The 288,358-nt window shown below is 43.6% G+C and overlaps 5 protein-coding genes and 1 pseudogene across 25 annotated transcripts; 4 read left to right on the plus strand and 2 right to left on the minus strand.

Annotated features, from left to right (window-relative positions):
• The first annotated feature begins 13,901 nt into the window (after positions 1-13,901).
• On the plus strand, positions 13,902-82,971 carry LOC139582648 (frizzled-3-like). Of its 7 annotated transcripts, XM_071412835.1 has the most exons (10): positions 13,903-14,007; positions 15,642-15,965; positions 16,295-16,821; positions 42,187-42,383; positions 43,996-44,458; positions 45,140-45,439; positions 45,777-46,028; positions 80,456-80,604; positions 81,344-81,592; positions 81,691-82,971. In XM_071412835.1, exons 3-10 carry the CDS (start codon positions 16,522-16,524, stop codon positions 81,929-81,931), a joined length of 2,151 nt encoding a protein of 716 aa, XP_071268936.1. In that variant the 5' UTR covers positions 13,903-14,007; positions 15,642-15,965; positions 16,295-16,521; the 3' UTR covers positions 81,932-82,971. The 7 variants fall into 7 exon arrangements, with proteins under 7 accessions (XP_071268933.1, XP_071268936.1, XP_071268932.1 ...); XM_071412832.1 differs by lacking the exon at positions 15,642-15,965 and having other exon boundaries at positions 13,902-14,007; positions 16,214-16,821; XM_071412831.1 differs by lacking the exon at positions 15,642-15,965.
• Positions 82,972-83,107: 136 nt separating this feature from the next.
• Positions 83,108-198,579, minus strand: LOC139582647 (serine/threonine-protein kinase MRCK alpha-like). 10 transcript variants are annotated; one of them, XM_071412821.1, is made up of 43 exons: positions 197,859-198,578; positions 197,375-197,576; positions 160,484-160,575; positions 156,755-156,838; positions 155,404-155,499; positions 153,454-153,602; positions 142,948-143,041; positions 138,558-138,758; positions 138,121-138,138; positions 135,741-135,879; positions 135,415-135,524; positions 135,182-135,261; positions 133,706-133,872; positions 133,494-133,622; positions 132,109-132,242; positions 129,823-130,065; positions 129,562-129,672; positions 128,731-128,975; positions 127,512-127,617; positions 124,929-125,053; positions 120,977-121,082; positions 119,274-119,425; positions 118,948-119,039; positions 118,657-118,733; positions 109,055-109,093; positions 106,766-106,876; positions 106,570-106,653; positions 106,237-106,342; positions 105,813-105,949; positions 105,344-105,483; positions 105,136-105,217; positions 104,737-104,956; positions 104,448-104,510; positions 102,782-103,035; positions 102,226-102,565; positions 99,878-99,975; positions 99,694-99,778; positions 99,413-99,536; positions 94,138-94,255; positions 93,105-93,225; positions 92,655-92,815; positions 90,373-90,447; positions 83,108-86,474 (listed from the first exon to the last, which is right to left on the minus strand). In XM_071412821.1, the coding sequence occupies exons 2-43, from the start codon at positions 197,550-197,552 to the stop codon at positions 86,340-86,342; spliced, it is 5,421 nt and encodes a 1,806-aa protein (XP_071268922.1). In that variant the 5' UTR covers positions 197,553-197,576; positions 197,859-198,578; the 3' UTR covers positions 83,108-86,339. The 10 variants fall into 10 exon arrangements, with proteins under 10 accessions (XP_071268922.1, XP_071268925.1, XP_071268924.1 ...); XM_071412824.1 differs by having other exon boundaries at positions 128,731-128,972; positions 197,375-198,579; XM_071412823.1 differs by having other exon boundaries at positions 119,274-119,422; positions 197,375-198,579.
• A 3,566-nt stretch (positions 198,580-202,145) lies between these two features.
• Positions 202,146-207,771, plus strand: LOC139582649 (left-right determination factor 2-like). 2 transcript variants are annotated; one of them, XM_071412840.1, is made up of 6 exons: positions 202,146-202,274; positions 203,492-203,622; positions 205,951-206,181; positions 206,429-206,675; positions 206,798-207,037; positions 207,170-207,771. In XM_071412840.1, the coding sequence occupies exons 3-6, from the start codon at positions 205,989-205,991 to the stop codon at positions 207,492-207,494; spliced, it is 1,005 nt and encodes a 334-aa protein (XP_071268941.1). In that variant the 5' UTR covers positions 202,146-202,274; positions 203,492-203,622; positions 205,951-205,988; the 3' UTR covers positions 207,495-207,771. The 2 variants fall into 2 exon arrangements, with proteins under 2 accessions (XP_071268941.1, XP_071268940.1); XM_071412839.1 differs by lacking the exons at positions 202,146-202,274; positions 203,492-203,622 and having other exon boundaries at positions 205,855-206,181; positions 207,170-207,612.
• A 3,543-nt stretch (positions 207,772-211,314) lies between these two features.
• On the minus strand, positions 211,315-224,527 carry LOC139582650 (heterogeneous nuclear ribonucleoprotein U-like). The gene is made up of 14 exons (XM_071412841.1): positions 223,874-224,527; positions 222,790-222,904; positions 219,383-219,462; positions 218,999-219,138; positions 218,440-218,539; positions 218,054-218,166; positions 217,473-217,736; positions 217,130-217,249; positions 215,558-215,686; positions 215,126-215,294; positions 214,411-214,689; positions 213,750-214,132; positions 213,240-213,503; positions 211,315-211,962 (listed from the first exon to the last, which is right to left on the minus strand). The coding sequence occupies exons 1-14, from the start codon at positions 224,328-224,330 to the stop codon at positions 211,912-211,914; spliced, it is 2,664 nt and encodes an 887-aa protein (XP_071268942.1). The 5' UTR covers positions 224,331-224,527; the 3' UTR covers positions 211,315-211,911.
• Positions 224,528-242,275: 17,748 nt separating this feature from the next.
• Positions 242,276-272,498, plus strand: LOC139582651 (consortin-like). Of its 5 annotated transcripts, XM_071412844.1 has the most exons (17): positions 242,276-242,616; positions 243,730-243,951; positions 244,260-244,353; positions 246,118-249,297; positions 249,417-249,495; positions 249,897-250,066; positions 252,731-254,938; positions 261,445-261,924; positions 262,231-262,328; positions 263,843-263,873; positions 265,375-265,461; positions 265,706-265,820; positions 267,198-267,219; positions 267,312-267,405; positions 267,875-268,137; positions 268,832-268,976; positions 269,291-272,498. In XM_071412844.1, exons 8-17 carry the CDS (start codon positions 261,837-261,839, stop codon positions 269,491-269,493), a joined length of 1,146 nt encoding a protein of 381 aa, XP_071268945.1. In that variant the 5' UTR covers positions 242,276-242,616; positions 243,730-243,951; positions 244,260-244,353; positions 246,118-249,297; positions 249,417-249,495; positions 249,897-250,066; positions 252,731-254,938; positions 261,445-261,836; the 3' UTR covers positions 269,494-272,498. The 5 variants fall into 5 exon arrangements, with proteins under 5 accessions (XP_071268945.1, XP_071268943.1, XP_071268944.1 ...); XM_071412842.1 differs by lacking the exon at positions 246,118-249,297; XM_071412843.1 differs by lacking the exon at positions 246,118-249,297 and having other exon boundaries at positions 261,448-261,924.
• A 2,598-nt stretch (positions 272,499-275,096) lies between these two features.
• LOC139582270 (saccharopine dehydrogenase-like oxidoreductase) lies at positions 275,097-283,586 on the plus strand (annotated as a pseudogene).
• The last annotated feature ends 4,772 nt before the right edge of the window (positions 283,587-288,358 follow it).

Consider the following 288,358-nt stretch of genomic DNA (forward strand, 5'->3'; position numbering starts at 1 on the left):
TCCCATTCTCTACCCCTATAGAGTACCACAGTATGAGTCATAACACCCATAAAACCTAGCGGTTAAATAAGGAAATGGTTCCAATTGTTTTTCCACCATTCATTTTAGAAACACTTAAAATAAGGGCTGTCTTTCATGTAGGCTTACCCTGGTATGAGGTTTTGATAACAGTGTAAATCTCTCTAGGACAAGGTGACTTTTATCAATATATTCGCCTCTATTTAATCCCCCAAAATTAAATGCTAATTAGTTGCTATCATAAAGAACTACAAATGCCATGATGATCTGGACCAGACTGCCAATGAGGCCAGACTGCCAATGAGGCAAAGGTAAGAATCTCTGGATTAACTATCTGTTAGCTAAATTTAGTAATAAATAAATTGGCTACTGTCTTTTGAATGTTTTAAATTGACCGGTGGTGTACAAATACTTTAAAGTACTACTTAAGTCGTTTTTGGGGTATCTACTTTACTATTTATATTTGACAACTTTTAATTTTACTTCACTACATTCCTAAAGAAAATAATGTACTTTTTACTCCATACATTTTCCCTGACGCCCAAAAGTACTCCTTACATTTTGAATGCTTAGCAGGATAGGAAATTTGTCCAATTCACACACTTATCAAGAAAACATACCTGGTCCTCCCTACTGCCTCTGATCTGGCGAACTCACTAAACACGAATAGTTCGTTTGGAAATTATGTCTAAGTTTGGAGAGTGCCCCTGGCTGTCCGTTAAAAAAAATATATAGAATTGTGCCGTCTGGTTTGCTTAATATAAGGAATTTGAAATGATTTATACTTTTACTTTGATACTTAAGTATATTTAAAACCAAATACTTTCAGACTTTTCCTTACGTATTTTACTGGGTGACTCACTTTTTAATTTTCTATTAAGGTTTCTTTACTTTTACTCAAGTATGACAATTGGGTACTTTTTCCACCACTGAAATTGACACAATACCTCTGAGCAAAGGTGTCAGCTAGAGATGACGTGCAGGAGTTTGTAGGGATTTGTAGTCTTGTATGATGTCTATTTTGATGCTAATTAGCATTTCTAATCTGAGAGTAAATAGAGCTGAATATATTGATTAAAGTCACCTTGTCCAAGAACGGTTTTCACGGTTATCAAAACCCCACACCAGGGTGAGCCTACACGAAAGGCCGCTCTTATTTTAAGTGTTTCTAAAATCGCCTATGGGAAAAATGAATGGTGGGAAAACGATTGGAACCATTTCCTTGTTTGACCTCTAGGTTCTATGGATGTTATGACACCTACGCTGTGGGACTCTATACCTGAAGTGTACACTCGTTCCCTCCCCCATTGGTTTGGTGTATTGAGTACAGGGAGTTCTCATACCTGTCCATTCCATGAAGGGGTGTGAACAAGTACACACTTTGCGAAGTAGGGTTGGGAATTGGACTGCGGTGAAAAATAAATCCCTGAAAATCTATAATTTCAGCATACAAAGTGCCATTCTGAAGAATAAAGCCTTGTCTCTATTTTTTTTAAACTTTCATCCAGAATACAAAGATATTTGTGTCACCTGATTTTGTTTGGAATGACTCTGATTTAAATCTGGAGTCTTGATTCGATGTTAGATGAAATATATAAATGTCAGACTGTTGTTAAACCTGTGTAACATCTGTTTTCTTTTGAGCTGTTCTTTGTGTAGACCATTGTTTCATGCTAACGAACGTTGACCAAAGGGGCATTATAGGAGTATTCTCTAAACTCATTCAGCTTGTATACAATGGTGTATGTATGTATATTTGACTTGGTTCAGTGGTCAATTGAATTAATATCATTATTAACTGGAGAACAATATTGGAAAGTTATGTACAAAACGGCAGGATTGTGAGTTGCGTCTGTAATGAAAATACATGGTGTTCTATGAATTGCAGAAAACCGTTGTTTGGTGATCTGACTTAACATATAGGTCAGACAATCGCATGTTAGGATTAATGACTTGTAGAAATCCTGTGGTGTGCTGCGGTCTCGATCCTGTCTGTCCAGGCGAACGTGGAATTTAAGCTGTTTTAGGATGGACTACCTTTTTGGGTTACCGTACCACCGACTGCTCTGTCCGGACTACCACTAAAGTACCCCCTCATGTGCATTTACCAGTAAGCCTATGGTGTAATGGGTCTTCACAAGTACCCCCTATGGATAGTCCTAGTACCCCCATGGCTCCTAGTACCCCTGGTTGGGAACCACTAGACTAATAGGCCATTATGTTGAGCAGCATCCAAACAATTAGCCTGCTCCTGCCAATTCCATTTCTGCGTTTACATAGGAAGCCCAATTCTGATCTTTTGTCCAATTATTGTCAAAGGATCTGAACTGATTGGTCAAAGATCCAATTATTGTCAAAGGATCTGAGCTGATTGGTTGATTATTGAAAAAAAGATCAGAATAAGGCTGCCTGTCTGAACGCAGCCAATGAGTGACAGGGAGTTGGCATGACGTGACAAACAGACTGACTACTAAATACTAGCTAAGCTTCTGCAAATGTATCATGTTCACATTTTTCCTTATCAGAGAAAGACAACCCTAGGACCATTTTTAAAATGGGCTTTTTCACTAAACTAAAGTAGCTTGTGCCTTTTACTTGTCGCTAAGTCAGCAATATAGACACCAACCTCAGATAATTATGAATTAAATGTATTTAATTAGACAGTAAATAGGATTTACAGTGCTAATGTGAAATGAGACAAAGGGCTATAGATTTTGAAATCCAGGCAAAATCAAAATATCTAGCTATATATTACCGTATCAATTTTGATACTTCATACACACTCTGCATCTGTGTACTCATCGTGTACTCATCGTGTACTCATCGTGTACTCATCGTGTACTCATCTGTGTACTCATCGTGTACTCATCGTGTACTCATCTGTGTACTCATCTGTGTACTCATCGTGTACTCATCGTGTACTCATCTGTGTACTCATCGTAACATAAAATACTAGTCACAAACATTTGCTGAACGACCATAAAATGTCCACCGTGGATTTTAACATTCATGTTAATTGTTTATTTTCTATATTTTCTGGTAATCCATAATACATTGACAATTGAGACTTACTTTTTGTGTGAAGGACACTTTGTATGTGCAATGAATGAATACTGTACATGGACAAGACACTCAGCTAAATGTACAGTATGATATTGATACATATACTGAGGTTGTTTCAAAGGTTTAATTCCAAAACCAATTCTGTCACCTCTCAGTATTGATCTCCAAAATGCCCTTTCAGCCCAATATATGCTATTATGATTCTTGTGTGTTGATTGCAAGCTGTATTGAATATTATTGAGATATTTGAATATAAAGAAAAAAGTGAACTGACAACTGTTTCATAGTTTGGAACGCTGGTTCAATGTTTCTATATGGCTTTTGCTTTATATTGAATGGGTGTGTGAACTGAAAATAAAACTGGTACATTTCCTGCACCTGGGTTTGTTCTAATGAATATTGTATTTACGTTTTCCAGACGTAGCCATATGTTTATATATTATGTATTTCTGTCATAATGAAACTTAGTGGAATTGAAGGTAAACATGATTTGATGTAAATCCCATGTCAAGAGTACACTATCAGTCCATCGTCCCAGTACTGTGTTGGTTGAACAGTTTCTTTTCTGATTCTCCCTCCTCCCCATTGCCTGTGTGGTGTACTGCAGTGCTGTTTGGCGGCTGAGTACTGCAGTACTTAAGTGCTCCACAGGGTGGCGATATGAGGATCCACCACAGGAAGCTGGTAGTTGTGGTGTTGCTAAAACCCCCAAAACATGTACGTGAATGATATGTGATACAGTAGATGCACAATAAGAAAGAAAGCTTTGAGTAAGAATGTAATGTCACATGTTGCCTTGGACAGAGACTTCACCACAGAGACAAAGGATTCTTATTTGATGGAGAGCTCTATCATTCTGGTATAGTTCCACCAAGAATGTGCATTGAAGGAGTTGGTCTTACTAGGCGTGGTCCTGTGTCCTCTGTGATTAAAGGAAGGAGGGAACAAAGGAATGAAGGAAGGAGCTAAAGAAGGCAGAAGGAAGGGTGGAAGGAAAGATGCATTTTAAACATGCAGGTCATAGTGTTTCGTACTGGTGTGATCCTGTGTGTCCTCGTTGATGCCCTCAGTCCTTCCTGTCTGAGCCTGGGCACAGCTGACCTCACTGGAATCAGGACGTATCCCGTATTGGTTAGACCGAGACAAGATACTCCAGGCTCTGTGTGGCCCGCTGTCGGCGGAAAAGATTCTGCTGCTCTGTTCCAGAACTTGGACTCGAGTCCAAGGACACTATATTTTTGGTGGACTGGATGATGTACTGGACTCTATGGTGGACTGGATGATGTACTGTATGGTGTACTGTACTGTATGGTGTACTGTAAGGTGGACTGTATGTACTGTATGGTGTACTGTAAAATGTGCTGTGCTGTATGGTGTACTGCAAGGTGGACTGTATGTACTGTATGGTGTACTGTAAAATGTGCTGTGCTGTATGGTGTACTGCAAGCTGTATAGTGTACTACAAGCTGTATGGTGTACTGCAAGCTGTACTGTATGGTGTACTGGACTGTACTGTATGGTGTACAGCATGGTGTACTGTATGGTGGACTGTATGGTGTACAGGACTGTATGGTGTAATGTACGGTGTACTGGACTATGTGGTGTGCTGAACTGCATGGTGGACTGTATGATGTACTGGACTGTACGGTGGACTGTGTGGTGTACTGTACGGTGGACTGAACTGTATGGTGTACTGTACGGTGTGCTGTATGGTGTACTGTACTGTATGGTGTGCTGTACTGTACTGTATGGCTTACTGTACAGTGTGGTGTACTGGACTGTATGGTGTACTGGACTGTATGGCGTACTGGACTGTATGGTGTACTGTGCTGTATGGTTTTACTGTATGGTGTACTGTGTGGCGTACTGTATGGTGTACTGTGTGGCGTACTGTATGGTGTACTGTGTGGCGTACTGTATGGTGTACTGTATGTCTACATGTTATAGTGTCTGTATTGTCCGTGTCTAAGTTGTCAAATGAGAGAATTAGTCAACTACTTTTATTGTATTATTTACAAATATATTTAGGTGTTTTATCTTTTAGTTTGGTATTTCTGTAGACGGAAACACTTAGAATTTTCCTCTACCCCTCCCCTGAAGCAGCATCAGTGTTTTGCTACTCACTGACACACACACACACACACACACACAGTCCCCTGGGTAGTGTATTAACACACATTTCCATATGAAGTCTGTTCCATATGCATGATGCCTCTTGGTGTGTGGGTTGGTTCGTCTATCCTTGTGGGGGACCTAAAATAACCAAAATTCCCCACAAGGATAGTAAAACAAGGAAAATTCTCTCTTGTGGGGTCATTTCCTATGCCACCATGAGGACAAAAGCTATTTTAAGCTTAGGGGTTAGGGTTACGGTTAGAATCAGGGTTAGGAGTTAGGTTTAGGGTTATGGGTTAGGGAAAATAGGATTTTCAATGGAAATTCATTTTAGGTCCCCACGAGGATAGAAGAACAAAACTGTGTCACATTCTATTAAGAGGTGCTTACTAGGGACTTGGTCTTGTGTAGTTTATAAATGGCTGCAGACAGCTCTTCTTTGTGTTGATTGGCTTGGCCTTGTGTAGTTTATAGTTTGATGCAGACAGCTCTTCTTTGTGTTGATTGGCTTGGCCTTGTGTAGTTTATATTTTGATGCAGACAGCTCTTCTTTGTGTTGATTGGCTTGGCCTTGTGTAGTTTATAGTTTGATGCAGACAGCTCTTCTTTGTGTTGATTGGCTTGGCCTTGTGTAGTTTATAGTTTGATGCAGACAGCTCTTCTTTGTGTTGATTGGCTTGGTCTTGTGTAGTTTATAAATGGCTGCAGACAGCTCTTTTTTGTGTTGATTGGCTTGGCCTTGTGTAGTTTATAGTTTGATGCAGACAGCTCTTTGTGTTGATTGGCTTGGCCTTGTGTAGTTTATAGTTTGATGCAGACAGCTCTTCTTTGTGTTGATTGGCTTGGCCTTGTGTAGTTTATAGTTTGATGCAGACAGCTCTTCTTTGTGTTGATTGGCTTGGTCTTGTGTAGTTTATAAATGGCTGCAGACAGCTCTTCTTTGTGTTGATTGGCTTGGCCTTGTGTAGTTTAGTTTGATGCAGACAGCTCTTCTTTGTGTTGATTGGCTTGGCCTTGTGTAGTTTATAGTTTGATGCAGACAATTTTCTTCTTTGTGTTGATTGGCTTGGCCTTGTGTAGTTTATAGTTTGATGCAGACAATTTTCTTCTTTGTGTTGATTGGCTTGGCCTCATGTAGTTTATAATTGGATTTCGACAGCTCTTTATTCTTTGTATTGTCCGGCTTGGCCTGGTTGTTGGTGATCACCCCGATGTTCTTTACTTAGATCATGTCACAGGAACACCAGGTCAAGTTACATGGGAATTCTTAGCCTAATTAATCCGATGTGCTGATTGTTCAATTCAATACAACTGTATTTATCCCAGGCCACTGGGGCAGTGCATTATAGGTTGTGCTTTCATTTGGGAATGAATGCAATGGTATGGTAAATACTTTGTATGTTAAGACTGATGTAAATTTCACTATACACACACAAACTACCAGAGGAAGTGTTCTTACGTCATGCTCTATGGGGTCCAGATTCTCCAGATAGTTCAATCTCAGTGTCACCGGGGTGTCTGTACCCCTCCAAGGGGGCAGCCCCTTCAGCTGGGACCCCCTCGTGGTGCTGCCATCGCCCATCTCTCACTGGACAGGGGGTGCGGAACGCACCTCTCTGAGGATACTTTCTTATTGGTCTAAGGTCACAGTGTTTATGGACGTCACCTCTGGGATGATGAACTACTGCTTTGAGGGAGTCTGAACACACACACATTGTCACAGGAACTGTGTCTGTTCCTTACAGGTCATTTTAAACACTGTCCAGGCCCCCAGTCACTCACCTTAGGTTTGCCGATGTGGAGCTCCAGTACTGTCTCTCTGTAGTGTCTCTTCCAGACTCCCTGTTCAAACGGTGTCGTGGCAAAGTTGATGCACCAGTCCAGTCTGAGACACTTGGGCATCCACAGCTGGTCCAATTCAACTATACCCTCCCAGTGCCAACTCATCTGCCAACACAGGTATACAGATACCACTAACATGGGGTATGGCATAATACAGTATTTTAAAGTGTGGTTTCGTATGTATTCGTCATAAATCTCCTGTGATGATCTGAAGGATCAGGTTACAGTGGGTCCGCTCGACAGCGTGCTCTCTCTCTTGTGAGAGGGAGAGCGGAAGTCGGCTGTTTTATGGCGGTTGGAAAATATGCTGCCTCTGTGCTCTGTAGTGTTTGAGATTGGAATGTAAACTGTGGAACACAGAGAGACACTTGGACATCAAAAGTTTGAATAATTAAACAAATGTATATTTTTGAGAATGTGGTAATGGTCCGTGGACACTTAAGGGACAGTCATGTGGAGTGTGTTTCATTTGGTGATCTCATGAAGTACAGGAAACACACATTACTGTGTCTCTGGTTGTGTACACTTCTCAATTCTGGGGTTTGCATCTAAATGTTATGAAACGTGTATATATTTACATATGAAACTATTTGTGAAAAGATGAAATGTGATGTTAGCCTTCTAAATGAGAGTATGGATTTTCATATAAAGTTTACCTAGTTAGTGGCCACGCCCCCGTGAGTACGGACATTTACATTGTCGTCATAGAGCCACCCCTTCTTCCACAGAGTATAAAACCACTTCCAACAAATTTACATCAGTTCAGAAAACATGAAGCGGTAGCTGCAGTTGAAGTCGGAAGTTTACATACATTTAGGTTGGAGTCATTAAAACTCGTTTTTCAACCACTTCACATTTCTTGTTAACAAACTACAGTTTTGGCAAGTCGGTTAGGACATCTACTTTGTGCATGACACAAGTCATTTTTCCAACAATTGTTTACAGACAGATTATTTCTCTCATAATTCACTGTATCACAATTCCAGTGGGTCAGAAGTTTACATACACTAAGTTGACTGTGCCTCTAAACAGCTTGGAAAATTCCAGAAAATTATGTAATGGCTTTAGAAGCTTCTGATAGGCTAATTGACATAATTTGAGTCAATTGGAGGTGTACCTGTGGATGTATTTCAAAGGCCTACCTTCAAACTCAGTGCCTCTTTGCTTGACATCATGGGAAAATCAAAAGAAATCAGCCAAGACCTCAGAAAAAGTCTGGTTCATCCTTGGGAGCAATTTCCAAACGCCTGAAGGTACCAGGTTCATCTGTACAAACAATAGTACGCAAGTATAAACACCATGGGACCACGCAGCCATCATACCACTGAGGAAGGAGACGTGTTCTGTCTCCTAGAGATGAACGTACTTTGGTGCGAAAAGTGCAATCAATCCCAGAACAACAGCAAAGGACCTTGTGAAGATGCTGGAGGAAACGGGTACAAAAGTATCTATTTCCGCAGTAAAACTAGTCCTATATCGACATAAGCTGAAAGGCTGCTCAGCAAGGAAGAAGCCACTGCTCCAAAACTGCCATAAAAAAGCCAGACTACGGTTTGGAACTGCACATGGGGACAAAGATTGTACTTTTTGGAGAAATGTCTTCTGGTCTGATGAAACAAAAATAGAACTGTTTGGACATAATGACCATAGTTATGTTTGGAGGAAAAGGGGGATGCTTGCAAGCCGAAGAACACCATCCCAACTGTGAAGCACGGGGGTGGCAGCATCATGTTGTGGGGGTGCTTTGCTGCAGGAGGGACTGGTACACTTCACAAAATAGATGGCATCATGAGGGAGGAAAATGATGTGGATATATTGAAGCAACATCTCAAGACATCAGTCAGGAAGTTAAAGCTTGGTTGAAAATGGGTCTTCCAAATGGACAATGACCCCAAGCATACTTCCAAAGTTGTGGCAAAATGGCTTAAGGACAACAAAGTCAAGGTATTGGAGTGGCCATCACAAAGCCCTGACCTCAATCCTATAGAAAATGTGTGCGAGCAAGGAGGCCTACAAACCTGACAGTTACACCAGCCCTGTCAGGAGGAACGGGCCACAATTCACCCAACTTATTGGGGGAAGCTTGTGGAAGGCTACACAAAACATTTGACCCAAGTTAAACAATTTAAAGGCAATGCTACCAAATACTAATTGAGTGTACGTTAACTTCTGACCCACTGGGAATGTGATGAAAGAAATAAAAGCTGAAATAAATCATTCTCTCTACTATTATTCTGACATTTCACATTCTTAAAATAAAGAAGGAATTTTTACTTAGGATTAAATGTCAGGAATTGTGAAAAACTGAGTTGAAATGTATTTGGCTAAGGTGTATGTAAACTTCCGACTTCAACTGTAAGTACAGTTTTCCTCCACTTTCTTTTTCCGGTCGTCATTTATGACATCTAATTTATGAGCTGCTGTCAATATCCCTTTTATGCTGATTCCAAGCATACATAGCATTGATATGATGCTCTGCCTTCGAATGGCGCTTAAACCCAGAATCTTAAAACAGCGCCTTTTTCCAGTTACAAAAACCTGACTGTGATGTGAAGGCAGATTCAGGTGTATTGGGCAGAGAAAAATGCCTACAGGCGAAACAATAAGTTGAATCTTGACTTACAGAATATTCAAGCCACGAATTGTCCTTATACCAGGAGCTGTTGAAAACCCTTTTCGTAGTATCATGCTGAATTCTGGGAAATGTTTTCAAACACGACTGTACAGGACCCTCTTCTCTGGATATTGAAATGTCTTAAATACACGCTAAATAATGTGTCTCTATGTCTCTATCTCTATGGAAATTTATAATTAATGGATCCACAAGATTAGATACTAACAGCTGCTAACTAAAATGGGTAGTTTAAAGTATAGTCCAGGCCTACCATTGGGCCCTTTTGGAACAGCATATCTGGTGCTTGATGCAGTTGAGAGGGGCTCGATGACATCTCCTGGCAGCTCTGGCTCACGGTCTCGCTCAGAGAATTAGGTCTCTGTGTCATCCCTTGATACATCTATTACATTAAAATAACGCAAGAAGCATTACTGTATAATCACAATAAAAATGGCACAGCTATCAAAACAAGAACACACATGAATCAACAACCAACATTTTAAAGTGAGGTTTAATCTGACAAAATCATCTATTACAAGCTGAAGCTAAACTTAAATTCTGAACTGGGCATGTGACTGACTGTCTGGTAGATGCTCTGACCTGGTGGTGGTAGACTGGGTCCTTGTGAAGTCTGACCACACTGACTCTGACTAGCCTCAGGTATTGAGCTGCTCTGGGGTCCGGTGGTGATGCACGGGCTGGGGTCTGTTTGCACCTGATCTGCCTGTTTGGGCTTCTTTAAAAATAAGTCTGATATCTCTCCCTTTCTTTTCATGTTTAATTGACCCTATGCAAAAATAAGACAGTCTATGGTTACATATAAGCATCCAATTACCCACATTTTAGTCCAATCTCAGTCTTAATTACAAATCCCCATTATCATAACTGCACAATCAACTACCAGCCTAAGTTACTAGTTAGATAATGGCTAGCCCTACTCTGCAGCAAGTAACTTAGCAAGCTATACTTTCTTCCACCTTTACGATATCAAACAGGCTATCTGCAAATTGTGGTAATCTTTTGAGTAACGTTAACAGATTGATAATAACAATTATTCGTTTTGAGTTCAAGTACGAAAATCTGAGTTAATGGATTTCAAATTGCTGAATGTTAACTTGCTGAACACATTTGTATACTGTAACTTACGACACTGAACTGTATATGCGTGTATAACTAGCACAGATGTGAACACAATGTTAGGCTAAATTGGGAACTGATCTCTCTTACCTTATTAACTGTCTGTTTAATGGAGCCAAACGTTAACTTACATAGCGACTCAACTTTCGTAAAAGTTGTTCAGGAAACCTAAACCTGATGCTAAACCTTAAAACTTACTTCAAATATGATGCTTTCGCCAATTGAGAAAAGAGCTTGTGGATCTGTGGAAATATTATCTGTTCTTCTTCTGTATGTTATTCTTATTCTTCTGTGTCTCGCAACCAACGTTAATATTCTCTCTTCCTCGATTTGAAGAATGTCGCCGAACGTCAAAATACATGATTCTTTCAATAAGAGGTGAAATGACATGTCAATCAGCCTCAAATTACATTTTGGGCTGGCACCCGGGGTGGCCAATCAGATATCAGTCCAGTGCCGGAGCCAGAGGGGTGTCCGGGGTGGCACTGGACTGATATCTGATTGGCCACCCCGGACACCCCTCTGGCTCCGCCCCTGTCCTAGGGTCAGGGGCGCCGTATGGGGGGAAAAGTTAGGACGATTCTAAGGGCCTGTGACTGACAGGGGCCCTAAAGAAATATTACAACATTAGGTAAATTTTTTTCAATATTAAATTATTAACCTATCATCATTAATAGAATGTTATTTACAACGTACTAATAAAACTAACAGTTTCTTTTTCTTTTCTTGTTTTTGGCAAAAAGTTAACATCCAAAGAACCTTTGTAATAAACATTGAATCAATGCAGGCAAACTTTTAGCAAGCTATTCATACTAAATCAGTTGTCCCTGCCCCTGCCTGGTGCCAGGCCAAACCGATGCAGCTTCAGGCTCAGCAGCCCTGTCTCCCCATCCCCATATCCCTGAACCAGCCCTACTCCCAACTGAAGAAGGAGGTGAGCAGCATTGTGTTGAATGACATGTCAGTGGCATAATTGCAGCTACTGCAATGCATTGAGGACAGGAATGTGATTCTCCAGTCAGGAAAAATTGCACTTGACGAGGAGGCAGCCAATACCAGAGCCTTAAAGGAAAAGATGCAGGCTCTTAGAGATGGATGGGAGTCTCTCCTGTCTGAGGCAACAGTGATTGCTACGCAAATGGATGTTGCACCTCAATTTATCAAGGAACACAGAGGAAAATGAGGAGATTCCATGATGAGACCTCTCAAGAGGCGACAGCTTAGGACAGTGCAGCAACGGGGTTTCGGAACAGTGTTTTTTACTGCTATGGACAACATCATAAGTGACTTGGACACTAGGTTCCACATCACTGCAAAAATTGTAGAATAATTTTCTGCTGTTCTGAAAGTTGGGCAGATTAGTGAGGATGAAGTCCCTTCTGTGTGCCAACCACTGATCATGAACTATTCCAGAGGTCTTACACCTGAGTTTCAACATGAAGTAAGACACCTGAACACTGTATATGCTGCACTTTCCTCCCTAACGTGTCCCCGCTTGGTCTCCTGAATGCAATTTGTAAGATGCAGCTGCAAAGCATTTTTGGAGAAGTGTGCATTGCTTTACGTATATTTTTCACACTGCCTGTGACTGTTGCTGGTGGCGAGAGAGCTTTCAGTAAACTAAAACTGATAAAAAAACTATTTGACATCCACTATGTCCCAGGACAGGCTTTGCAGTCTTGCCATGCTGTCCATTGAAAGTCAGTTAGCTAGAAAGCTGGACTTCAAGACTTGAACAGTGACTTTCTAGCAAAAAGGCTGGGCACTTGGTGATTAAGGCTGAGCAAGGGCCAGTGATAACTGTTAAATGGCATGGCTATGGATATTGGATCACTACACACATGATGCCCACAGGCTGGGAACAAGACTGAGAACAGACTAAGAACAAGATATATCTCAAAGTAATGGCTGGATTGCCATAAAATTTGTTGTGCACAATCAAGACCCCCAAGTGGAAGAAACCTATTGATTTGGTGACCTCTTGACCTTTCCTCTAGCGCCACCATCAGGCCTTTTCATTTCCATTTCCATTTTGTTTTCCATTTCCACTTTTCCAGCTGCTTATGTTCTAGTTGGTATGTATACTTAGTTCTGGAATTCTGCTGCTGATTTTATTATTTTGTTTGTTACATCATTCTATAGATGATAATGTTAATTTATTTTAATTGAAAAGGTTCATGTATATTTAAGTTAAAATAAATATAAGTTATTCATTAATGTTAAGAGAATTTTCCATTCAAGAATTTGACCATTAAAATTACATTTAGACTGTAAAAGACGGCCTTTAGCACATTTCTCATAGAGGGTATCAGTCTTGCATCAAATAGTGACTTTCACTGTATGCAGAATGTTGCATGCATGTCTGCACAGTGTTATGTTTTCACAGCTCACCGTCAGTAAATATCGTACAGTAAATATTGGACTACAAGAGAGTTGCAAGCCTGCAAAGGTAGAGTTATTTAAAGCTTTGAATGGGTCGATTGGGTTCTGGAGGTGTGTGGTTACAGCAATTGCGCAGGGTTGGTGTGGCCTGTGGTGGTGGGGCCCAATGTGATATCTTTTCATGGGGGCCAAAATCCATGGCGGCGCCCCTGCCTAGGGTTCACCTCCCCCTTTCTATCCAACCCTGTCACCGTCGCCGCTTTGCGTCGTCAAGAGCAATGACTTGAGCGGCACAAACACCGCTTGACACACAAGGGTGACGCTGTTGCCACCGATCGAAATACAATCCATTCACACACAAGGAGCCGCATGCATGTGCTTCGTGTTGCAATATGAAGTAATATCTTATATTATTTACACGTGTGTGTGCCCCACTAAAGGCCTCTTCCTGGAATAAAATAAAAACGTTAAAAAGAGAGAAATATGTTATCCACATAGTTGTTATTTTATTCCAGGTATAGGCCTTCAGTGGGTCACACAAATGTGTAAAACTAATTCAAAAAGTAATTTTGTAATTTCAAAACTGAAATTGTATTTTGTTTTCAGTAGGGTAAATATTAGAACATATTCATAGGGCTACACACAACTACTGCAAGATAGAAAAGGCATTGGTTTCATTTGGCGCGTTCGCGTTTAATGCGCGCTCTCGCTCTTCGATAACATTATCGCATTCATAAACCGATAGGAGAGGAGGAGAGTGGGCTATTCACTCATTGTTACGGGCTCCGGGAGCGGCGAAAACCCCTACACGTAGAAAAAAAACAGCCGACAGAAAGGTAAATCTTATTTGATTATATTTTCTGTCACTCGCCTAAATATTGTATGTTTATTGCAAACACATGTAGCCTATTGCCAATACCGCTGGCGGGATGGTAGTAACAATTTACCATCGGGATACGCCTGTAGTGATTCAGTTTATGTAGACTAGCCTTCATACATTAAACATCAGTTGAGATGAAGAAGCTCAACCGTCATCTTTTGTTCTGCTTCATGACATTTTATTTGTCGGAATGGATAACACTGGTTTGGTCATTACCCGTGGTCGGTGGAGTGGCCAGCTGGCTGTGACAAAAACAAACTACTACACTTTTATGTCATCACTGTTGTGTCTACCGGTAGTTTTGTAACATTGTTCTAAGCATGTTATGCACGAAAAGCCAGCCGAAGGCGTGAGTAAATGCTATTAGCACGGTCATTTGACTACACTACCGGTATATACATTTTTTTCATATCACATATTGTCTCAACATTTTGGTCATCTTACGTGTCATATTTGAAAGTGCATGATCAGTTGGCTGTTCTTTCGTAATAATGGGATGGTAGAGGTAGTAAAGAATGCTGTGGAAAAGAGCTTTTGGGAATAATTATCTTCCTACAGGGTGTGTGCATATTTACAGGGACAAGATATAAGGCACTTTTCTGTGCTATAACTGTGTTATTATAAGTGCTTGTTTTGGGATGAAATAAGTGCTGCTGTCTTTTTCTATGTCGGTCCATTAGACAATGTTCACTGAAGTTCACAAATTAAATGATGATAGAGACCTCTGATCATTCACTGTTAACGGTTCATACACATTTTCCATTACTTTTAACCAAATTTTCATGACTGTCATTATAGCCTACACGAAAACGTAAGCATTATTAACACTGGAAGGCTGCTGTGTCTAATCCCATGTAGCTTTGTCTTTTGATCCAGCCCTGAAACACCCACGTCTGCTTATCAAGGTCCTCCGCAAGCATGTGAGGTCCTGTTGAGCTGTTGATGTTTGGGCTGCACACACATGAGCTATCCTGGAGGATGGTTGACACCCTTGATATAAAATATTTCAACATTAGAACCAAATACTTTTTTCTTTATAAAATAATTCCCTCATTCAATGAATCAGGGATCAAATGGATAAAGTAGGCTACTTCAAAGCAAGTTATCTAACTAGACATGTTTATATATAAGGTTAAAATATTCATGTTTCAGGGGAGATCTATGCATAGCATTTGTCAATTAGTTTATTCTTAGAATATTTTGTACGTTTTCGTAATTACATGGCTACTGTTTAATAGAGGTGAATCATAGCTTTCCAATGGTGCAGATTTATTTAGTGCCAGTGGAAAGGCGACAACCACATTAATGCTTAGTTAGCTATGGTTAACTAGCGTTATAACTGCTACAAGTTATGTTTTGAATTGGCTATCTAGTTGTCTGTCATTATTTTATACCTGCTGCTGAAATGTCGCGCTCTCTCTCCTCGGGCAACGGCCCACTCACACTGGCGCGCACGCACACAATCACTAAAGGGTCATTTCGATAATGGCTGATATGTAGATTTTTAAATGATTGATAATATTAAAATTGTATGCCTTCATGAATTTCATTAACAAAAATATTTTAAACACATTTCCATGATCTTTTCAGGACCTTACAAACCCCTCATTTGAAAGTTTGGAACAGCGGATCATGCGCATTCAGGTTGGCAAACAGATTCACAGATTAGCGGCAAATAACCTTGAACAAAGCATAATCAGGAAATGAATGCCCACTCTCCATTGCTATTTAATGCAGATCCCGCCTTCATTCTGCTTTGATCAATCTTTTTTGCCTCAGTCTGTAAATCTGGGCCGGCGATAGTCTACTTTGTTTTATAGAGGAGCTGGTAACTGTGAAGTGCTGTGAAAAACAGTGAAGTGCTGGTATGGCGCTCCGGACAGCTCCAGCCCAAGTAAAGCACTGACTATTATGGTAGCCTACTGTTAATACACTAATACAATAATTAGGAATACACTAATGAATGTATTCCATATCCACATACCATATTCTAATTGTCATTAAAGGACAATAATGGATAATTTTTTGTAAAGAGCCTCTTAAAATATTGTGCAAAGATGTATAACAAATTTTATTCAGATCGAGTGCAGCTATTGACATTTGGAATCAGGTATTATTCAGGCTACAATGTACTTCATTGTTTCTGTCTATTTTTGCCTCAGATCCCTTGACATCTACACCTATTGCAGGGATCCACTCTCTGACCTAAATCATTGTTTATAACCTGTGTATGTGGTGAGAAGGGGACTCCTGTGGTCAGACAACCCAAAGCCAGGCCTCATGCTCAGGTGATGAAGATCCTATGATTCAAGAGGGTGATGGAGACAGTCAGCCTCAGCCATGGCAGCCATCTTTTTACACACACAGACTGGTACACTCTGAGACCAGGAACAGGACCAGTCTCTCCCCTGATCGCCACTTACCTGTATCCCAACCCTTTGCTCTCCGTCACCGACCTACTGCTTTGTGAATGAGGCTGATGATTCAGCCTGTCCCTGTCCGCAGCCTGGGTTCTTCCCTAACCCTAACCCTGTCCGTGCAGCAGCCTGCGGGGACCATGGAGCTGCTGTGGGTGCTGTGTGTGTCCATGCTGATGGCTCCAGCGGTGGTGGTGGAGGCCATCCCCATGGAGTCTGCAGCTGGGAGCCACAGCATGTTCACCTGTGAACCTATCACCCTGCGTCTATGTCAGGGGCTGAACTATAACTCCACCTTCATGCCCAACCACCTCAACCACTACGACCAGCAGACCGCCGCGCTCTCCATGGAGGTAAACACTGACTCTCTCTCTCTCTTCTCTTTCTTCTCTCTCTCTCTCTCTCTCTCTCTCTCTCTCTCTCTCTCTCTCTCTCTCTCTTCTCTCTCTCTCTTTCTTTCTCTCTCTTCTCTCTCTCTCTCTCATTTCAGGCATTTAGTTGGGATAGTAAGATTATTGCTGCTGGGTTTAGTCAAGTGCTTGAGGAGTACTGTGTGTCTGGCTGAAGAGACTGTAACTGTACTGTCCTTATCTGTGCCAGACTCAGTGGTCTGTCTGTCTGCCCCATGGACATGGTAACAGTAGCAGACAGTGCTGCCATGGGTAACTGGTAATCATTGTTGATAATGTCAAAGCAGTAGCCTACGTTCAGTCGACTCCTCTAACCCAGGGGACTGAGATCGTATTACCAAAACATTATGGGATAAATTAACTTTTAACCTTTCCTTTGAGACCATTTTTAAAACCCTCAACTATTAAGTGAGGCTGTGAAGTGAATTGTGTGCTGGTCTAGTAGTTTGCTGCAGCTTTAAATGGTTCCTCTCAGAATCCTGCTGTTTCTGTTGTGGCAGACAGGCCAACAGCAACCTGCTGTTTCTGTTGTGGCAGACAGGCCAACAGCAACCTACTGTTTCTGTTGTGGCAGACAGGCCAACAGCAACCTACTGTTTCTGTTGTGGCAGACAGGCCAACAGCAACCTACTGTTTCTGTTGTGGCAGACAGGCCAACAGCAACCTACTGTTTCTGTTGTGGCAGACAGGCCAACAGCAACCTGCTGTTTCTGTTGTGGCAGACAGGCCAACAGCAACCTGTTGTTTCTGTTGTGGCAGACAGGCCAACAGCAACCTGCTGTTTCTGTTGTGGCAGACAGGCCAACAGCAACCTACTGTTTCTGTTGTGGCAGACAGGCCAACAGCAACCTACTGTTTCTGTTGTGACAGACAGGCCAACAGCAACTAGAGAAGATTTCAAGTCATATCTGCTTTAAAGACTATGAACCCCATTTTATGTAACTGGCTTGATTGTTGATTGTTGGCATATGAACTCAATCAGAGAGCAGATGCATTGCCTTTTAGGTTCATCTGATCCTAGTGGTATGCATATTTAATCTATCCAGTACTTTGCAGGTTTGCTTCCTTGCCTTGCTATCCCCCCATCCATCATCCATCCATCTGATCCATACATCCATCCATCCATCCATCCATCCATTCTCCCATCTGATCCAACCATCCATCCATCTGATCCATCCATCCATCTGATCCATCCATCCATCCATCTATCTGATCTATCCATCCATCCATTCCCCATCTGATCCATCCATCATCCATCCATCCATCCATACATTCCCCATCTGATCCATCCATACATCCCCCCCATCCATCAATCTATCCATCTGATCCATCTATCCACCCATACATCCATCGATCTGATCCATCCATCCAACTGATACATCCATCTGTCCACTTGATCCATCCACCCAATTCCCCATGCCCCCCAACCCAAGAATGAGAGAGTAAGAGAGAGAGAGAGGGGGAGGGATGGGGGAGAGACAGAGAGAGAGAGAGGGGAGGGAGGGAGGGGGAGAGACAGAGAGAGAGAGAGGGAGGGTGAAAGAGAGAGAGAGAGAGTGAGAAAGAGAGAGAGAGAGGGATGTAGAGCTTATATAACTAACCTCTGCTCTAAATGTGCCTTAGCCTCGGGAGATCGAGGCATCACACTACATCACATCTTCTCAGAATTAACCCAGCTTATGTCTTTTAAATATCCCACCACATTCCCATGATGTCATTCCATGTAGCATTCCCAAAATATTCCTGAGATCCCAACCTCGGTTAGAGGGGTTAATTCGGTTGTGATTCATAACCTAGCATAAATTTATGACTAGCATAAATTTATGCTAAAAACGGCCCTAGTTCCCTATGAACCAACCAACTTTTCTAACTACTATATTACAAGCCAGGTGAGTGAATCTTCACTGTTGTCTTTCAGCCCATGGTTTTCACACTTGTTTTGTTTGAATGTACACTAGAGGCTTTCGATTAGACACAACTGTTCAGTTTGATTAGACATGTTTTCACACAAGCATGTCTCTGTTAGCACATTCAAAAGCTAGTTTGATGTTTGGAAAACACATGAATCCCAGTAGATGATGAACACACCATGTTGTCTACTAGCTTCGGCATGGCCGACTGGTTGATGGGAGAACACCAGAGCCTTTAGGAAGAGAAAAGCCAAATGAGGATTGACGGCTGATTTGAAAGGGAATTAGATCCACTCAATAGCCATGATAATGATGATTCATTCTTAATTTATTTAATGGCTTATAGCATGGAGAAATTGTGACTTGGATGAGAACAAATGGCTTCCTTTCATCCCTGTCTGGAGAGAAACCCATCTGAAGTGGTATTTCTTTAAAAACCTTCATGGCTGGGACATTAGTACCATCACTGACTAGCACTTGTCTCTGGAGGAGAACACTCAGTGTCTACAGCCCCCAACCCTCATAAACCATCCTCAAATATAGTGTCTTTCATTTTGCCTTTTGGTTTTTGGCTCTTCGGTAGCTGACCATTTTGGACCAAAAAGTATCTCTCAAAATAAACTGTCTGGTCTGGTCTGGTCTGGTCTGGTCTGTCTGGTCTGGTCTGTCTGGTCTGTCTGGTCTGGTCTGTCTGGTCTGGTCTGTCTGGTCTGGTCTGTCTGGTCTATCTTATCTGTCTGGTCTGGTCTGGTCTGGTCTGGTCTGGTCTGTCTGTCTGTCGGTCGTAGATCTGACTGGCATGGGTAGAACAGAGAAAGGAGATAGATTACATAGGGATGTAAACATGCATTCTAAAAAATGTTGGGTGAAAAACAACCTAATTTGGGTTATTCGGTAACCCAGCGCTGGGTAAATATTGGCCAGAACACATGCGTCAATAACCCAACATGTTGGGTTGTTTGGATTACCCAAACATAGGTTCATTTAACCATCCGTTGTGTTTTTATTCATGCGGGGCTGAAGCAGCAGCTGGGTCTTTTTAGAGGTTATTTCCTGGAGGCATGTTCTATTAGGGCCGTGGCTTTCAGATCACTTTTTATGGGCAACATGTCAGAGTTCATAATGTTAAGTTTCTCCACTGCAAATTTACATTTTCCTTGATTATTTTTGCACGTTACATATTTTAATATAAAATTATTATCATTATTTACATATTGTAACAAAGTGGTAACTATCCCAACATTGGGATATACATAGGCTCTTGAGGAAAGGGGGAGACCTAGTCAGTTGTTCAACTGAATGCATTCAGCTGAGATGTGTCTTCCGCATTTAACCCAACCCCTCTGAATCAGAGAGGTGCGGGGGGCTGCCTTAATCGACATCCACGTCGCCCGGGGAACAGTGGGTGAACTGCCTTGCTCAGGGGCAGAAAGACAGATTTTTACCTTGTCAGCTCGGGGATTCGATCCAGCAACCTTTTGGTTACTGGCCCACCTCTCTAACCACTAGGCCCCAACTCATACACTTGTGTAAGCCTCATTAAAGCTGGGAAACCCAGCAGTTAGGACATCCAAACCACCCAGCAGTAGGGACATCCAAACCTCCCAGCAGTAGGGACATCCAAACCACCCAGCAGTAGGGACATTCAAACCACCCAGCAGTAGGGACATCCAAACCACCCAGCAGTAGGGACATCCAAACCACCCAGCAGTAGGGACATCCAAACCACCCAGCAGTAGGGACATCCAAACCACCCAGCAGTAGGGACATCCAAACCACCCAGCAGTAGGGACATTCAAACCACCCAGCAGTAGGGACATCCAAACCTCCCAGCAGTAGGGACATCCAAACCACCCAGCAGTAGGGACATTCAAACCACCCAGCAGTAGGGACATCCAAACCACCCAGCAGTAGGGACATCCAAACCACCCAGCAGTAGGGACATTCAAACCACCCAGCAGTAGGGACATCCAAACCACCCAGCAGTAGGGACATTCAAACCACCCAGCAGTAGGGACATCCAAACCACCCAGCAGTAGGGACATCCAAACCACCCAGCAGTAGGGACATTCAAACCACCCAGCAGTAGGGACATCCAAACCACCCAGCAGTAGGGACATTCAAACCACCCAGCAGTAGGGGCATTCAAACCACCCAGCAGTAGGGACATTCAAACCACCCAGCAGTAGGGACATCCAAACCACCCAGCAGTTTTAGAGTGTGCCAGAAATCTGGTAATGGTGGTATAAGCATCTAGTATGGGGGCCATAGGGGTGGAGGGTGGCTGATTCTAGTTTTCTGTTTGGCTTGTATTGGCGAGACTGAATACTATAATACTTTCTGTATTTATGAAACGGTCATGTAGCAATAATGAACAAAAAATATTGAAAAAAATATTGAATATAATTATGATTTTTTTTCATTCCCATTTAATACCCTTATGCTCTTATTTGACATACATTTGTATCCTCTACAGATAAGGTTTACGGTCACATATAAAAGAGATACTCCACCCATTTGCTGTGAATCCATGTAAAAGGCTGACTATGGTCTCTGATGACTGTCAGACAGACATGCACAGTGTGCAGATAACGGAATATTTGTTCCATGTCATGGTTTGATAAACTCAGCTCAATCTGATTGACTCTATCTATCTATCTATCTATCTATCTATCTATCTATCTATCTATCTATCTATCTATCTATCTATCTATCTATCTATCTATCTATCTATCTATCTATATATATCTATCTATCTCACTCTCTCTTTATCTATCTATCTATCTCACTCTCTCTCAATTAAATTAAATTAAATTCAATTCAAGGGGCTTTATTGGCATGGGAAACATGTGTTAACATTGCCAAAGCAAGTGAGGTAGATAATATACAAAAGTGAAATAAACAATACAAATTAACAGTAAACATTACACATACAGAAGTTTCAAAACAAAAAAGACATTACAAATGTCATATTATATATATACAGTGTTGTAACAATGTACAAATGGTTAAAGCACACAAGTTAAAATAAATAAGCATAAATATGGGTTGTATTTACAATGGTGTTTGTTCTTCACTGGTTGCCCTTTTCTTGTGGCAACAGGTCACAAATCTTGCTGCTGTGATGGCACACTGTGGAATTTCACCCAGTAGATATGGGAGTTTATCAAAATTGGATTTGTTTTCGAATTCTTTGTGGATCTGTGTAATCTGAGGGAAATATGTCTCTCTAATATGGTCATACATCTCTCTCTCTCTCTCTCTCTCTCTCTCTCTCTCTCTCTCTCTCTCTCTCTCTCTCTCTCTCTCTCTCTCTCTCTCTCTCTCTCTCTCTCTCTCTTCATCTATCTATCTATCTATCTCACTCTGGCTAAACAACAACTTGTGTGTGTTTTTTCTCTCTCTCTCTCTCTCTCTCTCTCTCTCTCTCTCTCTCTCTCTCTCTCTCTCTCTCTCTCTCTCTCTCTCTCTCTCTCTCTCTCTCTTTCTTCATCTATCTATCTATCTCACTCTGGCTAAACAACAACTTGTGTGTGTTTTTTAACAGTTATGTAAATGACAGGGCTGGCTATCTGAAGGAGGAGGTGGCCTGTCTCTCTCTCTCTCCTCTTCCGTATTCTCAGTCTTTTGTCTTTCACTCCCTCCCCTTCCCCCTTTCGAGATACACTGCATGGTTGCCTAGGAAACAGGTCCCAATTGTGTTTTTAACAAAGGAGCAGGCTTTCTGTGGCTTTCAGGAGGTGGTCCCCGCTCGCCGCCCTCTGACCTCTGCTGAACACACCATGGCCCATCCTTAAACTAGTCCCTCCATCCGTTGGTGCATCAGCCGTTGCCATGGCAGTTAGGGTAGTAAATGTAGAGAATTGAGCAGAGACGGGGAAAGGAAGGAAGGAGCAGAGAAGGAGGAAGAGGGAGAGGGAGAGAGAGAGAGGAGGAATAGGGAGGGAGAAGAAGAGGGAGGGAGAGAGAGAGGAGGAAGAGGGAGGGAGAGGGAGAGAGAGAGAGAGAGAGAGAGAGGAGGAAGAGGGAGGGAAAGAGAGGAGAAGGGGAGAGAGGAGGAAGAGGGAGCAAGAGAGAGAGGAGAGGAGGAAGAGGGAGAGAGAGAGGGGGAGAGAAGAGGAAGTCTCTGTCCTGTCTGTCCTGTCTCTGTCTGTCCTGTCTGTCTGTCTATCCTGTCTGTCTCTATCTGTCCTGTCTCTGTATGTTCTGTCTGTCTGTTCTGTCTGTCTATCTCTGTCCTGTCTTTGTCTGTCCTGTCTGTCTGTCCTGTCTCGGTCTGTCCTGTCTGTCTGTCTATCCTGTCTGTCTCTATCTGTCCTGTCTGTCTGTCTGTCTGTCTGTCTGTCTGTCTGTCTGTCTCTCTATGTCCTGTCTGTCTGTCCTGTCTGTCCTGTCTCTGTCATATCTGTCTGTCCTGTATCTGTCTGTCCTGTCTGTCTGTCCTGTCTCTGTCTGTCCTGTCTCTGTCCTGTCTGTCATGTCTGTGTGTGTCCTGTCTGTCTGTCTGTCTGTGTATGTCCTGTCTCTGTCCTGTCTCTGTCATGTCTGTCCTGTCTGTCCTGTCTGTCCTGTATCTGTATGTCCTGTCTGTCTGTCATGTCTGTCTGTCTTGTCTGTCTGTCTATCCTGTCTGTCCTCATCTGTCCTGTCTCTGTATGTTCTGTCTGTCTGTTCTGTCTGTCTGTCTATCTCTGTCCTGTCTGTCCTGTCTGTCTGTCCTGTCTCGGTCTGTCCTGTCTGTCTGTCTATCCTGTCTGTCTCTATTTGTCCTGTCTGTCTGTCTGCCCTGTCTCTGTCCTGTCTCTGTCATGTCTGTCTGTCCTGTCTGTTTGTCCTGTCTCTGTATGTCCTGTCTCTGTCCTGTCTGTCATGTCTGTCTGTCCTGTCTGTGTATGTCCTGCCTGTCTCTGTCCTGTCTGTCTGTCCTGTATCTGTCTGTCCTGTCTGTTTGTCCTGTCTGTCCTGTCTCTGTATGTCCTGTCTGTCATGTCTGTCTGTCCTGTCTGTCTGTCTGTCCTGTCTGTCTGTCTGTCTGTCTGTCTGTCTGTCTGTCTGTCTGTCTGTCTGTCTGTCTGTCTGTCTGTCTGTCTGTCTGTCTGTCTGTCTGTCTGTCTGTCTGTCTGTGTGTGTCCTGTCTGTCTGTCTGTGTCCTGTCTCTGTCTGTGTCCTGTCTCTGTCTGTGTGTGTCCTGTCTGTCCTGTATCTGTATGTCCTGTCTGTTCTGTATCTGTATGTCCTGTCTGTTTGTCATGTCTGTTTGTCCTGTCTGTCTCTGTCTGTCCTGTCTATTTCTGTCCTGTCTGTCCTGTCTGTCTGTCTTGGCTGTATGTATGTATGTCTCTATCTGTCCTGTCTCTGTATGACCTGTCTGTCTGGTCTGTCTGTCTGTCCTGTCCTGCCTCTGTCCTGTCTCTGATGTCTGTCTGTCCTGTCTCTGTCTGTCTCTTTCTGTCCTGTCTGTCTGTCTGTCTGTCCTGTCTGTCCTGTCTGTCTGTCTGTATCAGTTCATGATTGATCTGACAGGTTGATGGATCAGTTCATGATTGATTTGACAGGTTGATGGATATGTTGTTGACAGGTTGATGGATATGTTGTTGACAGGTGTGTACGTGAACCAGTCTACTGAAAGATGCAGAAACAACAGAATAAACCAGACTAGTACAGATACGTAGAAAGTGATCAAGCCTACACAAAATAATGTCCTTTCCCTGGTGATGAGGACGCATGGCATTTGATATTCCAATTGAATGCAGTAACATATTTTTTTCCAGGCGAGTGCGACTTGCTGTGAAGCACACAAAACAACGGCATTTCTACACTCAAAAACTGTATGTGAGGGTTGAATTCATTCATTATTTTGTCCAGATGATGTCAGTCATCTCAGATGTCTGTCTGTGCCTCACGTTCCAACAGTCACTAAACCATAATAAAATGACACATCAACGTCACCACCTTTATGTTATGGTGGATAGAAAATCTGAAAGCAGAAATATTGCATTTGATATGTACAAGGCATTTACAAAAGCTGTCTGGATGTAAATGTGATGTGGTTGCTTTGTGTGGGAATCGGCAAGCCTAACAGCCATCCTAATCCCTTTAAATACAGCCATGCGTCTGGGAGGCAGCCCAGACTGAACAGAAATGAGATCCTGTCTACTGGAGCCTCATTTATACATCATGATGAATGATTGGTGTAATACAGTATGTAGGCTAAGCTATGGTGATGATGAATGACTGGTGGATGTGCCTCCTATCTTAGTCATAGGAAGTGTGCGTGCGTGCGTGCGTGCGTGCGTGCGTGCGTGCGTGCGTGCGTGCGTGCGTGTCTGTTAATATAGGTTATGTTAATAAAGGTTATAGGTTAAGTTAATAAAATGTATGTTAATATATGTTATGTTAACATAGGTTATGTTATTATAGGTTAAGTTAATATAGGTGAAGTTAATAAAGGTTATAGGTTAAGTTAATATAGGTAAAGTTAATATAGGTGAAGTTTATAAAGGTTATGTTAATATAGGTTAAGTTAATAAAGGTTATAGGTTAAATTAATAAAGGTGAAGTTTATAAAGGTTATAGGTTAAGTTAATATAGGTGAAGTTTATAAAGGTTATGTTAATATAGGTTAAGTTAATAAAGGTTATAGGTTAAGTTAATAAAGGTTCTAGGTTAAGTTAATATATGTGAAGCTAATATAGGTGATGTTAATATAGGTGCAGTTAATAAAGGTTATAGGTGAAGTTAATAAAGATTATAGGTGAAGTTAATAATGGTGAAGTTAATAAAGGTGAAGTTAATAAAGGTGAAGTTAATAAAGGTGAAGTTAATAAAGGTGAAGTTAATAATGGTGAAGTTAATAATGGTGAAGTTAATAAATGTTATAGGTTAAATTAATAAAGATTATGTTAATATAGGTTAAGTTAATAAATGTTATAGTTTAAATGAATAAAGGTTATAGGTTAAGTTAATAAAGGTAAAGTTAATAGAAGTGAAGTTTATAAAGGTTATGTTAATATAGGTTAAGTTAATAAAGGTTATAGGTTAAATTAATAAAGGTTAATAAAGGGATCGATAGTTTCAGAGTGGAACCATTTCCAGCCGTGTAGCCCATGCTCCACGTGGTATGGTTAGAAATACAATCACTATTCGCAATCACAGCTCATGCTGTGGGTTTGCTTAGTCTGAAGAGGATTTCCTCAGGAAGGCGTTTTATTCGTAACAATAGAAAAGGCGGGTCTATGACACCAGATCATGTCTGTGCTCACGGGGGCGGGCCAATGACTTAGTTAAACTTTAAAGGGAATACAATTCTTTCACATTAAAGGTTTAACATCATATTACATCATTTCACGAATAGTTTAATCTTTACTCATTTTATACAAGAAGTAGATGCAAACCCCATAATTGAGAAATTAATATATTCAGAGATACAGTGGGGCAAAAAAGTATTTAGTCAGCCACCAATTGTGCAAGTTCTCCCACTTAAAAAGATGAGAGAGGCCTGTAATTTTCATCATAGGTACACTTCAACTATGACAGACAAAATGAGAAAAGAAAATCCAGAAAATCACATTGTAGGATTTTTAATGCAATTATTTGCAAATTATGGTGGAAAATAAGTATTTGGTCACCTACAAACAAGCAAGATTTCTGGCTCTCACAGACCTGTAACTTCTTCTTTAAGAGGCTCCTCTGTCCTCCACTCGTTACCTGTATTAATGGCACCTGTTTGAACTTGTTATCAGTATAAAAGACACCTGTCCACAACCTCAAACAGTCACACTCCAAACTCCACTATGGCCAAGACCAAAGAGCTGTCAAAGGACACCAGAAACAAAATTGTAGACCTGCACCAGGCTGGGAAGACTGAATCTGCAATAGGTAAGCAGCTTGGTTTGAAGAAATCAACTGTGGGAGCAATTATTAGGAAATGGAAGACATACAAGACCACTGATAATCTCCCTCGATTTGGGGCTCCACGCAAGATCTCACCCCGTGGGGTCAAAATGATCACAAGAACGGTGAGCGAAAATCCCAGAACCACACGGGGGGACCTAGTGAATGACCTGCAGAGAGCTGGGACCAAAGTAACAAAGCCTACCATCAGTAACACACTACGCCGCCAGGGACTCAAATCCTGCAGTGCCAGACGTGTCCCCCTGCTTAAGCCAGTACATGTCCAGGCCCGTCTGAAGTTTTCTAGAGAGCATTTGGATGATCCAGAAGAAGATTGGGAGAATGTCATATGGTCAGATGAAACCAAAATATAACTTTTTGGTAAAAACTCAACTCGTCGTGTTTGGAGGACAAAGAATGCTGAGTTGCATCCAAAGAACACCATACCTACTGTGAAGCATGGAGGTGGAAACATCATGCTTTGGGGCTGTTTTTCTGCAAAGGGACCAGGACGACTGATCCGTGTAAAGGAAAGAATGAATGTATCGTGAGATTTTGAGTGAAAACCTCCTTCCATCAGCAAGGGCATTGAAGATGAAACGTGGCTGGGTCTTTCAGCATGACAATGATCCCAAACACACCGCCCGGGCAACGAAGGAGTGGCTTCGTAAGAAGCATTTCAAGATCCTGGAGTGGTCTAGCCAGTCTCCAGATCTCAACCCCATAGAACATCTTTGGAGGGAGTTGAAAGTCCGTGTTGCAACAGCGCCAAAACATCACTGCTCTAGAGGAGATCTGCATGGAGGAATGGGCCAAAATACCAGCAACAGTGTGTGAAAACCTTGTGAAGACTTACAGAAAACATTTGACCTCTGTCATTGCCAACAAAGGGTATATAACAAAGTATTGAGATAAACTTTTGTTATTGACCAAATACTTATTTTCCACCATAATTTGCAAATAAATTCATTAAAAATCCTACAATGTGATTTTCTGGATTTTTTTTTCTCGTTTTGTCTATCATAGTTGAATCAAATCAAATCAAGTTTATTTTATATAGCCCTTCGTACATCAGCTAATATCTCGAAGTGCTGTACAGAAACCCAGCCTAAAACCCCAAACAGCAAGCAATGCAGGTGTAGAAGCACGGCGGCTAGGAAAAACTCCCTAGAAAGGCCAAAACCTAGGACGAAACCTAGAGAGGAACCAGGCTATGAGGGGTGGCCAGTCCTCTTCTGGCTGTGCCGGGTGGAGATTATAACAGCACATGGCCAAGATGTTCAAATGTTCATAAATGACCAGCATGGTCAAATAATAATCAGGAGTAAATGTCAGTTGGCTTTTCATAGCCGATCATTAAGAGTATCTCTACCGCTCCTGCGGTCTCTAGAGAGTTGAAAACAGCAGGTCTGGGACAGGTAGCACGTCCGGTGGACAGGTCAGGGTTCCATAGCCGCAGGCAGAACAGTTGAAACTGGAACAGCAGCAAGGCCAGGTGGACTGGGGACAGCAAGGAGTCATCATGCCCGGTAGTCCTGACGCATGGTCCTAGGGCTCAGGTCCTCTGAGAGAGAGAAAGAAAGAGAGAAGGAGAGAATTAGAGAGAGCATACTTAAATTCACACAGGACACCGGATAAGACAGGAGGGGCCCCCCGACACAAACTATTGCAGCATAAATACTGGAGGCTGAGACAGGAGGGGTCAGGAGACACTGTGGCCCCATCCGATGATACCCCCGGACAGGGCCAAACAGGAAGGATATAACCCCACCCACTTTGCCAAAGCACACCCCCCACACCACTAGAGGGATATCTTCAACCACCAACTTACCATCCTGAGACAAGGCCGAGTATAGCCCACAAAGATCTCCACCACAGCACAAACCAAGGGGGGGCGCCAACCCAGACAGGAAGATCACGTCAGTAACTCAACCCACTCAAGTGACGCACCCCTCCTAGGGACGGCATGAAAGAGCACCAGTAAGCCAGTGACTCAGCCCCTGTAATAGGGTTAGAGGCAGAGAATCCCAGTGGAGAGAGGGGAACCGGCCAGGCAGAGACAGCAAGGGCGGTTCGTTGCTCCAGAGCCTTTCCGTTCACCTTCACACTCCTGGGCCAGACTACACTCAATCATATGACCTACTGAAGAGATAAGTCTTCAGTAAAGACTTAAAGGTTGAGACCGAGTCTGCGTCTCTCACATGGGTAGGCAGACTATTCCATAAAAATGGAGATCTATAGGAGAAAGCCCTGCCTCCAGCTGTTTGCTTAGAAATTCTAGGGACAATTAGGAGGCCTGCGTCTTGTGACCGTAGTGTAGGTGTAGGTATGTACGGCAGGACCAAATCAGAAAGATAGGTAGGAGCAAGCCCATGTAACGCTTTATAGGTTAACAGTAAAACTTTGAAATCAGCCCTTGCCTTAACAGGAAGCCAGTGTAGGGAAGCTAGCACTGGAGTACTATGATCACATTTCTTGGTTCTAGTCAGGATTCTAGCAGCCGTATTTAGCACTAACTGAAGTTTATTTAGTGCTTTATCCGGGTAGCCGGAAAGTAGAGCATTGCAGTAGTCTGACCTAGAAGTAACAAAAGCATGGATAAATTGTTCTGCATCATTTTTGGACAGAAAATTTCTGATTTTTGCAATGTTACGTAGATGGAAAAAAGCTGTCCTTGAAACAGTCTTGATATGTTCGTCAAAAGAGAGATCAGAGATCAGGGAGTAATGCCGAGGTCCTTCACAGTTTTATTTGAGACGACTTTACAACCATCAAGATTAATTGTCAGATTTAACAGAATATCTCTTTGTTTCTTGGGACCTAGAACAAGCATCTCTGTTTTGTCCGAGTTTAAAAGTAGAAAGTTTTCAGCCATCCACTTCCTTATGTCTGAAACACAGGCTTCTAGCGAGGGCAATTTTGGGGCTTCACCATGTTTCATTGAAATGTACAGCTGTGTGTCATCCGCATAGCAGTGAAAGTTAACATTATGTTTTCGAATGACATCCCCAAGAGGTAAAATATATAGTGAAAACAATAGTGGTCCTAAAACGGAACCTTGAGGAACACCGAAATGTACAGTTGATTTGTCAGAGGACAAACCATTCACAGAGACAAACTGATATCTTTCTGACAGATAAGATCTAAACCAGGCCAGAACTTGTCCGTGTAGACCAATTTGGGTTTCCAGTCTCTCCAAAAGAATGTGGTGATCGATGGTATCAAAGGCAGCACTAAGGTCTAGTAGCACGAGGACAGATGCAGAGCCTCGGTCTGACGCCATTAAAAGGTCATTTACCACCTTCACAAGTGCAGTCTCAGTGCTATGATGGGGTCTAAAACCAGACTGAAGCATTTCGTATACATTGTTTGTCTTCAGTGAGTTGCTGCGCAACAGCATTTTCTAAAATTTTTGAGAGGAATGGAAGATTCGATATAGGCCGATAGTTTTTTATATTTTCTGGGTCAAGGTTTGGCTTTTTCAAGAGAGGCTTTATTACTGCCACTTTTAGTGAGTTTGGTACACATCCGGTGGATAGAGAGCCGTTTATTATGTTCAACATAGGAGGGCCAAGCACATGAAGCAGCTCTTTCAGTAGTTTAGTTGGAATAGGAAGTGTACCTTGAAGTGTACCTATGATGAAAATTACAGGCCTCTCTCATCTTTTTAAGTGGGAGAACTTGCACAATTGGTGTCTGACTAAATACTTTTTTGCCCCACTGTATAGTTACTGTATGTATGTTTCCTGTCCTCTCTGAGGTCACCAAATGAAACACACTCATCATACCCTCCCTTAAAAAGTTTGCCATGTGAAATCCTTTGTTCTCTCTGTGTCTCTTTCTGCATGACCAGGGAGAGAGAATCTCCTCCAGGAATTTACGACCCGAGATAACAAAACCTGGTGTAGGAGAGAGAGAGAGGGGGGATGCCACAATCTATACCCAGAAAGGGCCATGTCATGACACAATCATGACCCACAGTCTCTTATACACCCCTTGTCCTTATACATTTAAGATATCCACTGAAAACAAAGCCTGTTCTGTTCTATCCTGTTCTGTTCTGACCTGTTCTGGCCTGTTTTTGCCTGTTTTGTTCTGTTCTATCCTGTTCTGATCTGGCCTGTTCTGTTCTATCCTATTCTAATCTTGCCTATTCTGTTCTGTTCTGGCCTGTTCTATCTGGTTCTGTTCTGTTCTATCCTGTTCTGTTCTATCCTGTTCTATCCTATTCTGATCCAACCTGTTCTGTTATATCCTGTTCTGGCCTGTTCTGTTCTGGTATGTTCTGTTCTGGTATGTTCTGGCCTTTTCTGTTCTATCCTGTTCCCTTCTGGCCTGTTCTGTTCTGTTCTGCCCTGTTCTATCCTATTCTGATCCTACCTGTTCTGTTCTATCCTATCCTGTTCTGGCATGTTCTGTTCTGGTATGTTCTGGCCTCTTCTGTTCTATCCTGTTCTGTTCTGGCCTGTTCTATTCTGGCCTGTTCTATCCTATTCTGATCCTACCTGTTCTGTTCTATCCTATCCTGTTCTGTTCTGGCATGTTCTGTTCTGGTATGTTCTGGCCTGTTCTGTTCTGGTATGTTCTGGCCTGTTCTGTTCTGTTCTGTTCTGGCCTGTTCTGTTCTGGCCTGTTCTATCCTATTCTGATCCTACCTGTTCTGTTCTATCTTATCCTGTTCTGTTCTGGCATGTTCTGTTCTGGCATGTTCTGGCCTGTTCTGTTCTGGCCTGTTCTGTTCTGTTCAATCATGTTCTGTTCTGTTCCAATACCCACCACTAGTATTCCCTCTGGCTCTTTTAATGAAATTCCATTTAGCTCACCTGTCTTGTCCCCCTTGTCCCCCAGCCAGAAAGGGCTGGTGGGGGCCCTTTCTTCACTCCCCCTGGGGATTTGCATAGTAAAGCCATACCCCACAGCTGCTGCCTAGCTACCGTTCTCTCCCAGAATGCATGTTGGCAGAGAGGGAAGTGTGTGTGTGTGTGTGTGTGTGTGTGTGTGTGTGTGTGTGTGTGTGTGTGTGTGTGTGTGTGTGTGTGTGTGTGTGTGTGTGTGTGTGTGTGTGTGTGTGTGTGTGTGTGTGTGTGTGTGTGTGTGTGTGTGTGTGTGTAACAGCTTGGTCATCCTCCAAACACAAAGGACTCTCCAGAGCCTCTCCCTGTGCCTGGAGTCTGATGAAGGGGGGGGCGGGGGTTACCAAGCTTGTCCTACTCCTCCCTCTGTCTTATTGTGCCAGGCGTAGGGAGAAAGGGGGGAGGAGTATCATGAGGATGGGGGTAGGTTTTTTTTTTTTTTTGTTATCTCCAAACTATGTCCGACAAGATGTTCCTGTCTGTTTGAGCTCTTCTTTTGGCTGCACATGAATATCACTCTGCTTTAGGAGACTGTTCTGCTGTCTGTGTGTGTCTCTTTAAGGCTGAGGGGTTGTGTGTTTAACATGTTCTGTGGTGGATGCACAGTGTGTTTGACATACAGTGTGTGTGAGTTTCTCTGTGTGTATGATTGTACACTGAGTGTACAAACATTAAGAACACCTGCTCTTTCCATGACAGACTGACCAGGTGAATTTAGGTGAAAGGTATGATCCCCTATTTATGTCACTTGTATACATCTCATATGTATATACTGTACTCTATATCATCTACTGCATCTTGCCATCTTTATGTAATACATGTACCACTAGCCACTTTAAACTATGCCACTTTATGTTTACATACCCTACAGTACTCATCTCATATGTATATACCGTACTCTATACCATCTACTGCATCTTGCCTATGCCGTTCTGCACCACCACTCATTCATATATCTTTATGTACATATTCTTTATCCCTTTACACTTGTGTGTGTATAAGGTAGTAGTTGTGGAATTGTTAGGTTAGATTACTTGTTGGTTATTACTGCATTGTCGGAACTAGAAGCACAAGCATTTCGCTACACTCGCATTAACATCTGCTAACCATGTGTATGTGACTAATAAAATTTGATTTGATTTGATTTGTTAAATCCACATCAATCAGTGTAGATCAGGGGAGGAGACAGGTTAAAGAAGGATTTTTAAGCCTTGAGACAGTTGAGTCATGGATTGTGTTTGTGTGTCACTCAGAGGGTGAAGACAAAAGATGCAAGTGCCTTTGAATGGGGTATGGTAGTAGGTGCAAGGCGCACCGGTCTGTGTCAAGAACTGCAACGTTGCTAGGTTTTTCACGCTCAACAGTTTCCCGTTACATGCTCGCTTACACATTCGGACTTATACACACACACACACCTGATCTCGCTCTCTTCTCTCACTCTCTCTTTCTCTCTTCTCTTCTCTCACCCCCTCTCTATTGTCGAGAACTGTTTTATAATTTAATATGTTTCTTGTTTGTCTATCTTTTTATGTATTTGTCTACAAGTTTACATGTTTACAACAAGCAAGGGGAAGATATCAGAATAGGGGCATTGGGGAATAATAACATATTGTACGGAATACATTTGTACTGTAGTGAAGCTGTCTCTAGAGTAATGCAAGGTCTCTTTCATGATCATGTGAAACGTCAATTGCTATGGAAACGCTGGGATGTGTTTTTCAATGATGTTAAAGGTAATTATGATGCAACTATGATGGTGATACGAAATGGATTACAATTATCATCATGAATATTAAGGCTATACATGTTACACACAGACACTCAACCATGCAAATTGGCGAAGTTATTATTTCTTTGGACATCACACATTATAGTCTTACTCTTATACAGGCATCGTACACACTCTCACTAAATCACATCCAATATCATACACATCAACCTACTCAGATTTACTACACACAATGTCTTGTCTCAATTTTTTAACATCTGTGGCATTGGCTCACAGGCAAGGAAATAAACAAATATTGCTAGAACCTTTTACTTGAATTCTAAATATCAGACATTTGAAATCTCTAATTTTGACCGTCATAATACCTCTGATGGCAGTAACTTTACAAGCACTAATTATAGTCAATTTAGACTGAGAATAGGATGTAGTTATGGTAAGGGGTGAAATAAGTATAGCCAGTTGTAATTGTAACGGTTTAGCAGATTATAAAAAAGATCAGGTTTTACATGGCTAAAAGAAAAGGAATACAACATATACTGTTTACAGGAAACTCACTCTACATCCTTAGATGAAGTTACGTGGAAAAAGGAATGGGGTGGTGAAATAATTTTCTGTCATGGACAAAGGAACTCAAAAGGTGTGATGATATTAATTAACAAAACATTTTATCTGAATGTGCAAATAGTCAGGAATGAATCGCAAGGAAGATGGATCTTTTTGAATATGAAAGTGGATGAAAAAGAGATTTGGCTCATTAATCTATATGGTTCAAATCAGGATGATCCATACTTCTTTGAAAAAAATGTATGCCAATTTATTGAACTTACAAGCAACAAATGATCAAATCATTATGGTAGGAGACTATAACACAGTGTTAAGTACCTCAATGGACCGTAAAGGTAATCACTCTACAAACTATCATCACCGTGCCCTTAAGGAAATCACAAATATTATGGACACATTAGAAATAGTGGATTTTTGGAGACTAAAAAACCCCGACCTAGTGAGATATACATGGAGGAGACTTAATCAAGCTAGTCGTCTTGACTACTTTCTTGTCTCTTTCTCTCTTGCATCAAAGGTTAAAAAAGTTTTAATAGGAGACAGAATGCGATCGGATCATCATCTAATTGGCATTCACATAACTCTTATAGATTTTCCACGTGGATGGGGATATTGGACATTTTTCTCAAAGTTTACTGGAGGACCACTTATTTTTAACTAAGACAAAATAATTTATAACAGAATTTTTCCAGTATAATATAGGTTCAGCAAATCCCCTTATTGTTTGGGATACCTTTAAATGTGTCACGCCCTGGCCTTAGTATTCTTTGTTTTCTTTATTATTTTAGTTAGGTCAGGGTGTGACATGGGGTATGTTTGTGTTTTGGGTGTTTATATGGTAAAGGGGGTGTTGGGTTTAGTGTATGGGTTTGTGTTGAGTGTATGTGTCTAGTTATGTCTATGGTTGAGTGTAGGTGTTTAGAAAAGTCTATGGTTGCCTGATTTGGTTCTCAATCAGAGACAGCTGGTTATTGTTGTCTCTGATTGGGAGCCATATTTAAGGTAGCCATAGGCTTTAGGTATTTTGTGGGTAATTGTCTATGTTGAACGTTTGTAGCCTGTGTGTGTGCACTACGTTATTTAGCTTCACGATCGTTTGTTGTTTTGTATAGTTTGTGTAAGTGTTTCGTTTTCATCTTCGTCGTTATAAATAAAGAAGATGGCTTATTTTCCAAATGCTGCGTTTTGGTCCGTCTCTCCTCCACACGATCGTGACAGAATTACCCACCAAAGGACCAAGCAGCGTGTGAAACGGCAACAGGACCCACCTACACAGGATTTCTGGAGATGGGAGGACGAATTGGATGGAAAGGGACCTTGGGCTCAACCTGGAGAATATCGCCGTCCCAAAGCTGAGCTGGAGGCAGCGAAAGCAGAGAGGCGGCGATATGAGGAGGCAGCACGGAGGCAAGGCTGGAAGCCCGTGAGTACTACCCAAAAATTTATTGGGGGGGGGGGCTAGGAGGTAGTGGGCCGAGGGCAGGTAGGAGACCTGCGCCCACTTCCCAGGCTAACCGTGGAGAGCGGGAGTACGGGCAGACACCGTGTTACGCAGTAGAGCGCACGGTGTCTCCTGTACGTGTGCATAGCCCAGTGCGGGTTATTCCACCTCCCCGCAATGGTAGGGCTAGATTGAGCATTGAGCCAAGTGCCATGAAGCCGGCTCTACCTATCTGGCCACCAGTACATCTCCTCGGGCCGGCTTACATGGCACCAGCCTTACGCATGGTGTCCCCGGTTCGCCTACATAGCCCGGTGCGGGTTATTCCACCTCCCCGCACTGGTCGGGCGACGGGGAGCATTCAACCAGGTAAGGTTGGGCAGGCTCGGTGCTCAAGGGAGCCAGTACGCCTGCACGGTCCGGTATTTCCGGCGCCACCTTCCCGCCCCAGTCCTGTTCCACCAGTGCCAACACCACGCACCAGGCTTCCAGTGTGTCTCCAGAGCCCTGTTCCTCCTCCACGCACTCGTCCAATGGTGCGTGTCTCCAGCCCATTACCACCAGTGCCTACACCACGCACCAAGCCTCCTGTGTGTCCCCAGAGTCCTGTGCGTCCTGTTGCTGCTCCCCGCACTAGCCCTGAGATGCGTGTCCCCAGCCCGGTACCACCAGTTCCGGCACCACGCACTAGGCCTAATGTGCGTTTCCAGGGTCCAGTATGCCCTGTTCCTGCTCCCTGCACTAGCCCTGAGATGCGTGTCCCCAGCCCGGTACCACCAGTTCCGGCACCACGCACCAGGCCTACAGTGCGCCTCAGCCGGCCAGAGCCATCCGTCTCTCCAGCGCCATCTGAGCCATCCGTCTCTCCAGCGCCATCTGAGCCATCCGTCTCTCCAGCGCCATCTGAGCCATCCGTCTCCCCAGCGCCATCTGAGCCATCCGTCTCCCCAGCGCCATCTGAGCCATCCGTCTCCCCAGCGCCATCTGAGCCATCCGTCTGCCCAGTGCCATTAGAGCCGCCCGTCTGTCCCGAGCCGTCAGAGCCGATTGTCAGTCAGGAGCCGCTAGAGCCGATCGTCAGACAGGATCTGCCAAAGCCGCCAACCAGACAGGATCTGCCAGAGCCGCCAACCAGACAGGATCTGCCAGAGCCGCCAACCAGACAGGATCTGCCAGAGCCGCCAACCAGACAGGATCTGCCAGAGCCGCCAACCAGACAGGATCTGCCAGAGCCGCCAACCAGACAGGATCTGCCAGAGCCGCCAACCAGACAGGATCTGCCAGAGCCGCCAACCAGACAGGATCTGCCAGGGCCGCCAACCAGACAGGATCTGCCAGGGCCGCCAACCAGACAGGATCTGCCAGATCCGTCAGCCAGCCATGAGCAGCCAGATCCGTCAGCCAGCCATGAGCAGCCAGATCCGTCAGCCAGCCATGAGCAGCCAGATCCGTCAGCCAGCCATGAGCAGCCAGATCCGTCAGCCAGCCATGAGCAGCCAGATCCGTCAGCCAGCCATGAGCAGCCAGATCCGTCAGCCAGCCATGAGCAGCCAGATCCGTCAGCCAGCCATGAGCAGCCAGATCCGTCAGCCAGCCATGAGCAGCCAGATCCGTCAGCCAGACATGAGCAGCCAGATCCGTCAGCTAGCCAGGATCCGCCAGATCCGTCAGCTAGCCAGGATCCGCCAGATCCGTCAGCTAGCCAGGATCCGCCAGAGCCGTCCAGCCAGGATCCGCCAGAGCCGTCCAGCCAGGATCCGCCATTTAGTCCGGTGCTGCCCCTTATCCTGGTACTGCCCCTTATCCTGGTACTGCCCCTTATCCTGGTGCTGCCCCTTATCCTGGTGCTGTCCCTTATCCTGGTGCTGCCCCTTATCCTGGTGCTGTCCCTTATCCTGGTGCTGCACCTTAGTCCGGTACTGCCCCTTAGTCCGGTGCTGCCCCTTATTCCAGTGGGTTTAGGAAAGCGGGTAGTGACTATGGTGGGGTGGGGACCACGACCAGTGCCGGAGCCGCCGCCGTGGACGGACGCCCACCCAGACCCTCCCCTAGACTATGTGCTGGTGCGCCCGGAGTTCGCACCTTAAGGGGGGGGTTATGTCACGCCCTGGCCTTAGTATTCTTTGTTTTCTTTATTATTTTAGTTAGGTCAGGGTGTGACATGGGGTATGTTTGTGTTTTGGGTGTTTATATGGTAAAGGGGGTGTTGGGTTTAGTGTATGGGTTTGTGTTGAGTGTATGTGTCTAGTTATGTCTATGGTTGAGTGTAGGTGTTTAGAAAAGTCTATGGTTGCCTGATTTGGTTCTCAGAGACAGCTGGTTATTGTTGTCTCTGATTGGGAGCCATATTTAAGGTAGCCATAGGCTTTAGGTATTTTGTGGGTAATTGTCTATGTTGAACGTTTGTAGCCTGTGTGTGTGCACTACGTTATTTAGCTTCACGATCGTTTGTTGTTTTGTATAGTTTGTGTAAGTGTTTCGTTTTCATCTTCGTCGTTATAAATAAAGAAGATGGCTTATTTTCCAAATGCTGCGTTTTGGTCCGTCTCTCCTCCACACGATCGTGACAAAATGTACCTTCAGAGGTCATTCAATTCAATATTCATCAATAATAATAAAAAGCAGTTTCTGGGTAAAGAGACAAGACTAACAAGGGAAATCCATTAACTAATAGTACAGGTAGATAGCAATAAAAACGATACTACAGAGATACGAAATAAGTTAGAGGAAAAACAAAAAGAACTTGAGGAACTTATTCAAGAACGATCTAATGTAATCTATTATAAAAAATAAAGCAAACTGGATGGAATATGGAGAAAAATGCACAAAATTCTTCCTGAATCTCCAATACAGGAACGCTAACAAAAATAATTTGCAGAAACTCGTTACTGAAGACAGTCATCTATGATTCTCCGAATGATATTTTAAAAGAGGAAGCTAATTATTTTAGGCAGATGTTCTCTTTTCCGTCCCATCCTCTCCCACTGAATGAAGATTATGGTAAGGAATTCTTTCCAAATAATAGAAAAATTGAAAATTAACAAATGTGAAGAAAGATCAGTGCGAAAGCCAAATTACAGAGGAATAACTTTTTGAGGCTATTAAATCCTTTCAATCTGAAAAAACCCCAGGGCTTGATGGCATACCGGTAGAGGTATATCAAGCCTTTTTTGATATACTAAAAGCTCCATTGTTAGATTGTTTTAACTACTCCTATAGAAATGGTAGTCTGTCAGGTACTCCGCAGGAAGGTCTGATTTCTCTATTATTAAAACAAGACCCAGATGGCAAATATAAAGACCCAGTCTATCTAAAAAACTGGAGGCCCCTTACACTTCAGTGTTGTGATGCAAAAATGCTAGCGAAATGCATAGCACTCAAAATTAAAAGGGTTTTACCAGGTATTGTTCATCCTGATCAGACAGGTTTTTTACATGGGTGATACATTGGAGATAATAAACTACTAGAAATAATACAACATCATGAATCATCTAAGAAGCCAGGCCTAGTATTTATAGCGGATTTTGAAAAGGCATTTGATGAAGTAAGACTGGATTTTATTTATAAATGCCTGGATTTTTTCAATTTCGGTGATTCTCTTATAAAATGGGTAAAAATAATGTTTTGCAACCCCAGTTGTAAAGTAGTAAATAACGGCTACTTCTCAGAGAGTTTTGAATTGTCAAGAGGAGTTAAACAAGGGTGTCCTGTGTCACCATATCTATTCGTTATGGCCATCGAAATGCTAGCTATTAAAATCAGATCCAATAACAACATTAGAGGATTAGAAATCAAAGGCTTAAAAGCAAAGTTGTCCATGTATGCCGGTGACTCAAGTTTTATATTAAGTCCGAAAGCTAGATCCCTGCAATGTCTCATTGACGATCTAGATAACTTTTCTGTACTCTCTGGACTAAAACCTAATTATGATAAGTGTACAATATTACATATTGGATCTTTAAAAAATACAGCTTTTATATTACCCTGCAGTTTACCTATAAAATGGGCTGATGGTGAAGTAGACATACTTGGTATTCATATCACAAAATATATAAATAAGCTCTCCACAATGAATTTCAATAGAAAACTTGTAAAAATAGACAAGGCGCTGAAACCATGGAGAGGTAAATACCTGTCTATTTATGGAAAAATTTCCCTGATTTAACTCCTTACTCAGTTTACTCACTCACTTATGACGCTGCCTACTCCTGTTGATTCGTTTTTCATCATATGAGCAAAAAATATTTCGCTTTATCTGGGATGCTAAACCAGACAAAATAAAGCGTGCCTATCTATATAATGAATATGAATTGGGTTGGTTGAGATTATTAAATATAAAAGCACTTAACCTCTCTCTAAAATCTTCACTTATTCAAAGTTTTATTTGAACCCTAAATGATTTTCAAGTAGATTACTAAGAAAAGCTCATCCATTGTTTAAAAATGTACTTTTTGCATTTGTGCAGATTGCCATGTCTCATTTTCGATTAATTGAAAATTATATTTTTTTCAAAGTATCTCTCTTTTTCAAACAAGCATTGCAGAGCTAGCTACAATTTCAATTTCATCCCCCTGAAAAGATCGAACAAATATTACAACAAATATTATGGCTGAACTCATGTGCTGGTTGATAAAATACCTGTATTTATAGGAAAGATGTTTGAAAAGGGTATTTTGTTCTTAAATGATATTGTAAATTGGAATGGTAGAGTTATGTCCTTCATGGAGTTATCAGAATTGTACAGGAAGGTCTGCTCAATCCAAGAGTACAACAAATTGATTACAGCATTAGCCCAAAAATGGAGGAGGCAGGTGGCAGCGGGAGGAGGTAGGGAACTGGTCTGTCTGCCCAATGTAAAGGATCAAAACTTGAAGAGGAATAAAAATATTATAAATAGGAAAGTATACCAGTTTCATTTGAGGACCAGGATGTTGACTACTGTGCCATACAGATTGCAAAATAGTTGGGAAGAGATTTTTGATGTACCGATTCCATGGTACAGGGTGTATGAGTTGATATATAAAACAACGCAAGATTCAAGACTTCGTGCTTTTCAGCTAAAATTATTATATAGAATTCTTGCCACCAACAAAATGTTGAATATTTGGGGCATAAAAATCATTGAAGCTCTGCAGATTTTGTTGTGAGGATACAGAATCAATAGACAATTTATTTTGGTATTGCCCTTAGGTAGCTTATTTCTCGTCTCAGGTTCAGGAATGGCTGAAAATGCATAGCATTGATCTAAAATTGACCCTAGAAATAGTACTGTTAGGAGATCTGGAGAGACCGGGTCAGTCAATTACTAATATACTAATACACTTAGTAAAAGTATTTATCTTCAACTTGCAATCTGTGGATTCTATTCGATTAGATAGATTGAAATTGTACGTTAATTATCACAGCATAGTTGAAAGATATGTTGCGTATAAATCCGAAGAGGATGGCCAGCAGAGATAGATGGGATGGGATGGGCTGAGAGAAACTTAGGATGTGGAATTGGAGACAAGTGGGAGTGGAGTTGCTGTGCGGGAGATAGAAAGATGGTCAAAGATAAAAGTCAAACATAAAGTCAAAATAAAACATAATAAAAAGTATATTTGAATGACACTGAGGAGCAGTGTTTTTACAGCTAATGCCGGTTTGGCTGATGCCATGCAGGTGTTTGTACACATGCATATACACACACTCTCATACATGTAATAGTGCCAGACATGTATACAAACATATACAGTTGACATTGCTGTTATGATTTTAGTTGTCCTTGATGTCCATTGTGTTTTATTTGAAGAATTTAAGAATGTCAAATATTGTACAATCCAGTAGACTTGGGCGTTATCCAGATTTTCATACCGTCTTACCGTTCTTCTGCCATCCCGGGATTTATGGTTTACCGGTATAGCACACAAGGGAACGCTTAAAACACAAAAAAGCCCATTGGGCCTCTATTAACAGAATGCTAACAAAAATACCACAAATAATAGCAAAATCAGCTAAATGCTAATTGAGCAAAAATGAACATAAGCTAATTGCAAAGACTGGCAAATCCAGCTCATAAAGTTAAACAAGCATAGCTAGTAGCTACCATATGTCATTTTCGGTGAGTGTGGACATTTACAAGCGAAAGTGAATGAGAGAAATTGTGCAAATGAACAAAGTGCTTTTCTGAAGGAAGAGCACATGGAGCTAGAGGGGAGAAGAACTCATTACACCTCTTTGTTAGTCAAACACTTGTCAAACACGATATAAGATATCTGATGGCAAACATTTAGTAGTGAATTACATACAAGTGTAACGTCATCACCTCATGTGCACAGCAGAGATTCACTGATAGATATAGAACATGGTGGATTCACCAGCTCCCGCTTTCTCCCATTGTGTTATTTACAAACAAACTGGCTCAACTCTTCTGGGGAACTACGGTACGCTTCATAATGTAAAATAATGTGGCAGGTGAAATGAAAAATAAATCTCCTAACATACTGCACAAGTTGACTGCAAGTATTAACTTAACAAGTCGCTACAAATATTACAATCTATTGAAACATTTCAAATAAATAGTTTTGATGTTACTGAAGGTATTGAAAAACCATCCCATGGCTTTCTCCAAATAACCCAGTATATGGTATATACGGTGTACTGCCCAAGTATTTGTTTGAGTTTGTTTGAGACTTACCCAGAAAGACTCACAGCTGTAATCGCTGCCAAAGGTGATTCTAACATGTATTGACTCAGGGGGTTGAAGGCTTATCTAATCAAGATATATTATCTTAAAAAATGCATTATTATTTTATTTTACAAATGTTAGAATCTTCCACTTTGACATTTACAGAGTATTTGTGTAAATCAATTTTAATCCCTCACACAAAACACTGCATTAATAGACACTTCCTGACAGCTGTGTTTTCCCCTCCGCAGCCCTTCCACCCCATGGTGAACCTGCAGTGTTCCTCAGAGCTGAGGATGTTCCTGTGTGCCCTCTATGCTCCGGTGTGTACTGAGTACGGACGCATGACACTGCCCTGCCGACGGCCGTGCCAGAGAGCCAAGGGGGACTGCTACAAACTCATGGACATGTTTGGAGTCACCTGGCCACAAGAGATGGACTGTAACAGGTTAGTAGTCTAAAAGACCATACAATGATTGAAAGACCTGTGTGTTGTTCTTGTTAATGCAGACAGAAAAGAGCTCCAACTTCTTAATCATAGCCTCAATTTTGTCCCGCACATTGAATATAGTTGCAGAGAGTCCCTGTAATCCTAGATTCATATCATTCAGGCGAGAAAAAACATCACCCAGATAGGCCACTCCTGTGAGAAACTCGTCAAGTGAAAATGATGGTCAGTAAAGAAAACTTGAAGCTCGTCTCTCAATTTAAAAAAAAGTGTCAACACTTTGCCCCTTGATAACCAGCGCACTTCAGTATGTTGCAAAAGCGTTACATGGTCTCTGCCCATATCATTGCATAATGCAGAACATACACCAGAGTTCAGGGGCCTTGCTTTAACAAAGTGAACCATTTTCACTGTAGTGTCCAAAACTTATTTCAAGCTGTCAGGCATTTCCTTGGCAGCAAGAGCCTCTCGGTGGATGCTGCAGTGTACCCAAGTGGCGTCGGGAGCAACTGCTCTATGTCTCCCTGTCATGGCTTTTGCGCCATCAGTACAGATACCAACACATCTTCACCACCAAAGTCCATTTGATGTCATAAATCTGTCCAGTACTTTAAAAATATCCTCTCCTGTTGTCCTGGTTTCCAGAAGAGGATGTCTTCCTTAATTGACCCCCCATAAACGTAACGGACATATACCAGGAGCTGTGCCCGTCCCACCACGTCTGTTGACTCATCCAGCTGTAACGCATAGAATTCAGTGGCTTAAATGCGAAGCAGTAATTGTTTCAAAACATCTCCTGCCATGTCACTGATGCGTTGTGAAACAGTGTTGTTTGATGAAGGATTGTCTGTATAGTTTTTTGGCCTTTTCCCCCAGCATTGTCCCAGCCATATCCACGGCAGCAGGAATAATTAAGTCCTATACAATAGTATGGGGCTTGCCTGTCCCAGCCACTCGGTAGCTCACCCTATAAGACGCTTCTAGCCCCTTCTTATTAATGGTATCTGTTGCTTTTATACGTCTTACTACTCGAAAGTCATCTTTATTCTCGCTCCAAAAACTCCCGTGGCTTATTTTTCAAATTGTCATGTCTCGTTTCTAAATGTCTGAGCAAGAGTGAAGGTTTCCCACGAGAGAGTAACGGTTAATGTGATTGGATGTTAATTATTTGACTAGGCTACCTGTATTTGACATTGTGTTGTTATTTCGCTGAACACGAGATGGTTTAATTTAATTTTTGGCAGTGAAACGAGGCTACTTAGGTGAGGAAAAACCCTCATCCAATTGTATAGCCCCGTTGGAAAATATAAATGTACTGTTTGAAAATGTGAAGCGTACACTTTTACACAGTGTAACTTTACACACCCGAGACAAATACACATTTTTTTTTCATAATTTTACCACACATTTCTCAGAAAATACTTGCTAATTTCTGTACCATAACATCATGACATGGCAAAATGTAAATTACACAATAGTAACACATAATTTCCTTGAAAATACAAGGTCGAATCTGAGGAAACTGTCCCGTAAAATAAAGGTTTAGCTTTGTGTCTTTCTGCAAGGTAAATATAATGTGTCTAACATAAGCTGTTTCCTCTCCGTTCACCAGGTTCCCAGACTGTGACGAGCCATACCCTCGTCCTGTAGACCTGCTCTCCAGCGCAGACTCCACTGAGTCGCCCATCGCCTTCCAGCACGACTATGGCTTCTGGTGTCCCCGTGAGCTCAAGATCGACCCCGACCTGGGCTACTCTTTCCTGGGTGTGACGGGCTGCTCGCCCCCTTGCCCCAACATGTATTTCCAGCGGGACGAGCTGGTGTTTGCCCGCTACTTCATCGGCGTGGTGTCCGTTGTCTGTCTCTCGGCAACCCTCTTCACCTTCCTCACCTTCCTCATCGACGTGTCCAGGTTCCGCTACCCGGAGCGGCCAATCATCTTCTACGCCATGTGCTACATGATGGTGTCGCTGGTGTTCTTGCTGGGCTTCCTGCTGGAGGACCGGGTGGCATGCAACACGGCGAGCCCCGACCTTTCCCGGGCGCCCACCGTCACCCAGGGCTCACACAACAAGGTGACCATCCGTTGGCTTAGTGATTGATTCATTGATAACTGATTGATTGATTAATTTATTTATTGAATGATTTTCTATTTTCTCTTTGACATTCAGGGCTATTGTAACAAAAAAACTAAAATGATATTTTTTATGTTCTTGGATTTTCTTTCTTCAGTCTTCTCTAAACCTCGTTCTCTTCTCCTTCTCTCCTCTACCCTCTTCATCCCTTCTCCCCTCCCCTCCCACTCTCCCTCTCTCCCCCTCCTCTACCTCTTCCCCCTCCTCCCCATCTCCCTCTCTCTCCCTCCTCCACTCTACTCCCCTCCCCCTCCCGCTCCCCCGCCTCCACTCCCACTCCCCATCCCCCTCTTCCCCCTCTCTCCTCTCCCCTCCTCCACTCCCCAACCCTCTTCTCTCCCTCTCTCCCCTCCTCCACTACTCTCACCCTCCTCTCCCCTCCTCCCGTCCCTCCTCTCCCTCTCTCCCCTCCTCCACTCCCCTCCCTCCCCTCCCCCTCCCCTCCCCCTCTCTCCCCTCCTCCACTCCCCTCCCCACCTCCTCTCCCTCTCAACCTCCCTTTCTCCCCTCCCCTCCTCCACTCCCCTCCCCCACTCCCCTCTCTCTCCCCTCCCCCTCCTCTCTCCACTCCACTCCTTCTCTCTCCCCTCCTCCCCCTCTCTCCTCCTCCTCTCCATCCAGGCGTGCACGTTGTTCTTTATGATGCTCTACTTCTTCACTATGGCAGGCAGTGTGTGGTGGGTCATCCTCACCCTCACCTGGTTCCTGGCTGCCGTGCCTAAGTGGGGCAGCGAGGCCATAGAGAAGAAGGCCCTGATCTTCCATGCCTGTGCCTGGGGCCTACCCGGTTGTCTCACCGTCACTTTAATAGCTATGAACAAGATAGAAGGGGATAGTGTCAGCGGGGTGTGTTTCGTGGGGCTGTATGACCACACAGCGCTGAGATGGTTTCTGCTGGCTCCGCTGGGTCTGGATGTTTTGGTGAGTGGGCTGGAATGAGTCACAGAGGAAGTAAGTGTGAGTCACAATTGGCAGACTATTCCCTATATGTAGGCATTAGGGTGGCATTTGGGACACAACCTAGGTGATTCATGTGTGCACAAAGTTTACGTTTGCACAAAGTAAAGTAAATGTGTTGACACCTGTTTGTGCCTGCTCCTTTGATTATACCACAGACATACACATCTCACCATTCATTAAAAAGTGGATCTGAATGGAACTGCTTGTTACTCAACCAATATACCGTATTTACTTCCTGGTCTTTCTTATGACATCATCTTTTGTCTATTCCTTCAATATCAACTCTGTCTGATTCTAGGTGGGCGTGGCATTACTGTTAGCGGGAATCCTTGCTTTGAACCGCGTGCGTATGGAGATCCCTCTGGAGAAGGAGAACCAGGACAAGCTGGTGAAGTTTATGATCCGTATCGGGGTGTTCTCTGTGCTCTACCTGGTCCCTCTGCTGACGGTCATAACCTGCTACCTTTATGAGAACAGCTATAGGACTGCCTGGGAGACTACCTGGGTACAGGAGCACTGCAGAGAGTACCACATCCCCTGTCCATACCAGGTGAGATTTATACCACTACACCACATCCCCTGTCCATACCAGGTGAGATCTATACCACTACACCACATCCCCTGTCTATACCAGGTGAGATCTATACCACTACACCACATCCCCTGTCCATACCAGGTGAGATCCATACCACTACACCACATCCCCTGTCCATACCAGGTGAGATCTATACCACTACACCACATGCCCTGTCTATACCAGGTGAGATCTATACCACTACACCACATCCCCTGTCCATACCAGGTGAGATCTATACCACTACACCACATGCCCTGTCTATACCAGGTGAGATCTATACCACTACACCACATCCCCTGTCCATACCAGGTGAGATCTACACCACATGCCCTGTCTATACCAGGTGAGATCCATACCACTACACCACATCCCCTGTCCATACCAGGTGAGATCTATACCACTACACCACATGCCCTGTCTATACCAGGTGAGATCCATACCACTACACCACATCCCCTGTCCATACCAGGTGAGATCCATACCACTACACCACATCCCCTGTCTATACCAGGTGAGATCTATACCACTACACCACATCCCCTGTCTATACCAGGTGAGATCCATACCACTACACCACATCCCCTGTCCATACCAGGTGAGATCCATACCACTACACCACATCCCCTGTCTATACCAGGTGAGATCTATACCACTACACCACATCCCCTGTCTATACCAGGTGAGATCTATACCACTACACCACATCCCCTGTCCATACCAGGTGAGATCCATACCACTACACCACATCCCCTGTCCATACCAGGTAAGATCTATACCACTACACCACATCCCCTGTCCATACCAGGTGAGATCTACACCACTACACCACATGCCCTGTCTATACCAGGTGAGATCCATACCACTACACCACATCCCCTGTCTATACCAGGTGAGATCTATACCACTACACCACATCCCCTGTCTATACCAGGTGAGATCTATACCACTACACCACATCCCCTGTCCATACCAGGTGAGATCCATACCACTACACCACATCCCCTGTCCATACCAGGTGAGATCTATACCACTACACCACATCCCCTGTCCATACCAGGTGAGATCTACACCACATGCCCTGTCTATACCAGGTGAGATCTATACCACTACACCACATGCCCTGTCTATACCAGGTGAGATCTATACCACTACACCACATGCCCTGTCTATACCAGGTGAGATCTATACCACTACACCACATGCCCTGTCCATACCAGGTGAGATTTATATCACTACACCACATGCCCTGTCCATACCAGGTGAGATTTATATCACTACACCACATGCCCTGTCCATACCAGGTGAGATTTATATCACTACACCACATGCCCTGTCTATACCAGGTGAGATCTATACCACTACACCACATGCCCTGTCCATACCAGGTGAGATCTATACCACTACACCACATGCCCTGTCTATACCAGGTGAGATTTATACCACTACACCACATGCACTGTCTATACCAGGTGAGATCTATACCACTACACCACATGCCCTGTCTATACCAGGTGAGATCTATACCACTACACCACATGCCCTGTCTATACCAGGTGAGATCTATACCACTACACCACATGCCCTGTCTATACCAGGTGAGATCTATACCACTACACCACATGCCCTGTCTATACCAGGTGAGATCTACACCACATGCCCTGTCCATACTGGAACCACAACACCACATCCCCTGAGTGTTTCTGAATGTGCATTCTACCTACCGTGCTCTGAGCACACAAATTGGAGCACGCATCAGTCAGAGTATGAGTCCAAATCAAAGTATGTGAAACGTAGCACGGAGGGCACTTCTCGGATGTGTACTCCGCTTGTACACATTTTGAAGCATGCATCGATGAAAGCTTCAACGGAAAGTATGCACAGAAATATGACGCAACCATGTAAAAACAACACAATATCTATTGAAATCCATTATTTGGGCTGAAGCAAGAGAAAATAAACTCAGACATCAGAATGAATTGTTGCCCATTCACATATATGTTGCCTGACTACAATACTGTATCAATTTTGGCATGTTTACCTGCCTACAATACCCACTGTAGTAGATTGCAACCCCATAGTAAGTCAATAGGACTAACTGGCTAGCCAAGAATAATTAGTAGCTAACTAGTCACAAAGAATTAACAGCTACTGTAATCATCTACCTTGCAAAACATTTATTTTCTGTCGTTTTTGCCAGTTAAACCATCTGGCTAGCTAGATTATTACGATTCACATATAGCTAGCTGATCATTCTGAAGTTAAATGTATGTTTATGTAGTCTTGTGTCATCTGTATTGCCATTAGACTGGCTGGCTCGTAGCAGATTGAGTCTTACAGACAGTAACGCGTTACAGGGCATAGTTGTGCTGAGGTGACTGTGAGGCTTGCACTTCTCCCGAATCCCGCCCTTTTATTTTTTTAAATAAAATCCAGGGATATGTTCTTGGAGGATGTTTATTTGTAGCGTAGCTAGTACCAGGCTATATTGGCATGTTTTCCCGGGGTTGACAGAGTACTTGCAGGCTGTGTAGTAGCCCATGTAGCCATGGATCATGACGAGTGATAGCTAGCTTAGCTAGCCAGCTAACATGAGCAGCTTGCTAAATAACCATGATGAGGGATAACCTATAGCTACTGCACTAGCACGTTAACCATACCTTATGCTAGTAGACATGTAGGGTCATTATCTATGCTGTTTTAGCTATGCTAACGTTATGATAAAGTATGTTGCAAGCTAATGCATATAATGTAAACACGAGTCATCTCTTGCGAAAGTTAGCTAGCTAGCTACTTTTGTTAACAACATTTTTATGTGCTAAAAACTACAAAAACTAAAATGCTAAAAACTACAAAACACAGATTAACAATCACAAATGCTTTAGTGATAATAATGCAATATGAAACAAAATCTACAAATTTGACATATAGCATTGATTGCAGGAGGGCAGTGGTGGAAAAAGTACCCAATTTTCATACTTGAGTAAAAGTAAAGATACCTTAAAAGAAAATGACTCAAGTAAAAGTCACCTAGTAAAATACTACTTGAGTAAAAGTCACCTAGTAAAATACTACTTGAGTAAAAGTCTAAAAGTATTTGGTGTTCAATGTACTTAAGAATCAAAAGTAAAACTATAAAAAAAAAAAAAAAGTCTTATATTAAGCAAACCAGATGGCACGATATTCTTGTTTTTTAAACAAGAATAATTTATGGATAGCCAGGGGCACAGTTCAACACTCAGACATAATTTACAAACGAAGCATTTGTGTTTAGTGAGTCTGCCAGATCAGAGGCAATAGGGATGACCAGGGATGTTATCTTGATAAGTGCGTGAATTAGACAATTTTCCTGTCCTGCTAAGCATTCAAAATAAAGTACTTTTGGGTGTCAGGGAAATTTGAAGGAGTAAAAAGTACATTATTTTTTTTAGGAATGTAGTGGAGTAAAAGTTGTCAAAAATATAAATAGTAAAGTAAATGACAGATACCCCAAAAAACTACTTAAGTAGTACTTGAAAGTATTTTTACTTAAGTAGTTTACACCACTGCAGAAAGGTGTTCCTAATGTTTTGTACACTCCCCATACTTTAACCACTATGAAACATTACACCTACTCTGACCACTATACCATATACCTGTCCGTACCAGGCTATACCTGTCAGAGCTGCTAGGAGTACTGGGTGGAGGAGTCAAGCACAGAGAGCAGGGATTCAAGAACGTGGATTTATTTTCCAGTAGACAGGGAAAACGATCATGCCCTAAACACACGGGCGCATGAAAAATACGAGTCCAAAAACACAGGACTAAACTGTCCAGAACAAATAATAAATCCACTAAACAATCCAACACCAAATAACAGATAAACAAGCCCGCACAACAGCCAGCGGGCTGACTGCCCTTAAATAGCCTACCCACAAAACTAAACTCAAAACAGGTGCACCCAATCAGCCCAAACTAACAGAAACAAAAAAGGAAAAGAATCGATGGCAGCTAGTAGGCCGGTGACGACGACCGCCGAGCGCCGCCCGAACAGGAAGAGGCACCATCTTCGGTGGGATTCGTGACAATACCAGATTATATGCCTACTGTCACCATTTATAGAAACTACAATCAATTGCACTCAAATATTATTTTAACCCCTACATCAGTAATTCTTAACCTAGGAGAGGGACCTCAAAGAGTTTTCATGGGGTCCCGTGAAAAAACTGGAAATATCTATTTTGAATTTTGGGGCAAAATGTAATACAGGAAAGAAAAACAACAGAGAATACAGTATATATTGGTCTCAAACAATAGTTGTATTCCCAACACACCTAGCTCCAGTGCTCCAAGTCAAACAGACACAGGAGAGCTCTCAGATTGGTTGTTTCTAATAGATGAAGCACTTCAGAGAAGCTCCTCTCTGCCTGGAGCTGTGGAACACACCCCCACTCATCTGGATAATAAGTTAATAATTCAAACACTTCCTCCTTGCTACTGTAGGTTTTTAGTGTGTGTACATTTGTAACAGTGTGTGTTGTTCTCACATGAGTGCACCTACACTGCTCTTAATTTTCTGTCCTCCTTTAAGAGTTTTTTTGATAGCAGTGTTGGTAGTTGTAGTTCAGATAACAGGGTTTGTGTTAGTAGTTGTAGTTCAGATAACAGGGTTTGTGTTAGTAGTTGTAGTTCAGATAGCAGGGTTTGTGTTAGTAGTTGTGGTTCAGATAACAGGGTTTATGTTAGTAGTTGTGGTTCAGATAACAGGGATTGTGTTAGTAGTTGTAGTTCAGATAACAGGGTTTGTGTTAGTAGTTGTAGTTCAGATAACATTAGTTTGTGTTAGTAGTAGATGTTGTGGTGGTTCAGATAACAGGGTTTGTGTTAGTAGTTATAGTGGTGGTTCAGATAGCAGGGTTTGTGTTAATAGTTGTGGTTCAGATAACAGGGTTTGTGTTAGTAGTTGTAGTTCAGATAACAGGGTTTGTGTTAGTAGTTGTAGTTCAGATAGCAGGGTTTGTGTTAGTAGTTGTGGTTCAGATAACAGGGTTTATGTTAGTAGTTGTGGTTCAGATAACAGGGATTGTGTTAGTAGTTGTAGTTCAGATAACAGGGTTTGTGTTAGTAGTTGTAGTTCAGATAACATTAGTTTGTGTTAGTAGTAGATGTTGTGGTGGTTCAGATAACAGGGTTTGTGTTAGTAGTTATAGTGGTGGTTCAGATAGCAGGGTTTGTGTTAATAGTTGTGGTTCAGATAACAGGGTTTGTGTTAGTAGTTGTGGTTCAGATAGCAGGGTTTGTGTTAGTAGTTGTGGTTCAGATAGCAGGGTTTGTGTTAGTAGTTGTGGTTCAGATAACAGTGTTTGTGTTAGTAGTTGTGGTTCAGATAACAGGGTTTGTGTTAGTAGTTGTAATTCAGATAACAGGGTTGTGTTAGTAGTTGTAGTTCAGATAACAGGGTTTGTGTTAGTAGTTGTGGTTCAGATAACAGGGTTTGTGTTAGTAGTTGTAATTCAGATAACAGGGTTGTGTTAGTAGTTGTGGTTCAGATAACAGGGTTTGTGTTAGTAGTTGTGGTTCAGATAGCAGGGTTTGTGTTAGTAGTTGTGGTTCAGATAACAGGGTTGTGTTAGTAGTTGTGGTTCAGATAACAGGGTTTGTGTTAGTAGTTGTGGTTCCGATAACAGGGTTGTGTTAATAGTTGTGGTTCAGATAACAGGGTTGTGTTAATAGTTGTAGTTCAGATAATAGGGTTTGTGTTAGTAGTTGTGGTTCAGATAGCAGGGTTTGTGTTAGTAGTTGTAGTTCAGATAACAGGGTTTATGTTAGTAGTTGTAGTTCAGATAACAGGGTTTGTGTTAGTAGTTGTAGTTCAGATAGCAGGCTTTGTGTTAGTAGTTATTGTTGTAGTTCAGATAGCAGGGTTTGTGTTAGTAGTTATTGTTGTAGTTCAGATAACAGGGTTTGTGTTAGTAGTTATTGTTGTAGTTCAGATAGCAGGGTTTGTGTTAGTAGTTATTGTTGTAGTTCAGATAACAGGGTTTGTGTTAGTAGTTGTGGTTCAGATAACAGGGTTTATGTTAGTAGTTGTGGTTCAGATAACAGGGTTTATGTTAGTAGTTGTGGTTCAGATAACAGGGTTTATGTTAGTAGTTGTAGTTCAGATAACAGGGTTTGTGTTAGTAGTTGTAGTTCAGATAACAGGGTTTGTGTTAGTAGTTGTGGTTCAGATAACAGGGTTTATGTTAGTAGTTGTGGTTCAGATAACAGGGTTTGTGTTAGTAGTTGTAGTTCAGATAACAGGGTTTGTGTTAGTAGTTGTGGTTCAGATAACAGGGTTTGTGTTAGTAGTTGTGGTTCAGATAACAGGGTTTATGTTAGTAGTTGTGGTTCAGATAACAGGGTTTATGTTAGTAGTTGTGGTTCAGATAACAGGGTTTGTGTTAGTAGTTGTAGTTCAGATAACAGGGTTTATGTTAGTAGTTGTGGTTCAGATAACAGGGTTTGTGTTAGTAGTTGTGGTTCAGATAACAGGGTTTATGTTAGTAGTTGTGGTTCAGATAACAGGGTTTATGTTAGTAGTTGTGGTTCAGATAACAGGGTTTGTGTTAATAGTTGTGGTTCAGATAACAGGGTTTATGTTAGTAGTTGTGGTTCAGATAACAGGGTTTGTGTTAGTAGTTGTGGTTCAGATAACAGGGTTTGTGTTAGTAGTTGTAGTTGTAGTTCAGATAACAGGGTTTGTGTTAGTAGTTGTAGTTCAGATAACAGGGTTTGTGTTAGTAGTTGTAGTTCGGATAACAGGGTTTATGTTAGTAGTTGTGGTTCAGATAACAGGGTTTATGTTAGTAGTTGTGGTTCAGATAACAGGGTTTATGTTAGTAGTTGTGGTTCAGATAACAGGGTTTGTGTTAGTAGTTGTGGTTCAGATAACAGGGTTTGTGTTAGTAGTTGTAGTTCAGATAACAGGGTTTGTGTTAGTAGTTGTAGTTGTGGTTCAGATAACAGGGTTTGTGTTAGTAGTTGTAGTTGTGGTTCAGATAACAGGGTTTGTGTTAGTAGTTGTAGTTCAGATAGCAGGGTTTATGTTAGTAGTTGTGGTTCAGATAACAGGGTTTATGTTAGTAGTTGTGGTTCAGATAACAGGGTTTATGTTAGTAGTTGTGGTTCAGATAACAGGGTTTGTGTTAGTAGTTGTGGTTCAGATAACAGGGTTTGTGTTAGTAGTTGTAGTTCAGATAACATTAGTTTGTGTTAGTAGTAGATGTTGTTGTGGTTCAGATAACAGGGTTTGTGTTAGTAGTTGTGGTTCAGATAACAGGGTTTGTGTTAGTAGTTGTAGTTCAGATAACATTAGTTTGTGTTAGTAGTAGATGTTGTGGTGGTTCAGATAGCAGGGTTTGTGTTAGTAGTTATAGTGGTGGTTCAGATAACAGGGTTTGTGTTAGTAGTTGTAGTTCAGATAACAAGGTTTGTGTTAGTAGTTGTGGTTCAGATAACAGGGTTTGTGTTATTGTTGTAGTTCAGATAACAGGGTTTGTGTTAGTAGTTGTGGTTCAGATAACAGGGTTTGTGTTATTGTTGTAGTTCAGATAACAGGGTTTGTGTTAGTAGTTGTGGTTCAGATAACAGGGTTTGTGTTAGTAGTTGTAGTTCAGATAACAGGGTTTGTGTTAGTAGTTGTGGTTCAGATAACAGGGTTTGTGTTAGTAGTTGTAGTTCAGATAACAGGGTTTATGTTAGTAGTTGTAGTTGTAGTTCAGATAACAGGGTTGTGTTAGTAGTTGTAGTTGTAGTTCAGATAGCAGGGTTTGTGTTAGTAGTTGTAGTTCAGATAACAGGGTTTGTGTTAGTAGTTGTAGTTGTAGTTCAGATAACAGGGTTTGTGTTAGTAGTTGTAGTTCAGATAACAGGGTTTGTGTTAGTAGTTGTAGTTCAGATAACAGGGTTTATGTTAGTAGTTGTTGTTCAGATAACAGGGTTTGTGTTAGTAGTTGTAGTTCAGATAACAGGGTTTGTGTTAGTAGTTGTGGTTCAGATAGCAGGGTTTGTGTTAGTAGTTGTAGTTCAGATAGCAGGGTTTGTGTTAGTAGTTGTAGTTCAGATAACAGGGTTTGTGTTAGTAGTTGTAGTTCAGATAACAGGGTTTGTGTTAGTAGTTGTAGTTCAGATAACAGGGTTTGTGTTAGTAGTTGTAGTTCAGATAACAGGGTTTGTGTTAGTAGTTGTGGTTCAGATAGCAGGGTTTGTGTTAGTAGTTGTGGTTCAGATAACAGGGTTTGTGTTAGTAGTTGTAGTTCAGATAACAGGGTTTGTGTTAGTAGTTGTAGTTCAGATAACAGGGTTTGTGTTAGTAGTTGTAGTTCAGATAACAAGGTTTGTGTTAGTAGTTGTAGTGGTGGTTCAGATAACAGGGTTTGTGTTAGTAGTTGTAGTTCAGATAACAGGGTTTGTGTTAGTAGTTGGGGTTCAGATAACAGGGTTTGTGTTAGTAGTTGTAGTTCAGATAACAGGGTTTGTGTTAGTAGTTATTGTTGTAGTTCAGATAGCAGGGTTTGTGTTAGTAGTTATTGTTGTAGTTCAGATAACAGGGTTGTGTTAGTAGTTGTTGTTGTAGTTCAGATAACAGGGTTTGTGTTAGTAGTTGTGGTTCAGATAACAGGGTTTGTGTTAGTAGTTGTAGTTCAGATAACAGGGTTTGTGTTAGTAGTTGTAGTTCAGATAACAGGGTTTGTGTTAGTAGTTGTAGTTCAGATAACAGGGTTTGTGTTAATAGTTGGGGTTCAGATAACAGGGTTGTGTTAGTAGTTGTAGTTCAGATAACAGGGTTTGTGTTAGTAGTTGTAGTTCAGATAACAGGGTTTGTGTTAATAGTTGGGGTTCAGATAACAGGGTTGTGTTAGTAGTTGTAGGTCAGATAACAAGGTTTGTGTTAGTAGTTGTAGTGGTGGTTCAGATACCAGGGTTTGTGTTAGTAGTTGTAATTCAGATAACAGGGTTTGTGTTAGTAGTTGTAGTTCAGATAACAGGGTTTGTGTTAGTAGTTGTGGTTCAGATAACAGGGTTGTGTTAGTAGTTGTGGTTCAGATAACAGGGTTTGTGTTAGTAGTTGTGGTTCAGATAACAGGGTTTGTGTTAGTAGTTGTGGTTCAGATAACAGGGTTTGTGTTAGTAGTTGTAGTTCAGATAACAGGGGTTGTGTTAGTAGTTGTAGTTCAGATAGCAGGGTTTGTGTTAGTAGTTGTAGTTCAGATAACAGGGTTTATGTTAGTAGTTGTAGTTCAGATAACAGGGTTTGTGTTAGTAGTTGTGGTTCAGATAACAGGGTTTGTGTTAGTAGTTGTGGTTCAGATAGCAGGGTTTGTGTTAGTAGTTGTGGTTCAGATAACAGGGTTTGTGTTAGTAGTTGTAGTTCAGATAACAGGGTTTGTGTTAGTAGTTGTAGTTCAGATAACAGGGTTTGTGTTAGTAGTTGTAGTTCAGATAGCAGGGTTTGTGTTAGTAGTTGTAGTTCAGATAGCAGGGTTTGTGTTAGTAGTTGTGGTTCAGATAACAGGGTTTGTGTTAGTAGTTGTAGTTGGGGTTCAGATAGCAGGGTTTGTGTTAGTAGTTGTAGTTCAGATAACAGGGTTTGTGTTAGTAGTTGTAGTTCAGATAGCAGGGTTTGTGTTAGTAGTTGTGGTTCAGATAACAGGGTTTGTGTTAGTAGTTGTAGTTCAGATAACAGGGTTTGTGTTAGTAGTTGTAGTTCAGATAGCAGGGTTTGTGTTAGTAGTTGTGGTTCAGATAACAGGGTTTGTGTTAGTAGTTGTAGTTCAGATAACAGGGTTTGTGTTAGTAGTTGTAGTTGTGGTTCAGATAACAGGGTTTGTGTTAGTAGTTGTAGTTCAGATAGCAGGGTTTATGTTAGTAGTTGTAGTTCAGATAGCAGGGTTTATGTTAGTAGTTATGGTTCAGATAACAGGGTTTATGTTAGTAGTTGTGGTTCAGATAACAGGGTTTATGTTAGTAGTTGTGGTTCAGATAACAGGGTTTGTGTTAGTAGTTGTGGTTCAGATAACAGGGTTTGTGTTAGTAGTTGTAGTTCAGATAACATTAGTTTGTGTTAGTAGTAGATGTTGTTGTGGTTCAGATAACAGGGTTTGTGTTAGTAGTTGTGGTTCAGATAACAGGGTTTGTGTTAGTAGTTGTAGTTCAGATAGCATTAGTTTGTGTTAGTAGTAGATGTTGTGGTGGTTCAGATAGCAGGGTTTGTGTTAGTAGTTATAGTGGTGGTTCAGATAACAGGGTTTGTGTTAGTAGTTGTAGTTCAGATAACAAGGTTTGTGTTAGTAGTTGTGGTTCAGATAACAGGGTTTGTGTTAGTAGTTGTAATTCAGATAACAGGGTTTGTGTTAGTAGTTGTGGTTCAGATAACAGGGTTTGTGTTATTGTTGTAGTTCAGATAACAGGGTTTGTGTTATTGTTGTAGTTCAGATAACAGGGTTTGTGTTAGTAGTTGTGGTTCAGATAACAGGGTTTGTGTTAGTAGTTGTAGTTCAGATAACAGGGTTTGTGTTAGTAGTTGTGGTTCAGATAACAGGGTTTGTGTTAGTAGTTGTAGTTCAGATAACAGGGTTTATGTTAGTAGTTGTAGTTGTAGTTCAGATAACAGGGTTGTGTTAGTAGTTGTAGTTGTAGTTCAGATAGCAGGGTTTGTGTTAGTAGTTGTAGTTCAGATAACAGGGTTTGTGTTAGTAGTTGTAGTTCAGATAACAGGGTTTGTGTTAGTAGTTGTAGTTCAGATAACAGGGTTTGTGTTAGTAGTTGTAGTTCAGATAACAGGGTTTATGTTAGTAGTTGTGGTTCAGATAGCAGGGTTTGTGTTAGTAGTTGTGGTTCAGATAGCAGGGTTTGTGTTAGTAGTTGTAGTTCAGATAACAGGGTTTATGTTAGTAGTTGTAGTTCAGATAACAGGGTTTGTGTTAGTAGTTGTAGTTCAGATAACAGGGTTTGTGTTAGTAGTTGTGGTTCAGATAGCAGGGTTTGTGTTAGTAGTTGTAGTTCAGATAGCAGGGTTTGTGTTAGTAGTTGTAGTTCAGATAACAGGGTTTGTGTTAGTAGTTGTAGTTCAGATAACAGGGTTTGTGTTAGTAGTTGTAGTTCAGATAACAGGGTTTGTGTTAGTAGTTGTAGTTCAGATAACAGGGTTTGTGTTAGTAGTTGTGGTTCAGATAGCAGGGTTTGTGTTAGTAGTTGTGGTTCAGATAACAGGGTTTGTGTTAGTAGTTGTAGTTCAGATAACAGGGTTTGTGTTAGTAGTTGTAGTTCAGATAACAGGGTTTGTGTTAGTAGTTGTAGTTCAGATAACAAGGTTTGTGTTAGTAGTTGTAGTGGTGGTTCAGATAACAGGGTTTGTGTTAGTAGTTGTAGTTCAGATAACAAGGTTTGTGTTAGTAGTTGGGGTTCAGATAACAGGGTTGTGTTAGTAGTTGTAGTTCAGATAACAGGGTTTGTGTTAGTAGTTATTGTTGTAGTTCAGATAGCAGGGTTTGTGTTAGTAGTTATTGTTGTAGTTCAGATAACAGGGTTGTGTTAGTAGTTGTAGTTCAGATAACAGGGTTTGTGTTAGTAGTTGTAGTTCAGATAACAGGGTTTGTGTTAGTAGTTGTGGTTCAGATAACAGGGTTTGTGTTAGTAGTTGTAGTTCAGATAACAGGGTTTGTGTTAGTAGTTGTAGTTCAGATAACAGGGTTTGTGTTAGTAGTTGTAGTTCAGATAGCAGGGTTTGTGTTAGTAGTTGTAGTTCAGATAGCAGGGTTTGTGTTAGTAGTTGTGGTTCAGATAACAGGGTTTGTGTTAGTAGTTGTAATTCAGATAACAGGGTTTGTGTTAGTAGTTGTAGTTCAGATAACAGGGTTTGTGTTAGTAGTTGTAGTTCAGATAACAGGGTTTGTGTTAGTAGTTGTGGTTCAGATAACAGGGTTGTGTTAGTAGTTGTGGTTCAGATAACAGGGTTTGTGTTAGTAGTTGTGGTTCAGATAACAGGGTTTGTGTTAGTAGTTGTGGTTCAGATAACAGGGTTTGTGTTAGTAGTTGTAGTTCAGATAACAGGGGTTGTGTTAGTAGTTGTAGTTCAGATAGCAGGGTTTGTGTTAGTAGTTGTAGTTCAGATAACAGGGTTTATGTTAGTAGTTGTAGTTCAGATAACAGGGTTTGTGTTAGTAGTTGTGGTTCAGATAACAGGGTTTGTGTTAGTAGTTGTGGTTCAGATAGCAGGGTTTGTGTTAGTAGTTGTGGTTCAGATAACAGGGTTTGTGTTAGTAGTTGTAGTTCAGATAACAGGGTTTGTGTTAGTAGTTGTAGTTCAGATAACAGGGTTTGTGTTAGTAGTTGTAGTTCAGATAGCAGGGTTTGTGTTAGTAGTTGTAGTTCAGATAGCAGGGTTTGTGTTAGTAGTTGTGGTTCAGATAACAGGGTTTGTGTTAGTAGTTGTAGTTGGGGTTCAGATAGCAGGGTTTGTGTTAGTAGTTGTAGTTCAGATAACAGGGTTTGTGTTAGTAGTTGTAGTTCAGATAGCAGGGTTTGTGTTAGTAGTTGTGGTTCAGATAACAGGGTTTGTGTTAGTAGTTGTAGTTCAGATAACAGGGTTTGTGTTAGTAGTTGTAGTTCAGATAGCAGGGTTTGTGTTAGTAGTTGTGGTTCAGATAACAGGGTTTGTGTTAGTAGTTGTAGTTCAGATAACAGGGTTTGTGTTAGTAGTTGTAGTTGTGGTTCAGATAACAGGGTTTGTGTTAGTAGTTGTAGTTCAGATAGCAGGGTTTATGTTAGTAGTTGTAGTTCAGATAGCAGGGTTTATGTTAGTAGTTATGGTTCAGATAACAGGGTTTATGTTAGTAGTTGTGGTTCAGATAACAGGGTTTATGTTAGTAGTTGTGGTTCAGATAACAGGGTTTGTGTTAGTAGTTGTGGTTCAGATAACAGGGTTTGTGTTAGTAGTTGTAGTTCAGATAACATTAGTTTGTGTTAGTAGTAGATGTTGTTGTGGTTCAGATAACAGGGTTTGTGTTAGTAGTTGTGGTTCAGATAACAGGGTTTGTGTTAGTAGTTGTAGTTCAGATAGCATTAGTTTGTGTTAGTAGTAGATGTTGTGGTGGTTCAGATAGCAGGGTTTGTGTTAGTAGTTATAGTGGTGGTTCAGATAACAGGGTTTGTGTTAGTAGTTGTAGTTCAGATAACAAGGTTTGTGTTAGTAGTTGTGGTTCAGATAACAGGGTTTGTGTTAGTAGTTGTAATTCAGATAACAGGGTTTGTGTTAGTAGTTGTGGTTCAGATAACAGGGTTTGTGTTATTGTTGTAGTTCAGATAACAGGGTTTGTGTTATTGTTGTAGTTCAGATAACAGGGTTTGTGTTAGTAGTTGTGGTTCAGATAACAGGGTTTGTGTTAGTAGTTGTAGTTCAGATAACAGGGTTTGTGTTAGTAGTTGTGGTTCAGATAACAGGGTTTGTGTTAGTAGTTGTAGTTCAGATAACAGGGTTTATGTTAGTAGTTGTAGTTGTAGTTCAGATAACAGGGTTGTGTTAGTAGTTGTAGTTGTAGTTCAGATAGCAGGGTTTGTGTTAGTAGTTGTAGTTCAGATAACAGGGTTTGTGTTAGTAGTTGTAGTTCAGATAACAGGGTTTGTGTTAGTAGTTGTAGTTCAGATAACAGGGTTTGTGTTAGTAGTTGTAGTTCAGATAACAGGGTTTATGTTAGTAGTTGTGGTTCAGATAGCAGGGTTTGTGTTAGTAGTTGTGGTTCAGATAGCAGGGTTTGTGTTAGTAGTTGTAGTTCAGATAACAGGGTTTATGTTAGTAGTTGTAGTTCAGATAACAGGGTTTGTGTTAGTAGTTGTAGTTCAGATAACAGGGTTTGTGTTAGTAGTTGTGGTTCAGATAGCAGGGTTTGTGTTAGTAGTTGTAGTTCAGATAGCAGGGTTTGTGTTAGTAGTTGTAGTTCAGATAACAGGGTTTGTGTTAGTAGTTGTAGTTCAGATAACAGGGTTTGTGTTAGTAGTTGTAGTTCAGATAACAGGGTTTGTGTTAGTAGTTGTAGTTCAGATAACAGGGTTTGTGTTAGTAGTTGTGGTTCAGATAGCAGGGTTTGTGTTAGTAGTTGTGGTTCAGATAACAGGGTTTGTGTTAGTAGTTGTAGTTCAGATAACAGGGTTTGTGTTAGTAGTTGTAGTTCAGATAACAGGGTTTGTGTTAGTAGTTGTAGTTCAGATAACAAGGTTTGTGTTAGTAGTTGTAGTGGTGGTTCAGATAACAGGGTTTGTGTTAGTAGTTGTAGTTCAGATAACAGGGTTTGTGTTAGTAGTTGGGGTTCAGATAACAGGGTTGTGTTAGTAGTTGTAGTTCAGATAACAGGGTTTGTGTTAGTAGTTATTGTTGTAGTTCAGATAGCAGGGTTTGTGTTAGTAGTTATTGTTGTAGTTCAGATAACAGGGTTGTGTTAGTAGTTGTAGTTCAGATAACAGGGTTTGTGTTAGTAGTTGTAGTTCAGATAACAGGGTTTGTGTTAGTAGTTGTGGTTCAGATAACAGGGTTTGTGTTAGTAGTTGTAGTTCAGATAACAGGGTTTGTGTTAGTAGTTGTAGTTCAGATAACAGGGTTTGTGTTAGTAGTTGTAGTTCAGATAGCAGGGTTTGTGTTAGTAGTTGTAGTTCAGATAGCAGGGTTTGTGTTAGTAGTTGTGGTTCAGATAACAGGGTTTGTGTTAGTAGTTGTAGTTGGGGTTCAGATAGCAGGGTTTGTGTTAGTAGTTGTAGTTCAGATAACAGGGTTTGTGTTAGTAGTTGTAGTTCAGATAGCAGGGTTTGTGTTAGTAGTTGTGGTTCAGATAACAGGGTTTGTGTTAGTAGTTGTAGTTCAGATAACAGGGTTTGTGTTAGTAGTTGTAGTTCAGATAGCAGGGTTTGTGTTAGTAGTTGTGGTTCAGATAACAGGGTTTGTGTTAGTAGTTGTAGTTCAGATAACAGGGTTTGTGTTAGTAGTTGTAGTTGTGGTTCAGATAACAGGGTTTGTGTTAGTAGTTGTAGTTGTGGTTCAGATAACAGGGTTTGTGTTAGTAGTTGTAGTTCAGATAGCAGGGTTTATGTTAGTAGTTGTGGTTCAGATAACAGGGTTTATGTTAGTAGTTGTGGTTCAGATAACAGGGTTTATGTTAGTAGTTGTGGTTCAGATAGCAGGGTTTGTGTTAGTAGTTGTGGTTCAGATAACAGGGTTTGTGTTAGTAGTTGTAGTTCAGATAACATTAGTTTGTGTTAGTAGTAGATGTTGTTGTGGTTCAGATAACAGGGTTTGTGTTAGTAGTTGTAGTTCAGATAACAGGGTTTGTGTTAGTAGTTGGGGTTCAGATAACAGGGTTTGTGTTAGTAGTTGTAGGTTCAGATAACAGGGTTTGTGTTAGTAGTTGTAGTTCAGATAACAGGGTTTGTGTTAGTAGTTGTAGTTCAGATAACAGGGTTTGTGTTAGTAGTTGTGGTTCAGATAGCAGGGTTTGTGTTAGTAGTTGTGGTTCAGATAACAGGGTTTGTGTTAGTAGTTGTAGTTCAGATAACAGGGTTTGTGTTAGTAGTTGTAGTTCAGATGTAGTTGGGGTTCAGATAGCAGGGTTTGTGTTAGTAGTTGTAGTTCAGATAACAGGGTTTGTGTTAGTAGTTGTAGTTCAGATAGCAGGGTTTGTGTTAGTAGTTGTGGTTCAGATAACAGGGTTTGTGTTAGTAGTTGTAGTTCAGATAACAGGGTTTGTGTTAGTAGTTGTAGTTCAGATAGCAGGGTTTGTGTTAGTAGTTGTGGTTCAGATAACAGGGTTTGTGTTAGTAGTTGTAGTTCAGATAACAGGGTTTGTGTTAGTAGTTGTAGTTGTGGTTCAGATAACAGGGTTTGTGTTAGTAGTTGTGGTTCAGATAACAGGGTTTGTGTTAGTAGTTGTAGTTCAGATAGCAGGGTTTATGTTAGTAGTTATGGTTCAGATAACAGGGTTTATGTTAGTAGTTGTGGTTCAGATAACAGGGTTTATGTTAGTAGTTGTGGTTCAGATAACAGGGTTTGTGTTAGTAGTTGTGGTTCAGATAACAGGGTTTGTGTTAGTAGTTGTAGTTCAGATAACATTAGTTTGTGTTAGTAGTAGATGTTGTTGTGGTTCAGATAACAGGGTTTGTGTTAGTAGTTGTGGTTCAGATAACAGGGTTTGTGTTAGTAGTTGTAGTTCAGATAGCATTAGTTTGTGTTAGTAGTAGATGTTGTGGTGGTTCAGATAGCAGGGTTTGTGTTAGTAGTTATAGTGGTGGTTCAGATAACAGGGTTTGTGTTAGTAGTTGTAGTTCAGATAACAAGGTTTGTGTTAGTAGTTGTGGTTCAGATAACAGGGTTTGTGTTAGTAGTTGTAATTCAGATAACAGGGTTTGTGTTAGTAGTTGTGGTTCAGATAACAGGGTTTGTGTTATTGTTGTAGTTCAGATAACAGGGTTTGTGTTAGTAGTTGTAGTTCAGATAACAGGGTTTGTGTTAGTAGTTGTAGTTCAGATAACAGGGTTTGTGTTAGTAGTTGTGGTTCAGATAACAGGGTTTGTGTTAGTAGTTGTAGTTCAGATAACAGGGTTTGTGTTAGTAGTTGTAGTTGTAGTTCAGATAACAGGGTTGTGTTAGTAGTTGTAGTTGTAGTTCAGATAGCAGGGTTTGTGTTAGTAGTTGTAGTTCAGATAACAGGGTTTGTGTTAGTAGTTGTAGTTGTAGTTCAGATAGCAGGGTTTGTGTTAGTAGTTGTAGTTCAGATAACAGGGTTTGTGTTAGTAGTTGTAGTTCAGATAACAGGGTTTGTGTTAGTAGTTGTAGTTCAGATAACAGGGTTTGTGTTAGTAGTTGTAGTTCAGATAACAGGGTTTATGTTAGTAGTTGTGGTTCAGATAGCAGGGTTTGTGTTAGTAGTTGTGGTTCAGATAGCAGGGTTTGTGTTAGTAGTTGTAGTTCAGATAACAGGGTTTATGTTAGTAGTTGTAGTTCAGATAACAGGGTTTGTGTTAGTAGTTGTAGTTCAGATAACAGGGTTTGTGTTAGTAGTTGTGGTTCAGATAGCAGGGTTTGTGTTAGTAGTTGTAGTTCAGATAGCAGGGTTTGTGTTAGTAGTTGTAGTTCAGATAACAGGGTTTGTGTTAGTAGTTGTAGTTCAGATAACAGGGTTTGTGTTAGTAGTTGTAGTTCAGATAACAGGGTTTGTGTTAGTAGTTGTAGTTCAGATAACAGGGTTTGTGTTAGTAGTTGTGGTTCAGATAGCAGGGTTTGTGTTAGTAGTTGTGGTTCAGATAACAGGGTTTGTGTTAGTAGTTGTAGTTCAGATAACAGGGTTTGTGTTAGTAGTTGTAGTTCAGATAACAGGGTTTGTGTTAGTAGTTGTAGTTCAGATAACAAGGTTTGTGTTAGTAGTTGTAGTGGTGGTTCAGATAACAGGGTTTGTGTTAGTAGTTGTAGTTCAGATAACAGGGTTTGTGTTAGTAGTTGGGGTTCAGATAACAGGGTTGTGTTAGTAGTTGTAGTTCAGATAACAGGGTTTGTGTTAGTAGTTATTGTTGTAGTTCAGATAGCAGGGTTTGTGTTAGTAGTTATTGTTGTAGTTCAGATAACAGGGTTGTGTTAGTAGTTGTAGTTCAGATAACAGGGTTTGTGTTAGTAGTTGTAGTTCAGATAACAGGGTTTGTGTTAGTAGTTGTGGTTCAGATAACAGGGTTTGTGTTAGTAGTTGTAGTTCAGATAACAGGGTTTGTGTTAGTAGTTGTAGTTCAGATAACAGGGTTTGTGTTAGTAGTTGTAGTTCAGATAGCAGGGTTTGTGTTAGTAGTTGTAGTTCAGATAGCAGGGTTTGTGTTAGTAGTTGTGGTTCAGATAACAGGGTTTGTGTTAGTAGTTGTAGTTGGGGTTCAGATAGCAGGGTTTGTGTTAGTAGTTGTAGTTCAGATAACAGGGTTTGTGTTAGTAGTTGTAGTTCAGATAGCAGGGTTTGTGTTAGTAGTTGTGGTTCAGATAACAGGGTTTGTGTTAGTAGTTGTAGTTCAGATAACAGGGTTTGTGTTAGTAGTTGTAGTTCAGATAGCAGGGTTTGTGTTAGTAGTTGTGGTTCAGATAACAGGGTTTGTGTTAGTAGTTGTAGTTCAGATAACAGGGTTTGTGTTAGTAGTTGTAGTTGTGGTTCAGATAACAGGGTTTGTGTTAGTAGTTGTAGTTGTGGTTCAGATAACAGGGTTTGTGTTAGTAGTTGTAGTTCAGATAACAGGGTTTATGTTAGTAGTTGTGGTTCAGATAACAGGGTTTATGTTAGTAGTTGTGGTTCAGATAACAGGGTTTATGTTAGTAGTTGTGGTTCAGATAACAGGGTTTGTGTTAGTAGTTGTGGTTCAGATAACAGGGTTTGTGTTAGTAGTTGTAGTTCAGATAACATTAGTTTGTGTTAGTAGTAGATGTTGTTGTGGTTCAGATAACAGGGTTTGTGTTAGTAGTTGTAGTTCAGATAACAGGGTTTGTGTTAGTAGTTGGGGTTCAGATAACAGGGTTGTGTTAGTAGTTGTAGTTCAGATAACAGGGTTTGTGTTAGTAGTTGTAGTTCAGATAACAGGGTTTGTGTTAGTAGTTGTAGTTCAGATAACAGGGTTTGTGTTAGTAGTTGTGGTTCAGATAGCAGGCTTTGTGTTAGTAGTTGTGGTTCAGATAACAGGGTTTGTGTTAGTAGTTGTAGTTCAGATAACAGGGTTTGTGTTAGTAGTTGTAGTTCAGATAACAGGGTTTGTGTTAGTAGTTGTAGTTCAGATAACAAGGTTTGTGTTAGTAGTTGTAGTGGTGGTTCAGATAACAAGGTTTGTGTTAGTAGTTGTAGTGGTGGTTCAGATAACAGGGTTTGTGTTAGTAGTTGTAGTTCAGATAACAGGGTTTGTGTTAGTAGTTGGGGTTCAGATAACAGGGTTGTGTTAGTAGTTGTAGTTCAGATAACAGGGTTTGTGTTAGTAGTTATTGTTGTAGTTCAGATAGCAGGGTTTGTGTTAGTAGTTATTGTTGTAGTTCAGATAACAGGGTTGTGTTAGTAGTTGTAGTTCAGATAACAGGGTTTGTGTTAGTAGTTGTAGTTCAGATAACAGGGTTTGTGTTAGTAGTTGTGGTTCAGATAACAGGGTTTGTGTTAGTAGTTGTAGTTCAGATAACAGGGTTTGTGTTAGTAGTTGTAGTTCAGATAACAGGGTTTGTGTTAGTAGTTGTAGTTCAGATAGCAGGGTTTGTGTTAGTAGTTGTAGTTCAGATAGCAGGGTTTGTGTTAGTAGTTGTGGTTCAGATAACAGGGTTTGTGTTAGTAGTTGTAGTTGGGGTTCAGATAGCAGGGTTTGTGTTAGTAGTTGTAGTTCAGATAACAGGGTTTGTGTTAGTAGTTGTAGTTCAGATAGCAGGGTTTGTGTTAGTAGTTGTGGTTCAGATAACAGGGTTTGTGTTAGTAGTTGTAGTTCAGATAACAGGGTTTGTGTTAGTAGTTGTAGTTCAGATAGCAGGGTTTGTGTTAGTAGTTGTGGTTCAGATAACAGGGTTTGTGTTAGTAGTTGTAGTTCAGATAACAGGGTTTGTGTTAGTAGTTGTAGTTGTGGTTCAGATAACAGGGTTTGTGTTAGTAGTTGTAGTTGTGGTTCAGATAACAGGGTTTGTGTTAGTAGTTGTAGTTCAGATAGCAGGGTTTATGTTAGTAGTTGTGGTTCAGATAACAGGGTTTATGTTAGTAGTTGTGGTTCAGATAACAGGGTTTATGTTAGTAGTTGTGGTTCAGATAACAGGGTTTGTGTTAGTAGTTGTGGTTCAGATAACAGGGTTTGTGTTAGTAGTTGTAGTTCAGATAACATTAGTTTGTGTTAGTAGTAGATGTTGTTGTGGTTCAGATAACAGGGTTTGTGTTAGTAGTTGTGGTTCAGATAACAGGGTTTGTGTTAGTAGTTGTAGTTCAGATAACATTAGTTTGTGTTAGTAGTAGATGTTGTGGTGGTTCAGATAGCAGGGTTTGTGTTAGTAGTTATAGTGGTGGTTCAGATAACAGGGTTTGTGTTAGTAGTTGTAGTTCAGATAACAAGGTTTGTGTTAGTAGTTGTGGTTCAGATAACAGGGTTTGTGTTAGTAGTTGTAATTCAGATAACAGGGTTTGTGTTAGTAGTTGTGGTTCAGATAACAGGGTTTGTGTTATTGTTGTAGTTCAGATAACAGGGTTTGTGTTAGTAGTTGTGGTTCAGATAACAGGGTTTGTGTTATTGTTGTAGTTCAGATAACAGGGTTTGTGTTAGTAGTTGTGGTTCAGATAACAGGGTTTGTGTTAGTAGTTGTAGTTCAGATAACAGGGTTTGTGTTAGTAGTTGTGGTTCAGATAACAGGGTTTGTGTTAGTAGTTGTAGTTCAGATAACAGGGTTTATGTTAGTAGTTGTAGTTGTAGTTCAGATAACAGGGTTGTGTTAGTAGTTGTAGTTGTAGTTCAGATAGCAGGGTTTGTGTTAGTAGTTGTAGTTCAGATAACAGGGTTTGTGTTAGTAGTTGTAGTTGTAGTTCAGATAACAGGGTTTGTGTTAGTAGTTGTAGTTCAGATAACAGGGTTTGTGTTAGTAGTTGTAGTTCAGATAACAGGGTTTATGTTAGTAGTTGTGGTTCAGATAGCAGGGTTTGTGTTAGTAGTTGTGGTTCAGATAGCAGGGTTTGTGTTAGTAGTTGTAGTTCAGATAACAGGGTTTATGTTAGTAGTTGTAGTTCAGATAACAGGGTTTGTGTTAGTAGTTGTAGTTCAGATAACAGGGTTTGTGTTAGTAGTTGTGGTTCAGATAGCAGGGTTTGTGTTAGTAGTTGTAGTTCAGATAGCAGGGTTTGTGTTAGTAGTTGTAGTTCAGATAACAGGGTTTGTGTTAGTAGTTGTAGTTCAGATAACAGGGTTTGTGTTAGTAGTTGTAGTTCAGATAACAGGGTTTGTGTTAGTAGTTGTAGTTCAGATAACAGGGTTTGTGTTAGTAGTTGTGGTTCAGATAGCAGGGTTTGTGTTAGTAGTTGTGGTTCAGATAACAGGGTTTGTGTTAGTAGTTGTAGTTCAGATAACAGGGTTTGTGTTAGTAGTTGTAGTTCAGATAACAGGGTTTGTGTTAGTAGTTGTAGTTCAGATAACAAGGTTTGTGTTAGTAGTTGTAGTGGTGGTTCAGATAACAGGGTTTGTGTTAGTAGTTGTAGTTCAGATAACAGGGTTGTGTTAGTAGTTGTAGTTCAGATAACAGGGTTTGTGTTAGTAGTTATTGTTGTAGTTCAGATAGCAGGGTTTGTGTTAGTAGTTATTGTTGTAGTTCAGATAACAGGGTTGTGTTAGTAGTTGTAGTTCAGATAACAGGGTTTGTGTTAGTAGTTGTAGTTCAGATAACAGGGTTTGTGTTAGTAGTTGTAGTTCAGATAACAAGGTTTGTGTTAGTAGTTGTAGTGGTGGTTCAGATAACAGGGTTTGTGTTAGTAGTTGTAGTTCAGATAACAGGGTTTGTGTTAGTAGTTGGGGTTCAGATAACAGGGTTGTGTTAGTAGTTGTAGTTCAGATAACAGGGTTTGTGTTAGTAGTTATTGTTGTAGTTCAGATAGCAGGGTTTGTGTTAGTAGTTATTGTTGTAGTTCAGATAACAGGGTTTGTGTTAGTAGTTGTAGTTCAGATAACAGGGTTTGTGTTAGTAGTTGTAGTTCAGATAACAGGGTTTGTGTTAATAGTTGGGGTTCAGATAACAGGGTTTGTGTTAGTAGTTGTAGTTCAGATAACAGGGTTTGTGTTAGTAGTTATAGTTGTAGGTCAGATAACAAGGTTTGTGTTAGTAGTTGTAGTGGTGGTTCAGATACCAGGGTTTGTGTTAGTAGTTGTAGTTCAGATAACAGGGTTTGTGTTAGTAGTTGTAGTTCAGATAACAGGGTTTGTGTTAGTAGTTGTGGTTCAGATAACAGGGTTTGTGTTAGTAGTTGTGGTTCAGATAACAGGGTTTGTGTTAGTAGTTGTGGTTCAGATAACAGGGTTTGTGTTAGTAGTTGTGGTTCAGATAACAGGGTTTGTGTTAGTAGTTAGTTGTAGTTCAGATAACAGGGTTTGTGTTAGTAGTTGTGGTTCAGATAACAGGGTTTGTGTTAGTAGTTGTAGTTCAGATAACAGGGTTTGTGTTAGTAGTTGTAGTTCAGATAACAGGGTTTGTGTTAGTAGTTGTAGTTCAGATAGCAGGGTTTGTGTTAGTAGTTGTAGTTCAGATAGCAGGGTTTGTGTTAGTAGTTGTGGTTCAGATAACAGGGTTTGTGTTAGTAGTTGTAGTTGGGGTTCAGATAGCAGGGTTTGTGTTAGTAGTTGTAGTTCAGATAACAGGGTTTGTGTTAGTAGTTGTAGTTCAGATAGCAGGGTTTGTGTTAGTAGTTGTGGTTCAGATAACAGGGTTTGTGTTAGTAGTTGTAGTTCAGATAACAGGGTTTGTGTTAGTAGTTGTAGTTCAGATAGCAGGGTTTGTGTTAGTAGTTGTGGTTCAGATAACAGGGTTTGTGTTAGTAGTTGTAGTTCAGATAACAGGGTTTGTGTTAGTAGTTGTAGTTGTGGTTCAGATAGCAGGGTTTGTGTTAGTAGTTGTAGTTGTGGTTCAGATAACAGGGTTTGTGTTAGTAGTTGTAGTTCAGATAGCAGGGTTTGTGTTAGTAGTTGTGGTTCAGATAACAGGGTTTGTGTTAGTAGTTGTAGTTCAGATAACAGGGTTTGTGTTAGTAGTTGTAGTTCAGATAGCAGGGTTTGTGTTAGTAGTTGTGGTTCAGATAACAGGGTTTGTGTTAGTAGTTGTGGTTCAGATAACATTAGTTTGTGTTAGTAGTAGATGTTGTGGTGGTTCAGATAGCAGGGTTTGTGTTAGTAGTTGTGGTTCAGATAACAGGGTTTGTGTTAGTAGTTGTGGTTCAGATAACATTAGTTTGTGTTAGTAGTAGATGTTGTGGTGGTTCAGATAGCAGGGTTTGTGTTAGTAGTTATAGTGGTGGTTCAGATAACAGGGTTTGTGTTAGTAGTTGTAGTTCAGATAACAAGGTTTGTGTTAGTAGTTGTGGTTCAGATAACAGGGTTTGTGTTAGTAGTTGTAATTCAGATAACAGGGTTTGTGTTAGTAGTTGTGGTTCAGATAACAGGGTTTGTGTTATTGTTGTAGTTCAGATAACAGGGTTTGTGTTAGTAGTTGTGGTTCAGATAACAGGGTTTGTGTTATTGTTGTAGTTCAGATAACAGGGTTTGTGTTAGTAGTTGTGGTTCAGATAACAGGGTTTGTGTTAGTAGTTGTAGTTCAGATAACAGGGTTTGTGTTAGTAGTTGTGGTTCAGATAACAGGGTTTGTGTTAGTAGTTGTAGTTCAGATAACAGGGTTTATGTTAGTAGTTGTAGTTGTAGTTCAGATAACAGGGTTGTGTTAGTAGTTGTAGTTGTAGTTCAGATAGCAGGGTTTGTGTTAGTAGTTGTAGTTCAGATAACAGGGTTTGTGTTAGTAGTTGTAGTTGTAGTTCAGATAACAGGGTTTGTGTTAGTAGTTGTAGTTCAGATAACAGGGTTTGTGTTAGTAGTTGTAGTTCAGATAACAGGGTTTATGTTAGTAGTTGTGGTTCAGATAGCAGGGTTTGTGTTAGTAGTTGTGGTTCAGATAGCAGGGTTTGTGTTAGTAGTTGTAGTTCAGATAACAGGGTTTATGTTAGTAGTTGTAGTTCAGATAACAGGGTTTGTGTTAGTAGTTGTAGTTCAGATAACAGGGTTTGTGTTAGTAGTTGTGGTTCAGATAGCAGGGTTTGTGTTAGTAGTTGTAGTTCAGATAGCAGGGTTTGTGTTAGTAGTTGTAGTTCAGATAACAGGGTTTGTGTTAGTAGTTGTAGTTCAGATAACAGGGTTTGTGTTAGTAGTTGTAGTTCAGATAACAGGGTTTGTGTTAGTAGTTGTAGTTCAGATAACAGGGTTTGTGTTAGTAGTTGTGGTTCAGATAGCAGGGTTTGTGTTAGTAGTTGTGGTTCAGATAACAGGGTTTGTGTTAGTAGTTGTAGTTCAGATAACAGGGTTTGTGTTAGTAGTTGTAGTTCAGATAACAGGGTTTGTGTTAGTAGTTGTAGTTCAGATAACAAGGTTTGTGTTAGTAGTTGTAGTGGTGGTTCAGATAACAGGGTTTGTGTTAGTAGTTGTAGTTCAGATAACAGGGTTGTGTTAGTAGTTGTAGTTCAGATAACAGGGTTTGTGTTAGTAGTTATTGTTGTAGTTCAGATAGCAGGGTTTGTGTTAGTAGTTATTGTTGTAGTTCAGATAACAGGGTTGTGTTAGTAGTTGTAGTTCAGATAACAGGGTTTGTGTTAGTAGTTGTAGTTCAGATAACAGGGTTTGTGTTAGTAGTTGTAGTTCAGATAACAAGGTTTGTGTTAGTAGTTGTAGTGGTGGTTCAGATAACAGGGTTTGTGTTAGTAGTTGTAGTTCAGATAACAGGGTTTGTGTTAGTAGTTGGGGTTCAGATAACAGGGTTGTGTTAGTAGTTGTAGTTCAGATAACAGGGTTTGTGTTAGTAGTTATTGTTGTAGTTCAGATAGCAGGGTTTGTGTTAGTAGTTATTGTTGTAGTTCAGATAACAGGGTTGTGTTAGTAGTTGTAGTTCAGATAACAGGGTTTGTGTTAGTAGTTGTAGTTCAGATAACAGGGTTTGTGTTAATAGTTGGGGTTCAGATAACAGGGTTGTGTTAGTAGTTGTAGTTCAGATAACAGGGTTTGTGTTAGTAGTTATAGTTGTAGGTCAGATAACAAGGTTTGTGTTAGTAGTTGTAGTGGTGGTTCAGATACCAGGGTTTGTGTTAGTAGTTGTAATTCAGATAACAGGGTTTGTGTTAGTAGTTGTAATTCAGATAACAGGGTTTGTGTTAGTAGTTGTAGTTCAGATAACAGGGTTTGTGTTAGTAGTTGTGGTTCAGATAACAGGGTTGTGTTAGTAGTTGTAGTTCAGATAACAGGGTTTGTGTTAGTAGTTGTAGTTCAGATAGCAGGGTTTGTGTTAGTAGTTGTAGTTCAGATAACAGGGTTTATGTTAGTAGTTGTAGTTCAGATAACAGGGTTTGTGTTAGTAGTTGTGGTTCAGATAACAGGGTTTGTGTTAGTAGTTGTGGTTCAGATAGCAGGGTTTGTGTTAGTAGTTGTGGTTCAGATAACAGGGTTTGTGTTAGTAGTTGTAGTTCAGATAACAGGGTTTGTGTTAGTAGTTGTAGTTCAGATAACAGGGTTTGTGTTAGTAGTTGTAGTTGGGGTTCAGATAGCAGGGTTTGTGTTAGTAGTTGTAGTTCAGATAACAGGGTTTGTGTTAGTAGTTGTAGTTCAGATAGCAGGGTTTGTGTTAGTAGTTGTGGTTCAGATAACAGGGTTTGTGTTAGTAGTTGTAGTTCAGATAACAGGGTTTGTGTTAGTAGTTGTAGTTCAGATAGCAGGGTTTGTGTTAGTAGTTGTGGTTCAGATAACAGGGTTTGTGTTAGTAGTTGTAGTTCAGATAACAGGGTTTGTGTTAGGAGTTGTAGTTCAGATAGCAGGGTTTGTGTTAGTAGTTGTGGTTCAGATAACAGGGTTTGTGTTAGTAGTTGTGGTTCAGATAGCAGGGTTTGTGTTAGTAGTTGTAGTTCAGATAGCAGGGTTTGTGTTAGTAGTTGTGGTTCAGATAACAGGGTTTGTGTTTGTAGTTCAGATAACAGGGTTTGTGTTAGTAGTTGTAGTTCAGATAACAGGGTTTGTGTTAGTAGTTGTGGTTCAGATAGCAGGGTTTGTGTTAGTAGTTGTGGTTCAGATAGCAGGGTTTGTGTTAGTAGTTGTAGTTCAGATAGCAGGGTTTGTGTTAGTAGGTGTGTTTCAGATAACAGGGTTTGTGTTAGTAGTTGTGGTTCAGATAACAGGGTTTGTGTTAGTAGTTGTGGTTCAGATAACAGGGTTTGTGTTAGTAGTTGTGGTTCAGATAACAGGGTTTGTGTTAGTAGTTGTGGTTCAGATAACAGGGTTTGTGTTAGTAGTTATTGTTGTAGTTCAGATAACAGGGTTTGTGTTAGTAGTTGTGGTTCAGATAACAGGGTTTGTGTTAGTAGTTGTAGTTCAGATAACAGGGTTTGTGTTAGTAGTTGTAGTTCAGATAACAGGGTTTGTGTTAGTAGTTGTAGTTCAGATAACAGGGTTTGTGTTAATAGTTGGGGTTCAGATAACAGGGTTGTGTTAGTAGTTGTAGTTCAGATAACAGGGTTTGTGTTAGTAGTTATAGTTGTAGGTCAGATAACAAGGTTTGTGTTAGTAGTTGTAGTGGTGGTTCAGATACCAGGGTTTGTGTTAGTAGTTGTAATTCAGATAACTGGGTTTGTGTTAGTAGTTGTAGTTCAGATAACAGGGTTTGTGTTAGTAGTTGTGGTTCAGATAACAGGGTTGTGTTAGTAGTTGTGGTTCAGATAACAGGGTTTGTGTTAGTAGTTGTGGTTCAGATAACAGGGTTTGTGTTAGTAGTTGTGGTTCAGATAACAGGGTTTGTGTTAGTAGTTGTAGTTCAGATAACAGGGTTTGTGTTAGTAGTTGTAGTTCAGATAGCAGGGTTTGTGTTAGTAGTTGTAGTTCAGATAACAGGGTTTATGTTAGTAGTTGTAGTTCAGATAACAGGGTTTGTGTTAGTAGTTGTGGTTCAGATAACAGGGTTTGTGTTAGTAGTTGTGGTTCAGATAGCAGGGTTTGTGTTAGTAGTTGTGGTTCAGATAACAGGGTTTTTGTTAGTAGTTGTAGTTCAGATAACAGGGTTTGTGTTAGTAGTTGTAGTTCAGATAACAGGGTTTGTGTTAGTAGTTGTGGTTCAGATAGCAGGGTTTGTGTTAGTAGTTGTGGTTCAGATAACAGGGTTTGTGTTAGTAGTTGTAGTTCAGATAACAGGGTTTGTGTTAGTAGTTGTAGTTCAGATAACAGGGTTTGTGTTAGTAGTTGTAGTTCAGATAGCAGGGTTTGTGTTAGTAGTTGTAGTTCAGATAGCAGGGTTTGTGTTAGTAGTCGTGGTTCAGATAACAGGGTTTGTGTTAGTAGTTGTAGTTGGGGTTCAGATAGCAGGGTTTGTGTTAGTAGTTGTAGTTCAGATAACAGGGTTTGTGTTAGTAGTTGTAGTTCAGATAGCAGGGTTTGTGTTAGTAGTTGTGGTTCAGATAACAGGGTTTGTGTTAGTAGTTGTAGTTCAGATAACAGGGTTTGTGTTAGTAGTTGTAGTTCAGATAGCAGGGTTTGTGTTAGTAGTTGTGGTTCAGATAACAGGGTTTGTGTTAGTAGTTGTAGTTCAGATAACAGGGTTTGTGTTAGTAGTTGTAGTTCAGATAGCAGGGTTTGTGTTAGTAGTTGTGGTTCAGATAACAGGGTTTGTGTTAGTAGTTGTGGTTCAGATAGCATGGTTTGTGTTAGTAGTTGTAGTTCAGATAGCAGGGTTTGTGTTAGTAGTTGTGGTTCAGATAACAGGGTTTGTGTTTGTAGTTCAGATAACAGGGTTTGTGTTAGTAGTTGTAGTTCAGATAACAGGGTTTGTGTTAGTAGTTGTGGTTCAGATAACAGGGTTGTGTTAGTAGTTGTGGTTCAGATAACAGGGTTTGTGTTAGTAGTTGTAGTTCAGATAGCAGGGTTTGTGTTAGTAGTTGTGTTTCAGATAACAGGGTTTGTGTTAGTAGTTGTGGTTCAGATAACAGGGTTTGTGTTAGTAGTTGTGGTTCAGATAACAGGGTTTGTGTTAGTAGTTGTGGTTCAGATAACAGGGTTTGTGTTAGTAGTTGTGGTTCAGATAGCAGGGTTTGTTATAGTCTGCTGCTCACCTCAGTCACGGGGGGACTCTGTCTTTCAGTGCTGTCAATTTGTCCAAACAGCTCCAATACCACATTGATTGTGTGTAATCTCTTGCCTTTTAATTAGTGGTAAACTGGAGATTTGGTACTGAGACCATCCAATGACTTTGGTTTGGTTGGCACAGAGATCTGCCCACAAACTGACCTAGTGGAACAGCTGTGTGGTGTTTGTGTCAAGTTTCAAGTTTTAATGTCACATGCAGAAATACAGTGAAATGCGTTTCTTGCCAGATCTAACCTCAACAATGCAGTAATAAATAACAATGAAATACTAAACATAACAAGGTAGAACAAAAACCCACAAGATATACAAATAATAAATAGCATATTTACAATGTGTAGGGATACTGGAGTGATAGAGGTAGATACACTATATATAAAAAAGTATGTGGATTTGGCTATTTTAGCCACACCCATTGCTGACAGGTATATAAAATCGAGCACACCGCCATGAAATCTCCATAGACAAACATTGGCAGTACAAAGGCCTTACTGACGAGCTCAGTGACTTTCAACGTGGCACCATTAAAGGATGCCACCTTTCCAACAAGTCAGTTCGTCAAATTTGTGCCCTGCTAGAGCTGCCCCGTCAACTGTTATTGTGAAGTGGAAACGTATAGGAGCAACAATGGCACAGCAGCGAAGTGATAGGCCACACAAGCTCACAGAATGGGACCGCCGAGTGCTGAAGCGCGTAGTGAAGGGGAATCTTAACGCTACAGCATACAATGACATTCTAGATGATTATGTGCTCCCAATTTTGTGGCAAAAGTTTGGAGAAGGCCTTTTCCTGTTTCAGCATGACAATACCCCCGTGCACAAAGTGAGGTCCATACAGAAATGGTTGGTTGAGCTCGGTGTGGAAGAACTTGACTGGCCTGCACAGAGCCCTGACCTCAACCCCATCGAACACCTTTGTGATGAATTGGAACGCCGACTGCGAGCAAGGCCTAATCATCCAACATCAGTGCCCGGCCTCACTAATGCTCTTGTGGCTGAATGGATGTAAGTCCCCTCAGAAATCTTCCAACATCTAATGGAAAGCCTTCCCAGAAGAGTGGAGGCTGTATAGCACCAAAAGGGGGACCAACTCCATATTAATGCCCATGATTTTGGAATGAGATGTTCGACAAGCAGTTGTCTACATACTTTTGGTCATGTATGTATAAGGGTAAGGTAACTAGGCATCAGGATATATATGATAAACAGAGCAGAAGCAGCGTATATGATGATTGTATGTGAGTGGGTGTGTGTAGAGTCAGTAGAAGTGTATGTGCGAGCAAATGATGGAGTGAGTGTCAGTGTGTGTGTTGGAGTGTCAGTGTGTGTGTTGGAGTGTCAGTGTGTGTGTTGGAGTGTCAGTGTGTGTGTTGGAGTGTCAGTGTGTGTGTTGGAGTGTCAGTGTGTGTGTTGGAGTGTCAGTGTGTGTGTTGGAGTGTCAGTGTGTGTGTTGGAGTGTCAGTGTGTGTGTTGGAGTGTCAGTGTGTGTGTTGGAGTGTCAGTGTGTGTGTTGGAGTGTCAGTGTGTGTGTTGGAGTGTCAGTGTGTGTGTTGGAGTGTCAGTGTGTGTAGTGTGTATGGCCCTGTGAGTGTGCATAGAGTCCAATATAAGAATAAAATACAAGGGTCAACTCAGATAGTCCGTATAGCCATTTTGTTAGCCATCTAGCCGTCTTATTGCTTGGAGATAGAAGCTGTTCAGAAGCCTGTTGGTGTCAGACTTGATGCACCGGTACCGCTTGCCGTGCAGAAGCAGAGAAAACAGTCAATGGCTTGGGTGGCTGGAGCCTTTAATGATTTTCCAGGCCTCTCTTTCACATCGTACTGGGCTGTCCGCACCACCCTCTGTAGCGCCGTACGATCGAGGCCGGTACCATTGCCATACCATACAGTGATGCAGCCAGTCAAGATGCTCTCAATGGTACAGCTGCATAACCTTTTGGAGTATTTGAGGGCCCATGCCAAAACTTTTTAACCTTCTAACCCTCTTCACGACTGTGCGCGTGTTTTAAGTCCTTAGTGGACACCGAGAAACATGATGCTCTCTATACACTCCACTGCAGCCTCATCGATGTGGGTGGGGGGGGCGTGCCCAAAATGCTCCTTATATAGTGCATTGCTTTTGACCGGGGCACATGGGGTACTCTAGTGTACTATATAGGAAATAGGGTGCCATTTGGGATGTACCTCCACCCTCCAGACTTTACTAATGCTGAGAGCAGAGACCAAAAAAAGAGCTCCACCTCCGGGCTAGTCTGTGCATGAGTCTTGTTATTATTATGACTACAATTAATCAGAGGGAAACTTTTAGCCGTACAAAAATACGAGAAATAAATTTGACAAAAAAAATGTTATAGAAAACCCTACAAAAACAGCTCTGATTTCTATATTTTTTCTTGTTCGATTCTAGTGGATACATGTAAGTTCTAATTCTGTTGTTGGAGTTGGCGAGGGGGTCACAGGTCGAGGGGCCCCCGTGTTGAGGGTCAGTGTGGCGGAAGTGTTGTTGCCTACCCTCACCATCTGGGGTCGGCTCGTCAGGAAGTACAGGATCCAGTTGCAGAGGGTCCAGTCCTAGGGTCCTAAGCTTGGTGACTAGCTTGGTGGTGACAATGGTGTTGATCGCTGTGCTGTAGTCAATTAACAGAATTCTCACATTGACATTCCTCTTATCTAGGTGAGTGAGGGCAGTGTGGAGTGCAATTGACATTGCGTCGTCTATAGATCTGTTGTGGCGGTATGCAAATTGGAGTGGGTCTATGGTGTCTGGGATGAAGGAGTTGATGTGTGCCATAACCAGCCTCTCAAAACACTTCATGATTACAGATGTGAGTTCTACAGGGCGGTAGTCATTGTGGCAGGAAGCCTTAGAGTTCTTGTGAACAGGAATGATGGTGGTCATGTTAAAACATGTGTGGAGTACAGACTGGGAAAGGAGAGGTTGAAAATGACCGTGAATTTACCTGCCAGCTGTTCTGCGTATGCTCTGAGAACGTGCCCTGGAATACCGTTGGGCCCCGTGTGCGCGCGCCTCCAACAGAGATGGCTTATGGCGGCATTTGAGGCCTTTTTGATGAGTTACAGCAGGGGGGATACAGAGGGGGAAGATAGGGCAAACACTATAGAGCAGTGAGTTAATCTCTCTCTCCCAGAGGTTCTGTTGCTGAGAGAAAAATGGGGCAGAGAGAGGGGCTATGCTATATGCAGCTACAGTGCATTCAGAAAGTATTCAGACCCCTTTTGGTCATGCAGTGTATAGTGTTTTTTTTATTCTCGTAAAATCAGTATTTGTACAAGTTTCACCAACCAGCGTCATTTACATTTACATTTGAGTCATGTATGTATACTGAACAAAAATATAAACGCAACATGCATACATGTAGGACTGCTGACCGCCCTTCAGAGCTGTTTGATGTGTGGAGGGAGGATTCTGCTTCCTCAGAGCACTTAAAGAGCTATGGTTCAGCAGGGACTTCTCTATATCAGTATGTAAACAGAGCCAGAGAGAAAGAGAGGTCCTGCATAGCTCAGTTGGTAGAGCATGGCACTTGCAATGTCAGGATTGTTGGTTTGATTCCTGCTGGGGCCACCTACAGTGGCTTGTGAAAGTATTCACCCCCTTTGGAATTTTTCCTATTTTGTTGCCTTACAACGTGGAATTAAAATAGATTTTTGAGGGGGTTTGTATCATTTGATTTACACAACATGCCTACCACTTATTTTATTGTGAAACAAGAAATAACACACAAAAAAAACCAGAAAATTTGAGCGTGCATAACTGTTCACTCCCCAAAAGTCAATATTTTGTAGAGCCACCTTTTACAGAAATTACAGCTGCAAGTCCCTTGGGGTATGTCTCTATAAGCTTGGCACATCTAGCCACTGGGATTTTCGCCCATTCTTCAAGGCAAAACTGCTTCAGCTCCTTCAAGTTGGATGGGTTCCGCTGGTGTACAGCAATCTTTAAGTCATACCACATATTCTCAATTGGATTGAGGTCTGGGCTTTGACTAGGCCATTCCAAGACATTTACATGTTTCCCCTTAAACCACTCATTGTTGCTTTAGCAGTATGCTTAGGGTCATTGTCCTGCTGGAAGGTGAACCTTCATCCCAGTCTCAAATCTCTAGAAGACTGAAACAGGTTTCCCTCAAGAATTTCCCTGTATTTAGCGCCATCCATCATTCTTTCAATTCTGACCAGTTTCCCAGTCCCTGCCGATGAAAAACATCCCCAGAAAAACATTTTCTGGCTTTTCTGTGGCGTGTACGGCTTATAGTGGTCCAATGGACAGATACTCCAATCTCCGCTGTGGAGCTTTGTAGCTCCTTCAGGGTTATCTTTGGTCTCTGTTTCCTCTCTGATTAATTCCCTCCTTGCCTGCTCCGTGGGTTTTGGTGGGTGGCCCTCTCTTGGCAGGTTTGTTGTGGTGCCCTATTCTTTCAATTTTTTAATAATGGATTTAATGGTGCTCCGGATGTTCAAAGTTTGGAATATTTTTTTATAACCCAACCCTGATCTGTACTTCTCCACAACTTTGTTCCTGACATGTTTGGAGAGCTCCTTGGTCTTCATGGTGCCGCTTGCTTGGTGGTGCCCCTTGTTTAGTGGTGTTGTAGACTCTGGGGCCTTTCAGAACAGGTGTATATATACTGAGATCATGTGACACTTAGATTGCACACAGGTGGACTTTATTTAACTAATTATGTGACTTCTGAAGGTAATTGGTTGCACCAGATCTTATTTATGGGCTTCATAGCAAAGGGGATGAATACATATGCATGCACACGTTTACGTTTTAAATGTAATAATTTTTTTCATTTCACTTCACCAATTTGGACTATTTTGTGTATGTCCATTACATGAAATCCAAAGAAAAATCTATTTAAATTACAGGTTGAAATGCAACAAAATAGAAAAAACGCCAAGGGGGTGAATACTTTTGCAAGGCACTGTATAGGAAGATAAAGGCACGACTGACTGTAAGATGCTTTTGGATAAAAGCGTCTGCTGAATGGCGAAGAGAAAGGACTCAGATATGACTAAACAGGGCTACAGTAGGGTTATTCCCACAGAAATATAATTACTAGAACTGTACAACGTGTTGGCCTACATTGGCTTGAATAAAAAGGTTCAGTCCTGCTGCATCCAGCCTGGGTCATTTTACTTCCTCCAGAGAGCCTTTCTGATTAGAACAATTGGCCAACAATGATGTGCCCATCTAGAGGAGTTTACAAGATAAAACATCTTAACTGAAGGGAGGGATGTATGGCTGCAGTGATTCAGTCTCTCTCCTCTTATCTCAGTCTATTGTAATGAGTCTCTCTGAACCCCAGGTTGCTCTGCCTGCTCCACTCATAATGCCGCCATCAGGACTGTGGTGTGTGTGTGTTTCTGACCGGGAGAGGGGGAGACAGTGTGTGTGCTCTTACTAAGACTGTGTTCTGCTGAACTGTCAATTTTTCTGCAGTAGATCACTGTGTGTGGCCTGACTATCTACATGGGAGCATGGAAGAGGGAGATTGAGAGAGGGGGATGGAAGGAGGGAAAGAAAAAATGACAGAGGGGAGGTAGAGAGAAAGGGAACGAGTGAGGGGATGAAGGCAGGAGGAGAGAAAATGAGAGAGGGTGGAGGGAGGGAAAAGGAGAGGGGGAAAGAGAGGGGGAAAGAGAGAAGGGGGAGGAGAGAGGGAAAAAGAGAGGGGGAGGAGAGACATGACATTGTGCTGGCTGTTGATTTGTTTAAGCCTTAAGCTGCTCAGTCTGTTAGAAGCACGCACACACACACAGAGCCTCGCAGACACAACCATACCATACCGTAGGGTCATACTCACTGAGATCTACATTCCCACCCACGGACATACAGTACCAGTCATAAGTTTGGACACACCTACTCATTCAAGGGTTTTATTTATTTTTCTACATTGTAGAATAATAGTGAAGACATCAAAACTATGAAATATCACATATGGAATCATGTAGTAAACCAAAAAAGTGTTAAACAAGTCAAAATATATAAAGTACTGCATCGGATAACCTGGCCTCCACAATCACCCAACAACAACCCAATTGAGATGGTTTGGGATGAGTTGGACCGCAAAGTGAAGGAAAAGCAGACAAGTGCTCAGCATATGTGGGAACTCCTTCAAGACTGTTGGAAAAGCATTCCAGGTGAAGCTGGTTGAGAGAATGGCAAGAGTGGGCAAAGCTGTCATCAAGGCAAAGGGTGGCTACTTTGAAGAATCTTAAATCTAAAATATATTTTGATTTGTTTAACACTTGTTTGGTTACTACATGATTCCATATGTGTTATTTCATCGTTTTGATGTCTCCACCATTATTCTATAATGTAGAAAATAGTTACAATAAAGAAAAACCCTTGAATGAGTAGGTGTCCACAGGTTTGACTGGTACTGTACATGTACAATCACTCATACACACGCTGCTTCAATCCAGCACTGATTGCTAGTAGAGTACTCCCTTATGGCAGACACTCACACCTCTCCTCTGTGTGTCCTAGATTGAGCAGACCAACAGACCAAACCTGTCTCTGTTCCTCATTAAGTACTTGATGATGTTGGTAGTCGGGATCCCTTCAGTGTTCTGGGTGGGCAGCAAGAAGACCTGCTTCGAATGGGCCAGCTTCTTCCACGGACAGAGACGCAAAGAGTAAGTCTCTAAAACACGTTTCCTAACATAAGAAGATTTGCACTATATAACTGTCATGAACATCAATGTTTTTCTAATGACTTGCATGATTACTGGTGGTACTCATTTGGCAAAGATGATTTCAATCAAATAAAGAGATGCTGTATATGGAATGAAGCCACTACACCTTTTCTTTAGTTTAAGACAAGTCAAAGGGCTCTATTCAATTCTGCGATAGAAATGTAAAGGGCCTGAATGTATTATAACTGCTGGCTTTATGTAAAGTGGAGATTTAAAATTCAAATGAACAACTGTGGGTGATGTGTAGTGGTGTGGGTGATGTGTAGTGGTGTGGGTGATGTATAGTGGTATGGGTGATGTGTAGTGGTGTGGTTGATGTTAGTGGTATGGGTGATGTGTAGTAGTGTGGGTGATGTGGTGTGGTTGATGTTAGTGGTGTGGAGTGGTATGAGTGATGTATAGTGGTATGGGTGATGTGGTGTGGGTGATATGTAGGGGTATGAGTGATGTGTAGTGGTATGAGTGATCTGTAGTGGTGTGGCTGCTGTATAGTAGTGGTAGTGATAGGCCCCTTCTCTGCGCTCAACCCCCTCTCCCACCCCGTTCCACACACTCTTCCTTCCTCATCTACCGCTCTGCCTTCCCTTTCTCTCTCCCCTCCCTCCTCTGCATGGCCTCCCCTCCCCTCCTCCCTTCCACTCCCTTCCACCTCTGTCTCGTCCCTCTCTCCCTTCTCCAGTAGTGTGGTGAACGAGAGTAGACAGGTGCTCCAGGAGCCAGATTTTGCCCAGCTGCTCCTGCACGATCCCTACACCCCCATCGTGAGGAAGTCCAGAGGGACGTCCACACAGGGCACCTCCACCCACGCGTCTTCCACCTACCTGGCCATGCTGGACGAGCCCCCCAGCGGGAGCACCAGTCGGGCAAGCAGTGTCCGCAGCAAGATGAGCAGCTTCCATGGAAGTCTTTATAGATCCAGAGACGGCAGGTAGGGATGGACGGGGATACGGGGAGTAAAAACAACATGGGGCATCACTATGTTATGTATAGTCCCAGATACCTGACCAACCGTCTCTCTCCTGTCAGGTACACGGCATGTAGTTTCCGCGGAGTCGAGGATCGCCTCCCCTACGACAGCATGCTCCACCTCAACGACCAATCAGGGTCCAGACACTGCAGCACCAACCGTCTGGACAGCATATCAAAGCACGGCTCCACCCAGCGCCTGGAGAGCAAATCGCAGCACAGCAGCATCACCCAGGCCATTCAGAGCGCTCCCGGCAACGTAATCCACAGAGTCCTAGAGGAGAATGGAGCCACTGCCTGAACTACCCCCTAAACACGACCCTGTAGCTAAAACCCATCCTTTAAGATACACAAGTGTCTAGACCTAGAGGTGGATGTTGATTTGGGACTGGGCATACTAGATCTTTGTGTGACAGTTTGAGAGTAAGGAGACTGTGGAGACTATGGTTGTTTGATAATCATACCTCAACATGTCCCCTCACTCAGCCTCACTAAACAGTACTGATAAATGAAGATAGCAGATGACAGTGTAACATGGACCTGTAGGTGTGAGAGCTGAACCAATAACACGGACATGGAAGAAGAAACAATATTCTTGAATACAGAGTAATCTCTCCAATGCTGTTTGTTCTCTGTTCTGGAGTCAGCACTATGTGAAAGACACTGTTCTGGAGTCAGCGCTATGTGAAAGACGGAGCGCAGGGATCACTTTCACAGGGAAGATATTATCTATCGGCACGTTCCACTACTCGGGGGGGGGGGGTGAAAAGGGATGAATCTAAGGATTTTAGAATCTAGATCGCTCCTTTATCGGTCTCACAAGCAAATGCTGCCAAAGCACTCCTCTTCAAAAGCCAATACTTTATTCTTATAGACCACATTGTTTACCTGTACGAGAACTATTGTAGACTGGTCTCAAAAACCCCGGTTCTCTATTGTTTTCATTGCACTTCTGATGGAGGCAGTTAGAGGTACTGTATGTGAGGAGTAGGGCCAGGAGTCTTCCCGGACTGTGACCTACTCAGGGTCCTGTCCCATTGTCAATCAATTGATGAATGAGCAGTTGTGAAGTGAAAGGCTGTATTGTATAACAGGATAAAAGCGGACTTACAAACTCCAGCCTTATATGTAGAATACGATAGTGTTCTTTTCCCTCAGAATTAGAATCGGTTGTATTGTTCCTCCCCTTCTATGAATTGTATACCTACTTGTGTAAGATACATGTAAGCCAGAACTTCTTCTAGTAATGGCAATGTGAATAGATGTACATTTGTTTTGTTTTTTTTAATTGGGGAGGGAGGGTCATTTGTGACATTTTTAATAAACTCTTCTCATAATACATCTGGGAAATCTGTAAGTGGATCTGTGCCCTAGCCTGGAAGCCAAACTGAATTTCAAAAGTGAAACAATAGCAATTCAGAATGGATCCAGGTTATATGTCCCCTCCCAAGGAAAGAAATGAAATCCGGACACGAAACTCAGTGAAGCCGTATTTGTAACAGCCCTCCGTTTTATTGAAATACATCGGAGTCAGGTTAATATAATGAGCTCTCTCTTAATGAGCCAGTTTCCATACATTATTTGTTTGACCTTACACCTTAAATATTTCTGTGCAAAAAGAATCTACATCACCTGTAGTGGGTATCCTCAGTAAAACTCCAAAACTGTTCAAATAAAATGAACAAGTCAAAATTAAAAACTAATCCAAAACAAAAAAATTATTACATCTATAACATGCAAAACTGTACAAATTATTACAAAGCTATCCTATAAAAAAAGAAAGTGTAATATGATATGAAAGAGGTAAATAATATAGAAGGAACTTAAGACCTCACTGATATGCAAAGGCTTTTTCTTTAAAAAAAATATGGTGGCACCTCAGCCTCAAACTACTACCCTCCATCTGGCCTTTCACCCCTCCTCATCCTCGATTCAAAACACTTCGGATTTCTTCCTCCTTTTTTCTGTTGTACTCTTTTCTTCCAGCTGAATTGTTCGACCCTTACACCTAGTCACAGATAACTAGACTGCGACTAAATTCAGCTCTTATTTCCCAAGTGTAGACTGTTCTGTCACACTCATTTTCATTGTTAGGATGAAAATAATCATTGGTCGTGACATTCCTGAGTTTTTTTTAAAGAAGTGGGATGTACAATTTAAAGCCTGGTCTAAAATACTCAGACTAAGCTATGTCCTCTTTCTCAGCAAATACATTCTACAGACAAGGTCCAGCAGATATGAATAGGGAGACTCGGTAGCTTAAAAGGAAATGTTAAGAGAGGTGAATAAGTTAAGTTGAGACGGTTGAGTAAAACCAGCTTAGCGAGACTGACTCTTCCAGAGAAATTCTTATTTTTCAACCTCATTATAAAATGGTTTTCAAAAACACGTGGCACGAGCAGGCTAGAGATGCATGGCTGTATTTTACAAGGGAACAGAATAGAATTGTGGTTTAGGGTTAAGATTTAAGACTCCAATGGCAGGAATTTGTGTGTCATCTTTTTATACACTTAATAGGATAGCTGAAGATAACCTGCCATGTGTACTACTTGGTACATCTCAACCCACCCAAACAGAAGGTCCATTTCAGCAGTAAGTAACAATGGTAAATCATTAAATGGTCTGTAACATAGAAACAATTCCTCATTAGACATGAAAATATTTATTTTCCAGAATAAGAGAGAAGAGGCAGTTGATCTAAGCACATGACCAATGCTCAGAAACAATAGCAAGTCAACTATTGTTTCAGTTCGACATAAATAGGATCCACACCATTGTGGTGTGCATTAGGGTCGGGGTCAATTACATTTCAATTCAGGTAAGTAAACAGAAATTCCGTCCCCGAGAAGCATTGAGGAGAATTAGAATGGGACTTCAGTTGACCGAATTAAAATGTAATGGACCCCAGTTTTGGTCTACATGAAAGTGATTGCATTAGCAGACAGCAATACACAGATTACCAGTTGATAGTAAGAACATAATGACAATTTGTAACAGAAATGACGCGTTGGCCTTGTCACCCTAGAATTCTTTTACATTTTTAAACCTCCATTTCAGCCCAGCGGTGTCTGTTTAGTCAAATCAACATCTCTTTACAATTGTAGTGTCTCCTTTTCCCCCTAATCTATCGGAACATTCTGAAAAATAAGCAAGGCTCTCTGAAAAATAATGAAGACTCAAGATTCAAGTCATTCTTTTTTGGTTATAACAAGCTTTCCAAAATCTCTGTTAGAAGTCAAAGGAACATATTTGAGGTTCACAGGTTGGTACCACAGGGAATATACATCCTCCTGAACTGATCTAACTGTGGATCATAGTGGAAAGAGTGGAGGGGGAAACACCTGTGTGTCTAAGTGTGAATGCATCTGTGACTACTAACTAGTCACAGACTACTAGCTTAAAATAAATGCACATATTCACTCAACAGCACGGGTCCATGTGACCCATAGGACTTTCCTCAAAGCCAAATCAAAATAACACTCGACGGTTTGTCTCATACATGAAATAAAATACATTTGTAAAAAAAAAAATCTAAAAGCAATCATAAAAAGAACTGTGGTTTAAAATGGCTTTCGTGTGAATATAACCCCAAATCATTCTCAAAAAATAAAAAGGAATCCCGGATCTTCTCCCATCACGTATTTCTCTATAGTATTTCCCTTATATATTATTCTCTACTTTTAACTTATGTACATTGTGATGGGAATCAGCTTTTTGTAATTGGTCGGTGGTTGGTCTATTACGGTACTAGGTCTACACTACAGAGAATGGTCCCAGTTCAGTGGATGAGGTCACTGGCCATGTCATAAGGAGCTGTGATGTCATCATAGAATGTTCGGTCTGCTTCTAAACGCTGCTGTCCCTAAGAATTCTAGAACGTGAAGCACGCAAGGTCAGGGGTCAACCTAGAGTTAAAATACCCCTCATCATAGTTGTATTTTTTGCACTGCTTTACTGTAGCTTTTCACTGATGGTACAAACAAATGAAGTCACTGCACATATTTCACTTTCATGAGAAAAATAAAAATAAACATCATTGCTTTTTGTTGTTGTTGTGAGCCTTGTATTGTCAATGGAATGCCCCCCCCTCTTCTGATATTAACTACCGTTCTGGAAGAAAGCAAACGAAAGAAAGAGAAAACATCCTCTGTGAAACACCCTGTTCTGATTAATAAATAAAAGGTGGTCCCCCAAACCCAAAGGCTGCTATGTACACATATCAAATGATCTGTTATTGTTCCATCCTCTTCTTCTTGTCTCTACTTGAGGTTTGTGTCTCTTTACAGGAGTTGCCAATTACATGGGGAGATACTCAACACGGGGCTAGTAGTGCTGTAATCAAAAGTACTTTCAATTAAACTTAGCGCTTCGCTTATTCTAGCTATCAGCTACAAAGCAGATGGAAGGATGTGTCAATTTTCATTCCTATATTGTATGCCCCCCTCAAAAAAACACACACACAGGCGTCCACACAAACATTTGCAAGCACGCACACACTCTTCCGCGCATTAACTAACATATCTTCTCCTAGTATTTCCTTCTTGGTCAAACACTTCCTTTCCCTGTGTTTGTTTCTAGATCTCAGTTCCAGTCAAAGGTGAAGTAAGTGGGAGGGGCCTATGGCAGCAGGTGCAGTTCCGTGGGCAGGGGAGGGGGGGGGGGCAGGGCTCGGTGAGGGTCAGGGATTGGAGCGGTGTGCTGTCTGTCACTCATGTGTCCCAGCCGGTCATGCGGTCTGTGCTCTCCAGAGAGAGGGACTTGGTCTTGTGGGGTGAGGCCGGGCTGGGGGGACTGCTGAACGTAGAACTGTTGGACGCCGTTGAGTGACGGGGTGAGTCAGAGTCCTGGAGAGAGAAAGGGAATAGGAGAAGAGGGACAGGGAGAAAGACAGTAAGGGAGGAAGGGAGAGAGAGAGAGAGAGAGAGAGAGAGGCACTTAGATGTCATACTCTTCTCACAGCTAACCACAGAACTGGCTAGGGTCACGTTCAGTAGGCATGCAATGCTGTGAAACACAGGATGGGATACTACCTGAACTTGTCTGAGAAAAAGAAGGCCAATAGTTTTCTCCCATTCATGCATACTGAACACAACTGATCTCTGCAATGAGTTCCAGTAGATCGAGGCTGGTCAACAAGTCCTCAGGGTCCGTGTGTGTGTGTGTTTGTGTGTGTGTGTGTGTGTCTGCTGATGTGGACATGGTGACATCACTTCATATCCCATCAATCACATGAAGCGCTGGAAACCTTCCACATCAACAGACAATGAGCAGCTCGATTGGCTCGACTGGTTGGAGCAAAGCGCCTACATGAGGTCCGGTCTGCTGTCTACTACTACAGCAGTCAGTGGCGGTGGACCCATTATGTTCCAGCCCAGCTCAAAACGCACCTGGTTCAAATAATCAACACATACAGTGCTTTCAGAAAGTATTCAGACCCCTTGACTTTAACTACATTTTGTTACGTTACAGCCTTATTCTAAAATGTATTACATAGGTTTTTCCCCTCATCAATCTACACACAGTACCCCCAAATGACAAAGCAAAAACAATTTTAGAATTTCTTGCTGATTTATTAAGGATAAAAATAAACTGAAATATTACATTTACATAAGTATTCAGACCCTTCACTCAGTACTTTGTTGAAGCACCTTTGGCAGCAATAAAAAAATAATTTATTATCAAACGTTTATTTAACTAGGCAAGTCAGTTAAGAACAAATTCTTATTTTACAATGACGGTCTACCCTGGCCAAACCCTCCCCTAACCCGGATGACACTGGGCCAATTGTGCGCCGCCCTATGAGACTCCTGATTACAGTCGGTTGGCATACAGCCCGGGATCAAACCAGGGTCTGTAGTGACGCCTCTAGCACTCAGATGCAGTGCCTTAGAACGCTGCGCCACTCGGGAGCCTTACAGCATCGAGTTCTCTTGGGAAGCTACAAGCTTGGCACATCTGTATTTGGGGAGTTTCTCCCATTCTTCTCTGCAGATCCTCTCAAGCTCTGTCAGGTTGGATGGGGAGCGTTGCTGCTCAGCTATTTTCAGGTCTCTCCAGAGATGTTCGATCGGGTTCAAGTCCGGCTCTGGCTAGGCCACTCAAGGACATTGAGACTTGTCCCGAAGCTACTCCTGTGTTGCCTTGGCTGTGTGCTTAGGGTCGTTGTCCTGTTGAAAGATGAACCTTCGCCCCAGTCTGAGGTCCTGAGCGGTCTGGAGAAGGTTTTCGTCAAGGATCTCACTGTACTTTGTTCCGTTCATCTTTGCCTCGATCCTGACTAGTCTCCCAGTCCCTGAAGAACATCCCCACAGCATGATGCTGCCACCACCATGCTTCACTGTAGGTATGGTGATAGGTTTCGTCCAGATATGACGCTCGGCATTCAAGCCAAAAACTTTAATCTTGGTTTCACCAGACCAGAGAATATTGTTTCTCATGGTCTGAGAGTCTTTAGGTTCCTTGGCAAACTCCAAGCAGGCTGTCACGTGCCTTTTACTGAGGAGTGGTTTCCGTCTGGCCACTCTACCATAAAGGCCTGATTGGTGGAGTGCTGCAGAGATGGTTGTCCTTCTGGAAGGCTCTGTCAGAGTGACCATCAGGTTCTTGGTCACCTCCCTGACCAAGGCCCTTCTCCCCCGATTGCTCAGTTTGGCCGGGCGGCCAGCTCTAGGAAGAGTATTGGTGGTTCCAAACTTCTTCCATTTAAGAATGATGGAGGCCACTTTGTTCTTGGGCACCTTCAATGCTGCATACATTTTTTGGTACCCTTCCCCAGATCTGTGCCTCGACATGATCCTGTCTCGGAGCTCTACGGACAATTCCTTCGACCTCATGGCTTTGCTCTGACATGCACTGTCAACTGTGGGACATAATATAGACAGGTGTGTGCCTTTCCAAATCACGTCCAATCAATTGAATTTACCACAGGTGGACTCCAATCAAGTTGTAGAAACATCTCAAGGATGATCAATGGAAACAGGATGCACCTGAGCTCAATTTCGAGTCTCATAGCAAAGGTTCTGAATACTTATGTAAATAAGGTATTTGTTTTTTAATTTTAATAATTTGCAAACATTTCTAAAAACCTGTTGGCTTTAATGTAACAAAGTCAAGGGATCTGAATACTTTCCGAAGGCACTGTACATTGGTCTTGAAGCTATACCACAATTAGTTTATCACGATTGTGTGTGTGTGTGTTAGTGCTGGGTTGGGGTGGAACAAAAGCCTGCATACATTGTTGATAATCATCCAAAATGATATGCCATGCCTACTATAGTACAGTGTAATGTAGTGGACAGCATTGAGACACTAGTTAGGGAAACTAGGTTTGAGAGCGTCTCCCTCCTTCACCGAAGGGAGGTAGTAGGGTTTCAATAGTCCAGTAACTTTCCAAAATGGCCAGGTTTTCCAGAAATGTCCTGCTCATTTCATCCTGATTCCGGGAATCTTCCAACTAGGATTTCTGGAAAACCTGGCAATTTTAGGATAGTTAAGGGAATTTCTCAACACTTTAAGGGAGGTAGAGTGAGGGAGTTGTTTCTCACTAAGAAAACAGTTGTTTCACAAACAATGTTTCACTTCTATGGCTATTTCTACAGTAGGCTTCGGCTGTGGGCGCTACAACTGTACACCACAGCACTACTGTAGCTGGCACAGAGGTACAGGTACTATAATTGCCTATGAGAGAGGAGAGCCACAGTATCCATAGGATATTCCTGATCATCTTTCAATTAATCAATCAGTCAGAACAGACACTGATGGTTATTATCAGAAACATGGGTTGGGTTTCCACAGGGTTAGGGTAAGGGGTAGGCCACAGGGTTAGGGTAAGGGGTAGGCCACAGGGTTAGGGTAAGGGGTAGGCCACAGGGTTAGGGTAAGGGGTAGGCCACAGGGTTAGGGTAAGGGGTAGGCCACAGGGTTAGGGTTAGGCCACAGGGTTAGGGTTAGGGGTAGGCCACAGGGTTAGGGGTAGGCCACATAGTTAGGGGCAGGCCACAGGGTTTGGGTAAGGGGTAGGCCACAGGGTTAGGCCACGGGGTTAGGGGAAGGCCACATAGTTAGGGGCAGGCCACAGGGTTTGGGTAAGGCCACAGGGTTTGGGTTAGGCCACAGGGTTTGGGTTAGGCCACAGGGTTTGGGTTAGGCCACAGGGTTTGGGTTTGGGTTAGGCCACAGGGTTTGGGTTTGGGTTAGGCCACAGGGTTTGGGGAAGGCCACAGGGTTAGGGGTAGGCCACAGGGTTAGGGGTAGGCCACGGGGTTAGGGGTAGGCCACGGGGTTTGGGGACGGCCACAGAGTTAGGGGACGGCCACAGAGTTAGGGGACGGCCACAGGGTTTGGGTAAGGGGTAGGCCACAGGGTTAGGCCACAGGGTTTGGGTAAGGCCACAGGGTTAAGTCCCAGGGGGAGAATATGGAAACAGACAGACAAAACATGCAGGGTAGAGGATGGTGACACACTATTCTGAAAACCAAATCAGGAACCTAAGAGCGGAGCCACACTAGAGCAGGCCAGGGGAGAGGGGGACGAGCAACAACCCTCTAGCCAGAGACAAGGGGTGGCAGGGCATCTGTGACATAGCCATCAGATGCTGATAGGGCTGAAATGGTGCAGTGGACAGGAGGGGGACTGATGGTGGCTTTGGGGCAAAGCTTCATGACTGTGTGTGTGTGTGTGTGTGTGTGTGTGTGTGTGTGTGTCTGGGTTGGTTGTATGTGTGTGGGTGGGTGCTGACATTACCTTCATCTTACTAAGCAGGGTCCTTAAAGCCCTTTTCAGATCAGGGGTCTTCTCCGATGGCGAGACCGCCTGCCACTGGAGAGGTAAGAGTTACAGACTCAGCGGCCCAGCCCAGAGAACAACATGCTGGGGCTGGGGGAGCGTAGAGGAGAGGGCTGGGGGGGGAGTGAGATGGGGGCAGGCACAAATCACGATGGAGCCAGCCAGGTATGAGGAACAGTGGGGGGGGGGGGTACGGTAGACAGTCAGCCAGGTCTGAGGGAGGGGGGGTACGGTAGACAGTCAGCCAGGTCTGAGGGAGGGGGGGTACGGTAGACAGTCAGCCAGGTCTGAGGAACAGTGGGGGTGGTACAGTAGACAGTCAGCCAGGTCTGAGGGAGGGGGGGGGGGTACAGTAGACAGTCAGCCAGGTCTGAGGGAGGGGGGGTACGGTAGACAGTCAGCCAGGTCTGAGGGAGGGGGGGTACGGTAGACAGTCAGCCAGGTCTGAGGAACAGTGGGGGTGGTACGGTAGACAGTCAGCCAGGTCTGAGGGAGGGGGGGTACGGTAGACAGTCAGCCAGGTCTGAGGAACAGTGGGGGTGGTACGGTAGACAGTCAGCCAGGTCTGAGGGTGGGTGGTACGGTAGACAGTCAGCCAGGTCTGAGGGAGGGGGGGGGGGGGGGGGTACGGTAGACAGTCAGCCAGGTCTGAGGGTGGGGGGGTACGGTAGACAGTCAGCCAGGTCTGAGGGAGGGGGGGTACGGTAGACAGTCAGCCAGGTCTGAGGGAGGGCTGGAAACGGTAGACAGTCAGCCAGGTCTGAGGGAGGGGGGGTACGGGAGATAGTCAGCCAGGTCTGAGGAACAGTGGGGGTGGTACGGTAGACAGTCAGCCAGGTCTGAGGGTGGGTGGTACGGTAGACAGTCAGCCAGGTCTGAGGGAGGGGGTTGGTACGCTAGACAGTCAGCCAGGTCTGAGGGTGGGGGGGTACGGTAGACAGTCAGCCAGGTCTGAGGGAGGGTGGTACGGTAGACAGTCAGCCAGGTCTGAGGGTGGGGGGGTACGGTAGACAGTCAGCCAGGTCTGAGGGTGGGGGGGTACGGTAGACAGTCAGAGGGTGGGGGGGTACGGTAGACAGTCAGCCAGGTCTGAGGGAGGGCTGGAAACGGTAGACAGTCAGCCAGGTCTGAGGGAGGGCTGGAAACGGTAGACAGTCAGCCAGGTCTGAGGGTGGGTGGTATGGTAGACAGTCAGCCAGGTCTGAGGGTGGGTGGTACGGTAGATAGTCAGCCAGGTCTGAGGGAGGGGGGGTACGGTAGACAGTCAGCCAGGTCTGAGGGAGGGTGGTACGGTAGACAGTCAGCCAGGTCTGAGGGAGGGTGGTACGGTAGACAGTCAGCCAGGTCTGAGGGAGGGGGTTGGTACGGTAGACAGTCAGCCAGGTCTGAGGGAGGGGGTTGGTACGGTAGACAGTCAGCCAGGTCTGAGGGAGGGGGTTGGTATGGTAGACAGCCAGGCCAGAAGAGGGAGCCAAAGGCAGGAAGGCTAGCTAAGGCTAGAATCACTGTTGGAGGATGGCTAGACGCTTCAGGTAAAAATTGCTCTTAATCACAGATCTAGGACCAGATTATTATACCCCAAATCTAACCTGAACCATTAGGGGGATGAAGAACTATCTGACCCTGAATCAGTAGTTAAGGGTGAATTGTAGATACATCTGGCTGGGTGGGTGGTTGAGGCTGCGGGTGGGAGAGGGGAGGCCATGTGCAGATAACCATAGGGGGTGGCTGGGGTCAGGGTTGGGTAGGGGGCCGATTGAGTTCCCTGTGAGGGGTTAGCATGCTGGTGATTGAGGAAGGGATGGGGCGAAGGGCGAGAGGCACGAGAACACGGAGGCTGGGTGGTGGTGGCAGAGTTATGGGGAACACTTTGATATGTACATGTGTACATGCTTCCACGTCATTGGACACCAGCTAGAGTATTTTTACTCTCTGTGTATTGATATGGCACGATTTCTCACCTGAGTGATCCTTGTCATATTTAGAGCAACTGTGCTCAAATGATTCATTAAACGTGGTTTCAGACCCATCCATTTAACTATCACAACCAAAATACAACTCAGAACAGTACGAGATATGACTGATCAGAACAACTTAAAATCCTAATGGTATATCATGAGACACTCAAGCCGATTCAACACAATTCTACCCAATTGTTAGTAGTTGAGTTTTATTAGCCTCAATCAAGTGCACTTCACCCAGGCACCCTAGGGAGAGAGTACGCTAGGCTGGTCACGTACCTCTCTGTCGAATTGGGAGAGGGGTGCGTCGCTGCAGCCGTCCATACCCCCTCCGGAGGACAAGGAGCTCTCGGAGGGAGAGGTCATGGTCTGGCGCTTAGAGCTGTAGCTACCCCCAGACAGCTCTCTCCTCAACGCACTGCCGTTCTGAGATGACGAACCTGGAGGGAAGAAAAATAAAAAGGGATGGGGAAGAAAGAGAGGAATGGGGAGAGAGAAGGACAGAGAAGGGGAGAGGGGGAGGTAGGAATGGAAGATAATCATTTGTATCAGTCAATACAATACAAATGCATTTAAATCTACTTTCCATGTTGCATTAGTAACAAGCACTTCCATTCACTACCCAGGCCTATATTTATAACAATGCTTTTTTAATCCCCTTTTTATTATACAATATTTCTTTATTTATCAAGCCTACTAGCCTAGTGTGTTTGGTAGTGTGGTACTTACGGATGCCCAGTCCACTGCTGGCGCTCATGGACCGTCCCGGCTCGGCTCTGTTCTTAGTGATGGAGGGGATGGACACGGAGCCACTGAAGCCTGCAGCACGACTCTCCTGAACACGCACGTTCTGCGTTAAGACAGGAGAGGACAGAGACCGACAGGGACAGATGAGGACAGAGACCGACGGGGACGGATGAGGACAGAGACCGACGGGGACGGACGAGGACAGAGACCGACGGGGACAGAGACCGACGGGGACAGAGACCGACGGGGACGGATGAGGACAGATACCGACGGGGACGGATGAGGACAGAGAGACGGGAACGGATGAGGACAGAGAGACGGGAACGGATGAGGACAGTGACGGATGAGGACAGAGGCAGACGAGGACAGAGGCAGACGAGGACAGAGACAGATGAGGACGGATGAGGACAGAGGCAGATGAGGACAGAGACAGACGGGGACGGATGAGGACAGAGACGGATGAGGACAGAGGCAGATGAGGACAGAGACAGACGAGGACAGAGACAGACGAGCACAGAGAAAGATGAGCACAGAGAGGCAGAGACAGACGAGGACAGAGAGGCAGAGACAGATGAGGACAGAGAGGCAGAGACAGATGAGGACAGAGAGGCAGAGACAGATGAGGACAGAGAGGCAGAGACAGATGAGCACAGAGACAGACGAGGACAGAGACAGACGAGGACAGAGAGACAGAGACAGACGAGGACAGAGAGGCAGAGACAGACGAGGATATATAGATATATAGATTATGGAGATGAATACATACATTCACATAATGATACCAATATGAACACATATGCATACATACAACAATTTATATAGACATGATGACCACACATATGCACATGCGTAAACACATTAACATTAAATCACAAACGACAACAAACACAAACATACAAACACAGATAAAGCAGGAACAAATACAGAGCAGAAATCTATGGACACACTGAAGAGGTCTGTCTTACCACGGGCAGGTCTTTACAAAGCAGACTGATATGGACTGTAGTGGTCTTACCATGGGCAGGTCTTTGAGGATCTGGATGCCGTCCCCAGGTCCCATGTGGGCCACGTGGTTGAAGTTGATGGGGTTGGAGATCAGCTTGTTCCTCATCTCTGGGTCTCTCAGCATCTCCCTACACAAGGGACACACACACAGATCAGCTCCCTGAATGCCCCTGTGGAGAGTGAAGGAGAAGCGTCTATAGTGTACTACGTAGGGTGTAGTAGTGTACATCCTCTGCTGCTGTCTCTCATTCTGAGTCTCTGAATAAGAAGCATCTATAGTGTGTACTATGTAGTGTGTACTATGCAGTGTCTACTATGTAGTGTGCAGTGTGTACTATGTAGTGTTTACTATAGTGCATTCAGAAAATATTCAGACCCCCTTGACTTTTTCCACATTCTGTTACGTTACAGTCTTATTCTAAAACGGATGAAATAGTTTTCCCCTCCTCTCATCAATCTACACACAACACCCCATAATGACAAAACAAAAACAGGTTTTTAGACACACCAAAAAAATAATGAAATATCACATTTGCATAAGTATTCAGACCCTTTACTCAGAACTTCGTTGAAGCACCCTTGGCAGCGATTACAGCCTTGAGTCTTCTTGGGTATGACTCACACCTGTATTTGGGGAGTTTCTCACATTCCTCTCTGCAAATACTTTCAAGCTCTGTCATGTTGGATGGGGAGCGTTGCTGCACAGCTATTTTCAGATCTCTCCAGAGATATTCGATCGGGTTCAGGCTCTGGCTGGGCCACTCAAGGACATTCAGAGACTTGTCACAAAGCCATTCCTGCATTGTCTTGGCTGTGTGCTTAGGGTTGTTGTCCTGTTGGAAGGTGAACCTTCACCCCAGTCTGAGGTCCCCAGCTCTGGAGCAGGTTTTCATCAAGGATCTTACTGTACTTTGCTCCGTTCATCTTTCCCTCGATCCTGACTAGTCTCCCAGTCCCTGCCGCTGAAAAACACCCCCACAGCATGATGCTGCCACCACCATGCTTCACCATAGGCATGGTGCCAGGTTTCTTCCAGATGTGACGCTTTGCATTCAGGCCAAAGAGTTCAATCTTGGTTTCATCAGACCAGAGAATCTTTGTTTCTCATGGTCTGAGAGTCTTTAAATCAAATGATATTTGTCACATACACATGGTTAGCAGATGTTAATGCGAGTGTGGCGAAATGCTTGTGCTTCTAGTTCCGACAATGCAGTAATATCCAACGAGTAATCTAACCTAACAATTTCACAACAATTACCTTATACACACAAGTGTAAAGGAATGGATAAGAATATGTACATAAAAAATATATGAATGAGTGATGGTATAGAACGGCATAGGCAAGATGCAGTAGATGGTATAGAGTACAGGATATACAGTGGGGAGAACAAGTATTTGATACACTGCCGATTTTGCAGGTTTTCCTACTTACAAAGCATGTAGAGGTCTGTAATTTTTATCATAGGTACACTTCAACTATGAGAGACGGAATCTAAAACAAAAATCCAGAAAATCACATTGTATGATTTTTAAGTAATTAATTTGCATTTTATTGCATGACATAAGTATTTGATACATCAGAAAAGCAGAACTTAATATTTGGTACAGAAACCTTTGTTTGCAATTACAGAGATCATACGTTTCCTGTAGTTCTTGACTAGGTTTGCACACACTGCAGCAGGGATTTTGGCCCACTCCTCCCTACAGATCTTCTCCAGATCCTTCAGGTTTCGGGGCTGTCGCTGGGCAATACGGACGTTCAGCTCCCTCCAAAGATTTTCTATTGGGTTCAGGTCTGGAGACTGGCTAGGCCACTCCAGGACCTTGAGATGCTTCTTACGGAGCCACTCCTTAGTTGCCATGGCTGTGTGCTTCGTGTCGTTGTCATGCTGGAAGACCCAGCCACGACCCATCTTCAATGCTCTTACTGAGGGAAGGAGGTTGTTGGCCAAGATCTCGCGATACATGGCCCCATCCATCCTCCCCTCAATACGGTGCAGTCGTCCTGTCCCCTTTGCAGAAAAGCATCCCCAAAGAATGATGTTTCCACCTCCATGCTTCACAGTTGGGATGGTGTTCTTGGGGTTGTACTCATACTTCTTCTTCCTCCAAACACGGTGAGTGGAGTTAGACCAAAAAGCTCTATTTTTGTCTCATCAGACCACATGATCTTCTCCCATTCCTCCTCTGGATCATCCAGATGGTCATTGGCAAACTTCAGACAGGCCTGGACATGCACTGGCTTAAGCAGGGGGACCTTGCGTGCGCTGCAGGATTTTAATCCATGACGGCGTAGTGTGTTACTAATGGTTTTCTTTGAGACTGTGGTCCCAGCTCTCTTCAGGTCATTGACCAGGTCCTGCCGTGTAGTTCTGGGCTGATTCCTCACCTTCCTCATGATCATTGATGCCCCACGAGGTGAAATCTTGCATGGAGCCCCAGACCGAGGGTGATTGACCGTCATCTTGAACTTCTTCCATTTTCTAATAATTGCGCCAACAGTTGTTTCCTTCTCACCAAGCTGCTTGCCTATTGTCCTGTAGCCCATCCCAGCCTTGTGCAGGTCTACAATTTTATCCATGATGTCCTTACACAGCTCTCTGGTCTTGGCCATTGTGGAGAGGTTGGAATCTGTTTGATTGAGTGTGTGGACAGGTGTCTTTTATACAGGTAACGAGTTCAAACAGGTGCAGTTAATACAGGTAATGAGTGGAGAACAGGAGGGCTTCTTAAAGAAAAACTAACAGGTCTGTGAGAGCCGGAATTCTTACTGGTTGGTAGGTGATCAAATACTTATGTCATGCAATAAAATGCAAATTAATTATTTAAAAATCATACAATGTGATTTTCTGGATTTTTGTTTTAGATTCCGTCTCTCACAGTTGAAGTGTACCTATGATAAAAATTACAGACCTCTACATGCTTTGTAAGTAGGAAAACCTGCAAAATCGGCAGTGTATCAAATACTTGTTCTCCCCACTGTACATATGAGATGAGTAATGTAGGGTATGTAAACATTATATGAAGTGGCATTGTTTAAAGTGGCTAGTGATACATTTATTACATCAATATTTCCATTATTAAAGTGGCTGGAGTTGAGTCAGTATGTTGGCAGCAGCCACTCGATGTTAGTGATGGCTGTTTAACAGTCTGATGGCCTTGAGATAGAAGCTGTTTTTCAGTCTCTCGGTCCCTGCTTTGATGCACCTGTACTGACCTCGCCTTCTGGATGATAGCGGGGTGAACAGGCAGTGGCTCGGGTGGTTGTTGTCCTTGATGATCTTTTTGGCCTTCCATTGACATCGGGTGGTGTAGGTGTCCTGGAGGGCAGGTAGTTTGTCCCCGGTGATGCGTTGTGCAGACCTCACTACCCTCTGGAGAGCCTTACGGTTATGAGCGGAGCAGTTGCCGTACCAGGCAGTGATACAGCCCAACAGGATGCTCTCGATTGTGCATCTGTAAAAGTTTGTGAGTGTTTTTGGTGACAAGCCACATTTCTTCAGCCTCCTGAGGTTGAAGAGGTGCTGCTGCGTGATGTGTACGCCGAGGAACTTAAAACTTTCTACCGTCTCCACTACTGTCCCGTCGATGTGGATAGGGGGGTGCTCCCTCTGCTGTTTCCTGAAGTCCACGATCATCTCCTATGTTTTGTTGACGTTGAGTGTGAGGTTATTTTCCTGACACCACACTCCGAGGGCCCTCACCTCCTCCCTGTAGGCCGTCTCGTTGTTGTTGGTAATCAAGCCTACCACTGTAGTGTCGTCTGCAAACTTGATGATTGAGTTGGAGGCGTGCATGGCCACGCAGTCGTGGGTGAACAGGGAGTACAGGAGAGGGCTGAGAACGCACCCTTGTGTGGCCCCAGTGTTGAGGATCAGCGGGGTGGAGATGTTATTCCCTACCCTCACCACCTGGGGGCGGCCCGTCAGGAAGTCCAGGACCTAGTTGCCAGGGCAGGGTCGAGACCCAGGGTCTTGAGCTTGATGACGAGTTTGGAGGGTACTATGGTGTTAAATGCTGAGCTGTAGTTGATGAGCAGCATTCTCACATAGGTATTCCTGTTGTCCAGAAGGGTTAGGGCAGTGTGCAGTGTGATTGCGATTGCGTCGTCTGTGGACCTATTGGGGCGGAAAGCAAATTGGAGTGGGTCTAGGGTGTCAGGTAGGGTGGAGGTGATATGGTCCTTGACTAGTCTCTCAAAGCACTATGGGGCGGTAGTCATTTAGCTCAGTTACCTTAGCTTTCTTGGGAACAGGAGCAATGGTGGCCCTCGTGAAGCATGTGGGGACAGCAGACTGGGATAAGGATTGATTGATTATGTCCGTAAACACACCAGCCAGCTGGTCTGCGCATGCTCTGAGGACGCGGCTGGGGTTGCCGTCTGGGCCTGCAGCCTTACGAGGGTTGACATGTTTAAATGTTTTGCTCACGTCGGCTGCAGTGAAGGAGAGCCCGCAAGTTTTGGTAGCGGGCCATGTCAGTGGCACTGTGTTGTCCTCAAAGCGAGCAAAGAAGTTGTTTAGTCTGTCTTGGAGCAAGACATCCTGGTCCGCGACGGGGCTGGTTTTCCTTTTATAGTCCGTGATTGACTGTAGACCCTGCCACATACCTCTCGTGTCTGAGCCGTTGAATTGCGACTCTACTTTGTCTCTATACTGACGCTTAGCTTGTTTGATTGCCTTGCAGAGGGAATAGCTACACTGTTTGTAGTCGGTCATGTTTCCGGTCACCTTGCCCTGATTAAAAGCAGTGGTTCACGCTTTCAGTTTTGCGCGAATGCTGCCATCAATCCACGGTTTCTGGTTTGGGAATGTTTTAATAGATGCTGTGGGTACGACGTCGCCGATGCACTTGCTAATAAACCCGCTCACCGAATCAGTGTATTCGTCAATGTTGTTGTTCGCCGCAATGCGGAACATATCCCAGTCCTTGTGATCGAAGCAATCTTGAAGCGTGGAATCCGATTGGTGGGACCAGCGTTGAACAGACCTGAGCGTGGGAGCTTCCTGTTTTAGTTTCTGTCTATAGGCTGGAAGCAACAAAATGGAGTCGTGGTCAGCTTTTCCGAAACGAGGGCGGGGGAGGGCCTTATATGCGTAGCGGAAGTTTTGCCAGCCCTGGTTGCGCAATCGATATGCTGATAGAATTTAGGGAGCCTTGTTTTCAGATTAGCCTTGCTAAAATCCCCAGCTACAATAAATGCAGCCTCAGGATATGTGGTTTCCAGTTTAAATAGAGTCAAATGAAGTTCGTTCAGGGCCATACATATGTAGTATGTAGTGTACCTCCTCTGCTGCATCCTCTCCTCCTCAGGGACTCTGAAGGAGAAGTGTCTCTTGTTGTTCATGCTGCGAACCATCTGCTTCCTGCTGTTGTCTGACGTCTCAGGAACCACCAACTCGTCACCCTCTGGAATATTAACAACATGGACCCGGTCAAAAACAACAGCAAAAAAATCACGACAATCCTATTGTAGAATGAGAATTACACCCTAATAACAATCATTGAGATGTGTACCTCTCCTAACTGACCTGCAGTCTAGATGCCTATCCTGTGTGTCACTGACCTGCAGTCTTGTTTCTGAAGTAGATGAGCCTCACAGTCTCAAGACCCAGGAGGTTCAGGGATCCATCAGGGTTCAGAGGTCGCACCTTCAGGAAGATACAACGGGGTCAAAGGTTAAACCTACCATGCACACACACCAATTCGACTAACGGTCCTCCGCTACATCTGCAGTCCTATACTCTCACCTTCTTCAATGGTATGGTCTGAATCCACTCCATGGTGTTGACATCAAAAACATCCACAGCATTCTCACTGTACACTGACAGGTAGGGGGCGTTGTAACCTGGTGAGGAGAAAGAAGGCCAACGTCAGCTTCAGGCTTAAAGCTACACTACCGTTCAAAAGTTTGGGGTCACTTAGAAATGTCCTCGTTTTCCATGAAAACATACATGAAATGAGTTGCAAAATGAATAGGAAATATAGTAAAGACGTTGACAAGGTCATAATGATTTTTAATTGAAATAATAATTGTGTCCTTCAAACTTTGCTTTCCTCAAAGAATTCTCAATTTGCAGCAATTACAGCCTTGCAGACCTTTGCCATTCTAGTTGTCAATATGTTGAGGTAATCTGAAGAGATTTCCCCCCATGCTTCATGAAACACCTCCGACAAGTTGGATTGGCTTGATGGGCACTTCTTACATACCATACAGTCAAGATGCTCCCACAACAGCTCAATAGGGTTGAGATCTGGTGACTGAGCTGGCCACTCCATTACAGACAGAATACCAGCTGACTGCTTCTTCCTTAAATAGTTATTGCATAGTTTGGAGCTGTGCTTTGGGTCATTGTCCTGTTGTAGGAGGAAATTGGTTTCAATTAAACACCGCCCACAGGGTATGGCATGGCATTGCAAAATGGAGTGATAGCCTTCCTTCTTCAAGATCCCTTTTACCCTGTACAAATCTCCCACTTTACCAACACCAGACCATCACATTGCCTCCACCATGCTTGACAGAGGGAGTCAAGCACCCCTCCAGCATCTTCTCATTTGTTCTGCGTCTCACCAATGTTCTTCTTTGTGATCCGAATGCCTCAAACTGAAATTCATCTGTCCATAACACTTTTTCCAATCTTCCTCTGTCCAGTGTCTGTGTTCTTTTGCCCATTTTAATCTTTTATTTTTATTGGCCAGTCTGAGATATGGCTTTTTCTTTGCATCTCTGCCTAGAAGGCCAGCATCCCTGAGTCGCCTCTTCACTGTTGAAGTTGAGACTGGTGTTTTGCGGGTACTATCTAATGAAGCTGCCAGTTGAGGACTTGTGAGGCGTCTGTTTCTCAAACTAGACAGTAAGGTACTTGTCCTCTTGCTCAGTTGTGCACCGGGGCCTCCCACTCCTCTTTCTATTCTGGTTAGAGACAGTTTGCGCTGTTCTATGACGGGAGTAGTACACAGCATTGTACGAGATCTTCAGTTTCTTGGCAATTTCTCGCATGGAATAGCCTTCATTTCTCAGAACAAGAATAGACTGACGAGTTTCAGAAGAAAGGTCTTTGTTTCTGGCCATTCTGAGCCTGTAATCGAATCCACAAATGCTGATGCTCTAGATACTCAACTAGTCTAAAGAAGGACAGTTTTATTGCTTCTTTAAATCAGCACAACAGTTTTCAGCTGCGCTAACATAATTGCAAAAGGGTTTTCTAATGATCAATTAGCCTTTTAAAATGATAAACTTGGATTAGCTAACACAATGTACCATTGGAACACAGGAGTGATGGTTGCTGATAATGGGCCTCTGTAAGCCTATGTAGATATTCCATAAAAAATCAGCTGTATTGTTAACAATGTCTACACTGTATTTCTGATCAATTTGATGTTGTTTTAAAGACAAAAAAAAATTGCTTTTCTTTCAAAAACAAGTGACCCAAACTTTTGAACGGTAGTGTGCATTCTGGGATTGGTTTTTCAGCAAAACGGCAGACCCCAGGGTGCTTTGGGATGGAGCAAGGGAAATGTAACCCCTCACAAATTCACTGACAGACACCCTAGAAGCAAGGACTGACAGTCCATCACATCCACGCCATAGTTTTCAACATATTCAGAGGCAATATGCATTGTTTGATTTTGTTCCTGTTGTTTGTAAACAGTGGAGAAATAAAACCTTATATAAAACACTTGGTTTATGAAAAGGTTAAAGGGCAACTCCACCACTTTTCAACCTCATTTTGATTATCTCCAGCACAACATAGTTACAAAGTTCTACCCGATTACATCATCAAAAGTTGAAACATTTGAAAAAGTGATTTTCAAACACTATGAAATGTGCGGTGACGGGGTGAGCAAGACAATACCTTCCCTTGAGCTAGAAACTCACTGCAGGTTTTGAATATCAACGTTTTTTCAATCTTTTAATCCTACCCTGTGATGTCAGAGAAGCATTTTTTTATGACCTTTCTTCTTCTCTTTTTAACCACAGATCAGAAAAACGCTCTGTTTCACACATGAAGACACTGGTATGGTGCTAGATAGTGAATATGAGGTTGAAAAGTGGCAGAATTGGGCTTTAACACAGTTGTGCTGGTTCAGAACTTACAGGCGGAGTTGGGCACGGCGGGCCACATCAGCTCCTGCTGGCGCGAGCGGCGGCCCTGCGAGTCCACGTAGACCCCTATGGCTGAGAAGCAGAGCAGCAGTTCCTTGGAGGAGATCTCCACGGCACACAGCGCGTCCAAGGCCTGCTGGGATATGAAGGCCAGGGTGTGGTCCTCGGGGTGCAACAGGCTGACCGGGGCACAGTCCCCGTGGATGCTGTAGCGTGTGAAGCCAGCCTGGTAGCCCACACACAGCCGCTCGCTCAGGAGACCCATCCACTGGACAGGACCTGGGGTTTGGAGCTCCTGCAGCCGGCGGTGACGTGCCTTGCTCTTGTTCACCTGGGAGACATAGAACCATCATGTTGTGATTTTGGGAGTTAATTCTTTAATATTTTAGGCTTAATCGACCCTTCATAATCCCATAAATAGAGCCTATATATTTGTTTAAAATATATTTTATGAGCAAAGTTATATTACAAAATTTGTAACACACGAAAGAGTAAAACGGCTTGTAAAAGTCCCACCAACCCCATCCTTCCTGCACACACCACCCACCTCGTAACAGATGACCTGTCTCTTCATGGCCACACACAGACAGGTGAAGGAGTTGTTTCGGACGGAGCCGGACACCAGCGCCGTGCAGCCCTTGGTCTCGGCCAGCTTGTAGGAGTCCATCTCCCGTCCGTCCAGCGCGGCCATGGGGAAGAGACGGACGTGGCGGTTACGGCCGGAGATGACCGCTAGGAGCTGCTCCTGGGGGACCAGGTCAATGTGGTGGACCTTCTTATTGTCCCCAACACGGATTATCTCTGTTAGGTCAGGAGGTGAGAGGAGGGGAGAGAGGAGGGAAGGAGAAGAGGAAGGGAAAGAGGACGGGGGAAAAGGAGGGTGGAGAGAAGGGGAAAAGAGGAGGGTGGAGAGGGGAGGGAGACAGTCAGGAGGGAGAGAGAAGGGGAAAAGAGGAGGGAGAGAAGGGGAAAAAAGGAGGGAGGAGAGGGAGACAGTCAGGAGGGGGAGAGAAGGGGAAAAGAGGGGGAGAGGAGAGGGAGAGAGGGGGAAGAGAGGAGGAGGGAGAGGAGAGGGAGAGAGTCAGGAGGTGGGAGAGAAGGGGAAGAGAGGGGAGGCAGAGAGAGTTGTCAAAAACTTCTCCACTGTGATAGCTAACATGTGGTGAGAATTCAACTGCATAATGGGTGAAGTGCATCACCATCTCCATGTGGGTACTAAAGTCTCACCATCTCCAGGTGGGTCCTAAAGTCTCACCATCTCCAGGTGGGTCCTAAAGTCTCACCATCTCCAGGTGGGTCCTAAAGTCTCACCATCTCCAGGTGGGTACTAAAGTCTCACCATCTCCAGGTGGGTCCTAAAGTCTCACCATCTCCCTGGGTGGGTCCTAAAGTCTCACCATCTCCCTGGGTGGGTCCTAAAGTCTCACCATCTCCAGGTGGGTACTAAAGTCTCACCATCTCCCTGGGTGGGTCCTAAAGTCTCACCATCTCCATGTGGGTCCTAAAGTCTCACCATCTCCAGGTGGATACTAAAGTCTCACCATCTCCAGGTGGATACTAAAGTCTCACCATCTCCAGGTGGATACTAAAGTCTCACCATCTCCAGGTGGATACTAAAGTCTCACCATCTCCAGGTGGATACTAAAGTCTCACCATCTCCAGGTGGGTCCTAAAGTCTCACCATCTCCAGGTGGGTCCTAAAGTCTCACCATCTCCAGGTGGGTCCTAAAGTCTCACCATCTCCAGGTGGGTCCTAAAGTCTCACCATCTCCAGGTGGGTCCTAAAGTCTCACCATCTCCAGGTGGGTCCTAAAGTCTCACCATCTCCAGGTGGGTCCTAAAGTCTCACCATCTCCAGGTGGGTCCTAAAGTCTCACCATCTCCAGGTGGGTCCTAAAGTCTCACCATCTCCAGGTGGGTCCTAAAGTCTCACCATCTCCAGGTGGGTCCTAAAGTCTCACCATCTCCAGGTGGGTCCTAAAGTCTCACCATCTCCAGGTGGGTCCTAAAGTCTCACCATCTCCAGGTGGATACTAAAGTCTCACCATCTCCAGGTGGGTCCTAAAGTCTCACCATCTCCAGGTGGGTCCTAAAGTCTCACCATCTCCAGGTGGGTACTAAAGTCTCACCATCTCCAGGTGGGTACTAAAGTCTCACCATCTCCAGGTGGGTACTAAAGTCTCACCATCTCCAGGCGGGTACTAAAGTCTTACCATCTTTGGTGACATGGATGACATAAAGGCCTTCCTCGTTGCCCAAGGCAACACGCTCGTGATCTGAAGAGAAAACAACAAGAGGACATTTGATTCAGAGTCTACTGCACGGCCAAAGGTGCATCTATACTGCAGTCATTAGAACCATGGTAATGACAGAGGGAGACTGCAGCTCAACATGTAACAGCTCTACACTACAAACTAAAGTCAGATAGAGTTTTGTTCATGTCCCTGTATTGACTTCAGTACTACATAGCCAAAATAAAGAGGCTGTGTGTTCTCCACCAACCTATAATAGCGGCGGACTGCGTGGTCTTGATGAGCGGTAGCGTGCTGTCGTAGGCCTCTTTGGGCACGTAGACGAAGCGCTCCTTCAGCTTGTTCTTCTTGAGGATGCGCTGCAGCTCGTTGAGAAGCCCCACCCACTTGTTCCTCTCGTGGTCGCTGTCGGCCAGGATCAGGATGGAAGGCTTGTGACTGGAGGAGGGGGAGAGCTGGGATGCCGTCACCTGGAGGGGTAAGAGGCCAGAGGTACTAAGAGAGGAGACAGCTTTCAGGCCTCCCACAACAAAAGCAGAAGTATTGTTAAAATCTGAGAAATCTGAAGACTGTGGAACAAGGTGGGGGAGTAATCCCTGAGTAAACATATGAATGTATAAATGCATGTACTCATGAATAAAAGGCTAACCCTGAATATACATGGGATGTCCTTGCGACTGGCATGAATGACGTCCGACGCCAGAACAGAGCTGACTGAAAACTCCTCATCCCTGGAAAACAAAAAAAGAGAGAGAGTGAACTAAAGAACTAAACACAGAGGTAATTCTAATAAGCAGCCATCTCTCTCCCATCAATGGGAGTTGTAGTTCAGACAGCGCTCAGGTTGTAGTCCTTACCTCATGTCTATGACCTGACTGACGACCACACTGGGCGTTGTGGTCTTGGCCTCTCCCAGCTCGTACAGGAAGAGCTTGAAATCACACACCACGGCCACCGCCCGCTGCCAACCCCTCTTCACCCCTGTGGGCTTGGGCACCTGGGAACACACACAGGGAGAGACAAACACTTTAGTCTCTCACATAGACCCAACCCTTTTTTTGGAGAGCTATTGGTTGTGCAGGGTTTTTTCCCATCCCAGTACTACAGACAGAGACATATTTTATTACACACACACACTGTTAACAGGCAAACCTCACAAACACACACAGGTCAGCCCCTGATAGAGACGCTATACATACAAGGTAAGATAGACGTTTTTAAATGTCCACTTTAATTCACAAGTAGGGAGTTAATCCAGCAGGAAATTTCAACCAAAAGTTGTTGAAAGAGTGCATAAACAAAAACAATATTCTGTGTCTTACGTACTCTGACGTGTCCTTCGTAGGCGGTGCCAATACCCCTCTGAGGGTCGATGCCCAGCGGCCCCCTGGTCTGGTCGTGTGGCACGGGGCACACCGCTGGAGCCTTGTCAGCACACGTCACGTGGCACGAGAAGTTACACACTACAGGACCAGACAGGAGAGAATGAGGGGTTTTATCCATGTATAGCCACATCAAGCATTAAAAGAGAATGTACTGCCACCTCGGTCTTGTCCCACTTCCCTCTTCCTGCTTCCATCCTAGCATCCTGCCTTCTCCTCCTTCCATTTCATTTAGTTTTCCTTCACTCCCTTTTCTCAAATCCCAGTCTTCCTCCCTTTATCCCCCTCTCTCCTCATTCTCCTATCTGTCTTCCTCCTTCTCTTCTCCTCCTCCCCACGTTTATCACTCCCCTTATCCCCTGTTCTACCTTCACAGGTGCAGCCCTGGCGAATGAGTCCCACCATCAGAGAGGTGCACTGGTTACACTTGGTGGGAGCACTGAAGGACTTCACAACAAACTGGTGGGCTTTGGGCTGCAGGTGACAAACAGAGGAGAACAGACGGCCGGTCAAAACACATAGGACAAATACAGAAAGATTGTGTGCACACACACACACACACATTAAAGTGACATTTTATTTAAGTACAGAAACGGTAAGCCTTTTAATCTTAGCTTGGTCTTCGTCAGGTCCATGGGATTGACATTACAAAGTATTGACTGTGGTTAAAACAGTAGAACAAGAAGGATGTCAGGTCTTACCTTGGGTGATGAGCGGCCGATACTACCATAGCCTCCTGGTCGCATGGTGGGGGTCTGGACTGTGCGTGGGGGGTGGTCTATCAACTGGGGTGTGGGAGAAGAGAGATAGATTTGAGTACAGCAAAATATATACCTTGTATTTAATACATGGCCAGGAAACCAGCGTAGTGGTCAAAGTTCAGAGGTTAGCATTCACCTCAATAGGCTCTACGTCGCTGGCCATGGAGGGCGACCGTGAGCGAGACTTTTTGGAGTCCTCGTCCCTGGATGGGGTGTTGGAGGGAGTGAAGTTATCCACAGAGTCCACCTGGAGAAAAGAGAGGTAGAAAGAAAGAATAAAAGGAGTTACAGGACATGGAAGACATGGAAGACATGGGCTGCATTTCAAACCCAGACACGCCCTCCTCCACTTACCCTCGCCTTGTGCTCTTGGGGGAAAGCCCCGCGGCCATATTTATCATCGGTCCAAATGATTAGCCAAGCAAGGGAAGTTTGCAACGTAAGCCACTCAGCCCTCGTTTTTTATGGAGTTTGCGAGTGTACAATTATGTTCACTTCGGGGCCCCATAATTCAATTTGCGAAGATTGTACATCCGCTAAGAAAAGTCCGCCAAAACATAAAACCTCAACGTCAATATGGAACAACATACAAGTGTAAGTAAAAACGAATGTAAATAAGTTAGAAATGGTGCTACTAATGCACATGATGGCACAAACACGTCTCGTAAAAGTAAGGATGTTTTTGTTTGGTTATCTTTTGGAAATTGTAGAAATACATTTTTTTCCTTCAGAAGTTCTAGCTAGGCAGGCTAACGTTAGTTAGCTAATTAATTTTCTAGCTATCATACAGTTGGCGTATATTAATAATAATATAGTTAATATAAGTAGACATGCAATCATAATTGACTGTAGCGCATATAAAGCACCTACAAGCTACCGGTGGCTGAAAACACAATTGTCGCGGGACAAACGAGTGACGAATTTCCGGGCAAGGGTGGTCCATTTAAAATGAATTCCTTCCTCCCTGTAAACTCGTCAGACGTCATGATACGTAATCAGAAGTGTCCACTTAATTTGAGGTCTGAGGGGAGAGGGTGTGTCTGTTAAGTGTTTGGAATGCAGCCATGGTGTTCGGGAGTTGGTAGAAAGTAAGGAAACCAAGAGGGACCAAAAAGCACCATTCATGCTTAGAGGGAAAAGCAAGAAATCCATTGAACCAGGTAGATGCACAGTATTAAAAAGGCAAATGGGGATTGTGGTCATAGTAGATATAGGACTGACCATCCCATTGGTCATTAGGAAGCCTGGAGGTTGGACCACAAACCCATGAACCATGCGCAGGACACGAGCGCTACACATAACCCATAAACCATGCACAGGACACGATCGCTACACATAACCCATTGACCATGCACAGGACACGAGCGCTAAACATAACCCATAAACCATGCACAGGACACGATCGCTACACATAACCCATAAACCATGCACAGGACACGATCGCTACACATAACCCATTGACCATGCACAGGACGCGAGCGCTACACATAACCCATGACCCATGCACAGGACACGAGCGCTACACATAACCCATGACCCATGCACAGGACACGAGCGCTACACATAACCCATTGACCATGCACAGGACACAAGCGCAACACATAACCCATTGACCATGCACAGGACACGAGCGCTACACATAACCCATTGACCATGCACAGGACACGAGCGCTACACATAACCCATTGACCATGCACAGGACACGAACGCTACACATAACCCATTGACCATGCACAGGACACGAGCGCTAAACATAACCCATTGACCATGCACAGGACACGAGCGCTAAACATAACCCATTGACCATGCACAGGACACGAGCGCTACACATAACCCATTGACCATGCACAGGACACGAGCGCTACACATAACCCATTGACCATGCACAGGACACGAGCGCTACACATAACCCATTGACCATGCACAGGACACGAGCGCTACACATAACCCATTGACCATGCACAGGACACGAGCGCTACACATAACCCATTGACCATGCACAGGACACGAGCGCTACACATAACCCATTGACCATGCACAGGACACGAGCGCTACACATAACCCATTGACCATGCACAGGACACGAGCGCTACACATAACCCATTGACCATGCTGACCGTACCACGAGAGAGAACAGCAGCACCATACACCATGCTTTTGGTTTGGGTAAATCTTGGAGGACAACATATTGGCTAGGCTACTGTAGCTAATTGGAGGACTACAGTGCAGGCCAGTGCAGTAACAGGCTCCTTACAAGGAAGCATTTGATATAACTTATTTGAAAGTCCAAGGTTGCTTTTCCCCCATGCACACAATCAACACAACACAGACAATGTGTTCCCATTCATGCAAAAGACCGGATTGAGATTCAGAGGATGATTGGGCACAGACAAAATAACAAGCACAGAGCTGCTGCTTAGCTTACACGTCTGCCTTTGCTAGTTGGCCCAACTGATGGAGAGCGCTTCAGTGGGGGGGGGGGAGAGAGACAGAGAGGGATGGAGAAATGGAGAGATGTAAACATTAAATAGGCTACCATTCCTTTTTTGTGTCTTATCTATTTGTTGAAGATGTCCACATTGCACTGAAGGACTGGGTTGGGAAATCTCTGGCAAAGTCCCAAAATGCCATCCTCTTGCCTACACAGTGCACGATTTTTCACCAGAGCCCCAGTGCACTGTGGGGAATAGGGTGCTGTTTTGGGACGTAGACTCTAGGTCTAATCTGGGAACTCGTGATGGTACTACCGTGTGGAAGGGAAGCTCGCTACAGGGTATTAAACAGAGGTATGTTCTGTAGTGTCTGGACTCAAAGTCAAGTAGCCATGTATGACTTTAAAGAATGTCCGTATAGTATAGTGAATGTCTACATGGAACTCTATTCTACATCAAGTAACTGACCCAAGCAGTAGAATCAGATAAAAAATAAATAAATAAAAAAGACACCTTATGGAACAGCGAGGACTGTGAAGAGTCACACACACAGGTACAAACACACTATACACATGTACACCTGGAATGTGTAGTAGAGTAGTGGCCGACGTGCACACATTTAATGAATTGTGAAATCTGTTGTAAAATGTATTTTAATGAGAATTTTTTTTGTATTAGAAAGTATATTACTGCCATCATTTCTGCTGGACCCCAGGAAGAGTAGCTGCTGTCTTAGCAGGAACTAATGGGGATCCTTAATAAATACAATACAAAATGGAAGGAATCCTCTCAGTCTATTATTATTATTAAAATATGTTCATATACAGTGCCTTCAGAAAGTATTCACACCCCATTACTTTTAACACATTTAGTTGTGTTATAGCGTGAATTCAAAATGTACACACAATTAGGGCTGTGGCGGTTATGCAAAAGACAGCCGGTGTCACGGTAACTGACAGTTAATTATCATAAACACGTTTAGTATCTCCAGGCCTCCAAGCAAGCGGAATACAAGCCGCTGAGGACGCCTTTGGAACATCTACATGTAAAAAAAAGTATAATAAATCAATTGAACAAACACCATCACTATAAATCCATTATTTATTTTAGTCAGGTCTAAAGAAACATTATGATATGAAGAAAATGTATTTTAGAAGAACAGAATGAGTTGCTCTACTGTATGTTATCTGGCTATGCGCCATCCCGTGTGGCTCAGTTGGTAGAGCATGGCGCTTGCAACGCCAGGGTTGTGGGTTCATTCCCCACGGGGGGACTAGGATGAATATGTATGAACTTTCAAATTTGTAAGTCGCTCTGGATAAGAGCGTCTGCTAAATGACTTAAATGTAAATGTAAATGCCATAAGCTGTAGGCTAGTTAATTGCCTGACAAGATATGCTTATAAGTACCATGCCATTATTTTATATGATTTTATAGTAAGAAGAATATAATTGAACATCCACAATGACCATGTTTTACACTCAGTTTCAACTTGCTGTTGAACTTCTTTTTTCAAATTGATCAAACACAGTGAGGTGAGTTTTAAAAGCATGATAATGTTTTGATGAAAAGTGTTTGATGTGATTTTCTATTGCATTTGTATTGCTGTCAGAGTGGTTAGAGGGACAATAGAGCGCTGAGTATCAGGCCATTAGTACCTGATGGTCGTTAGCAAGTTTGGTACTACTAAAGCATGTCCAGAGTACATAACAGGAAATTACCATCACTCAAAGGTCACGTGTGTTTAAATAATTTCTAACTTAATTTCTGCTAGTTAGTTTTTGCTACCATGTGGGTTTTTAGCTTGCTTGAGCCTGCTAACTGAGTGTTAATTCACCTGTTAACACACGTTTCATTTTAAAACATGTATCTTGCAAAGGAGTTGTTTAATCTAACTGCTTAACTATTTATCTGTACATGGAATTGTATTTGTTGTTTTTTTACTCATTTTTTTCTAATCTTTACAGGAAAATGCCACGGGCACTATCGGATGTGTGGAGACATTGGAGACATTTCACTGCAGCTAATGTAGAAGGAAAAGCTGTGTACATTTGCAAATACTGTGCCAAATCATGTGTGAAGAATGCAACAATGATGCAGAATCATCTGGCCATGTGCATAAAGTTCCCTCAGCGCTCACAACAAGCAACCTCTGACAAAAGTCCCTCTACCTCTATTCGAGGTGAAAATGATGAATCAGACAACTTCTCGATAGCAACAGCTCGTGGTCCTCCTGGAATCAGAAGTTTTTTTGACTTAATGGAGGAACAGAGAAATGCTGATGAATGTCTTGCTTGAGCTGTGTATGCAACTTGTTCACCTCTGATGCTCACAGGCAATGTGTATTGGAAGAGATTTTTGAATGTTCTTCGCCCAGCATACACCCCCCCAACCAGACATGCTTTATCTACTAATTTGCTGGATGCAGAGATCAACAGAGTTCAAGTGAAGGTCAAGCAAATCATAGAGAAAGCAGACTATTGCAATCATCTCTGATGGGTGGTCGAATGTTTGTGGGCAAAGAATAATTAACTACATCATCTCCACCCCTCAACCAGTATTCTACAAGAGCACAGACACAAGGGACAACAGACACACCGGTCTCTGCATTGCAAATGAGCTGAAGGCAGTCATCAATGACCTTGTACCACAGAAGGTATTTGCACTGGTGACAGACAATGCTGTGAACATGAAAGATGCTTGGTCTGAAGTGGAGGAGTCCTACCCTCACATCACATCCATTGGCTGTGCTGCTCATGCATTGAATCTGCTCCTCAAGGACATCTTGGCACTGAAAACAATGGATACACTCCACAAGAGAGCCAATGAAATGGTCAGGTATGTGAAGGGTCATCACGTTATAGTAGCAATCTGCCTCACTTAGAGCACCACATTGAAGCTGCCCAGCAACACCCGTTGGGGTGGTGTTGTCATCATGTTTGACAGTCTCCTGGAGGGGAAGGAGTCTCTCCAAGAACTTGCCATTTCACAGTCTGCCGATATGGACAGCCCCATCAAGAGGATCCTACTGGATTATGTATTTTGGGAGAGAGTGGTAAGCAGCCTGAAACTCCTGAAACCTATAGCAGTAGCCATTGCACGGATTGAGGGAGACAATGCCATCCTGTCTGATGTTCAGAATCCACTTGCAGATGTAAGAGAAGAAATCCGTACCGCCCTGCCCACTTCACTGTTTCTCCAATCAGAGGAAACTGCAGTTCTGAAATACATCAAAAAGCGTGAAGACTTCTCCCTGAAGCCCACACACGCCGCAGCGTACATGTTTGACCCCAAGTATGCTGGCAAGAGCATCCTGTCTGGTGCAGAGATCAACAACGCCTATGGTGCCATCACTACCGTGTCTCGCCACCTTGGCCTGGATGAGGGCAAGGTTCTTGGCAGTCTGGCGAAGTACACTTCCAAGCAAGGGCTTTGGGATGGAGATGCAATATGGCAGTCGTGCTAACATATCTCATCAGTCACCTGGTGGAAGGGACTTTGTGGATCTGAGGCTCTTTCCCCTGTTGCCTCCATCATCCTCCAAATCCCACAAACATCAGCCGCCTCAGAGCGCAACTGGTCCTTGTTTGGGAACACACACACACACCAAAGCACGCAACAGGCTGACCAATACAAGGGTTGAAAAATTGGTGGCCATCCGTGCAAATTTGAGGCTTTTTAAGCCTGATAACGAGCCATCCTCAAGGTTGGAAAGTGACAGTGAAGATGAGGCCTCAGAGTCTGATGTTCAAGAGGTGGACATTGAGGAGGTCCAGGGAGAAGACATGGAAGCCTGAGAGGAACACAACCAAAGCTTTAGTTTCTAGACTATCATTTTACAGATGTATGTTGAAAACGTTTTTGGGAGATGTGATGGATCATTGGGGATCATTCAATATTCCCTTTCTTTTGTTGTTCAGTGAAATCGGCCCATGTGAAGAGTCAACTCATTTAATTAAAATACATTTCGTAACTAAATCGTTTTTAAAATAATTTTCAATTATGTCTACATATGAACTAAATGATGGCGCCGGAGGGTAGGGCTGCCGGCTTATCGGCTCTCAACCAATCATGCTATTTTGTTTGTTTTTTCGCGTTGTTCGTAACTTGTTTTGTACATAATGTTGCTGCTACCGTCTCTTATGACCGAAAAGAGCTTCTGGACATCAGAACTGGGATTATTCACCTCAAATTGGACGAGGAGTTCTTCTTCAATGAGTCAGACGTGCAGGATATACTGCAGACACCAAACCAGGAGAAGGAAACTGAGAATGAGGCAAAAGATCAGGGTGCCTTGCGAGGATCAGGTGACAAGTGGCTAATCTGCCCTTGACTTCCGTTCTGCTAGCTAATGTTGAATCGCTGGAAAATAAATAGGACGAACTGAAAGCACGTATATACTAACAACGGGACATTGAAAACTGTAAAATGTTATTTTTCACCGTGTCGTGGCTGAACGACAACGTCAAGAACATACAGCTGGCGGGTTATACACTCAATCGGGCAAACAGAACAGCAGCCTCTGGTAAGACACGAGGCGGGGGCTTATGCATTTATGTAAACAACAGCTGGTGCACGATATCTAAGGAAGTCTCAAAGTCTTGCTCGCCTGAGGTAAAGTATCTCTTGATAAGCTGTAGACCACACTATCTACCAAGAGACTTTTCATCTGTATTTTTCGTAGCTGTCTACATACCACCACAGAGTGAAGTTGGCACTAAAACCGCACTAAATGGGCTGTATTCTGCAATAAGCAAAAAGGAAAATGCTCATCCAGAGGCGGCGCTCCTAGTGGCCGGTGACTTTAATGCAGGGAAACTTAAATCAGTTTTACCAAATTTCTATCAGCATGTTAAATGTGCATCCAGAGGGGGAAAAATTATAGACCACCTTTACTCCACACACAGAGACACCACACAGAGACACGTACAAAGCTGTCCCTCGCCCTCCATTTGGCAAATCTGACCATAACTCTATCCTCCTGATTCCTGCTTACAAGCTAAAATTCAAGCAGGAAGCACCAGTGACTTGGTCTATAAAAAAGTGGTCAGATGAAGCAGATGCTAAACTACAGGACTGTTTTGCTAGCACAGACTGGTATATGTTCCATTGAGGAGTACACCATATCAGTTACTGGCTTTATCAATAAGTGCATCGAGGACGTCGTCCCCACAGTGACTGTACGTACATACCCCAACCAGAAGCCATGGTTTACAGGCAACACTCGCAGTGAGCTAAAGCTGCCGCTTTCTAACGCTATGCCCTCCAATGAACCATCAAACAGGCAAAGCATCAATACAGGACTAAGATCGAATCGTACTACACCGGCTCCGATGCTCATCAGATGTGGTAAGGCTTGCAAACTATTACAGACTACAAAGTGAAGCACAGTCGGGAGCTGCCCAGTGACACGAGCCTACCAGGGGAGCTAAATAACTTCTATGCTCGCTTCGAGGCAAGTAACACTGAAACATGCATGAGAGCATCAGCTGTAACAGGATGACAGTGTGATCACGCTCACGCTCTCCGCAGCCGATGTGAGTAAGACCTTTAAACAGTTCAACATTTACAAGGTTGCTGGGCCAGACAGATTACCAGGATGTGCACCCGAGCATGCACTGACCAACTGGCAAGTGTCTTCACTGACATTTTCAACCTCTCCCTGTCTGAGTCTGTAATACCAACATGTTTCAAGCAGACCACCATAGTCCCTGTGTCCAAGAACACTAAGGTAACCTGCCTAATTGACTACCGACCCGTAGCACTCACGTCTGTAGCCATGAAATGCTGGTCATGACTCACATCAACACCATTATGCCAGAAACCCTAGACCCACTCCAATTTACATACCGCACCAACAGATCCATAGATGATGCAATCTCTATTGCACTACACACTGCCCTTTCCCACCTGGACAAAAGGAACAACTATGTGAGAATGCTATTCATTGACTACAGCTCAGCGTTCAACACCATAGTGCCCTCAAAGCTCATCACTAAGCTAAGGACCCTGGGACTAAATACCTCCCTCTGCAACTGGATCCTAGACTTCCTGACGGGCCACCCCCAGGTGGTATGGGTAGGTAACATATCCCCCACGCTGATTCTCAACACGGGGGCCCCTCAGGGGTGTGTGCTCAGTCCCCTCCTGTACTCCCTGTTCACTCATGACTGCACGGCCAGGCACAGCTCCAACACCATCATTAAGTTTGCTGATGACACAACAGTGGTAGGCCTGATCACCAACAACGATGAGACAGCCTATAGGGAGGAGGTCATAGGCCTGACCGTGTGGTGCAAGGACAACAACATCTCCCTCAACGTGATCAAGACTAAAGGAGATGATTGTGGACTACAGGAAAAGGAGGACCGAGCACGCCCCCATTCTCATCGAGCTGTAGTGGAGCAGGTTGAGAGCTTCAAGTTCCTTGGCGTCCACATCACCAACAAACTAACATGGTCCAAGCACACTATGACAGTCGTGAAGAGGGCACGACAAAATCTATTCCCACACAGGAGACTGAAAAGATGTGGCATGGGTCCTCAGCTGCACCATCGAGAGCATCCTGACGGGTTGCATCACTGCCTGGTATGGCAACTACTCGGCCTCCGACCGCAAGGCACTACAGAGGGTAGTGCGTATGGCCCAGTACATCACCGGGGCCAAGCTTAATGCCATCCAGGACCTCTATACCAGGCGGTGTCAGAGGAAGGCCCTAAAAATTGTCAAAGACTCCAGCCACCCTAGTCATAGACCGTTCTCTCTGCTACATCACGGCAATCAGTACCAGAGCACCAAGTCTAGGTCCAAGAGGCTTCTAAACAGCTTCTACCCCCAAGCCACAAGACTCCTGAACAGCTAATCAAATAGCTACCCAGACTATTTGTAGCCCCCACACATATGCTGCTGCAACTCTCTGCTATTATCTATGCATAGCCACTTTAACAACCCTACCTGCATGTACATGATTACCTCAATACCGGTGCCCCCGCACCATCGACTCTGTACCGGTACCCCTTGTATATAACCCTGCTATTGTTATTTACTGCTGCTCTTTAATTATTTGTTTTTCTTATATCTTACTTTTCTTTTTGGTATTTTCTTAAAACTGCATTGCTGGTTAAGGGCTTGTAAGTAAGCATTTCACTAAGGTCTACACCTGTTCTATTCGGCGCATGTGACATATCAAGTTTGATTTGATAAGGTAAAAGTTTTATGTTTCTGTCTCCATATGATACGGTAAATATACAAGGCCAGATATACACTGGAGTTGCTTACCAAGATGACATTGAATGTTGCTGAGTGGCCTAGTTACAGTTTTGACTTAAATCTCGAAAATCTAAGGCAAGACTTGAAAATGGCTGTCTAGCAATGATCAACAAACAACTTGACAGAGCTTGAAGAATAAACCAAATAATAATGTGCAAATACATACAATCCAGGTTTGCAAAGCTCTTAGAGACTTACCCATAAAGACTCACAGCTGTAATCACTTCTACAAAGTATGGACTCAAGAGTGTGAATACTTATGTAAATAAAACATTTCTGTATTTAATTTTCAATACATTGTGGAATATGTGGAATAAGTCAAGGGGTATGAATAATTGAATTTTAATTTTCTCTGACATGCAACAACTTGAAAATTACCATATCTAAGTGTTCATACCATCATAGAATGTTTGGGAACGACATAGAGTAAGGTATTTGTGAAAATTCTATAGCAATATAGAGGGGGAAAGCAGCCGTGCTTTTTGACAATCAATAGACACTGCAGTAAATAAAACCTAACAAACATCTGTCTTGCCCAGGACCGGACTCTACACAGACCGGTGCGCAATAGCCAATCAGAGCTACAGTAGGCCTATATGCAAATAAGCCATTTGTCACAAGGGCCTGCCATCATTCACTTTGACTGTGTGTTTAAAGGCTGTAGCAACAGCATGCCATTAGATCTTTAGGCAGCATTTGCCAAAAAGCCACAAAATACAACTGAATGGATTTCTGCAAATATGTAAAATACCACAGGAGTTCTGTTACATTTGGGAACTTTACAGTCAAACAAGCATGAAAAGGTTGGCTCGCTCTCCCTCAGTTGCCTATGCACATCAACAAGATCAACAACTAATGTTAGCCAGAACCAGATGAGCTCAAATCTAATGAGGGAATAGTAGATAAACCCTCTCAAACTTTTTCACCAAAATTGCACTGATAAACAATGGGGAAAGAGTAGCTGGCTTGCCCTTCTGCAGCTTGCCTGCTTGTCCCAACCCACTTGTAATAATTGAATGGGAACTTGCCTGCTTCCCTGCCCATTTGATCGATGCCAAATACATTTGATTGACAACTAAGAGATATGCTAACTGTGGATAACAATCATTCAAGTTCAGAATCGCTAGCTAGCAAAGTGATTCACATTTCTTACTAGCTAACCAAATGACACCTAGAACTCTAGCTGTAGCCACAGACAAAGATATGAGGGGAAAAAGTCGGTCACTCACCCACTCACCCAATGACACGTCACCCTCCCAGAAGCTAGCTAACGTTAGGCTGCATGTTTTAAGCTTTCTAAATAAATTGCTACATAAATAGATAAGCTAGCCTATTAGCCACGTTGTGATCATTGCCCTTGCTAGTTTCATTGTATTAACATTCTCAGCCTTGGTTACACCCGTCCGTTTTTGTAAAAAATATTTAGTCATTAAAACTGAATCCCGAATGGCTGGAGGCAGCAAATAATGTACCAGGCAAGCTGAGATTTAGAACCTGATAGCAATATTTGTTGGACTACCAAGAAATGTATTGCTGAATTACAGTACATTGATCATGCATTGAACTGTATCCATATATTCTGCCAACTATGCCTTACTCTCCAGTTAAATAAATAAAAACTCTACGTCATGGAATGTTGAGTCAAATAGAACCTACTTTTAAAACCTCTTATAAAGTTGGTTTTGTAGCATAAACTGGGAACTTGATCTTTTTGACTGATATATCATAATATGATATCGGTTTGTTTCATATATGACACGGTGTCAGTTCCACTTTAAGTCTTAGCTAAAAGCCAAGGACCACAAACCCTCACTCAATGGCTACGTCACAATTATCCACCCTTTTCCTGAAGTGTGCACTTGCACACCTTCTCAAATGATGCTCACAGACACGCACACAGACGGACACAGAGGGGTATCACACAAACACTGGATCAAATGACCACTCTTTACGAGGCAGCTAGTTAGCTTATAGGCTATCTACAGTCTAAAGCTCCACACACACGTCGCCCACTGCCCAACAGAGCCTTACGTCTTCCCAAAACTCAATTAAAGAGGATGAGGATGAGGAGAAAGAGTCCTGATGTAGCAGAACATGGAAGCATGGAGAAGCAAATTAAAACAAGATGTGAAATATTCATACAAATGAAAATAAATCAATAAAAGAAAATGAATGTTCTGAACAAAATCAATGTTGTTTTTTAAGTGAAGGAAGGAACAGCCACTTACAAAAAAATGTATACAAATAAGGTTGATTAAAGAATGAATCTAATATTAAAATGATTCAGAGACAATGGAATTCAGAACAGATTATTTAGGTTACTTACATCGAACTGGTCCAGGGCTGAGGTGGGGGCGTTGAGGAAGGCCAGGAAAGAGTTCTGGGAGTCCTGGTGTTTCACACCTACAGAAGACAACCACACCAGACAACCATCACATCAGCATGCTGTACGGTGAAGTGGCTTTAGTACAGAGAAAATGGAAAACTGTGGCGCTCTCCCGGCTCCCGCTTCTTAGTTGGTCCAGTTATTCCATAGAAAAACTAAGGTTGTCACTCAAATAGAATACATGGAGTGGAGAGGAGTAACACAGGTCAGAGGTGATGGTTCCAGTCTCACCTCTACGCAGGCGGAACTCCTCTGTATCCTTCTTCAGCCTCTCCATCTCAGCCAGCAGGTCCTGGTTCTTAGTCTCCGACTCCTGCAGTTTACTGAGGAGAGAGGAGGATGGAGGAACAAGAGAATGTCAACAAGGTCAAATCAGATCATGCAAGCGTAACAGAGCAATGGTGGTTCAGACTTTCTTGACAGATTGCAATGTACTGCACTTTAATGTGCCTGGCATCCCATGTTCCCTTTGCAGAAATAAAGATTCAGTGTATTCTCAGTGTAGTTCTCAGACTAAGCTTAAAAGTAGAAGTAAGTAAGAGCAGCAGTGGACGCACCACTCAGTGGAGATGTTGGAGGCCTTGACTTTGTTCAGTTCGTCCTGGATGGTCTGTTTGGCTCTGATCTCAGCGTCCAGTGCAGACTGCAGCTCCAGACGAGCCGACATGTCCAGCTTAGCAAACCTCCGCACCTTCCACGGCATGTCCTGCTGTAGGGGGAAGGGAGAGAGTGAGAGAGAGCGCGAGACAGAGGTAAAGAAAGAAGGGAAAGTTCAATGCAGATGTGAGGTGTGTGTGTGTGTGTGTGTGTGTGTGTGTGTGTGTGTGTGTGTGTGTGTGTGTGTGTGTGTGTGTGTGTGTGTGTGTGTGTGTGTGTGTGTGTGTGTGTGTGTGTACAGTGCATTTGTAAAGTATTCAGACCCATTGACTTTTTCCACGTTTTGTTACGTTACAGCCTTATTCAAAAAAAATATCCTTATCAATCTACATATAATGATAGACATTTTTGCAAATGTATTAAAAATAAAAAACTGAAATATCTTATTTACGTAAGCATTCAGACCCTTTGCAATGAGACTCGAAATTGAACTCAGGTGCATCCTGTTTCCATTGATCATCCTTGAGATGTTTCTACAACTTGATTGGAGTCCACCTGTGGTAAATTCAATTGATTGGACATGATTTGGAAAGGCACACACCTGTCTATATAAGGCCCCACAGTTGACAGTGCATGTCAGAGCAAAAACCAAGCCATGAGGTCAAAGGAATTGTCTGTAGAGCTCAAAGACAGGATCTGGATAATGGTTGAAGGTCCCCAAAAACACAGTGGCCTCAAAAATTCTTAAAATGGAAGAAGTTTGGAACTACCAAGACTCTTCCCGAGAGCCACCCAACCAAACTGAGCAATCAGAGGAGAAGGGCCTTGGTCAGGGAGGTGACCAAGAACCCAAAGGTCACTCTGACAGAGCTCCAGAGTTACTCTGTGGAGATGGGAGAACCTTCCAGAAGGACAACCATCTTTGCAGCCCTCCACCAATCAGGCCTTTATGGTAGAATGGCCAGACGTAAGCCATTCCTCAGTAAAAGGCACATGGAGTTTGCCAAAAATGCACCTAAAGACTCTCAGACCAGGAGAAACAAGATTCTCTGGTCTGATGACACCAAGATTGAAATCTTTGGCCTGAATGCCAAGCGTCACCTCTGCAGGAAACCAGGCACCATCCCTTCGGTGAAGCATGGTGGGGGCAGCATCATGCTGTGGGGATGTTTTTCAGCGGCAGGGTCGAGGCAAAGATGAACGGAGCAAAGTACAGAGAGATTCTTGATGAAAACCTGCTCCAGAGTGCTCAGGACCTCAGACTGGGGCGAAAGTTCACCTTCCAACAGGACAACGACCCTAAGCACACAGCCAAGACAACGCAGGAGTGGCTTCGTGACAAGTCTCTGAATGTCCTTGAGTGGCCCAGCCAGAGCCTGGACTTGAACCCGATCTAACATCTTTGGAGACATGAAAATAGCTGTCCAGCAACGCTCCCCAACCAACTTGTCAGAGCGTGACAGGATCTACAGAAAATAATGGGAGAAACTCCCCAAATACAGGTGTGCCAACCTGTTTGTGCATTGTCATTATGGGGTATTGTGTGTAGATTGAGGAATTCATGTTTTTAGAATAAGGCTGTAACCTAACAAAATGTAGAAAGTCAAGGGGTCTGAATACTTTACGCAGGCACTGTGTACGTATATATAAGTATACGTCTCACCGTAGCCCTGGCTCCTAGGCTGGTGTTCCTCAGGCCCTCCAGTTCTTCAGTCATCTTACTGGCCAGAGCCTGGAGATAGCCTCGCGTATCCTTCTCATCGCTCACCCTGGAACACACACACACACACACACACACACACACAATCCACATTATGCACAAACAAACCTTTCCATAACATACACTCACATCATTATACAAACACCCACAATCCTGTTTGGCGCACACACACACAGAAACACACACCCTATAGTTAGTCCTAGGCATCACACTTATCACTCCATGTACCAGACCTTATACATGAACTCAGGTTGACCCTGTCACACAGTCAATAAATACAGAGATTCTATGGGTTTGGGCTCTGATCAAAAGTAGTGACCTGAATAGGCAATATGGTGCCATTTGGTACAGCTTCTATGTGTAAATACATGCCGGGTTGTGAATAGGCTTCCTCCAGTCCCAGTCACAACCTCCCTGGTCTGTACATACACATTTCCCCCACTAGAGGTCCCTGTGGTCCGGCAGGTAGCCTTGCGGTTAGAAAGTTGGGCCAGTAACCGAATTCTTGCAAGTTCGAATCCCCGAGCCAACAAGGAGAAAAATCTGTTGTTCTGACCCTGGGCAGATTCAGAAGGGTTGAGTCCCTGTCCATGACCCCACTCTCAGAGGGAGTCTCAGATCCCTGTCCATGACCCCACTCTCAGAGGGAGTCTCAGATCCCTGTCCATGACCCCACTCTCTGAGGGAGTCTCAGATCCCTGTCCATGACCCCACTCTCAGAGGGAGTCTCAGATCCCTGTCCATGACCCCACTCTCAGAGGGAGTCTCAGATCCCTGTCCATGACCCCACTCTCAGAGAGAGTCTCAGATCCCTGTCCATGACCCCACTCTCAGAGGAAGTCTCAGATCCCTGTCCATGACCCCACTCTCAGAGGGAGTCTCAGATCCCTGTCCATGACCCCACTCTCAGAGGAAGTCTCAGATCCCTGTCCATGACCCCACTCTCAGAGAGAGTCTCAGATCCCTGTCCATGACCCCACTCTCAGAGGGAGTCTCAGATCCCTGTCCATGACCCCACTCTCAGAGGGAGTCTCAGATCCCTGTCCATGACCCCACTCTCAGAGAGAGTCTCAGATCCCTGTCCATGACCCCACTCTCAGAGAGAGTCTCAGATCCCTGTCCATGACCCCACTCTCAGAGGGAGTCTCAGATCCCTGTCCATGACCCCACTCTCAGAGGGAGTCTCAGATCCCTGTCCATGACCCCACTCTCAGAGGGAGTCTCAGATCCCTGTGCATGACCCCACTCTCAGAGGGAGTCTCAGATCCCTGTCCATGACCCCACTCTCAGAGGGAGTCTCAGATCCCTGTCCATGACCCCACTCTGAGGGAGTCTCAGATCCCTGTCCATGACCCCACTCTGAGGGAGTCTCAGATCCCTGTCCATGACCCCACTCTGAGGGAGTCTCAGATCCCTGTCCATGACCCCACTCTCAGAGGGAGTCTCAGATCCCTGTCCATGACCCCACTCTCAGAGAGAGTCTCAGATCCCTGTCCATGACCCCACTCTCAGAGAGAGTCTCAGATCCCTGTCCATGACCCCACTCTCAGAGGGAGTCTCAGGGGGAGTGCGTACATTTCCATTTCACACCACTCACTCGTACAGTTTACCCACTTGTACTTGCAGTGAAACAGGTCAAATATAAGCGCCTCCTATTGGGCTGGCCCAGTCACCGAAAGGTTGCTGGATCGAATCCCTGAGCTGACAAGGTAAAAATCTGTTATTCTGCCCCTGAACAGATTCAGAGGGGTTGAGTTAAATGCGGGAGACACATTTGTTGAATGCATTCAGTTGTACTGACTAGGTCTCCTCCTATTGGTCCATAAAGGAGCTCTGAGACACACTCATCCTGTTTCTCCTACTGCAGTGGCCTGGAGTGGCAGGCAGGGGGCACCACTCATCGCTGCTTCAGTTCACTGGTACAGTGTGCATGTATGTGTGATATGTGCAAATTGCCTGTCAGGCAAGAGAGCCAAGCAGCAGTAGCTAGGTATTGCTCTCGGTCTCCTCTCTCTCTTTCTTTCTTTCTGTCACTCTCTATCAGCTGTTGTAGACAGCTTCTCTGAATGGAGAAGAGATTGTAAAGACCAATAAATCATCTGTATGACCTTTGAAATATTTGGGGACCTTTGCACCTCTTTGCTGGATTGTGGATCCAAATAAAGTATTCAAAATGTGCCTGTACAGTGGGGAGAACAAGTATTTGGTACACTGCCGATTTTGCAGGTTTTCCTACTTACAAAGCATGTAGAGGTCTGTAATTTTTATCATAGGTACACTTCAACTGTGAGAGACGGAATCTAAAACAAAAATACAGAAAAACACATTGTATGATTTTTAAGTAATTAATTTGCATTTTATTGCATGACATAAGTATTTGATACATCAGAAAAGCAGAACTTAATATTTGGTACAGAAACCTTTGTTTGCAATTACAGAGATCATACGTTTCCTGTAGTTCTTGACCAGGTTTGCACACACTGCAGCAGGAATTTTGGCCCACTCCTCCATACAGACCTTCTCCAGATCCTTCAGGTTTCGGGGCTGTCGCTGGGCAATACGGACTTTCAGCTCCCTCCAAAGATTTTCTATTGGGTTCAGGTCTGGAGACTGGCTAGGCCACTCCAGGACCTTTAGATGCTTCTTACGGAGCCACTCCTTAGTTGCCCTGGCTGTGTGTTTCGGGTCGTTGTCATGCTGGAAGACCCAGCCACGACCCATCTTCAATGCTCTTACTGAGGGAAGGAGGTTGTTGGCCAAGATCTCGCGATCCATGGCCCCATCCATCCTCCCCTCAATACGGTGCAGTCGTCCTGTCCCCTTTGCAGAAAAGCATCCCCAAAGAATGATGTTTCCACCTCCATGCTTCACGGTTGGGATGGTGTTCTTGGGGTTGTACTCATCCTTCTTCTTCCTCCAAACACGGCGAGTGGAGTTTAGACCAAAAAGCTCTATTTTTGTCTCATCAGACCACATGACCTTCTCCCATTCCTCCTCTGGATCATCCAAATGGTCATTGGCAAACTTCAGACGGGCCTGGACATGCGCTGGCTTGAGCAGGGGGACCTTGCGTGCGCTGCAGGATTTTAATCCATGACGGCGTAGTGTGGTACTAATGGTTTTCTTTGAGACTGTGGTCCCAGCTCTCTTCAGGTCATTGACCAGGTCCTGCCGTGTAGTTCTGGGCTGATCCCTCACCTTCCTCATGATCATTGATGCCCCACGAGGTGAGATCTTGCATGGAGCCCCAGACCGAGGGTGATTGACCGTCATCTTCAACTTCTTCCATTTTCTAATAATTGCGCCAACAGTTGTTGCCTTCTCACCAAGCTGCTTGCCTATTGTCCTGTAGCCCATCCCAGCCTTGTGCAGGTCTACAATTTTATCCCTGATGTCCTTACACAGCTCTCTGGTCTTGGCCATTGTGGAGAGGTTGGAGTCTGTTTGATTGAGTGTGTGGACAGGTGTCTTTTATACAGGTAACGAGTTCAAACAGGTGCAGTTAATACAGGTAATGAGTGGAGAACAGGAGGGCTTCTTAAAGAAAAACTAACAGGTCTGTGAGAGCCGGAATTCTTACTGGTTGGTAGGTGATCAAATACTTATGTCATGCAATAAAATGCAAATTAATTACTTAAAAATCATACAATGTGATTTTCTGGATTTTTGTTTTAGATTCCGTCTCTCACAGTTGAAGTGTACCTATGATAAAAAGTACAGACCTCTACATGCTTTGTAAGTAGGAAAACCTGCAAAATCGGCAGTGTATCAAATACTTGTTCTCCCCACTGTATGTATGTATGTATGTAAGTAGAGTACGTGTGTGTAAGCAAGCATGCGCGGACGTGTGTTTGAGAGTGAATGTATGTCCTGTATACATGTCTCTGTCACTCACCACTGGATAATCTCAGTGATCTGGGCCTCCCAGTGAGCAGCACTCTCCTTCTTGTCAGCCAGCTCCCTCATCTCCTCCTCCAGCTGTCTGTTGCTACTGCTCAGCTTCTCAAACATAGGCGTCAGCTAGAGGACAGAGGAGAGGACAGAGGAGAGGAGGGAGAGGACAGAGGAGAGGACAGAGGAGAGGAGGGAGAGGACAGAGGAGAGGACAGAGGAGAGGAGGGAGAGGACAGAGGAGAGGACAGAGGAGAGGAGGGAGAGGACAGAGGAGAGGACAGAGGAGAGGAGGGAGGAGAGGACAGAGGAGAGGACAGAGGAGAGGAGGGAGAGGACAGAGGAGAGGAGGGAGAGGACAGAGTCAATCAGAGCCATAGATATTATACAGAGTGTGGTAATTTGCAGCGATGTTTCAAGGGCATCTTATAGAGCTCCTCTATTATAGAATGGTCTGCCGATCCATGTGAGACAGACTCACCTCATCAGAAAGTCTTAGGATTGAGTGTAGTTTGGCCCAGGGGGTAACTTTGGATGGTGCCAATGTCCCCCGACCCCCCCCCCCCAAGTCTCAGTCCCCAGTATTTATGCTGCAATAGTCTATGTGCCTAGGGGCTAAGGTCAGTCTGTCCTATCTGGTGTCCTGAGTGATCCATCAAGTTCTCCTCCCCCTCCCTCCCTCTCTATGTCTCTCCTCCCGGAGGACCTGAGCCCTAGGATCATGCCTCAAGACTATCCAGCCTGACGACACCTGGCTGTCCCTGTCTCCAGTGAAACCAGTAGTGCTGCTAATCTAGTTCTGCTGTGGTTATGGAACCCTGACTTGTTTCACCGGACATGCTACTTGGTCCCGGAACTACTAATTATGTCTCTCCCGGAAATGCTGTCTCAACCTCTGAATGCTCGGCTATGAAAAGCCAACTGATATTTATACCTGAGGTGCTGACCTGCTGCTCCCTCTATAACCACTGTGGTTATTATTTGACCCTGCTGGTCATCTATTAATATTTGAACATATTGAAGAACGATCTGGCCTAAATGGCCATGTACTCTTATAATCTCCACCCAGCACAGTCAGAAGAGGACTGGCCACCCCTCAGAGCCTGGTTCCTCTAGGATTCTTCCTACATTCCTGCCTTTCTAGGGAGTTTTTCCTACCCACTGTGCTTCTGCCTCTGCATTGCTTGGTCTTTGGGGTTTGAGGCTGGGTATCTGTGAAGCACTTTGTGACAACTGCTGAAAGGGCTTTATAAAATACATTTGATTGATTGATTGATTGATGACAGGGTAAGGAAATGTAGGGAAGAGGAAGAGTGGGGGAGGAGGGGAGGGCAGAGGGAGCAAGAGTGGGGGAGGAGGGGAGGGCAGAGGGAGCGAGAGAGGGAGGAGGGGAGGGCAGAGGGAGCGAGAGAGGGAGGAGGGGAGGGCAGAGGGAGCGAGAGAGGGAGGCTTGGGGAATGTTCTTCTCACTACCCCTCCCTGGCAGGTTGTGTTCAGGAAGGCTTGGGGAATGTTCTTCTCACTACCCCTCCCTGGCAGGTTGTGTTCAGGAAGGCTTGGGGAATGTTCTTCTCACTACCCCTCCCTGGCACGTTGTGTTCAGGAAGGCTTGGGGAATGTTCTCTCACTACCCCTCCCTGGCAGGTTGTGTTCAGGAAGGCTTGGGGAATGTTCTTCTCACTACCCCTCCCTGGCAGGTTGTGTTCAGGAAGGCTTGGGGAATGTTCTTCTCACTATCCCTCCCTGGCAGGTTGTGTTCAGGAAGGCTTGGGGAATGTTCTTCTCACTACCCCTCCCTGGCACGTTGTGTTCAGGAAGGCTTGGGGAATGTTCTTCTCACTACCCCTCCCTGGCAGGTTGTGTTCAGGAAGGCTTGGGGAATGTTCTTCTCACTACCCCTCCCTGGCAGGTTGTGTTCAGGAAGGCTTGGGGAATGTTCTTCTCACTACCCCTCCCTGGCAGGTTGTGTTCAGGAAGGCTTGGGGAATGTTCTTCTCACTACCCCTCCCTGGCAGGTTGTGTTCAGGAAGGCTTGGGGAATGTTCTTCTCACTACCCCTCCCTGGCAGGTTGTGTTCAGGAAGGCTTGGGGAATGTTCTTCTCACTACCCCTCCCTGGCAGGTTGTGTTCAGGAAAGGGAATGCTCCCTGTTTTCCATGGATGCTATCAACTTCAAGGCACTCAGTCTTTTCTTCATATTTAATAGGAAATACCACAAAAACAAACAGCACTTTTAGTCCAATATATCACAACTCCTACAAAAATATTTTGCTTGGGAAATTCCATTTCTCATTCCCATATTTCCCGCTTCCAAAGTCAATAGTTTGGGATCCAACGGGACGTTGCATTTGCCTGTTTAGGATACCGTGGTCTGTTTTGAAGGTGGATATTGAACAGTGATTATATTGGCTTTACCAGGAGAGAAGGTTGGTGGCGGCAGTTACCTCAGGTCAGGGTGTGTGTGTGTGTGTGTGTGTGTGTGTGTGTGTGTGTGTGTGTGTGTGTGTGTGTGTGTGTGTGTGTGTGTGAGAGAGAGAGGGGGTTACCTCAGGTCAGGGTGTGTGTGTGTGCGCGTATAACATCTCACCTTGTCCAGTTCATTGGAGAGTTTCCTGTTCTCCTCGGTCAGAATGACTCTCTCCCGCTCATACTTCTGCTTGTACTCCATCTCAAACTCCTCCCGCTCGCTTTGGCTGTCTCACACACACAGATATGATCCATCATCACACACACACACACCAATAACACACTGAACCTGCTATTCAGAGAGAGTATCCAAATGTCTGTATGAAAGAGGCTAGCCAGGGATGCTAAGCTAGAGGGTAGAAAAGCACATCCTGATAGCTTCCAGACTGTATGAGAGATCGTTAGAGCAATGTTGCTTCTTCGACCTGGACAGAGGCAGAGGGGGATAACACCAGTTAGATCGAAGGGACTAACACAGGAACGAGGGTCTTCTCGAGAGCTAGGTCAGGGGAGAGAAGTTAAACCTCACTGAGTACAACAAGGTAGAGGCCAGGGTGAAGTAACTATAACCATGTTTACCTCGTATAACCCTCGCTGGGAAGAAGAGGAAGAGAACATTTAAGTATCTTTATAATATTACAGGAAGAGAGAGTAACTGTCCTACTGAATATGTCAACTCTATAGACCGGTTTCTATTCCTGGACTAAAAATCAATTTGAATGACAATATTCAAGTAAACAGACCAAACACGGCAGTTAGAGCTAAGGAACTCGAGGAGATGAATAAGGGTCTTCTCAGGAGAAAGGTTAAAATAGAAGGTAGGGTTGTCACCAGTACTGTGATACTCAGAAGAATCTTGGCAAGGAACATGAAACAGAAAATGTCTTTAGGGAAACTAAACGGTCTTATTTTGTCACATTGTTTATTTCCCACGCTATAGCGGACAATGTCTGACATCAAGAAGGTTCTTAGAGGAGGAAAGAGTTTAGTTTGGGTTTTCCTTGTTTGCTGTGGGGAAAAAAATCAGCTATCGTAGTATCAGCAGTTATCTAAGATCAAAACACACAGCGAGTACAGCACAGTAGAGGCCATTGTGAAGTAACGGTAACCATGTTGACCTTGTATAACCCTCGCTGGGAAGAGGAGGAAGAGGACAGGCTCTATATAGCTACTACAAAGACCAGAAGCACGTCTGAATGCCATTTCTAAGTCTCTGGATAAACTGTCCTATATGTCTTTATGAATGCTTTCTAGTGTTGTGGACATCCGAACCTAGGAAGGCCCTACCGCACATAACCCATTACACACACAAAGACATAAACATGTAGACAGACACACACCTCTCCCTGCGCGTCTTCTCCAGTTTGTCTTTGAGGACCAGGATCTCTTTCTGCAGGGTGAGCTGCTGTCCCTCAGCGTCGCGGAGCTCCTTGCGGAGGACCTTGAGTTCGTTGGCGTGCTGCGCTTCCCTCCTGCTCAACTCCTCCTCGTAGAACCCAGTCTTCTTCTCCAGGTCGGCCCGCAACTTCCCCACCTCCTGGCTCTGGTCCGAGCCCACCACCGAGGCTGACGGCCCCACCTGCTTCTGGTTCAGAGGAAGAGAGGAGTTGGCCACATACACAAAAACAGAGAAATTACAGGAGTGTATTAGTTAGTGAACGCCGCAATAAAAATATTTTGCAATGGAAAGCGTTTTGTAACGAAAGCGTACGTTTGTTATTGGACAAATTCAGGATAGTCCCTCCCTATTTCGGCCCGTTTGCTTCACGTTGGTTCCTAGAGAATACACCCCAGGTGTGCATGTCTTGTGTGTGTGTAAGAGCATTGCTTCCGCCGCTGTCCCGGACTGGGTTCGAACCGGGGACCCTCTGAACACATCTACCAGTGTCAGCCATGAAGTAGCGTTATCAGTCAGGCCACAAAACACCTGGGCCGCAGAGCGAGTGACGTCACCGATCCAACGGTACTAGCACACTGGTAACTAGCTAGCCATTTCACATGGCTTAAATAAGCATCTCTGACTACAAGTCTCTAAAATCGGAGACGTAGTGTGTGTGTGTGTGTGTGTGTGTGTGTGTGTGTGTGTGTGTGTGTGTGTGTGTGTGTGTGTGAGAGAGAGAAGGAAATATAAAAAATGTGTGTGTTAGTATGTGTGTTTCTGTGTGTGTTACCTTGAGTCCGTCCAGCTCCTCCTCTAACAGTCTGCTGTACTGCTCGGAGCGTTCTCTCAGTTTCCTCTCCTTCTGAGCATCAGCTGTCTGCTCCTCAGACTGGGACTCCATCTGAGAGACAGCAAGGGGTTAGTGCACACACACGCGCACACACACAGAGAGACACAAAGTAGAGACCCACACACACACACAAAGTAGAGACACACACACACACACACACAAATACCTCTAAGAACCACAGGAACCACGTGACTACTCTACCTCCTTCTTGGCCCGCTCGGCCTTGCGCACCTCCAGCCGTAGAGCCTCCACCTTCTGGGACCAACCCTCCATCTCCTCCTCCTTGTCCCGGAGCTGACGGCCCAGGCGCTGCTTGGCTGATCGGAGGTCAGTCAGACGCTCGTTGAGCTCGGAGAACTCCTGCATGGCCAGCTTCCTCTGGCTGTGGGCCTCTTTCAACTCCTTAGACTGACTCTTCATCTTGCCACTGGCCTCCATGAAGTCCTGAAGGGAAGACGTGTACAGATTGATTGGTCAGACTGGGTGATCGTCGTTCCAATGGCGCTCAGCTAGTAGAGAATGGCACGTGCAACGCCAGGGTTGTCCACCTTGACGCATAATATGCATATAACACATTTGCTGGAGCCATGATGTGAAGGACCATGTGAAAATAAAATATATCCAAGCCAGTACAGATCAGCTCGATAGTGTGAAAATGGGATAATATTGGGAGTGACTATGAGTTAACACACTGAAGTCACCCCCCGTTGCTGCTATATACAGGGAAACACACCCAGGTGGTGCTATATACACAGGGAAACACACCCAGGTGGTGCTATATACACAGGGAAACACACCCAGGTGGTGCTATATACACAGGGAAACACACCCAGGTGGTGCTATATACAGGGAAACACACCCAGGTGGTGCTATATACACAGGGAAACACACCCAGGTGGTGCTATACACAGGGAAACACACCCAGGTGGTGCTATATACACAGGGAAACACACCCAGGTGGTGCTATATACACAGGGAAACATACCCAGGTGGTGCTATATACAGGGAAACATACCCAGGTGGTGCTATATACAGGGAAACACACCCAGGTGGTGCTATATACACAGGGAAACACACCCAGGTGGTGCTATATACACAGGGAAACACACCCAGGTGGTGCTATATACACAGGGAAACACACCCAGGTGGTGCTATATACACAGGGAAACACACCCAGGTGGTGCTATATACACAGGGAAACACACCCAGGTGGTGCTATATACAGGGAAACACACCCAGGTGGTGCTATATACACAGGGAAACACACCCAGGTGGTGCTATATACAGGGAAACACACCCAGGTGGTGCTATATACATAGGGAAACACACCCAGGTGGTGCTATATACAGGGAAACACACCCAGGTGGTGCTATATACACAGGGAAACACACCCAGGTGGTGCTATATACACAGGGAAACACACCCAGGTGGTGCTATATACACAGGGAAACACACCCAGGTGGTGCTATATACAGGGAAACACACCCAGGTGGTGCTATATATACAGGGAAACACACCCAGGTGGTGCTATATACACAGGGAAACACACCCAGGTGGTGCTATATACACAGGGAAACACACCCAGGTGGTGCTATATACAGGGAAACACACCCAGGTGGTGCTATATACACAGGGAAACACACCCAGGTGGTGCTATATACAGGGAAACACACCCAGGTGGTGCTATATACACAGGGAAACACACCCAGGTGGTGCTATATACAGGGAAACACACCCAGGTGGTGCTATATACACAGGGAAACACACCCAGGTGGTGCTATATACACAGGGAAACACACCCAGGTGGTGCTATATACAGGGAAACACACCCAGGTGGTGCTATATACACAGGGAAACACACCCAGGTGGTGCTATATACAGGGAAACACACCCAGGTGGTGCTATATACAGGGAAACACACCCAGGTGGTGCTATATACACAGGGAAACACACCCAGGTGGTGCTATATATACAGGGAAACACACCCAGGTGGTGCTATATACACAGGGAAACACACCCAGGTGGTGCTATATACACAGGGAAACACACCCAGGTGGTGCTATATACAGGGAAACACACCCAGGTGGTGCTATATACACAGGGAAACACACCCAGGTGGTGCTATATACACAGGGAAACACACCCAGGTGGTGCTATATACACAGGGAAACACACCCAGGTGGTGCTATATACAGGGAAACACACCCAGGTGGTGCTATATACACAGGGAAACACACCCAGGTGGTGCTATATACAGGGAAACACACCCAGGTGGTGCTATATACACAGGGAAACACACCCAGGTGGTGCTATATATACAGGGAAACACACCCAGGTGGTGCTATATATACAGGGAAACACACCCAGGTGGTGCTATATACAGGGAAACACACCCAGGTGGTGCTATATATACAGGGAAACACACCCAGGTGGTGCTATATATACAGGGAAACACACCCAGGTGGTGCTATATACAGGGAAACACACCTTGTGCAGGTCGTCCTTCTCCAGGTTGAGACTCTTCATCTGTTTCTCCAGGTTCCTGATGTGTTTAGATGAATCCTCCATTTCTCTACGGACTGACGAAGCTTCTTCCAACTCATGTTCCTGTTGACCTGAGTCTAACACACGTTACACAGGGTCAGTGTTGTTAAACCACTTTGGCCAACATAAATTACATTTCACTATGATGTATGGTCCATTAGTGGACATTTCAAATTGTAGTCATTTAGCAGACGCTAAATGTACTCTGGATAAGAACATACATTTTCATGCTTTTGTACTGGTCCCCCGTGGGAATCCAACCCATAACCCTGGTACAGATTACTGTGTGGATTATGAATAGCATCTCTGTTCATCTCTCAATGTATTTCATCTCTACTCTATCATACACTTGGCTATCCATGTATGGTAAATGCTGACCTGGCTGGAATGTGTTAGTGTTCTACTACCCAGCAGTAAACCTTTACAGTAGAACGTTTGTGTTCTGCTACACAGCAGTAAACCTTTACAGTAGAACGTTTGTGTTCTGCTACCCAGCAGTAAAACTTTACAGTAGAATGTTTGTGTTCTACTACCCAGCAGTAAAACTTTACAGTAGAATGTTTGTGTTCTACTACCCAGCAGTAAAACTTTACAGTAGAACGTTTGTGTTCTGCTACCCAGCAGTAAACCTTTACAGTAGAATGTTTGTGTTCTACTACCCAGCAGTAAACCTTTACAGTAGAACGTTTGTGTTCTACTACCCAGCAGTAAACCTTTACAGTAGAACGTTTGTGTTCTACTACACAGCAGTAAACCTTTACAGTAGAATGTTTGTGTTCTACTACCCAGCAGTAAACCTTTACAGTAGAATGTTTGTGTTCTGCTACCCAGCAGTAAACCTTTACAGTAGAATGTTTGTGTTCTGCTACACAGCAGTAAACCTTTACAGTAGAATGTTTGTGTTCTACTACCCAGCAGTAAACCTTTACAGTAGAATGTTTGTGTTCTACTACCCAGCAGTAAACCTTTACAGTAGAATGTTTGTGTTCTGCTACCCAGCAGTAAACCTTTACAGTAGAATGTTTGTGTTCTGCTACACAGCAGTAAAACTTTACAGTAGAATGTTTGTGTTCTGCTACACAGCAGTAAAACTTTACAGTAGAATGTTTGTGTTCTGCTACACAGCAGTAAAACTTTACAGTAGAATGTTTGTGTTCTACTACCCAGCAGTAAAACTTTACAGTAGAATGTTTGTGTTCTGCTACACAGCAGTAAAACTTTACAGTAAAATGTTTGTGTTCTGCTACACAGCAGTAAAACTTTACAGTAGAATGTTTGTGTTCTGCTACACAGCAGTAAAACTTTACAGTAAAATGTTGAATGTTTACCTGCAATCTTTTTCTTGAGGATGTCAATCTCAGTCTTCAGACTCCTGATCTCCACCTCCTTGTTAGAGGGGACGGGTGCAGGTCCTTCTCCTGATACATGCTGCAGGGCCTGGACTGTCTGGGTGGACTCTGGAACACACCACACAGGGAGAGGATGAGAAGGAGAGGAGAGGGGGAGGAGGAGAGGAAAGGAGAGGTGTGAGTGTGTGTACCTTGTAGCTTGCGGCTGAGCTCAGTCTTCTCCTGCTCCAGGCGTCGTATCCTCCTCTCGTAGGCCTCGGTGGCCAGACTCTCCTCCAGACTGCGCTGGAGACATACATCCATCTGTGTCTGACTGCTACCGCCTGCCTCCCTCAGACAGCCCCGGTCAGACAGGGTACTAGAGGGGAAAGAGGAGGAGGAAGAGATGGGGAAAGAGGAGGAGGAAGAGATGGGGAAAGAGGAGGAAGAGATGGGGAAAGAGGAGGAAGAGATGGGGAAAGAGGAGGAAGAGATGGGGAAAGAGGAGGAAGAGATGGGGAAAGAGGAGGAAGAGATGGGGAAAGAGGAGGAAGAGATGGGGAAAGAGGAGGAAGAGATGGGGAAAGAGGAGGAAGAGATGGGGAAAGAGGAGGAAGAGATGGGGAAAGAGGAGGAAGAGATGGGGAAAGAGGAGGAAGAGATGGGGAAAGAGGAGGAAGAGATGGGGAAAGAGGAGGGAGAGATATGGAAGAGGAGGGAGAGATGGGGAAGGGGAGGGAGAGATATGGAAGAGGAGGGAGAGATATGGAAGAGGAAGGAGAGATATGCAAGAGGAGGGAGAGATATGCAAGAGGAGGGAGAGATATGGAAGAGGAGGGAGAGATATGGAAGAGGAGGGAGAGATATGCAAGAGGAGGGAGAGATATGCAAGAGGAGGGAGAGATAGGAAAGAGGAGGGAGAGATAGGAAAGAGAAAGAGATGCATACCATATTAGAGACACATATTTACCTCAGAATAGACAGAACCCCAACGAATTCGAAAACAAATCCAATTTTGAAAAACTCCCATATCTATTGGCAGCAAGATTTGTGGCCTGTTGCCACAAGAAAAGGGCAACCAGGCAACTTTTGTTTATTATCTATTTCACTTGCTTTGGCAATGTTTATCTTGGCCAGGTCGCAGTTGTAAATGAGAACTTGTTCTCAACTGGCCTACCTGGTTAAATAAAGGTTAAATAAATAAATACAAATAAACATGTTTCCCATGACAAAAAAAGACCCTTATATTGAAATTGAACTTAGAGAGAGAGAGAGAGAAAGAGAGAAAGAAAGAGATAGAGAGCGAGAGAGAGAGAGAGGAGAGAGAGAGAGAAAGAGAAAGAGAGGAGAAAGAGTGCAACGACCATTAGCCTTCAGGCTAAGATAAACAATCAGACCATTCAATGCTTTCTCAACAGTGGAAACTGAGTGCTAGTGGAAGTGTGGCTGAGGTTAGATCAGACGATAGAGAAGTAGGAGTGAAGTAGACTGGTCCCAGATCTGATTGTGCTGTATAGTCTATCCTCATTGTTATGCCAAACATGACAATGACCATAGGAGTTGGCAAGACAGTAAAAACAGATCTGGGACCAGTCTAAGATGTATTTTTCTGTATGCTGTATGTATTGACGAAGATGTGGAAGTTCGTTTGGAAACTAAACAGGGGTTGTCGCTTAGCGACCACTCACCATTTACTGGTGTAGGTGAAACCTACGAAGGGCAGGTGGTGTCCAGAGAAGGCAGTGTGTGAGGGAGGGGGCATCGTCTCCTGAAATAACACAAAACTTATTTCAGAACACGTCAACCTTGACAACATTACAGACAGATGAAAGAGATGGACAGATAAAAGATGGAAACAGAGAGAGACTGAAAGATGAGTGTAAGAGAGTCTAAGTCTTGATGTAGAGAAAGAGAGACTTACTGAGTTCTTGAGACAGTCGTCGTCCACGTCAAAGTTAGAGGTGTCTGTGGGGCTGCTGACCTCTGGGATGTAGGGGGCCTCGCACGTACGGATGTTGTCCCAGTCAATGCCTGAAAGGAATGACATTAAACATGATATGACTGGCAAACTGTGATCATGGTTTGTTATTGTAACGATTATCATATCATCGTCTACTGTCCAGCCTAACTTCAACACCAATTAACAAGATAAGAGGTTATCTATATCAACTCCTGGAAATGGCACCAGAGAATAATTGACAGACAAACCCTAGCACGCACACACTGTTTTAAAACACCAGGCCCTACCAGAGAAGAAGGGGTGAGATTTGAAGTCCTCGATGCCGTTCTGGCCCAGACGGTGCTCCCGGCTGCAGATGAGGCGTCGGATCAGGTCCTTGGCGTCTTCGGACACGTCTGTCATCTGCAGGGGGAACTGGAAACGCTCCTGGGCACCGGGCGGAGGGTAAGAGGAGAGGGAAAGGAGTCTGAATAATGAAGATACCCTATGTCCCAAATGGTTCCCTATTCCTTATTTACTGCACTACTTTTGACCATTTGGGATGCAGCCTAGATATACTGTTTGCGTCCAGTTTGGTCAAATATTTGTATTTCTAATTTATTTTTACTGATAACGCAACATTCCCCTGTTGCAGTCGACAGCGGAATAGTTCTATACTGTTTGCAGAATAATCTTTGTACACATTTTTTCACATTTAATGTATTTATTTGTGTACATGGCCCCTGACAAAGAAATGTACAAATAAATGAAAATGGTATATGGCCCATGCATGTTCATCCTGTTGCAGTAGAAAGCAGTATAGTTCAAGCCAACATTTAATGGTTTAATGTGCACACAAGGCATTTGTTCAGTCAATATGTCTGGGTGAACTAGATGGAATAGTTGAAGGGTGATGGGAAGGGAGAGAGATATGAAGGTAGAACGCTGTGGTTTATAGTCAGGATGGGCTGAAGTATGAACAGACCTGGGGTTGTACAGTTCATTCGGAAAGTATTCAGACCCCTTGACCTTTTCCACATTTTGTTAAGTTACAGCCTTGTTCTAAAATTGATTAAATAGTTGTTTTCTCTCAATCTACACACAATACCCCATAATGACAAAGCAAAAATAGGTTTTTAGCAATTTTTGCTAATTAATTATAATATAAACTGAAATATCACATTTACATAAGTATTCAGATCCTTTACTCAGTACTTGGTTGAAGCACCTTTGGCAGCGATTACAGCATTGAGTCTTCTTGGGTATGACTCTACAAGCTTGGCACACCTGTATTTGGGGAGTTTCTCCCATTATTCTCTGCAGATCCTCTCAAGCTCTGTCATGTTGGATGGGGAGCGTCGCCGCACAGCTATTTTCAGGTCTCTCCAGAGATGTTAGATCGGGTTCAAGTCCAGCCTCTAGCCGGGCCACTCAAGGACATTCAGAGACTTGTCCCGAAGCCACTCCATCATTGTCTTGGCTGTGTGCTTAGGGTCATTGTCCTGTTGGAAGGTGAACCTTCACCCCAGTCTGAACCCCAGTCTGAGGTGCTTAGCACTCTGGAGCAGGTTTCCGTCAAGAATCTCTGTACTTTGTTTCGTTCATCTTTGTCTCGATCCTGACTACTCTCCCAGTCCCTGCTGCTGAAAAACATCCCCACAACATGATGCTGCCACCACCATGCTTCACTGTAGGTATGGTGATAGGTTTCGTCCAGATATGACGCTTGGTATTCAGGCCAAAGAGTTCAATCTTGGTTTCATCAGAGCAGAGAATCTTGTTTCTCACGGTCTGAGAGTCATTTAGGTGCCTATCGGCAAACTCCAAGCGGGCTGTCACATGCCTTTTACTGAGGAGTGGCTTCCGTCTGGCCACCCTACCATAAAGGCCTGATTGGTGGAGTGCTGCAGAGATGGGTGTCCTTCTGGAAGGTTCTCCCATCTCCACAGAGGAACTCTGGAGCTCTGTCAGAGTGACCATCGGCTTCCTGGTCACCTCCCTGACCAAGGCCCTTCTCCCCTGATTGCTCAGTTTGGCCGGGCGGTTTTCAACTTCTTTCATTTAAGAATGATGGAGTCCACTGTGTTCTTAAGGACTTTCAATGCAGCAGACTTTTTTTGGTACCCTTCCCCAGATCTGAGCTCAATTTTGAGTCTCATAGCAAAGGGTCTGAATACGTATGTAAATGAGGTATTTCTGTTTGTTATTTTCAATAAAAACGGCTCAAATTTCAAAAAAACGTTTCACTTTGTTATTATGCGGTATTGTGTATAGATTGACATGTTTTACTTAACAGACTTCATAATATTGCAGTAACGTGATAAAATGTTGAAAAAGTCAAGGGGTATGAATACTTTCCGAATGCACTGTATGTATCAATTGTCTCAGAGTATTCCTCTTAGCAGTGCTGATCTAGGATCAGGTCCATTTAATCTTAATTATATGATCTAAAAAGCTAAACTGATCCTAGATCAGCACTCCTACTCTAAAAAGCTTGATACATTCAGCCCTTGAACAGAACATACTCAAACTTTAACAACTAACACTCAGACCCAGTACCAAATCAACCCCTAGCCCCTACTTCCTATGCACTTGTGGAGATCTAAGAGGAATCTACTAGTGCATAGGTGGTAGGGAATAGGGGTCCATTTGGGACTGGGCAGACAGACTCCAAAAAGAAACACTCACAGCAGCACCTAACTCCTCCTGTCGGTCGATGGAAAAGAACAAGAAGAAACAGGGTAGAGGAGGAGTCAGAAAGAATAAACCTAACTATGTACAGAAAGTACTTCAGCCTAACACCAAAGAGCCCAACAACACCTAAACAATCACGCTCGTCTTGAACCATTGAATAAAAAATGTGTCTTAGTCAAGACGGGTTTTAGTACAGTAAGTACAATGTCACTACCGGTAAGCCTTAACCTGCCTGACAGCATCCAAAAAGAGGACCACAATGGAAATAGGCTGTACAACTTTTTGGGTGGTCCTCTAGAATTTTCAATGCAATGTATAGGCTACACGTGTGGTAGAGCTGTGGTTTTGAATGATCAAATAAATCAAATGATAAACTCCAGGGTAGCTACAGTCACCCTCCTCTGTCCAGTCTTATCACCCCCCCCTCTCACCTTGTGGTTCATGATCTTGCCGTAGGTCTCCACTAGTGACTCGGCGTAGAAGGGGGTTTCCCCGTACAGCATCTCGTACATGCAGACCCCCAGGGACCACCAGTCACACTCTGGACCGTACTTCCCCTTCCCATCCTCCATCGCCTGCAGGATCTCCGGAGAGATGTAGTCCGGGGTCCCCACGGCAACTGACGACTGGACCTGAGGGAGACCAGGCACAGGAGATGAATGGATTAGTGAGCGGATGGATAGAGGCATAGACGCATCGATGGATGGCATGGGGGACAAACCATAGAAGTAATATCATACATTATTAAAGGGATACTGTGTGATTCTGGCAGTTAAGCATAAGCCAATTTTCCACTTGCCCAGTGTCAGACGAACTTGTGAATACCATTTTTATGTCTCTGCGTGCAGTATGAAGGAAGTCTTTCGCGAGCCAATGCTAACTAGCATTAGTGCAATGACTGGAAGTCTACAGGTATGGCAGCATACTCATAGCATTGGCTCGTGAATCTACCTCTAACTTCCTTCAAACTGCACAAATCCCTTTAATGTTAGAGAAATCATCTGTAATCTGGTGTTGTTAATTGCGCGTCTACAGTGTGTTTGGAGTCAAATATGTCCACCACACCAAAACAAGGCCATGCCATAGAGTACATACTAAATAACATCCTTGAGACTAGGCCAAAGAAGCACCAGTCACCGCAGCTTTAGAGAGGCGGATCCTCTAAGGTCTCAAAGCCAAAGCCACATAGCCAACCACCTCGGAGCAGCTTAATTAGCCGAAGAGTCTTAACCACAGGCACAGAGAAGGCCTAAAGGGGCTACAGCCACAGGGGAGGCCTAGAGGGGCCCAGGGTTTGATGGGGCGGTGGTTGGTGGTTTTTGGAGGTGTTTGGGTTGTGTGCATATATATATAGTTTGCATATATATAAAGTTTTTCTTTATTTTTACAATTTTCTACATTGTAGAATAATAGTGAATACATCAAAACTATGAAATAACACATGGAATCATGTAGTAACCAAAGAAGTGTTAAAACAAATAAAAACATGTATTTTTATTTGAGATTATTCAAACTAGCTACCCTTTCCCTTGATGACAGCTTTGCACACTCTTGGCATTCTCTCAACCAGCTTCATGGGGTAGTCACCTGGAATGCATTTCAATTAACAGGTGTGCCTTCTTAAAAGTTAATTTGTGGAATTTCTTTCTTAATGCATTTGAGCCAATCAGCTGTCTTGCGACAAGGTAGGCGAGGTATACAGAAGACAGCCCTATTTAGTAAAAGACCAAGTCCATATTATGGCAAGAACAGCTCAAATAAGCAAAGAGAAACGACAGTCCATCATTACTTGAAGACATGAAGGTCAGTCAATCTGGAAAAGAACTTTGAAGTTCCTTCAAATGCAGTCACAGAAACCATCAAATGCTATGATGAAACTGGCTCTCATGAGGACCGCCACAGGAAAGGAAGACCCAGAGTTACCTCTGCTGTATGAATCAGGCATTCATGGTCGCATTGCTGTAAAGAAACCACTACTAAAGGACACCAATAAGAAGAGACTTGATTGGGCAAAGAAACACGAGCAAAGGACATTAGACCGGTGGAAATCTGTCCTTTGGTCTGATGAGTCCAAATGTACGATTTTTGGTTCCAACCGCCGTGTCTTTGTGAGACACAGAGTAGCTGAACGGATGACCTCCGCATGTGTTCAAGTAACAGACATCTCAACATCAACTGAAAAACAGCTTCTATCTCAAGGCCATCAGACTGTTAAATAACCATCACTAGCACCTTAGAGGCTGTTGCCCTATATACATAGACTTAAAATCACTGGCAACTTTAATAATGTTTACATATTTTGCATTACTCATCTCATACAGTTGAAGTCGGAAGTTTACATACACTTAGGTTGGAGTCATTAAAACTTGTTTTTCAACCACTCCAGAAATTTCTTGTTAACAAACTATAGTTTTGGCAAGTCGGTTAGGACATCTACTTTATGCATGACACAAGTAATTTTTCCAACAATTGACAGATTATTTCACTTAAAATTCACTATATCACAATTCCAGTGGGTCAGACGTTTACATACACTAAGTTGACTGTGCCTTTAAACAGCTTGGAAAATTCCAGAAAATTATGTCATGGCTTTAGAAGCTTCTGATAGGCTAATTGACATCATTTGAGTCAACTGGAGGTGTAACTGTGGATGTATTTCAAAGCCTACCTTCAAACTCAGTGCCTCTTTGCTTGACATCACGGGAAAATCTAAATAAATCAGTCAAGACCTCAAAAAAAATTGTAGACCTCCACAAGTCTGGTTCATCCTTTGGAGCAATTTACAAATGCCTGAAGGTACCACGTTCATCTGTACAAACAATAATACGCAAGTATAAACACCATGGGACCACACAGCCGTCAAACCACTCAGGAAGAAGACGCGTTCTGTCGCAGAGATGAACGTACTTTGGTTTGAAAAATGCAAATCAATCCCAGAACAACAGCAAAGGACCTTGTGAAGATGCTGGAGGAAACATGTACAAAAATTATCTATATCTACAGTAAAACAAGTCCTATATCAACATAACCTGAAAGGCCGCTCAGCAAGGAAGCCCACTGCTCCAAAACCGCCATAAAAAAGCCAGACTACGGTTTGCAACTGCACATGGGGACAAAGATCATACTTTTTTTGGAGAAATGTCCATTGGTCTGATGAAACAAAAATAGAATTGTTTGGCCATAATGACCATCGTTATGTTTGGAGGAAAAACGGGGAGGCTTGCAAGCCGAAGAACACCATCCCAACCGTGAAGCACGGGGGTGGCAGCATCATGTTGTATGGGTGCTTTGCTGCAGGAGGGACTGGTGCACTTCACAAAATAGATGGCATCATGAGGGAGGAAAATGATGTGGATATATTGAAGCAACATCTCAAGACATCAGTCAGGAAGTTAAAGCTTGGTCGCAAATGGGTCTTCCAAATGGACAATGACCCCAAGCATACTTCCAATGTTTTGACAAAATGGCTTAAGGACAACAAAGTCAAGGTATTGGAGTGGCCATCACAAAGCCCTGACCTCAATCCTATAGAAAATGTGTGGGCAGAACTGAAAAAGCTTGTGTGAGCAAGGAGGCCTACAAACCTGACTCAGTTACACCAGCTCTGTCAGGAGGAATGGGGCCAAAATTCACCCAACTTATTGGAGGAAGCTTGTGGAAGGCTACTCGAAACGTTTGACCCAAATTAAACAATTTAAAGGCAATGCTACCAAATACTAATTGAGTGCATGTAAACTTCTGACCCACTGGGAAAATGGTGAAAGAAATAAAAGCGGAAATAAATAATTCTCAACTATTATTCTGACATTTCACATTCTTAAAATAAAGTGGTGATCCTAACTGACCTAAGACAGGGAATTTTTACTACGATTAAATGTCAGGAATTGTTTAAATGTATTTGGCTAAGATGTATGTAAACTTCAGACTTCAACTGTATGTATATACTGTATTCTATTCTACTGTATTTTAGTCTATTCCGCTCCAACAGTCATTAAATATTTATACATTCTTAATTGCATTCCTTTAGATGTGTATTTTTGTGAAATTGTTAGATATTACTTGTTATATATTACTGCACTGTTGGAGGTAGAAACACACGCATTTCGCTACACCCACAATAACATCTGCTAAACATGTGCATGTGACCAATACAATTTTATTTGATGTGTGGTTCCCACCGTGAAGCACGGAGGTGGTGTGATGGTGCTTTGCTGGTGACATGGTTGGTGATTTATTTAGAATTCAAGGCACACTTAACCAGCATAGCTACCACATCATTATGTAGGGTTACACCATCCCATCTGGTTTGCTCTTAGTGGGACTATTGTTTGTTTTTCAACAGGACAATGACCCAAAACACACCTCCAGGCTGTGTTAGGGCTTTTTGACCAAGAAGGAGAGTGATGGAGTGCTGCATCAGATGACCTGGCCTCCACAATCACCCGACCTCAACCCAATTGAGATGGTTTGGGATGAGTTGGATGGCAGAGTGAAGGAAAAGCAGCCAACAAGTGCTCAGCATATGTGGGAACTCCTTAGAGACTGTTGGAAAAGCACTCCAGATGACGCTGGTTGAGAAAATTCCAAGAGTGTACAAAGCTGTAATCAAGGCAAAGGGTGGCTACTTTGAAGAATCTAAAATATTACATATATTTTTATTTGTTTAACACTTTTTTGGTTACTACATGATTCCATGTGTGTTATTTCATAGTTTTGATGGCATCACTATTATTATACAATGTAGAAAATAGTAAAAATAAAGAAAAACCCTTGAATGAGTAGGTGTCCAAACTTTTGACTGGTATATGTCGGCCTACTCACCGTGCCGTCCTCCATGAGTTTGAGGCAGGAACCGAAGTCAGCCAGGCGAATGTGACCGTTCATGTCCATCAAGATGTTGTCTGGCTTGATGTCCCTGAAGGTGACAGAAGACAGAGAGACCAAAGTAAATATACCGATGACTCTGAGAAAGAGAACTAGGAATGGAGGAAGAGAGGGAGTGGAATAAAATGAGAAACACAAATATCTCAGAGGGGGAGACAGGGAGGGAGAGAGAATGAAAAAGAGCAAAAACAACTTTAAAGCAACACTAGTGAGTGTTTGGTGAGAGAGAGAGAGAGAAAAGTAGATTTGGCTTCTGTAGAGAGAGAAAGAAAGTTTGTTTGCTCCTGGATGCCTTTAGTCTCCCATCATTAAGTCTTGTGTTTATTTGGGCAGTTCATTGCCCTTGCAGCATCTACTGCCAATAGGGCAAACCCCTCACAAGGTTACCCCCCACAAGGCAGACAGAGGATTGGTTATCCTGTCCTGACCAGAACACCCTGCCCCGACCAGAACACCCGGTCCCAGTCAGAACACCCGGTCCCAGTCAGAACACCCGGTCCCAGTCAGTACACCCGGTCCCAGTCAGTACACCCTGTCCCAGTCAGTACACCCTGTCCCAGTCAGTACACCCTGTCCCAGTCAGAACACCCTGTCCCAGTCAGAACACCCTGTCCCAGTCAGAACACCCTGTCCCAGTCAGAACACCCGGTCCCAGTCAGAACACCCGGTCCCAGTCAGAACACCCGGTCCCAGTCAGAACACCCGGTCCCAGTCAGAACACCCGGTCCCAGTCAGAACACCCGGTCCCAGTCAGAACACCCGGTCCCAGTCAGAACACCCGGTCCCAGTCAGAACACCCGGTCCCAGTCCTGACCACTATTCTGATATTACATCCCACTTAATGCAGACAATGTCAAGCCCTTGTCTTCACTAGTCTCCTTATCTATACACCATTGATACACAGTACAGTATAGTAACACATCAATACACTAACAGTACATTAACAATACATCAGCACACTAACAGTACAGTAACAATACATCATTAATACACTAACAGTAGAGCAACAATTCATCATCAATACACTAACAGTATAACCTTTATTTAACTAGGCAAGTCAGTTAAGAACAAATTCTTATTTACAATGACGGTCTACCGGGGATTCGATCCAGCAACCTTTCAGTTACTGGCCCAAAGCACTAACCACTAGGCTCCCTGCCGCCCCAGTACAGTAACAATACCTCATCAACACACTAACAGTATAGTAGCAATACACTAACAGTATAGTAATACACTTACAATACATCCACAATACACTAACAGTATAGTAATACACTTACAATACATCCTCAATACACTAACAGTATAGTAACAATACATCATCAATACCCTAACAGTATAGTAACAATACATCCTCAATACACTAACAGTATAGTAACAATACATCATCAATACACTAACAGTACAGTAACAATACATCATCAACACACTAACAGCATAGTAGCAATACATCATCAATACACTAACAGCATAGTAGCAATACATCATCAATACACTAACAGCATAGTAGCAATACACTAACAGTATAGTAATAGACGTACAATACATGATCAATACACTAACAGTATAGTAATACATGTACAATACATGATCAATACACTAACAGTATAGTAATAATACATCATCAATACACTAACAGTATAGTAACACAGTAACAATACATCAACACGAACAGTATAGTAACAATACATCATCGATACACTAACATTACACTAATAGTATAGTAACAATACACTAACAGTATATTAATAAAAATGTAATACACTAACAATAGATCATCAATATACTAACAGTATAGTAACAATACACTAACAGTATAGTAACACACTAACAGTATAGTAACAATACATCATCAATACACTAACGGTATAGTAACAATACATCATCAATACACTAACAGTATAGTAACAACACATCAACACACTAACAATACATCCTCAATACACTAACAGTATATTAACAATACATCATCTATACACAACAATATATTATACACTTCACATTACATGGCAGCGGAAGGATGGGATTAAAAACAAACAAAAGATAACTATTGTAAAATACATTGTGTCCGTAAAATGTATATAGTGTGTACTGTATAAAATGGAAGTAGAAACCTACGTGTTGATGTCCATTAGCCTCAAACAAACGTTTTCTGTAGTTGTGGATCAGACCTGCACAACGGTCGGGAGGAATTTTGGACCATTCCTCTTTACAAAACTCTTTCAGTTCAGCAATATTCTTGGGATGTCTGGTGTGAACTGCTCTCTTGAGGTCATGCCACAGCATCTCAATCGGGTTGAGGTCAGGACTCTGACTGGGCCACTCCAGAAGGCATATTTTCTTCTGTTGAAGCCATTCAATTGTTGATTTACTTCTGTGTTTTGGGTCGTTGTCCTGTTGCATCACCCAACTTCTGTTGAGCTTCAATTGACGGACAGATAGCCTAACATTCTCCTGCAAAATGTCTTGATAAACTTCGGAATTCATTTTTCTGTCGATGATCGCAAGCTGTCCAGGCCCTGAGCCAGCAAAGCAGCCGCAAACCATGATGCTCCCTCCACCATACTTTACAGTTGGGATGAGGTTTTGATGTTGGTGTGCTGGGCCTTTTTTCTCTCCACACTGTTGTGTGTTCCTGCCAAGCAACTCAACTCTAGTTTAATCTGTTCACAGAATATTTGTGGAACATCCAGGTGCACTTTTGAAAACTTCAGATGTGGAGAATTTGTTTTTTTTGGACAGCAGTGGCTTCTTCTGTGATGTCCTCCCATGAACACCATTCTTGTTTAGTGTTTTACATATTGTAGACTCGTCAACAGAGATGCTAGCATGTTCCAGAGATTTCTGTAAGTCTTTAGCTGACACTCCAGGATTCTTCTTAACCTCATTGAGCATTCTGCGCTGTACTCTTGCAGTCATCTTTGCAGGACGGCCAGGGACAGTAGCAGCAGTGCTGAACTTTCTCCATTTATAGACTATTTGTCTTACCGAGGACTGATGAACATCGAGGCTTTTAGAGATACTTTTGTAACCCTTTCCAGCTTTATGCAAGTCAACAACTTTTCATCTTAGGTCTTCTGAGATCTCTCTTGTTCGAGGCATGGTTCACATCAGGCAATGCTTCTTGTGAAGAGAGTGTTTTTTATAGGGCAAGGCAGCTCTAACCAACATCTCCAATCTCGTCTCATTGGTTGGAATCCAGGTTAGCCGACTCCTGACCCAATTAGCATTTGAAGAAGTCATTAGCCTAGGGCTTCACATACTTTTTCCAACCTACACTGTGAATGTTTAAATTATGTATTCAATATAGTTTAATCACACTGTTTGTCTATTGTTGTGACTTAGATGAAGATTAGATCAAATTTGATGACCAATTTATGAAAAATCCAGGTAATTCCAAAGGGTTCACATACTTTTTCTTGTCCCTGTATATATTTTTTTTACCCTTATTTAAATAGGCAAGTCAGTTAAGAACAAATTCTTATTTACAATGACGGCCTACAGGGGGAACAGTGGGTGCCTTGTTCAGGGGCAGAATGACAGATTTTTACCTTGTCAGCTCGGGGATTCGATCCAGCAACCTTTCAGTTACTGGCCCAACGCTCTAACCACTAGGCTACCTGCCGCCCAAGACCATACACACAGACAGACATTCTCTGATACCCAGCATCTCTAACAAACTGAAATGACTCCACATGTTCTATGAATGTTAATCTTCAGTACAGAGCAGCACATAAAAGCACTGTAGAAGCTACTGACAGGTCCTTCCTCAACTGTTAACAGTCAACATCACATGAAGGGCCTGCTCCTACTTTATAGCAGCTTCTAACTGAATCAGCTTCCTATTAAAGTTACACATTTAGACAGTGCCTGATGATCATATTTACCTCTGAATCAGCTTCCTATTAAAGTTATATTTTTAGACTGCCCATCTTTCCCATTTATAAGGGTCTGGTTTAGAAGCATGGGGGAGTCAGAGCAGTGCCTGATGGGAGTGGTGAGGGGACTAGTTGGGAGGGAGGAGTGTAGGGGTGAGTATGGGGGTAAACCCTGCCTTGGGAGGGAGGGGTGTAGGGGAGAGTATGGGGGTACACCCTGCCTTGGGAGGGATGGGGTGTAGGGGGGAGTATGGGGGTACACCCTGCCTTGGGAGGGATGGGGTGTAGGGGGGAGTATGGGGGTACACCCTGCCTTGGGAGGGATGGGGTGTAGGGGGGAGTATGGGGGTACACCCTGCCTTGGGAGGGATGGGGTGTAGGGGGGAGTATGGGGGTACACCCTGTCTTGGGAGGGATGGGGTGTAGGGGGGAGTATGGTGGTACACACTGCCTTGGGAGGGATGGGGTGTAGGGGGGAGTATGGGGGTACACACTGCCTTGGGAGGGATGGGGTGTAGCGGGGAGTATGGGGGTACACACTGCCTTGGGAGGGATGGGGTGTAGCGGGGAGTATGGGGGTACACCCTGCCTTGAGAGGGAGTTGTGTAGGGGGGAGTATGGGGGTACACCCTGCCTTGGGAGGGATGGGGTGTAGGGGGGAGTATGGGGGTACACCCTGCCTTGGGAGGGATGGGGTGTAGGGGGGAGTATGGGGGTACACCCTGCCTTGGGAGGGATGGGGTGTAGGGGGGAGTATGGGGGGTACACCCTGCCTTGGGAGGGATGGGGTGTAGGGGGGAGTATGGGGGTACACACTGCCTTGGGAGGGATGGGGTGTAGGGGGGAGTATGGGGGTACACACTGCCTTGGGAGGGATGGGGTGTAGCGGGGAGTATGGGGGTACACACTGCCTTGGGAGGGATGGGGTGTAGCGGGGAGTATGGGGGTACACCCTGCCTTGAGAGGGAGTTGTGTAGGGGGACTATGGTGGTACACCCTGCCTTGGGAGGGATGGGGTATAGGGGTGTACCTCCTGCTGATAAGCAGCCACAGTTAAACAGAAGCTCTGGCTGCATGAGGATTTGGAGGGGAAAAGGGAGAGAGGGGAGGTTCCCTGAACCCAAAGAACAAAGGCTTCTCTCTGGACAGCAGGATAATGAGGTAGCGGCCCAAATGACACACTATTCCCTACATACTGCTCTACTTTTGACCAGAGCCCAATAGGGCCTGGTCAAAAGTAGTGCACTAAATAGGGAATAGCGCCTGGTGGCATTTGGGACTTGACCCGAGAGACAAAGAGAGAAGGAGCTTTTCCTTTCATGTTGAATCAAGTCAATGGGATAAAAGGTAGACCAATGGGACACCCCCCTACAAAGTAGACCTACTAACAGGAGGCTCAAGTCTAGCTAAAATGATACAATGAAGTCATTTCTGTTTTGTTCCTTCTCCACCAACCATGTGTGTTCCCACTGACTATTAAAACCTACCCAAACCAGAAACCATGAATAGACGGCAGCATATGCACAAAACTTAAAGCGTGAAACGCTGTATTTAACCATGGCAAGGTGACTAGGAATATACACCCGCAATAACATCTGCTAAATATGTGTATGTGACCAATAACATTTGATTTGACTCAATACTGACATGCATTCTCTTCAGAACAAACTCTTTTCCCAGCGCTAACCTCTACTTAATAACACCTCTGTGGGTGTCTTTTAACCTCTCACTTTCCTGATAGGCTCAGACCTGGCCCTAGCCTCCCTCTCTCTGTGTGTGTCTGTGTCTGTGTGTGTGTGTGTGTGTGTGTGTGTGTGTGTGTGTGTGTGTGTGTGTGTGTGTGTGTGTGTGTGTGTGTGTGTGTGTGTGTGTGTGTGTGTGTGTGTGTGTGTGTGTGTGTGTGTGTGTGTGTCTTGTCATCCAGCATCCCGTCATGAGTTCCTCCTCCAGATAAACCCAGTGAAAACCTGAGCAGAGATCAAACAACATGGCTACCACCTCTCTTCCCCCTCCCGCTGTCTCTTTCTCTTGCCTCATCTCTACCTCCCTCTGTCACCCGTGTCTTTATCCACCCCCCCAACCCATGTTCAATTCAAAGGACTTTATTGGGAAACATTTGTTTACACTGCCAAAGCAAGTGAAATAGATAAACCAAAGTGAAATAAATAATACAAAATGAACAGTAAACACTCACTAAAGTTCCAAAGGAATAGAGACATTTCAAATGTCATATTATGGCTAATAAGGTGTTGTAACAAGGTGCAAATAGTTAAAGTACAAAAATATGGGATGTATTTACAATGGTGTTTGTTCTTCACTTGTTGCCCTTTTCTTGTGACAACATGTCACATCTTACTGCTCTGATGGACATACCCTTCCTCTCCTACCCTCCCTGTCTCTCCCACCCTCTCTCTCTCTCTCTCTCTCTCTCTTCCTCCCTCCCTTCCAGTAGGGCTGCGGTGACGTGACTGTTGGGGGCGTGGCTAATTGGTCTGCTGTGTCCCAGGCAGGGCAGGGCTCCTGAAGTCTTAAGGCTGAGAATAGAGGGAGGTAATCTTCTTTAAGACCTCACCAGCATCCATCTGTAAGGGCCATCTGGCCGCCAAGACAACACACACACACTGAGTCTCCTCAGAGAGACAGGGACCGAGTTAAGGACACACACACACTGTGTCTCCTCAGAGAGACAGGGACCGAGTTAAGGACACACACACACTGTGTCTCCTCAGAGAGACAGGGACCGAGTTAAGGACACACACACACAGGGCTCTATGGGACGTCATCACCACTGTTTGGACGCACGCGCATACAGATACCGTGTATACTCACCATTGGCCGCTGCTAATTCATGTACCATTCATGACCCTTTCTACAACAGGGCATTGTTCCTGCCACTGTTAACATGGTGGCTGCAGGGTCTTTGATAGATGACATTAACAGGTAATGAGATGTCTGTGGCCAGTGGTCGGTCTGATGAAAGAGATTGGGCTCTTAGATCAGGAGGTGGAAACAGGGCTGTGGAGCCCACATGGTTCTGATCAGTAATAACACACACATATGGCCCTGATCAATAGATGTCAACACACACACACAATGAGACACACACAATGAGACACACACACACACACACACAATGAGACACACACACACAACGAGACACACACACACAATGAGACACACACACACACACAATGAGACACACACACACACACAATGAGACACACACACACACACAATGAGACACACACACACACACAATGAGACACACACACACACACAATGAGATACACACACACACAATGAGACACACACACACAATGAGACACACACACACACAATGAGACACACGCACACAATGAGACACACGCACACAATGAGACACACACAGGCCAGATGAGGGCCCTGCTAACAGAGAGCTGGGCCATGCTGAGTTGGTCTGTTAGTCTCTGGGGAGGCCATGCAGATCACTGACCCTGATCAGCTTCACACACAGCCCTCCACACACACACTAATGAGGAGGGGGCAGCCACTACACTATTTTCTTAGTTAATTGAACCTTTAATTCTCCTTGGCAGGGTATTGTCTTCAACATAAAACAGTGAGCTATGTTTGTGGTACTGACAAGGCATTATGCTTACAGCGGCACAAGCATGTCCACGACTGAACCTCTTGACTGACAGAGACCATTTCTATAACTAGGCCATCCTTACTTCACAAATGTGGCCTATATGCACTGATTCAAGCTATTCTAATTGGCCTTATGTTGGAGAAATGACAGGGTTAATGCATTGTCCTTTCAGTCACACCCACACAGAGAACACACCCTTCTCAGGGGACCTTCTGTTAATGTCTCCACCCTCCACAAACCAAGCGAGCCAATCTCTCCCGAGAGGGGGAACCCACCACAACCCCCATACATACACCCTGTCATTACCAGCCCAAAATGTCTCAGAGGGCCTCAAAGGGGAACGAGACGACCACCGCCGCCCCGACTCCACGTAAAACACCATACAATTAGTGGGTCCCCTTCTCGACACTGAGTCTATACTGCTGCTGTGCTATGGGACAATCAATGTTACTATAGGGCCAGCACGGCACACCCTAGCCCCTGGGCTCTCTCTCTCAAATCGTTCATCTGAGGCTTCTTCAGCGTCAACACTGTCATTATGTAGATGAGGCCTGGTGACCACTTCCTGTGTGTCAGAGGGAAGAGTGGTTCCTACCACACAGCCTTTGAGGCAGAGGGCTTCTCCTATTGGCTGTCGCGTCCCTTATGACAAAACTCCCTCACAGCCAGGGCGTCAGTCAGGGGACCACCACAAAACATCTATTTTTAGAGTTATTTTCTTTCATACAACCCAGTGAATGTGACCTTACATACACTAAAAGTTTTAGAACATCTACTCATTCAAGGGTTTTTCTTTATTTTGACTATTTTCTACAATGTAGAATAATAGTGAAGACATCAAAACTATGAAATAACACATATGGAATCATGTAGTAACCAAAAAAAATGTGTTCAACAAATCAAAATATATTTTATATTTGAGATTCTTCAAACTAGCCACCCTTTGCCTTGATGACAGCTTTGCACACTCTTGGCATTCTCTCAACTAGCTTCATGAGGTAGTCACCTGTATTGCATTTCAATTAACAGGTGTGCCTTCTTAAAAGTTAATTTGTAGAATTTCTTCCCTTCTTAATGCATTTGAGCCAATCAGTTGTGTTGTGACAAGGTAGGGAGGTATACAGAAGACAGCCCTATTTGGTAAAAGACCAAGTCCATAATATGGCAAGAACAGATCAAATAAGCAAAGAGAAACGACAGTCCATCATTACTTTAAGACATCAAGGTCAGTCAATCTGTAAAATGTCAAGAACTTTGAAAGTTTCTCCATGTGTAATCGCAAAAACCATCAAGTGCTATGATGAAACTGGGTCTCATGAGGACCACCACAGGAAAGGAAGACCCAGAGTTACCTCTGCTGCAGAGGATAAGTTCATTAGTTACCAGCCTCAGAAATTGCAGCCCAAATAGATACTTCACAGAGTTCAGGTAACATACATCTCAACATCAACTGTTCAGAGGAGACTGTGTGAATCAGGCCTTCATGGTGTAATTGCTGCAAAGAAACCCCTACTAAAGGACACCAATAATAAGAAGAGACTTGCTTGGGCCAAGAAACACAAGCAATGGACATTAGACCAGTGGAAATGTGTCCTTTAGTCTGGAGTCCAAATTGGAGATTTTTGGTCCCAACCTCTGTGTCTTTATGAGAAGCATGTGGGTGAACGGATCATCTCCGCACGTGTATTTCCCACCGTAAAGCATGGAGGAGGTGGTGTTATGGTGTGGTGTGTCAGCGATTTATTTAGAATTCAAAGCCCACTTAACCAGCATGGGTACCCCAGCATTCTGCAGCGATACGCCATCCCATCTGGTTTGGGCTTAGTGGGACTATCATTTGTTTTTCAACAGGACAATGACCCAACACACCTCTAGGCTGTGTAAGGGCTATTTGACTAAGAAGGAGAGTGATGGAGTGCTGGATTAGATGACCTGGCCTCCACAATCACCTGACATCAACCAAATTGAGATGGTTTGGGATGAGTCGGACAGCAGAATGAAGGAAAAGCAGACAGAAGTGCTCAGCATATGTGGGAACTCCTTCAAGACAGTAGGAAAAGCATTCCAGGTGAAGCTGGTTGAGAGAATGCCAAGAGTGTGCAAAGCTGTCATCAAGGCAAAGGGTGGCTTGAAGAATCTCAAATATAAGATAAATTTTGATTTAACACTTTTTTGGTTACTACATGAGTAGTTATTTCATAGTTTTGATGTCTTCACTATTATTCTACAATGTACAAAATAGTAAAAATAAAGAAAAACCCTTGAATGAGTAGGTGTTCTAAAACCTTTAACCGGTAGTGTATGTAAGGTTATGGGCTCCCGAGTGGTGCAGCCGTCTAAGGCAATGCATCTCAGTGCTAGAGGCGTCACTATAGACCCTTGTTTGATTCCAGACTGTATCACAACCGGCCGTGATTGGGAGTCCCATAGGGCGGCGCACAATTGGCCCAGCGTCATCCGGGTTTGGCCGGGCTAGGCCGTCATTGTAATTAAGAATTTGTTCTCAACTGACTTGCCTAGTTAAATAAAAAGGTAAAAAATTATCTGCTTCATTAAGGAGGGACAGTTCTCTCTGCTTCATTAAGGAGGGACAGTTCTCTCTGCTTCATTAAGGAGGGACAGTTCTCTCTGCTTCATTAAGGAGGGACAGTTCTCTCTGCTTCATTAAGGAGGGACAGTTCTCTCCGCTTCATTAAGGAGGGACAGTTCTCTCTGCTTCATTAAGGAGGGACAGTTCTCTCTGCTTCATTTAGGAGGGACAGTTCTCTCTGCTTCATTAAGGAATCAATATTTGGAATACTTTTATTTAGAGCCACAAAGGAACCAACTATTTCAGTGGTCATACAGGTGGCTTGGACTAATGAGTCTTCATGAGTCATTAATATAATACTCGTTAACAAACACGTGTGTGTGTGTGTGTGTGTGTGTGAGACTCACCTGTGGACGTAATGCAGTTGGTGCACTGAGTCGATGGCCAGCACCATCTCAGCCAGGTAGAATCTTGCCATGTCCTCCGGCAACCTGTCTTCAAACTTACTAAGCAGGGTGAGAAGGTCCCCACCCACATAATAATCCATCACCAGGTACTGCGGAGAGAGGAGGGGAGGAGAGAATAAATCTCTCAGTAGTAGTAGTAGTAGTAATACTGTACAATAGTGTACAAGTAACATTCTCTGTATTCCTCTAGTGTTCCCCCACTTCCTCCCTCCATCTTCCAACTTTACTTTCTTCAGGCCTCCCTCTTTCTCCTTAGTCTTTTTTGTCAACCACCCATCCCTCCCTCTTTTACCGTCAACCACCCATCCATCCCTCTTTTACCGTCAACCATCCATCCCTCCTTTACCGTCAACCACCCTTCCATCCCTCTTTTACCGTCAACCATCCATCCCTCCCTCTTTTACCGTCAACCACCCATCCCTCCCTCTTTTACAGTCAACCATCCATCCCTCCCTCCTTTAACAGTCAACCACCCATCCCTCCTTTACCGTCAACCACCCATCCCTCCTTTACCGTCAACCACCCATCCCTCCTTTACCGTCAACCACCCATCCCTCCTTTACCGTCAACCACCCATCCCTCCTTTACCGTCAACCACCCATCCCTCCTTTACCGTCAACCACCCATCCCTCCTTTACCGTCAACCACCCATCCCTCCTTTACCGTCAACCACCCATCCCTCCTTTACCGTCAACCACCCATCCCTCCTTTACCGTCAACCACCCATCCCTCCTTTACCGTCAACCACCCATCCCTCCTTTACCGTCAACCACCCATCCCTCCTTTACCGTCAACCACCCATCCCTCCTTTACCGTCAACCACCCATCCCTCCTTTACCGTCAACCACCCATCCCTCCTTTACCGTCAACCACCCATCCCTCCTTTACCGTCAACCACCCATCCCTCCTTTACCGTCAACCACCCATCCCTCCTTTACCGTCAACCACCCATCCCTCCTTTACCGTCAACCACCCATCCCTCCTTTACCGTCAACCACCCATCCCTCCTTTACCGTCAACCACCCATCCCTCCTTTACCGTCAACCACCCATCCCTCCTTTACCGTCAACCACCCATCCCTCCTTTACCGTCAACCACCCATCCCTCCTTTACCGTCAACCACCCATCCCTCCTTTACCGTCAACCACCCATCCCTCCTTTACCGTCAACCACCCATCCCTCCTTTACCGTCAACCACCCATCCCTCCTTTACCGTCAACCACCCATCCCTCCTTTACCGTCAACCACCCATCCCTCCTTTACCGTCAACCACCCATCCCTCCTTTACCGTCAACCACCCATCCCTCCTTTACCGTCAACCACCCATCCCTCCTTTACCGTCAACCACCCATCCCTCCTTTACCGTCAACCACCCATCCCTCCTTTACCGTCAACCATCCATCCCTCCTTTACCGTCAACCACCCATCCCTCCTTTACCGTCAACCACCCATCCCTCCTTTACCGTCAACCACCCATCCCTCCTTTACCGTCAACCACCCATCCCTCCTTTACCGTCAACCATCCATCCCTCCTTTACCGTCATCCATCCATCCCTCCTTTACCGTCAACCATCCATCCCTCCTTTACCGTCATCCACCCATCCCTCCTTTACCGTCAACCACCCATCCCTCCTTTACCGTCATCATATTATTAATTTCATTCCGGCCTCTTCACAGCTTGTGTACATCCCAAATGGAACCCTCTTCCCTATATATTGCACTACTTTTGGCCAGTGCCATATGCCATTTGGAAGCAACCCTTTACACCCCTTAAAATCAGTGGTCATACTTTAGACCAGAGTCCTATTGGCAATAGGTTACGATTTGGGATGCAGACATACCATATATTGAAACCCATATGAATAGAGGGGAAGTTAGTGGAGATCTTACCAGGAAGTTGTCGTCCTGGAAGGCGTAGTGCAGGGTGGTGATCCACTGGCTGTCCCCGTTCACCAGCACGTCGCGCTCCTCCCGGAAACACGCCGTCTGAGGGAGAGGTCAAAGGGTAACCATTATATAAACAGAATGTACTGTAGCTACTCTCGTTGGCACACACTTCGGTCCATCACACTTCGGTCCAACCTGTGTGTGTACTGAATTCCTGTGTCTGCTAGTGGTGGACAACCATAGAATTAATAGATTATATTTCTATCTTTATGTGGGAAACATCGTTTCAGATCCTTTAGGGGTCAATTAAGTATTTTCAATTCAATTACACTTTCTAACAAACTTATAAAATAGTCAAATTCATATATTTCCATCTGTATGAACAACCTATAGCTAGACTATGTCATGAGGTACATTAATGAGGACATGGGTTTGAGAGTAGCGTTTATATTGCAGACAGTTTCCCATGTCCAGAGACAGCCAAACACAGTGGGGAGTTCGGTTCTATGAGCCCGAGGTATGAAAACTGCAAGCCCAGGAGAACACTGTGAACAGCTACACAGACACAGACCACTGTGAACAGCTGCCAATTAAAAGAAAAGCACAGCAGCAACAGATATACTGAGTTCACTGGTTCGAATCCCCAAGCCAACTAGGTGAAGAATCTGTCGATGTGCCCTTGAGCAAGGCACTTAACCCTAATTGCTGCTGTAAGTCTCTCTGGATAAGAGCGTCTGCTAAATGACTAAAATGTAAATACACTGAACACGATCGCTCTCTCATACTGCAAATAGGTTCTAAAGTTTAATTAAGTTATGTACTCAAATTCACATTTAATATTCTAAACTTGAGACATGCACATGTAACTGACAATTATATGAACATTTTGCATTGAATGTTTAATGCAATGTTTCTGGAAAAGCCAAGGAGTTACATAACGCTAACTCAACGTAGTATCCAGCCCTGAGTAGTGCTGTAATGCTATGGCTGTTGTTAGTATTTACCCCAGAGTAGCAAATGCTATAATACTATTGCTGTTAGCATTTAGCCCTGCTCTAATGCTATCGCGATTGTTAGCATTTAGCGCTGCTGTAACATTATGGCAGTTGTTAGCATTTAGCCCTGCTGTAATGTTATGGCGGTTGTTAGCATTTAGCTCTGCTGAAATGCTATGGCAGTTGTTAGTATTTTGCCCTGCTGTAATGCTACGGCGGTTGTTAGCATTTAGCGCTGCTGTAACGGTGTAATGCTATGGCGGTTGTTAGCATTTAGTCCTACTGTAATGCTATGGCGGTTGTTAGCATTTAACACTGCTGTAATGCTATGGCGGTTGTTGTTACTAGCCAGAACTCACCTCAGCTCTCTTCAGCATCTCCCACTTATTGAGGATCTTCATGGCAAACACCTTGTCTGCATTCTTCACCTTAACCACAGCAACCTACAGGAAGCATGGGAGAGAAGGAGAGTTTGAGGAGAGAAAGTTTCCATCCACCATATTAATTACATCTTTCCTGTAATGTTCAATAGGGCAAACCATGGGAAATAAATCCACTCAGTTCCAGAACGTTTTCTCCCTACTGAACATGACCCACTCCTGTTAGATCAGGAAAGGGGAGTGAATGAGGGCAGAAGGGAAGTGAGCATCTTTGTGGAATGAAACATGGCCATAGAGTCAGAGGAGAAGAGGAAGAGAAAGGAAGGCGGACAGGAAGTGACCTAGGACATGAAGGTAGTGACCCCTGAGACACACACAGCAGGGATATTTCAGCTCAACGTGCCATAGAGTCAGAGGAGAAGTGGAGAAGAGGAAGAGAAAGGAAGGCGGACAGGAAGTGACCTAGGACATGAAGGTAGTGACCCGAGACACACACAGCAGGGATCTTTCAGCTCAACGTGCCATAGCCGCACGGCAGCACAGATAACACTCATTACAATGGGTTTGCAGCAAGGATAGGAAAGCTAGCTGGCTAAACTACTGTTAAGTGATAACGTCTCCAACACAACCCCAGTCAGCCCCCATTGTTAGACCTGAGTGTAGTAAAGAGCATTCCTAAAACGAGTTGAGTTGCAACTGTAGAGAGGCCAGAGGACTTCAGCTAGCAGGATTCTTCTCTCCTGCCTGCCTGCCTGTCTGCCAGCCAGAGGACACAAGAGAAAGCCTTCTTCACTTCAGCTTCCCCACAACTCCCTCCTCCACCACGGGAGGAATTTAAACCACCAATCATCCCTACAGTCACACACACAAGCACGTATGTACGTACGCACATACACGCAAACACACGCGAAAGTACACGCAACACACACAATAAAAAACACACTCGGCCTTATTGGAGTCTGAGATTAAGAAAAATAAGGAGAATGCTAAATTCAACGCAATGACAACATTCCTCCGCTGTTTGGGTTTCTCCTGCGGGTCTGATGTGGGTGGAGGAGGAGAGGAGGGGAAGCTTCTTGGCAGTGTCCCTGTGTATAGCGTGTGTAATCCCCCCACCCCGTTTTCTTAGCTTTCACCACTCAGACATGTGTCGGAGCTTGACATGTACGACAGCTGTAGTGTTATAAAAGCAATTAATCAGGAGAGCCAAAACATCACGCACAGACACCTAAATCTCTCTCCCAACGAACAGACAGACGCGGTCTCTCTCCCAGCTGACTATGAGAAGACCCTGCTCATAAATGTCCTCTTTCACCTCCGTTTTCAGTTCACACAGCTTCCCACTTCTTACTCTTCCGTAGAGTTGACCATTTTTCCTGAACCTTTCCCAAATATCCCAGGTTTTTCAGAAATCCCATTTTGAGATTCCCTCCCTGCTTATTACCTTCCGGAATTCTCCAACTGGTATTTCTGAGGGAAAAAACTGGGAACTTTAGGAACATTTTTCAGAAATACCAGTAGGAGGATTCCTTAACCAGAAGAGAATAAGCAGCCTCAAAATGGGATTTCTGAAAAACCTGAGACATTTTCTGGAATTCTGCTGAACTCCTCCGTGGTAAAGGTGGTCATCAGTGGATGTGAATGGTCTTACTCCGCCCTATCTGAGATATCTACTGCAGCCCTCATTCTCCACATACAACACCCGTTCTGCCAGTCACATTCTGTTAAAGGTCCCCAAAGCACACACATCCCTGGGTCGCTCCTCTTTTCAGTTCGCTGCAGCTAGTGACTGGAACGAGCTGCAACAAACACTCAAACTGGAGTTTTATCTCAATCTCTTCATTCAAAGACTCAATCATGGACACTCTTACTGACAGTTGTGGCTGCTTTGTATGATGTATTCTTGTCTCTACCTTCTTCACCTTTGTGCTGTTGACTTTGCCCAATAATGTTTGTACCATGTTTTTGTGCTGCTACCATGTTGTGTTGCTACCATGCTGTGTTGTCATGTTTTGCTGTTATGTTGTCGTCTCTTTATGTAGTGTTGTGCCTTGTTGTGATGTGTGTTTGGTCCTATATTTATTTTGCATTTTATTAATTTTTTATCCCAGCCCCCGTCCCTGTAGGAGGCCTTTTGCCTTTTGGTAGGACGTCATTATAAATAAAAATTTGTTCTAAACTGCCTTGCCTAGTTAAATAAAGGTTAAATAAAAAAGAAATAAAAATGGTAGATAACCTTTCAGTTAGTTACACTATGATGGCTTTCCACTGGAATGACATAAGAGGGACTGGCCAGAGACCTTTCAAATCATAATGACCTCATTATCATTAAGTAGATCTAATCCTACAGTCTTTGCCTGCCGACCACTGGAAACTGTTGTTGTGAATAGGCCTGTGATTGTAAATACTTTTAAATTTAATTAACTAATTACACAAATCCAGCCACTTTTTCTGGCTAACTCAAAAGCTTTGATTAGCATGTAGGCTACAGATACTAGGCTATATGAAATAAACTGGCAGATCTGGGCCTGTTCACACAGCACAGAAGGCACAGAGACTTAGGCCTCTTCAACACAAGCTGCTAGAGGAGACACAGTAAACACAGGGGCCTATATCATAAATACAATAAGTAGAGGCAATCAACCGTGAGGCTGTAGCCTGGCACTGGGCTAGGGACCAGGGCTGGGGCACAACCATGTAGTTCTTCCACTCACCGTGAAATAAAACCCCAATAAAAAGTGTGTGAAAGAGGCCATAGGGGCCTCAGCACTGGGCATAGCTCCAACCAACCTGCTCCACCACACCTGGGTTCAAACAATATTCCAAGTCTTTCCAATACTTTGAGCTTTTGCTCTAGCCTGCCAGATAGGTAGAGTTTGCCGGTGTGGAACTATTCCAGTGGTGTATGAAGCCAGGCAAGCTCAATCAACCACAGATAAAGTATTGAAATGATTTCAAATAGTATTTGATCCCAGGTCTGCCAGCAGCACAGCAGCTAGCCTAACAAACTATAATATACAACGACCATGTGTCACACATCATGAAACCTTATATAGCTGAGTTTCTGCTACCATCGCTAGCTACCTGCCTAGCTCACCAACATTCCCCGGGTTTGACATCACACACAATAGAAGACATAATAAAAATGATATTTCAACTCAGGCCCCCAAGCTGTGAATAAGAAAAATAAAGGGTTGGTTTAAGATATAAAAAAAACATAATTATTTTCTTCTTCCACAATGATGGTGAAGAAGAGATCAAAGCATTATCTTACATGTTGAGTCATGCAGATAGCATGTAGCCTAGCAGCCAGCCTTGCTGCTGAAATCACAGAGCAGGGGTAGACAACTCAGAAAATATTGATAATAATTTGTACACCGCAAATTGAAACAAAAAAATTTGATTGTATTTGAAAATAACAATCATTTCATACCTATATTACATCGAGACACCATCACATACATTTTATTTGTGTGAATACTTGGGAACAGATTTCCTAAATTAAGAAATGTTTAGACTGAATTCCTGACTATATTGTATTTGCATGCATTGTTTGGTTGTTGTATTTGTTTCTAAGCCTTATGGAGGCTACACTTAAAATGCTTTGGTCTTTGCTGATGTCTTGCAAGATTTATATCAAATAAACTTCCTGGTGAAATAAAATTATTTAAAAAAACGTACAATAAAAAAGGCACAAAAAAGGCTTACCTCTCCAAAGGCTCCTCGTCCAATCACCTTGAGGATTTCAAAGTCCTCCTTGTGTAGGCGCATCTGTTTGACCATGGAGGTGAAGGGTTTGGCTGCAGGACAGAGAGAGAGAGAGAGAGAAGTTAGCATTCTGGGGACTCATTTATAAATCGTGCGTAGCGTAGGTAAATATTGTGTAGGCTACGCCAGTTTTCATACAAAAGTTGGCATTTATACAAAATGTTACTTGACCCGAGAATACGCAAACAATTGTGCATCATCAAGATTAAATTCATAAAACTGAGAATAAAAAAAATATTGCTGTATATTTAAAATGTGACAAAGCAAGTGTCACTAGTAGTGATTTCAGGTGTGTCTCTTCCTGGCTGTCAGCCCTGTATGCCGAGGGGTTAATATAGGGTTAACCTATTGAGATAAGGTTGATATAGGGTCAATCTATTATTTTGACTGCTAAGATCTTGTAGTAAATGACAGTGGTCCGGATGTACAGAGGGCAGTGATAAATGGTCTATTGTTACCCTCACATTTACCCTAGCCTAGCACTCAGGGCGGAAATGGACCAAAGCTGGAGCCAAAACACAAGCAGCATTTCCCTACTTTGTGGAGAAAGGCCATTCATCCACTTCCTTGTTTACTGGATCGATCCTCCAATAAACCTGAGGTAGACTGCCAGTGGGTTGGTTGGCTCACCAGGGTAGGAATACTGTAGGAGTAGGAGATTGTTAAGTTCTATTTAACATAATAAAGATGTATTTAATGTCTATAGGTTTAGTTGTTAGGATTTGGCCTCGGCCTACAGATCTGTGGAGCACTTTGCTTAGGTCAACCCTTTTGCACTTGTAAGCAGAACACCTGGTTCACATCAAATTGTAATTCATTCATTCATTCCATCCATCCACTTGTTAGTCTTCCAGCCTGGTCCAGTTATCAAAATCCAGGGTGATCCAGAGGTCCCTGGCTCCCCTGTCAGAGGCCCTGCAAAGGTCACAGCCAGCCAGGGGAAGTCCCTTGATCTTCTCACTATCCACAGAGAACAGACCAGACCAAAACACCGCCCCACAACAACAACCTTTACTGATAGGCTACTACTTCATTACTACAACACACAGACGAGCTACTACTTCATTACTACAACACACAGACAGGCTACTACTTCATTACTACAACACACAGACAGGCTACTACTTCATTACTACAACACACAGACGAGCTACTAGTTCATTACTACAACACACAGACAGGCTACTACTTCATTACTACAACACACAGACAGGCTACTACTTCATTACTACAACACACAGACGAGCTACTACTTCATTACTACAACACACAGACAGGCTACTACTTCATTACTACAACACACAGACGAGCTACTACTTCATTACTACAACACACAGACGAGCTACTACTTCATTACTACAACACACAGACAGGCTACTACTTCATTACTACAACACACAGACGAGCTACTACTTCATTACTACAACACACAGACAGGCTACTACTTCATTACTACAACACACAGACAGGCTACTACTTCATTACTACAACACACAGACAGGCTACTACTTCATTACTACAACACACAGACAGGCTACTACTTCATTACTACAACACACAGACGGGCTACTAGTTCATTACTACAACACACAGACGGGCTACTAGTTCATTACTACAACACACAGACAGGCTACTACTTCATTACTACAACACACAGACGGGCTACTAGTTCATTACTACAACACACAGACGGGCTACTACTTCATTACTACAACACACCAACAGGTTACTACTTCATTACTACAACACACAGACAGGCTACTACTTCATTACTACAACACAGACAGGCTACTACTTCATTACTACAACACACAGACAGGCTACTACTTCATTACTACAACACAGACAGGCTACTACTTCATTACTACAACACACAGACAGGCTACTACAACACACAGACAGGCTACTACTTCATTACTACAACACACAGACAGGCTACTACTTCATTACTACAACAGACAGGTTACTACAACACACAGACAGGCTACTACTTCATTACTACAACACATACAGGGGAAAGGCAGGGCTTTCAGTTACTGTGTGGTATGATGAATACCGATGTCCCTTCAGTGTTTATTTGTATTGTAAGATTGCGCGTTTTTCAACAACTGAAAATAATTTGGGAAATTGCATTAGCAATTACTGGGTTTTCAACAAATATTTCACAAGAGTCTGACATTTTCCTTATGTCCGGCGTCCACATTGTTGGAAGTAGAAGGAGCCGACGCTTAGCTTGGCACACACTTCTCACTTTACTTGTTGCCATGACTTCACACATTCGGCCTGGCTCTGTTCAGGAAAAATATTCTCCAAACATAGGCCCCTGTGAAAAAGGGAAATGCCTGCTGAAATAAAACAAACATCCAGAGAGCTCAACCTCTCCCTTATTCCCCCACTCTTCTCCCAGCCAGCCAGTTAGGCCTAGTTGGCATGGCAGGGAGATAGCCAGTCTGCCCTACCTGGCACACAGCTCTGCTATCACACACCAATCACTGGCCGGTACAAACCACTGGTATACAGTGCCTTCGGAAAGTATTCAGACCCCTTGACTTTTCCCCACATTGTTCGGTTACACCCTTATTCTAAAAAAATAAGAAAAAAATATTCTAAATTTACACACCATACCCCATAATGACATATTGAAAAATAAAAAATAAATATGAAGTATTCAGATCCTTTACTCAGTACTTTGTTGAAGCACCTTTGGCACCGATTACAGCCTCAAGTCTTCATGGGTATGACGCTACAAGCTTGGCACACTTGTATTTGGGGAGTTTCTCCCATTGTTCTCTGCAGATCCTCTCAAGCTCTGTCAGGTTAAATGAGGATCGTCTCTGCACAGCTATTTTCAGGTCTCTCCAGAGATGTTTGATCAGGTTTAAGTCCGGCCTCTGGCTGGGCCACTCAAGGACATTCAGAGACGTGTCCCGAAGCCACTCCTGCATTGTCCTGGCTGCATGCTTAGGGTTGTTGTCCTGTTGGGAGGTGAACCTTCGCCCCAGTCTGAGGTCCTTAGCACTAAGGAGCAGGTTTTCATCAAGAATCTCTCTGTAGTTTGCTCCGTTCATCTTTGCCTCGATCCTAACTAGTCTCCCAGTTCCTGCTGCTGAAAAACATCCCCACAGCATGATGCTGCCACCACCATGCTTCACCATAGGGATGGTGCCAGGTTTCCTAGCCTAGACGTGACGCTCGTCATTCAGGCCAAAGAGTTCAATCTTGGTTTCATCAGACCAGAGATTCTTGTTTCTCATGTTCTGAGAGTCTTTAGATGCCTTTTGGCAAATTCCAAGCGGCCTGTCTTGTGCGTTTTACTGAGGTGTGGCTTCCATCTGGTCAGTCTACCATAAAGGCCTAATTGGTGGAGTGCTGCAGAGATGGTTGTCCTTCTGGAAGGGTCTCCCACCTCCACAGAGCTCTGTCAGAGTGATCATCGGGTTCTTGGTCACCTCCCTGACCAAGACCCTTCTCCCCCTATTGCTCGGTTTGGCTGGGTGGCCAGCTCTAGGAAGAGTCTTGGTTGTTCCAAACTTCTTCCATTTACGAATGATGGAGGCCACTGTGTTCTTGGGGACCTTCAATACTGCATAATTGTTTTGGTACCCTTCCCCAGATCTGTGCCTCGACACAATCCTGTCTCTGAGCTCTACGTACAATTCCTTCGACCTCATGGCTTCGTTTTTGCTCTGCCATGCACTGTCAACTGTGGGACCTGATATAGACAGTTGTATGCCTTTCCAAATCATGTCCAATCAATTGAATTTACCACAGGTGGACTCCAATCAAGTTGTGGAAACATCTCAAGGCTGATAAATGAAAACAGGATGCACCTGAGCTCAATTTCGAGTTTCATAGCAAAGGGTCTGAATACTTATGTAAATAAGGTATTTTTGTTTTTAATACATTTATAAAAACCTATTTTTGCTTTGTAATTATGGGGTACTGTGTGTAGATTGCTGAGGAAATTGCTTTATTTATTCCATTTTAGAATAAGGCTGTAACGCAACAAAATGTGGAAAAAGTAAAGAGGTCTGAATACTTTGTGAAGGCACTGTATATAAACACTGTACCCGATAAAGTCATGAAATTGAAGACAACTGACCGCAGATCAGCTTCTAATATGTAGGTAGTCGCTCATCAGACCTGCTTCAACTGACCCCAAGTCTGCTACGATGTGTAGGGGCTACTAAGGGAGAGGGGTAGGGGAGACACTTACTGCAGTTCACTGATGAGTGGGTAAAGTGAGGCAAACATTGGCAAAACCACCAAGATGATGAGAAAGTCTATCTGAAAGCCCAGAAAACTAGCCAAGCCACTACCACTACAAATGGCCTGAAGAGAGACCAACTCCCTTTCCTTAAAGCTGACATGCACAGTTGTGCTCGTAGTTAAAGGGTGCCTCACTAGGAGTGTACAGAGCAAATTCCAGCCCAGGACTGACGATATCAGTTACTTCCTAAGAAATAAATAACAGCAGTCAATTTCCACAGAACGAGCCTAGCATACATTCCGGTGCAGAAAGGCTTATTACAAAGGCAAGCCCACAGCCGCCTTGCGAGAGTGTTGATCAGTCTGATTTATAAATGGAAACCATTTGTGTGGATGTAGTGAACTTGAACACGAGATTAGTTACTAGGCCTAGACACATGCAGTCTCATACATACACAGCGCCAGTCTCGCTCAGATTTACCCAACGATCATGTGCCGATTTGTCCAACAGTGAAGAAATGTACATTGTGACATCACACCCTTTTTACTCCGAGCTTCAGACAAAGGTCTTCCAGTTCTACATCTTTATCTTCACTATCAAAATATACAGGTCGGCCAAACACAGCAACAGTTGCTATGTCAAGGTGTGGCGCAAGTCAGTTTGTAGTACTTTAAATGTGACTATCCAACCAAACCGTGACTTTGTCTGGAGCTCTTTCTTTTCTTTGATGGTTTTGCGAGAGCTTTGCAACGGAGTTCACTGTTACTAGAGAGAGACTGACAATGTCACTAATATGAGCCAATATGAGTGTTTCGGTGGTCAGAAACACCACATGATTTGTGAGTGACTGTATGCAGAACAACTGGAAAAACATGAGTAGGCCCTACTAATCCACAGACGGACTGGTTCAGCCCAGATGCTACTCCTTAGCCAGATCCAGGTCCATTAGAAGAAGTTTATTATCCACAGACACTACGATGCAGCGGAATGAAAATTTGGTACTTCTGTAGAGCGTAGACAAGTGTGTTCATTCACCTAATGTCATGGTCAATATGGTAACCGGGCGTCACCGTAGCGTTCTGTGCTTTCAATACTGTGTGTTTAGGCCTAGGCCTGCGTGCGTAAGCAGGTGTGCGTGTTCTTTTAAACGAGTCCCTCTCCATATGTGCTGGCCTGCATACATGTGCCAATGTAAATTTGCTCTACCATCTCTGCACTTGAAACAAAAACAAGTACCGTACAGGAGAGAGAAGATCCTACATCCATTACAGAGAGGGGGGACATCTGGAAGCCATGAGGGAATATTTATGGCCAGTGAGGTAACAACAAAAAAATGCTGTCTCCAGGAGAAAGACACAGAGACAGACAGACATACAGATAGATACAGATAGATACAGACAGAGACAGATAGATACAGACAGAGACAGACAGAGACAGACAGAGACAGACAGAGACAGACAGAGACAGACAGAGACAGACAGAGACAGACAGAGACAGATACCTTCTGCTTCCCTCCTCCTCCATTGTATTACAAAATCTCTTGTATTGGCATAATATAAAATATAGGGTGATAGTTCTAGCCTTTCACTGGTCACCTAATAAGGGATCTGTATCCAGACGGCTACCTTTCCCCTCAAACTCAAAATGGCTGTATGACCTGAGGACTTGACGGCGTCAGCAGTATCTAACACATTTATACAAAAGCTGCCTTCTCAGTCTCTATTGAATAGGAGATTCTTTATTTCAACTGGACATCCTCGTCAAATAAATTATCAAATTAGGCTACAAATTTAGCAGGGTTAACCGCTGCACAGTCAGTGGTGCCGTCGTCCGGGGAAACCGCTGCACAGTCAGTGGTGCCGTCGACAAAAATAACATGTGTACTTTCCAATAAGCTACTACCCAAGCAGCTTCTAACGAGAGGGACCCAAGCAGCTTCTAACGAGAGGGACCCAAGCAGCTTCTAACGAGAGGGACCCAAGCAGCTTCTAGCGAGAGGGACCCAAGCAGCTTCTAGCGAGAGGGACCCAAGCAGCTTCTAGCGAGAGGGACCCAAGCAGCTTCTAGCGAGAGGGACCCAAGCAGCTTCTAGCGAGAGGGACCGAAGCAGCTTCTAGCGAGAGGGACCCAAGCGTCAACCATGAATGTTATGGAAAACGCTGCACACTGCTGTTCATGCTCCCAGGTGATTTTATACAGCGTTTCAACCCTCAGGTCTTCATCAGGCATCCATATCCCAGATGGGGTTGGAAGATCCTATATATAGGGGCAGTGCTCAGTGACATCTCTTCCTGAAACAGGAGGTAAAAATATATACGGTTTACAGCAAGTGTCAACCAGCCAGGCAACTGTTTAGCCATTACGTCACAAATAGCTTTAAAACATCCTGTAAATGACCCAAAATACAGGTGAAAATGTACCCCTTCAGGTAGCAGTCTCCACTGATGTGAATAAGCCAAGGGGACTTCAATAGAATCCAAAGCATGTATTTTGTCATGTGTGATATATATGCCATATGTCAGCCCATCATCGAGAGGAGGGTGCAACCATTAAATCATTAACAAGTACCTAAATACATAAACATGTCTGGAATCCTGGGAATCACTTACATAGCACGCAAACATGCAACGGAGCACTAAATTGACTTTATTGCTGCACTGCGCACCAGTGACACCAGATTTCCAAGAGCTATGTCGTCCCAATCCCCCCCAAGCCTTCCAAAGTACTAGGAGACCAGGGCATGAAATGGGGCGCTGTAACGGTTTTCTTCGGTGGAAGAAGGAGAGGACCAAAGCGCAGCGTGGTAAGTGTCCATAATGTTTAATTAAAGACAATAAACTGAACACTTCCGAATACAAAACAACAAACGTGAAAACCGAAACAGTTCTATCTGGTGCAGACACACAAAGCATGAAAACAACCACCCAACAAAACACAATAGAACACAGGCTACCTAAATATGGTTCCCAATCAGAGACAACACAAAACACCTGCCTCTGATTGAGAACCATATCAGGCCAAACACAGAAATAGGAAAAACATAGAAATACAAAACTAGACTGCCCACCCCAACTCACGCCCTGACTATACTAAATAAAGACACAACAAAGGAAATAAAGGTCAGAACGTGACAGGCGCTTTCCAAATGGTACCCTTTAAAGTGCACTACTTTTGACCACACGATTACGCAAAAACTCCAGTAAGTCGATGAACTCATCTTGTTCACATTTTGTCCGATGTGTAGCAGGGACGTAGGCGTAGTCCGAGCCGGTTTGGAAACGGAACAGGCTGTGCCTCACTTTCGCTGTGGTTAACACACAAACAGGATACTTCACATATGAAGAAAGCTGAGGAGAGGCGGGTGGGGACTAGACAAACTGATTAGATCGGCGTTGGGTCATGACTACTGTAAGGCTACGCATCAAGCAAAATGCCAGCATGATGAGAACATCGGCTTACTGGAGTTTCTGTTTTGGCGTAATGTGAAACACATGACACCTCAGCTCAACATGAACTGTCTGGCAGAGTTCAGCCTAGATTGACAGATACACTGTTTAGTTACACAATTGTATCATTTGGAGGCTACACAAACCCTTTGGGCATAATACTTTTTTAAACATCTGAGACATTAAGGTCTAGACTATGTGGGCCATGGTAGAGAAGTTCTGACAGTACATATTCATTTCAGAGGTCATGGTCAGGAATGTCTCCCTACTGGTGTCAGAAGTGGGATCCTACCTACTGCCACACCGATGCAGTCACTTTAATAACTCTACCTACATGTACATATTACCTCAACTAACCGGTGCCCCCGCACATTCCAAGATGGCGTAGCAGTCGGACGTGTGTTTTGTGTGTTTTGTCTTGTCCCGTGTAAATAATCGTTTTCCTCGTTTTTTCCGTTTATATTTTAATCTCACTTTCCATCTACGGACTGAATATACTCTCCTGCAACCCCCAACACCCAATGTGGTACGGATCTGCTATTTTTATACTTTAGAACCGGAACCCCCATCAGAAGCTAGCCAGCTAACTAACTACTAGCTAGTTATCAGTTAGTCACTGGTAGTGGTCTTTACCGTTAACTCGGACACCAGCCAGCCTCAGCTTGGTCAATACATGCCAGTCTGCACAGCGCGATATCAACCCAGAGAATATCGGACTGCTTTTTCTCTACCAAATCTCCAGATTACTACCGCAAGCTCTGGACCTTTACACCGGATCAGATAGCTAGCTGCAATCTGAGTGGCTACTCCTGGCTAACGTCTCTGTCCCGAAGCAAGCAACAGTTAGCCTTGAGCTAGCCTCGAGCTAGGCCAATCTCCCGGCTAGCCGAAGAGGTCCTCCGGCTAATTCTTGTGCTACAATACATATTTTGCCAATTGGCCTGGACCTTTTTTTGCCGACACAGAGCCCTGCCAATCCATCACAACTGGTCTAAATCAGCTACAAGCTAATTTAGCCATTTTTTGCCGCTGCTAGCAGCTTTTACATTCTGCACAGACACCAGCCCTGTTATTAGCCTGGATATTACTCACCAATTTACCAGCATCGGACTGTCTCTCGACAACAACGCCGGATTCCTGCCGTAATCCCTGAGCCACTACTTCTGATCCTCACAGCTAGCTTGCAGCTAGCGCAGCTAGCGCCACTGCCACGAAGCTAGCACCAGTTAGCAAACACAATTCTACAATTCACAACCTCTCTTTCGCCATCGCCATCCGGCTTGGATTCTCTGTCGACACGACCACGTCTGGTCTGCAGACGAGTGCCCCACCCGCTGTGCCCTCAACCGGCCTCCGTCTGAGCAGACCCCCTCCGTCTGAGCAGACCACCCCCCGGGCTACTAACTTTAAACGCCGCGTGCTAGCTTAGTGGAGGCCTCCCTGCTCCATCTACGGCTGCCCCCTGGACACTATGATCACTTGGCTACATAGCTGATGCCTGCTTGACTGTCCATTAATTCACGGTACTCCATTCTGTTTATTTGTGTTTTATCTGTCGGCTCTGTGCTTTAACTCAGGATCTGTGTGTAGTTAATCCGACCCTCTCTGCCTAGTCGTCGCCATTTTTACCTGTTGTTGCTGTGTTAGACTAGCACCCTGTTATTGCTGCTGTTATCTTACCTGTTGTTTTAGCTAGCTCTCCCAATCAAGACCTGCAATCACTTTATGCCTTATTGTATGTCTCTCTCAAATATCAATATGCCTTGCATACTGTTGTTCAGGCTAGTTATCATTATCATTGTTTTGGTTTGCAATGGACCCCGTAGTTCCACTCTCCGTACCTCTGATACCTCCTTTGTCCCACCCCCCACACATGCGGTGCCCTCACCCATTGAGACCAGCATGTCCAGAGATACAACCTCTCTTATCATCACCCAGTGCCTGGGCTTGCCTCCGCTGTACCCGTGCCCCACCATACCCCTGTCTGCACATTATGCCCAGAATCTATTCTACCACGCCCATAAATCTGCTCCTTTTATTCTTTGTCCCCAACGCTCTAGGCGACCAGTTTTGATAGCCTTTAGCCGCACCCTCATCCTACTACTCCTCTGTTCCTCGGGTGATGTGGAGGTAAACCCAGGCCCTGCATGTCCCCAGTCACCCTCATTTGTTGACTTCTGTGATCGAAAAAGCCTTGGCCTCATGCATGTCAACATCAGAAGCCTCCTCCCTAAGTTTGCCTTACTCACCGCTTTAGCACACTCTGCCAACCCTGATGTCCTTGCCGTGTCCGAATCCTGGCTTAGGAAGGCCACCAAAAATTCTGGGATTTCCATACCCAACTATAACACTTTCCGTCAAGATAGAACTGCCAAAGGGGGAGGAGTTGCAATCTACTGCAGAGATAGCCTGCAAAGTTCTGTCATACTTTCCAGGTCTATGCCCAAACAGTTCGAACTTCTAATTTTAAAAATTAATCTCTCCAGAAATAAGTCTCTCACTGTTGCCGCCTGCTACCGACCCCCCTCAGCTCCCAGCTGTGCCCTGGACACCATCTGTGAATTGATCGCTCCCCATCTAGCTTCAGAGTTTGTTCTGTTAGGTGACCTAAACTGGGATATGCTTAACACCCCGGCAGTCCTACAATCCAAGCTTGATGCCCTCAATCTCACACAAATCATCAAGGAACCCACCAGGTACAACCCTAAATCCGTAAACATGGGCACCCTAATAGACATTATCCTGACCAACCTGCCCTCCAAATACACCTCTGCTGTCTTCAATCAAGATCTCAGCGATCACTGCCTCATTGCCTGTATCCGCCACGGGTCCGCGGTCAAACGACCACCCCTCATCACTGTCAAACGCTCCCTAAAACACTTCTGCGAGCAGGCCTTTCTAATCGACCTGGCCCGGGTACCCTGGAAGGATATTGACCTCATCCCGTCAGTTGAGGATGCCTGGTCATTCTTTAAAAGTTACTTCCTCACCATATTAGACAAGCATGCTCCGTTCAAAAAATGCAGAACCAAGAACAGATATAGCCCTTGGTTCACTCCAGACCTGACTGCCCTCGACCAGCACAAAAACATCCTGTGGCGAACTGCAATAGCATCGAAGAGCCCCCGCGATATGCAACTGTTCAGGGAAGTCAGGAACCAATACACGCAGTCAGTCAGGAAAGCAAAGGCCAGCTTTTTCAAGCAGAAATTTGCATCCTGTAGCTCTAACTCCAAAAAGTTCTGGGATACTGTAAAGTCCATGGAGAACAAGAGCACCTCCTCCCAGCTGCCCACTGCACTGAGGCTAGGTAACACGGTCACCACTGATAAGTCCGTGATAATCGAAAACTTCAACAAACATTTCTCAATGGCTGGCCATGCCTTCCTCCTGGCGACTCCAACCCTGGCCAACAGCCCCGCCCCCCCCGCTGCTACTCGCCCAAGCCTCCCCAGCTTCTCCTTTACCCATATCCAGATAGCAGATGTTCTGAAAGAGCTGGAAAACCTGGACCCATACAAATCAGCTGGGCTTGACAATCTGGACCCCCTATTTCTGAAACTGTCCGCCGCCATTGTCGCACCCCCTATTACCAGCCTGTTCAACCTCTCCTTCGTATCATCTGAGATCCCCAAGGATTGGAAAGCTGCCGCGGTCATCCCCCTCTTCAAAGGGGGAGACACCCTGGACCCAAACTGTTACAGACCTATATCCATCCTGCCCTGCCTATCTAAGGTCTTCGAAAGCCAAGTCAACAAACAGATCACTGACCATCTCGAATCCCACCGTACCTTCTCCGCTGTGCAATCCGGTTTCCGAGCCGGTCACGGGTGCACCTCAGCCACGCTCAAGGTACTAAACGATATCATAACCGCCATCGATAAAAGACATTACTGTGCAGCCGTCTTCATCGACCTGGCCAATGTTTTCGACTCTGTCAATCACCATATTCTTATCGTCAGACTCAGTAGCCTCGGTTTTTCTAATGACTGCCTTGCCTGGTTCACCAACTACTTTGCAGACAGAATTCAGTGTGTCAAATCGGAGGGCATGTTGTCCGGTCCTCTGGCAGTCTCTATGGGGGTACCACAGGGTTCAATTCTCGGGCCGACTCTTTTCTCTGTATACATCAATGATGTTGCTCTTGCTGCGGGCGATTCCCTGATCCACCTCTACGCAGACGACACCATTCTATATACTTCCGGCCCTTCCTTGGACACTGTGCTATCTAACCTCCAAACGAGCTTCAATGCCATACAACACTCCTTCCGTGGCCTCCAACTGCTCTTAAACGCTAGTAAAACCAAATGCATGCTTTTCAACCGTTCGCTGCCTGCACCCGCACGCCCGACTAGCATCACCACCCTGGACGGTTCCGACCTAGAATATGTGGACATCTATAAGTACCTAGGTGTCTGGCTAGACTGCAAACTCTCCTTCCAGACTCATATCAAACATCTCCAATCCAAAATCAAATCAAGAATCGGCTTTCTATTCCGCAACAAAGCCTCCTTCACTCACGCCGCCAAACTTACCCTAGTAAAACTGACTATCCTACCGATCCTCGACTTCGGCGATGTCATCTACAAAATAGCTTCCAATACTCTACTCAGCAAACTGGATGCAGTTTATCACAGTGCCATTCGTTTTGTTACTAAAGCACCTTATACGACCCACCACTGCGACCTGTATGCCCTAGTCGGCTGGCCCTCGCTACATGTTCGTCGTCAGACCCACTGGCTCCAGGTCATCTACAAGGCTATGCTAGGTAAAGTGCCGCCTTATCTCAGTTCACTGGTCACGATGGCTACACCCACCCGCAGCACGCGCTCCAGCAGGTGTATCTCACTGATCATCCCTAAAGCCAAAACCTCATTTGGACGCCTTTCCTTCCAGTTCTCTGCTGCTTGCGACTGGAACGAATTGCAAAAATCTCTGAAGTTGGAGACTTTTATCTCCCTCAACAACTTTAAAAATCTGCTATCCGAGCAGCTAACCGATCGCTGCAGCTGTACATAGTCCATCTGTAAACTACCCACCCAATTTACCTACCTCACCCCCATACTGCTTTTATTTATTTACTTTTCTGCTCTTTTGCACACCAGTATCTCTTCTTGCACATGATCATCTGATGATTTATCACTCCAGTGTTAATCTGCTAAATTGTAATTATTCGATTTATTGCCTACCTCATGCCTTTTGCACACATTGTATATAGATTCTCTTTTTTTTCTACCATGTTATTGACTTGTTTATTGTTTACTCCATGTGTAACTCTGTGTTGTCTGTTCACACTGCTATGCTTTATCTTGGCCAGGTCGCAGTTGCAAATGAGAACTTGTTCTCAACTAGCCTACCTGGTTAAATAAAGGTGAAATAAAAAATATAAAAAAATAAACATTGACTCTGTACTGGTACCCCCCTGTATATAGTCTCACTATTGCTATTTTACTGCTGCTCTTTAATTACTTGTTACTTTTGTTTCTTATTCTTATCCATATTTATTTTTAAACTGCATTGTTGGTTAGGGGCTCGTAAGTAAGCATTTCACTGTAAGGTCTACACCAGTTGTATTCGGCGCATGTGACTAATAAAATTTGATTTGATCGTCTGTCATTACAAACCCCACTGAACACAGCCAACTTACTTTATCGTGTTCTTATTTCTTTATCTTGTGGGTTTTTGTTCTACCTTGTCATTTTTACTATTACATTGTTGTTGATTACTGCATTGTTGGGGTTAGAGCTTTAGGAAAGACATTTCACAGAAGTTAACATTAAAACTTGAAACTTAAGAGAGATTTGTTTAGAGGGGACTTAACCGCCTCGGGGGACTTCTTGAGACATGTGGACCATTCAGGAGGGTGAGCGAGAGAGAGATACAGCTGTGAGGGAATCGGCTGGCTTTACTGATAGTAGAACACAAGTGCCCATTTCTCAAATGAAAGAACACATGAGTTTACTGGTCTCTATGAGTCCTCCAAGGCCAGAGCCGGGGCCTACATATCAGATCGCTCTGGGAGGTGAAGAAGGGGGTTCCTCAGTCCCAGTCCTTATAACATGCCCCGTGATGGAATGAACTGGATAGAACACAATAAGGCCAACAGCTAAAGGTAATGCTGACCTTCAAAGACGTGTCAGTGTCAGAAAATATTGTCAGTTGATTGCTACTGTAACCTTGAGAAGTAGGTGAGACAACTCTCTCCCTCCCCAATGAACTACCTAAATGACCTGAAACACAAAGGAAGGCTAGCCTAGCACCCCCTGCCCGCTGCCTACTGTAGCCCTCGAGAAGTGTGCAGTAGGTTATCCACCTCGGCTTAAAGGGGGTCTGCTGAACTTCTTCATTTGGCCTCGTTTTTCCGGTCATTAGGAAATGCAGCGGCCATGACTGAAGCCAAACGAGGGGGGGGGGGGGTAATGTGGGTGTTTCTTGTGTGTGTTCGCACGTGGCAAGCGTTTGCATATTCACTCCGCCAAAACAGTACACAGTTTCAGTCACTCACCTTTCTAGATAACTTGAAACAGTCTAACCAGGTCTTGTGTGTTGAAGTCAGCTAGTGCTAGTCAACTTCTTTTGCCAATTACATTCTGCCAGCTTAGCTGGCAAAGTTGGTTTCACATTGGAAAGCCTCTCTCAGGGTTTAGTTAGGGACCATCAAGAAATGACAATGTAAATGGGACAATATTTTTATGTTGCACATCTTTTCCACCATCCATAGAATCTTATTCATTAAGATCCAAAAGGCCAAACTGACCCTAGATCACTACCTGGGGATAGTGGAGGACGGTGTAAGGGCTCAGACACAGCAATAGCGTTTGGTGGCCGAGAGTACTTAGCACCTCTGAATGTAACTTGTGAAACTAGTGCGCAGGCTAATAAAAGGAAGTGCTGGTTCCACAGTCATGACCTAACCCAGGGAGTATTGGAAGTATTACATAGTACTGACCTGCAAGCTGTCTTCTGTTACTGATACGAAGAAAGGGTTTTAGACCAGACAGTGTTTAAGGACAGTGACATGACAGATGTAGGCTAGGCCTTTCTCTTGGGCCAAGTCATTTTCAGTTATCCATTGCAGGTGCCTTAGGTTCCGAACAAGGATACAATGTGTACAAAAGAGGTGCCGCGCAGTTGAAACTCTGAAGAATCCTACAACATTACCACGTTCTGCCTACAAGAATAAACGAGGGGGACAAAAACCTATATTTACACTCCTCTGCAGTCCTTCGGTTCACAGCATATCAGACACTTTCTAGGCCACAACCAATCCCTACGGCAGAGAACACTACTAATTATATCTCTCTGAAGGAACTACGGTGTCAATTCTGAAACTTGTAACCATAAGCAGCAAGCATCCCCGAAAATATGCCTCTGGCTACAACCCGGACGTGTATCAACGTGCACCTCGCTCAGGAGGAAGACAAAAGACAAATGTAACTGCTCATAAATTAATTATATTTCAAAGAGAAGATATTTCAAAATTGCTTGTATTAGATGAGTGCCCGAGGTGAAGAAGTCTTTTGACTGCAGTCAGTGGTTGTAACCAGGTTGATTTGAAGGCCAGGAGTTGTTCGGTTCTTGTTTCTGACATAATAACATAATCAAATGACTGAGTAACAAGCCAATCTGTGATGCATGCCAACAGTATGTGAGCCGTCCACAACAACACCCCTTCATACCCTGCCCATTCCTCCTATTCTCCTGAGGACAGGCCAGACATGTTTATGTAGATGTGGTCCTTACAAGAGTACAAAATCAGATTGTCATAAATAGGCTAATCTTTTTTCACAGCACAGTGACTGACATCACAAGGGAAGTGGTTTGTCTGTGTATAACGTATTACCATCCTATAGCCAGGTTATAACGTATTACCATCGTATATCCAGGTTATAACGTATTACCATCCTATAGCCAGGTTATAACGTATTACCATCCTACAGCCAGGTTATAACGTATTACCATCCTATAGCCAGGTTATAACGTATTACCATCCTATAGCCAGGTTATAACGTATTACCATCCTATAGCCAGGTTATAACGTATTACCATCCTATAGCCAGGTTATAACGTATTACCATCCTATAGCCAGGTTATAACGTATTACCATCCTATAGCCAGGTTATAACGTATTACCATCCTATAGCCAGGTTATAACGTATTACCATCCTATAGCCAGGTTATAACGTATTACCATCCTATAGCCAGGTTATAACGTATTACCATCCTATAGCCAGGTTATAACGTATTACCATCCTACAGCCAGGTTATAACGTATTACCATCCTACAGCCAGGTTATAACGTATTACCATCCTATAGCCAGGTTATAACGTATTACCATCCTATAGCCAGGTTATAACGTATTACCATCCTATAGCCAGGTTATAACGTATTACCATACTATAGCCAGGTTATAACGTATTACCATACTATAGCCAGGTTACAACGTATTACCATACTATAACCAGGTTACAACGTATTACCATACTATAACCAGGTTATAACGTATTACCATACTATAACCAGGATATAACGTATTACCATACTATAACCAGGTTATAACGTATTACCATACTATAACCAGGTTACAACTTATTACCATACTATAACCAGGTTATAACTTATTACCATACTATAACCAGGTTACAACTTATTACCATACTATAACCAGGTTACAACTTATTACCATACTATAACCAGGTTATAACTTATTACCATACTATAACTAGGTTATAACTTATTACCATACTATAACTAGGTTATAACTTATTACCATACTATAACTAGGTTACAACTAATTGTTATAAGAATAACAACAAGTTATTGTTACCACTTTCATTTGTGCTATAATGGCAAAATGCTACCAACAGTTCTCTGCACTTTTAGTCAATTTATTGCCCCGGCTAAATTGTACAGCTTTTTGAATAGCATTACAGGCCCCATACTTGGCTCACTATATCAGACAGGCTTATTGAGGACCACTTAGGAGACACAAATTTGCACAAACCTGGACCACGCATTTATTTTTTACATAAGGATATTATTCACCAAGCAATTAAGGGTACGAATCTAGCTGAAGGGTCTAAATTAAAACAGGGCATATGGATGGGTATTATCATTAAGATACCTAAGCATTTACGTCTGGAAAAGCTTTTAACAGGAATTCAACAATACCATTTTTTTTAAGTGTGAAGTGATTTTCTAATCTGTAGCCAGAAGGAACACGGGACTATTTTTTATTTAACTAAGCAAGTCAGTTAAGAACAAATTCTTATTACAAATGACGGGCTACCAAAAGGCCCCCTGCAGGGACGGAGTCTGGGATGAAAAACTAAAATATAGGAACACACACACACACACACACACACACACACACACACACACACACACACACACACACACACACACACACACACACACACACACACACACACACACACACACACACACACACACACACACACACACAAAGAGAGACCTAAAATGTGTGAGACTATAAATGGAGTGTGTGTATGCACATGTTATGGGAGTATTAAAAAGAGCAACTGCCCCTAAAACTAGGGATGTGGAATGGAGAAAAAAAACGTAATGTTTAAACAGCAATTAAAAAAAAAAAAAAATTCTCGTATTTCCGTTAAAACGATATTTCAATATGAATCCACAATGCAGCTGCACTGCTGCCAGCAATGATGTTGGTCTCATGGCGCGTCTCTTTCAGATAGTCAAGCATTGCACCTGTACTACCATTACTGTACCTCATTTCCACGTTGCAAAGTTAGCATTTTTTTCATTTACACTGCATTCAGAAAGTATTCAGACCCCTTGACTTTTTTCACATTCTTCTCTGCAGATTCTCAAACTCTGTCAGTTTGGATGGGGAGCGTCGCTACAAAGCTATTTTCAGGTCTCTCCAGAGTTGTTTGATCGGATTCAAGAACGGACTCTGGCTGGGCCACTCTCAGACATTGAGACTTGTCCCAAAGCCATTCCTGCATTGTCAAGGCTGTGTGCTGAGGGTCGTCCTGTTGGAAGGTGAACCTTCGCTCCAGTCTGAGGTCCTGAGCTCTGATCTCTGTACTTTGCTCCGTTCATGTTTCTCAATGTAATCTCCCAGTCCCTGCCGCTGAAAAACATCCCCACAGCATGATGCTGCCCCCACCATGCTTCACCGAAGGGATGGTGCCAGGTTTCCTACAGACGTGAAGTTTGGCATTCAGGCCAAAGAGTTCAATCTTGGTTTCATCAGACCAGAGAATCTTGTTTCTCATGGTCAGAGTCCTTTAGGTACCTTTTGGCAAACTCCAAATGGGCTGTCATGTGCCTTTTACTGAGGAGTGGCTTCCGTCTGGCCACTCTACCATAAAGGCCTGATTGGTGGAGTGCTGCAGAGACCGTTGTACTTCTGGAAGGTTCTCCCATCTCCAGAGAAGAACTCAGGAGCTCTGTCAGAGTGACCATCGGGTTCTTGGTCACCTCCCTGACCAAGGACCTTCTACCCCAATTGCTCAATTTGGCCGGGCGGCGAGCTCTAGGAAGAGTCTTGGTGGTTCCAATGGAAACCACTGTGTTCTTGGGGACCTTCAATGCTGCAGACATGTTTTGGTACCCTTCCCCAGATCTGTGCCTCGACACACAGTCCTGTCTCAGAGCTCTATGGACAATTCCTTACACCTCATGGCTTGGTTTTTGCTCTGACATGCACTACCAACTGTGGGACCTTACATAGACAGGTGTGTGAATTTCCCAATCATATCCAATCAATTGAATTTACCACAGGTGGACTCCAATCAAGTTGTAGAAACATCAAGGATGATTAATGGAAACAGGATGCACCGGAGCTCAATTTCGAGTCTAATAGCAAAAGATCTGAATACTTATTTAAATAAATGGTATGTTTTTTTATTTTTAATACATTTGCAAAAATTTCTAAAAACCTGTTTTAGCTTTGTTATTATGGGGTATTGTGTGTAGATTGATGAGTAAAAACATATATTTAATCAATTTTAGAATAAGGCTCTAATGTAACAAATGTTTGAAAAAGTTGAGGGGTCTGAATACTTTCGAGTCTTGCCATGCTGTCACTTGCCTAACAATTTCCAATTGTTAAAGACGATGACGTAGTGGTGAAGAGCCGACTCCAAAATGTTTGATTCCTGGACTCCTTCCGAGTGTCAAGAGCAGAATCGACTTCTAAGAGTCAAGCATTTTTGTAACGGGAAGGGACGGAGACAGAGGGGAGGGACACAGTATGCAAGTCGGCCACCAGGCAGTCAGAACCATGCACTAGGACCTCCAACCTCAACTGTCGGACCGCGGATCAGATCCGGAACCAAAACAGGGTCAATACGGACCACAGATCCCCCCCCACCTCAAAATATTATATGTGGGAAGATGACTCGATCGAGCATCGACCCATGGTATCATAAACACACACAACACATGGAAGAAAGCATAGAATTGCAGGTAATGAGCTTTACGAACAGCTAAAAAACTGCTAAAAAACTTTAAAACTGCAACATTTTATCTCCGCCAACAAGAGGGGTGTGAACAGTTTGGGATCGCATGGGTTGTGAGGTGGGAGTTTGCTACTACTCCGTAAATTACATTCTCCATCAGGACCTTTTCCAACTAGGAAATGTGTGTTACGGGATCTTCTCCAATAGTACTTGAATAACCCTGCACTAGGCCTTTCTATAGGCAATCAAAAGCTGTATCTTGCAATTTCTTGGCTTCCAATGTCTCCCAAAAGCAGTAAAACAGGGCCTATCATCAATGAACATGATACTGACATGCAGCACTTCACTCTCACACAGTATCTGCGCATGTGCACGGGTTCGCGTCATGCTTTTCACAGCATGGTAGCTAGGGAACCAAAACAGCTGTTGAGCCTTGCTCTTAGTTTTTGCGGATATTATGCTGTTTACTTCCTGCCTCGACGTACATTTTTCTTAACGTTAAGGATCCCAATTTCGTTTAAACGTTTTAACATTCTCACCCTTACCTAAAACCCAACTAATCCCTTTGTGGCAACGAGTCAGAAACATTTTGGTCATGAAGTCAGTCTTGTCCAAACCAGAGTTTGGAACTTGTGTGTGTCATAACGGGTAAATGAAGGTTCCATTTGGATTACAATTATGTCAACAATTCATGCCTCCTTTGCCTACTAACACGTTGTTGCACTGTGTTTTCTGGGAAAAGACTGGGCGACTTCGCTTTGCATGGCCGCTGCCCCGGGCGGGCGGAGACCACAAAATTAACTCGCCCACTGGAACGTCTTCCCCAGACAAGAGCATTTGAGGTAGATTTCTACATAAAAGGCAGGGTAAAGTGACTAAGCATCAGGATAGACAAGAATAACAGTAATAATAAAGAACAGAGCAGCAGCATATGTGTGAAAGTGTGTGTGTATGTGTGTGTGTGTGTGTGTGTGTGTGTGTGCATGCGTTGTCTCGGCATTCGTGCGCATGTGTACAGTACCTTCAGAAAGTATTCACACCTCTTGGCTTTTTCCACATTTTGTTGTGATACAGCCTGAATTTAAAATGGATGAAATATAGTTTTTTTTTGTAAATGGCCTACACATAATACCCTATAATGTCAAAGAGAAATTCTGTTGTAGAATGTTTACAAATTAATAAAAAATGAAAAGCTGAAATGTCTTGGCTAAATAAGTATTCAACTCCTTTGTTATGGCAATGTGCTTAACAAGTCACATAATAAGTTGCATACTTGAAAATCTAATGGCAAGACCTGCAAATGGTCATCTAGCAATGATCAACAACCAATTTGACAGACCTTGAAGAATTTTTTAAATATTCACTTTTTTAGGATAGGGGGCAGCATTCAGAATTTTGGATGAAAAGCGTGCCCAAAGTAAACTGCCTGCTACTCAGGCCCAAAAGCTAGGACATGCACATAATTGGTAGATTTAGATAGAAAACACTCTAAAGTTTCCAAAACGGTTAAAATAATGTCTGTGTGTATAACAGAACTGAAATGGCAGGCGAAAACCTGAGGAAAATCCATCCAGAAGTGCTATTATTTTGAAACGGGTGTTTTTCCATTGAAAGCCTATCCACCATATAAATGGTTATGACCCAGATTGCGTTCCCTGTGGCTTCCACTAGCTGTGAACAGTCTTTAGACATTGTTTCCAGCCTTTATTCTGAAAAATGAGGGAGAATGAGCAGTTTCAATGAGAGGCCAGTGGAAAGTCCCCAACCTGTTTGGTGCGCAATCCCGAGAGCGCACCTTTCGTTGTTTTTCTTTTATATTGAGGACACTATTGTCCGGGTGAAATATTATCGATTATTTAGGCTAAAAACAACCTGATTGATTATAAACATCGTTTGACATGTTTCAACGAACATTACGGATACTATTTGGAATTTTTGTCTGCCTCTTGTGACCGCATTTGAGCCATTGGATTACTGAACAAAACGTGCCAACAAAATGGAGGTTTTTGGATATAAAGGGGGACTTTATCGAACAAAACAAACATTTATTGTGTAACTGGGAGTCTTGTGAGTGCAACCATACGAAGATCAAAGGTAAGTGATTAATTCACTGTTATTTCTGACATTCATGACTAATCTACTTGGCTGCTAACTGTTTGTAAGGTTTTGTGTGCTGAGCGCTGTCCTCAGATAATCGCATGGTTTGCTTTCGCCGTAAAGCCTTTTTGAAAATCTGACATGGCGGCTGGATTAACAACAAGTTAAGCTTTATTTTGATGTATAGCACTTGTGATTTCATGAAAGTTAAACATTTATAGTAATTAAATTTGAATTTGGCGCTCTGCAATTTCACCGGAAGCTGTCGAGGTGGGACGCTAGCTTCTACCCCCAAGCCGTAGGACTGCGAAATGGTTACACAGACTATCTGCATTGACCCTATGGACACTCACAAGACTATACTGTACAGTGCCTTGCAAAAGTATTCACCCCCCTTGGTATTTTTCCTATTTTGTTGCCTTACAACCTGGAATTAAAATTGATTTTGGGGGGGTTTGTATCATTTGATTTACACAACATGCCTACCACATTGAAGATACAAAATATTTTTTTATTTTGAAACAAACAAGGAAACTGAAAACTTAAGTGTGCATAACTATTCACCCCCCCCCAAAGTCAATACTTTGTAGAGGCACCTTTTGCAGCAATTACAGCTGCAAGTCTCTAGGGTTATGTCTCTATAAGCTTGGCACATCTAGTCACTGGGATGTTTGCCTATTCTTCAAGGCAAAACCGCTCCAGCTCCTTCAAGTTGGATGGGGTCTGCTGGTGTACAGCAATCTTTAAGTCAAACCACAGATTCTCTGGGCTGGGCTTTGACTAGGCCATTCCAAGACATTTAAATGTTTCCCCTTAAACCACTCGTTGTTGCTTTAGCAGTATGCTTAGGGTCATTGTCCTGCTGGAAGGTGAACCTTCATCCCAGTCTCAAATCTCTGGAAGACTGAAACAGGTTTCCCTCAAGAATTTTCCTGTATTTAGCACCATCCATCATTCCTTCAATTCTGACCAGTTTCCCAGTCCCTGCCAATGAAAAACATCCCCACAGGTATGATGCTGCCACCACGCTTCACTGTGGTGATGGTGTTCTCGGGGTGGTGAGAGGTGTTGGGTTTGCGCCAGACATAGCGGTTTCCTTGATGGCCAAAAAGCTCAATTTTAGTCTCATCTGAACAGAGTACCTTCTTCCATATGTTTGGGGAGTCTCCCAAATGCCTTTTGGCGAACACCAAATGTGTTTGCTTATTTTTTCCTTTTTTCTGGCCACTTCTGTTAAGCCCAGCTCTGTGGAGTGTATACAGCTTAAAGTGGTCCTATGGACAGATACTCCAATCTCTGCTGTGGAGCTTTGCAGCTCCTTCAGGGTTATCTTTGGTCTCTGTTGCCTCTCTGATGAATTCCCTCCTTGCCTACTCCGTGGGCTTTGGTGGGCAGCCCTCTCTTGGCAGGTTTGTTGTGGTGCCCTATTCTTTCCATTTTTTAAATAATGGATTTAATGGTGCTCCGTGGGATGTTCAAAGTTTCAGATATTTTTTATAACCCAACCCTGATCTGTACTTCTCCACAACTTTGTCCCTGACCTGTTTGGAGAGCTCCTTGGTCTTCATGGTGCCACTTGCTTAGTGGTGTTGCAGACTCTGTGGCCTTTCAGAACAGGTGTATATATACTGAGATCATGTGACAAATCATGTGACACTTAGATTGCACACAGGTGGACTTTATTTAACAAATTATGTGACTTAAGGTAATTGGTTGCACCAGATCTTATTTAGAGGCTTCATAGCAAAGGGGGTGAATACATATGCACGCACAACTATTTTGGTTTTTGAAGTTTTGTGAGCACTTATTAAACGACTCCGCTTATACCAAGTTCGTTCCCCTGCGCCTGACGTCCCTGCCACCAACACACACCCATTACAGTTACAGTCTTGTCTCATCGCTGCAACTCCCGTACGGACTCGGGAGAGGCAAAGGTTGATAGGTGTGCTTCCTCTGAAACACAACCCAACCGCACTGCTTCTTGACACAACGCCTACTTAACCCGGAAGCCAGTCGTACCAATGTGTCGGAGGAAACACTACACCTGGCGACTGTTCAGCGTGTACTGCGCCCGGCCCGCCACAGGACTCGCTAGTGCGCGATGGGACAAGGACATCCCTGCTGGCCAAACCCTCCCCTAACAAGGACAACGCTGGGCCAATTGTGTGCTGCCCCATTGGTCTCCCGGTCACTGCCGGCTGCGACAGAGCCTGGACTCGAACCCAGAATCGCTATTGGCACAGCCTTAGACCACTGCGCCACCCGGGAGGCCGGTAAATCAAGCAAATTTGACGACATGTTTGATGCATGACGCCAGTTTGCTTTCAATAATGTTTTGAACTGGCTAGCTACTGTATGAGCCTTGCTAACTAATCAAGCAAACTAGCTAGCATTTGAGGGCTTCAGCTAACCCCATAAAAGATGCCACCAAGCAACAACATTATTGTGTATTTTCTAGGGCAAAGCTAATGACGACAGATCACCAGATCACCCTCCCATAACCCGTACGACGATGGGCCAATTGTTCACCACCTCATGGGTCTCCCGGTTATGGCCGGCTGCAACACTGCCTGGGATTGAACCCGGTTCTGTAGCGATGCCTATAGCACTGCGATGCAGTGCCTGAGGCTGCTGTGCAACTCGGGAGGCCCGTGAGTGCTGTGTGTGTTTGTGTCTTGTATGTTGTAAGGAGGTGCCCCTCATCCATGGTGTCGCAATGTACTACTCCTGGGACAGGGTGAGTAACGAGGGCTTCAACCGTTACACTTGAAAGTAAATATGTACACTGAACAAAAGCAACGCAACATGTAAAGTGTTGGTCCCATGTTTCATGAGCTGAAATACAAGATGTCAGAAATGTTCCACATGCACAAAAAACTGATTTCTCTAAAATGTTGGGCACATTTTTTTACATCCATGTTAGTGAACATTTCTCCTTTGCCAAGATAATCTATGCACCTGACAGGTGTGGCATATCACAAAGCTGATAAAAACAGCATGATCATTACACATTACACAGGTGTAGCTTGTGCTGGGGACAATAAAGGCCACTCTAAAATGTGCAGTTTTGTCACACAACACAAAGCCACAGATGTCTCAAGTTTTGAGGGAGCGTGTAATTGGCAGTCAGCAGGAATGTCCACTAGTGCCGTTGCCAGAGAATTTAATGTTTGTTTTAGAGAATTTGGCAGTACGTCCAACCGGCCTCACAACCGCAGACCATGTGTATGGCATTGTGTGGGCGAGCGGTTTGCTGATATAAATGTTGTGTACAGAGTTCCCCATGGTGGCGGTGGGGTTATGGTATGGGCAGGCATAAGCTATGGCCAACAAACACAATTGCATTTTATCGATGTAAATTTGAATGCACAGATCTACTGTGACGAGATCCTGTGGCCCATTGTCGTGCCATTCATCCGCTCCCATCACCTCATGTTTCAGCATGATAATGCACAGCCCCATGTTGCAAGGATCTGTACACAATTTCTGGAAGCTGAAAATGTCCCAATTCTTCCATGGCCTGTACACTCACCAGACATGTCACCCATTGAGCATGTTTGGGATGCTCTGGATCAACGTGTACGACAGCGTGTTACGGCTCCCTCCAATATCCAAAAACTTTGCACTGCCATTGAAGATGAGTGGGACAACATTCCACAGGCCACAATCAACAGCTTGATCAACTATGTAAAGGAGATGTGTCACCCTGCATAAGACAAATGGTGGTCACACACCAGATACTGACTGAATTTCTGATCCACGCCCATACAAATGTTGTATTCTTTTTTAAAGGTATCTGTGACCAACATATGCATATCTGTATTCCCAGTCATGTGAAATCCATATATTAGGACCTAATGAATTTATTTAAATTGGACTGATTTACTTATATGAACTGTAACTCTTTGAAATTGTTGAATCTTTGAAATAAATTGTTGCATTCATATTTCTGTTCAGTATAGATAATGTAAACACTTTGTTTAGAATATCTATATAAATTCACATATTGCATTCTTCTCATATTATTCTGTAGGCTACTTAGTACGAGAAGAGTGCAATCCTCCTGCATCTCACATCTGCCTGTAGATATTGAACTCCGCCTGCTGGACCCATGGGATGAGTAAAACTCAGTCATATCCAGGATGGAGTGTCATGTACTCCACCCCTCCTGCCACCTGACTGCACATGTCTATAACCTGTAATATATTACATACATGGAAGGGCCTTCATCACCCACTGTAGACTTGATCCACCGTAGACGGATGCTAAGCTACAGGACTGTTTCGCTAGCACATACTGGAATGTGTTCCTGGATTCATCCGATGGCATTGAGGAGTTTACCACATCAGCCACCGGCTTCTTTAATAAGTGCATTGTCGACGTCGTACCCACAGTGACAGTACGTATATATCCCAACCAGAAGCCATGGATTACAGGCAACATCCGTACTGAGCTAAAGGCTAGAGCTGCCGCTTTCAAGGAGCGGTACACTAATTCGGAAGAAATCCCGCAAAGCGGCAATACAGTACTGAGGTCGAATCCTACTAAACCGGCTCGGACGCTCATCGGATGTGGCAGGGTTTACAAACTATCACAGATTACAAAGGGAAACCCAGCCTAGAGGTGCCCAGTGACGCAAGCCTACCGGACCAGCTAAATGCCTTCTATGCTTGCTTTGAGGCAAGAAACACTGAACCATGCGTGAGAGCACCTGATATTCCGGATGACTGTGTGATCGCGCTCTCCATAGCCGATGTGAGTAAGACCTGTAAACAGGTTAACATTCACAAGGATTACCAGGACGCGTACTCAGAGCATGCTCTGAGTGTCTTCACTGACATTTTCTACCTCTCCCTAACCCAGTCTGTAGTACCTACAAGCAGACCACCATAGTCTCTGCGCCCAAGAACACCAAGGTAACCTTTCTAAATGACTACCGCCACGTAGCACTCACGTCTGTAGCTATGAAATGCTGGTCATGGCTCACATCAACACCATTATCCCAGAAACTTTGGACCCACTCCAATTCGCATACCACCCAAACAGATCCACAGATGACACAATCTCTATTGCACTCCACACTGCCCCTTCCCACCTTGACAAAAGGAACACCTACATGAGAATGCTGTTCAGACTTCAGATCGTGGACAACAGGAAAAGGAGGGCAGAACACGTCCCCATTCACAACAACGGGGCTGTAGTGGAGCAGATCGAGAGCTTCAAGTTCCTCAATGTCCACATGTTTGAACCCATCACGGTCCAAACTCACCAACACAGTCGTGAAGAGGGTAGGACAACAGCTCTTCCCCCTCAGGAGGCTGAAAGGTTTTGGCATGGGCCCTCAGATCCTCCAAAAAATTCTATAGCATCTTGACTGGCTGCATCACCGCTTGGTATGGCAACTGCTTGGCATCCGACCGCAAGGCACTACAGAGGGCAGTGCGTAAGGCCCAGTACATCACTGGGGCTGAACTCCCTGCCACCCAGGACCTCTATACCAGGCGGTGTCAGAGGAAGGCCCTAAAAATAAAAATACTCCACCCACCCAAGTCATAAACTGTTCTCTCTGCTACCACACGGCGGCAAGCAGTACCAGAGCACTAAGTCTGGGACCAAAAAGCTCCTGAACAGCTGCTGCCCCCAAGCCATAAGACCTCTAAATAGTTAACCAAATAGCTGCCTGGACTATCTGCATTGACCCTTTTTGCACTAACTCTTAACTCTATGCACACACACACACACTGGACTCTACCCACATACTCACACATACATACACTGACACTCCAACACACACACAGGCACACCGTCGCCACACACACACTTCCACACTCATCACATACACTGCTGCTACAGTCTATTATCTATCCTGTTGCCTAGTCGCTTTACCCCCACCTATATGTACATATTAGAGGTCGATAATCGGAATGGCCAATTAATTAGGGCCGATTTCAAGTTTTCATAACAATCGGTAATCGGCATTTTTGGACACCGATTGTGGCGTTTTTTGTTTTTTTTTAACCTTTATGTATCTAGGCAAGTCAGTTAAGAAAACATTCTTATTTTCAATGACGGCCTAGGAACAGTGGGTTAACTGCCTTGTTCAGGGGCAGAACGACAGATTTTTATCTTGTCAGCTCGGGGATTCGATCTTGCAACCTTCCGGTTACTAGTCCAACGCTCTAACCACTTGCCTTACACTCCACGAGGAGCCTGCATGGCAGGCTGACTACCTGCTACGCGAGTGCAGCAAGAAGCCAAGGTAAGTTTTAGAAAAAAACAATCAATCTTAACATAATCACTAGTTAACTACACATGGTTGATGATATTACTAGTTTATCTAGCTTGTCCTGCGTTGCATATAATCGATGCGGTGACTGTTAATTTCTCATCGAATCACAGCCTACTTCTCCAAACGGGTGATGATTTAACAAGCGCATTTGCGAAAAAAGCACTGTCGTTGCACCAATGTGTACCTAACCATAAACATCAATGCCTTTCTTTAAAATCAATACACAAGTATATATTTTTAAACCTGCATATTTAGTTAATATTGCCTGCTAACATGACTTTCTTTTAACTAGGGAAATTGTGTCACTTCTCTTGCGTTCCGTGCAAGCAGTCAGGGTATATGCAGCAGTTTGGGCCGCCTGGCTCATTGTGAACTGTGTGAAGACCATTTCTTCCTAACAAAGACCGTAATTAATTTGCCAGAATTGTACATGATTATGACATAATATTGAAGGTTGTGCAATGTAACATCAATATTTAGACTTAGGGATGCCACCCGTTAGATAAAATACGGAACAGTTCTGTATTTCACTGAAAGAATAAACGTTTTGTTTTCGAAATGATAGTTTCCGGATTTGACCATATTAATGACCTACGGCTCGTATTTCTGCGTGTTATTATGGTATAATTAAGTCTATGATTTGATAGAGCAGTCTGACTGAACGGTAGTAGGCAGCAGCAGCCTCGTAAGCATTCATTCAAACAGCACTTTCGTGCGTTTGACAGCAGCTCTTCGTTGTGCTTCAAGGATTGAGCTGTTTATGACTTCAAGCCTATCAACTCCCGAGATTAGGCTGGTGTTTCCGATGTGAAATGGCTAGCTAGTTAGCGGGGTGTGCGCCAATTGCGTTTCAATTGGTGATGGCACTCGCTCTGAGACCTTGAAGTAGTTGTTCCCCTTGCTCTGCAAGGGACGTGGCATTTGTGGAGCAATGAATAACGATGCTCCGAGGGTGGCTGTTTTCGATGTGTTCCTGGTTCGAGCCCAGGTAGGGGCGAGGAGAGGGACGGAAGCTATACTGTTACACTGGCAATACTAAAGTGCCTATAAGAACATCCAATAGTCAAAGGTATATGAAATACAAATGGTATAGAGAGAAATAGTCCTATAACTCCTATAATAACTAACTACAACCTAAAACTTCTTACCTGGGAATATTGAAGACTCATGTTAAAAGGAACCACCAGCTTTCATATGTTCTGAGCAAGGAACTTAAACGTTAGCTTTTTTACATGGCACATATTGCACTTTTACTTTCTTCTCCAACACTTTGTTTTTGCATTATTTAAACCAAATTGAACATGCTTCATTATTTATTTGAGGCTAAATTAATTTTATTGATGTATTATATTAAGTTAAAATAAAAGTGTTTGTTCAGTATTGTTGTAATTGTCATTACATTGTCCGATTAATTGGTATCGGCTTTTTTTGGTCCTCCAATAAATCGGTATCAGCGTTGAAAAATCATAATCGGTCGACCTCTAGTACATTTCTAGCTCAATTTTTTCGTACCCCTGCACATTGACTCGGTAAACTCATATATATATATATATATATTTAACTTGCCTAGTTAAATAAAAAGTTAAATAAAATGAAATATAGCCAAGCTATCATTGCTCATTGTGTATTTATTCCCTGTGTTACTAATTTATTTTTTTCTATTATTATAATTTGACTGTATTCTGCATTGTAGGGAAGGGCCTGTGAGTAAGTCTACACCTGTTGTTTACAAGGCATGTGACAATTCATATTTGAAGACAGAACTTCAGAGAGAGAGAGCTGTGCATGTCAGTGTATTAAACAGCCAAATCCATAGATTTGGGCAAATAGACCAATAGAATGTCATTCTAGTTCTGGTTAGACAGCTGAAGTTGTTCTCTACACACAACTGACTGAGATGTGTTAAAGTGTAGGCATACGGTCTTTAGAAGCACATCAATATGATATTTACAGCAGAAAATGTTTTGTCTTTGTAATACGAACACATCCATAGATTCTTTGCTGATGCATCTACAGTCAAGCTGGGAGATGTTTGTGATATGACCACATGTAACCTACACCTGTATGGATATTACTTCTGGGATCGGTCTCTCAGAAAGACGAGACAAATCTATCCAGTGATAGAATATTGGGTTGTAGGACAGCGGAGCAGTGGAAACATTTGTTTGCCTTCAGTCACGGCCGCTAGCATGTCTAAACGAACGTTGATGAAAAACGAGGCCAAATCAGGAAGTGCAGTGTCTCTTTAAAGCATGTCATCCAGCAAGTCTTCTGAGGATAAAGAGGAAAACACACAACAAAGTAGCAGATGAGCAGAGCTGTCAGGCACACAGTCCTGAGGCCCTTCCACTCACCCTGACAGATCCACAGAGAACCAGAGACAGAACCTGACGGAGCCACAGACAGCCCTAAGACCTAAAAGGCACGTTCATGTCAAATAAATCTCCCACCCTGACAGAACCTGACCGATCCACAGACAGAACCTGACCGATCCAAAGACAGCCTAAGAGACACGGTCATTGTCCCTGCAGCACTCTCAGCTCTTCCAGTAGGGGGAAAGCAGAGATGAGGTATTGGTCTATATATAGGGGCAGCAGCAGAGACGTCCCTTCCCACAGACAATTGAGATGACAATCAGAGCGACCACAGGATTTCCCGATGATGTGATGGCATGCAAGGGAAGGCAGCGTCACTGGACTGCTCATCTAGCTACAGCTTCCTGTGACTACGCAAGGAGGATGAGGCCTTAACATCCACTGCTGCACACAGCCCAGTGTAGACCTGAAAATAGAGAAGGTCATCCTCAAAATCATAACACATCAAAAGCCAAGGGCACTCTACCCTCTACCAGAGAAACGCTAGGTGGTAATATAGAATCAGGAGAAGAACCACAGACATTCCAAACACACTGACTGGTCACCATACCAAACACACTGACTGGTCACCATACCAAACACACCGTCACTGACTGGTGACCATACCGGAACACAGGGCCTGAGAGAGGAGGAAAAGGGGGTGGGGGATGGAGGAGTAGAGAGGAGGAAAAGGGGGGATGGATGGAGTTATGGATGGAGAGAAAAGGGGAGGGGCAAGACTGGAACATAGAGATCGAGGGACGGGAAGAGGGAGGGTGCAAGAAAGATGGAAAGAACGATGATATGAAAGAGAAAGAGATGATATGGAAAGAATGGAGAGAAAAATGACAGAAAGCATGGCGCAGAGAGGGATGAGAGAGAGAGGGTCTAAAACACTACCTCTTCAAAGAGTAGGCGATTCACCCCAATCAACAACAAAAAGACTGATATGGTTGTCTTAACTAGCCATCTTAAGACAAATGCACTAAGTGTAAGTCACTCTGGATAAGAAGGTCTGCTAATTTACTAAAAAAATTAAATGGACAAAAAGCTATCCCCTAAACAGCTTTTGTATTCCTAAATTTGCGCCTCCACTCAGCTCCACTCAGCTTCACAGCTGAGCTGTGAAGGGCTGGGGCCTGGCTTAGTCAGCGTTTTTACACACAGCTGAGCTGTGAAGGGCTGGGGCCTGGCTTAGTCAGCGTTTTACACACAGCTGAGCTGTGAAGGGCTGGGGCCTGGCTTAGTCAGCGTTTTTACACACAGCTGAGCTGTGAAGGGCTGGGGCCTGGCTTAGTCAGCGTTTTTACACACAGCTGAGCTGTGAAGGGCTGGGGCCTGGCTTAGTCAGCGTTTTTACACACAGCTGAGCTGTGAAGGGCTGGGGCCTGGCTTAGTCAGCGTTTTACACACAGCTGAGCTGTGAAGGGCTGGGGCCTGGCTTAGTCAGCGTTTTTACACACAGCTGAGCTGTGAAGGGCTGGGGCCTGGCTTAGTCAGCGTTTTTACACACAGCTGAGCTGTGAAGGGCTGGGGCCTGGCTTAGTCAGCGTTTTTACACACAGCTGAGCTGTGAAGGGCTGGGGCCTGGCTTAGTCAGCGTTTTTACACACAGCTGAGCTGTGAAGGGCTGGGGCCTGGCTTAGTCAGCGTTTTTACACACAGCTGAGCTGTGAAGGGCTGGGGCCTGGCTTAGTCAGCGTTTTTACACACAGCTGAGCTGTGAAGGGCTGGGGCCGGGCTTAGTCAGCATTTTTACACACAGCTGGGCTGTGAAGGGCTGGGGCCGGGCTTAGTCAGCGTTTTTACACACAGCTGAGCTGTGAAGGGCTGGGGCCTGGCTTAGTCAGCGTTTTTACACACAGCTGAGCTGTGAAGGGCTGGGGCCTGGCTTAGTCAGCGTTTTTACACACAGCTGAGCTGTGAAGGGCCTGGCTTAGTCAGCGTTTTTACACACAGCTGAGCCTCCACAAAATACAGGGATGCTCTGGCTACGGAACACACACAGGGTCACAAAGCACTCACTCCCTTCTCCTTCACTATCTAGCTACCACAAGCTTTCACTGGCCTGCCTGCGCCTGGCCACATAATTAACCCATCATCACAAGACATTTGACACTCAACATCTCACCACAAAATACATTGTTTATTGCTATCTAATAGCATAATTTGGGGGACTTAGTATGTGGCAATGTTTATTTTCTCGGTCCTGTTGTGTTGAAAGAATGATTGCAATGCACCGTCTGTATGCTTCCTATATTCGTGTGTTTGTATATGTCTGTCTGTAGGCCTATTTCCCAGCCACACCCAGTAAGGCACACATGCATACAGAGGGCACGAGCGAGTGAGGGAGGAGGAGAGAGAAAACATGGCCTGGGAGCAAGCAGAGGTAAATTATTTGGCATATAACTCTACTATTACAGCTGTTCCATGCCAAGCCCTCTGTGTGGAAGCAACATCCTGTGGTAGAGAGGGGGAACAAACTAAAGGCAGAGATACCCTGGTGTTTCTGCATGTTATTTATTAACTCTGACCCAGCTTCTCTGCCATGAAGGAGTACTGATCTGGGATCAGGTCCTCTACTGGTCAGGGAAGGCCCAGAAAAGTGTCAAAGACTCCTGTCACCCAAGTCATAGACTGTTCTCTCTGCTACCGCACGGCAAGCAGTACCGGAGTGCAAAGTCTAGGTCCAAAAGGCTCCTTAACAGCTTCTACCCCCAAGTTATAAGCCTGCTGAACAATTAATCAAATGGCCACCCGGACTATTTACATTGACCTCCCCCTCCTTTGTTTTTACACTGCTGCTACTCACTGTTAATTATCTATGCACAGTCACTTTACCCCTATCTACAAATTACCTTGACTAACCTGTACCCCCACACATTAACTCGGTACCGGTACCCCCTGTATATAGCCTCATTACTAACCTGTACCCCCACACATTGACTCGGTACCGGTACCCCCTATATAGCCTCTTGTTATTTTATTGTGTTCCTTTGTTTATGTTACTTTAGTTTATTTAGTTAATATTTTAAAACGGTATTGTAATTAATGTCTTGTAAGTAAGCATTTCAGGGTAAGGTCTACACCGGTTGTATTCGGTGCATGTGACAAATAAACTTTGATTTGAATTATATTCATTATGATCTAAAAGGCTAAACTGATACTAGGTCAGCACCACTAAGATGCTGGACCTGGTCTGACCTGTTCTGCTAGGCCTGTTCTGCTGGGCCTGTTCTGAGCTGTTAATAGTTTTCCCGATTGAAGCCAGAAATCTGGGCACTGATCCAATATGATACCGGACTGAAATAATAGCACAAATATTTTGTTTCCTGTGTGTTTTTCAGACACATTGAGTAGATTACCCTTTTTTAACAGTTCCAGTATCTACCTCAGACAGACTACCACTTGGGATTTTAATTTCATTCCACTTTTCGAAAATACTGAATTGAAATAGAATTGATCCCCAACCCTGCTTAACAGACACATGCATCCTCCTGGAAGCACTGTGGATCCTGTCCCCTGCCCTGCTACCACAGAAACCCCAGCCGAACAGGCCTAAGTGAAGGGGAAAGACAGTAGGATGTCTTTGCCAGTTGGCTCCGCATCCATTTCAGCCATAACAGCTCAACTAGCAAGCCTTGCATAAATTCATCCTTTCACAAGTGAGAAATAATTTGAGAAAACAATGTCACTCTGTGTCATTGGTCTAGACTTGGATGGGGGGGGGGGGGGGACAAATTGTTCCTCTGGGTTTGACTAATTTAGAAGTCATTTATGAGTAGAGTAATGGTCCTTATTCAGGCTGTGTGTGTGTGTGTCCTGCATGTGTGACTGTTTGTGTGTGACTGTTTGTGTGTGTCTGTGCAGCCTGCAAATGTGTGTTCATATTCACACCAAAATGTTCTGTAAATACTGCCTGGCCTGCTGGATCCACAGCCGGGAGAGAGGCGTCATCCCAGCGGCAGATGATGGACATTTACAAACCTCTTGGTCCTCAGAGCTTGCTAATAAACCGAGTTGTAGGCTACCCTCTGGGAGAGAGTGGTGAGAAAACCAGGGCCAGTCATTCATATATAGGAGGTTCAGCTTCCTGCAGCTAGAAAATATGATTCATTCTCAGCTTCACCTTCTATTGGTTAGGTGGTTTGTTTGGTTGAGCTGGGAAACTGTTAGAAGTGGGTATGTGTGCTATGTAAGGATTTGGGGGAGGGCATGAAAACGTAACCGACTGTTGGTCTGCTATGTTTAGGCCACTTCAATGGTCTGATATGGAGTGAGGGTTCAGGGAAGACATCCACCGTGACACGGCCGGCCTCTGACTCCATAGTACCCCTCCATGATGGTGATCCCTCTCAGGACAATGGAAAAGGAACCTTCACCCACGACATGTGTGTGTGTATTAATGAATAAATGAAAGAGTGTGAGTGAGTGACCTGACCACTGCCAGCTGTCTTCATAGTCACAGGCTGCAGGACAGCAGTGACCAACACAATACACAGCAGAGCCACTTCCTGGTATGACATCATGTGCCCAAAGAGCCCAGCATCCAGTCCCTGTGTTTCCTGTTAGCTGCCCCTGTGGAATCATCACAGGGAAAAGTAGAACATCCAGCATCTTGACAAGGATGTCCTGGCCCTTCACATCACAATCAACCCCATCATCAGCACCCACAGACCCTCCTAGCTTCTACCATGCCCATCAACACCTGGCCTGGGTAGGACTGTGAGTAACTAAGTGAGGTGTATGGTGTGTTTAAGATATCCTCACCATCACAACCAATGGTGGCTGCCGATATAACCAACCAGAGGCCCAGTGGGGTGGATGTCTTCTACTGGAGTTCAACAGTTAGCCACACCACACCAGAACCACACCACATCAGACCAGAACCACACCACATACCAGAACCACACCATACCAGAACCACACCCACACTAGAACCATACCAGAAGCAAACCAGAACCACACCACATTATACCAGAACCACACCACACCAGAACCACATCACACCAGAACCACATCACACCAGAACCACACCATACCAGAACCACACCATACCAGAACTACACCACATCATCATCACACCACATCATACCCACACCATACCAGAACTACACCACATCATACCAGAACTACACCACATCATACCAGAACTACACCACATCATACCAGAACTACACCACATCATACCAGAACTACACCACATCATCATCACACCACACCATACCAGAACTACACCACACCACACCCACACTAGAACCATACCAGAACCACAACACAACATCACACCACATCATGCCAGATCCACAGGTCACCAGAACCACACCACTAGAAACACACCACATCATGCCAGATCCACATGTCACCAGAACCACAACAACAGTTCATTCTCAAACAGATTGTTGTTTCTTCTGTTCTGATCCTCCTCATATCTGGACTTCAACTTCTCAGGCTACATAGATAGTAGGCCTATAGTATAGTATTATAAAGTACAGTATAGTGTTTTAGGCCTATAGCATTGTTATTAGTGTATAATATAGGCTAGTGCTGTTGCATTGTGCTGGACAGTATTTAGAATGAACATATTTTTCCATTAATAGCAAATAAACAATGCAGATAAAACAATTGTTACATATTTCATAATTGAGCCTTAAAAATAGTGTAATTCAGGTCAACGCCTCTTCCAATCTTCTGCTTACTACTAGGTAGTCAGTGTTATAAGGTCATAACAGAAGGATATGGTGAACTAGGCCTGGTCCATTCACTGATGGCTGCAGGTTATACAGGGGTCTGTTGCCATATCAACCAAAATGAGGTCAGCAAACTAAGTGACGAAAAGCAAACCTTATAGTAATGTTTGTGTACTGTTGTGGGCTGAGCATGAAGGGGATATCAGGGATGACATCAGTCATAGCTAGTCTTATACTTTATAACATGATGGTGTTTTATAATGGCAATGTTTTGAGCATTATGTTTTGTGAACATTAAAGTTCAAGTGAAAGGTGTATTTTGAATTTAAGTGTCTCATCCATCTTTGGGGAATGGTGTTTCATGTGACAGGCCTGGGTATAAGCACGATTCATTAGGGTATGGAGCATTTGTCAAATCATGTCATCAAACCTTGTGGTAAGCTCAGAGGTCAAAAGGAGGACACCACCAAAGGTGTTGAAATATGCTTTATTTTAGTAGGCTACATGTACTCGCAATATTTTACAACCCCTTAGCCTAAATGAAGCATACACTTATTTTGATAGTGTTTCTATGGTGTTTGTAAAGATGAAATGATTTCCATTGTTTGCAGCTACTGTCAGTGAAATGGCTGAGTCCTGAATAAAAGCACCTAATTGCAGTACATATTGCAGTGTTTCCCCTGGCCTCTGGCTGGGTCCGTGTGTTAACACGGGGTAAATGTCCAGATGAAATCACACTTGGCACTTGGACATCTCGGTAAGGCATACCCATACAGAGTTACCGCTGGACCAGTCAGATAAAAGGTCGTTGCATTCCATTAGTGCTCGAACCAAACCACCAATGTCGTCACACACACAGTTCGCTTTTTCAACAAATGATTAAGTTGTGTGTGGTCCTGTGTGCTTTGCTTTTCAATGACCGTGAGTGGGGGAGAGGTTACACCATTGCAAACGTTCCATGACATTTGGGGCTCGTGCTAGGCCACTGCCTGGCCACTGCCACTACAACAAATGTTAACATTTGCTGTTGGTGTGTAAAGTCAATTTGTTATGGGACACGACTCAAGTTGGATATAAAGTACCCCAAAAGCAGTCATACAGTAGAAAAGCACAATAGCCTTGAAGTTAAAAACGGAGGTGTGGAGGTGGCCTAGGCTGAGAGGATAGCAGCTCATTCATGACCAGGCCTTGTGCTGAGGTCTCTACTACTATAAAAAGGTATGGGGGGGGGGGGGGGGGGCACATTGCACCACCATTATAATTTTACATAAAAAGAAAGGGGGGAACTTACCCCAATCCAGAAACTCCAAGATGTTTTTCTCCCTTCTGAGGGGTGAGTTGTTGCACTCGTCATAAAGGCAGATAAGGATATCCAATAGCGTTTCCACGCTAAGGCATTGGTCATTTGACTGAGCTGGGCCGTCAAGGATCAGCTTCTCCAGTTTCTTCAAACGGACCTCTCCCGACATGATTCAAACTGTAGTCAGGTGATGCTAGTAGAGGAAATTATATTAGCTCACTTAAATATTTAGATAAGCCTTATATTCAGGCTGACCAGGGACGAACAGAAGAAGTTCGCTTAGCTTGTCTCTGTCTCACCTTGTAGCAAAATGAATAAAAACTTTGAGGCAAGCAAGCTAATAGCGAGCTAAAATAGAACTATCATGATCCACCTCTCACAAAGGTATATATAGAGTATCTCGGAGGTGAGTGAGCCATGTAATATTTCCTCATTTTATTTATCCTATTCCCCCAAAACACAAAGGAGAACTCACAATTGCAGACCCTGCCCTGGCCAGCAGATTTTGACGTAGGCTAATGAAAGCCGCTTGTAGTATTTCCTTACGTATTTTTTCCAGTCTTCTCCTGGCAAAAATACCCCCAATGAAAATATTACCCGTGAGAATGCAGTTATAGCAATCCCCTGAGTTGTTGATATGTGGTTATCCAAACTGCAGCGACAAAAAATGCATCAACACTAGATCTGCAATGCTACAAAGCCTCAATGCAATGCCCCTCTGTTGAGTCTGAGAATGGAAGGGCGCAAGGCTTAACTAGCTAGTTTTTTCGTTTAAATCCAATTATTTTAAAATCCTCTGCCTGGCCCTCTTCACAGTTTAAAACTATGGTTCGAATATATGTCCATTGCTGTATCCGTCGAAAATGCGGTTTCTCTGAGGGGTTGAGCTTTTTCCCGTCAAGAAAAAAGCTGCATTCTTGCTCATACCAATCCAGTACACTGCCTTCCCCCTTGCTTCCCACGTCGGTCGCTTGCCGTTCTCGAACTACAGCTTGCTGCAGGCAAAACCCCAGCTCATCATGGCGAACGTCACACACTGCCGTCACAGCATCTGCTGTCCTGTGGGACGCGAGGGTATACTGGAAGGATAGCGGACAATATTGTGAATGGAAACTGCGGTCGTTGTAGCTAGGTGGCGAAAATGAAGAAAAAAAATAGTCACTATCGTGCATATTGTGATAAAAGCACAAAATCTGGCACTGAGGTAGATTGATGTACCCTGAAAAGATTTAGATATGGAGCCGCCCCTAGGGGGGCGTGGCAACCATTTTTCAAAATGGCCACCGATGGTAACATTATTATGGAATTCAGAAGGGGTGGGTATAATTTGCGGAACGTTACAATAGTAATCTGTTCCAAAAACTTTGTAAAGTACAAGGTTGCCAACAAACAACGTGTAACAGTATAACTTTAGACCGTCCCCTTGCCCCGACACGGGCGCGAACCAGGGACCCTCTGCACACATCAACAACAGTCACCCAGGAAGCGTCGTTACCCATCGCTCCACAAAAGCCACGGCCCTTGCAGAGCAAGGGGAAACCCTACTTCAAGTCTCAGAGCAAGTGACGTAACCGATTGAAACGCTATTAGCGCGTACCCGCTAACTAGCTAGCCATTTCACATCCGTTACAAACGCATACAAAGTAGCATGATTAATTCACCTAGCTAACTAGCTGCCGAACAGACATCAACTCAACACGTAGCTTATTCTTAATGTTTGTCCATAGGCTACCAGAGTGAGGACAGACATTGGTGATAGAAAAAAGTCATTAAATAGCCCACTCCCTACCCAGCATCTTATTCTGCCGCTATACGACTTTGTATGCGTTGTTTGTTGGCAACCTTGTTATTTACAAAGTTTTTGGAACATATTCCTGTTGGAGCATTCCACAAATCATACCCACCCTTCAGAAGGACTGTTTTAAAGACGCATTATGCAGAAATCGCTCTGCCATTTCCTGGTTGCTAAAATTCTAATAGTTAGCCTAATTTCAGTCTATGTGACAAAACAAGCAAGTATCGTGTAGATAGTCATTGTACCATCTAAACCACTGTGAAATATATTTTCCATAATGAAAAATATTACATTTTTGTCTGTTTGAAGCTGATGTACAAACCAAAAGTAAAAGACAGAAAAACACAACTTAAGAAAGAGAAGCATGGAAGTAGCACACATAGAACTGACCTACCGCTTCTTAGACTTTCTTTCAATGAAAATTACAGCAAATGGAATTGAAATAGAATTGATCCCCAACCCTGCTTAACAGACACACGCATCCTCCTGGAAGCACTGTGGATCCTGCCCCCTGCCCTGCTACCACAGAAACCCCAGCCGAACAGGCCTAAGTGAAGAAAATGGAATGGCATCAAACACATCAAACCACGTGTTTGCTGTATTTGATACCATTCCTCCCATTCCACTCCATCCTCCCCAATTAAGGTTCCACCAACCTCCTGTGAAATGACAGATCTATAACTCACATTTCTATGTCACCCAAAAAATGTATTACATATTGCAGCTTTAAGATAAAGGCTCCAGATTTAGAACAGAGGTACATTTATGGACCCTAAAAAATATTTAGATATGGAGCCACCCCAAAATGGCTGCATAGGATAACACTATTGTACAATTCAGAAAGACTATTTAGAGATAAACACACAAAATTTGTCACACAGGTAGATTCATGTACCCTCAAAAGATTTAGATGTGAAGCCACCACAAAAGATTTAGATATGAAGCCACCACAAAAGATTTAGATATGAAGCCACCACAGAGTTTGCACCTGGGGGCCATGACAGTCAATTTATGAAATGGACAGAGAATCGATTTGGAGATTTGCAGATGAAATTTGGCTCAGATGTAGACTGAGGTACCCTGAAAATATTAAAATATGGAGCCACTACAGATTTGGCCCCTGGGGGCCATGGCAGCCATTTTACTAAAAGGCTGCAGACTGTACAACTATTTTACAAACCTTAAATCTATAGAAAGTAACCTTCTATACTTCTTAGGTTTTTTAAAATCACATATTCTGGCCTATACCTTTTGCCCTGGATCTCCTGAAAACAAAAAGGTTTAACAGTTACACACAGTATATTACAAGGAGTATGAAAGGCCTTTAGAATTGTAACATTGTATAACCGACAGTGGCCATTTTGGAAGATGGCGGCCACAGCCCCTGAGGGCCAGACCTGTGGTGGCTCCATATCTTAATCTTTTCAGGCTACATAAATCTACTGCTGTACCAAATATGGTGTGTTTACCTCAAAATAGTCCTTTTAAATTGTAAAATAATATTACCCTATGTGGCTATTTAAAAAAGGGGATGCCACACCCCCCGGGGGCCAAATCTGGGTTGGCTCCATAATCTAAATGTTTTCAGGGTCCATAAATCTACCTCTAAGCCAATTTGTAGCCTTCATCTTAAAACAATCCTTCTGAATTTCAAAATAGTGACACCATTAAGTAGCCATTTAGAAAAATGAATGCCATTTCCCCAGGGACCAAATCTGGGGTGGCTCCATATCTAAATATTTTAAGGGTACATAAATCTGGTCATGGCTAGAAGGGATCCAGCTTTTGTCAAATTTACATTAAAAAATATATTATTTTTTTTTGCATTTTAGCTAACCCTAACCCTTTTCCTAACCTTAACCTAATTATCCCAACCTGCTAAGTTAATTCTCTTAACCTGGTAGGAAATGTAAAATCTGACAAAAGCTGGATCCCTTCTAGCCGGGACCCATGAATCTACCTCTGTGCCAAATGTGGTGCTTTTATCACAAAATGCATGATGGTTTTGCTTCGCTGCCCCACTGCATTCCCCCCACTGCCATCCCCCACATTTAATTTTATTGTGTGTAGTTTTTATATAATTTTTTACTTAGTTTATTTAAGGGCTCATAAATAAGCATTTCACGGTAAGGTCTACTACACCTGTTGTATTCAGCGCATATTCAGCATTTCATTTGATCGGTATAGAATGGAATGACACATTTAAGAATGAGAACAGGCCCTTTAATTGCTTAACATAATTTATTTTTGTATCTGCACATTACATTGAGTAATGCTGCATTCATAACCAAGTGGGAAGGTGGTAATTACCATTTGTGAAATCGTAAATACGAGTTGGGTGCATCACGTTTTGAACTGGACAATACAATCAAACATGGAGGTCATTAAAATGTATATCCAGAGCTGATTTCACTTTTTTTTTAAATGAAATTACAAGATGTTGTGAACACAGCATTAGCAAGAAACAAACACTAAATACTTTTGGGATAGGCCACAAAGTAGTTTACATGGCTAGCTTTTTTCTTTAGTTACCAGCCAGAGAAATTGGAATAATCTAATAGATTTTCATTTTTCAATGGAGCTCACCAGATGTCAAATATGTGAACTATTGACTTCATTGATTGACAATAATATTCATTATCTCCACATTATCTTCCAGCGTATCAACCAATGTTGGTATTCTTGCAGCTTATTATCAGAAATAAAAGTACTGCTAGCATAATATGATGTTGTCGAGCTATCAACATGAAATGCATTTACATTTCAAAGACAATAGTTCAAACATGTTATGGGTTTAACAGTTGAAAATAGTGTTCAAAAACTATATTTTATTTTGTTAAAAAATCTTCCACCACCCCTATGATCTAGAAGGTATAAAACCATTGTGTTATATTCTGTGCCATTAAATATGCGTATCGGGGTTGAAATAATAAAGCAAACATGTTTATTATTATATTTTCAACACAGGCTAGTACTAGGCCAAGGAAGTGGCAAATTGGATCTGATGACATATCTTGGAACAACCGCGCCCCCTGGCGAATCTTCGCAGCCGTCAATTCTGTATAATTATTCGATGGGGATGGTTACCTTGTACCGGTAGGTTTGATTCAAGGATATTACTTACGTTCGTTCATTCGTTTACCGCGGGACTCTCGAACGCTGTTCCTGAAGAGCTACCGTCCGTAGGTTTTCGCTCCAACCCTAATCTAGCCTACTTGATTCTAATACATAGCTGGTTGATAAACTGAACCAGGTTAGTTAGTTTACAACTGGGGTTGACTTGAAAACCTATAGGAGGATAGCTCTCCAGGAACAGGATTGGAGAGCCCTGGAACTTTACCGACTCCTTTTACTGATGTTTTGAATCGAAACGAGTTGCGTACAGATACCGATTGTAGATTTGACAATCATCCAGAAGGTAATTAAAAGTTACTTTAATTGATTTACATCACGTTTGTCAATCATTTCTTAACAATGTCAAATATGGAATCTCACCTGTCAAGTAAGCATCTACAGTAGATAGATGTATACTATTGTAGCCTGGGTAGGGCATAGAGGCAATTTGATACAATATTCCTTTTCAAGATAATAAGTCTCCAATAGTTTCTGAACAGACAGAAATAAACTACTATGATAAAACCAAGTATTCATATTCCTTTGGAGACCCTATTAACTGTGATCAAATATAAAATATACACAATTAGGCTATAGCCTTGTCAATTAAATAGCCCATACAACTGACTGTCCAGCCTGGTCTGTTGGTCCCTGCACAGGATTATTGGCCAACATTGGCCACTTGAACACTGGGCAATTAGCCTACAAGTAGAGCAATTCATGTGCAAACATTGCATTTCTTCAATATTTTATGTTGAGATCAGGCAGGATAAAGCATGATATAGCATAATTAGGAAGTTAGTGACAATAATGTAATGTCATTTAAATAATGTGGGCTACAACTTCAATATTGACTTTTACACAGCTTCATTCTCTCATTTGAGATGCTCAAAATAATAGGCCTAGCCTGCTGATTTTGTCCATGCAAATGGAAGTCCATGCAAATGTACAGAAACTTATACACTTTACATTTTGATGAATGTAATTTTAAGCTCTTTCTCTATAATCAATTCAAACCATGGAAGGAGAACGGATGTTTGGTTTTACAGTCATGTGCATCATTACACCATTTTGTAATGTTTAGATGCATAGGGAGGGGGATTTTATGTTTCACAAAAGGAAGCGGATCACAGATAAATTGGACAGCTTTTCTAATGCAGATGTGAGATGTTAACTAACACTTCTGTTGTTGATTGTAGGAGCTGGCAGGCCTCTGATTGAAGAGGAATGGCACATTGGGAGAATCAGATGCATCTGTGCTTGGAACCAGCGCCCTGTCTTGTCTGTGATTGAGAAGGGAAGGGGGAAAGACTGCCAAATATCACACGAGGTATTTTAATTTACTAAATTAGGGGTCCAAATGGAAGGGAAAGTTTTGTGCTTTCAAGAGATCACTGAAATCCATAGGCTATGTATAGGCTGACCCAATGCATCTGGTCTGAATTCACATGTCTCCTGTGGTGTTTCTAATCATCAGACAATCTTATTGAATATTCCAACTTTACATTACAAACTACTTTGTTAGTGAAAGGATCACACGTTCACTGGTGTGGGAATTATTGTAGCCTATAATGTATATAAGTAGTATTGATTTTAATATTTCTTAAAATGCAAATAATTGTTTCACATGTTTATGTAGACTTTAGGATGTAGTGATTGATGTATGCAGACTTGGGTCAAATACATACTGTATGTCATATAATTTGGTGCACATTCCATAGGCAGTATACCAGGTAAAGTAAATCATGCATAGTTGAGGTATTTGACAAGTCTATTTGACCCAGGTCTGGATGTATGTAGCCATACATTTCAGGCACTTTAACTAATAAGTGGGAAACAAGTTTCAAGCTTTTATTAGTTGTATATACTGTACAGGATACACATGGTATACATCCTTTTATTAGTTGTATATACTGTACAGGATACACATGGTATACATCCTTTTATTAGTTGTATATACTGTACAGGATACACATGGTATACATCCCTTTATTAGTTGTATATACTGTACAGGATACACATGGTATACATCCTTTTATTAGTTGTATATACTGTACAGGATACACATGGTATACATCCTTTTATTAGTTGTATATACTGTACAGGATACACATGGTATACATCCTTTTATTAGTTGTATATAATGTACAGGATACACATGGTATACATCCTCCAACGAAATGCTTACTTGCAGGTTCCTTCTCGACAATGCAACAACAATAATAAAATATAAGAATATGAACATAAGGTAAATGGCTCACTAGAATAAACATTTTGTAACAGCCTTGAAAACAGTAGTTCCAGAGGAGGGCATTGAGTGTGGTCTTAAGATGCGGCTAACAATGTCCCCCTGACAGTCATCTGTCATTTACTCTTCCTGTGTCCTCCTTTAGTCTGTCTGACATCTCCGAACAAATAAGCCCCAATACACAAACACAGACTAGGGCCCACTCTAGGAAAACCAGCCACTCTTCTAATGTTTGTGTGACAAAATAGGCAAGGCAAATCCTGCAGTGGAATCAGATAATCATCAACATGTGAAGAGCCTCCCAATCCACATCCTCACTCCGGCCCTTGGATTAACTGTCTGTTTGGCTAATCATTTTAATCTGTCCGAGGGGCAGAAGGGCTGATGGGTTTGGAATAAACATCTAATCCCCTTGGCCCCTCCTCCCCCCCCTCCCCACACAAGTGATGGGCCATACATGGTGCCCCTGATCAACTAAAATGGCTGCTAGACAGACAGAAATAAACACTGACAGACAGTTGCCAGACTGGGCTTGCTTTATATTGTCCAGTGGAATGTACACATTAGGGTGTGTAGGCTGAGAGGGTACAGCACAGGTTCACGTGGGCAGGGGCTGTCTGGAACACCTGTGCAGATGTCGACAACAAGAAGAAGAGTCAATGGGAGGCATTTGTTATAAATAAATATATATTATATATTAAATGTACTTAAGTATTGATCAAAATATTTTATAAATCAAGTGTCCATCCTTTGGGATGATTTTAACATATAGGAACATTTAATACCAACCAATTTGTAATCATCTCATCCTGCAAACTAACATTACTTAGAACTACACTACAAATAGGCTACTACATATATGCCTCTGGATCAATTCAATATTCTCAACCCATAACAATCCAATAACTATGCTGTGTTTAGGAGTTTTGTTACTGCAACTTATTTATGTTTTTGCCACAAACATCACTAGACTTCCTAATGATATGGAGGAGACTGAATTTTACAAATGCTTTGTATAAAATTGAAGGATACAAATTGTATAAAATCCCTTTATGATTTTAGAGGAATGGTGTTTAAATTAATCTATAAATTAAACTGATACAATATAATCTGGTGAAATAGTTGCCGTTTTAAAGTATTGCACTTCTGATGTCCTGACGGGAACGTGGCTTTTAATGTCACACTTTTGTTGAGATAGTCTATCGTTCCCCCTGCCCAACCCCCTCATTCTCAATATGCGAATGACTGACTGGGAGGGCCAGGTGTTTATAAGGGCCCCCTGATGTCAGAGGACCACTTTCTCGCTCTGAGCTTCTCTGCTACTGTAGTTGTCTTCTCCTTGCTGGACAAGGCACCCTTTTGGAAGATTTATGATGGATTTTCTCCGTGCTTGCGTTTTGTGTGCTGCAGCTTTATTCACCGTCTCCAAAGCTTTCACGCACACGGACATGAAGGATGCCCTGCTTCAAAAACTTGGACTGGATGAAGTTCCGAAAATTCACAAAAGGGATTTGGAGAATCTTGTCATTCCTGCGCACATTAAGAATAAATACCTGTCAATGCTGAAGCTGCACCACGAAAGGCGGCGCAGGTCTCTGCCAAGCTTGGCGGGGATTCTGAGGGGAATCCCAGGAAATGCAGGTAAGATCATTTTCTAGTAGGCCTGCTTGAGACATAAAATACATCTGATTATATATTTTTATATATATAAAAATAGCAATATATTGCTTGGATGTTATACATACTTGTTGCAGACCGAGTTTGGTACAGGTGCACAAATGACTGTTTTGTGTACTCGCATTTTGTGTGCACTCATAGTTTCAACCCATTCATGTTAGTGAGAATTTTAGACTCAATACTTAATAATTTCTATGTTCTGTTCCATTAGACATCTATGGGGAGTTTGTGTACTCGGACACCACTCGGCAACGGATGGTCTTTGACATGGACACCCGCATCCCCCATAATAGCGAGGTGACCATGGCCGAACTGAAACTGTACAAGAAAGCCCCTCCTCACAAGCGCTCCATGCCGGAGAAGAGGAACCACCGTCCGGTTAACAACGCCAGAGTCTCCATCTACTGGGTTCAGATGCTGGAGAACGGCTCCAACACAACATCTCTGGTGGACTCACGGTAAGATTTTACCCAAAGCCATGTCATGTCCAGATCATTTCCTTTAGGCAATGTGTTGTTCTTTGTTCTTATAATGTAGAACCTATGTGCAAGGTTTTTAATCAACCATTTATTTCCTGTAGGTTGATCCCCATCCATGAGACTGGCTGGATAAGCTTTGATGTCACCCAGGGTGTGCACTATTGGTCAAAGACGCAGCAGAAAACACCTATGAACCTGGAGGTGTGGATCGAGGGCGAGAGACCTGGCAGCTACGCGGCAGAAATGGCCAAGAGTGTCCACTTTACCACCCAGGACCAGACGGAAAACACCTTGGGAAAACCTGAACTGATCCTATACACACTCAACCTCGAAGAGTTTGGGTAAGGCGCGCTTTGTTATGCAGATTCAGAATATTTTTTTACATTGTCATGTCGGTCCAGTAACAATTACCCTACCTTTACGCATCAATTAGTGCAAGTTAACTTACAACTCCCTATTCATTTTCTGCTTAGGTCTCGAGGTGACTGTGAAATCAATCCAGATAAGGACACGTGCTGCAGAGAAAAATACTTCATCAATTTCCGCGCGCTCACGTGGACCCAGTATTGGATAATCGAACCCGCGGGCTACCAGGCCTACCGATGCGCTGGGGGGTGCAAGCAGCCCAAGCGCAACTACGGCTACGGGGAGCGGAAGTGTACCATCGCGGAGAGCGCACCGCTGCCCATGATGTACCTGGTCAAGAAGGGTGACTACACGGAGATAGAAGTGGCCGAGTTCCCCAACATGATCGTGGAGTCGTGTGCCTGCACCATGGACAACATCTCCATAGTTTGAAGTCAAGCGTTGTGGACTGGGCAGGGCACCTCCAAATTATCTCCAAGTACTTTTCTATTGAAAATGGGAATATAATAAGAGGGAGCATGACAGATCTCTTGAGACAAATTCTATTCACAAGCACTTTGTATTATATTTTGTAAATAATTAATTCATCATTTAGACTGTATGAGTTGTATACTGTATTGCTCAGGAGAAACGGTCTGATTTTGTCTCAAATGTTATATTTTTAAGCTGTAAATACTATGGATGATTTCAGAATTAAATATAATTTTTTTTCTATTAAGAAGTCTGATTTTGTTATTATTTTCCATAAGGCACGATTGGGAAAATCATACTGTCAGGCTATAGACCTCAAGGCATCTTTACACCCATCATACTATGTCAGGCTATAGCCATCAAGGCATCCTTATACCTATCATACTATGTCAGGCTATAGCCATCAAGGTATCCTTACACCCATCATACTATGTCAGGCTATAGCCATCAAGGCATCCTTACACCAATATCACTATGTCAGGCTATAGCCATCAAGGCATCCTTACACCCATCACACTATGTCAGGCTATAGCCATCAGGGCATCCTTATACCCACCCCACTATGTCAGGCTATAGTCATCAAGGCATCCTTACACCAATATCACGATGTCAGGCTATAGCCATCAAGGCATCCTTACACCCACCCCACTATGTCAGGCTATAGACATCAAGGCATCATTACACCCATCACACTATGTCAGGCTATAGCCATCAAGGTATCCTTACACCCATCATACTATGTCAGGCTATAGCCATCAAGGTATCCTTATACCCATCACACTATGTCAGGCTATAGACATCAAGGCATCCTTACTCCAATATCACTATGTCAGACTATAGCCATCAAGGCATCCTTACACCAACCCCACTATGTCAGGCTATAGACATCAAGGCATCCTTACTCCAATATCACTATGTCAGGCTATAGCCATCAAGGCATCCTTATACCAATATCACGCTATAGACATCAAGGCATCATTACACCAATATCACTATGTCAGACTATAGCCATCAAGGCATCCTTACACCCATCACACTATGTCAGGCTATAGCCATCAAGGCATCCTTACACCCATCACACTATGTCAGGCTATAGACATCAAGGCATCCTTACACCCATCACACTATGTCAGGGTATAGACATCAAGGCATCCTTACACCCATCACACTATGTCAGGCTATAGACATCAAGGCATCCTTACACCCATCACACTATGTCAGGCTATAGCCATCAAGGCATCCTTACACCCATCACACTATGTCAGGCTATAGACATCAAGGCATCCTTATACCCATCACTATATGTCAGGCTATAGCCATCAAGGCAACCTTACACCAATATCACTATGTCAAATCAAATACAACTTTATTTGTCACATGCTCCGAATACAACAAGTGTAGACCCTACCGTGAAATGCTTACTTACAAGCCCATGCGCTGGCATTGTTAAACAGATTTGGTGAGCACCATTCACATCGGCTTCCTGACTGAGTGTGCTGGCTGTTTGCTTCCAATAGGGAGCAGATACTGTCACAAAATCTCAGAGCGCATATTTACATCTCCATGTTTACATCTGGTTTAGCAGATAAATAGGCCCCAGACATTGTCCTGCGGAGAGAACTCTATAGACAATATCAAGGCTCAATTTGCAGCCTGCGAGGGGGGTCTTGTCATTTTAATGGGGTACATAAGGCTTTAGAGCTGAGGGTAGTCTGGGTACACATCTCAAAGTCAATACCAAGAGACAATCCCAGGCACCCTGTTGTGTGCTCCTGGTTTGGAAAAGCAGCTGGTGTCATCCAGACTTCTGAAATGTTAGATTCAGCAGCAATAGGCAGCTTGGTTTCCTTTTACATCACATTCAGATATAAAGTTAACCTTTAGGGCAGGTTTCTCAGACACAGATTAAGCCTAATCTTGGACTAAAAAGTACTTTAATTGTAGATTCTAAATTGATATTTTTAGTCCAGTACTAGGATGAACTATGTCCGGGAAACCTCCCCTTGGAGATTGAGGGAGAAGCTCTAGTTTGTATAATACATAAAAAATCAATTTCAACAGCATCATTCACTTTATTGACAAAAATACTTAAAAAACATAACTGAAACACAAAATATCAAAACATTTTTCAATAAAAAGAGAGATCTCAGCCAAAAGTTACCTACAACTTAATGAGTATATTAAATTGAATAGTACTCAGTTAAGTAATACACATTGCTGAAACAAATTACTCTAATGAAAAATGTATCTGTTTGGTTGAGTTATTTTTCACTTGCATTATCACGAAGCATAACGGAAATCAGTTCATGGTCATCCATACAATTTGGAATGATAGAGAAGAAAAAGGTGGTCACCTATATACAGTACACCATGTTCATAAAATGTTAAATAAGCTAATGAAACAATCACAAAATGGACACGCAATACAATTGTTTGTTTTCAGGGATCTAGAAACACAATGTTATAGTGGAACACACATCACTTTAACACTGCTGGTAGGCTACTCGGCCTGAACTGCATGAGGTTAATGTAAGAGCTGCCATTGTCCAGCTACACCGCCACCAATTCATTTGATCAGAGGGTTCACACAACTTAACCATATGACTGACTTGGTTTGAACCTGGATCGTCTGTGTGACAAGACTGTTAGCCCACTGATCTTAAGCCAACGCAGTAGCATTCGGGAGTTCACGTAAGTCTTCAGGTCTCTGGAACCTCCATTACACACACACTACAGAAGGAGAGTTTTGAATGTTTCAACGTCGCTCACATCTAGTATCAGTGAGGGTATTGGTGGGTATACGCTGACATTACGTAGCCCTTTATTTGCTTGTGTAAATGCAAACTGCTGTAGTTTTTACCACCACCCATTTTCAATATAGCATACAACTGAGTGTTGAACATGTGCTAAACCAGCCACATAATTTATACTCTTCCATTAAAAAACAGTGGTTTAAATTAGCCTGGTCCCAGATGTTTGTGCTCTTGCCATCTCCCATTGACAATGAGTGACAAGGAGTTGGCATGATAGCACAGACTGGCAATCAGGCTAGGTTCAAATAGCACAGAACATTAAACGTAAACAATGGGAAAATGTTCTGTTTGGTCATGTAGGACTAGCCTAATGTGTAGTCTTATTTACAACGCAGCAATCAAAGCTTAACCAGGTTATAAAAATGCCACAACACCAAATAAACGTATGGAAAAATTAAATAAAAAAGGAAGCACACTTCAATCTACACCCGAGAAGCAAGCCTCGTCAGGTTCCACAATCAGTAATGTGCCCTAAATATCAAGACATATACAAATCACAAAATGACAATATCAAAAAGGCATAATGTAGTGCTAAAATGGCTTCCAATATCCTACGGAAACTGTCCTATAGAAATGACTTCTCAAATAGTTATTTAAAGTACAATGCATCCAGATGAACAGGGGTGTCATCAAAAACGGAGGACTTTTGCAACGAAAAACTAGTTTCTATTGGAGGAACTCCGGTTTCTATAGGTCCCTCCCCGTTTAATTTGCTCCCTAGGGAATACACCCATAGACGCTCTTGCAAAAGATTCTCAATAAGAATAAACTGTATCATTGAAGATGAAAAGAAAAGCTAGTTGTGCATCAACGATGGATGAATTACATCAATAAGTAGCATAATGTGACGCACCAACTGTGGTGAGATGAGGGCGGATGTCCTTGTTTGAAGTAGCAAACCAGACCACTGCCCATTCAAAAGGTACTTTAGGTAACCTTTGAACTCAATTAAAAAGTCATAAGCCATAGAAGTTTGTAAAAAAGCAAATATGTTGTTTATTGTAGATCTATGGAGGTTAGATTACATGCTTGACGTTATAATGAAAAATAACAATAGACAAATCTAATAATGGCGTTTGACGCAAAATAACTGTTTGTTGCTTACGGACTACATATACAATCACTAACAATAATATTGCTACCATGCCTCAAAAGATGGTTCCTTTCAGTTAGTAAGTGTTCTCACTCCTTATACAACAAACAATATTTACATTTAGTAAAAAAAAAAAAAAAAAAAGCACAACCATGAAAATCTTTCAAACATGTCACTGAAGCAGAGCAAAAATGTTGTGGTATATTTCTCAAACATGGGATTTTTAAAAGCATGGGATTTCTTTAAAATTTGGAAAAATATCATAAAATGTACAAAATCAAATGAAAAAACCCATAAAGCTTCAAAGAGACTCCTTTCCTCATGTGGAATGTTGCTCCATAGTCTTGTCGTATTTCTTGTTTTTAATTTAAAAGTTGGTTCTAGAAAAAAAACAGGTGGTGGGAGAGACGGACGTCTGTGGCTAGTGGTGGGTTTCCATTATTTTCCACCAGTCCTTTTGATCAGAAAGTCTTTAATAGTATCCTGGCTGATACTGCTGTCTCCATGGCTTCTGGTTCCATAACTGGGGACAGAGATACAGGGAGTTAGACGCAGACAGAAATAAAAATAAACAAATATACATACACACAATAGTATGTGGACACCCTTCAAATTAGTGGATTTGGCTATTTCAGCCACACCCATTGAGGACAGGTGTATAAAAATCGAGCATACAGCCATGCAATCTCCATAGACAAACATTGGCAGTAGATTGGCCTTACTGAGAGCTCAGTGACTGTCAATGTGGCACAGTCATAGGATGCCACCTTTCCAACTAGTCAGTTCGGCAAATTACTGCCCTGCTAGAGCCGCCCCAGTCTACCGAGTGCTGATATTGTGAAGAAGAAACATCTAGGAGCAACAACGGCTCAGCAGCGAAGTGGTAGGCCAAACAAGCTCCTCGATTGAAACACTCATCACCAAGTTCCAAAACTGCCTCTGGAAGCAACGTCAGCACAAGAACTTTGTCGGGAGCTTCACGAAATGGGTTTCCATGGCCGAGGTGCCGCACACAAGCCTAAGTGCATGTGCGATGCCAAGCGTCAGCTGGAGTGGTGTAAAGCCATTGGACTCTGGAGCAGTGGAAACGCGTTCTCTGGAGTGATGAATCACGCGTCACCATCTAGCAGTCCGATGGACGAATCTGGGTTTGGCGGATGCTAGGAGAACACTACCTGCCTGAATGCATAGTGCCAACTGTAATGTTTGGTGGATGAGGAATAATGGTCTGGGGACGTTTTTCATGGTTCGGGCTAGGCCCCTGAGTTTGTGGCAACAGTTTGGGTAAGGCCCTTTCCTGTTTCAGCATGACAATGCCTCCGTGCACAAAGCGAGGTCCATATAGAAATGGTTTGTCAAGATCAGTGTAGAAGAACTTGAGTGGCCTGCGTAGAGCCCAGACCTCAATCCCCTCGGAAACCTTTAGGATTAATTGGAATGCCGACTGCGAGCCAGGCCTAATCGTCCAACATGAGACACCGACCTCACTAACGCTCGTGGCTGAATGGAAGCAAGGACCCGCAGCAATGTTCCAACATCTAGTGGAAAGCCTTCCCAGAAGAGTGGAGACTGTTATAGCAGCAAAGGGGGGACCAGCTCAATATTAATGCCCATGATTTTGGAATGAGATGTACAACAAGCACGTGTCCACATACTTTTGTAGTGTAACTAGGTGAGAACCACATCAGTCACAGCACGTACATTTTCCCTCAAAGCAGTTACCAGCAAAGTCAGTGGTATCAATTGTAGTACAAGGCTAACAAGTTAGGATTTGCCCTTGGACCTCAAACGGAGACTCACCCCTTGCTGCCAGCTCTGGTTGAAGGCCTGAGCCTTGTCCATGCCGAATCCAAAGCCTCCACGTCCTCCAGCATTCCTGCTGTCCCCAAATCCCCTGCCACGTCCTCCAGCGTTCCTGTTGTCCCCAAATCCCCCGCCACGTCCTCCAGAGTTTCTACTGTCCACAAATCCGCCACCACGACCTCCAGCATTCCTGCCATCACCAAATCCGCTGCTCTTGTTGCCGAAGTTTCCACGGCTGCTGCCTCCTCTGGGCTGGAACCCCTGGGGAGTGAACATACTTATTAACATCTCCCTATTCAATTCACTATGGTAACATTAACCTTTTCTAACACTATTTGGACAGTCTCCTAAAGATGGTTTATAATAGTTCAACTATCCACCAACCCTAATCCTAGCAAGTTGCTAATATCAACAAGTTGCAGTCGATCATCTACACACCCTCTATAGGGGAATATTCAAATAAAGCAGGACCAACTTGTATTTCTCCATTGCATCAACCCAACCTACCTGGTTAAAGTTGACCCTGTTTCCTCCACCTCCCCGGCTCATGTTGGCTCCACCTCCCCGGCTCATGTTGGCTCCACCTCCCCGGCTCATGTTGGCTCCACCTCCCCGGCTCATGTTGGCTCCACCTCCCCGGCTCATGTTGGCTCCACCTCCCCGGCTCATGTTGGCTCCACCTCTGTTCATTGGTGGACCGCCTCTGTTCATGGCTCCACCCCTGTAGCCCATGTTGCCCCTAATTAGTCCTCCTCTTGGGGCCCCTCGCTGGGGGGCCATGAGGCCGCCACCCCTGTTGAAGTTGCCCCGGCTGGCGAATCCACCTCTGAAAGCTGGAGGGGGCATGAAGCCTCGAGGGGGGCGAGTGAACCCACCACGTGGGCCTGGAGCTGGGTGGGGGCAGACATGTTGGACACACACATTAGACCGGCGGTGCATCTTTAATGATTAGGAAGCCATTTCTCTACTACTCAACAATTACAGGAGAAATTAAAGTGAAAGGGCAGAGGTCTTTGATTGTAAAAAGTGGTTTGATTGGACTTCACCTGTCCAGTTCTATCAGATCAGTGCACACAAAACAACATTTTAGCAATTGGTTGCGAGGCTAAAACTGGACCAAAACCTGCCATGCAAATCCCTAATCTGACCAATATGGCCGACAACCCACCTCCTCTGAAGTTGCCCCTCTGCTGGAAGCCTCCTCGTACAACTCCTCTCTGGCCGGGTCCTCCCCCACGGTTGAACTGGTTCTTGCCTCTGCCTCCACCCCGGACAACACCTCCTCTATTGGGGGTCAAGGCCCCCTGGTTGGGCTTCTTCTCAGCCGGCAGGGCCGCCTTGCTCTCCTCCTTGTATTGCTCCACTAGCTTGGAGGACTCCTCCTTCTGCAGCTCAGCGTAGCTCACCTCAGCGAAGCTGTCGCCCTCGTCTGGCAGGGTGAAGAATCCTACACGGGAAGAGAGCCATTAATCGATGGTCAAATAACAGCCCCAATGAAAGACTAGCGTATGAAAATAGCTTATGATGTCCACCATAACAAAAACTAGATTTGTAGTGATGAAGGATCATGGAAAGCGCTGTGTTCTTCCCACCAGGTCCAGAGGCAGGGGTATTGGCCCTGACCCAGAGTTTAGGAGTTCTGCCCCCCTGATGTGGCCACTTGTGACACAGACAGCCACGACTGGGCAAAGCGTCAAGGGGCTAGCCATGCTTATATGAAAACAAAACGAGTCCGTTTTTTGGGAGGTTAAAAATCAGTGTGTGCGTGTCCTTACCGTATTACTACAACTTTCTGAAGGTTTCTGGATTAGTGATAACGATAGCTAGCTTTTTAGCACAGGAGGCAAGTCTACTTTTATTAGTATAGTAGCTCACGTCGTTACCTTTCATTTTGAGGAGAGCGTGCTCGGGCACGTCTTTGCCGTCGCTCTCGGCCTTCTTCTGGGCCCTCTCCTTGTAGTCGTCGTCTGAGGGACAGACCACCACAGCCTTCCGCTGGTACCCAGCAAACAGACACATCTTCCTCTTCTGGCCCGGGGCAGACAGGTTGGTCTGGGGAGAGGAAGGATGGGGGAAATTACTAATAATGTTGACAGTATAAATAAAAAGGATTTGTGTTGCTGTGTTGGCACTTTTGTCTCATACGAGCCTTTCTACCCTGTATCATGATGTACTCATCAGTATTTACATACAGTATACCGTTTGTTCCATGTATATTCAAAGATTAATACTTTATTCACAATAAGACGGACTAAAAGGTCAGTTTAACGTGTATGAAATCATTGGCTGTGATTGTATAGAATATGAAGTCTTACATGGTCCAGGATATAGTTCCTCTTCTTGCGAGCAGCAATCTCAATGAACTTGCCCAGGAAGAGAGGAGCACGCTGGGAAATGGCCGTGAGCTTAGTTGTGTCCTTCGCCTGACGCTTCAAGCTGCCAATCTACATAGAGAAAAATGAATAGCTGTGCCACAAGATACCACATATACATAGGACAGGTTATAGGCCTACAGTCCCAAATGACCAGGGACTGCTTATACAACCATTAGGATCAGACCAATGTTCCCTCTAAGCTGCGCGCAGCTCCCCCAGGACTGCCACGCAGAAGAAATATCAGCCCGCGCAGAGAAGCACGAGATTCGAAATTTGAGTTAAGTTCAGAGTTCTCCCCCTTAGTTAACACTATCAACCTATCCCTTTACTTTGGGAATTGTGTTCAAATCAATGCAAGAGTCACTTTCAAAGCAACATACCGAAACAAAATGAACTATGCAAGACTTGGTATGCAAAACTAACTATGCAAGAGACTTTGTTGTAGGCAGAACGCATCGGAGTAGGATTCTATTGTATTGACATGCACGAATCAAACCGTACTCTACACAAACCAGTGCAGCATAACAAATCAGAGCTGCAGTAGGCCTATGTGCAAATAGACTATTGCCATATATGGATCTGTGCCACTCACTTTGAGCTGGACTGCGTTTACAGCATGAGTGGTCGTGAGTAGATGCGCTTGTTTTGAGATCAAAGTGAGAGCTGCATGTAGCCACATATGAACATTTTGTTCAAAATCCTTTGCTAGTTAGTGAGTTATTAGCCCAGTTATAGATCATTTGTAGTCGGCAATGGTGGTGTGATTGTGCCCCACGTGCTTCTACACCGGCATTGCTTGCTGTTTGGGGTTTTAGGCTGGGTTTCTGTACAGCACTTTGATATATCAGCTGATGTAAGAAGGGCTATATAAATACATTTGATTTGAAGAGAACCAAACATGTACACGTCTTTGTCTTAAAGGGCAGCGTTGTATTTTGAGACCGGTTTGAATAATCTATGTAGCCAATAGGCAGAGGGCATCACAATTTGTCTGATTCTCTGAAATAATGGTATGGGATTAATAATGCATTTTATTTGTAAAGTGGTTTCTTGCATCAAACAACATTCAGTCACCACCTTGTCTGATAGACAAGTGGATAAACAGGTTAATGTAGGCTGAATGATTGAACAGTTATTTCCATGTTAAAATGTTATGGATGCATTTTCTCCATTGTTTTTGATGGTTGGCCACTCTGGTCTACATTATAATGAAATAGCTATAGTAGCCTACTTGACCACTGTCTGAAACTAACTTAAAGCAGGTACAGCCTCAGTGATCACAGTAAACACGCACTGGAAGTTGCAAAGAATTTTCACAACATTCAAGTTTGCGCTCAGACCTGAAATTTGTTCAGTGCCTAAATGTTTTTTAGGGAACATTGTATAGGACTGGAAGTTAATTTCACAAACTAAATTGACACACAACTAGAACCCCATTCTCAGAAGAGTGCAGAGAGAACACATTCTAAAATACTAGAGGCTCCAAACACCATGAGTCAGTATAACACTGACCATCATCTTCTCCACGATGGTGTCGCTGCCCAGGATGTAATATTTCCCAGGGTTCTCCTGGATGTGCTTGTTCACCCAGGTGGTCTTTCCTGAGCCGGGCAGGCCTACCATAGCAATCACCTAAAACAACACACATATACACAACTGATCAGTAACAATGGTAGAAGGAGTTATGCACATACAAGTGAGAAAAAGGCGCTCTGATTTTTTTTATTTTATCTGATACATTTTGCTAGCCGTTTATTCTGAAATATTGGTTGAACCCAAGGACAGATCCCATTGCTAGGGAGGCCTTTGTGTCAAACAAGTCACTGCCAGTGACGTTATGGGTTCCCATAGTTACCTCACACTCCTTCTTGGTGTTGGGTCCCTTGGGTCCGCGGACACGGTCGTCCATGGCGACCTGCTGCAGGAAGGTGTAGCCCTCTGGCTGGGGGAAGTAGGGTGTTTCCATCTGGCCAAAGTTGAACTCCACAGAACAGTTGTGGCAGATGACGTGGGGGAAGAGAGCTCTCCCTGCCAGGGACTCCTTACTGACCTGGAAGGCCACAACTGGCTCCTTACCATTCTTAGAAAAGGAAATCTCCACCTCCTCGCCCTCAAAGTTCTGCAATAGAAAATAATTTTACCTAAATATATATATTTTAAGCTTGTAGTTTCAATGGAACATTGACAGGTCAAAATGTTAGGTGCCAACAAGGAAGTCGTCAAACCGGTTTAGGTGGAAATGTTTTACTTTATGAACAGAGGGTGTGGCAGACAAATCGTGTTTTCATATAAATAAATATTTTGTGTGCGTTTGCCTCATTGATGAGGAATTCTTGACATCACAGAAAGTCTGAATATTAATATAAAAACAGCCTGTCCATTTTGAGAATATTACATTATGGCAACTATTCGGATAAATGAAGGCAGGCTACTTACGATGAGGCAGCAGATGACGTCGTTCTCATCGTAAGTCTCTCCAAAATCTTCAGTCACGCAGTTGGTAGTCTTCTTGCCTTTGCCAGAGTAGGCATAAGAATGCTCCTCCTCACCTGCAATGGCACAATACAACTCACATCAGACATGATACACAGTTGACTGGTTCAGGGAACTAAAAGTAGAGAATTAGAATTTTATCATGAAATTCTTTCTCGATTTCAGTGTTTCTGCACTCATTCCATAGTCGCCTTGCAAACTACAACTGAAACAGGCTATATCATTTCCAGTTACATGTCATGCTTCCTAACAGCCTTTAGAGAGCGCCAACACCCCATAAGAACCATTCCATTTTTGGAGAACAAAACCAATAGATTGATAATACTGACCTAGGAGCAGACTGCCAGTAGCCAGGGACCATCCAACCTGGACCTCATGGACCTCCATGTTCTTACTGAAGATGTGCTTTACTGGAATCTTCTCAGTTAACTAGAACCACAATATTACATTGGTAATGTTAGTAGCAGATAGTATGATGACTTACAAATCTAAATATTTACGTTAATGCTAAATAGTGATTATTTTGCCTCTATGGCCTATTTATTGCCTTACCTCCCTACATTTGCACACACTGTACATTGATTTTTCTATTGTGTTATTGACTGTACGTTTGTTTATGTGTAACTTGTTTGTGTCGCACTGTTTGCTTTAGCTTGGCCAGGTCACAGTTGTAAATGAGAACTTGGTGTCAACTGGCCTACCTGGTTAAATAAAGGTGAAATAAATGAGAAATTTGAGGGCACAACCAGTTGATAAAATCCAATGGTGCATTTATATTATAAAATGGAAGAAAATTATTATGAGTTTCTGAGGTCAAAACATTACGAATTAACAATTACTAATGAAATGACAACTGGGCTAGACAAGAGAAGCAGTGTTTCTCCTTACCTTCATCTCGTAACAGGCCTTGCCCTGGGTCAGGCCGTACGAGGCCCTGCCCCCAGACCAAAGGTAGGCAAAGCTCTCCATGGTGAGAGAGGACGCGCTGTACCGGTCCCGGGACACCTTGAAGTGCAGGTCGCAGTTATCTGAGGACAAAGAAACAAACATCAATTATTCAGTTATCTTCTCAGTCCCCTGACATGCCATATAGTGTGTCCCATCACACATCGGTCTTTAAGCCGTATTCCTATGCACTAGAAGAGACATGAGAATATTGAACGACATGGCAAACAGACAGCGAGGTGGAGCTATTGCTTCTGAGCAGGTGTTTGTAGAGTGACTATATCAACCCAGCACTGTCGGCCACGCTATACACCAAACATCACTCACAGTTGTCCAGACAGACTGTTGTATCGTCAAACTCTTCATCTTCCTCTTCCAGGGGTGGCAGTGGAGACTTGAGACTAGACCTGAAAGAGAACACAGCCAATCAGTAACAATGTCAGAGAATTAGAACCTGTCGCACGGATCCAGAATGTCCTACCAGGGTGGCCATCCGGTTGGGATGACCTCTCTGAAGAAGAGGGCATCAATAGAAAGAGTCAAGAAGACTATGGGCGGAAATAGAACTCTAACATTTAAGCTTCTGGAGTTGGGTGTTTAAAGAAATCACGGCAAAACAAATACATACCTGCAGTGGTCCACTGATGCATCAAAGCAATGGAGGATTATTATTAAATTAAAAAAATTAGAAAAAATTAACTAGTCCTATGGGCTATATTTCTTATTAAAAAAGCCTTAATAGCCAATAGGCCTTGTTTGCAGAAACTGTGTTCATGGCTTTGGAGATTCCTGGTAGGGTCAAGAAGGATAAAAGGCTGCTGGATGTATTTAACTGTGTGGCGCTGCTCTCACTAAAGGTCAAAGCTGCAGCCTCATGGTCGTGGAACAGAGAGTCAAACAAGCTAGTTCCACATAACCTAGAGGGGCTTCAACTGTACTCTAGGGACTGTAGTGATAACAAGCTAGTTCCACATAACCTAGAGGGGCTTCAACTGTACTCTAGGGACTGTAGTGATAACAAGCTAGTTCCAGAACCTAGAGGGGCTTCAACTGTACTCTAGGGACTGTAGTGATAACAAGCTAGTTCCAGAACCTAGAGGGGCTTCAACTGTACTCTAGGGACTGTAGTGATAACAAGCTAGTTCCAGAACCTAGAGGGGCTTCAACTGTACTCTAGGGACTGTATTGATAACAAGCTAGTTCCAGAACCTAGAGGGGCTTCAACTGTACTCTAGGGACTGTAGTGATAACAAGCTAGTTCCAGAACCTAGAGGGGCTTCAACTGTACTCTAGGGACTGTAGTGATAACAAGCTAGTTCCAGAACCTAGAGGGGCTTCAACTGTACTCTAGGGACTGTAGTGATAACAAGCTAGTTCCAGAACCTAGAGGTGCTTCAACTGTACTCTAGGGACTGTAGTGATAACAAGCTAGTTCAAGAACCTAGAGGGGCTTCAACTGTACTCTAGGGACTGTAGTGATAACAAGCTAGTTCCAGAACTCTAGATGGGGCGTCTGCTAACTGTACTCTAGGGACTGTAGTGATAACAAGCTAGTTCCAGAACCTAGAGGGGCTTCAACTGTACTCTAGGGACTGTAGTGATAACAAGCTAGTTCCAGAACCTAGAGGGGCTTCAACTGTACTCTAGGGACTGTAGTGATAACAAGCTAGTTCCAGAACCTAGAGGTGCTTCAACTGTACTCTAGGGACTGTAGTGATAACAAGCTAGTTCAAGAACCTAGAGGGGCTTCAACTGTACTCTAGGGACTGTAGTGATAACAAGCTAGTTCCAGAACCTAGAGGGGCTTCAACTGTACTCTAGGGACTGTAGTGATAACAAGCTAGTTCCAGAACCTAGAGGGGCTTCAACTGTACTCTAGGGACTGTAGTGATAACAAGCTAGTTCCAGAATCTAGAGGGGCTTCAACTGTACTCTATGGACTGTAGTGATAACAAGCTAGTTCCAGAACCTAGAGGGGCTTCAACTGTACTCTAGGGACTGTAGTGATAACAAGCTAGTTCCACATAACCTAGAGGGGCTTCAACTGTACTCTAGGGACTGTAGTGATAACAAGATGAATATTGTGCTACACCGACTTATAAACTTGAAGAAATTCAGAAACAAGCTGTTTCCCAGGGGGAAGAGTTGTGTTTATAAAACTAGCCTACAAATATTTACACTGGCGAGGACTACAACAGGAGGATAAATGTCTGTCCACAGAATGTAGACGGAAGCCTTTACAGGATTAAACACTGCCTCGGGATTAAACACTGCCTCGGGATTAAACACTGCCTCGTGCACAGGAAGAGAAACACCATAATGCAGCAATGATAGAAAATGTGAATCTTAGCACCAATTAGAACAAGAGATAGTCGTGTGTGTGTGTGTGTGTGTGTGTGTGGGGGGGGGAATTCACATTTGTAGCAACACCGGTTTGTTTGGTAATTTTACCTTGTCCTCAAATGCACTGTGCTTAGATACTAAAATGTGAATGAAGTGGCCATTTGTCATTTAGCTGACACTCTTACCCAGAGCGACTGACCGTAGTGAGTGGGTAAATTTGTTTGCACCCTTTTCTCTCCATATTAGACCTGTCTATATATGTAGTCAGGGAACCAATAATTGCACCATCTTTGGCTTATCTACACATTAGTCAGACCGCACTCAGACCAAGGATCATAGAGTCTTGCCAGAGGGCATCCAGGGTGGTGCGATGGAGATTCCATGATTGATTTAGCCAAAAGCTACTAAGGCCTCTGCTGCACAGTCAATGGTTTCTTAGTTTACACCAGTCAGAGCAAGGCTCTCCAACCCTGTTCCTGGAGAGCTACTGTCCTGTAAATTCAGTACAACCCTTATCTAGCGCACCCGAATCAAATAATTAGCAGGTCGATAAACTGAATCAGGTTAGTTACAACTGGGGTTAAAATGAAAACCTACAGGAGGGTAGCTCTCCAGGAACGGGGTTGAAGAAACCTGGGCTAGAGTGACATTTTGATGACAGGATAACAGCCCACTTGGTCAACGAAAAAAATAAATAGCGTTCCAGATAAACATGGAGGTGGTTTCCCAGACAGATCAAGCCTAGTCTTGGAATAAAAAGCTCAATGGGAATCTCCATTTTAAGTATTTTTAAGTACCCTGTAAACCAGCCCATGATGCACAGTGTGACTGTACAGAGAGAAAGCATTCCTGTAAAAAAAAAAACATCAACCACACTGAATAAAATGATGACAAAGTGGAGAGACAATCAGAAAAGACAAATACTATGCGAGCAGGAACAATGAGCAGTCCGTGGAGAGTACCAATCTGCAACTCGAGCGTCCAGAAAAGTTCTACATCCTTGTGCCCCTACGCAACCCCCCCGCTACTCTCTCATGCGTTTCTTTTTTTTTAGCAGTGTTGCGTCACCTTGTCAGTGTACACAGTAAAGCTTCCTGCACAAAGAGAACGAATGGGGAACAATAGAACATTACTGTTCATTTCTCTTGCTACATTATGCAGTCCATTTATGGGTGCATGTGGTCACTGCATGGGTTAAATGGTAAGGTTCATTTAAAAGCCAGGGATAACCCTCAATTCAAACATGTATGACTCTTAAGTAATGTTGACAAAAGTAAGTTAAGTGAGGGTTTTGTCGCTAGTTAATGCATTGGCGCTTAAAGCCAATACAGTTCACATAGCTGTGATGGCGCTTCAGACATACCAAAGGCCATTTTGTCTCCCATCCTTACCAGCTGTATTTGTTCTCTTCAATAAATTCAAAGTAGCCCCTTCCATGTTCCTCCCGGCGTCTCTTAACACCCTTCTTATTCTTCTGATCAGCATTCGTGTCTTTGTCCGCATCCCCTTTGGAAATAAAAGAAAAATATAATGAGGTGCTCCTTTATTGAAAGGATAGGTCGCACTGTGGCTGTGGTAGGGTTGGCCCACACAGATGACTAACTACTTGTCCATTAGGACCTCATTACTTTCATTGAATGTGATGGAAGACAGTAGAATGCTAAGGCTGCTTTGACCAGGGAGTAAGGTTGGTTACATTGTAGCCGGCCAACAATTGGAGGACATATGTGAGGAGATGTAACGTTGAACACAGTACAATGGGTACAATAACCCAGCTACGGTTAGAGTTACTATTAAAAAAAGGTCAGGGAAATAGACCATTGTCCAGCCGTCTCAGATGTTGCGGTCAATACAATAGCATACTGCGACAAGTCAGACAAGGAAAACAACTGCAGACTATTTTAGATTGACCCCCTTCCCCCACAATAGCATTCGCGACTAACTAGCTAGTTAGCTTAAAAGCTAGTTAGCCAATTCTTGCTCATTCATTCAAAATATCTTAGCCAGCTAGTATTATCTAATCAGATAACTAGCCAACTACTGTTTCCAAATACTTGCCTTTAGCTACGTTTCTAGAACCAGTTTGAGAACCCGTTTGTATAAGAATTTAGGATACTCCGAGTCACATAGTTAACCATTTAGAACCACGAGCCTACCTAAACCAGCACCTGCCGAATATTGTCCACCGTTCGCTAGAATCGCGAGCTAGCTATTCTAGTTAGCAACTACACAAAAGAATGCTAACTATGTTAGCTATGCTAACCACCCATTCAGCTAAAATTACATCAAGCGTGAGCCCAATGGTAGTCTCTATGCAGTACGTTAGCACCAAGTTAAACAATATTACCCCAATTTGTTAGCTACACTAGCCTATCTAATCAATATACATCAATCCGGCTTCGCGAAAACACCCCGTATAGCAAAAACATGTGTGACAACCAGTCCAGGGTTTTTCAAATGGAACCAGCGACTCACCCTCTGCTGGCTGGTCTCCAGGCTCACCATCCTCTGCGTCTAACGTTATTTTCTCCATGTCGTCCACACCTTCCTTCAACATTGGATCCATTTCTTCATCTTCCACCTCGCCCATTTCGTCGTCCTCCTGAGCCGCGTTCTCCTCGCATTCTACGGCGGGGTCTCCCTCTCCGTTTCCATTCTCCTCCTCCTCGTTGGCCTCCATGCTTTCTTCGACCGGATCCTCGTCGTCTTCTTCGTCTTCCCCCATGTCCTCTTGATCATCAGCGGCCTCAGAGCTACCTCCCTCCGCGGCCTCCAGCCCAATGGGATCATCTCCAGCCAGGGCCTCTTCGTCAAGCGCGGCCTGCAGCCGGTCCATCAACTCGGCCTTCAGCCCCTTGTCCGACAGCTGACGCTTTTTCAGCTCGTCCTTCAACTCGTTAACTTTCAGTTTTTTTACGTTAATTGAACTCATTTTTATATCTGTATAAAAATACTAAACTGAAACACGATTTAAAATGAAAAATATGGGAAATTCTGTAAGGACGCCACGCTATGCAAATCGATGTAGCTGCTAGCTATATTTAACTGCGCCAAATGGCAGTAGCGTTACTAGCACTTTTCAATGGCAGAAGGGCTTGTCGGCGCAAATGGTGGTACAAGACCCCTCCCGTATTCAAGTATTGGGGAAGGACTTGGGCGTGGGTTACCGTAATAACTGATAGAGCAGCTCAAGATACTAAGCAATATCAAATCAAATTTGATATGTCACATGCGCCGAATACAGGTGTAGTAGACCTTACAGTGAAATTCTTACTTACAAGCCCTTAACCAACAATGCAGTTTTAAGAAAAATACACAAAAAAAGAAATAAAGTAACAAATTATTAAAGAGCAGCAGTAAAATAACAATAGCGAGGCTATATACAGGGTACCGGTACATAGTCAATGTGTGGGGGCACCGGTTAATCTAGGTAATTGAGGTAATATGTACATGTAGGTAGAATTATTAAAGTGACTATGCATAGATAATAACAGAGAGTAGCAGCAGCGTAAAAGGGGGGGGCAATGCAAATAGTCTGGGTAGCCATATGATTAGATGTTCAGGGGTTTTATGGCTTGGGGGTAGAAAGGGAAAGGGGGATACCAAGACAGTTGTACAACTGAATGCCTTCAGCTGAAATGTGTCTTCCGCATTTAACCCAACCCCTATGACTAGGGTGGCTGGAGTCTTTGACAATTTTTAGGGCCTTCCTCTGACACCGGCTGGTAAAGAGGTCCTGGATGGCAGGAAGCTTGGCCCCAGTGATGTACTGGGCCGTATGCACTATCCTCTGTAGTGCCTTGCGGTCGGAGGCCGAGCAGTTGCCATACCAGGCAGTGATGCAACCCGTCAGGATGCTCTCGATGGTGCAGCTGTAGAACCTTTTGAGGATCTGAGGACCCATCCTAAATATTTTCAGTCTCCAGAGGGGGAATAGGTTTTGTCGTGCCCTCTTCATGACTGTCTTGGTGTGCTTGGACCATGTTAGTTTGTTGGTGATGTGGACGCCAAGGAACTTGAAGCTCTCAACCTGCTCCACTACAGCCCCGTCGATGAGAATGGGGATGTGTTTGGTCCTCCTTTTCCTGTAGTCCACAATCATCTTTGTCTTGATCACGTTGAGGGAGAGGTTGTTGTCCTTGCACCACACGGTTAGGTCTCTGACCTCCCTATAGGCTGTCTTGTCGTTGTCGGTGATCAGGCCTACAACTGTTGTGTCTTCGGCAAACTTAATGATCCAAGCTGTCTATGCGCATTTTGGAGATACCAAGCACAGCAGGCTACATTTTTAGCCATGAAAATAAATAAGTACATTAAAAATGATCCCAAGGACACACACACACACACACATTCAATTATCTGTCCATTTCCAGACCTATTCTGAACAGTGGAGGCTGGTGGGAGGAGCTATAGGAGGACGGACTCATTGTAATGGTTTACATATGTAAGTTGTTTGATACAGTTCCATTAATTCCATTCCCATAGGGTGGCGCACAATTGGCTCAGCGTTGTCTGGGTTTGGCTGTGGTAGGCTGTCATTGTAAATAAGAATTTGTTCTCAACTGACTTGCCTAGTTAAATAAAGGTTAAATTAAAAAAATTAAATTACCATTTACAATGACCGCCTTCCCACCATTCTAAGAATAAAACCTCTTCCTGCCGACCTCTCACTTTCTCATCCAATGGGTTTTGAGAAGGAGGCGAGGAGAGAGGACGCGAGGAGAATGAAATTGAGATTCTCCCAGACTCCTCCTTAAAAGATCACAGCGAATCACTCCAACTTCTTCCCAGACACTCCAACCATAAAACCCACAACATGACTTTGTGGCAGCTTGGGGAGCGTTCGGTTCGCTTGAACGTTTACTACGTTGTGGAACGATTTACTGAATGACACATTTTCCCCAAACGTTCTTGTACATTCTTGAACATACTTTGAGGTACGTTTGCTCCATTCGGTGGATGTCCCGGGGTGTGGCTTGAAGCAATGACTGACGTATTTTGGTTAACTCTCGACCCCAATTTCAGTTGTTGCCCAACCCCCTCAAATCTTCAAAAAAATGCATATAGGTTAGAAGTTGGGGTTGGGTGAATTGCTCATAAATATTCCTTTTGGGGTTGTGTAAACGATCCCCAACATTTTGGGGGATCAGGTACAAGTCCACTGCGACGCTCTAATAATAAATGTATGTGAATCATTAAGAAATACAGCTTTGAACTGTGAGTTAGCTCACTGTGATAAGGCGCCTAAATCCTGACATTTATTGCCACTTAAGGTGTAAATTCGAATCCCCTACAGGCCGCAAAATACATTTTTCGCAATGTCACATTTATTGCGGTATTGTGTTGGGAAGAAAAGTGATCATCGTCTTGAAGATCAAATCCCCGAGTTGACAAGGTTAAAATCTGTTGTTCTGCCCCTGAACAAGGCAGTTAACCCACTGTTCCTAGGCCGCCATTGAAAATAAGAATCTGTTCTTAACTGACTTTCCTAGTTAAATAAAGGTTAAAAAAACAACGCGTTAAGTCTTTTTCCAATAGTAAAATTAACTCACAGATAAGTTTTTATACAGTACCCAATACCAATAAACCAAAGTGTATAGTCGTGGCCAAAAGTTGAGAATGGCACAAATATTAATTTCCACGAAGTTTGCTGCATCTGTGCCTTTAGATATTTTTGTCAGATGTTACTATGGAATACTGAAGTATATTTACAAGCATTTCATAATTGTCAAAGGCTTTTATTGACAATTACATGAAGTTAATGCAAAGAGTCAATATTTGCAGTGTTGACCTTTCTTTTTCAAGACCTCTGCAATCCGCCCTGGCATGCTGTCAATTAACTTCTGGGCCACATCCTGACTGATGGCAGCCCATTCTTGCATAATCAATGCTTGGAGTTTGTCAGAATTTGTGGGTTTTTGTTTGTCAACCCGACTCTTGAGGATTAGACCACAGGTTCTCAATGGGATTAAGGTCTGGGGAGTTTCCTGGCCATGGACCCAAAATATCGATGTTTTGTTCCCCGAGCCACTTAGTTATCACTTTTGCCTTATGGCAAGGTGCTCCATCATGCTGGAAAAGGCATTGTTCGTCACCAAACTGTTCCTGGATGGTTGGGAGAAGTTGCTCTCGGAGGATGTGTTGGTACCATTCTTTATTCATGGCTGTATTCTTAGGCAAAATTGTGATTGAGCCCACTCCCTTGGCTGAGAAGCAACCCCAATGGTCTCAGGATGCTTTACTGTTGGCATGACACAAGACTGATGGTAGCGCTCACCTTGTCTTCTTCGGACAAGCTTTTTTCCGGATGCCCCAAACAATCGGAAAGGGATTCATCCGAGAAAAAGACTTTACCCCAGTCCTCAGCAGCCCAATCCCTGTACCTTTTGCAGAATATCAGTCTGTCCCTGATGTTTTTCCTGGAGAGAAGTTGCTTCTTTGCTGCCCTTCTTGACACCAGGCCATCCTCCAAAAGTCTTCGCCTCACTGTGCGTGCAGATGCACTCACACCTGCCTGCTGCCATTCTTGAGCAAGCTCTGTACTGGTGGTGCCCCGATCCGCAGCTGAATCAACTTTAGGAGATGGCCCTGGCGCTTTCTGGACTTTCTTGGGCACCCTGAAGCCTTCTTCACAACAATTGAACCGCTCTCCTTGAAATTCTTGATGATCCGATAAATGGTTGATTCAGGTGCAATCTTACTGGCAGCAATATCCTTGCCTGTGAAGCCCTTGTTGTGCAGTTAATTTGCATGGCAAAGAGGGACTTTGCAATTAATTGCAATTCATCTGATCACTCTTCATAACATTCTGGAGTATATGCAAATTACCATCATACAAACTGAGGCAGCAGACTTTGTGAAAATGTATATTTGTGTCATTCTCAAAACTTTTGGCCATGACTGTACTACCAAGGCATCCTCACTCACAGGTATGCTTTCACTTTTCATAATTAGAAGTGTGTGGGTGTAAAGGACGTTGCGCTGCTTGCTTAAAGGCTCTACATGGTCAATCTGCTTTCTGCATTGGCCGTGCAGCATTTGCGGTGATACAGCCTCTGCAGAAGTCAGGGCTTTCATACTTCTTGCGCTTCACAGAGCGGCGCAGAGCTGTTGTGGTGGAAGTTGTCAATGAAGTGAGTTTGTGTTTTTAAAGGACCTCCCGCCCTCACCTACAGTCAACCAATCTTGTCGATGTGGAGCTATACAACGCTATATGGAGCCCTCTGCATCCTTACAACATTTGGGAAGCGCATGGCGATGCGGCATGGTGCTCGATTTGGCTTTTGCAATAAATGTGTAAAAAGTGAATGTAGACAATAATAAACTAATTTCTATAGCTTCCAAAATATATTTTACAAAGGTATTAGTAATCTAGTTTATATATAAATTATTGGACGTTACCACACAGCACATCTAGAAGGGAGTGTATTTCATACTGAACATCTCCACATCACGATTTCAATGGTAGATTTGACCTACTAGGGGCAAAAGGAGCTAGATTTACTACTAAACTACCAAAATATATCACTTTTGCAACAAACTGGCAAAATTGATGACCAGAATTGACGTCTTTCACTATAACTAAGTGTAAAGCATCTGGTTTCATTAAAGTTACTCTTTAAAGGGAAGAGGTGTGTTTTGAAGCTACAACCCAACCCCTCTCTGTGTTTCAACTGGTCATTCAGTACAGCACCGTTTCCGTGAACATTCTATTACATTTTTATCAGAGGAGGCTGTCAAGAAAATAACCTCACACTCAATGTAAACAAAACAAAGGAGATGATCGTGGACTTCAGGAAACAGCAGAAGGAGCAGCCCCCTATCCACTTCGACGGGACAGTAGTGGAGAAGGTGGAAAGTTTTAAGTTCCTCGGCGTACACATCACGGACAAACTGAAATGGTCCACCCACACAGACAGCGTGGTGAAGAAGGCACAGCAGCGCCTCTTCAACCTTAGAAGGCTGAAGAAATCCGGCTTGTCTACCACAAACACTCACAAACTTTTACAGATGCACAAATGAGAGCATCCTGTCGGGCTGTATCACCGCCTGGTACGGCAACTGCTCCGCCCACAACCGCAAGGCTCTCCAGAGGGTAGTGAGGTCTGCAGAACGCATCACCGGGGGCAAACTACCTGCCCTCCAGGACACCTACACCACCCGATGTCACAGGAGGCCAAAAAGATCATCAAGGACAACAACCACCCGAGCCGCTGCCTGTTCACCCCGCTATCATCCAGAAGGCGAGGTCAGTACAGGTGCATCAAAGCAGGGACCGAGAGACTGAAAAACAGCTTCTATCTCAAGGCCATCAGACTGTTAAACAGCCATCACTAACATTGAGTGGCTGCTGCCAACATACTGACTCATCTCTAGCCACTTTAATAATGAAAAGATTGATGTAATAAATGTATCACTAGCCACTTTAAACAATGCCACTTTATATAATGTTTACATACCCTACATTACTCATCTCATATGTATATCCTGTACTCTATACCATCTACTGCATCTTGCCTATGTCGTTCGGCCATCGCTCATTCATTTATTTTTATGTCCATATTCTTATTCATTCCTTTATACTTGTGTGTATAAGGTAGTTGTTGTGAAATTGTTAGATTACTTGTTAGATATTACTGCATTGTCGGAACTAGAAGCACAAGCATTTCGGCAAACACTAGCATAAACATCTGCTAACCATGTGTATGTGACAAATATCATTTGATTTGATGGTGGGTGGAGCTATAGGAGGACGGGCCCATTGTAATGGCTGGAATGGAGTACCTGGAAAGGTATCAAACACATCAAACGTATGGAAACCACATGTTTGACTCCGTTCTATCCGACCACCAGCCTCCTCGTGTTTTTATGTACTGAACACAGCCCTGGTTCATGGAATGTCCTCAAGACACACTTACATAACTTCTCTTCTAATTTGAAAACATGTCCTATAATATCTAAACAAGCATTATGTTAGGCACAAACCGTTCGACATGAAATCGGATTATTTCACATACAGACCACAAACTAGAGTGCCACGTTTATAGCAAAGATGTTTTATAACTAACCCAAGACAGACCAGAGCCTGTCGTTTCCAATGGGAGCAAATTAACCATAGCGGTCAGACCACGCAAGGAGGTGGGCAGAGCCAAGCACAAGCTAGTGCGAACCTAATGGCATTGTCTTTGGCATATTTCCGTTAAGGAACACCTACTCTGCAAAGTGCGCGTGTGCAATAACTCAATTTGACATTGCACTCCTAAACAACGCAATTTTTTTGAAACTTTGGCAAAGGGTAAAGTCTACAAAACGTAGTCCACTCTCTTTGTTTCAGATTCTAGTTTTGGAAACAGAAAACTATCGAAATCAATTGTTTCATCGATAAGAAAATTAGCAGAATATTGGCCAAAGTCCATCTCGCTCCATCTTCTCGACCGGCCAGTGATATTCCTCTCATCACCATATTTGGTAGTGAGTGGAAACGCCAACCGGATGCTTCACATTTTTACATCTGGTGAAATATCTGGCTTATCGTTCTAGCTGTGTTTATAGTTTGCACTTCACTGCCTCCATGTGGACAACGAGGGGAATGCACAAAGAAAAGCAATCAGTAGTTGTGTGGGAGCGCTCTCCCTCTTGATGCGCTCTGACATTACACGCACCTTCATTCACACCGCCACCACTAGCTCAACATGACAAGACGTGCAAGTTCGAATACTGGGTTAGAATAACATAATTGCTTAATATCTTTCCTTTATTTATTTTTTTACCCATGTACAAAAAAAACCCAGCACTGACTAAAGCAGACAGCATATCCTTTATCCTTGTTTTTGCCTTTGTTACATTTTCCGTTATAGTCCACAACCTTTTGCTATGGCATCTCTCACTCGGGGGGAGAAGGAGAGATGTCCCACAGCAGCGAACCGAAGGTATTGATTAAAGGACACTTGATTTAATATTATAATAATTTTTAAAATATTCAGTATTTATCTTACGTTGTTTAGATAGAACTGTGCAACCCACAGCCTAAGTATGTACTTATTATTTGACGACTAATATGCTTTGAAAACATTAGGTTGAATTTATGTTATGATGATATCATGGTACACAGAAAAAAGGTGCTATCTCGAACCTAAAAGGATACTTCTGCTGTCACCATAGGATAAACCTTTGAGGAACCTTTTTGGGTTCCAGGTAGAGCCCTTTTGGATTTAATGTAGAACCTTTTCCACAGAGGATTCTACATGGAACTCAAAAGGGTTCTACCTGGAAGCAAAAAGGGTTCCCAAATGGGGACAGCCGAAACACCCATTTTCAACTCTTTTTTCTAAGAGTGTAGTCATGTTTGTTTTCTTGCCTGCAGTTTATTAAGGTGGTATTTGTGTATATTTCACAGACAACAGTTGCTCCTCAATGTAAATCAACCAGATTCTACTCTGAGACTCAGACTGTGAGCGGTACAGTATTGCAGGAGGACTGGAAATCAACAGACCGCCCCTCTCCAGAAGGTGCAGGATCCAACACCAACCCTCATGGAGCTCTGTGTCCGAGGACAGATGTCCTATCCAGGACGTCTCTGGCGGGAGCTTGCGTCGGATCCAGAAAAGTTATTTGTGAGCATTGCACCGTGACTGTGGCTGCACTGAAGAGACAGGCACTGAGCCTTGTCATTCCTCAATATATCTCATGCAAGGTAAGCTGATCACTGCATCACTTTCTCTGGAAATGTGTTCTATGTAGTAAGCAGGAGTATACATTGTAGTGATACATTATACAGTACCAGTCAAAAGTTTGGACACACCTACTCATTCAAGGGTTTTTCTTTATTTTAGCTATTTTCTACATTGTAGAGTAATAGTAAAGATGTCAAACCTATGAAATAATACATATGGAATCATGTAGTAACCAAAAAAGTGTTAAACAAATCAAAATATATTTTATACTTGAGATTCTTCAAAGTAGCCACCCTTTGCCTTGATGACAGCTTTGCACACTTTTGGCATTCTGTCAACAAGCTTTATGAGGTAGTCATCTGGAATGCATTTCAATTAACAGGTGTGCCTTGTTAAAAGTGAATTTGTGGAATTTCTTTCCTTCTTAATGCGTTTGAGCAAATCAGTTGTCTTGTGACAAGTTAGGGGTGGTATACAGAAGATAGCCCTATTTGGTAAAAGACCATGTTCGTATTATGGCAAGAACAGCTCAAATAAGCAAAGACAAACGTCAGTCTGTCATTGCTTTAAGAAATGAAGGTCAGGAAATATGGAACATTTCAAGAAAGTTTCCTCAAGTGCAGTCGCAAAAACCATCAAGCGTTATGATGAAACTGGCTCTCACGAGGACTGCCACAGGAAACGAAGAGCGTTACCTCTGCTGCAGAGGATAAGTTTATCAGGGTTACCAGCCTCAGAAATTGCAGCCCAAATAACTCTGCTTCACAGAGTTCAACTAACAGACACATCTCAACATCAACTGTTCAGAGGAGACGGCGTGAATCAGGCCTTCATGGTCGAATTGTTGCAAAGAAACCACTACTAAAGGACAAGTGTTTCTTGGGCCAATAAACATGAGCAACGGACATTAGACGGGTGAAATGAGAGATTTTTGGTTCCAATCGCCGTGTCTTTGTGAGAAACAGAGTAGGTGAACGGATGATCTCTGCATGTGTGGTTCCCACCGTGAAGCATGGAGGAGGTGTGATGGTGTAGGGGTGCTTTGCTGGTGACACTGTCAGTGATTTATTTAGAATTCAAGGCACACTTAACCAGCATGGCTACCACAGCATTCTGCAGCGATACGCCATCCCATCTGGTTTGCTCTTAGTGGGACTATTGTTTGTTTTTCAACAGGACAATGACACAAAACACACCTCCAGGCTGTGTAAGGGCTATTTGACCAAGAAGGAGAGTGATGGAGTGCTGCATCAGATGACCTGGCCTCCCAATTGAGATGTTTGGGATGAGTTGGACCACAGAGTGAAGGAAAAGCAGCCAACTAGTGCTCAGCATATGTGGGAACTCCTTCAAGACTGTTGGAAAAGCATTCCTCATGACGCTGGTTGAGAGAATGCCAAGAGTGTGCAAAGCTGTCATCAAGGCAAAGGTTGCCTACTTTGAAGAATCTAAAATCTAAAATATATTTTGATTTGTTTAACAATTTTTTGGTTACTACATGATTCCATATGTGTTATTTCATAGTTTTGATGTCTTCACTATTATTGTACAATGTAGAAAATAGTAAAAATAAAGAAAAACCCCCTGAATGAGTAAGTATGTCCAAACTTTTGGCGGGTACTGTACTTTATAACCAATTCCACGTGGGAACAATTTAAGAGGTTTTGAATTGAAATGGTCATAAAATGTGGCTTTGAGGATGTGCCAGACATTTGAGGATGTGCCAGACATTTGAGGATGTGCCAGACATTTGAGGATGTGCCAGACATTTGAGGATGTGCCAGACATTTGAGGATGTGCCAGACATTTGAGGATGTGCCAGACATTTGAGGATGTGCCAGACATTTGAGGATGTGCCAGACATTTGACAAAGCCTAATCAAAATTAAGTGTCACATACTTAGACATTTTTTTTCTGATTTAGATTGTTTTATTTGTAGCAGCCAACAATTCTAGTCATTGAGCAGACTCATAGACGATATCCCTAGAGTGAGCTGATTCACTCTATAGTCCCTCTAACCTCATCACCAGAGGCAAAATAAAACATTTGCTTACCTCTCCTACAGAGAGGGACATGACATAAAATAGGATGTTTTAAAATAAACCATAGGCCATTTATATGTGGAGAGAATACCTCATTGTTCAGACAGAGTCAGTCAGTAGAAATCTGATAATGGCTCCTTGTAGTGTATTGACTTCCAGCCCAGAGCCATGATAAGATCTGTCCTGTTATGAATCAGAAAGAAAATACTTCCTTAAATATTTAGGTAGGAAAACGGGTCTCTGACAGCCTGGTCCGAAATCTGTTTGTGCTGTTTAGCCAACTCCTATGGTCGTTGTTTTGCATGGTTCCAGATTTGTTTGTCTTTTTGCTATGAGAAACAAAACACCAGAGGTTGTCTATACAGCCCAAACAGGTCTGGGACCAGGTCTCTGATGGCTCAGCTTTTGGGTTGGAGTTTGTTTGGGCACATCTGCATTTTTCTGGTTGACTTTGTTTTATGCAATAGTACAGTAGTCTGGGACGCAGAATGTGGTTCATTGACGTTAGCAGCTTGTGGGAGAGAAGTCTTGGAACGGAAGTTAAGGGAGTACAAGGACACAGAAGGAAAATATGTTTGGAAAGGGTATTTTGTTTTTAAATGATATTGTAAATTAGAATTGTAGAGTTATGTCTCAGAATTGTATGGGAAGGTCTGCTCAATCCAAGATTACAACCAGCATTACCCCAAAAATGGAGGAGGCAGGTGGCAGTGTGCGGAGGTAGGGAACTGGTCTGTATGCCTAATATAAAAGATCAAAACTGGCAGAGAAATAAAAATAGCATAAATAGGAAAGTATACCAGCTTCATTTGAGGACCAGGATGTTGACTGCTGTGCCATACAGATTGCAAAATAGTTGGGTAGATATTTTTGATGTACCGATTCCATGGTACAGGGTGTATGAGTTATATATAAAGCAACGCAAGATTCAAGACTTCGTCCTTTCAGCTAAAATTATTGATGGGTCACTGGTTCGGGTCCCCATTTTTGATCTTGTGGGAGATCTGTCGACGTGCCCTTGAGCAGGGAGTTGACCCTGGTTGCTTCTGTGGGTCGCTGAAGATGGGAGTCTGTTAGATGACTAATGTGATGTAGATGTTGAGAGGCTTCACTGCAAGTAGATTGTATGTTTTATATGTTCAATAAATGTAAAATGTAAAATTATAATGATTGATTCTGGAAATCAGTGTACATTTCAGTCTTTAATGACGATCAATTATCAAAGTTACCCACTTTTGTAATTCACTTTGTTATGTTGTTTTTGTTATTTAATTAGACTCAATGCATTGCAATGCAGAACCATATTATACATCCCCTTTACACTCACTCTATAGGACTCAACCTTGTCAGCCTATCTCCACGGCAACCTCCAAGCCCACAGCACTACCATAGGTGTCTGGGCTGTGGAAGAAGTGCAGAGTGGTTGTGACGTCTGCGGTGCCCACCTGATCCAGTTGAAGCGGGAGGCCATCCACCTGATCCTAGCCAGGGAGGAGCGTGCCAAGTGGGCCACTCCACCTATCGCCAAACCCCTTCCTGGATCTATCTCCACCAAAACAGCACAGTCTAGCCCCCACCTCTCAGCCTCTTCAAGGAGCCAGAGCTCCCCTGCCAAGCCCTCCCCTGGATCTCCCCCAAGACACACCCGAAGAGGGTCTTGAAGCCCTCCTCTGGGAGAGATAGATGGCTTGAGGAGCAGCAGCACCTGGCCTCCGCCATATCAATGTCAAGCAATAATGGAGTCACCATCTTCCCCTACCAGGTACTGTACAGTCCACATCTAAAGCCTATAAGCTGCATATCGTGACATTGCTCTGATATGGTTGTAGCTTTCATTATTACGGATGCTAATGGAGACTATATCAACCATATCAAGACAATGTCGTGACACATCCCCCACCAGGTAGAGGGACTGTACATCTAACAACCTACAAGCTGTATATCAAGACAATGTCGTGACACATCCCCCACCAGGTAGAGGGACTGTACATCTAACAGCCTACAAGCTGTATATCAAGACAATGTCGTGACACATCCCCCACCAGGTAGAGGGACTGTACATCTAACAGCCTACAAGCTGTATATCAAGACAATGTCGTGACACATCCCCCACCAGGTAGAGGGACTGTACATCTAACAACCTACAAGCTGTATATCAAGACAATGTCGTGACACATCCCCCACCAGGTAGAGGGACTGTACATCTAACAACCTACAAGCTGTATATCAAGATGTCGCGCCGACAACTGAAGTACCCGCCGTTATACTTACAGTTCATTCAGAAAGTATTCAGATCCCAGATCTCAGATTTTGTTACTTTACAGCCTTGTTCTAAAATTTAACAAATTGTTTGTTTTCCTGATCAATCCACACACAATACCCCATAATGACAAAGAAAAAACAGTTGTATTTAACATTTCTGCTAATGTATTAAAAATAAAAACTGAAATATATATTATGGGGTATTGTGTGTAGATTGATGAGTAAAAAAATATTTTTATCAATTTTAGAATAAGGCTGTAATGTAACAAAATGTGGAAAAAGTCAAGGGGTCTGAATACTTTCTGAATGCACTGTATTATAGATCCTAATGGAGGATACGGCTATAACGGAGTAAATCATGACATACAGTATCCTCTGCTTGCACATCCTTTTATGGGCGTAGCTATCTGTAAGGCCTGAGGAGATAATGCCCTTATAGAAAGTGTTGTCACTGTTGGCCTGTGATGAGGAGGAGAGGAGGAGAGGAAAGGGGGGAAGAGAAGAGCGGAGGGAAGAGGAGAAGGGAAGAGGAGAAGAAAGAAGGGAAGAGGAGAAGAGAGGAGGGAGGAGGAGAAGAGAGGAGGGAAGAGAAGAGGAGGAGAAACAGGAGGAGAAGCAAGTGTAGGAGAAGTGAGGGAAGAGGAGAAGGGGAGGGAAGAGGAGAAGAGAGGAGGGAAGAGGAGGAGAAACAAGAGGAGAAGAGAGAGGAGGAAACAAGAGGAGAGATGAGGAGAGGAAAGCAGAGGAAAGTGGGAGAGACGGGTAGAGAGGAGGGAAGAGGAGAGGAGAGGAAAGGAGGGAAGAGGAGGGAAGAGGAGAGGAGGGAAGAGGAGGGAAGAGGAGAGGAGGGAAGAGGAGGGAAGAGGAGAGGAGGGAAGAGGAGGGAAGAGGAGAGGAGGGAAGAGGAGGGAAGAGGAGAGGAGGGAAGAGGAGGGAAGAGGAGAGGAGGGAAGAGGAGAGGAGAGGAAAGGGGGGAGAGGAGTGCAGCGCAAAGGAGGGAAGAGGAGAGGAGGGAAGAGGAGCGATGAGGAGAGGAGGGATGAGGAGGACAGAGGAAAGGGGGTGAGAGGAGAGGAGGGAAGAGAAGAGGAGGGAAGAGAATAGGAGGGAAGAGAAGAGGAGGGAAGAGAAGAAGGGAGAGGAGAGGAGGGATGAGGAGAGGAGGGATGAGGAGAGGAGGGAAGAGGAGAGCAGAGGAAAGGGTTTTAGAGGAGAGGAGGGAAGAGGAGAGGAGAGGAGGGAAGAGGATAGGAGGGGAGAGGAGGGGAAGAGGAGAGCAGAGGAAAGGGTTTTAGAGGAGATGATAGGAGAGAAGAGGAGAGGAGAAGAGGAGAGAAGGGGAGTGGATGGATGGAAAGCATTTGAGGAGCCTTTAGTAGGTTATAGTATCTTGTTCAGACAGAGAGGCTTATAGGGTGTCATTTGGGACTCAGACTATATCTCCATCAGTGCAATGGGGAAGGGGTACAAAACAAAAAAGTAGTGGGAGAACTTAACTTTACCCAGTGCCCCCCTAACATCTCATTCCACATGTCAGTCATGCCCCAGGGTCCCTCATGGCACTAATTGGTATTTTACTTACACACACACACACACACACACACACACACACACACACACACACACACACACACACACACACACACACACACACACACACACACACACACACACACACACACACACACACACACACACACACACACACACACACACACACACACACACACACACACACACCAACCCAACCCAACCCAACCCAACCAGGACTGTAGGGAAGGGAAAGCAGCGTTGAGTTCAGAGTGGGATTCTTCACACACATCCTCTGCCTCGGGAGTATGTGGTGTGTAATAGTGAGATGCAGTACGTTCAGAGGACGGGGCTCTGAGTCTGAATGTCTGAGTCAAGTCTCCATTCAACCCTGGAACTATCTACAGTATGTGTGACACTATTGATCTATGAGTAGAGCTATATGATGAATGTCCCGTTAACCCAATGTGCTTTCACATCTACAGATGAACCACTGAAGAACTACTCTTGGTCTCATTGCCTTAGTTCTACTCTGTGAGCTGGTATCTTGGATCTCAGTTGTTATTAGACAAAATGCTCCTTTTAACCCTCTGACTAATCTAGCCTGGTCCCATACCAGCCGACTTCTATCATTGCCAAGCCATACTTTGGCAACATATTGAACGATCACAAAGAGGAGTTGGCTAATAGCCCGAACAGACTGGAACACAAGGCAATGGATATTCTAAACCTAAAGAGGATCCTTCTCTCCACAGTTTTCAGAGAACTTCTCAGAGGGACAGAGTGAGACTGTACCGGTTCAGATCAGTCTAATGGCTTCTGCAACCTTGTCCTTTCTGGTCAGGTACTGTATGTGTAAAGCTGGTCAGTTAGATGTCTACAGAGTAAACATTGGTTCCTTCAGGTATTTTTTAAATGAATGATGATTAAAAAAATTACATAATTAATCTGTTTCTCAATCATCATTGAGAATGTACCTACTGTGTTTTTGAAAGATCCAAATCCTGTCTTTCCACAGGGTAGCTCAGAAAATGAGCCTGACGTCGAGGAGGAAGGGCCAAACGTCCTCCCCCCCATTACACCACCTGCTACAGGGGCATCATCCAGAGGTCTCCACCCCCGATCCCCACCTGCCTGCTTCAAGCTGCCAACAGAGTCAAAGATGCACCTAATGTCGGCAAGGTAACCAACTGTACTCATTGGTTTACCTCAGTTTTGACCAACCAGGTCATTATTGCAAAAGATAATTTGTTCTCAATTACTTACCTGACTAAATAAATGTTAAAATGCATGTTTAATTAAAACTTTTAATAAATAAACAAACAAACAAATGAATAAATACATTGTTATCCCACAACCATTTGCTTAGAAGTGTTTCCAGAGTCATAAAGTGAGGAAGATCCTATATCAGCACTCATAGTGCTACCTCCATCTTTATCATACAATATGGTGCTAACGCCCTTTCAGTTTCTGCTCTCCCCCTCTGGGGTATAGCCTACTGTAGAGGAAATCAATATGGTTACCTCGCATTTCACAGACGGTCTGCTGCGGCTGGTCTAGAGTTACAGATAACAGGCCTGGGTCCCACCTCATCTCATCCCATCTCATCCCATCCCACCTGCAAATCAAATCCCATTTTATTGGTCGCATACACATATTTAGATATTATTGCAGGTGTAGCAAAATTCTTGTGTTCCTAGCTCCAATAGTGCAGTAATATCTAACAATACACAACTATACACTGAAATCTAAAAAGTAAAACTATGGAATTAAGAAATATTAGGACGAGCTATGTCGGAGTCCGGAGTATAAATATATATGTATATTATGGGATGTATAGACATTATGTACAGTATATAAATATAATATTTAGTATATATGTAGGATATGTAGGACATAATTGTATATGTACAGCAATAGTTAAATAGTATAGGCCTTGACTAGAATACAGTATATACATATGAAGTGGGTAGAAAAGTATGTAAACATGATTAAAATGACCAGTGTTCCATGTCTATGTACATAGGGCAGCAGTCTCTAAGGTGCAGGGTAGAGTACCGGGTGGTAGCCAGCTAGTAACAGAGACTATGTACATGGGGCAGCAGCCTCTAAGGTGCAGGGTAGAGTACCGGGTGGTAGCCGGCTAGTAACAGAGACTAATTTCAGGGCAGGATACTGTGCGGAGGCCGGCTAGTGGTGACTATTTAACAGTCTGATGGCCTTTAGATAGAAGCTGCTTTTCAGTCTCTCTGAAAAGCGCGTTACTGGTCGCGTTACTGGTCAGGCACCGCGTTATGCGGTTAAGCGCACGGTGTCGCCAGTACTCGCCCATAGCCCGGTGCGCTATAGGACAGCCCCCCGAAAGTGTCATGCGAGTGTGGGCATCCAGCCAGGGCGTATTGTGCCTGCTCAGCGTGTCTGGGAGGGTGCAGGGAGGGTGCCTTGTGTCCTATGCCTGCGCTCCGCTCGTGCCGGGCGAATATGGGAATTGAGCCTAAGGGGGAGGTGCGCGTAGTATGCACCAGATCTCCAGTGCTCACCCACAGCCCGGTTCAACCTGTGCCTGCACTCTGGAGGGTCCGGGCTAGAGTAGTCATCCAGCCTGGGGGAGTGGTGCCAAGGCTGCCCACCAGAGCTCCAGTGCTCCCCCACAGCCCACAGCCCAGTCTGGTGGGTCCTGTGGCAGCCCCACGCACCAGGCTGTCTCTCCGTCTCCTCCCTACAGGTGCTCCCGTCTGAGCTGCCAGAGCCGCCCATCTGTCCTGAGCCGCCCGTCTGTCCTGAGCCGCCGTACTGTCACGTTCTGACCTTAGTTCCTTTGTTATGTCCTTATTTTAGTTTGGTCAGGGCGTGAGTTGGGGTGGGCATTCTATGTTGTTTTTCTATGTTTTGTTCTGTTGGTAGATTTCTATGTGTTGGGCCTAGTATGGTTCTCAATCAGAGGCAGGTGTCAGTCGTTGTCTCTGATTGGGAGCCATATTTAGGTAGCCTGTTTTTCATTGTGTTTTGTGGGTGATTATTTTCTGTTCTGTGTTTCTGTTTCACCGTACAGGAGTGTTCGTTTGTCGTTTTATTGTTTTTGTTCAGTGTTCATTATTCGTATTAAAACAATATGGACACTTACCACGCTGCGCATTGGTCCTCCTCTTCTTCCAACCACGACAAGCGTTACACTCTCGGTCCCTGCTTTGATGCACCTGTACGTACCTCCCCTTCTGGATGGCAGCGGGGTGAACAGGCCGTGGCTCAAGTGCCTAAGATTAATTTCTTCAGCCTCCTGAGGTTGAAGAGGCGCTAATGCGGATCATTTCAGATTGTCAGTGATGTATACACCGAAGAACATGAAGCTTTTCATTTTCTCCACTGCTGCCCCATTGATGTTGATGGGTGCGTGGTCCCTCTGCTGTTTCCTGAAGTCCATGATCAGTTCCTTCGTTTTGTTGACATTGAGAGAGAGGTTAATTTTGCACTCAGCCCAGAACAACGCAGGGAGAATCTTTCTCTCTCTCTCTCTCGCTCTCTCTCTCAGTAAATGGCTTCTTGAATGATTCAGCCCCCATAATTAGAACGCGCCACAAGGTCAATAGAATAGAGTTAGGGACGCCTGTATCTGTTCTGCAGGGAAGGAGTTACAAAGCAAGCCTCCATCCAACAGATAGCAGACTGACTAGCTCCCATCACTGGCTTTTATTACGATTCATCATAATCAATGCTCAGATATTACATCATGCAGCTCTAAAGTGCTGCTTTGTGATATCAAGTAAATCACACTTGACAGCTTTTATAAGAGCGAGATAGAGAGAGAGAGGTTTTATAAGTTCAGTTAAGTTCATTTAGCATTATTATGTGGTTCATTGTCTTCATGTAGTGATTCTGTGAGGTTCTGTTCCTTCCCATGTGCAGAGTCAGACCTCAGAGGGATCTTAGTGAAGTGGCTGTTAGGGTCTTAGCTAACTGAACATAAAACCTCCTAGAGCCTTTAAATCCACAGTGTTCCTGAGTTCATCTCTGGACCTGTGGAAATCAGTTAACATAGCATTCTTACTCAGGATATATAGGATGTAATGAATTCATAATAATTGATCATTGATTGGAGGTATGTAGTGCTTTTACAGATGCTCAAAGTCATTGTTCACACTTTACAGCATACAATTACACATAGAATCATGTCACCGAATTATAGGATCTCAATGCTTTATAGTACATAAACACCTCATCCACCACCAATGTGTAGCTTTTTAACTGTTAATACAGGTTTTGCTCAAAATACTTCTCTTTTTATTTTATTTTTAAATTTTGACCCCCTTTTCTCCCCAATTTCGTGGTATCCAGTTGTTAGTAGTACTATCTTGTCTCATCGCTACAACTCCCATACGGGCTCCGGAGAGACGAAGGTCGAAAGCCATGCGTCCTCCGAAACACAACCCAACCAAGCCGCACTGCTTCTTAACACAGCGCGCATCCAACCCGGAAGCCAGCCGCACCAATGTGTCGGAGGAAACACCGTGCACCTGGCGACCTGGTTAGCCCGCACTGCGACCGGCCCGCCACAGGAGTCGCTAGTGCGCGATGAGACAAACCCCTCCTAACCCGGACGACGCTATGCCAATTGTGCGTCGCCCCTCGGACCTCCCGGTCGCGGCCGGCTGCGACAGAGCCTCTGCGATGCAGTGCCCTAGACCACTGCGCCACCCGGGAGTCTTTTAACCAAGTTAGTATGAAAGAGACACCATCTCGTGAACAGCAGGGGTCCAGCGCTGTGGAAATACGCTGCCTACGTATTTCATACTATTCACCAGAGTAACGTTTGAAATCTCTCCTCGGATGCCTAGCCGTGCTAAATCCCTTTTCCGTTAGCTTAACGTCTTCTTACACCAATTTCAAAGGAAACATATAAAAAGCAGTGGATAGAAGCGAATAGAATCAGGAAATCTGGGAGACTGGTAGGGTTAATGGTGATGTGTCTGTCATTTCCTACCTGCTTTAATAGGGATCCTGCCTGTGACCCATATCGACAGCTACTTTGACTATTCTACAATCCCATCTGATGCTTTAGGTGTTATTGTCTAGGATTTAGATAGTTTAATAATGCATGGATTTTTATGCCTTTTTGGTTCTATCGGTTTTCTCGTTTGAAGAATACGTTTTTACTGGTGTTTTTCCCATATGGAATATTTAAATCAGCAGTTGAAACAATAACAAAGCGTCCTCCCGACCCCTGTTTCAGTACAAAGTTGAGGGATGGGGCTGGATGCAAGGACTGACCATCCATGATATCAAAATGATAGTCTTAACCATGTTTTTAGGCTATTCAGTGTTTGTTTACGTTTACCTTGTTTACAAACATTGGAGTAAAACAAGCTTATTTTGTGTTCTGATGGAGTATAACAGTTGAACTAAGCTCATGAGGCATTTATTTACAGTATAATATTTACAGTATAATCTTCAAGAATCAATGGTTACATATCATTAATTTACAAAAGTCCAAAAATGGATGTAACAACTGCTGCTTGCCTCTTTAAGTACTCTTAGTTTTTACTAAAGCAACCTAATTAGAAAATAATCTCAACATAGTTACCTGTAGCTCTTGACTTTGAGCTTGACCTGTTATGCTAAAAACTCTACAAATCCTTTTAGAAAATAAATTATTCAAGTTGAGTCTCCATTATTCAAGTTGGATAATGGAGTCTCAAGTTATCACTTTACATGACGGAGAGAAACTTCATGCATACTGTAGATCTATCATTTCCCTCCTGTGTCCAACATCAATTCATCCCAGCTCCCAATAGTCCCCCCGAAAAATAATTTTATTCTCTCCCTACAGGTCAAAGTGGTGCTGCGAGTTTGCACCTCTCCCCCCGTACCCCCTCCCCAGCCACCCATTCTCAGAGTGGACCCAGCTAAAAGAAGGGTCACCATGATGGACCCAGCTACCACCCACAATCAACAGCTACATTTCAACTCTAAACCGACACACTCTGGAGCAGCCACCGGTCCCTCTAAGGCATATGTCTTTGACGCAGCCTACCCCCCAGAGTCAACCCAGGTCTGTGGGTACAGTATGGTTGGATTGTTATCTCTGTCTGATGACCTGAAAACTGATGGGACATAAGATGCAGTTTCCAGATAGCCATCGCTATGTCTTAGACTCTCAGCCTCTTTCCTTTCCTAGCAGTGTGTGTTAGTGTTCGATGGATCGAGCTCATTCAGCCAGAGCAGAGCATTTTATGAATTCATTCTTCTTAGCGTTCATTTTATTAGTGTTTTAAACAGCAGGTTAAATGCTAAGGTGGATGAATGGAAGGATTCACCCTCCTTTTCTCGTTTTTTCACCCTCCTTTTTGTCTCTGCCAGGCGGAGGTGTGTGTTGGTATTCTGCCTGACGTCATCCGTTCTGTGGTCAACGGGGCAGACGGCTGCATTCTGTGTTTTGGACATGGTGAAGTGGGTAAGTAATGACTGTATGTGGCCAGGATGACCAACGCTCATATGAGGGTGGCTATTGTGTAACCTTTATTTAACTAGGCAAGTCAGTTAAGAACAAATTCTTATTTACAATGACGGGCTACCCCGGCCAAACCCGGACGACTTGCCTAGTAAAATGACTATTACCACAACCCCTTTTACATAAGGAACAAATCCATCTCTTTCATGTATCTCTTTTATACATCCCTTCCATCCATCTATTTCCTATGAGCGGTGGCATGGGAGGTGCTTCATCCATCTATTTCCTATGAGTGGTGGCATGGGAGGTGCTTCATCCATCTATTTCCTATGAGTGGTGGCATGGGAGGTGCTTCATCCATCTATTTCCTATGAGCGGTGGCATGGGAGGTGCTTCATCCATCTATTTCCTATGAGCGATGGCATGGGAGGTGCTTCATCCATCTATTTCCTATGAGTGGTGGCATGGGAGGATCTTCATCCATCTATTTCCTATGAGTGGTGGCATGGGAGGTGCTTCATCCATCTATTTCCTATGAGTGGTGGCATGGGAGGATCTTCATCCATCTATTTCCTATGAGCGATGGCATGGGAGGATCTTCATCCATCTATTTCCTATGAGTGGTGGCATGGGAGGATCTTCATATGTTTTTGCCGAAGAGATTTTAGTCGCGCAATTTTACATCTAACTACATAGATGTTTAGTGCAGTATTTTTCAGTGAAAAAATGTGCATGAAAACGAGTCATCTCTCGTTCAATGACAACAAACTAAATAAACTTCAGTTAGTGCTAAATACGGCTGCTAGAATCTTGACTAGAACCCAAAAAATTGATCATATTACTCCAGTGCTAGCCTCCCTACACTGGCTTCCTGTTAAGGCAAGGGCTGATTTCAAGGTTTTACTGCTAACCTACAAAGCATTACATGGGCTTGCTCCTACCTATCTTTCCAATTTGGTCCTGCCGTACATACCTACACGTACGCTACGGTCACAAGACGCAGGCCTCCTAATTGTCCCTAGAATTTCTAAGCAAACAGCTGGAGGCAGGGCTTTCTCCTATAGAGCTCCATTTTTATGGAATGGTCTGCCTACCCATGTGAGAGACGCAGACTCGGTCTCAACTTTTAAGTCTTTACTGAAGACTCATCTCTTCAGTGGGTCCTATGATTGAGTGTAGTCTGGCCCAGGAGTGTGAAGGTGAACGGAAAGGCTCTGGAGCAACGAACCGCCCTTGCTGTCTCCGCCTGGCCGGTTCCCCTCTCTCCACTGGGATTCTCTGCCTCTAACCTTATTACAGGGGCTGAGTTACTGGCTTACTGGTGCTCTTTCATGCCGTCCCTAGGAGGGGTGCGTCACTTGAGTGGGTTGAGTCACTGACGTGATCTTCCTGTCTGGGTTGGCGCTCCCCCTTGGGTTGTGCCGTGGCGGAGATCTTTGTGGGCTATACTCGGCCTTGTCTCAGGATGGTAAGTTGGTGGTTGAAGGTATCCCTCTAGTGGTGTGGCGGCTGTGCTTTGGCAAAGTGGGTGGGGTTATATCCTGCCTGTTTGGCCCTGTCCGGGGGTATCATCGGATGGGGCCACAGTGTCTCCTGAACCCTCCTGTCTCAGCCTCCAGTATTTATGCTGCAGTAGTTTATGTGTCGGGGGGCTAGGGTCAGTTTGTTATATCTGGAGTACTTCTCCTGTCTTATCCGGTGTCCTGTGTGAATTTAAGTATGCTCTCTCTAATTCTCTCTTTCTCTCTTTCTTTCTCTCTCTCGGAGGATCTGAGCCCTAGGACCATGCCTCAGGACTACCTGGCATGATGACTCCTTGCTGCCCCCATTCCCCGTGCTGCTGCTCCAGTTTCAACTGTTCTGCCTGCGGCTATGGAATCCTGACCTGTTCACCGGACGTGCTACCTGTCCCAGACCTGCTGTTTTCAACTCTCTAGAGACAGCAGGAGCGGTAGAGATACTCTTAATGATCGGCTATGAAAAGCCAACTGACATTTACTCCTGAGGTGCTGACTTGCTACACCCTCGACAACTACTGTGATTATTATTATTTGACCATGCTGGTCATTTATGAACATTTGAACATCTTGGCCATGTTCTGTTATAATCTCCACCCGGCACAGCCAGAAGAGGACTGGCCACCCCTCATAGTCTGGTTCCTCTCTAGGTTTCTTCCTAGGTTCTGGCCTTTCTAGGGAGTTTTTCCTAGCCACCGTGCTTCTACACCTGCATTGCTTGCTGTTTGGGGTTTTAGGCTGGGTTTCTGTACAGCACTTTGAGATATCAGCTGATGTAAGAAGGGCTATATAAATAAATTTGATTTGATTTGAACAAAGAATTTATTGGAGAATCCCTACTGTTGACCAATCACAGACGACGGGGCGTAGACAGCGGCTCCGAACTTTGGCTTGCCTCCAGAAATAAATGTGTGTCCCCGAACAGCCGAAAAAACCCTCACCAAAGTCCAAAACGAACAAAAACGTCACAAAATGTTGTCATAGAATTTGCACAAACTCTACTGAACTGGGAAGCATGTGGATGCCTTTAACCTCATTCAATTAGAGTGAGTAAACCTAGGGTCCCTCCCTCCCTACTGAATCACTTAGGTGGTTTCTACTCTTGTTTTAATCCACATCCTCATTCTAGGCATAGGCCTAATGGCTCAGTTCTAGGCAATCTTGTATCTCTTCCAATTCAAGCCAACCCCATGGTATTTTCTAATAAATAGGGGGTTACCGGCTGAACGTGGCATGTTCGAATTAGAGACTCCGTCTGATCTGAATTCACGCAGCTGCGGCCTTTGAGTAATTCATGTAAATGCTCGAAGTTTGATTTCAATAATTTATTTTATTGTGTAAATCTGGCGGGCGTTCTGGTTATAACTGAATCTTGGTTAAAGAAGTCTATACTGGACTCTGATTTGTCTCTGACTGGATATAATGTTTTTAGAGAACAACTTGACTGTTTCTGTATCCATCACCACCCCTGTCCCTAAGCAATTTGAATGTCTAGTCCTAAATGTGGGCCTTGGTAATAATGCCCATTTGACACTAACGGGAATTTATCGCCCTTCCTCGGTCTCCTCATGTGCTCTTAACAAATTGTCTGACCTGCGGTCCAACTACTAAATCCAATTTAAAAAACCCTGAAAAACCTACTCTCTTAGATATTATTCTAACAAATACCCCTCAAAAGTTTACAGCAAATGGGATATTTGCCAATGAGTTCAGTGACCATTGTCCAGGAGCCTACATAAGAGATGTTAAGATACCTAAATCTCGCTCATGCATTATTATAAAAATACATTTTAGGAATTTTTATGAGCAACATTTCTTGTCTGAGCTGAGGCTGAGTGACTGTTGGGTTGTGTTAACTATCACTGACTCGGATCAGGCTCTTAATTGTTTTATTTCCCTGTTTAACTTTGTTGCAGATAAACATGCACCGCACAAAAGGATACGGGTGAAAGACAGATCTAATCCTTGGTTCACGCATAAGTTGTCTGTTAAATTACAGGAAAGAAATGTAGCTTGGGCAAAGGCAAGACTGACTGAGTAAGTTTACATGCACTCTAATAATTTTATATTATCCTGATTATGGCAGAAGGCCGAGTATTGGCATTAGTCATGTAAACCCCTTACTCTGTTTATCTTAACCGGCTTTAGGCCTTACTTGAAGTAAGCATACGGCGATTAAAACAGCTGGTTTTCTGAGCAATCTTTCTAATTATTAGAACATGTACACAGCTGAATCAGCGTTCCAGTGGTGTATTTGATCTGCACATGTACCAGCACCGGGTAACACAACCTTCCCTCTTATCCATGAGAGAAGTGAGTTCAGAAAAACTGAATGTGTGCATCTTGTAAATAGTTTTCACATACACACTTTTATGTCAAAACTCAAAATCAAATAGTCTTCGCAAAAATAGCATAGTCACTGTGGTATAACATTTATTTTGATTCGTGATTTTCTGCATTTATAAAAAGTCCCATCAGTAGCCTGTTCTTTACTCTGCACGTCCAACAGCAGCTCTCAGAGGGCGGTGCCAAAGGTTTCAATTTCTGTACATTGTAGATTGAAGAACTCCTGCACAAACTATGGTTGCACCCTACTCCCTATATAGTGCACTGCTTTTGACCAGAGGCCATAGGGCTCTGGTTGAAAGTAGTGCACTACATAGTGAATAGGGTTCCATTTGGGATGCAACCATTAATAACTTTGCATGTTGCTTCATGTGAAGGGTAGGAGTTTTTACTCACCAATGTAACAACACAGTGTGGTCAAAGATTTAGTAACTTAGTTGCAGTCACAATCTGGTTACCTATAAGTACAAACATAGTTATGTTTTTGGGATATTACATACTTATTAACTTATTTCCGGATATCTTCTAAACTTCTCAACGCCATATGGAGGATCTACTCTGTGCTACCAAACTCGTATGCTAGCTCAGTAGCTAGTTCAAGCGGGCTAACGTTAGCCACTAGCCATGTTAGTATGTAATTACATTCCAGACCAAGTGTTGGAGGTTGTGAGGTACAATCCAAAAATCATGAGGAAGTGTGATGTAACAAGGAGCAGATGGAGACTTTGTGGCTGTGTTATCTAGTTAAAATGGCGTCGAAGAGAAATGGCTGACGTTTTACATGCCCATAACCAATTGTGCTATTTAGTATTTTTTTGTTGTTGTGTGGTTTGTAATATTTTTTTTACTTATTTTGTACATAATGTTGCTGTTACCGTCTCCTATGACCGGAAATAACTTGTGGACATCAGAACTAGGATTACTCACCACGAACTGGAAGAAGCTTTTTCCTTTAACGAGTCCGACGAGAAACATATAGTGCTCTCCCGTGAACAGGCCCAGATCCCCGTCATTTGTGTGAAGAAAAGATGGAGGAAAAGAGGACGCAGATCGGGCTGCCTTTTGAGAATCCGTAGGCGATCGAGTAAACTCCCACTGCCATCAATTCTACTTGCTAACGTGCAATCATTGGAAAATAAAATTGATGACCTATGATATCCTACCAACAGGACATTAAGAACTGTAATATCTTGTGTTTCACAGAGTTGTGGCTGAACGACGACATGGATAATATACAGCTGGAGGGATTTAATGCACCGGAAGAACAGAGAAGCTACGTCTGGTAAGACGAGGGGTGGGGGTGTGTGTCTTTTTGTCAGGAACAGCTGGTGCAAGATGTCTATATAAGTCTCAAGGTATTGCTCGCCTGAGGTATAGTACCTTATGAGAAGGTGTAGACCACACTATCTACCAAGAGAGTTCTCATCTATGTTATTCGTAGCCGTCTATTTACCACCACAGACCGATGCTTGCATTAAGACCGCACTCAACCAACTCTTTTTTCCTTAACAGTATTTTCATGTAGCCTCATTTTGTCCAGCTAATAGCCTAACCACTGACAAGCAACACTATGGACTAAACGTTCAAATTCTGTTGCTGCATGATTATTTTTCTGTGACAATACAGGTCCAATTTAGATCTTACATCTGTACTCCATTCTATTCCATTCTACTTGACCTGTAGGCTCCCACCCGCGGCGTCTCTCCCATGACACGTCCCTCTCTCTCAGGAGGTCAGCCAGTGCCCCCAGGTCTCGCTGGATAGAGAGTGACATCCCAGAGGCCTACGAGATCAAGGTGTATGAGTTAGACGACGTGGAGAGGCTGCAGAGGAGAGGAGGAGCAGACAAACAGGTGAGGGGGCGAGATGTTGGTGTTTAAAGATAGGCTTGGATACATGTTTAGTATATCAGGGGAAATCAGGGCTTTTCTTGAGTTTGTGTACAAACACATAAATAGCCAAACACAATCGCAAACTTAGCATGCATTACATGATACTAGCATGTACATAATCTCCATGTGCACTACATACAGTGCCTTCAGAAAGTATTCACACTCCTTGACAGTGACAACAATACAACAGATATACACAACATGAAATATTGAGATCGGTTGCTATCTTAAAATCAATAAAAAGGAGCAGTCATAGTGCAAAAGTGCAGCAAAATATATACATTTAATTTCACGTACGTGCAGATTCAAAAAGTGTATGGCCTGTGGGATAAAAGAGTTCTTGAATCTGTTGCTATTGAGTTTGGGAAGTCTAAAACAACAACTTGAGGGGAGAAGCGCAAAATCGTTGCGGGGGTGATCAGGCCAGTCTAGGAGGAGAGCTACTGTTAGCTACTCTCCTCACCACTTGCTTTCTGAATGTCACTGAGAGATGTGCCTATTGCACCCCGATGACCTTGCTGTCCGCCTTAACCACCCTGTCCAACCTATTTCTGTTGCAAACATTAAGATTGCCAAACCAGGCCACCATTGAGAACATCAGTACGGATTCAATAAAACTCCTGTAAAACAGTGTAATTGGCTGTCTTGCTGATATTAAACAAGTTAATCTTTCTCAGGAAAGAAAAAACTTCTGCTGTCGCTTTTTACAGATGGCATCTGTGTTCTCCTCAAACATCAACTTGTTGTCCAGCACTGTTCCCAGGTACTTGAAGGTACTAACCAGCTCCATGTCCAGCAATAATCAACAACCAATTTGACAGAGCTTGAAGAATTCTTTCAAGAATAATGTGCAAATGTTGCACAATCCAGGTGTGGAAACTCTTAGAAACTTACCTAGAAAGACGCATAGCTGTAACTGCTGCCAAAGGTGCTTCGACAAAGTATTCTACAAACTATGTTTTTCATTTTCAATAAATTAGCAAACATTTCTAAAAACATTTTTTCACTTTGTCATTATGGGGTTGAGAAAACAAATCAATTTACTATTGTAATGATGGGGCGGTTGTAACGAGTATTACCGAAGGTGGCTTCCCTTCCTGTTCGAGTGGCGCTCGGCGGTCGTCGTCGCCGGTCTACTAGCTGCCACCGATCCCTTTTTCCTTTTCGTTTGGTTTTGACTAATTGATTTCACCTGTTTATTGTTTGGTTGTTAGGGTGGTGCTATTTAAGTTCGTTTAGCCCGTTTCTGTTTGTGCGGGCTTGTCTTTCTGTTTTGTATGAGGTTGTTCGTTTATTTTGGGGTTTTCCACAGTCTGGATTTATTTTCCAGTGTGTACTTTATTCAAGTCGGATTTTTACGCCAATGTTTTGACGTTACCAGTTGTTCTTCTGGTTGGACATTAAAGAGTGGTTTTTCCCCATATCTTTGCTCTCTGCGCCTGACTCCTCACAATTGTCCTCATTGATCGTAACAGCGGTGAGTCGGAAGCAGGTGCAACGTTTTAATAAAACCAAACCAAGAACATTACACTAACATAAGGCAGAACGCCGATACACAACAACAATACCAACTAGTGAGTGAACATGGGAGAGTGACATATAAAGGGGAGGAAATGATGAAGGTAATGGAGTCCAGGTGTGAATCATAATGATTAACAGGTGCGCGTAATGATGAGTGATAGGTGTGCGTAATGATGAATCCCAGGACCGGTGGTTAGTACTTTGGCGACGTCGTACGCCGAAGGGGAGGAGCAGGAGCAGACGTGACAAATACATTTTTGAATTCAGGCTGTAACACAACAAATTGTGGAAAAAGTCAAGGGGCATGAATACTTTCTGACGGCACTGTACATACCGTACATACATACGTTCATAAATACATAGAATTATGAACTAGCCTTTGAAAATGTACTATTTTCTAATTTAAGGTTAACATAGTCAGAAGATGTGTCACAAATGGCACCCTATCCCTACATATACAGTACCAGTCAAAAGTTTGGACACCTACTCATTTAAGGGTTTTTCTTTTCTTTTTACTATTTTCTACATTGTAGAATATTAGTGAAGTCATTAAAACGATGAAATAACACATGGAATCATGTAGTAACCAAAAAAGTGTTAAACAAATCTAAATATATTTGAGATTCTTCAAAGTAGCCACACTTTGCCTTGATGACAGCTTTGCACACTCTTGGCATTCTCTCAACCAGCTTCACAAGAGTGTGCAAAGCTGTCATCAAGGCAAAGGGTGGCTACTTTGAAGAATCTAAAATGTATTTTGATTTGTTTATCACTTTTTTTGTTACTACAGGGTTCTATATGTGTTATTTCATCGTTTTGATGTCTCTACTATTATACAACAATATAGAAAATAGTCAAAAATTAAGAAAAACCACGGATTGAGTAGCGGTGCCCACATTTTTGACTGGTACTGTATATAGTGAAACATTTTGACCAGGGCCCATAGTGCTCTGTTCAAAAGTAGTGCACTATGTATTAGGAATAGGGTTCCATTTGGGACACATCCAGGATACTTGGGTTTTGTTGTTGTGAAAAACTCTGAGTTGGATAAAATATTTAGCCGAAGCTCACCTTGCCCTTAAATGTCTGTGTTGCTGTTAACAGGGGATAGCTTGCTTCAGTGCCAAACTCAAGTTCCTGGAGCACCGTCAGCAGAGGGTGGAGGAGATGAGAGCCAAGTACAACAGCCTGAAGACAGAGCTGGAGCTGGCCAAACAGAACCTCAGGCTGGAGCCAGGGAAATGGAACCAGGAGTGTGGGTGTTTTCTGTAGATTCATCAGACATTAATTAACTAGTCAGTTTATTTCTCTTAGCAACTGGACTTACACTACAAGGTGTGTGAACATTCTTCTTTTCATTAGTGACCAATGCAATAGCAACTGTACTAAACCATTTATCTTGTGGAGTTCTTTTCAGCAACCATTGCATTGACTCTTGGTATTGTCATAGAATCAGTCTAATAGATAGAATATTCCATCCTACTGTGGCCCTTAAACAACTTATTCTCTCCTGTGCTTGTCTGGTGTGTTGGTGAGGATATGTTATGTTAGGTGGCTAATATTGATCCTCAGAGGCCTTCCTCATTCATGTTATTTTGAGATGATGGCTAGAAAAATTAACCTCACGTTTGTGTAGTTGACCTGTGGCAGACGTTTGAGGTGGACTCTCTGTAGCACCTGGAAGCCTTGGAGGTTGTCACGGCGAGGCTGGAGAGCAGGGTCAACCTCTGCAAGGCCAACGTCATGATGGTCACATGCTTCGACGTTGCCACCAAGCGCCGGCAAGCGAGGAGATGTCGTCGGAAGGACAGCAGCAAGGATTCATGGGAATTTAGTGTTCATTTTGTGTAATTTTGTTCCCAGTGTTGTTAATAGATGTACAGAGAGAACGCCACGATGGAATACCACTGTCACAGAAAAGTTTTGACAATTTTTTTGGTGCTTATCTGAATTCCTCTTGAAAACATAAACGTTTGCATTTCAACTCCCTAACAGTAGGTCGAAGTATCACTCAGTGTGGACTTCTCATGGAGAAGAGGGAGTGAAATCTCGGAAGATCACAGAGCACACTCACTCTGAATGATGTATGTTCTGACTCATGCAGATCAGTATTCACTGTTATGTTGATAGATCAGCTCAAGGCACTCCAACACACACTCCAACTAATCACAATGACTCACTGATACATATACCACAACTTCACCTGGATGACACACACACACACACACACACACCATAGGAGGCCAGGCTCATTGTAATGGCTGGAATGGAATCAATGGAATGGTTCCAAACACATGGAAACAACATGTTAGACTCCGTTCCATTGATTCCATTCCAGCCATTACAATGAGCCCATCCTTCTATAGCTCCCCCCACCAGCCTCCTCTGACACACACTCCATGATGTTTGTTTTATGAATCTTATTTACAGTATCAGCATGTTGTGTGTGTAACAGTTTTAACTTTAGTCCGTCACCTCGCCCCGACCCGGGCGCGAACCAGGGACCCTCTGCACACATCAACAACAGTCACCCACGAAGCATCGTTACCCATCGCTCCACAAAAGCCACGGCTCTTGCAGAGCAAGGGGAACCACTACTTCAAGGTCTCAGAGCAAGTGACGTCACCGATTGAAAGGCTGTTAGCGCGCACCACCGCTAACTAGATAGCCATTTCACATCGGTTACATGTGTCAACACTTTATAAGCTACATGTCTTCCTATTTCTCTGTATTTATTATGGTATTGGTATGTACTGTGTCCTACAACGTTCATGCTAAAGTTGAAACTGTTCTACAGTGGTTGTGTACCCTCTTATGCTTTGTTCATTCAGCTGAGTCGAATGGCTTCGTGTGAGAGCTGGAAGCTTGGCACAACATGCTGATGTGTTATTAATGCCAACACAGACTACTGTTTTAAACACTAGTTGAAGAAGGGTGACAAAACACTACCACAGTAAACAAGAGTAACAGTAGTTTTCCATTGACCCAGGTTTATTTGACAAAAGCAACGTTGCAACTTGTGTAGGGTAACGTGGGGTAACTAGCCCTCCCAAGAACAATTGCTGGAACAAAAAAAGCAGCGTTTGCTATTTAGAAAAAAGAGTTATGTGGATGATGGTAATGGTTAACCAAACAAACTGTGAAGGAAAATAAGTGGCTAGAGTTTACACGGTTTTAGTTATTTAATGAAATGTTCATAGAAAAGGGACGTTTTTCCAAAGTACCTGGAGTAGTTACCCCACGTTACCTTAATGGAAACGGCAGAATAAGGATGCATTTTCTAAAGACCACGCTTCTATCAACAGTTTTTATGTGAGTAAAGTTACCGCATATAAAAAATAATCAGGACAGCTGTGATGGAAACAGAAAGTTTGTGTACAATTTTATAAATGGCGACAGAGAATTTGTTTGTTCGACATGGTGGGATCTTTTTGTGTCGGCGGTAAAATTAATTAGGCAAGAAATGGCTGTTTTAATGATGGTTATTATATCAATGTATACAAAAGTGTTTTGGCTTTATGTGCAAATATTGATATAATAACTGTCATAACAAAGTAAACTTGGAGTCACGAGATGATATGGTGTGTCGTCCTCCCTACGACTCGGGAAACCATGCAGTTTATTCGGCTACAGATGAAATAAACTACGATGAACTTCACAGGGTGGAGAAAGTGCAAGCTGGTGATGAGCTTGATGCTCCTTTCAGATAAATATCCAGTGTCTTATTCTGGTGACAAAATAAAAAAAATCATAAAAAAGGAAGTCAGTCTTACTGTTGAAAGTTGTAATAGTAGAATGCACAAGGTGCCATTTTGAAATAGGGTTTTCCTCTTGACATATCAGTCATTGTATATTGTACCTTAGAGAGCTATTGATAACTTGCCAGAAATGTCCAGATCAACTAACCCGTGTCAGCTAACGTTTTTTAGCCCACATATTTTGTTGTAATGTTTGAGTCACTCAAATATCACACGAATGCACATTAGACATGGCAAAATGTATACAATTGAATGATAATGAGCTTTAAAACAGTTAAAAGTTCTCTGTACCCCATGACAAAATGTGTAGAATTGCAGGAAATAAGCTTTATACCTGCAACATTTTCTCTCCACCAATGAACAGTGCTTGTGTCCATAGAAATGGCCATAGAATATTCCCCAATGCTGGCAGGGGGGCCTGAAAAAAAAAGGTTTGGGAACCCGTGCACTATATAATGCAATTTTTTTTATGACAAAACCATCAGTAGAGTTGACACTCCAACATACATACACACACACACACACACACACACACACATAAGCTCACACACACAAACACACAAACACATACATATTGACTACACACACACACACACTCACACATAGAGACACTTTCACTCTTCACATAAGCTGCTGCTACTCTGTTTAGAGTAGAGAGCTGATTGCCTAGTCACTTTTGCCTAGTCACACCCAACCTACATGTACATATTATCTCAATTACCTCAACTACCTTGTACCCCTGCACATTGACTCAGTACTGGTTCTTCTTGTATATCGCCTCGTTATTGTTTTTATTGTGTTACTATTTCCTTTTATATTTAGGCGTGACGTTTTGATAACCATGTAAAACTCTCTAGGATAAGGTGGCTTTATTCAATATATTCGCCTGTATTTAACACCCCAAAATAAAATGCTAATTAGTTGCTAATATGGCAATCATAAACAACTACTGTACAAATGCCATGATGATCTGGATTAGTGGCGAAGGACAGAATCTCAGGGTTTACTTTCTAATGTTAGCTAAATGTAGTAATTAATAAATTGGCTACATTTCTTTAAATGGACAATTTTGTGAACTGTCTTGTGCAAGTTTTAAATTGACACAATACCTGTTAGCAAAAGTGTCAGCTAGAGATGATGTGCAGGAGCTTGCAGGGATTTGTAGTCTTGTATGATGTCTATTTTGATGCTGATTAGCATTTTTGAATCTGAGAGTAAATAAAGCCAAATATATTGATATAAGTCACCTTGTCCGAGAGAGATTTACATGGTTGTCAAAACGTCAAGCCAGGGTAAGCCTACACGAAACACAGTCCTTATTTTTAGTGTTTCAAATATACCCTATGGGAAAAATGAAAGGTGGAAAAATGATTGGAACCATTTCCATGTTTGACCGCTAGGTTTTATGGGTATTAAGACCTTCTTTTGTGGTGCTCTATTGTATTTGAGGAATGTGATTCGATTTTTAGCAAAAAGCAATTTCTCAAGCAAGAATTTTGCTAGGACTGTCTGGGAGTGGTCTGAGTGGGAAACTGAAAAGTAGCTTTTATTGGCAGAGAGGTTTGGAACTATCTTTCTTATTGGTCAAATAACTAATTTACCGCTTGGTGATGTCACCAGGCAGGCCAAAAGGCCATCCCACCAAAACAGGCTGAAATTTCAGGTGTCTTTTCAAACAGCTCTTAAACCAAAAGGGTATTATCATAATTTTCACAACTTCACAATATTATTCCAACCTGTTAGTGTGGATATATACAGTGGGGAGAACAAGTATTTGATACACTGCCGATTTTGCAAGTTTTCCTACTTACAAAGCATGTAGAGGTCTGTAATTTTTATCATATGTACACTTCAACTGTGAGAGACGGAATCTAAAACAAAAATCCAGAAAATCACATTGTATAATTTTTAAGTAATTAATTTGCATTTTATTGCATGACATAAGTATTTGATCACCTACCAACCAGTAAGAATTCCGGCTCTCACAGACCTGTTAGTTTTTCTTTAAGAAGCCCTCCTGTTCTCCACTCATTACCTGTATTAACTGCACCTGTTTGAACTCGTTACCTGTATAAAAGACACCTGTCCACACACTCAATCAAACAGACGCCAACCTCTCCACAATGGCCAAGACCAGAGAGCTGTGTAAGGACATCAGGGATAAAATTGTAGACCTGCACAAGGCTGGGATGGGCTACAGGACAATAGGCAAGCAGCTTGGTGAGAAGGCAACAACTGTTGGCGCAATTATTAGAAAATGGAAGAAGTTCAAGATGACGGTCAATCACCCTCGGTCTGGGGCTCCATGCAAGATCTCACCTCGTGGGGCATCAATGATCATGAGGAAGGTGAGGGATCAGCCCAGAACTACATGGCAGGACCTGCCCAATGACCTGAAGAGAGCTGGGACCACAGTCTCAAAGAAAACCATTAGTAACACACTACGCCGTCATGGATTAAAATCCTGCAGTGCACGCAAGGACCCCCTGCTCAAGCCAGCGCATGTCCAGGCCCGTCTGAAGTTTGCCAATGACCATCTGGATGATCCAGAGGAGGAATGGGAGAAGGTCATGTGGTCTGATGAGACAAAAATAGAGCTTTTTGGTCTAAACTCCACTCGCCGTGTTTGGAGGAAGAAGAAGGATGAGTACAACCCCAAGAACACCATCCCAACTGTGAAGCATGGAGGTGGAAACATCATTCTTTGGGGATGCTTTTCTGCAAAGGGGACAGGACGACTGCACCGTATTGAGGGGAGGATGGATGGGGCCATGTATCGCGAGATCTTGGCCAACAACCTCCTTCCCTCAGTAAGAACATTGAAGATGGGTCGTGGCTGGGTCTTCCAGCATGACAACAACCCGAAACACACAGCCAGGGCAACTAAGGAGTGGCTCCGTAAGAAACATCTCAAGGTCCTGGAGTGGCCTAGCCAGTCTCCAGACCTGAACCCAATAGAAAATCTTTGGAGGGAGCTGAAAGTCCGTATTGCCCAGCGCCAGCACCGAAACCTGAAGGATCTGGAGAAGGTCTGTATGGAGGAGTGGGCCAAAATCCCTGCTGCAGTGTGTGCAAACCTGGTCAAGAACTACAGGAAACGTTTGATCTGTGTATTTGCAAACAGAGGTTTCTGTACCAAATATTAAGATCTGCTTTTCTGATGTATCAAATACTTATGTCATGCAATAAAATGCAAATTAATTACTTAAAAATTATACAATGTGATTTTCTGGATTTTTGTTTTAGATTCCGCCTCTCACAGTTGAAGTGTACCTATGATAAAAATTACAGACCTCTACATGCGTTGTAAGTAGGAAAACCTGCAAAATCGGCAGTGTATCAAATACTTGTTCTCCCCACTGTATATAAAACACAGGAACATCACGTTTTTTGTCAGGGCTGGGCCTTTAAGGTACATTAATGAAACATGATGCAACAGTTTAGCCATTAGCTGCTGTCGCTACGGCTGTTTTCCAGTGGGAAGGTAATGAGGATGCCCAGTCAGCCAGAGTTCATTTCTAAAGGTAGCCCATTACAAAGTCAGACTCATCACCCCCCCCCCCCCCCCCCCCCACACACACACACACACACACAGATCGCTCTGCGTTCCAGCCTTTCTCTCTTTCTGCTCTACTTCACCGTCATTTAGGACTCATTTGAAATCTCCACGAAAATAACAATGCAGATGTGAACAGGGCAACTATATCTAGAAAGGACAGACATACAGTATGATAAGGGTCATTCAAAGGGTTAATACTAGTGAGCTGCCTGTGTTGGATGTGCCCCCACGTTGTCACAAACGATTCTCAACACTGTGACTGTTGGATTTCACACTTTGAATCACCAATTCTAGAAATATTGTCTACATATACACAGACAAAGGCTATGCATCTTTTTAAATAGTAAGTTACCCATGGAATTCTTCAAATACATTTTGACCATTTAATTATAATGGAAACCTGCACAGAGGACCCCAGAGGTATCAAGCACATGCATATAGGAGTAGGCTAGAAGAACCCTGACTCAGTTACTTTACTGATGATACACCAGTGCAATATCAAGTGTCAGATATTGAATAAGCTTTCCATGAGAATGATACCAAAGCTCTCTAATATATATTGTTATATGCGGTTTCTAAGGAGATGCCTTTTACACAATACTTTCCCACATTTTGTAAATACTGGGCAAAAAAACACATACAAGCCCATAAATACATTCCTCTAGTTACAGTTACTGCAGGCCAGTCGGTGAGCGATATAAGAGTTCAGCCAGAAGATGTCCCCATTGCCTCCGTTGTACAATAAAATGATATATTTTGCAATGAGGAGCTGCAACAGAAATGTCCCGGATTAGATCGTAAACAACCATGGATCTGCAGAGGACATCACTTTAGATGACAGATTATAGAAATCACTACCCACGGTGACCCTCACTATTATAGCATCATGTGCATTTACAACATCGCGTTCAGAATAGAAGGGATTGAGTTGTATGAACGTTGATGACCGTTCCGGTGATTGTCACCCACGAATCTACCGCGGGACATTATATTGCATGTGTGAGTATGCATACATCCGCGTGATGAGGTAGCCTACCACAGTTTGTACTGTTGTTATCATTGAGTGCTCTTCGGGTATAATTATGACAGTATGTTAGCCCATAAAGCTATAGCCTAAATATCGCATTAATGGCTTTTTGAATCTGCAACGTTTATTGGACTAGCCTGAAATGTTTGCTCTTCATTGCCGAATAATAAACATGAAATAGTTTATTAGGTGAAAATATATACTGTAAATTGCTATATTGTAGCGCATGAATCCTGTTTATTACTCTTACTGTGTAGATTTAAACAGTATTTACATGAATTGAAACAACATGAAAGGCTTGGCTTGGACTGATCATTTTGACTACACCGAGCAGAGCACGCACTTGAAAGCAGAACGCATCAGCTTCAGCATCAATTCTTCGCTATTGGTTGGCGACATAAAGTAGCCTTCATTTAAATACATGGTCCTGTAAACGTCACAAAATAAAAGTACACATGACTACAAGAAAAATAACCTAATAAGACCAAATAGACCTCTGAAATGACAACATTTCTGTTACACATATTACTCTATATATCAAAAAGATTAATTGTAATCAGTAGTCTTGTCAGTTTCAGGTTGGATGATACAAACATGGTTGAGGAACGGTGTGCAAACGTTCCGTGAGTTTTGTCACTTTAAATCTATGTAAGAGCTATGAGTAATGCTCAGTCACAGTGGTTTGATAATAGGAGGGTAAAGGCCAGCCACTACTACACAGTAGACAGGATTCACACCATATGAGTCACAGTCCTCCTTGCTCTAAGCTGTGTTCTAACTGTCACATTCTATTTTCTAGTTCTATGTTCTAAACCCGCTCACATCCACATGACTGTGAACATGGCACCAAGTGTTCCGAGCTGACACTGTGCATTTTCCATCCATACTCTGGTCATTCATTCAAGCATAAATGTAGGCTAGGTCTTATGATGGAGGTTGTTTAGTAAACACTGTGTCAACTGGCTTTCTCTGTCTCCGTCTCCGTGTGTGTGTGTGTGTGTGTGTGTGTGTGTGTGTGTGTGTGTGTGTGTGTGTGTGTGTGTGTGTGTGTGTGTGTGTGTGTGTGTGTGTGCAGGGCCCGTCTACCTCCAACCCTCTCTTATTCTACACATTTTGCCATGGGGAAAGAGAGACATTTGCACAGTTTTAAAGCTAATTCCCTGCAAGTCTACACATGTTGCCATTGCTTATGATGTGTTCATATGCAATCTGGGGGTCCCCCGACCTCCAGGTGGCCCCGAACCAAGATTATTTTGTGTATGTTGGGGCCCCTGGAGGCCAGGCTTGTAACACAAAGAGTTCTCTCAGAAGAGATTCACTCAGCAAAATAACTAGCATTTCACTCCTACTCTTCTGCACATTGAGTTTTCTCACTAACTCAAGTGGGAGTGCAGTCAGTAATGAAATCATGCAGTTTATCTCTGACTTGGAAACACACGCTGATACTAACACTATAACATGTGTTTATATCCAGCAGGGTGTTGAAGAGGAGAGGAATAAGCTCCTTGGTGAGCTGATCAAGGGTTTTCGAGGATCAGGGAGAGCCCCAAACAACCCCAACAAGAAGACCAGAATACAAAGAAATTCAATAATAGACTGATGATACGACCTTCTACTCATACTTTCCCAACTGCAACAACAACAACAACAAACTGGTAAACCTAGAACATTGGATCCCACATTTTATTAAGCTCTTGGGGTTTTCTGTGACCCATAGAGCAATCCTGAACCAAATCAATGTCTCTAGTCAGAATCCAATACTAGTAAGTGGCAACCCTAAAGCAGCCAGCCACGTCCCTCCTGTGGGCCCCGACCCACCGTTTGGGAACCGCTGAGTTGGAGGAGAACAACAGCGTGAAGGAGAGGATGGGTAACAAGAGCACCAGCCCCTCCAGAGACCCAGACACTGAGACGACTCAGAGAGAGGAGAGAAACAACACGGGGACTGCCTCAGGTAGCCTAGCACTCCACATATAGCACACGTCTCGTTCAGTACTGTATGTGTAGTATATGGGACATATTTACTGTGTAGTATATCTGGGTCACCTACCTCAAGCTGTTTCAAAAGACAAGCACAAATTGTATCTTTGCTACTAGAGCACTAGAATGTCCTTAGTCTTTATGGCTGCCATGATAACACCTTAAGAGTAGCCTCAAAATGTAAAATCAAACAGATTATTTAAAAATGTTACAGCTATTCATTCTACTGCATCTCTATTCATCAACTTTGTATTGCACATGACATTGTGTGTGCTTTCAGGAAGTGGTCCCCCAGGCCCCAGCCCTGACCTGCTAGCCTCACTACAGTCATTGGGAGAACACGATGACCACACACTGCTGCCACAGTCTCTACACCAGGTGTGTGTGTTTGTGTGTTTGTGTTTGTGTGTGTGTGTGTGTGTGTGTGTGTGTGTGTGTGTGTGTGTGTGTGTGTGTGTGTGTGTGTGTGTGTGTGTGTGTGTGTGTGTGTGTGTGTGTGTGTGTGTGTGTGTGTGTGTGTGTGTTTTCACCCTCACACAGTCCTCTGTGTTCTGGTCCTCTGTGGATTGGTCCTAAGGGCTGATTGTGTTTTATACCATCCTCTTCTGTCACCAATTTTTTGCAACTGAAACATCTTGCCTTTCCGTTCTGATTTGTTTTCGTTTGTAGGGAGAATAAATCATGCTTTAAGAAATGTAATCATTACATTTGACATTTTAGTCATTTAGCAGATGCTCTTATCCAGTATTTATCCACTGATTTACAGTTAGTGTATTCATCTAAAGATAGCTAGGTGAGACAACAACATGCCATCGTTTCCCTCATTAAAGTAAATGACTAAAATGTAAAATGTAAATGTAAAGTAGTTATCAGCTAATTCATTGCCAGTAGGACAAGACAAGCACATTTTTAAAGGTACTCCTTGGGATTCATTTCAGATACTATTTGATGCCCTTTCTCTGTACACTGTTCTAATCTTATTATGTTACTGCGTTGGCTCCCATAGTACTGTAACAGCCATGTAGTTGTTTGTCTTTCTTCGCCAATTCTGGTCATCATGGAACAAAGAGCCAGCTATGATTTAGACGCCCCATAGAAAGGACCGGCAACATTGATACACTAAGGGCTGCGTCTCAAATGGCACTCTATTCCCTACATATGGTCCTTCCATATGGGCCCTGGTCAAAAGTAGCGCTCTATACAGGGAACAGGGTGCCATTTGGGACGGGCCTCTTATACACTGATACAGAAGACAGAGTTTCTCTGTGATCAGACTGGTACAATCAGTGGAGCAGAATAACTGGCCAAGAGAAGTAAAGTCCTTGTAAACAGGCGGTGACCTCTATGGGAAATCCCATGGCATCTGGAGTGTGTGTGTGCCTCTACAGAGTTGAGGCAGGGACAGGCAGAGTTGTTTTAAGTTCTGCTGCGCGTCATGTTATAAGTGAACCTGACACACAACGGCTTGTTATTTACCACGTGACATCTGAGTCCCATCTTGAGTCTTCTTTCCCTATACCTTCCAATACTTCATTACCAAGCACGACAATATCTATTCTAGAGTCTGCAGCTAAAGCAAGCACACCATTTGTCTTCAGAAAAAACCTTTCTAATTAAATGAATTACTTTCTAAATAAACTATCTAGTTTATGTATTTCCTTTATGTAACATATTGAGAACACATTATATTTTTAAGTAAAGCCCTGACATACAAGTCTGATTCTGAGTGAGTGATCCAAGTAACAGAATAAGCAGGTTGGTTTGTATTCCCCCCCCCCCTCTCAATTCAATTTCAATTTAAGGACTTTATTGGCATGTGAAACATATGTTAACATTGCCAAATGTTAACTCTTTCTCTCTCTCTTGCTCTCTCTCTGTCTCGTTCTTCACAGATAGCAGAGGCCTACTCCCTGGATGAGGACTGTATCCTTGCCATCACATTGCTAATACTTATCTCCACTATGTCTTTTGTTTTAATGGAGCTGTTGAATTGCAGTGTATTTCTTTCGAAGCTTTGGGAACTGTGGTGACACTGATTTAGGATATCACTCTGGGAACTGTGGTGACACTGATTTAGGATATCACTCTGGGAACTGTGGTGACACTGATTTAGGATATCACTCTGGGAACTGTGGTGACACTGATTTAGGATATCACTCTGGGAACTGTGGTGACACTGATTTAGGATATCACTCTGGGAACTGTGGTGACACTGATTTAGGATATCACTCTGGGAACTGTGGTGACACTGATTTAGGATATCACTCTGGGAACTGTGGTGACACTGATTTAGGATATCACTCTGGGAACTGTGGTGACACTGATTTATGATGTCACTCTGGGAACTGTGGTGACACTGATTTAGGATATCACTCTGGGAACTGTGGTGACACTGATTTAGGATATCACTCTGGGAACTGTGGTGACACTGATTTAGGATATCACTCTGGGAACTGTGGTGACACTGATTTAGGATGTCACTTTGGGAACTGTGGTGACACTGATTTAGGATGTCACTCTGGGAACTGTGGTGACACTGATTTAGGATGTCACTTTGGGAACTGTGGTGACACTGATTTAGGATATCACTCTGGGAACTGTGGTGACACTGATTTAGGATATCACTCTGGGAACTGTGGTGACACTGATTTAGGATATCACTCTGGGAACTGTGGTGACACTGATTTATGATGTCACTCTGGGAATTGTGGTGACACTGATTTATGATGTCACTCTGGGAACTGTGGTGACACTGAATTAGGATGTCACTCTGGGAACTGTGGTGACACTGATTTATGATGTCACTCTGGGAACTGTGGTGACTGATTTATCATGTCACTCTGGGAACTGTGGTGACACTGATTTAGGATGTCACTTTGGGAACTGTGGTGACACTGATTTAGGATATCACTCTGGGAACTGTGGTGACACTGATTTAGGATATCACTCTGGGAACTGTGGTGACACTGATTTAGGATATCACTCTGGGAACTGTGGTGACACTGATTTATGATGTCACTCTGGGAATTGTGGTGACACTGATTTATGATGTCACTCTGGGAACTGTGGTGACACTGAATTAGGATGTCACTCTGGGAACTGTGGTGACACTGATTTATGATGTCACTCTGGGAACTGTGGTGACTGATTTATCATGTCACTCTGGGAACTGTGGTGACACTGATTTAGGATGTCACTCTGGGGACTGTGGCTTTAAAATCCCAGTATTTATTTATAGCGTCATCCATTTTCTGAATTGTGCAGCAGCTCAGTGATGTCATCTTCAAAACACCAGATGCTGTATATATTTGTCAGAAGTTTGTTAATATGATACTGTCTTTTGAATCTCAGAGTTGACAGCCTCAGGGACAGCTGTTATTGGCTGTTGTGGTATCTGGTTTCCTTAACTGTTAGTGGTTATCAGACCAGTGGGCGGTGCAGTTCCTGCAGCTGGAGAAACTGTACCATGAGCGCCTCCTGTCCAACCTTGCCGCCCTGCAGGAGGACTGGGGTACTGCACTCTACTCAACACATCTGTTCTGTCACTGCAGCCTGAAGTCCTGAACCCATCACTGACAAAATATAACCCTGTCATTCTTCCAATTGCACTGTCTGAGTGTGTGTGTGTGTGTGTGTGTGTGTGTGTGTGTGTGTGTGTGTGTGTGTGTGTGTGTGTGTGTGTGTGTGTGTGTGTGTGTGTGTGTGTGTGTGTGTGTGTGTGTTAATCATAACCTGTGTGTCATGTGTGCTTTCAGAGAGCCAGTGGAGAGAATGTAACAGAGTAGCAGAGAGCACCTCCCCAGCTGAGACCAACAGCACTGGACAGGAACACATAGAAATACTGAGCCAGATCTGCAGGACGCACCAGAGGTGAGCTAGATACTGGTGGACCATAACTTACTGATGTGTTATAGTGCTGTTCTAGAACTGGGACTAAATGCACAATCACTTAGACAGTTAGTTGCAGCAGTGGTACTGATTGTGTCAGTAGAAGGGAAAGCAAATCATGCCTATTTACTTTAGTTTGTCACAGTCTGTCACCACCCACAATACTACCGCTCCATACAGGGATCAAAGGAATTTGAACAACAAACACTGTCTGCATTTAAATGTATATTTTCATTAATACGTGATTTATTAGCTCAAATCATAATATGTGAGATCATACCCTATGTTTGAATGTTGAACATAAGCATCCCACGCTAGCGGTTGTTGTCTAGACATGAAACCACACCTTAATTAACTAATGCTCATTTAATTGACTTACTTACTCTACTAAGCTATAGACTCAGATATGTTTTCAGTCACAGAACCCCGCCCATGTCTCTTGGTGTGTTAGTAGGGTCGTTCCATGAAATGAGTGCCTTTTTGCGTCCCTTTGGTATTTCAAGTAGAAATTGTGCACAAATATTGCATTTTAAAGGCCTGTCTTATTAAATTAAGTGCCCTTTAAAATAGACCTTTTGGAAAATTCTATAAATCTGATTTTGAATATGAATAAAGACTTGCTAAAGTGCCATAATTGTCCCTCTGTGCATCCTAGTTTTCACCATCATTGTAAAGCCCTAGTCATTTCTGAAGATAATTATTTATTTCATGTGATTCATTTTCATGTGATCATGTGATTCATTCAACCTGGCCCTCATTTTAAGTTCAACCCTCTTACGTGAACTGAACTATCTTTTTAATATCGTGAAACTCTTCCTTTTTAAATATTTTTGTTTCTAAAGAAATGTTGAACATCTAATCATAGTGTAAAAGCAGGTGAGCTGGTTTTACTCTTTTTGACCATGTTCTGGTGTTTAGTGTTGGAAAACTGAGCGGGTCGAGCAGAACACGTCAACCCTGTTACCCAGAGATAGACAGGCTAGACATTTTTTCTAAATGTTTTAGTTTTGTGAAGCTTGCATTCAAGTGCCCCTCCAGGTTGCACACAACAAGTACATGGGGATTTATGGCTGATTTACAGTAAGACCAAATTGTCAACCCCGTTACTTTATTTTTTGAGATGGGAAAATGTTTTTTTTTTTTAATTCAAACTCTTTTTTATGAGTTATACTACTGAAAAGGCACCTAATTGGTTGAACGACCCAGTGGCTTGTGGTAGATTGATTCAGCTGGATGCCAGACACCAACTTACTGTAGTGGCCTCCGGTCATGTTAGCTTTAACATTTTTAAATCAAATTTGCTTCAAAACATCAGTTTACCCAATCTGTCTCTCTCTCTCTCTCTCTCTCTCTCTATAGACCAATGCTTAGTGCGAAAATGGTAAGAAAATACATAACATGTTTCTTAATCCATCACATAAGATGAGTGTTTTTGTGGTATGACATTCATGATAGAGCTGTTTTTCCCCCCAGAGCATGGCAGACACGGTGCTGAAAGACAGCCACAACACCAGGGGGCAGTATGATGGGAGAGAGAAAGAAAGGTCACCATCCCATCATGGAAAAGGTCAACACAAAACACATCATATGAATTCCTAAATCAATATTATAGTATGGCCACTTAGCCTAGAGATGTGAATACGAGGTTGATGAGTGTAGTTTGGTTCAATACGGGCTCATAAAATGGAATCTGATGTCAGATGATGCTTCCGTACTGTCTCAGCTATATCTACAGTACTTTTAGTGTGTTAGTGTGTGTGTGTGTCTGTCTATGGTGAAGCCAGGTGATCAGTAGTACTGTAATCGATCTGCTGATCATCTGCTGTTCGTTCGCCGTTCGTTCGTCGTGTTTGAGGGACTACCCTGCCGGTGGCCATCTAACTGATGCCATTTTTATGTGATTCTACATGTAGAACCGGTTTGCACTCGGTTTGTAAATTACGTCCAACACTCTGTTCAGAGGTGCTGAGTACTCTTAGCTGGCAAACGCTACCGGTGTGTCCGTGCTTTAAGCAACACTTCTCTTGTCTCTGCAGTCAGAGTCAACAACCCTGTAAGACAGAGTGAGGAGGATGTTAAGGAGACCACGTCAACAGGAGCTGTCCCTGACATGGCTGAGGAGGAGGGAGGAGGGGAGGGAGAGCGAGGAAAGGAAGAGTTGGAGAAGGAAGGGCAGGGGGTGGATGAAGAGGAGGTGTTTGAGGAGAGTCCAGAAGAGGAGGTGCAGGTGGTAGAGTGGCCAGCGGGGGTTCCCCAAGCCTCAGCCAAAGACCTGGACAAACTGTCTCAAGTGGAGGAGGTGAGGAAACACTGAGACATTAATGGCCTCATGTTTACCGCATTATCTCTCTGTCTCTCTCTTCTCTCTCTGTCTCTGTCTCTTCTCTCTCTGTCTCTGTCTCTGCATGTTCTTTCTGTCTCTGTCTCTTGTTTAGGAGGGGACACACATTTTGGATTGACACACAGCCCTGGACAGGCTCAAGGGAGCCCAGAGAAGTCTTGGCAGAGGAGCTGGGTCTGTAATCAGAGTTGGCTGTGTTTGTTACTTCATTCCATGTGCTGTGCCACACCAAGCGACGTGGCCATGGGTGGAACTCAGTGAGATTTGAGGACAGGACACAGAGGCTATGATGTCATTAAAGGGCCACAATAGACGCCTGTAGAAAAAATAGCTCACATACAGGTCCTGTTAAATAAATCAGTCAATGGTTGTGACAATGACGTCCTCAAATGACAAAACATTACAACCTTTTTTAGACCTTGAATACAGTTTGCGTTTCCTGCAACAGCAGGGTGATCAAAACCTACATCTGTGCATCATTGCAGTTTGTTGTGTGAACATACACATCATTTCACCTCTAGGTGGCGCTATTGAGCTGGTCAAATGTAGCTCTCTATATAGGGAACATGGTGCCATTTCAGATATAGCCTGGGATTTTCCATCTTTTCCCTGTCATAGTATCTCTGACTCCCGGCACTCTGCTCCCCTCCAGAGCTCCTCAGCAGACGGCCTGGTGTCCATTCTAAAGAGGAGGAGGGCATCGTTAGATGGCCTGCCCCCCGAGGGTCCCGATGCAGCCAAACACAACTCCATACGTAAGGTGCACTTCAGCCAGCCAGAGGACGGCATGGAACCAGGTATGAATCATCCCAAAAACAACCTCTGTCTTCTCACACACATGTTTTAGTGGACGCTCTTATCCAGAGCGACTAACAGTAGTGAGTGTATATATTTACGTACTGGTCCCCTGTGGGAATCAAACCCACAACTCTGGTGTTGCAAGCACCATGCCCCTCCCCCTACACACAGTCTATACAAGCTATACGTATTATAAATTAATACAAATATAATAACATTGTAGTAACACCTCATACCATCTGTGTATACCATCTGCACCATGCACCATTATCTTGTTCAAAATATGAATTAGTATGTTTTTTTCTCTGTGCAGACGAGGTGGGCGGAGACTCGTGTTTGATCCTGCTGTTGTTGTGCCTGGTAACCGTGGTGATCAGTCTGGGCGGGACGGCTCTGTACTGCACCCTAGCGGACACATACAGTAGCATCTGCATTGATTTCTCTCACAACGTAGACTTTTACGTTGTGCACGTACAACGCTTCCTGGATAGGCTCAGACACTGGATGCCCATATGATCATAGTCAGGACTTAGTCTACTACTGCAGTCAGGACATACAGTCATTTACTGCTGCAGTCAGGACATACAGTCAGGACATACAGTCATTGACTGCTGCAGTCAGGACATACAGTCATTTACTGCTGCAGTCAGGACATACAGTCATTTACTGCTGCAGTCAGGACATACAGTCATTTACTGCTGCAGTCAGGACATACAGTCATTTACTGCTGCAGTCAGGACATACAGTCATTTACTGCTGCAGTCAGGACATACAGTCATTTACTGCTGCAGTCAGGACATACAGTCATTTACTGCTGCAGTCAGGACATACAGTCATGACATACAGTCATTTACTGCTGCAGTCAGGACATACAATCACGTACTACTGCAGTCAGGACATACAGTCATTTACTGCTGCAGTCAGGACATACAAACACTTACTGCTGCAGTCAGGACATACAGTCATTTACTGCTGCAGTCAGGACATACAGTCATTGACTGCTGCAGTCAGGACATACAGTCATTGACTGCTGCAGTCAGGACATACAGTCATTTACTGCTGCAGTCAGGACATACAGTCATTTACTGCTGCAGTCAGGACATACAGTCATTTACTGCTGCAGTCAGGACATACAATCACGTACTACTGCAGTCAGGACATACAATCACGTACTACTGCAGTCAGGACATACAGTCATTTACTGCTGCAGTCAGGACATACAGTCATTTACTGCTGCAGTCAGGACATACAGTCATTTACTGCTGCAGTCAGGACATACAGTCATTTACTGCTGCAGTCAGGACATACAGTCATTTACTGCTGCAGTCAGGACATACAGTCATTTACTGCTGCAGTCAGGACATACAATCACGTACTGCTGCAGTCAGGACATACAGTCATTTACTGCTGCAGTCAGGACATACAGTCATTTACTGCTGCAGTCAGGACATACAGTCATTTACTGCTGCAGTCAGGACATACAATCACGTACTGCTGCAGTCAGGACATACAGTCATTTACTGCTGCAGTCAGGACATACAGTCATTTACTGCTGCAGTCAGGACATACAATCACGTACTGCTGCAGTCAGGACATACAGTCATTTACTGCTGCAGTCAGGACATACAGTCATTTACTGCTGCAGTCAGGACATACAGTCACTTACTGCTGCAGTCAGGACATAGTCATTTACTGCTGCAGTCAGGACATACAGTCATTACTGCTGCAGTCAGGACATACAATCACGTACTACTGCAGTCAGGACATAGTCATTTACTGCTGCAGTCAGGACATAGAGTAATTTACTGCTGCAGTCAGGACATACAATCACGTACTGCTGCAGTCAGGACATACAGTCACTTACTGCTGCAGTCAGGACATACAGTCAGGACATATAGTCACTTACTGCTGCAGTCAGGACATACAGTCAGGACATACAATCAGGACTTAGTCTACTGCTGCAGTCAGGACATACAGTCAGGACATACAGTCACTTACTGCTGCAGTCAGGACATACAGTCAGGACATACAGTCACTTACCTACTGCTGCAGATGATATAGACTCAGTAGCCCACTGTAGTTATGGACTAAACATACAGAAGAACCTGCCTACTGTAGCAATCTATGGACTAAACATACAGAAGAACCTACCTACTGTAGCAGTCTATGGACTAAACATACAGAAGAACCTGCCTACTGTAGCAATCTATGGACTAAACATACAGAAGAACCTGCCTACTGTAGCAGTCTATGGACTAAACATACAGAAGAACCTGCCTACTGTAGCAGTCTATGGACTAAACATACAGAAGAACCTACCTACTGTAGCAATCTATGGACTAAACATACAGAAGAACCTGCCTACTGTAGCAATCTATGGACTAAACATACAGAAGAACCTGCCTACTGTAGCAATCTATGGACTAAACATGCAGAAGAACCTACCTACTGTAGCAGTCTATGAACTAAACATACAGAAGAACCTACCTACTGTAGCAGTCTATGGACTAAACATACAGAAGAACCTACCTACTGTAGCAGTCTATGGACTACACATACAGAAGAACCTGCCTACTGTAGCAATCTATGGACTAAACATGCAGAAGAACCTACCTACTGTAGCAATCTATGGACTAAACATACAGAAGAACCTGCCTACTGTAGCAGTCTATGGACTAAACATACAGAAGAACCTACCTACTGTAGCAGTCTATGGACTAAACATACAGAAGAACCTACCTACTGTAGCAGTCTATGGACTACACATACAGAAGAACCTACCTACTGTAGCAGTCTATGGACTAAACATACAGAAGAACCTACCTACTGTAGCAGTCAAGGTCATAAGGTCATTGATGTTCTGTGGAAGGGCCTGAAATAAAGACTGAACGGGCTTATGATCATTGACCCAACAGGAGACAAAGTTACAGCCGTTTTTACCGACTGACATTTCAGATGCAGTCCAAACTGTTTCCAGAACACTGCCTCCCATCTTGTTTTTAACCTCTTGTTTTAACTTGTGGACGCTGCACAAAAGAGCTCCCAAAACCACAGAGGAACAAAGCATAGCATTGTAGGGTACAGGTAACTGCCAAAATAAAGGAAACACCAACATAAAGTATCTTAATAGGGAGTTGGGTCACCACGAGCCGCCAGAACAGCTTCAAAGCACCTTGGCATAGATTCAGTGTCTGGAACTCTGTTGGAGGGATGCGACACCCTTCTTCCACAAGACATTGTTTGTTGTTTTGTTGATGGTGGTGGAAAACACTCCAGAATCTCCCATAAGTGTTCAATTTGATTGAGATCTGGAGACTGATACTCAGACAGACAGACAGACAGACAGCATGATGGGATGTTAATTGCTTAATTAACTCAGGAACCACACTTGTGTGGAAGCACCTGCTGTCAATATACTTTGTATCCCACACACACACACACACACACACACACACACACACACACACACACACACACACACACACACACACACACACACACACACACACACACACACACACTTTAAACTCCCTATGCTCCTTTTAGACTGTTTTTTCAAAGTCACTTAGATCCCAAAATAGTGGGCAACAGCATTTTTATACATGACCCTAAGCATGATGGGAAGTTAATTGCTTAATTAACTCAGGAACCACACCTGTGTGGAAGCACCTGCTGTCAATATCCTTTGTATCCCTCATTTACTCAAGTGTTTCCTTTATCTTGGTAGTTACCTGTATATTCCAGTTCAAATTTTTTATGAGAAAATATGTTAATCTGAATTTGTAAAGATGTTTATCTGAAAAACAGATACAATTCGATAAACAGTAAATCTGTTTATCTGGATTTGAGAGCCTCATAGTAAAACTTGGGGTACAGTATGCTATTAAAAAACAAAGACTTGTTGGGGATTGAAAGGACACTTCCTCCTCGACTTGTTGCCTCGAGTCCTTGACTCCTTGACTTGTCAAATATAGCCTACATGTTGTACATTTTGCAGATGTTTTTGTACGTGGAGACTTGGGTTTGGAATTACTCTTACATTCCTCTGAAGGAACTCATGGTTGTTGACCACTGCAAATGAAAGTCCACATTTGTGTAGAACGGCTCTCTGGAATTGGCACATTGTGAAGTAATTTGCTGATAACCGAGTAACGATATCAATACAAATATGCATGACAGGTACTGTATGTATGGCTCTTGGTATGACAAAATGAACTAAGGTCAATGTTCATACAGCAATGCATTTTAATGTAGTCATGACATTCAGTACTGTACTTACTCAACATCTCAGGCACTTTTGTCTAGTTGTGCAGCTCATGTATCCGTACAGCCCTTAATGTCCTTTATTTGTATTTTATTCTATGAGTATATTTTAATGTATTCAATACAAATCCATTCCCTTGCTTTCATGAATAGGCGTTGTTTACGTATATCTACTGTACGTCAAGGATCTCCAAATCAGAGATCTAGTGGGTGTGCAGGCTTTCATTCCAGCCCAGCAGTAACACCTGATTCTGCTAACTGTTGTCCAATCAGAAGACTATATTGCAGGGCTGGATCAAAATCATGCACACACAGTATCTCTCCAGGACCAGAGTTGGAGAACCCTGATCTAGACCCAGTATCTCTCCAGGACCAGAGTTGGAGAACCCTGATCTAGACCCAGTATCTCTCCAGCACCAGAGTTGGAGAACCCTGATCTAGACTCAGTATCTCTCCAGGACCAGAGTTGGAGAACCCTGATCTAGACCCAGTATCTCTCCAGGACCAGAGATGGAGAACCCTGATCTAGACCCAGTATCTCTCCAGGACCAGAGATGGAGAACCCTGATCTAGACCCAGTATCTCTCCAGGACCAGAGATGGAGAACCCTGATCTAGACCCAGTATCTCTCCAGGACCAGAGTTGGAGAACCCTTATCTAGACCCAGTATCTCTCCAGGACCAGAGTTGGAGAACCCTGATCTAGACCCAGTATCTCTCCAGGACCAGAGTTGGAGAACCCTTATCTAGACCCAGTATCTCTCCAGGACCAGAGTTGGAGAACCCTGATCTAGACACAGTATCTCTCCAGGACCAGAGTTGGAGAACCCTGATCTAGACACAGTATCTCTCCAGGACACACATTGCTTCGTTGACTGACAGTTGTGTTCTCCTGCTGGTTCAGACAGCACAGAGAGCACACACAAATCTGTGTTTGATGGACATCAGACAGGAAGTCCCAGTTTACCATTGGAATGTCCCAGACTTCTGTTCTATCTATTGCCTCTGACATTGTTGTTTTTGGTCAACGTCTTATGTTCTCTTTCCATGCTCTCTAAATGGCTGTGGTTGAATAATGTCAATGAATGTTGCCTCTAATTTTCACTGTATGTTGTTTACTATTGTGTTGCATCATGCAATCCATGTTTATATGTTGCAGTATTTTTTGTTGACTTGTTTTCTCAATGGAATATAAATGATATCAAGAAAACTTGGTATGTTGATGTTATTTTACAGTTCACACTGGCATGAGTTGTGCAACGTTGAAGCCTACACACAGTGCCTCCACTCAAGATGTAATATCACCAACTGGCCACAAGATGTCTCAGTAAATCATGAAACCCAACCAGCCACTATGAATCTAGAAAAATATCAATGTAGTATTAATTATACTGCATACTATTAAGCTTTGGACTACAGCTCAGTCGACTCAAACAAGATTTCTGCGTAGCTTATATGTTTTCAGACAAAGTTTGAGTTATTTCAGATTATGCCTACCCATGTGGCATGTGGTCCCGTGTGGCTCAGTTGGTAGAGCATGGCGCTTGCAACGCCAGGGTTGTGGGTTCATTCCCCACAGGGGGACCAGGATGAATATGCATGAACTTTCCAATTTGTAAGTCGCTCTGGATAAGAGCGTCTGCTAAATGACTTAAATGTAAAATGTGGTGTAGTATTTCATTCTGGCTATATTCCGCCTACCATTGTCGTAATACTGAATGCATTGGTTGACATTATAGTAGTTGCATTGGTTGACATCACAACACAAGTCAATACTAGGGGTGTTTTACAGTAGTCTGCCCTCCCCCAGATTCATTTACGCATTGCACTGAGTAAATAGGCGTGCGTTAGTGCACAATGTTGACTGTAAACTCTGCCAGGCCTGACAACATTATCATATTCGGAGCCTCTGGTTTTAACAGGCAGTTTGTGGTGGAAGAGGCTCAGAGCGCTGAAGGTCCCAGTGGGTCTCTGAAATGGGCCTTGGCTGGACAGAGCAGACAGTGGCTGGAGGGAGGTCTGAACCAAGCCTCCAAGAGTGACGCTCCATACGTGTTGTACACTAGCCTAACCAGAAAAGAGAGGCAAGTGTATACTACCTGCTGCCAGTAAAATAAAGATTTTATGTTAGGCATGGTTTGACTAGGCTACTATATAATGATTTACAGCGGCAACGGTTTCAGTTACCTTCGAACGACTAGGCACACACAGTATGCACACGCAGTAGTTGTTCTCTACGGGTAAACAACAACACAACTTAATATTTAAACACTAAATGGGTGCATACTGCAGTTTAATCCCAGTTGGTGTTATAACTGTATGTGATTTATAATGACTAAGTCTGAATAAATGAATGCATGTGTAACGGCTCTCGTTGGTGGTAGGAAGAGTAGACCAAAGCGCAGCGTGGAAAGTGTTCATGATTTTAATTTAATTAAAAAATGCACAGTTCTGTCAGGCAACAGTAACTAAACAGAAAACAAGATCCCACAACCTAATGGTGGGAAAAAGGGCTGCCTAAGTATGATCCCCAATCAGAGACAACGATAGACAGCTGCCTCTGATTGGGAACCACACTCGGCCAAAAACAAAGAAACAGAAAACATAGAATTTCCCACCCGAGTCACACCCTGACCTAACCAAACATAGAGAATAATAAGGATCTCTAAGGCCAGGGCGTGACAGCATGGATTAATTAATAAATAATCCAATTACTCTATGAATTAATACTGACCCCACTGCCTTGTGGGATCAGTAACAGTGCAAACTGGTCTTACAACGCAAATGTTTCCAAACTGTATGATCAGTCTAAATGCTTACTTTATTAAGCTACTATGATTCACTGTAAATGTGGGAGTTTTAACCAGAGCATGCATTCAGGATAACTTTGATCTCAGTTTCCAGGTAAGCCAGAGCTATTAAATGACTGAAGTTGAAATAATCACGGCTGGTGTTTCCGAAGCAGACTCATGGGCCATCATGTGCCAACAAGGACTGGTTGTTCTCAACTGTGTGGGGCCAGTTATAATGAGTGTTGTTGTTGTTGAGACCTGGGAGGAAGGAGGCGTCTGGTTGGCCTCTCACAGCTGTGGGCCTGAGTTGTCATTCGTCCAGACTCCCAAGGTACTCCTGTCCCCAATGATAATTGGAAAACTGTCGCTGCGCATTAAACTTGTTAGGAATATGCTGACTGTGTAGCTGTGTCCTGGGTACTGCAGTACATTACAGTAGACTCTGCTCTATCAGTATGTATGGACCATAATAATATGTTGGCAAAAGCAAAGATATGGGAATTATATAAGGAGATGATGGTATACTTTTGACTTTTGATAAGGTGATGACGAGTTGATGATTAACGCACACACACACACACATGTACACGTAGTGCAAGAATGAAAGCAGGTGATACTCGCGACTGGCGACTTGCAGGCACCTAGGCCCAGCGTGATGACTCAATCACAATTTATGACATTGTTTGGATGTCTGAGCATCACGTCGGGGTCATCACTTACTGTAGTGGGGTATTATTGGATATATATTATATTATAAATATCTCATATGTGACCCGGAATAAGACTATGCAATTAGCCTATTAAAATGTTTATCTGACTCCATAAAGATGATTTAGCATTATGCAAGAGACCATAGTTGAGTTACACTAATAGGCTATCATGAAATGTCGGGGAATGGAATTCTGAATACAAGTGTATTTCATTACTTTGTAAAATGAATGATTACATTCACAAGGCAGAAAGCTTAAGCTACAAAGCATTAATAAAGGCATTATTCTAAGCATGATCAGAGAGGGAGAGAGAGAGTGCGATGGTCCATAGCTTATGGGAGAGAGAGAGTGCCATGGCCCATAGCTTATGGGAGAGAGAGTGTGTAGGTATCTCACCAGCACAGATCAGGAACAAAAAAGAGAAAGAGACAATGAACCTAAGACCCTTTTATAACATCTGAGTTGTTTGCATTCAAAATCTGAGTAGTTGACCAATAGCATTACTGTAAAATTAACCTTGAATCAGATATCAGACCTACAGACCTGTAAAGACAACAGAACCTTTGCTACCCAGAGGTGTGACAATGGGGGTTGGTGAGATCAACACAGAGAAGGCTAAATTCCTGAACACGACACAGAAGAATCTGAGCATACAATTGATGAGAGTCACTTCGGGGGCTGGGCCACACACGCGCCGATACCCCTATTAACACCAAATCTTATTGAGTCCCCCTTTCTTGTCTCCCCAGTACAGTTTATGGTGAGTCAGTGGTCAGGGCCTTTATAGACTTCAGTGAAGAAGCTCAGGTAGAGTATCGTTATACAACACCATCATTTCAGCTGTACGTTTTTATGGTTCTATTAGCTGCCTTTACTAGCCCTCAGAACCTGGTTCTTTTCTAGGTTTCTTCCTTGGTTCCTGCCTTTCTAGGGAGTTTTTCCTAGCCACCGTGCTTCTACACCTGCATTGCTTGCTGTTTGGGGTTATAGGCTGGGTTTCTGTATAAGCACTTTGTGACATCAGCTGATGTAAAAAGGGCTTTATTCATTTGTTAGTTTGATTGATAGCCTCTAACACCAACCTAGTTTTATTACTGTCTATGAAAGGTATCGCACTTCACACAGACAAGGACAGTATGAGCTTTATGCAACATAGTCTGGTTAAAAGTAGTGTACTACATAGGAAAGATGGTGCTATTTAGGATGCATTCCATATCTCTCTACCAGATCGATTGGCATAGTGTTTGTATGGTAGTGTTGTGTTACGGTCCATAGTTCCTGGAGAGAATGCAGCTGGACCAGCTCAGCAGTGTGATTGGCAGCTGTGGATTTGACTCCATCCCAGCTGACATGAGCATCCTGTACACCAGGGACCAGTTTAAAGGTAGAGAGCTGCACTGTTAGTTGTGTTCGTGAATGTTTTTGTTTATAGAGAACAACACAGTTGTTTGTGTCTGCGTGTTTGTACCGGCAGCCATCTGTGAAGAATTTACAATTCCACTTCTCAGACGTATTTTTGCTCTTGACATTGCATTTTCAGGCTCTTTTTTTTATTACTGGTGTTTTTCCTGTCATCAATTATAAATTACAGCACCATTTTGGCAAAGAAGATGTTTTTGTTTTTAGCTGCATTTCAAACAGGCACTATGAACTCACTGTCTGTGTACTAGTTCAGTCTTTCCTTCAGCAAAGGACACATAATAACCCCGTGTCATATCTGTTAATAGGAACACTAACAGCTGTGCGGTAGACAGCTCTCACTTCCTATTTCCTACATATGCCTTATGGGAAATGTAGTCTTATGTTAAAGTATTTAAAGTTCACTTAAAAATCAAAGCTTGTAAGCTGTTTTAGATCTAATGCTGAGATGAGTCCAAGGTCCACATCATATTTTGTAGATCCAGCTATTTGCCTGAAGGAAAGCGAACTATAGGCACCGACTATTTCATCATTTCGTTCGACACACCAAATGGCATGGGATGTGGTCTCATAAACCACTTTTGAGGTCTGAAAATATCAGCCAAACTTTCATTTAGGGGTGGACTATCCCTTAAAAATATGTTTGTTGCCATGGGGAATTCTGACAGACTGAATTTTTGAAATGAAGTATCTCTTTAACAGTTTGTTGTGATGGTGACTTGGCTAAAGAGATGTTCCTTCCTTCCCCGTAGGGAGGCTGTGACATGGAAGGCTGTGACATGGAAGTCAGCCATCTACGGCTTTGCAGACAGCGGCTCCCTGAGAAAGCTGAGGAAGAAATTTGGCCACCAACCTCTCCCCATCGTAGGAAAAAAAGTCAAGAAGAGGTATTGGCAGATCTCTGATGTACAGACTGTCGGTGTTTACTGCATTCCCATTCAAAGTAATGGCATTTTGTTGGTATGGGACAGTCGGTTCTTGGCAATGCTGAAGTGGATTTAGAGGACAAGTCTATAGATGAATAGATGAAATTAGATGAAATTAGTTAATGGGATCTGTCTGTGTTGAATTCTGTGGGTGATGGTGCAAATCGAGAGTGTATTTGGAAGTACAATGACTGTGTGTGTGTGTGTGTGTGTGTGTGTGTGTGTGTGTGTGTGTGTGTGTGTGTGTGTGTGTGTGTGTGTGTGTGTGTGTGTGTGTGTGTGTGTGTGTGTGTGTGTGCATATACCTGTGAATGTGCGTGTGCATGTGTGTGTGCGCGTGTGTGAATGTGCGTGTGTGCATGTGTGTGTGTGTGTGTGTGTGTGTGTGTGTGTGTGTGTGTGTGTGTGTGTGTGTGTGTGTGTGTGTGTGTGTGTGTGTGTGTGTGTGTGTGTGTGTGTGTGTGTGTGTGTGTGTGTGTGTGTGTGTATTCCTCAGGGCTAGCCTGTTCTTCAGTAAGCAGATTGTCCAGCTGCCATATCCTTCATTGCCTCAGACCCATGGCTGGTCAGGAGATCCCAGCCCTTCCTGTATGAGGAGTCAACGTTAAGATGTAACACAACAACAAACCTTGACACTCTGGACCTGACCGTGTCTGCCTGCATTCAAGTACTCAATAGTGCTACATTGTTGTCTTGCTGATGAGTAGCTGTTTTGACCAGTTTTACCAAAGCAGAAATGGACTGGTAACCTGGCTACCCCTTCTTTAGCCAGTATTTTATCCATCATGGCTACCCAACCTACTCAATACCAAGCCCACTGTTCAAGCCCATCTACTGCTGCATACTGTACCCACTTAGGTAGGTGGTTCTCTGTAGCTCAGTTGGTCGAGTATGGTGCTTGCAGCGCCAGGTTAGTGTGTTTGATTCCCGGGACCAACAGTATCTAAAATGTATGCACGCATGACTGTAATTCATGAGATAAAAGTGTCCGCTTAATGGCATGACTTATTATATTATAGGTAGAACTCCTGTCATGTCCATAGTCTACCTCGGTATCTTCATCTCTCTCCCCTTCCCTGCTTTCACTACAGCTAATTAGGTCAAGCAACAGTGACCGTCCACATATTTTTTAAATTACTAGCTTCTGATGAAACTACTGTTTCTGATGAAGCCTCATTTACTCACAAACATCCAATGTGGAGAGAAAAAAGATTGTTAACAACCCGTGTCTCTCTTCATGTGGAGAGAGCTAGATGATAATGAGTCATACAGCAGTCTCAAGTGATTCATCATATTTCTCTCCTCATTATGTCTGTGGGGTCTCTCACCACTGGTTCTGGACAACAATGCTGCACTAGGGAATATAATGCCTGTGATGTGTCCTACCTCTACTGTACCTTTCACCTGGCATCAGTAGCTTACAGGAACATACAGGTGTTAAATGTTATTCATATATATTTCCCTCCCTCCCTCCCTCCCTCCCTCCCTCCCTCCCTCCCTCCCTCCCCTTCTCTCTTTCCCCCTCTCTCTCCCTCCCCCCTCTCTCTCTCTCTCCCCCCTCTCTCTCTCTCATCCCCTCTCTCTCCCTCCCCTCTCTCTCTCTCTCTCTCTCTCCCTCCCCCTCTCCCCCCTCTCTCTCCCTCCCCCTCTCTCCCTCCCCCCTCTCTCTCTCTCCCCCCTTCTCTCTCTCTCTCTCTCTCCCATTCTCCCTCCTTCCCTTTCCTCCCTCCCCAGGTCCAGTACTCTGTGCATGTAGGTGTTGGTGGTGTCTGGTGGTTGATAAAGATGTTCTGTGGCAGCCTGCTGTTTTGGTTCCGTGGGAAGTTCGGCCCGGGAAAGAAGCTCCTATACTCTACATACTGCACTACTTCTGACCAGGGCCTAACACCCTATTCATTACAGTACATAGTGCACTACTTCTGACCAGGGCCTAACACCCTATTCATTACAGTACATAGTGCACTACTTCTGACCAGGGCCTAACACCCTATTCATTACAGTACATAGTGCACTACTTCTGACCAGGGCCTAACACCCTATTCATTACAGTACATAGTGGACTACTTCTGACCAGGGCCTAACACCCTATTCATTACAGTACATAGTGCACTACTTCTGACCAGGGCCTAACACCCTATTCATTACAGTACATAGTGGACTACTTCTGACCAGGGCCTAACACCCTATTCATTACAGTACATAGTGCACTACTTCTGAGTCCATATTGGCACATACAGTGTATTCTTCCACATTAGATGTGTGTGGTAATTAGCTTAATCAGGTAGCTTGGTTACCAATCTTGTAAAAGAAAGGGACAGTCACAGTTGGTTGGCCATATTAAGGGCAGTGAAAGAAGGGCAGAGTAGAGAGACGAGACAAATGAATAGCCTCCTCTTCATTGAACTGTGAGCCCCTCGCTGAGCCGACCTCTATAGCTGTCAGATCTGTGTGAATATAGCACACAGTTACTGTACTGGAAAACGATAACAAGAAGAAATGATCTGTATTGGACATTAAGGTAATGAGCTAAATTTTCCAGTTAATTGGTTGATTTTTCTGCTCCTCAGTTTCCAGAGTTCTCCTTTGGCGTGTTCACCAAGGCTGGACCCAGCAGGAAGCAGGCGCTGTGGTCGACTCAGGCCCGATGAGACATTTATATGAATGGTCCAGTCAGCCATGTGTCTAGTGAGAAGAACCGCCATAAATGTTTTATGCTTATTCAAGTTTTGGATGCAGGTATTGTAGACTGTTGATTAGATAACTATAAACATATTTTATTCATATTATTATTTAAAATAAGGCAGTGTATTAATTGGATCAGTTTATGGAAGTGGAGGCTAGCAGTCACAACTGTGAGTGCTCCCTATCACTCCTCCAGCAGATGGAGGGAACATCTTTCAGTCTGATTTTCAGGTCTGATTTTCAGGTCTGGTTATGCTGAGGCTCTGCACCCCTCAGGGAAGATCCAACGCTAGGATCTGTACCCAGAAACATGGAGCAGGTTGGCTCAGTCTCTGGGTGATGTGTTGGTTTGGTTTGCTAGTAATGCAGGTCAGGGTTGTGTCTGTTCATGGTCTGTCCACACAGTTTTTTGCTTATTATTATCTACGTCTTGATTATCATTGGTACACATAATTTGTGTTGATTTACTATGTTGACTTTGATTGGTCCACAGAGCCTGGCCAGCTATGGTACAGGCAGCTATCACAATTCTGAATGAACCACAATTCCTTCTATCAAGTCTCTCTCTCTCATGACATTGTAAAGGTAGATACACGATAATGTAAACAGATGCAGGACCGAGAACTAAACCTTGTGCTGTGGTTAACAGAGGAGGAGTGTACATGCAGTCCAGGAGCAGCGTTTTCCAGGACCACTCTCATCAACCGCCTCAGCAGACATGGCCTCGTCTTCTCAGTGAAGAGATTTTAAAGAGAAATGGCACCCTATTTGCTATAGAGTAGTGCACTATGTAGGGAATCGGGTGCCGTTTGTGACATAGCCAGGGTCTGAGATTAGGACTCCTGTTACCAATCCCAAATGGACTCCCACAACTAGGACTTATGACTTTTGTTTAGCTGCTAAATTCTGGTGCATTTCCTGCTTCTGGTGTGTGTGTGTGGGGGGGGGGGGCATTTCTTGTAGATCTGAGAGGTTTGATTTGGTTTTGCAATATTGAAATTGGTGATAGCTCCACTTAGCCCTGTGATGGGCTAAGTATGTTCACCATATTGCTTATACACCCATCCAGTCCATCTAGATCCACAGTTCCATTGGGTAGAGCTGAGTGGGTGCTGAGCAATACTCTAACCCCCATCACCCCTAGTCCCAACAGCTCTCCGTGTATCAAGAGCTTTACACAGTGACTGCTGTGGTCTATGTTAGAGGAAATACTGGACGTCAATATTAGGCCAAATGGACGAACATTGACGAACCTCATCCATTTAAAGTAGTATCTGGTTCCCCTCAAGGCTGTAAGATTGATGGAATGCAATTTTTTATCAGGCAAATTTTTTATCACACAGGTGGCCAAATTGTTACCATTCTAGTCTGACGTCCGTATATCTCTCTCATGTCCCATTTGAACTGTCTTTTTATGGCTTTTGATCTGAATGTTGTAGAGCCACCGTGTCAGTCAATTCATCAGTGGGTTTCAAATGAATTGTCTGCAATACAAGTGACTTTTATGAGTACTGTTGCTGTGTAAGTGAGTGTCCTTGACCCATATTACAGCTCTATACTTCACAATGGGATTTAGTGAAGTAGAGGAGTCTGTGGGCTGTTGTGTGGTCTTATAACCAAGAGTGGACTGTAGACGATAGGTCTTCATTCTGTGTGTGTTAAATCACATTTGAATACCCACTGTGTGTGTGTGTGTGTGTGTGTGTGTGTGTGTGTGTGTGTGTGTGTGTGTGTGTGTGTGTGTGTGTGTGTGTGTGTGTGTGTGTGTGTGTGTGTGTGTGTGTGTGTGTGTGTGTGTGTGAAGCCAGTGATTAATAAACGTGGTGATATTTGATTTTTGTTTCATAGAAAAAGAACAAGCAAGCAGTACACAATGCTCGGTACACGTATAAACGCACACATATGGTAATCTGAAAATGTAACAACAAAATTCACCTCAGACTGGTCAACCTAAACCATGTTTACAACTGCAGTCTAACAACGCCCATCACCACATGCAGAACCCAACCTCTCCCACTAGGTGGTGGTGTTTCTCTTACTTCACATTCCCTTCCCATGTCCCAAATATTTACACGCCACCAACTAGCTAAGCTGACAGTAGAGGTCATTCAGAGGCACGTAATTAAAAGGTCATGTATTCACTTTTAGACACAATGAATGGAGGAGGACGGGAGGGAGGGGGGAGGCACGAGGGGCGGCAGGGGTTATCGTGGGTAGCAGATGTGGTTATGTGAATAGGGAGGAGGACCAAGGTTGGAGGGACCTGGAAGGCATCGTCTGTCTGTAGACTGTGACTCAGCCACCCTTCCCTCTTCAGCTCTGTCTTTCCCCTCCCCCACAACAACAGCTCTGTTAGGAGAGCATCACAGACAGAGAGAGAGAGAGAGAGACAGCGAGAGACAGAGAGAGACAGGGAGAGACAGGGAGAGACAGGGAGAGCGAAGGAGAGCGAAGGAGAGGGAGAGAGGTGTCCTAGTTGTAGCTATGCAGAGGGAAATAGACAGGCTCTTTCATTGATAAACTGCGGGAGGGTAATTTCTATGTTAAGTAGCAGTTAAGTACAGGGTGTATAGCATAGCTAAGAGGGTAGCTAAGAGCCTTGCAAGGTGCACTTCTTCCATGTCTGCATGTGACTGAGACAGGGAGGAAGGGAGAGAGAGAGGAGAATGCAGTGGTTTCCCTATGCGTATAGTCTACAGGAGCCCCACCCCTCTCCCACCCTCCCTCTTCTCCCCTCCTTTCTCTCCTCTGCATCCCACCATTGTGGATGTGTTGTTATTCATGCCACCTCCCCCACATTAGCCAGCTCATAGCCTCTTCCCTCTTCTATTCCTCTCCTCTCTTTTCCACAAATTATCCCTCATCTCTCCCTCTTTCCTCTCCTCTCCTCACTCGCTTCCTCTCTCCCTCTTCTCTCTCCTCACTCCCTCTTTCCTCACTCCCTTCATCTCTCCTTTCCTCTCCTCACCCCCCTCCTGGCCACTCCTCACTCCCTTCATCTCTCCCTCTTCCCTCCTCTCGTCTCTCACTCTTCTCCCCGTCTTGTCTCCTCATTACCTCATTTGCTCTCTCCATCTCCTCTCTTATCCTCTCTTCTCCTGCCTTCTTCTGACTGATCCCTTCACCAGTCCCTCACACAGCACACAGACTCCACCCTAGCAGTCAGACGCAGGATGCTTAGAATGGGCTGCAGAGCAAAACCCCTATCAGCCCCACAGATCCCGATTTCACTCAATTTATTTGACTCTTTCTCTGACACGCACTCTCTCTTTCCCTCCCTCTCTCAATATATACCTCTCTTGCTGTCTCTATGATCCTATCTTTCCTCTGTCTCTTTCTTTCATCCTCTTGCTGTCTCTCCCTCTCTTACATTCCCTCAATGTGTGTATCTCTCTCTCTGTCCTCTCCCTGTCCTCTCTCTCTCTATCCCTGTCCTGTTTCCTCTCTATTTCTCTCTTTCTTTCTCTGTCCTCTCTCTTTCTGTCCTCTCTATTTTTCTCTGTCCTCTCTATTTCTTTTTCCCTGTCATCCCTATATTTTTCTCTCGCCCCTTTAGAGGACTGTTGTTTCTCTCTGTAGGAGAATGTCTCGTGTTCCAATAGCAGCAGCACAGCCCAGTCCTTACATAACCCTCCCTCCCTCCCTCCCTCCCTCCCTCCCTCCCTCCCTCCCTCCCTCCCTCCCTCCCTCCCTCCCACCCTCCCACTCTGTCCGGCTGTAAGAACAGCTCTGTTAGATTACATTACATTGTGAGCAGTTCTACTTCTACAAGGGCTGCTCAGATGTGATGGTCGCTGTAGCCTGCTTGCAAGGACAGCCTGAATACATTTAGGGGGACAGATATAGCCTCTGTAAATGAGAATGAGTGCTAGCAGGCCAGGCAGGCAGATAGGGAGAGGGAGAGGAATGAAAATAAAGAGAATAGAGGGATGAGGTTATAGAAGATGAGGGAGTGAACATGTCAGATGTTGAGAGATCCAGAGTGGGTTCTGAGTGTGTGAAGAATTAATAATCAGATAGGTAGACAGCCAGGGATGGGTAACATGAGATGACAGATTCCGTGGGAGACAGTGTATGGGGGATGCCAAACACTGAAGGAGATATGATTCTAGGGAAGAGGCTAATTCTCAGTACTGTTTGGGACAAGACACATCGCTATCATAAAACACCAAATTATTTAATTACTAGCTAGTAGCCATCAGCACCAGCACAAACTGGGTGGTGTATCCATCAGAGAGACAGAGACAGAGACAGAGACAGAGACAGAGACAGAGACAGAGACAGAGAGATACCATGTCATGCGTCTTCTCAGTCAGAGAAAGGGGGAGAGAAAGGGGGGAGCAGGCTGTCTATAATTAGCTCACACCCTGGATGTAGACTACACACAGTGTGCAGTACCAGACAGGAGCTGCTGAAAGGAAGAAGTCAGCAATGTTCCACTGCAGGGAGTGCACTTGTCATTCATCACACACACATACGCACACACCAATTTAATCCATCCATTTTACAACCTCGCAACCCCATTACACACAGTCACTCATATGTTATACTTCAGCCATACACTTGTCACTCATATGTTATACTTCAGCCATACACCTGTCACTCATATGTTATACTTCAGCCATACAACTGTCACTCATATGTTATACTTCAGCCATACACCTGTCACTCATATGTTATACTTCAGCCATACAACTGTCACTCATATGTTATATTTCAGCCATACACCTGTCACTCATATGTTATACTTCAGCCATACAACTGTCACTCATATGTTATACTTCAGCCATACACCTGTCACTCATATGTTATATTTCAGCCATACAACTGTCACTCATATGTTATACTTCAGCCATACAACTGTCACTCATATGTTATACTTCAGCCATACACCTGTCACTCATATGTTATTATTCAGCCATACACCTGTCACTCATATGTTATACTTCAGCCATACACCTGTCACTCATATGTTATACTTCAGCCATACAACTGTCACTCATATGTTATACTTCAGCCATACACCTGTCACTCATATGTTATACTTCAGCCATACAACTGTCACTCATATGTTATACTTCAGCCATACACCTGTCACTCATATGTTATACTTCAGCCATACAACTGTCACTCATATGTTATACTTCAGCCATACACCTGTCACTCATATGTTATACTTCAGCCATACAATTCTCTGTATCTTCTCTGAAAACCACATACTCAGACAGCAACATTACCCTATCATTTACTGTGTTTAAGCGATCACGACCCACAGTCACGATGCAGGGAGCATCCGAGCTGTAAATGGCACTGTCTGCATCCCAAATTGCACCCTAGTCCCTATTTAGTGCACTAGTTTTGACCAGGGCCCATATGGTAGTGCATTATATAATGTATAAGGTGCCATTTGGAACGCAGTGAGGGGACTGGAGGAGGGCTTGTTTACTGGTGGGTAGCACTTTACTTTATGCTATTTATTTATTTATTTAAGAAATTATGTGATCAAATGGTCAAATGGTAATTACACATTTATTGCACAGGTACCACAACCATTTGCATAGAATGCAGCGGGGGCCGGTGCCGTTTAAGATAAGGGAGGAAGATAAAAAAATGTATGAGCATGGCCTTATTTCTATTACAGCATATTGGATAATAATAAATAATTTGCCTGTTTTGCATGTTATTTTGGCATTAATACGTGCCACATATCAGTATGCAAACAATGTTTTTAAAAAAATCAACAATGAGTGGTTTGGAAGGAATCAGTGGCTAAATCACTAGCATTTCACTACACCTGCAATAACATCTGCTAACCATGTGTATGTGACCAATACAATTTGGGTGTGACAGGTGGAGAGGGTGTGACAGGTGGAGAGGGTGTGACAGGTGGAGAAGGTGTGACAGGTGGAGAGGGTGTGTGGTCCAAGTCTGGTTTTAAGGGTCTATTTTCTAACCTTAAAAGGATAAACATTCACACGCAACACCATGGGTCAGAAAAGGTTGAATACATTGGCCATGCTGTCAATCCAGCATGAATTCTGCCGCGTTCAAAACAACTGGAAACTCAGAACTGGGAAATCTCAGACTTCAGTGAGTTCAAGACAACTGGGAACTAAGAAACAAACGAGCTCCGACTGGGAAAACACGTTTTGAACAGTCATTCAAGTCGGGAACTCTGGCCTCTTTCTAGAGCTCCGACCTGAAGATCACTGACAAAAATTTGATGACACAGTTGCCCACAAGAAGGACCGCTGTGTCACCTTCCTGTTCAAGTGACCACAGCACAATGGTGAGTCCAGACATGTCTTGTATGCTGCTGCATAAATTATGTATTATGCCAGGGAGATATGTATACTGTAGCTAATAAAGTCATTTTAAGTGTATGTTGTGTAGTAAGCTGTTAGTAGCCCATGTGCCTCACCCTAATAATTTGGTCCCTTTCCCCCTCATAACTTAGCCGACTGTTCTGACTTGGTGGTGGACATGTAGCCTATAGCCTGTTTTAGAGAAATGTCATCATCGAATATTGTAAGAGCTTTCATTGTCTGCTTATATGCCCCTTTTATTTATCCTACGGTTCTGACTTGGTG

This window comes from Salvelinus alpinus, chromosome 8 (genome assembly GCF_045679555.1).
Source record: "Salvelinus alpinus chromosome 8, SLU_Salpinus.1, whole genome shotgun sequence".
NCBI lineage: Eukaryota > Metazoa > Chordata > Actinopteri > Salmoniformes > Salmonidae > Salvelinus > Salvelinus alpinus.

Coding starts and splice junctions, on each gene's coding strand:
- LOC139582650 (XM_071412841.1), bottom strand. CDS start 224,330: ATGAGTTCAATTAACGTAAAAAAACTGAAAGTTAACGAGTTGAAGGAC. Junction 219,139..219,382: donor AACAGTCTGTCTGGACAACT/GTGAGTGATGTT, acceptor CTTTGTCCTCAG/ATAACTGCGACCTGCACTTC. Junction 214,690..215,125: donor CGCTCTCCTCAAAATGAAAG/GTAACGACGTGA, acceptor CTTCCCGTGTAG/GATTCTTCACCCTGCCAGAC.
- LOC139582647 (XM_071412821.1), bottom strand. CDS start 197,552: ATGTCGGGAGAGGTCCGTTTGAAGAAACTGGAGAAGCTGATCCTTGAC. Junction 133,873..135,181: donor TTCACCTACACCAGTAAATG/GTGAGTGGTCGC, acceptor TTTCCCCTCTAG/TACCCTGTCTGACCGGGGCT. Junction 86,475..90,372: donor CCCTGCTTAGTAAGATGAAG/GTAATGTCAGCA, acceptor TTCTCTCTCCAG/GACTCTGACTCACCCCGTCA.
- LOC139582649 (XM_071412839.1), top strand. CDS start 205,911: ATGATGGATTTTCTCCGTGCTTGCGTTTTGTGTGCTGCAGCTTTATTC. Junction 206,182..206,428: donor GGGAATCCCAGGAAATGCAG/GTAAGATCATTT, acceptor CTGTTCCATTAG/ACATCTATGGGGAGTTTGTG. Junction 206,676..206,797: donor ACATCTCTGGTGGACTCACG/GTAAGATTTTAC, acceptor TATTTCCTGTAG/GTTGATCCCCATCCATGAGA.
- LOC139582648 (XM_071412832.1), top strand. CDS start 16,522: ATGAGGCTGATGATTCAGCCTGTCCCTGTCCGCAGCCTGGGTTCTTCC. Junction 44,459..45,139: donor CCCAGGGCTCACACAACAAG/GTGACCATCCGT, acceptor CTCTCCATCCAG/GCGTGCACGTTGTTCTTTAT. Junction 45,440..45,776: donor CGCTGGGTCTGGATGTTTTG/GTGAGTGGGCTG, acceptor GTCTGATTCTAG/GTGGGCGTGGCATTACTGTT.
- LOC139582651 (XM_071412844.1), top strand. CDS start 261,837: ATGGGTAACAAGAGCACCAGCCCCTCCAGAGACCCAGACACTGAGACG. Junction 261,925..262,230: donor CAACACGGGGACTGCCTCAG/GTAGCCTAGCAC, acceptor GTGTGCTTTCAG/GAAGTGGTCCCCCAGGCCCC. Junction 268,138..268,831: donor AACTGTCTCAAGTGGAGGAG/GTGAGGAAACAC, acceptor GCTCCCCTCCAG/AGCTCCTCAGCAGACGGCCT.